Genomic DNA, 288,358 nt, shown 5'->3' with positions numbered 1-288,358 from the left:
CACGAGTATGACGGATGAGTCGTCCATCAAGTATATTGTCGAGTAAGTCATAAAATATATTTTTAGATTGATATATTTGGTAAGATTGTAAAATATCACACCTAGAACAAATAATTTGTATCCAATTACGTGCAGCAATAAATTGGACAATAACGTCGGTGAAATTAAATATAATTACACGAATTTCTATTCTGTCGTAAGGTTATAAATTTGAATAGAGCATTTAATTATTCGATCAATCAAGGGCTTCTCTTTGCCCGCCAGATGATGTGTGGGCGGGCGAGGTAACGGCCTCGGGACGTACCCCAGTACCCCGGTTCCTTCTCCGGAGACGAAACCTCCGGGTCGCTCGATTTGTAACCGGCATACACTGTTGGTCTATGTATGCCGGCGTGGTGTCTTTTATTTATTCATAATTTCCAAGCAGTACCGCGTGGAAGTCGACCTATTAGTGTCAATAAAGGTGGCAAATAAGCTTAGGCTAACAGACGGGCTGTACGCTTGTTTGCCACCATATTTTTTTACACTACGCAAGTATAAAAAAATCAGCAACAGCTCCCCGTGATCAGCGGTGATCTAACACACCGTTAGATCACCGCGTCAGAGTGCTCGCTCAGTATTTATTTGCGTTGTACACGGGTCGATACCTATCCACGTCACTTTCTCAGCCGGCGCCAGATTTACAATTGTTTTCTTAGAGAAAGTTATTCATTTCAAATAAATTTTATAAACACAGTCTTTTTTTTTTATGTTACGCAGTCGGTCGACAGCTCGACACCGTCATGCATGATCGCTGTGAACGTTTTGCGACGAGCTCAATACGAGTATAACACTTAAAATTCGATTGCATTAATGACCAACAAGTATGGTTATTAATTATTATTATAATTTAATTGCTTTCTATATGTATGTAATTGTTATTTTCTTTTGTTTGTTTTGTTTTGATTTCTTTTATTCTTGTTTTATGCGCTACAATATATTTCTTTCTTTCTTTCTAAGTACAGTCAAAAAATAAAACTATTAATTTCATCCCCATATTTAGAAATAACAGAATTTTTCATAGTGCCTCCAATCAAACTGTTTATAATTACTCCTCTCCATCCAAAGGTTGCCTGCAAGAGATCGCTCTTAGCGATAAGGTCGCCCATTGTTTTCTCACTGTGATTATTTCTTGTAATTATTTATATTTTTAATAAGTTTACTATTGTAATCTTTTGGAGGAAACAATAAAGAGTAGCTATCTATCTATAAAATTGCAGCAATCTAATCACCTATCACCAGAGGGAGACTTTGTACAAAAGTCGATTGCTTGGGCACCTCTGTCCCATTCGTGTTTCTACCGTGAAGCAGTTGTGTTTGCATGGCTGTGTTTCAGTTTGAAGGGTGGGATATGGCGTGAATTTACAGGGTACAGAGGAATAACACCTGAGTCCTCAGGAATGGTAACGCATGGGGGCATTATCATGTCATATCCCACCCTTCAAAACGAAACATATCCATGTAAACATAACTGATTTACGGTAGAAACACAAATGGGACAGAGGTATCCAGGCAAACAAGCGCAAAACATCTCGATGGATTACGTGCAACAGTTCAGCTGACACCAAAAGTAAATGCATAAGATACGTATGTTTTTGTTCAATTATTTCAACTACTTCTAATAACAAGAATACTGTATCGTTAGACTATAATGTTCTAATGAGTATACTTAAGAAACTTGTAACAAGAGAATATTGACGCTGCGAATAGTGCCTTACATCTACAACTATTATTAAAACATTAGTCAAAACTCAAGGTATCGATACCGAAGGCGCAACCTTGGTCATCTTAATACCATAATGTCAAACAATAGGCAATGGTCGTTCCGCCCAACGTGATGGCGGCGAGCCAGGCCGCGCCGCGGTGCGACTGTAACGAAGTTGCGTGCAAACGTGCGATTACCGGAGAACAACCTTTATCTAATGCTTTATTACCAAACAAATATTGCATAAATGTCGATATAAATAATGTAGCGTTGGCAAAAACATTTATAGCTCGATAGCTCGGACAATAGGGGGGAAGGGATTGTTAGTAATGGGGAGGTTAATCCCCATTGCCATCAATGTACCCTATCAGGTCGACCTCCACGCGGTTCCCCCTGGAAATGATCGTGACTAATTTGTTGTTGAATTCATCACGATGAGCTAACTGACCTGCTTCATTTTCACGTATCATCCTTCACTGGTGCCCCGACAGCGTATACCGTTAGCGCAGGCGGGGTTACCATACCTTTATCACTCATTAAAAGAAAAAGCTCGGACAATAATTCAAATAATACTGGAAATTACTTATTCGAATGGATCGTTTAAATGTTTTTCGTGACTTTCAAATGGATGTGATTCTCAGTTCGTCTGTATTATTTTTATTTGCGCATCATTCGATTTTTGATTTATTTTACTAAACTAAATGTTATTTTCTGGAATTCCATATCACTGGTTACTTGATTGCAAATATTTTGTTTAATTCCGCTACCATTACTATGTGTTCGACTGCCAACATTTGAAAGTTGATTACTATTATTATTATTAGAATATTTAAATGTACCATTATTATTTTATAATCTACGGTTTAAATAAGTTTAATCTAATATTAGACTTATAGTGATTGCAGTATCGGTTTTCTCCAATTGTTATCGAAATGAAAAAGGGCATTTATCTAAAAAGTAAAGTGCTGAGACGTTACAAAGTAATATTAACTTAGCGACTTCTGATTTCAACTTTTAAAATCAAATTTCATCGATCATTAGTGTCATTTTCAAACAATATTAATTTTATCGCAATTTATTTCTTACAGAGCAATATCTATTCAACTTTACACCGAGTTATTGTACAGTAAACAAAGAGAATCGAGTGCCAAGAGCCTCTATTCTTACATAAATCTCTTGCTTTCTGCACTTTCATAACTCATCTCTTGCATTCATGTATGTTTTCGGAGACTTCAGGTAAAACTCGATTAGCATATTTGAACAATATTTTATTATAATTATTTTTATACTACTTAGAATGGCAAACAAGCTGACGGCCCACCTGATGGAAAGTGGTAATCGTCACCTATAGACATGGGCAGTACCATGGACATAACAGAGTATACTGTTTCGCTCATGATACCCCCCATGCGTTGCCATTTCTGAGGACTCGGGTGTTATTCCTCTGTATTCTGTAAATTCACGCCAATCTGGTTATTACGTTGTCAAAATCTCCCCAGTTCTAAACGCCTATGACAAAATCAACTTGCTATCAATCGAAAATGACGTTTCTCTATGTAAACGAGGTCTCTAAATCGGAAAACTTTCTCCGAACACGAGCTCACGCGTCACAAAAGACGACCACGATTCCGCAAATGGGATGTAAATTATTCAAAGCAAACGCCTCCACACGGAGCCAGTGGTCTCGCGTACATTTACACAATACATAGTAAAAGATCATATCACTATTATAGAATTCATTCATATTTCTAACATTCCTTTATTGTACATAAAAATGCTACATAATTCAGCTATTTGATATTTTTTTATGCAACTTAGAATGGCAAGCAAGCTAACGGTCCACCTGATGGAAAGTGGTAACTGTCGCCTATAGATATGAGCAGTACCGTGGACATAACAGCGTATACTGTTTCGCCCATGATACCCCCCATGCGTTGCCATTCCTGGGGACTCGGGTGTTATTCCTCTGTACCCAGTAAATTCACGCCATATCCCATCCTTCAAGCCGAAACACAGCCATGCCAAAACAACTGCTTCACAGTTGAAACACGAATGGGACAGAAGTACCCAAGCAATCGACTTTTGTACAAAGTCTCCCTCTGGTATAATATATCTATTAGATATAACCGCGTAGAGGTCGACCTCTACGCGGTTATAGAAATGGCAGAGGTTCCCCCTGGAGTAAGGTATATTATAAGGTATATTGATAGCAATGGCGACTAACCTTCCCATTACTGGGGGGAAATAGATTGTTAGTAATGGGGTCTTATGAACCCATTGCTATCAGGTCGACCTCCACGTGGTTCCCCCTGAAAACAATCGTGAACAATTCTTGTTGAATTCGTCACGATGGGCTAACTGACCTGCTTTATCCTCACCTATCATCCTTCACTGGTGTCCCGCCGGTGTATACCGATAGCGCGGGCGGGGTTACCATTCCATTATCACCCATTAAAAAAAAAACCTCCCCATTACTAACAATCCCTTCCCCCCGCCACAACGCTATTATATAACAACAAACACACAATTTCACATTTATATTAATTTATTCACTATTTTCATTTATTCACTATGATTTATCCAACTTAAGAAAAAAATTGATGGTTTGCATTAGTAATCTATGAAATCGACAAGTAAAACGCTTTGTTTAAATACAGTTGGTACTAGATTAAGTAGACCTTCATGGGATTGGCCCCAATGTCTGGCTTGTGATCACCATTTGGCATTTAGCGCCGTGGTCACACCGCGTACCCACCATCGCTATGTGGTATCTCAAATTGTTTTAAAACCACTCCCTAGTTATGAATCATAATAACATATATATTAACAATGTAAAAGTGGGTTTTTTTTTATTTTTTTATTTATTAATATTTGCATTTTTGGAGTCAGAAAGATTCAATTAATTATTATAAAGTTTAATATGCACGTACACCGTTATTAATAAAAACTAAAACCTATTGTAAATATTACAATGTTTTGTTACTTTCTTTCAAAATTTTTTTTTATGGATGAAAATGGTATGATAACCCCGCCTGCGCTAACGGTATACGCTGGCGGAGCACCAGTGAAGGCCGATAGGTGAGAATGAAAACAAGCCAGTTAGCCCATCATGATGAGTTCATCAGGAATTAACCATGATAGTTTCCAGGGGGAACCACGAGGAGGTCGACCTGGTTGGGTATATTGCTAGCAATGGGATTTTTAGTCTCCATTACTAACAATCCCTTTCCCCCCTTTCTTTCAAATTAGGAATTTAACACAAAAGAAAGAGACAAAATATTTCAATAGCTAAAATAGGTTTATGAGTGGTTCGACGTTTTTATGAATAAGACGGATTATATTTAGAATGAAAAAGTATATAAGAACTTTTATATATATATTTTGTTATATATATATATATATATATATATATATATATATATATATATATATATATATATATATATGTTTTCTATCAAATTCATCAAAGTTTATGTTAACAAAATCTCATGATCTCAATATAAATATTTAAACTTTACAGGTATCGAACCCTCGACCTTTAGAAGGTGAGGCAATCTATTAAACCACTGCACCACCAAGGTCAATACAAAATATTTATTATACATTGTAGAATGCACCACGCCTGTTCATCGGATCTGTCATAAAGTACCTTGAAATAGGCCTATATGAATAAATTATTTTTTGATTGATTAAACACTAAATACAGTGCATACAACTTTAGACTATATAACAATCAGTTAGACTCCAATTTAGCGTGCATGCGTGTGTAGCATAGTGCATTTTCTAAATCGATCAACACACTTTGCGCAGGAGCGTTGCGAAAAGCGACAGGTGCATAGTTAAATTGTTAAAATACTGAACGCTTACAACACTGTAATTACTTGTATGCCTACAGAGCCATATATGGTCAGACTGTTGGGCAAGGTACAGAAAATTTACTTAGAATTGGTAAAAGTGTTTTTTTTTAATACAACAAAGAATGGCAAATAAGCTGACGACCCACCTGATGGAAAGCGGTAACCGTCACCTATAAACATGAGCAGTACCATGGACATAACAGAGTATACTGATTCGCCCATGATACCCCCCACGCGTTGCCATTCCTGAGGACTCAGGTGTTATTCCTCCGTACCCAGTAAATTCACGCCATATCCCACCCTTCAAACCGAAACACAGCCATGCAAACACAACTGCTTCACGGTTGAAACACGAATGGGACAGAGGTACTCAAGCAATCGACTTTTGTACAAAGTCTCCCTCTGGTAGAGTCTATGGGGGAGGCTCACAATATCTGAGTTCCGCCTGTATTACAATCGTCAATTAAATGGACTTAGGTATTTCGGTCCAAAAGGAGATCCTGCATTAACAAGAATTATCAATCAGGAATAACATCACTGTATGTTCCCGGGATACGAGTAGAGAAGGCCACCCCTTTCCCGCCGCGACCATACGGGAACAAATTAGTATGCAGGACTTATATATTATGTAATTTAATGTGATATTTCATTGCTAAACTTATTTAGGTACATGTTTTTTTTTATGCCTGATGATGGAATGGTAACCCCGCTTGCGGTTACGGTATACACTGGCGGGGCACCCGTGAGGGATGATAGGTGAAGATGAAAGGACAGGTCACTTAGCCCACCGTGACGAATACACTTGGAATTCAGCACCACGGTTTCCAGGGGTTTTTTTTTCGATGGGTGATAATGAAATAGTAACCCCACCCGCACTATCAATATACACCGGCGGGGCACTAGTGAAGGATGATAGGTGAGGCAGGTCAGTTAGCCCATCGTGACGAATTCAACAAGAATTGTTCACGATGGCTTTCAGGGGGAACCACGTGGAGGTCGACCTAATAGGGCATATTGCTAGCAATAGGGCTGTCAAACTTCATTGATAACAATCCCTGTCTCCCCTGGTTTCCAGGGGTGACTATCTAGAGGTCGACCTGGTTGGGTATATTACTAGCAATGGGGCCCTCAGTCTCCATTATTAACAATCTCTCCCCCCGGATTTAGGTACATTAATAGAACACTCCATATAAAAGTGTGCTAACGATTTCGTGTCACCTGTATTAAAATAAGAGTACAAAATTAAAATCACAAGTTTCTACAGAAACAGATTATTGGTACGTGCAATGGCTGGTCTAGAATGTTCAGAACGTGCCCAGTGCGCCTGCGCAGGTGAAAGGGACGGCCCTAGCACGTTAGATTAAGTGCACACTTCATGTACTAGCGCGAGGAAAACTCTTCACTCTTGTAAGGAAATCAATTTAGTTTGCAAAATCAAATTTAAAGGACTCTTTACCAGAAGCTAATTTTGTACAAGTTATCTTTTTTTTTATACAACTTAGAATGGCGAACAAGCTGACGGCCCACCTGATGGAAAGTGGTAACCGTCGCCTATAGACATGAGCAGTACCATGGACATAACAGAGTATACTGTTTCACCCATGATACCCCCAATGCGTTGCCATTCCTGAGGACTCAGGTGTTATTCCTCTGTACCCAGTAAATTCACGCCATATCGCACCCTTCAAACCGAAACACAGCCATGCAAACACAGCTACTTCACGGTTGAAACACGAATGGGACAGAGGAATTGGCTTGGATACCTCTGTCCCACTTGTATTTCTGCCGCATTGCAGCTATGCCTGCATGGTTCTGAATGAAATGAAATGAATATTTATTTGTCAAAACACTTATATGCATAATTAACTTTACGAATTACACACTAGGCATGCAAGCCTGTATCGTGTAATTAAGAAGTTAAGAAATTTATATATATATAAATCGGAATGGCAACTGCAGTTAGGTTTTGGAGATGTTTTAAAAGGGATGCTGCTTCCCAAACCTTGAAATAGGATATGGTAGTAAAATAACAATATATGGAGATATAGCACCTTAATTTGAGTAACATAGTAAGTTTATAACGGATCTATAATTTTATTTTGTTTTGATTAATAGCAATCCTCAGGTATTACAATGAATGAGAGATGCCATGTACTGAAGTACATTCCACGATGTCCATGGTACTAAAAATATTACCTTCATATGTAATCTAAACGGCCTTAAAGATTTTAATGAAAGAGATTTCGTTAGACACTTTTATTTAGTTGTGGCAAAGTTACAGCTCATATGACGAGTGACACCAAACAAATCTATGGCGGCCGTAAATTGTGAAATGGCGTCAAAAATTTAACGATCAAGTTTCATTTTCTTACTTCATCACGTTTACTTGTTTACGATCAATGATAAAATCTCCACCGTTCAAGTTTTATCAACATTACATCATTCCGCTTACATCTCATACATTTTCTCACTGTAAAACCTTAAAAACAGCCATAAATCTAATTTGTTACACACACAGATGTGCGTTACGACACGTATTGAATTAATTGCGAAATATCGAACTAGTTATTTTGAAAATCAAGCCTAGTACGAATCAACCGAAGGAGCCTTGGCCTGTCGCCTGTTATAAATAACGCTCACAATTTATTTTGTTATGAATAGATAAGTTGATAACGTCGTTTAACATTACAGAATGAGCAGTATGCTTTATTTTGTAAACTCTTATTAAAAAAAAAACTAGAGTATGCTTTATTTTACATTTTTTTTTGTAAACTCTTATTTAAAAAAGGAACAGCTGTGTTTCTTGCTCGTTCTTTTCAGTTGAAATTGAATTTGGAACTGGGTGGTAAATTCATAAAAAATTGACTATTGAAAAATGCTTATAATTAAGTTTACTTGAATAATAAATATTTTTATTATTTATTTATTTATTATATATATAAACATACATATTATAGTTATATATATAAACATCTTTAAAGCCCGACTGCAGTTGCCAGTCCGTCTGCCAAGCGTGGCAACCACTGGCAAAACCTCCCAAGGAGGAGGCTTATGTTCAACAGTGGACGGTTAAGGGCTGGTGATGTTGATGATGATAATTTATTATAAGGCTCGGCTGCGAAATGAAAAAGTGTCATCCAATAATCTACGTCAGGATGATTCTGTATAACGAAGGCTGTTAAAAACTCTTGACAATAAAGGGCGCCACCCTCATACCCATAGTAGAGGGTAAGGTTACCAAGACAAGGGTGGTATCCCTAGGGATGCAGGATGCGATAACGCAATAACCTTGGGAAAAACTAGTATTTTATAGTTTTATCAGTATTCTGGAATTTCACTTTCATACTTTCATACTAATCACGAGTTACGTGTCACCAGAGGGAGACTTTGTACAAAAGTCGATTGCTTGGGTACCTCTATCCCATTCGTGTTTCAACCGTGAAGCAATTGTGTTTGCATGGCTGTGTTTCGGTTTGAAGGGTGGGATATGGCGTGAATTTACTGGGTACAGAGGAATAACACCTGAGTCCTCAGGAATGGCAACGCATGGGGAGTACCAGTATACTCTGTTATGTCGATGGTACTGCTCATGTCTATAGGCGACAGTTACCACTTTCCATCAGGTGGGCCGTCAGCTTGTTTGCCATTCTAAGTTGTATAAAAAAAAATAGTTATTTGTTAATCAGTTTACCTAAATCAGTCATACCACAGTCAAAGTTAAGATTTATTTATTCAAAAGGTTGTTTACTTCATCCAAACCCATTTACAAATTACAAAGGTATCAGGTAACTGTAAAATACAAGCAAAAAATCGATGACACCAACTTAATTTTTTGTGTATGGATAATTTTTAAAGATTTCAAATCATTCCGATGCCGGTTAACATTTTTTGTGTGTATTGAAGAAAGATTAGATTTCAAATAATTGTATGGCCGACAGTACGGGTCGTGACCACCGCCGCACGTCACACGCTTGCCAACTTACCACACAGCTCGACTGTTGCACAAACTGAACCAAACTGAAATGTCACGTTCAAGTTGCTTTCTACCACCCTCGGTGAACTCTCGCGGTAGCTGATCACACGTAGCAAGGTGGCATTTTTAAAGAGACAAGCGATCGAACATCTGATTAAAGGTGATTTTATTAGTACGATATAAAAAAACACGAGGATCATAGAGTTACTGATAAAAATAATATTATAATAATTTGGAGTTTTTTGATTAATTCTCTTTTTATTACAAGATAGGTTTGTCACTTAATCTTACCTCATCTGATGGTGAGTGATAACAAGATCTAGGATGGAGCGTATTTCAACCGTGAAGCAGTTGTGTTTGCATGGCTGTGTTTCGGTTTGAAGGATGGGATATGGTGGGAATTTACTGGGTACAGAGGAATAACATCTGAGTCCTCAGGAATGGAAACGCATGGGGAGTATCATGGGCGAAACAGTATACTCTATTATGTCCATGGTACTGCTCATGTCTATAAGCGACGGTTACCACTTTCCATCAGGTGGGCCGTCAACTTGTTTGCCATTCTAAGTTGAATAAAAAAAAAAATTTACACAGAAAATACTTATTCACCATCCACTTAAAAATTTGTATAATGTTTAAATATGGCTTCATGAAGAATTTTTATATTAGTTAACGATGCCCTTCTATCATGTTTGTTTCCGTAAAATTGGCTCAGTAAAACACCGTGTCTTCTGTCCGTGTTGTCTGTACTTGTAAAACACCGTGTCTTGGTAGTCCCTTATGGACTCCCGCGGTACAGGTTCGCCTAGTGCGGAGTCCAATGTACTTATGTTGTATATTTCTTATGTTTAATTAATAAATAAATAAAATATGGACTACTACTCAAGATACTAGTATATTTTTATATTTATCTATGGTAAAGATTAAAATATACGTGTCAAATAGATGATAAGACAAAACTAATAAAATTTGAACTTATAAAAAAGGATGCCTTTTTTTATATATTTTTTTAAAATAAAAATTATGTACTCTTAAACATGGGATGTATTTTATTTCAGAAAAATACCGCGATGGGTCTTTAAAAACAGTGTTTTATGTATTAGACATACACAGCTATCTCTGTTATGTACTAAATTTAGTACATAATAATATTTTTTGTTAAAAATTATATATATAAATATAATTATGTTAAAGGCCTTTAATAGGCATGTGTGTATTGTATTTAATGTTTGTTATATATGTTATAATGCAATATGCTGTTGGTGTTCCTTTAAAGAAATAAACAAGTAAATAAACTTAGGTACAACGACAATGACTCACGACAATCATAATACCTCTCAAACAATGATTACTTCACAGTTCTATCATTCAAAACATCGGTAATCCGCTAAATTCATGTTTAATGAACGTCCGTCACTCGCCGTTGAGAAAGATCACCTCAGTGACACTGCAGTACCTACAGACACGCATACGCTACAGTATTTACGAACACCAGTGCGTCCACTTCGATGTATTAGTCAAAATACTGCATCTATTTTGCAATATGTTTGGCGCTAATAATAGCCACTAATAATGTGATTTGACTTATCACCACCAGCACATCTCAACTAACAATATTAAAAAAAGTAATGTGCAAATATTAAAAAAAAACTCTTTTTTTAACACAAAAGTCGATTACTTGGGTACCTCTGTCCCATTCGTGTTTCAACCGTGAAGCAGCTGTGTTTGCATGGCTGTGTTTCGGTTTGAAGGGTGGGATATCGCGTGAATTTACTGGGTACAGAGGAATAACACCTGAGTCCTTAGGAATGGCACAGTATCATGGGCGAAATAGTATGCTCTGTTATGTCCATGGTATTGCTCATTTCTATAGGCGACGGTTACCACTTTCCATCAGGTGGGCCGTCAGCTTGTTTGCCATTCGAAGTTGTATAAAAAAAACACGAGCTTGCGGCTCACCTGATGATAAATGATTACTTCCGTCCATAGAAACTCAAAATATCAGAGTAATCGCAGATGTGTTGCTGGCCTTTTAGAAATAATGCTCTTTTCTTGATGGTTCCAGTATCATATCTGCTCGAAAATACTTCTGTTGGAAGCTAGTTACATGCTATAACTATACATGAAAATAACACAAACGCTGTTACGAATTTATTGTAAGGTTTCTTAAAGTTTTTAAATACAATCGTATTGTTTTGTCTTCACTTGAAATGTAGATTGGTTGGGTACCTCTGTCTCATTCGTGTTTCTACCGTGAAGCAGTTGTGTTTGCATGGCTGTGTTTCGGTTTGAAGGGTGGGTACAGAGGAATAACACCCGAGTCCTCAGGAATGGCAACGCATGGGGGTATCATGGACGAAACAGTATACTCTGTTATGTCCATGTTACTGCTCATGTCTATAGGCGACGGTTACCACTTTCTATCAGGTGGGCCGTCAGCTTGTTTGCCATTCTGAGTTGTATAAAAAAAAAGAACAATTAAACAGGCAAAAAGCTGACGGCCCAGCTGATGATGATGCTCATAGTGCCCCTCATATGTTAAGAACAATGGTTAAAACCACGTAAATATAGTTATTTATTTGTTTACATGTTACTACAACATTTATAGTAGTAAAGTAATAAAGTAAATTTTAGTTTATATAGATACTAATATATACAATCATATATGTATATACATATGCACATATATATAAAATAGAAAAGGATTAAGAAGGAAGATGAAGAGAGACCACATGAAAATAGTACTTAAAGGGTGATATAGTAGGTGATTTAGCAGAGGTTTTGAAGCTAGCGACAGATTGAGCGCACCAAACAGAGACAGGTAGTGAGTTCGACAGGCGAATAAATAATTACACATACATAATTATATACATTTAAAAGTTATAAATGTGCACCTGCGTTCAGTGTTTCAACCGTGAAGCAGTTGTGTTTGCATGGCTGTGTTTCGGTTTGAAGGGTGGGATATGGCGTGAATTTACTGGGTACAGAGGAATAACACCTGAGTCCTCAGGAATGGCAACGCATGGGGGGTATCATGGGTGAAACAGTATACTGTGTTATGTCCATGGTACTGCTCATGTCTATAGGCGACGGTTACCACTTTCCATCAGGTGAGCCGTCAGCTTGTTTGCCATTCTAAGTCGTATAAAAAAAAGTAATTTTACAAATTGTAGTACTGTTTTTATTATACTGTGACGTGGTAACGTTTAGGCGAACGGCCCAGCCGCAGGTGCGGCGCGTGGCGGCGTACACGCGGTCGCACGGACACGCCGCCCCGCGGCCGCGGCCTGCCTTCGATTGTGCAACTGGCTAAAGTTCACGCTCGCAACATGCGACCCATTCACAATACAACGTTTGGAATGTAAAAGTATTGGTAATATCATTTTGTTGCAAAAACTACAAAGAAATATGTATTTATCTGTGAATGTTTTGTTGCAATACTCTACATTTAAAGTATGTTTCAACAGAACTTTTTTTTTTATACCACTGTGATGGAAAACAAGCATACGGTTCACTTGAAGGTAAGCGATTACCGTAGCCTATGAACGCCTGCAATACCGGGAGTATTACGCGCGCGTTTTCGACCCTGAAGAAACCTCTTTACCCGCCCTAACTTAATGAAAGGTAACGAAGTTATTATTATGAAGTTATTGAAATTTTCACATGAATAGTCTTTAAATGTAATTAGAAACTAAAAGAAACATTCAGTCCATTAAAGGATAACTTATTCGTTTACACATTTATTAAATTCTACTGATACTTATAAGCATTTATATTGTTAGCGGATGTTCATCGCAGGCATATCAGTGTAAATCTCATTGTCTTTTATTCTAATACATATATATATATATATTTTTTTTTTTTTTTTTTTTTGAAGAATTAAGAGTTAATAGAACAGATGTATATTTGCATTCACATATTTTTTTGTAAATTCTTAATATTATTACAGTATGATGAGTTTACTTATTTTTTTTTTTTCACAATATTGTATTTTATTGTAAAATCTTTATTGTACATACGTTACATTGGACACATTAAAAAGATTTAATATATATACAATAGCTGACTTATCCCATAGAGGGATCTCTTACAGTCAAGTCAATCTTTGAAAAGTTGAAAGTAAAGTGTAGAATAATACTATACGTATTGAAATCTTTATGTGTTTAATCTAATTTGTCCTATTAGTAAAGCTGTAGACAATTCATCTGTCTGTCATACATTATACAAAATGTACAAACCAAATAATACTTGGCATAGTATAGGCTAACAAATAATAAGGTAAATGTCACTTTACACGGAATATTTCCCGTTACAAAATTTAAGATAAAAAAAGTCAAGTGCGAGTCGGACTCGCGCAACGAAGGTTCCGTACAAAATCAACAAGTTTAATTTTTTTTGTGAAATTACTACAAATTTACGGTTTTCGGATTTTTACTTTACTCGTGCTACATGACGTTGTTTCTTGTCAAATTTCATGATTCTAGGCAAAGAGAAGTACCCTAAAGGTTTGATTTCCTTTGCGAACGTCAAAATATACGATATAGACGGAATACAAACGGCCGTATCTTTTGATTGCGTCGATTTAAAAACTTGATAATTTTACTGTTTTTAGAGATTGCAGACCTGAGTATATAATATTAATTTTAACTTGGTACCTCCACGCATTCTTAAAAAAAAAGCTCTTGACAAACGGACGGACAACGAAGTGACCCTATAAGAGTTCTATTTTTCCTTTAGAGGTACGGAACCCTAAATAAATTTCGAACAGTTAACATTCGCAAGATACTAATACATATGTATTTAACAATCTTCAAGTGACTATCAAAAATTGTACAATGGGCTATCCGTAATTATGCGTACTCGTAATGGTGACGCGGACGACGAGTTGGTGCCATCTGTCGAGTCATATGCGAATAGAGACTCCATGCTACGTACTAGTTACTTTCAACAAATTATTTTTAAATTTATATCAACGATTCATTGAATAAAAAACCTTATCATCAATACAAACAGTCTACAATATGATGCAGAATTTTTTGTACGGTATCTATCCACTACATAGTGGTTCAATCAATCAATACTGTTATGTTATTGACGAAAATTTATCTTTATTACCAGTAATGATATTATTCCGTTATTATTTAACGTTATGTCTGTTCATGATAGATTGTACTATCACGTTAACCCCTTGGAGGTGGGCAGAGTTCGTAAAACCCAATACTGTGTAAGTAAGTGTAAGAAATAAATAGGTTTTAGGCTTTGGAAAATTATATTTTTTTTTTATATTTTTTATCGATCATCAGCCATCGAAAGAAAATTCATTCTCACACGTTTGAACCTAAATGGTCACATGCAGAAGAATTTTCTCCCACGAACGCTGAGGTTCTGGAATGAGCTCCCTGCGGGGAGGTCATTCCACCTCAGAGGGGACTACAGTCCCATATATATATATTATCCCATATATTATCATAACTTAGTATATATATACTAAGTTATGATAAAGAATCAACTGTAAAGATAGATCTTTCTTTTGCAAGGTTATTTTACCACAGTGACTTAGTTCATAAATGAAGTTTGTTAATGATTTGTTACAATTTTCTAATTGCATGCAATCGCCAAGCAATACGAGTATTGAACGGAATAAGCGTTCAATTCAAGCGTAACCGTTCTCAAGTTTTTGCGATGCATTACACACAAATTATACACCATATCCGACACTAGGCTCCAGTGCTGACGCAACCACACGTGTCAAATACACAGGCTAACATGTATGTTGCAAAGTAACTATTAAAATATACCGTGACGATAACAAAACGTTTACTTTGTGCAATTGAAGATGGTGAATTTAATTATAAATCGAGCATTTATTAATTAACATATCGTCGTTATGCAGCGAAAATTCATTAACTACAAAATAACAGATTCTGAGAATAATTGCGTTTGAATATATTTTTAAGTAAAAATCCATATAGCTTCTAAATGCTAAATGCTATCAAAAACATTTGTAGGAAGAAAACATAGCTTACATTTTAATAAAACTACGTGTAATGAATAAAATTCAACAGCTTTTTATTTGTTTAAACTAAAATAAAAAATCAACTTAATTAGTTTTCGAGGAGAAAGGCCCAATAGAATTGGTACTTGACATTCTGTAATTTCAAAAATATGAAAAAAAAAATGCTTATATTGTTTAAATAGGGTAGATTATTGTATTTCAAACCAAATGGGGCAAAAAAATAGGTTTTGCCAAAAATGTTAGTGATTTTTCGCTGCACATCGACGATATAATGAAATTAACATAATATTAAAAATACTTGTTTCAGTCAAATCTCGTATATGTTTAGGTAATTCTAACTTCTAACACTTTTTCAATTTTATCCGCAAAGTTGAATATAAGGGAGACTTTGTGCTTGGGTACCTCTGTCCCATTCGTGTTTCTACCGTGAAGCAGTTGTGTTTGCATGGCTGTGTTTCAGTTTGAAGGGTGGGATATGGCGTGAATTTACAGGGTACAGAGGAATAACACATGAGTCCTCAGGAATGGCAACGCATTGGTGGTATTATAGTCGAAACAGAATACCCTGTTATGTCCATGATACAGCTCATGTCTATAGGCGACGGTTACCACTTTCCATCAGGTGGGCCGTCAGCTTGTTTACCACTCTAAGTTGTATAAAAAAAAAAAATTGTGGATAAAATTGAAAAAGCGTTGGAAAGTTCTAGCCGTATCACCGAGCTTCGCCTACGTAATACAATACATCAAGCCTAGTATATATTAAGTTAGGATAAACACGTTTACAGCAGTAGTAGAGTATTAAGCTGAATACCTGGGCAACCAATTAAAAAATAAAATTAATAACAACTTGACTACCTATTTATCTATTTATAGAGTTATTTATTTATTTATTTATTTTACACTTTATTGCACCAAGTCAGAAAAATAACAATAACAATAAATATTAATTAGAAGTGATATAAAAGGCGGCTTTATTGCTAAGCAATCTCTTCCATCCTATATCCCGATATCCTATATCCTATATCCGATATCCTTTAGTGATGTGAGTTCATATATCATACTGTACAGTATTAAAATACAACTTGCCCATACATTTATGTAGAAAAAAATCACTTTATATTTCTACCACTTTCCATCAGGTGGGCCGTCAGCTTGTGTGCCATTCAAAGTTGCATAAAAAAATTAACTGTAAAAAGGTTAATCCTATAAATTTCGCAACCGAGGGTTCGACACAAAATAATAATGTCGACAAAAAATAGTTATAAAGACTTTAATGATTCGTAATGCGTGTCATTGGTTTCTTATATTTGGTGTCACAATTGTCACATATTGTGTTACAGCAACCAACATACGTCTATTGTAATATTTGCAAACAGCACTGCGCCGGCGCACGAAGACTAGTGATGTGCTCAATTAATACGACTCGAGTATCAAAATCGAGTATTCGAATAGTACGGTAATCAAATATTAGTCGTATGTTTATCATAGTTTTTTGCGTCTGTTTTATTTTCCAATATTTGCCCCCCCCCCCCTCCCTTGTAATTAAAAGCAAAATTTTATATATGTAATTAAAGGCAAATCCATGGTTATATATGTATGTATACAGTCAGCAATAATATTCTATTCAATTTTTTTTACTACCAAAGGTTGTGTGTAAGAAATTTACCCTAACGATAAGATCGCTTTTTATACCTTTAGATAGATAGATACTCTTTATCGTTTTTCTCCAAAAAAAATTTAATTCTTTTAATGTATTCAGTATGAATTATGTACAATAAAGATTTTACAATACAATACAAAGATTACAATAGTAAACTTATTATAAATATAAACAATTACAAGAAATAATCACAATGAGAAAACAATGGGCGACCTTATCGCTAAGAGTGATCTCATCCAGGCAACCTTTGGATGGAGAGAAGTAATTACAAACAGTTTGATCGGAAGCACGATGAAAATTCTATTATTTCTAAATATGGAGGTGTGATACATGTAATAATGTAAATATATATGTATATATTTTAATCTGTACTATACGCTACTGTATTTCAGTTGTATTGTTTAATTGTCATTGTGTTTTATGTTTTTGGTGCAATAAATAATTAAATAAATAAACAAATAAATAAATCTTCGTTAAACGTAACCCTATAAATCAATTGAAAAAATAGTTGAGTTTAATAGAGCACTCGACTCAGGATTCGATTCTTTTTTTAACGAATATCAGAATAATCGAATACTATAAAGTTCGATAGGGCACATCACTATTACAGACCGCAGCACCAGAGTATCGTAATGCGACTGCGGTTTTCTTTCCCGGCGTCTCGCACTCTTTCGCAATCACATAGCAATGTTGCAAACATTATGTTTTGTTCGTTACGATATTGTCTTGCTGAAATGTTAGTAACCATAATGTAATTTATAATGGTCTCCCATATGAGAACAGATTTCTTTAATTCCATGCATAGAAAACATCGAAACGTTAGTACTGAACATTCATGTTTCGATTTTCTTACCACTCGGCGTTAAGATATGGTAGTTAAATTGTTTAGATGATTGTATTGTATTGTAAAATCTTTATTGTACAGAATTCATATTAAATACCTACATCAAAAGATTAAAATATACAATTGCGGACTTATACTATAAAGGGATCTTTACAGTCAACCTTTGAGAAGCTGAAAGAAAACTATAGAATGTACAAAGGTAATAACCGTACAATTAAAGATAAACTAAATAATACCCAGTAAAAGATTGAATATATAATACAATAAAAACAGCTGTATACACCTACATATGTAAATAATAAAAGTACATAAATAATAATATAACATAAATGTTGATCTGTAATTTAAAATGATTTTGGACAAAATGTTGATACTATTACGGAGCGGTGGACTGTGATGAGGTGATGAAATGATGTAGACACGGAATTTAGTAGCGAAATATATGTATTGAACAGCGAGCAAGGAACAATAAATCAATATGTCAAAAAAATATAAAATTACAAATAATAAGAATATTCTTACAATAGGACTGATATACCTGAAGAAGGTAAAAGCCCTTAAAATATTAAAAAAAAAAAAAAAAAAAAAAAAAAAGTAAATGTATATAAAAAAGTACAATAACGTCTAAAGAGTTTGCATCGGCCGGTCGCCAATATACCGGATCCCCAGTGGAACACTAACAACTGGTGGCGGCCGGTCGAGGCTCAGTCTCTAATAAAATTAGTTTGCGGACTGGTCTGCGCAACGTACCGCCTTTGGTGAAGACGTCCGCTACGCGGACCACTCCGTCCTGGCCTGGGTAAACTTTTACTATTCTCCCTAGGGGCCAGAGGCCACGAGGAGAGTAGAGTCCGCGATAAGCACCACATCACCCTCACATACTTTTAACGCCTCTTTGTTCGATCCTCTTCGTTGGAGCGTGGGTAAATATTCACGCAGCCATCGTGCCCAGAAATGGTCGGCAAGACGCAGCACTCTTTTCCAGTCACATCTTCGTACCAAGTCGGCATCTGTTAACGAGCATGTCCATGGTTCTGTTGATGAAGTACCCAGTATGAAATGGAATGGCGTTAGTGCTTCTGGTGCGTGTGGTGATGATGGGACGTACGTGAGCGGTCTCGCATTAACGATGGCTTCTGCTTCGAGTAAGAGTGTTGTTAAGGTTTCTTCCTTTAATATTTTACCATTTAGACAGGCTCTCAGGGCGGTTTTGACAGTACGTATCAGCCTCTCCCAGGCCCCGCCCATAAACGGAGATGCTGGTGGGATGAAGTGCCACTCGATTTTGTGAGTTGTCGCAAATTCTTCTACTGAGTCGTTGTATAATGCTCGTAGCTCACGGGAGGCGCCGACAAAGTTGGTACCATTGTCCGAATGTATGGTAGATGGAGATCCTCGGCGAGCTATGAAACGTCTCAATAATGGCCGCATCAGATGAAAGCGAGGTGACCATTTCTAGATGTACTGCTCTCGTCACTAGGCATGTGTAAAGAGCAACGTACCGTTTCTCGTGGCGTCGATGTATAGTTATGATTATCGGGCCGAAGTAATCGAGGCCGACATGTGTAAAGGGCCTTTTATGGTGATCTAACCGGTGTGATGGTAAGTCGCCGGTTTTTGGGTTGATTGTTTTGCCTTTCCATCTTCGGCACTGCAGACAGGTATTTACTACGCTTCGGATAGTGCTTCTTGCCCTTAGAATCCAAAACTTCTGCCTTAATTCATTTAAGGTGAGCTCATTGAATGAGTGTGCTGATTGAATATGCTGATGTAATATTAAGAGTCGTACGCTGTAATTGCGACCGTCCAGGATGATTGGTGATCTTGCGTTCTCGCTTACTCCTGGAGCAGACTTGGTACGGGTATCCACGCGAAGTAAGCCATCTCCGTCGAGTACTGGTGCGAGTGTTGCAATACGGCTATTACTGGGCACGGGCTGCATAGTTTGTATGGCTCTCAGCTCCTCAGGGAAGCTATCCTTTTGAGCTCCCTGAAATAACATCTTTTCGGCTTGTATGATGTCTCTTGCATGTAGCTGGGAGGGCGATGTGATGCTGCCATCTAAAAATAATTTAGAATTTAAAATTATTGGTCGAGACACTTTAAGCCGAAAAAGTCGTGCGCCTTGGAGAACACGGGCAGTGGTGCGTAGTAAACGTAGCCACGAGCTGAATCGCGTAGCGTTAGGTACGGGAAGGTCATATGGGACATAGGAGAGCAGCCCCACAGTTCTGATTTTAATTCGGAATCTGGTAAGGTCTCATCCTCGTCTCTGGTAATTTCACACGGCCAAGAGAATGGTGATTCTAAAAGAAATGGTGGGCCAGTAAACCACCTATGAGAAGGAGACAAAAATATTTTCTTTGGTTTAGTAGCATCATCGGCTACGTTGAGAGAGGTTCCATCTCCAACGGATTGGTGGTTTCCAGTCTCCCAACCTGTGAGCAACGAAAGGTTTAAACAGTCGGATCCATTTAAGAACGGTGGTAGAGTCTGTCCAATAAATAGTTGCGGAGGGTTTAAGTCGGTGAGCGCGTAAAATAGTTTGTGCGAATCGAGAAGCAATAAGCGCCGCTTGTAGCTCCAGGCGGGGAATAGAGAGCGGTTTCAATGGTGCAACTCGAGCTTTGCTACCTATAAGAGCCGTAGAGACGAAGCCATCATTGTAATTGAAACGCCAGTAAGCTACGCAGGCGTATGCTTGTTCACCACCATCAGCCACTATGTGTAGTTGAATATCCATTGGATCTGATTTAAACATATACCAACGCGGAATTTTGATGCTAGCGGCACTCTGTAATTGAGTGAACCATTTGTACATTCAGAAACATATTTATTAGGTACTGGGGTATCCCAGTCGATGCCTTCTCGCCATAACTTCTGAACAAAATACGGCCCGAAATTATAATAGGCGTTAGTAGGCCAAGTGGGTCAAAATAACGCTGGATAGTAGGCTACGTTTAGTTAAAATATCAGGCATATGAAGTCCTGTACGAAAGCTGAACGAGTCGTGGAATGGATTCCATTTAACGCCTTAATACCAACATCATTGTTTGGTGGTAAGTATACGTCTGAGGTTGCTTCACTTCTGAGTTCTTTGGGGACAAGAGAGAGAGCTTGTGAATTATTCGAAGTCCATGCTCGCATTTCGAAACCGCATGCTTTATGCACCATAATTATGTCAGATGCCACCTGCGCGGCATCAGTGACACTAGGGTTGGCTACCCAGGTAATCGTCCATATAATCTTCAACTATAGCTTTGCATGCTGCAGGATATCTATTCCGCTATCTTTGCATTTTTATTCTTAATGTAAAGTGCAATGAATGGGCTACACACTGCGCCGAATATCATAGCTTTCATGCGGTACTCAACGAATACCGTTTTTGTTACGCCACAAGAAGCGTTGGGCGTCTCTGTCTTTTTTAGCGATTTTTATTTGAGGGAACATTTCTTTAATGTCGGCATTTAGGGCCACAGCGCCCTCTCTGAAACGAAATAAAATGTCTAATAGAGAACCTAATAAATCGGGTCCCTGTAGGAGTAGGCTGTTGAGGCTTACACCTTTTGTCTTTGCTGCCGCATCATACCACTCGTAGCTTCTTTTTTTGGGGGTGAAATACTCCGAAGGTGGGCAGGTACCAACGAATAGTATCGTCCGGGTTAACACATGAAACGTTCGATGGCATTCGTTTATAATACGTATTTGGGTCGCATTCTTCGACGTACCCTTTAGTAACAATGCCATTTATGAAGTCATGGTAACCTGCGGCAAATGTTTGGTCTTTAGACATTTGTCGTTCCAGAGCTCTGAAGCGAGATAATGCCTGTGGGTAGCTATCAGGTATGATAGTTGGTAAGTCTTTTTTCCAAGGTAAACCGACTTCGTAATGGTTGTCGTCAAGTTGACGAGCCGACGTTTCGATGATATCTATCGCTCGTTTATCATCACTGTTGAAACGTGAAACGCTTTTCATTATACCTAAGGAATCAATTTCGTACTGCTTTCTTATAAGAGAGTCTAGGTGGTCACAGATATGGTTGACAAATTCTATCGGCTGAGATGAAACCGGCAGTGCGCCGTGGAGCACCCAGCCCAATAGTGTTTTAGAGGCAACAGGTTCATTCTTCTTTCCACATCTTACCTCGCGGCTTACAGATAGGTACCAGTCGGGCGCTCCAATAAGAACAGTTGGGTTGGTATCAGTGTAGGAAAGTTCATTAGATAGGTCTGATAAGTGCTGGTACTTCATAAAGTTAACGATGTTTTCTTTCCGGACGCGCAGACTTAATGGGCTAATTGCGCGTGCATGCTCCACTAAGTAGCGGTCAGGTAAGTTACGCCCACGTATGTAGAAGTTCACGTAACCAACATCTACATCTTTTGACATGCCGCTAACACCTTCAATACGAAGACGCTCTTGACGGGTGGGCTTGGCGCCGATACGCATCGCTACCTTGTCGTCAATTAGTGTCGCCGTACTACCTTCATCGAGTAGCGCCGTGGTTTCATATTCGCCGTCGGGGCCCTCGAGGATAACCGGTAGTACTTTCAGGAGGCCGCGTGGACGTGAAGAAGAACCTGCTGCATTGATTAAAATGTCAGACGTATTTGTGATTTTAATCGGTTCATTTTTATATGTCTTATCAGCTATGTTGCTTGGGCCATCTGAATTATCAGTCAGTATTTGGGTGCGTTGGGTGTTGGTCGCTAAGTTAGTTCCAGACTCATTAGGCGTGGTACCGTGAAGAAGCGAATTATGGCGTCTTGTACATCCGTCAACACCACAACGTTTACTACGACAATTAGTCCATTTATGTGGATTTGATTTAAGACAGCGGTAGCATACCTTCGCGTCTCGAACCCAACGCCATCTATCATTTACTGTGAGAGATAAAAATATTTTACAGGATTTTATACTGTGACAACCTTGTTTGCAGTATGTACACTCTGGTACTTTATTGCTAGGGGTCGTTACGTGTACTGTCTCCTTTTTTATGTTATTATTGTACTTAGAAGGGTACGTTGAATTTTGTGGCTTAATGGTACTGTCCTGTACGAAATTGTACCGTAGTTGCTTATCGGCTTCCACTAGCAAAAACTGCGATAGCAAGTCTAATTTTGCCACGTTTTGTTGCTCACATATATAGGTTGAGGCAAAGTCTGTAAAACGAGCTCTCGTGTATTCGCTTTTTGAGTAGAATAGTGCGAAATAGCTCTGGTGAATATAGATAATCATTTTGTTTTAATAATTTTAAAGTAACTACAAAGTTACGTAATTTATTTGCTAATGTATTTAATTGTTCAGGGGAACTTAACTTAGGGCTATTGCGTAACTCGGCGACCTCGCGAGCAACGAGGAGTTCTGGTCGGGCGTACGTTTGCTCCAATGCGTTCATGACGTCTTGTGGGTCACAAAAAGTCCACAGGAGTGACGCCACAGCCTGGTATGCCGGTCCGCGAACCGCATTATTCAGCCGTGTGAGGTTTTCTGCTGCGGAAAAACTAGATTTAGTTCTTTCATAACTACTTTTAAAGGCCATCCATTGACTAATTTCGCCCGAGAAAATGACGAGTTCTGGTTTCTTTGGGCAGTTAGATAAACTAGTAATAGCTTGAGTGAGCTGTACTATAGGATCTGCCGATGGACGATCAGGTTGTAAGCGTTGCAGTGCCACTGTTGCACAGTCTTCGTTGCTAATGACATGTGTGGATTTCGAATGGTTTGCATGGTTGACATATGGTTCATGAGACGGTACCACGTTGGTAAAGACAGCCGACTGTAGACTGAGTCCCTGGGTATTTTCCAAGGTGACAGTCGGTGGCTTACCAGGTATGTCGACATGTGTTGCCATGGTCATGTTTGCATTTTGTTCTGAAACCCATGTCGCAGTACGTATTTCAGTATCGCGATTAGAAAAACATGAGCTACGAGACTTATCTTTAGCATCCAGTGCAGCGAGTTTGGCTTGCAGCTCTCTCTCCTCCGCCTCAGATTCCAAGCGAGAAAAGACGCGCGAGTTCACGCTCACGGGCAACTCGGCACCGTAAGACTTCTGCTTCGACGGCCAACTTCTGTGCACGGACGGTGGCGGACGAACGTGACGATCGTGAATGTTCACTAGTAGATTGTTGGCCGCAACGACTTTGCACGTTTTGGGAAGATGCCCGGGCATCGATTTTTTGAAGTTGGCTAGAGAGGTCACCAGGGCACTTGGCACAGCGAGATAATGCTTTTACCGAACGTGGGGTGCCCACGAGTTGTGTAACCGATCTAGCCGATGATGACGGAACATCCTTGATCGCTGTTGCTGAAGCCGGGCGGGCGGGCGGTAGCGATGATGACTCCGGGCTTTCGCGACCCGACCGCTCGACTTCAGTGGCTGCTAAATTCACAAATGATTTGCTCTTACTGCGTGTCTGCACCATTATAATGAAGAATGACACGATTTAGGAAAAAAAAAATATACGATGAAGTCGTGTGAGATGAAAATGAAAATTTTGGAAAAAAAAATTAGAATGAAAAAGCAAAATATCGGTTCTTTATACTTATGGCTACGAATGGACCAAATATTACGGAGCGGTGGACTGTGATGAGGTGATGAAATGATGTAGACACGGAATTTAGTAGCGAAATATATGTATTGAACAGCGAGCAAGGAACAATAAATCAATATGTCAAAAAAATATAAAATTACAAATAATAAGAATATTCTAAAAGTAAATGTATATAAAAAAGTACAATAACGTCTAAAGAGTTTGCATCGGCCGGTCGCCAATAGATACATAGGATACTTTTTAACTCAATGTATGTTACTATATCTGATATAATGATGATATTCATCATCATCACCATACTAGTCGTCATCTATCCACTGGTGAACATAGGTCTCCCCCATAGACTGCCTTAAAGAGCGGTCTGAGCCACCTGCATCCACTGACTTCCCGCAATGCATTTGAGGTCGTCACTCTATCTAATAGAAGGTCGTTCTATACTGCATTTGCCTATACGAGGTCGCCACTCAAGAACCTTCTCCACTCATGATCTTATTCGCACTAAAAGTAGAACCTAACTTTTTTATTTGTAAACACTAATTTAAAATGTATCATAATTATTAATATTAATAAGGAAAAACAAAAAAAAAATCCAGTCGATTCTGTCCTGTAGAATGTTCATTTAACCATTTTATTAAACATTTATCTATATATAAACATTTATCAACGTCTGTCTTGATGTTTATGCCAGAAATTTTTTTAAGCAAAATTCCATAAGATTTTTGTACCATTTAACTGAAAATGTTCACAGTTATGTGTCACACAGTTGACAATGGTTCGTGAGATTTAGACAAAATGGAACACCGCTCTCGACTTACAATTCCATTGGGTTATTTTTTTATTGTTTTTTTTTTTTTAATATTTACGATAACTGGATAAAATTATTCAGAACTATGTAACAGTCCGTAGTAAATAAAAAATCTTAATACTATTCATTCGGTTATTAAACAAAGATGAACGCTGGTCTACTCGACTTCGATTGAAATTTAGTATAAATATATAAATACTTCAGTATTTATTTATTTATTTATAGGATTACCAACATAAGATACAGCTAAACATTTCAATACAATACACTGGTAGATTAGATCTAACTGTTCTTACATTTATAGGCGACCACAGCGTGACTTGTGTTTGATAAACATTAAAATAGAATTAAATTATTAAATGTCATTAAATAAGTAAAAATATTAACAATATGAATAATAACATAATATAAATAATGGAAATTGTATTTAAATTATTATAAATTATAAATAAATATAATGCAATGGCGAGGTACATCAACATTTTAATTTAGCCATGAACACAGAGTGACAATCGCAGTGAATATCAAGTTCAGGCTTGGTTTTTACAATATCGTTATACAGACGCGTTATGCGGACGATAGGTGATTCGCGGCCCAAGTTTGTTCTGCAAACTGCATTTTTAAATAGATTGCAAGGATGCCGCGGCACTCTAGTAGGTGCATTGTATTCAAGTTTCAGAGTAGCAGAGGTGGGCAATCAATGTAATAAGTTCAATTAATTCACCAATTTAATAATAATCACAATATTGATAAAAACAATTTGCGTCCTTTTTCTACTACAAAACGTACAAGTATTGACTTTCAGACTGAAAATCAGCGTTACGGATATTTTGCAGCTTAATGCTGAGTTGGTTGGTTGAAGTTGGTGGTTTCACCGTAGAGGCATTTAAAAACACCAAAAATTTTATGTTTCTCTTATAAATTCATGAATTATGTGCCTGTAATGGTGAATAAATAATTTATCTATCTATCAAAATAGTCTTTTTTAATACGACAATATCCTATTGCACGATATCTCTGTAATGGTTTCGATGGTACTCTTTACAAACGATATTTTTTTTTTATACAACTTAGAATGGCAAACAAGCTGACGGCCCACCTGATGGAAAGTGGTAACCGTCGCCTATAGACATGAGCAGTATCATGGACATAACAGAGTACACTGTTTCGCCCATGATACCCCCCATGCGTTGCCATTTCTGAGGACTCAGGTGTTATTCCTCTGTGCCCAGTAAATTCACGCCATATCTCACCCTTCAAACCGAAACACAGCCATGCAAACACAACTGCTTCACGGTTGAAACACGAATGAGACAGAGGTACCCAAGCAATCGACTTTACTGCCGTGTTGATCTCATACTCATTTTATCCTAATTGATTTTATTTACGTTTTTATTTACATACCATCCCAGTCCGTCCCGGCTTCACAAAAATAGATGAAATTTTCAAAAATAATATATACTCGCTGATAATATAGCTTTATTATTATATATTATAGAAAGAATTTTTAAAATCGGTTGAATAGTTAGATAAATAGATTACTCTTTATTGTTTCCTCCATAAGATTTCAATAGTAAACTTATTATAAATATAAACAATTACAAGATATAATCACAATGAGAAAACAATATGCGACCTTATCGCTAAGAGCGATCTCTTGCAGGCAACCTTTGGATGGATAGGAGTAATTATAAACAGTTTGATCGGAAGTACGATGAAATTCTATTATTTCTAAATATGGAGATGTGATATATGTAATAATGTAAAATATATATCGCTACTTATTACATATACTATTGTATATATAAACACATACATACATATATACATACACACATATACACACATACACACATAGTAGTTTTTCTCTTTACAGACTTCAAAAAGAAGGAGATTGTCAATTCGAATGTATTTTTACTTTCAATCGAATGTGTTTATTTTATGTTTGTTACCTCATAACTCCGTCAGTTCGGAATCAATTTTAAAAAAAATTACTGAAAGGATATAATTACAGATTTCTATTAAAATTTCTATTGAATTACTATAAAATTTTTATCGAAATTAATTCAGTAGTTTAGTTTTTAAATCATCACAAACAACTGGCTTTATTTATTTAACTTTTTATTGCACCATAAATAAAAATATACAATGACAAGTGAATAATTCAAGTGAAATACAGTAACATAAATACAGATTGAAATATACACATAAAGGTACAAAAGGCGGTCTTATCGCTAGGGCAATCTCTTACAGACAACCTTTGGTTAAAGGACAACAGATAGAAGTGGGTAAGTGGCGCAAGAGTGAATTAATAATTTTATCACAATTAAAGTCGGATTTTTTTTTGTGGGACACAATATTTCATTATATTAGTATAATTTATAAGTTTATATGATTAAAATTATAATAGACCTGTTTTATAATCGGGTTTTACCTAACTATACTGTCTTGGCATGTCTAAACATATAATAAATCAGTGACCAAGCAAGAGATCAATGTAAACGGAGATGAGTCAAGCGTGTTTATCTTGAACGAGCTGTTTGTATGCATATTCGGTAAGTACCCGGGAGTGGCCATCGTATCAGATTGTCGCATAATATGCGCATACTATCTGTCATCTAATAAATCTGATTTCAATGGTGTGCAACGAATATAAATTTTGCTTTTATGGATCTAAAATTTAATATAGTATTGTAAATAGGTAGATAGATCATCGTCATCATCGTTTCAACCATTATTCGTCCACTGCTGGACGTAAGCCTCCCCCATAGACTGCCATAAAGAACGTGCCTGAGCCACCTGCATCCATTGACTCCCTGCAATACATTTCAGATCGTCACTCCATCTAGTGGGGGGTCGTCCTACTCTGGGTAACCGCTTACCATCAGGTGGGCCGTATGCTTGTTTGCCACCTCAGTGGTATAAAAAAAAACTGCGTTAGATAGATAGATACTCTTTATGGTGTCTTTAAAAGAGAGAGCAATCTATATTATCTGTGCTACACCCTTAAAAATTAGCATAATTGTTAAATCATTTTCAATCAATCAGTGATTTATTTGCATAAACATAGGTATATATTTGCATGATGTAGAAATGTAGTGCGGTATGTTTTATCATCATATGGTAAATAAATTATTAATTAATATAAAGCAATAATTAAAGATAATAATAAAAATTACTTTATAAAATACATTATTCCCAAACAAGCTTTAGCCATAAGATCACTGAAGTTCTTCACTTGCTAAATTGTCTTCTATATTTACTCAATTATTGAATCGTACATTTTACAGATAATATAGATAGATAGATACTCTTTATATATATATATATATATATATATATATATATATATATATATATATATATATATATATATATATATATATATATATATATATATATATATATATATATATATATATATATATATATATTCTTTATTGCACTAAAACATACAGTAACAACAATAAGTTAATAACAATGTTAGCAAAGGCGAACTTATCTCTAAAAGAGTGGAAGTCGCAGTGGCATAAGAAGTAGTGAGTGGGCAGTAGTAGTGCAAGACAGAAATTTAAATAAATATTTACATAAATTATAAATAATTATATATATACATATATACACACACACATATACATACATATATATACATACATACATACACATATATATATATACATATACATACACACGTTAAATACAACATATAAATATTTATTGTTTCCTGCAAAAGATTACAATAGTTAACTTATTATAAATATTAATAATTACAAGAAATAATTACAATGAGAAAACAATTAACGACCTTATCGCTAAGAGCGATCTCTTCCAGGCAACATTTGGATGGAGAGGAGTTTGCAACAATAAACAATTTGGTAGGAGGCACGATGAAAAATTTTGTTAGTTCTAAATATGGGAAATATAATTGAAAATATGTTATTCTCTTTTGTTAATAAATACTTCCTTATTTCTGTATTTGATTTTCCCTTCAGTATTTATGCAATATAAAAGTAGATAAAACATGTACTTACGCAAAAAACCTTATAAGTGTACTTCATAGAAATATACGCCATAAGCTAGTAGAACTTACCTGGAACAATGAAAAATACAAATAAGGACTAAAACAATAAATAATATATAAAGAATAACAAACATAAATATTATTTACAAGTATTTTGATAAAAATTTAGATTTTATATAGATACTTTACTTAGAGAGGCTAGAATTTTTTTAAAATGGTTGGAAGGATTGTGCCAACAAAGGATTTCGTCGAAATTTTTGTGGATTTAATTTATGTAGAGGTATTTTGTTATTATATAATTATGTAATGTTTGTTCTTAAATAATTGGCTTTTGTTTCCAATATTCTCTCTCCACCTGGTCCCCCCTGGGAACCATCCTGCTGAATTCCAGATGTATTCATCACGATGAACTAACCGACCTGCCTTTTCATTCTCACCTAACATGCTTCACTGGTGCTCCGTCAGCGTATATTGTTAATGCAGGCGGGGTTACCATTCTATTATTATCCATTAAAAAAAAAGTACCCCTACGAGGTACTGCCTGTTGTGTACTTAGATATTAAGCTTTGTATAACATCTTATTATGCGCCAAGTAAATAAACATATGTTGATTTTTATTCTCCACTCTATGAAATCTCGTAGAACGTTAAGATGTCTTTTTTTTTATACAACTTAAAATGGCAAACAAGCTGACGGCTCACCTGATGAAAAGTGGTAACCGTCGCCTATAGACATGAGCAGTACCATGGACATAACAGAGAATGCTGTTTCGCCCATGATAGCCCCCATGCGTTGCTATTCCTGAACACTCAAGTATTATTCCTCTGTACCCTGTAAATTCACTGCCATATCCGACCCTTAAAACCGAAACACAGCCATGCAAACACAACTGCATCACGGTAGAAACACGAATGGGACAGAGGTACCCAAGCAAACGACTTATGTACAAAGTCTCCCTCTGGTTTATTGGAAAAATCATCATCATATATCTACTGCGAAAATAGGTTTACGTTATGCAATGTGTACAGATACATTCAAACTTCCCATCACCTATCGAGTTACGAAACATTTTATTACAGGAAGACTTCGTACGTTCTTACGTGAATATCTTATATTACGTGTATGATCTATCCACATACATGAGTAATCTCTCAATAGTCCGTATTAAACTGTTTTGTATAGAATGGAAACGAAATGGTAATGTCTTACATTATATAGACAGAGTGTCTCCATACAAATGTTTCGAATAAAGCGGGTCAACGTTATCATACAATTTTGCGTGTTAAATAGTTATGAGTGATTCCTTTATAACTTCTATGTTTATTTTATTTCATAATTTTCGAGTCTTTTTAATGTGTAAAAACATATATTTTTTTTTATTAAATAATTAAATATAAATACGACAAGATACATTATATGCGTCAGTATATAAAACATTAATAAAAAAACGAGTCAGCTAATTTGACAATTTGGACCTGATAAGGAAGTGGTCCTGATAAGGTAATAATAATCCCCCCCCCCCTCATTCGCGATGGGCCAACTGACTTACTTCATCCTCACCTATCATCCCTCACTGGTGCCCCACCAGTGTATACCGATAGCGCGGGCGGGGTTACCATTCCATTATCATCCATTAAAAAAAAACACCGGTCAGTGGTATATTTTAGTTTGTATTTGTATTTGTTTAGTCTGCTACCACTAGTATGTTTGCGGCTGCCAATATTTATGGATTGATCCTACTAGCGTAAGCCACTAAATTATAATACTAAATTTGCATGCCTTTAGATAAGGCGAAATGTGTAGATCTATTATATTTAAGACCATTATTATTACCACATTTCTAGCAAATAAATAAATTATTAATTATTATTATGCAGGTACTTTTGGTTCTGTAAGTAGGTGCGAGCGTAGAGGTCGGCTCACTCTCGCTGTCCCGCTGTAGCGGCCGGTAGAAACGGAAAGCTGTCCGGCCGCATGCCGCAACGCCCGCGCCTAGGGTTGCCACTTTTTATTCGAGCAAATAAAATACCATCTTTATCATTTCAACCTTATGCTTCAATGGCGTGAATTTACTGGGTACAGAGGAATAACAAGTCCTCAAATGGCAACCATCTTTATCATTTCAACCTTCTGCTTCAATGTAAAGACTGAAATTGTCTATCGTAGATCACAATGTATTCTTTAATGTCCATGGTTCTGTTAATGTTACTAGGTGACAGTTACCATTTTGTTTTTTTTTTTTTGGGTGACATTGGAAGGGCAACCCCGTCTGCGTTAGCAATATACGCTGGTAGTTCACTAGTGAGAGATGATAGATGAGGGTAGATACATATCAGTTGGTCCATCTTGACAAATTCAATACGAGTCAGTCATGGTTTACCAAAGGAACGGCGAGGAAGTTGACCCGATCGGGTACGCTGCTAGCTCCTCGACCATTTTCTATTAGTTGGTCATTTTATTTGCCATTTATATAATAAAAAATTTAACTAATAACCGATTTTTAACTTTAACAAGGCTGAGACATTACTAGAGGGAGACTTTGTACAAAAGTCGATTGCTTGGGTACCTCTGTCCCATTCGTGTTTCTACCGTGAAGCAGTTGTGTTTGCATGGCTGTGTTTCGGTTTGAAGGGTGGGATATGACTTGAATTTACAGGATACAGAGGAATAACACCTGAGTCCTTAGGCATGGCAACGCATGGGGAGTATCATGGGCGAAATAGTATACTCTGTTATGTCCATGGTACTGCTCGTGTCTATAGGCGACGGTTACCACTTTCCATCAGGTGGGCCGTCAGCTTGTTTGCCATTCTAAGTTGTATAAAAAAAAATAGAAACTTGTTAACCAAATATACACAAATTTATAAACAACTTCTTTATGTTTTATAATAATCTTTTAATCCTAGCAAATACTAAAATAGAATTAGATCACATTAACCATTTACGAATATTAAAATGTATTCTCATAAACTTAGAATAGATATTTAATTTATTTGCATTACTTACAGCACACAAATAACAACATACATAGATAGGCATATGCAAAAAAGCAATATATATATATATAAAAAAGAAGTAACAATTTTTTTTCATTTCATTCGTGTGGTATAGTAAAACAAAATGTAAATCTTTGTTAAAAATTACTCAAAATATTGGCATATTATATTGAGTCGGCAACCCTAGTGGTAGCCACCGCGAGACCCGCACGGTGGGTGACGTATGTCTGCGCGTCTCTTTAAAGGCATACAGATGCTTGTGCCCTCATAAACCAATGATTTCTAAATAGAAACCTTGTACTTCTCCAGTGCCTACGTGGTGTCGTATACTGCTCATGTCTATAGGCGACGGTTACCACTTACCATCAGGTGGGCCGTATGCTTGATTGCCACCGCAGTGGTACAGAAAAAAAAAATATGACTATCGACTATATATATATGTATGTAAATGTATATGTATATATTCTTTATTGCACTAAAACATATAGTAACAACAATAAGTTAATAACAATGTTAGCAAAGGAGAACTTATCTCTAAGAGAGCTTTCTTCCAGTCAACCTAACACAGTGAGCAGTAGAAGTGCTAAACAGAAATTAATATATATATATATATATATATATATATATATATATATATATATATATATATATATATATATATATATATATATATATATATATATATATATATATATATATATACACATAATGTCACTATTCTAATTTTAAAACACATCGATGTAATAATAAAATAGCAATAATAAGTTAGACGAGCGTGTAATTTTCCACAAAAATATCTAAAACATGTTTTTGTGCTTGCAATCGTTTGCATCTGATGATGCGAATTGGAGCACTGTGAGCTTAGTAACATGGACACTTGAACTTATATGACTGAGTGCAAGTGTCCACGTCACGTTATGTAACAGAGACCCGAATCGTGGAACACGCTCTCTCTGTTCAGTAATCATTATTTAATATCGCAAATTGTTCTTGCAATTTCAACTGGTGTTGGCACGACAGTAGCATAGTGGCAGTTCGAGTCATCACGTGTTTTGGTGTCAGAATTGTTGATGGTTTTTTATGCAACTTAAAATGACAAACAAGCTGACGGCCCACCTGATGGAAAATGGTAACCGTCGCCTATACATATGAACAGTACTATGAACATTACAGAGTATACTGTGTCGCCCATGGTACCTCTCATAGTGGACTAAGGTGTTTTTTAATGGATGATAATGGAATGGTAACCACGTCTGCGGTATCGGCATACACCGGCGGAGCACCAGTGAGGGATAATGAGTGTAAATGAAAGAGCAAGTCAGTTAGCCCATTGTGGTAAACACACCTGAAATTCAGCACGGTGGTTTCCAGAGGAGGACCACGTGGAGGTCGACCTGACGGGGTATATTGCTAGCAATGGGACTGGTAGTCCGCATTACTAATAATCCCTCCCATCAGACCATAGTGTTATGCCTCTGTACCGTGTAATTTCACTGCCATATCCCACCCGCAACCGAAACACAAGCCATGCAAACTGCTTCACAGCATAAACACGAATGGGACAGAAATACCCATGCGAACGGCTTTTGTACAAAGTTGAATTTGATTATTAAATTATCTCGGCGTAAAATATTCTGTAAGTCTTCAGTACAATGGATGGTCGCTGTTGTAATATCGCTTGCCAAATGCGGAAGGGTAGACAAACTAGAGCACTGTCTAAACTAAACACATTAAATGATATGTCTTTTAAAACTTAAAAATTTAATTCGAGATCATGCTGAAAGGAACAAATATTAAAATGCGATGGTTTGAAATTATTAAAGAACTGTAAACAAAAATATCAAAGACAATTTATATATATATATATATATATATATATATATATATATAATATCTACAATGTTATTGATTGTAACCTGTTGTGTATACCTTTAATAAATAAATAAAAATAAATAAATAAATAAATGTTAACCTCCGAAACCGCATAACCGACTTTAATAAAATTTCGTAAATGTGTATTGTTTGCTTCAGCTTGAGAGATATCACAATATGAAATAATGTAATTTTAATTTAAATACTAAACAATTTTTATAAAATTTCCATGCAACCAATCTGTAACCTTTTAAAATTTAAAAAAAATATAAAAATTAAAGGAATTTTCTAAATTTGACTGGGTAGATTTAATAGAGTTACGAGGTAACAAACATACAAAAAATACAACCGAATTTAGAACCTTTTTTTTTTTAAATTCGGTTGAAAATGGAACCGATAGATGGCGGTAGAAAGCAATTCATGTCCGTCGAGTCAGCTAGTTGTATAAATTTGTGTAATTTAATAATATCATTCATAATAAATTTGTTATTCATTTTTGTAAATATTAAATTACTATGTTAATATCTTGTATATTATACAAATTTTAGAACAACAAATATTGTTAATAAATAATAAAAATAAAATCACCGTTTATTCCCTGTAATAGAATGGGCCACCCCTTTCTTTCCCGTGGATGTCGTAAGAGGCGACTAAGGGAACTTAATAGTCGAGGGATAACAAAGATCGTCTCTCTTAAAACATCACCAAAGCCTAACTGCGATTGCCAAACGTGACAACTATTGGCAAAATCCCCCTATAGAGGGAGGCCTATCTTCAGCATTGAACAGTTAACGGTAATTATAATGATGTTATAATGATTAATAAAGAATTACGAAAACAATCACGTCTCACTTCACTTAAAACAGACATTTCATAGACAAATGTAAATTTTTTTACATTGAAATCGTGTTCGTCACGAATTTGCAATTGTCGTAAAAGATTTGTGAATAAATTGAATCTCTTTATGACTCACTCGAGTAAACAAACTTTACATTTATTGCTTACATCTTCAAAAGCTGTTTAACTGATCCTCAAATGAGTTTGCATTTATTTAAAGTACTTGTACATAATATTTAATTATGTTATGTAATGCACGCATTGCATAATTCCTTACGAACGCTCTATCCGGCGAGATGGAAGCCGACCTCGGTGCATCAAGTTATGTGAAGATCTCTGCTTTCCCTGACCACAAGTAATTTTTTTTTATACCAAACAAACATACGGCCCACCTGATGGTAAGTGGTTACCGTAGCCTATGAACACCTGCAATACCAGAGGTATTACGCGTGCGTTGCCGACCCTGAAGAAAGCTCTTTACCCCCCTTTTGAAGAACCCCATGCTGTAGTCTCTTGGGAAAACCTCGGCAGAGAGCTCATTCCAAAACCTGAGTGTTCATGGGAGGAAACATCTCTGAAACCGTGCAGTACGCGACCATTGAGGCTGTAGGACATGAGGATGAACTCCCTGTCGATGGCGAGCCATAAATATGAGTTATTTAGTATGTATATATTATATATTCTAACTCCATGTACTAGAGGGGAAAGGGATTGTTAGCAATGGAGTTTGACAGCCCCATTGCTAGCAATATTAGATCAACCTCCACGTGGTTCCCTCTGGAAACCATCGTGAACAATTCTTGTTGAATTCGTCACGATGAGCTAACTGACCTGCTTCATCCTCACCTATCATCCTTCACTGGTGCCCCGCCGGTGTATATCGATAGCGCGGGTGGGGGTTACCATTCCATTATTACCCTTTAAAAATACTCCATGTACTCAAACGTGACGTTCCTGCTGTTGCAAATTACTACAATGGCCGTTTACCATCAAACTGGCCGTATGCTTGTTTACCACCTCCGTGGTATAAAAAACTGGCTGTGCATTTTTTTTTTTTGTAACATTTAATCAGTGCTTAACCCTCGTCAATTAGTTACGTAGCTTGGTTTGGTTGAGTTTTATTTAGTTTAGATCGTCTTCTGCACTTTATTTACCAGATTACCAGAGGGAGACTTTGTACAAAAGTCGATTGCTTGGGTACCTCTGTCCCATTCGTGTTTCAACCGTGACGCAGTTGTGTTTGCACGGCTGTGTTTCGGTTTGAAGGGTGGGATATGGCGTGAATTTACTGGGCACAGAGGAATAACACCTGAGTCCTCAGGAAAGGCAACGCATGGGGGGTATCATGGGCGAAACAGTATACTCTGTTATGTCCATGGTACTGCTCATGTCTATAGGCGACGGTTACCACTTTCCATCAGGTAGGCCGTCAGCTTGATTGCAATTCTAAGTTGTATAAAAAAAAATTAATTCTTAGCATGTTTGTTACATAAATCACGAAAAATATACGCTTTTAATAGTCAAATTTAAAATATTCATGTATATTTTATCTTAACATCTATAAGTGGTATCTATTACTAAAACGCATACCGTGTTCAAAGTCGCGAGTATAAGCTAGTGTAAAGTAACTAAAATAGTAAACAAAAAATTTTATAGTCCTCATTGGTACGTGACTGCGGTCAGAGAAGGTTCTGTGGTGCCCTACAACTGAAGGTTTTATTCATATAATCACAGATCGAAACCAGATAAATACTGCTGATGTAACCAGATAATTACTGGTGCAGGGTGGTCCCCGGAGATGAATGATAGAGCGTCCATGTTACCTTGGTAAAGTTAAAATGTAACTTAAAATCTGTTAGTAAAGTAAAAATTATTATTAGTGTTTTTTTTTTCCATTCCAGCCCTTAACTTTCGCTAGTAGTTCGTTTTGCCAGTAGTTGCCACGTTTGGCAAGCGGGTTGGCAACCGCCGTTAGGCTTTGGTGATGTTTTAAGAAGGACGCTGCTGTTAATTCCTTGACTATTACGTTCCTTTAGTCGCCTCTTACGGCACTCACGGGAACGGAAGGGGTGGCGAATTCTATGCCGGAATCACACGGCTAATGAAGGATATTAATATTCGAGATAAATGGCACCAAAACATTCACACATATTATTTCTTTCACTGAATAAAATAAATTGTATTACAATCCTTAATATTTTAATGTTGCTATTTTATTATTATATTTTTAATGTTTAAATGCTACAAAGAATTTTGAAACATTATGCTATATTCTTATTTATTTAATACATCAAATTTGCATGTTTACAAAATTAATTCAACAGATGGCAAAAATTTCTGTCACATGGCCTTTATGTGAAATGCCTGTTTATAGCAAATAATTATTTCATTTCATTAATAAATAAAAAATACAACCTCCTATTTTTTTAAGTTTTTTTGATTTTTTTTTTTTAGATAAGAATCCATCGACCGCTCTACTTCGACTATGTCGTGCGTAACTTCTTACAAGGCTATTAATTGAGGGGGAGGAGGGGGGGGGGGGGGTTACAAATACAAAATGAATTTATGTTACCTCTCCGGTGGTCTGGCAGACCGCAGGCGATCGTGCGGACACAAACAGTACACACGTACACAATAATGTATGTAGACATCACTTAACTAAAAATCACTTATGAAAAAAAAAACACTGGTGGAAATTATTTTACTATATATACAATTTCTCGCACTTTTTTTTATACAACTAAAAATCACGGCCCACCTGATGGAAAGTAGTAAAAAAAAACCATGGACATAACAGAGTATACTGTTTCGTCCATGATACCCGTGGTGATTATTTTATATACAACTGCTTCACGGTCACGAATGGGACAGAGGTACAAGCAATCGACTTTTGTACAAAGTCTCCCTCCCTCCCTTAACGGTGCCTCACTTGTAGATACGGGTCGCTCTCCATATGAGAATGATATTATTATCTATTCCTATAGAAATATATCTATAGATTGCAAAAATAGCTATCACAATTAGTAACCTTTGTGTAGAACACATTTTATGGGCAACTCTTTCTCGTATCGAGCCGCCCAATTATGGAACAAACTCCCTTCCCACATACAAGAGAGTTCCTCTATTACCTCTTTCAAGAAAAAGTTGAAGTTACATTTTCTTTCGTTTGAGTCATAATCTTAATTTTTTATTTTTATAATTGAACTGTTAAACCTTAAAATCATTTAACTAAATTTCTATTGTAGGTAGTATATTCATTTATTTTAACATCCATTGTATAAGTAGGTAGGTATTATATTTATTTACAGTATATGTATTTATGTAATATTTTATTATGTATCTTAATATTTTATTTAACTGTATATTTGTTTATGTACACTAAATATTAATAGTTGTAGCACTTCAGCTACCCGCTAACGACATGCTTTCTAACTGCATTGGGTTGACTGGAAGAGATCTCTGTCAGAGATAAGTCCACCCTTGCTCACAATATTTATAAATGCATTAACAATGTAATTTACAAGTGCAATAAAGAATGTAAAGATATCGTATTAAGTACACAGAAAATATAATCGTTTTAGTTCGTCTTTTTTCGAAGTCGCTAGAAAATAATATTCTGAACTGTTACGCAGCATAATCAGCATGTAGTCACATCTTCAGGTAGGTGTTCAAGAGACAAATTCCATCTAAATGAATCCGTCAGTTTTTATTGTGAATTCATCACGAGCCCACTGACTTAATCTTATCCTGACATATCTATCATCTCTCACTGGTATCCCTTCACTGTAAACCAATAGTGCAGACGGAATTACCTTTCCATTTTCAACCCATAATACATTTCCATTTTGAAACCATTATACATTTTCATTCCAGTTTCAACCCATTCAACCCATTCCATTTTCAACCCATTATATATTTCCATCGAACGTTATTTTCATAAAAAAAAGTTATTCATATCATTTTTTTATGGATTTTAAAACGATAAATACGCTGATGTAAAATGCCATGGACACCATATACTACAAACATGGATGAAGGGTTGTTAGTAATGGGATCTAAAAGCCCCATTGCTGGCGGCAATATTCCTCCACGCAGTTCCCATTAGAAACCATCATAGTTAATACTTGTCCAATTGGTCACTATAGGCTAACTGATCTGCTTTCATCCACACCTATTGTCACTCACTGGTGTCCCGCCAGCGTTAGCATAGCGTAGGTGAAGATATTTTTCTTTTTTCCCAGATTAAAACCTGCTGCGATGTACACGGTATCTCTCACGAGATGCCATTCCTGAGAACTATGGTATCATGCCTGCGTACCCTGTAATTTCCCTATAACCATAACCCACTCTCCAAACCAAAACACAGTAAGTACATAATTTAATACTTACACCTTTTGTTTGTGTTATTGTTTATAATATCCGATCGTACAATTCGATATCGTATATAACAGGCCAGCACGTCCAACATTACATTATCGCTGTATAATTGCGGACTTAGTTTTCTACACCGACCATCGCCATAAACAGCCGGTGAAAGTCCCGGCCTGTAATTACTGACGTTTCTACCGCCTACGGGCAACTTTTTTCCCTTGTCGGACGCCTCGGCCGATTTAGGACGTGTTTTGTTTTAGTTATGCAAGGGGTCGACGACTGGCGGCCTGTTGTTTTGTTACTACAAATCATTTGTTAGGTAACCATTATCACTCACGACTCCAATGTCCAATTAAGAGTGTTTGTGTTGCGTAATTATTATATATATATATTTTATTTTCTTAGTCATCAGCCGTCGAACACGAGTTCTTTTATTTTACACTTAGTTTTGTGCAGTACTTGCGACCAGCCTCGGCTTCGCACGAGTACAAACAAAGTGGTTAATCAATAAATAAATTTTTGTTCGGGTTTCTATCATGAAGAAATGTTTTTTTAATGGGTGATAATGGAATAGTAACCCTGCCTGCGCTAACGGTATACGTTGGCGGGGTACCAGTGATAGATGAATGATGACGATGAAAGCAGGTCAGTTGGCCCATCGTGAAGAATTCCACGAGAAGCAACCACGATGGTTTCCAGGGGGAACCACGTAGATGTCGACCTGATTAGTAATATTGCTAGCACTGGGGCTGTTAGACCCCATCGCTAACAATCCCTTTCCCCCCATCATAAAGCAGTTGTCTTTACATGGCTGTGTCCCATTTTTTTTTATGGCTGATAATGGAATAGAAAACCCCGCCTGCGCTAACGATATACACTGATGAGGTACCAGTAAGAGATGATAGGTAGAGATGAAAAGGTAGACCAGTTAGCCCATTGTGATGAATACACCTGGAATTCAGCACGATGATTTCCAGCAATGATTACTAGCAATCCCTTCCCCCCGCTATGTTCCGGGTTGAAGGACAAAGAATTTACAGAGCACAGATACATTACATCTTAGTCCTCAGGAATGGCAATACATTTAAGGTATTACGGGCGACACAGTATACTCTGTTATGCCTATAGTATTGTTCATCTCTAGTACATGTCTTTAAGCAACGGTTACCATTTTCGATCGGATGAGCCGTTAGCTTATTTACTATTATATATTGCATAAAAAAATCTTAAATACAATATAAGTAAATCAGATACGACGTAACTAAGAGATCTAGGGGAAGGGAGTGTTAGTAAAAGACACTTGGGGAATGCAGTTCCACTTCCAACAATATCAAATAGATTCACACGATCCTCCCTGGAAACTATTATAATTAAATTTGGAGGTATTCGTCCCGATGGACCAAATGACGCTTTTAACTTTACCTTTACCCGCCCCACCAGTTTATACCATTAGCATAAGGAGGGTTACCATTCCCTTATCATCCATTTCCTAGAAACCTCCCCTCACTTCGATCGAAATAAATCTTTTTAAGATATCAAAACAATTTATTCATAATGTACATAATTGTATTTGGTCACTTATGTGCGACAATATTTTTTTTAACCTACCCTTTCGGGGGGAAAGGGATTGTTAGTAATGGAGACTAATAATCCCATTGCTAGCAATATACCTAACCAGGTCGACCTCCACGCGGTTCCCCCTGGAAACTGTCATAATTAATTCTTCATGATGAATTCATCATGATAGACTAACTGGCCTGTTTTCATTCTCATCGATCACCCTTCACTGGAGCTCCGCCAGCGTATACCAATCCATTTTATCCAACAAAAAAAAAAAACCTACCTTTCAGAATAGGTAATTTTTTTTTAGAATTCATCTAAAATGGTCTTCCTTTCCCATGGATATCGTAAAAGGCGACTAAGGGTATTTAATGAATGAATGAATGAGTATACTTTACCATATTTGCATTATACAATATAGGAAATAAGCAAGACAATTTACAAACACAACGATACGATTCATATAAGTACAGTAAGGCTTAAAAAGACATTAATTGTTGTACAAGTAGGTATGATAGCACTGTATAATAATGGTCGAAGGACAGGCAGTAGCGTCCCTCTTAAAACATCACTAAAACCTAACTATGTTGCCAACCCGCTTGCCAAGCGTAGCAACTAGACAAAACCCTCCAAGAGAGAGACAGTGGGCATCTAATAGCTAATATGTTAATAAAATTTTTCACACGGAATCCATTACTTCTCGCTGTGTGACCCCTGATGACCTTTACTGCAGCATTGTAGTTGATGAAGCCACAAACTGTTTACGGAAGCAGCGAGTCGAATGCATGAGGCATCAATCATTTCACATACCCCATAAAAACATTGATACACGATTATGGTTCTTTGTTTCCCATACTTTAAATGCCACTTGCCCGATTGCCTATTGGATAATATATCTATACTTACAAACCTAAATGTCAAATGGGTAATTTGCTTTCTACGTCGATTACATTTGTTTATTACGTTGTACGTATACAAGAAATATTAGTACATACAAAATTGTTTCTTATGCGTCTTCGAAAAAGGTTTTAAATTTTTATTTTACGCGATGTATCATAATGATAATCGTACAGTATTGTGCCAAGTTGTGGTAAAGTTTAAAAGCGCCCAATGTTGCCAATTTACTTTTACCACACAATCAATCAATTCGCCTGGTCCTCTAGGTAGGGTTATCTATGTTTTAAAGTACCAAGCGATGAACATTTAGAGCACAGCCCAGAATATCGGTCGGTGACAATTCAGAAAAATTTACTTCTCAAATTAGCCTGACCCAAAATCGAACCTGAACCCTCATTGATGCAATGTATTCACGTCTGTGCCACAAACTCTCATAAACATTTCAAAAACAATACAAACAGTTCGGGGGGAAAGGGATTGTCAGTAATGGAGACTGAGAATCCCATTGCTAGCAATATACCCAACCAAGTCGACCTCCTCGCGGTTCTCCCTGGAAACTATCATTGTTAATTCTTGATGAATTCATCGTGATGGGCTAACTGGCCTGTTTTCATTCTCATCTATCACCCTTCAATGGTGCTCCGCCAGCGTATCCCGTTAGCGCAGGCGGGGTTACCATACCATTTTCACCCATCAAAACAAAAAAATACAAACAGTTCAGACCCAAGCTATTTGTATTAATAAACCCAACCAGGGAACGACAAATTAACAATTACTCTAACCACCATACAACCCCCCAATAGGTAGGTGAATGACCCGAAACTAATTTGTTTAATTGTAAATTCTATTGTTACAATAAAATAAGATTGCATAATGAATGACAGCGTGACAAACGCTGTCTGTAATCAAAGCTGTGGACTAGAATGTATTGCACCATTACATTTTATACGTTGACACATGTTAAATTAAATTTAAATTGTCACTTGTCACATTTAAATGCAAATTGGAAAAAAAACTAGCAAAATTATGAAATATGATACATAGAAAGGTGAACAGGCTAACAGATCACCTGATGGTAAGAGGTCGTTTGTAGACAGACATGATTAGCACGTTGGATAACAGAATACATTATAAAGCCAATGCTTCTTCTGCATTACGTTTCAATAAAAAAATCATTCTCTTTAATATGAAGTGAATAAACATATATTCAAGCATACCTATATATTTATGCACCTCACCTTTTTATGTTCTTTCGGTTAAAATAAATGAATTATTCTTTTTCTTCTAAAAACTTTTTTTTTTATACAACTTAGAATGGCAAACAAGCTGACGGTCCACCTAATGGAAAGTGGTAAGCGTCGCCTATAGACATGAGCAGTACCATGGACATAACAGAGTATACTGTTTCGCCCATGATACCCCCCATGCGTTGCCATTCCTGAGGACTAAGGTGTTATTCCTCTGTACCCAGTAAATTCACGCCATATCCCACCCTTCAAACCGAAACACAGCCGTGCAAACGCAACTGTTTCACGGTTGAAACACGAATGGGACAGAGGTACCCAAGCAATCGACTTTTGGACAAGTCTCCCTCTGGTAATTTAATCTAATGCATGTTGTGGTAACCGGTAATTAAGTCAACACTACCTGAACTATTTGTTTCAAATAAAATTTGTAATCATAGTGGATGTCTTGTTATTTGATCTAATAAATGAATTATCATAACTGAGGACTATGGTGTTATGCCTCTAAACGTTATATGTCAAAAGGTAGTTAACGTTACATGACAAAATAGGTATTGGCGACCCGCACGCATGCTAAAGGTAAAGGAGTTAAGGAGCCGCCTGAAAATCAGCGCTATACAGGTACATCTCGCTGGAACTGTACATATATAGCAACAGCTGAGGCGGCTCCTATTACCAGCAACACTAATTGTTTATTTTTTTTTTTTTTTGTTGTTTTTTTTTTGTTTTCTTAATACTAGTAATAAAGGTTATCTATCTATCTATCTAAAAAGTCCATGTTTTTTATTATAGTTATTATGTTTCTTTTATCTTCTGTGTGCAATAAAGTCTTTTAAAATCTTTATTATTTTATGGTCATGAAACTACTAAAAATAAAAAATAAAAGAAAGTTTACATAGACGTCTATTGCTTAATTACGTATACGACTGCATCTAATGTTTACACACAATACTCTGACTAGTTGGTTACAAGTATTTTTCAAAAAAACAATAAAAAATTTCAAAAATTAATGTCTGGATTTTTTTACCTTTAGAATGTCCGCAATAAAGTGTTCTATAAATGAGAACATATAACAGAGTATACTGTTTCGTATTTTATATGATAATATTTAGAAATATTTATCAATAAAAATAAAAAAAAAATAAAATTGAATTAAGTTAGACTTTACAAATTAATATGATTTAATGTCAATATGAAGTCTAGTTATATAGACATTACTAAATATCTTATTAATATACTTATAAATTTTAACAAAAATTTATAAAATTTATCCACTATTTAATATGAAGACGTCTAAAAAAAATGTTTTTTTTACATAATTTTAGCACAACCATTAATTGCTAATTTTGCGGTTTTGTTTTGCACTCAGTTTGCCTATACCCGACAATCAAAACTTTACGCAAATTAATTTAACTAATTCCTATAACTATCAAAAAAACAATAAAATATTAGTTTAGATATAGATTGATATAGTAGACAAAATTATATGTCCGAAATGGATTTTATTTATTATTGCAATTTTGTTCATTTAATTGAAAAATTAAATGTGTTTTACCTACATATGAAGATAAGGGAGTATTAATAATAGTCCGATTATATTAGCATATGAAATTAGCGTTTTGTCCACCATTTTAATCTGAAATATCTCCTCTTTGGTTAAGAATTCCAAATTCAAATTTATAAATTAATTTAGCTGGAAGATTTTAGTTTTGAAAACAGTTTCAACGTTTTTATTCGCCTATAGAACCAAAATTTCTGATGATATCCGTTTTGGCAGGAGAATACCGTTTTGATATTTTGTTAGATATAACAACATATCTCCAACGGCAATTGACTGGTTTCGTAGTTACCTGTCTAAACGTCGGCAACGTATTCGCATTGATGACGTTTTATCTTCTTGGTGCCATACGATTGTCATTCCTGAGGACTAAGGTGTTTACCTCTGTACTCAGTAAATTCACTGCCATATCCCACCCTTCAAACCGAAACACAGCCATGCGAGCACAACTGATTTACGATTGAAATACGAATAGGATAGAGGTACCCAAGCAAACGACTTTTGTACAAAGTCTCCCTCTGGTGGATAAAGTAACATTGCGGAAGAAAAATGAAAAGTTTCAAATTTCGACTATGTTTTTTATTCTGTGTATGTTATACACTATATCTTCGTCAACAACAATAGTCAAACAAAATACACTTAATCCACTATGTCCACTGTAAGACATAGTACTTATCATATTTTTCATTCTATAAACCAACTACTGAATTATACTTAGATAAGCATTCTAACTTTAAGAGAATCCAACAATTTCAAATGACATAATCCCAAATGGCCACTCTGTGTATTATAACGTAATTTAGCCATTATATTATAATAGTGTAAACACAAGTTACGGCTGTAAGAAATGTAAACTCCAACCCTGCCCATTAAATGGTCTACAACATCTATTTGTCCCTCTCTGCTGTATAAGGCTGTCTCTACCTCACGAGAGTGCGGTGCGTTTGATGCGGTACTAATTGCGCACTTTCCCGCGGTAACTATCAATACTCCATTAATCTAGACTATGGCCAGATACAAGACAGCTGTCTCTCTAATGCCAATCGTATAATATAAATAATTAAAAAAATCTTACTAAATATAAATGTTTGTTCATATTTTTTTTTATAACACAGGGGGGCAAACGAGTATGCGGCTCACCTGATGGTAAGTGACTACCGCTACCCATGATCACACACAATACCGAAGACATTGTAGATGTGCTGCCGGCCTTTTAAAAAGGAATATGCTCTTTTCTTGAAGGTTATGATGTCGTATCAGTTCGGAAATACTGCTGCTGGAAGTTTATTCCAAAGAGTGGTATACATATATTGGTAATGCAATGAGGTACACGCTGGCAGAGCACTAACGAAGTGAACACAAATACAGACCTGTTTAACTATCGAGACAAATTTCATGAAATTTAACCATGATGGTTTTAAGGGGAACCGCGAGAAGGTCGTCCTGAGAAGGTATTTTACTAACAATAGGACCATTACAGACAATCTCTTCGAATAAAATGTTAAGATTTATAAAAATGTTTTGGATATTTACTGAGATTGCTATAACATATATTATATTAACAGGGTGGTAGGGATTGTTAGAAATGAAGCCTGCCGGTCCCATTGCTAGCAATATACACTGTCAGGTCGACCTCCATGTGGTTCCCCCTGGACACCATCGTGAATTCCAGATGTATTCTTCACGATAAACTAACTGATCTGTTTTTTCATTCTCACCTATCATCCCTCACTGGTGCCCCGCCAGCGTATATTAGCGCAGACGGGGTTACCATTCCGTTATCATCCATTGAAAAAAAATTACATATGAGATATTTTTTTCTTAACTTATACAGATAAAGACACAGGAAATGGCTAGTAAAGGTATAACGTAAGAAATAAATATACTCATTCAAAAGTAATTCTGTCTTTAGAGGAAATATAGTATGTTATATTTCCATAGAAAAAACACGTAAGCAACTCCTATACAAAAACATATGAGCAAAACCGACTAGTGTGATATGTATTTAATATTATGGATACAAACAAGTACCCACTGGAACATTAGTTACACCGTTATAATGACGATGATTCGAGAAGATCATTGCAAACGTCACGCTGTTCCACTTTGTATTAGCAGCGTACACAAACTGTACCGGCAATTGTGAAATGACGGGTTTAGATCACCTTTGAAAACCCTGTCAGTTTTTAAAGGTAGCGAGATGACCTGTGCGGTAGAAGAAAAATTTAATATACCATCACTCTCTTCATCACCAAGATGTGGAGATGTGATGAGATAAGATCTCTAACATGATGTGATGTCAGAGATCTCAATAGCTTTTTTTTAATGGATGATAATGGAACGGTAACCCCGAATGCGCTATTGGTATACGCTGGCGGGGCACCACTGAGGTGAGAATGAAAAGGCAAGACAGTTAGGCCGTAGCGATATATACACTTGGAATTCAACACGATGGTTTCCAAGGGGGCCATTTGGGGGTCGACCTGGCTAGCAATGGAAATGGTAATCCACATAACTAACAAACTTTTTCCCCCTAACCTCAATAGTTTTAATGTATAATTATCACTTAATTCTCTATAGCTACATCGAAGATATCTCTCGTGGACTTATGACCTAAAATTTTGATTCTTTTAACAAGGACGAAAATGTATTGGCAACTCCTTCGTGCGGGCTTCGCTATCGGTATATGCTGGAGAAGCACCAGTAAATGATGAGAAGTGAAGATGAGAATAAGTCAGTTGGCCCATAGTGGTGAATTCACCAATTGTAGAATTATTCGAAATGATACCCACAGCCACATTTATCATCCCACCGTTCGCCATCAACAGGGAATGCATCCACATACACTAGAACCTAAATAGTTTTTTTCTTTATACAACTTAGAATGGCAAACAAGCTGACGGCCCACCTGATGGAAAGTGGTAACCGTCGCCTATAGACATGAGCAGTGCCATGGACATAACAGAATATATTGTTTCGCCAATGATACCCCCCATGCGTTGCCATTCCTGAGGACTCAGGTGTTTTTCCTCTGTACCCTGTAAATTCACTGCAATATCCCATCCTTCAAACCGAAACACAGCCATGCAAACACAACTGCTTCACGGTAGAAACACGAATGGTACAGAGGTAGCCAAGCAATCGACTTTTGTACAAAGTCTCCCTCTGGTAGTCGCATACAATGTGGTTTCAAAGGAGTTTTCTTCCACGAACGGTCAGGCTGTGTTTTTTTTATAGACAGATACAGTATGGGGTTTTTCAAAAAGGATGTAATAAAGTTTCTTAAGGGTCGGCAACGTGAGCGTGATATCCCTGGCTACAGCAACCCCGTTTACCATCAGACGGTATACTTATTATTATTATTTCAGCCATTAACTGTCCACTGCTGGACATAAGCCTTCCCATAAAGCAGGGGTTCCCGAACTTATTTTGTCTACTGCCCACTTTGAGAATAAATTATTTTTTAGCGCCCTCATTTTTCCCCTACGTAAAAACCACTATTACTTCAAGATCAATAAATCACCCCTCAAGCCTCTACACAACACCCCCATTTTTTTGTGGATCTCTTACCGCCCCCTGGCCTGTAGCGCTCACAAGGGGACATTATCGCCCACTTTGGGAAAGACTGCCATAAAGGGAGTTCGGCCAGTAGTTGCCACGCTTGGCAGGCAGGTTGGCAATTGCAGTTAGGCTTTAAGAGACGTTTTAAGAGGGACGCTGCTGCCATCTCTCGCCCGAATACTTGTTTGCCACCGTAGTAGTATAGAAACAGCATCGTTTTGTGCCCGTCGAATGGGCATACAGCTTATAATGCAAGCATAGCTCCTTGGCGATGTAAAAAGGCGGGTGATTATTAATCAAACTGTTACAACAGTTTTCTCTGTCCGCCATGATGATAGTGATAAAATTTTATTATTAATAACAACGTTATAATTATATGATACTGCGTGCTTGTATCCCACGATGCGTACGCATGAGCCGCTCCAGTTTGCTAAACAAGCGGATACAATTGTAAAAATTATTTTAATTGTTGGTGTTTATAACGGGGCCGCAATCAGGCTCGTTACAAAGAGACAAATTACAAGATCACACTTGACACACGTTAACGTGAACACAAATATAAACGTGGTATTCGAATAGTAGAATGTGAGTCGTTCAAAAATTGGGAACTCAGTCTACGCGGACTGTTCAATTGGAAATTTGGCAATATTTAAACTGTTAAACATTTTGGAAAAGAAAATTAAAAAAAAAGAAATATTGCTGGTATTACAAATTCTAAATAATAATCTACATAAATAAAATACCTAGTACAATATATAGGTAAATCCTATTATAATATTATAAATGCGAAAGTATACATTGAGTTGATGCATGAATGTTTATGAAATTTGGTACACGGGTAGATTGTAACCTTACTTAGCACATAGGATACTTTATCTTTTAATTCATGTAGGTAAAACCGCGGGATATAGCTAGTAACAATAATAATAATAATCTATTCGTACTGGACATTAGCTATACCCATAACAGCTTTGCCATAAGCTATAATATTTACGTAATATAAAAAAAAAAACAAAATATCTACAAAGAGACTTACTAAGTTAAAAGTTGTTTATACTAAGTAGCAAAAATTTCATCGACAAGAGAGCTGTAATGATGGTGAATAAATATAATGTAACCATCCATTACATACTTAAAAATAATTATTTTAACAAAATAGTTCTGGTAGTGTTGCCCCCAATGAAAATAAATGTCATAAAAAGAGGGTAAATAGATATGTTGGCCCTTAAATTATACCCGCATTACGTCAGTTGAATTGTGAACATGACTCCTGCAACAGGCTCGACATATCAGCGCGCTCAAGCAAATAAATAATCGTGGTAAAAACCGTCAATTATATACATTAAAAACTATAAATTTTATTGAAATCACACTCACTAACATATAATCAATTTTTGGATTAGAATAAACACAAATGAAAAAGAAAACAAAATAATTTAATCAAATAAGCATGCGACCCATTAAATTCCGTTCAATTAAAGAACTAAATAAAAAATATATATATATATATATAAAATAGAAAGACAATTAAATTCACGTTCAATTAAAGTCTAAATAAAAAAAAAACAATAATAATAATAAATAAATAAATAAACAAACAAACAGTAGGATAACTCTTGAACCCAACATTGATATCAATTCAATTTATTGCCAATGACAATTTTCTATCTAAAATCATTTCTAAAATCATCATGTTCAAAGTAGAAAAATCTTTGCTTGCAGGGTTGTTGCACTCGGCAATGTTTATGGAACGTTCGAGAAATATTACTTCTTACATATCCGGCAATAAATCATCAGATAAGTACAACAACGGTCTTGCGGGAAAAGTTCGCGACGTCATCGTGCCAGTTAGTTGCGGCTAGTTTCGCGGGTTGCGCACGCGCATCGGGCACGCTGCGGGTGGCGAGTTGACGCGCTAAAGAGATATTTTCGATAAGCTATTTCGGAGTCGAACGAATTTGATGTTGGAATAGGGAAAAAAATCATAATTATATAATCTCGACCGGTTTAACACTTTATCAAAGGGGTTATGAGGGATGTAGTGACAGGCACTAATTTTACTTGAACAAAAGTTTCTAAAGAATCTCGCAGTTAAAGGATAAAAAGAAGCAGGTAATCAGCAAACGATAATAATATTTAAACAGAGGAATAACACCTGAGTCCTCAGGAATGGCAACGCATGGGAGGTATCATGAGCGAAACAGTATACTCTGTTATGACCATGGTACTGCTCATGTCTATAGGCGACGGTTACTACTTTCCATCAGATGGGCCGTCAGTTTGTTTACCATTCTAAGTTGTATATAAATAAATAAACAGAATTTAATTACATTTGATAGGATCGGAAAGACAGAAAGAATGAAGTAAGTAAAGCTAAAACGTCACATTTTCCTTTATCCATGCAAACTAAAAGGGTCTTAATATTATACTGACATAAAACTCATTCGGACAAAATATTCTGTCTCTGTCTACGGATCTATTTTCACATTTACGCATTATACTCGCATATTATTTAAATTACTGGACGGTAGGGAAAAAAAAATTATAATGTAAAAATTTGACGTTCATAAGCGGCTAAAATGTCCTACATGAATAAATGATTTTTGAATTTTGGATTTTGAATTTGAATTACGAACTCAATAATAATATCATGGTCTTATAAAATCCAGCCAGTACCACACACATGTGCATATATGTAGCGGTATACTTATGTACCGGCTGAATCCAGGCCAAGGGTGGGCCCAGTCCCTTATGGTTGAAAGTCATACGCGTAGGCTCCGTGCTCTAAGGTGTAATCGATTATTATGGGCCAAATGATAGTCGCAATTTCGTCAACATATTGTATCTAGCCACGTATCTATCTATCCGTTTGTATATAAACTAGTCTATGGGAATTTAACAAACGTCCATGTACAGTATTGGACTTCAAGCTCTGTCAATCAATTGTTCAATCATGAAAACAACTAATGGACAGGCAGAGAGTTTACTTCTGTGTTTATTTTAATCAAGAGCTACACACAGTCACAATCTATAGAATTCTTTTCAACTAGTCATCCAACGGGCATCCCGAATTGTCCTGTAATTGATCGGGACATGCCAAAGTAGTCGAACTATTGATCTACACTGTAATCTTAGTAAGGATTATTCCAAAAATATTTTCTCCACGGCTTCCACGGTTCCGCAATGCATGATTGCAGAATCGTGAAAAACACAGCTTAAGAGTTTCGTGTCATTCGATGTAAAAAACGGTGGGTACGTGGGAACGGCGGCGGAATCACAAACAACGTTGCGAAGAAAGCTTAGACCGCCGGTGTCGAAATACACCCGGCGAGATGAAGTCACTCTTAGCTATTCAACGTTCAGTCTACGTCAAATCTGAATCATTAGTATTCTCCTACGTTAACTTGATGACTAGACGCGTCATATTAATGCAGGAGGCTCAAATTTTTACCGGTTTTTCGATTATAATTATTTTCCAGTAACTTATTATATTAGAGGTTATTTAAAAGGATGCTCATGTAAACAACTTCATACTGCAATATGTTAAACTAACATTAGATATCTACTTAATACATAACACATTTTAACCCACCTTTGCGTCACTCGCATACAATCTTGTAAAAAAAAAATACTAAAAAAGTAATAAAAAACCTATTTCTACAGATTATTACCAATTATAGTTTAATGTGCAGTGTGCAGGTGTGTGAACTTTCACATCGTTAAGCGAGTCGTAAAATTATACTGCAAACAAATTTTTCCATACACACAAACAACTAGATAACAATTTAAATCGAAAAATTAAAAAGTGAACCCAAAAAACTGTCATAATTATTACTTCCATAATGCAAAATCCACTTTTGGACAGTCGAATGACAAAAAAAATTAAACAACCATTAATGTTGGATGGTAGACCGAAAAAAGGTACCTATCTAAAGAAACATTAATCAAAGTGATAAAAAATATGGAAGCACTTGATCCCTCAGTTCCGCGCCGTACAAGACGGTCCGCAGCGCGCGCAGTGTGCAGCGAGCGAGCGCATGCGCGTAGCGGGCACGCTTTTTGCCTCCGCGTTCCGCTCTCATAGTCAACAGCGAATTCCGCGCCAATAAAAATATCTCGCCAAATCGAACGCTTTGGTCAACCTTTTTCAATTCCATTGTAGATAAATAGATGAAAATTTCTCGCTTTGACAAGATTAGTGGGCTGCGCTAGATGTCAATGCTAATACAGAGATCGATTAGGATTAAACTGTACAAATGCTAAAAAAATAACACAGACATTAACACCTTAGTCCTCAGGAATGGCAACACCGCTTTCTACCACCACCTTCTATCAGGTGGGCCATCAATTATTTGCCATTCTAAGTTGCATAAAAAAAAAAAAGTTATGCATATATATTTAATTGAGCCAAAGAGTGAACTACTCTTCTATGCTGCGACATTCTCTATGGTTACGTCATTAGATATATTAAAAAATCCAGATTTCTAAATTTAATTTTATTCTTTGCGAATTTCTCAGCTACTTTAATATGCGTTGCATAATATGTATTAGGTATATTATTATGAAACTATTAATATAAAAATAATAATGTAGACAAAAATCACATAATAGTCGTCTGATGTGTCGGTTTACACCATAAATAATAATAGTAGTATTAATTTATCAACGACGAGAAAGGCAAAGGAACTAAGAGATACAGCCTAATTTTCAGACATAAATTGCAGAAAATAAACATGTAACTACATTTTTTAGTTAAAAAAAAAATAAAAAATAAGGTTTTTTTAATGGATGATAATGGAATGGCAACCCCGCCTGCACTAACGGTATATATTGACAGGGCACCAGTGAGGGATGATAGATGAGAATGAAAAAGCAGGTCAGTTAGTCGTGATGGAATATACCTGGAATTCAGAACGTTGGTTTTCAGAGGGCACCACGTGAAGATCGACCTGATGGGGTATATTGCTAGCAATGGGATTGGAAGTCTAACAATCCCTTCCTCCCGTGCAGGGGCTACCATTCCATTATCATCCATTAAAAAAACGCACACTTGTACCGAAAGTGACGCTCGTCACGACTCTAGCAGCGAGATAAACAAGTGAATGTCATATAAATTGTTATATGACATTCACTTGTATATTGAGTCATCTCACTACATAAATATAATCATTGACTTCACAATATGGCTTTATTTGTCTTATTTAATCAAATATTATATCACTCGTGTTTATTGAGAATAATCAATCACAATTCGTCATACTCGGGAACGTGTTACTTGTTAAAGCACACTAGTCTGCTCTAACTCTACGACAGATTTGTTTCGTTCCTTAACTCGATTATATTATTTACCTTAACTTTTACAAAACGCATGAGAGAGACTTTGAACGAAAATGGTTTGCTTGGGTACCTCTGTCTCATTCGTGTTTCTGCCGTGAAGCAATTTTGTTTGCATGTGTGCTTCGGTTTGAAGGGCATGAAAGATGGCAATGAAATTACATAAAAAAAATGACATATATAAATGTCAAGCAAAAAAAGGTAAACTATGGGCGAAACAGTATGTTTTGTTACGTCTATGGCATATATTTTTATATTAACGGTTGCCATTTACACATCAGAGAGACTTGTTTCCCATTCTAAGTTACATAAAAAACCCCATACACCTGGTACGAACCTAAAACACTTTCTAGTAAACAAATAATCATTTTTTTTTTATATGAATGGCAAACAAGTTTGAAGGGCATGAAAGATGTCGCCTAATGAAATTACAGTGTACATAACAGGCATGACACTTTATGAAATGTCAACGCATCCGTTAGACCGCATTCAAAGCCGGGCAGCTCGAATTGTTGACGATCGGCGTCTTACTGTCCGGCTCGACCCATTGAAACTGCGTAGAAATGTTGCATCTCTGTGCATCTTCTACCGAATTTATCATGGGGGGCTCTGAAGAATTGTTCGGATTGATACCTGCAGATTTTCACCATCGTACAACCCGCCATAAAAAAATTTCATCCCAACCATCTGGACGAGTGGCGGTCCTCCAAACACTTTCTCCCAGTAAACCACTCTTTGGAATCAACTTTTTTTTTCCGAACCGATACGACAACATAACCTTCAAGAAAAGAGCATATTCCTTTTTAAAGGCCGGCAGCACACCTGCAATGCCGTAGGTGTTGTGGGTGACCATGGGCGGCGGTAGTCACTTACCATCAGGTGAGCCGCATGCTCGTTTGCCCCCTGTGTTGTAAAAAAAAAAAAAAAATTCCTGAGGACTCAGGTTTTATTCCTCTATACCCTGTAAATTCACTGTACCTCTGTACCTTGGTTCCTCAATGTAATATTTTCTTGTAATTGTTTGTATTTATAATAAATTTAATATTGTAATCTTATGGAGGAAACAATAAAGAGTATCTATCTATCTAAATAATAAAACTAAAATATGCGTACCTATTATGAACGTAAAATTAAAATATGTAACAATATAAAGAGAACGGTATTTAAAATAGTTCATTAACTCGAGGTGTTTATTCGCGTGTTAGCGTGACTACTGTTGCGGTCGTTCTAAATGATCTTGACTTTTGAAACATGCATTGGAATTTTATATGTATGTATGTATTTTTTTTTATATACGACTTAGAATGGCAAACAAGCTGATGGCCCACCTGATTGAAAGTGGTAACCGTCGCCTATGGATATGAGCAGTACCATGGACATAACAGAGTATACTGTTTCGCCCATGATACCCTCCATGCGTTGCCATTCCTGAGGACTCAGGTGTTATTCCTCAGTACCCTGTAAATTCACGCCATATCCCACCATTCAAACCGAAACACAGCCATGCAAACACAACTGCTTCACGGTAGAAACACGAATGAGACAGAGGTACCCAAGCAAACGACTTTTGTACAAAGTCTCCCTCTGGTATTATACTCAATGAGTCAGAATAATATTTTGTTTACTTATTTAATCTTGTATTAAATAATTAAAAAATTTGTGCCACAAAAAATTTGAATCAATTATGACAAAACTAGTTTATTTTGATTTAAAAACTAAATTGAAAAAACGATTTTTATTAAAATTCCTATAAGATTAATCTGTAAGTATATCCTTTATATCCTATATTAAGAACTTCTTTTTGAAGTCGTTTGAAAATTGTTACTAATATCCATTTTATTAGTTTTAATATTTCATCTAACCTAAAATGTTTTTTTTCTCAAACATGCTTGGAAATGTAAGTATTATTTTGACAATCTTCTTCGAGATAAAACAAAATTGCCGTACTGGCCAGATATATGCGGGCAGCGGCCGGCAAAAGTTGTATGAAAATCCATATTCTGTTATGTTTTGCGGCCAGATAAATTACTATGTTAACTCATATCTGTCCTGTAATTTAAAAATGGAATGGCCCTTTACTTCAAAACATGGCTACCAAGGAGGTAACTAATAAAAGGTTTTATTTAAATTTCGTACTGACTTGCAAATAGAAAGTTGTTTATTGAAAAAAAAAAAAACAAAGGAACATTATGGCGCGTGAAAAATTATTATTGTTCGTTATTCGTCATTGAACTTAAAAAGTAAAATTGTGTTTTTTGATTTCCACGCATTGTTTGAGAAAAATACTATACAAGCCTTGGCCACAACTAAGCATTGATGGACTCATGTATGTGTGTCTCAGCTACGCCTCGGCCCACATTTGCACGTACGTCCATCAATGCCTCAGTTGCTGGCCGCTGCAGTAATGTACTGTTTATACCATTGAGATAGCAAACGAGCATAATACGCACCCGATGGTAAACGGTTACCGTAGCTTAGGAAAGCTTGCAATATCAGGAACATTGGCACAGTGGCTGAAGTGAATCTCTTCACCCCTTTTATTGCAGAATCCTATACTAGAATATCTTGGGTAAACTCAGTAAATACTTTAATAATCATACTTACTTCTGAATCTATTTTAATAAATCTTTTTGCTGTCGATCTGATTCACTAGTGTGTTGATCCCAATATCTTAGTCTCAAGATCCCACTATATTAATTTTGTGGCGACTGAAAGGTGGCGTTTTTGTTTATGGACTATAAAATCGCTTGTTGCGGAACTAAATCTATTTGTAGACACATAATTTTGTAAAGTGCACTAGTAACACTATAAATAGATAAAGATATAGTGTTACCCAACTTAAAACAATTACTACAATATCTCCAAATGTGGTATATGACTAGAATACATAAAGCGCCGCTTGTCACGCAACAGACATGCACTAGCGTCTTAGAGATGTACCGACGAGACAATCTGAAGGCCAATTTCGTTTCTTGAGAGATAATCTCGAAATAGAGATTGTGATTCGAATCCTTTCTCTACTATAAAATCTCGATATTCGAAGTCATTTTCTCGAATTACGCATTCTCAGCACAAATCGAGATATAATATACAATCTCGGGTGTAAGAGTACAATATTGCCATTTTTTAAATGTACTACAGTAACTATTTACCATCAAAAAGACTGTGTGCTCGTTTGTCACCTTTATGGTATAAAAAACCTCAGCACAGCACTAGTAGCGTCGCGTGCTCACTGCGCCGGCGCATCGTGATGCGCATATGAGCTCGCTCCCGCCTGCGCTGCGTCGATTTTACCCGGATTTGATGTTTTCGTCGCCGGAACGAGAACGTATTACAATAGCAAATTTAGACAATGTGGGACGGTTTTCGAAACCTCAACTCGGTTAAGTTGACTGTATAGAAACAGGCAGATTAGGTTAAGTCTATTGGGAATTCCATGCTTTTCATTGCATGTCATGTTTTATGCATGAATAATGGACTTACTTGTGAATGAAATTCTATCTATTGGTGGTGTGTCTATCTTGTATGGGACCTGCTGTGAAAGTAGTGAGAAAATAACATCCTGAGAATAATCAATTAAATATAATACGAGTATGTATGTATACATGTTTCTTTTTTACTTTTCGTAATTTTTTGACAGCCAAAGATTTAGTAAAATTAATGATAGTAAAATAAAAAGAAAATTTGATGATGTTTCAAGAGGGGCACTGCTGCCCATCCCTCGACCATTAAGTTCCCTTAGTCGTCTACGACACCCAAGACAATAGAAGGGGTGGTCTATTCTATTCCGAGACCACACGCCCACAAAATACGTCTATACCAAATTGCATAAGCCATTAAGGTAAAAAGTAACAAACAAACTCATTTTCACATTTTTTATATTATTAAGAATATTTATTTTGTCCACGTTAATAAAAAGTGAGGTGTATATTAAAAAATATATATATTTTTAAAAGGAATGAGTGTCGCCAATAAACTGCTAAGTATTTTAGCGATTTTTATAATGGTAACTGTGCAATTTTGATTGTTAAATAAATAAATAACAATCATATAGACCTATCGACGATCCGGAAAAGAAACGTACTCTAAATTAAAAAAAAATTGTCTGATTTTTTTTATTTTTTGCTTTATATATATATATATATATATATATATATATATATATATATATATATATATATATATATATATATATATATATATATATATATATATATATATATATATGGACACTACAACGGTAACACGTGGCGAAGGCTTCTAAGTACCCTATTATGGTTTATAATTGTGTACATACATATTTGTCTTAAAATTACAATATAAAAACTTCCTCGAATATACAGCGAGATTTATAATAAAAATAAATGTATTAATAATATAACCACGCTAATGCGATACTAATCTACAAGGAGCCGAGCTAACGAGCGGACTTGTCAGCGGTTATCGGACATGCGCGCGCGCACGGCACAGCTCGCTGTGCTGCCGCCGAGCTATGCGGAACTGACTGATTGTACGCACGATTGGCATGTACCTACACGCTACCCGCCAGGCTATGAGCTATGGACACGCGGCAGTCTATAATAATACCACATAACAATAAAAAGAAAAACATAAGATCCATTCCAATAAAACAGACTCGGATAAAAACAGCACTTTTTATTTCAAATCAGGATATCCCTACTACGTAATACTGCGGTATGGGGTTCTTCAAAAAGAGTATTATATTAAGGATTTTTCAGGGTTGGCAACGCGCACGTGACACCTCTAGTGTTGCGGTGGGAAAGGGAATGTTGGCAATGGAGTTTGACAGACCCATCGCTAGCAATATGCCCTATTAGGCAGCTTCTAAATTATCCCGATCGGAACTTATACAAAAAGAGTCCAATCTGTAAAGATACCCTTTCAGATAAAAAAAAATCAAATGAGTTTACAATAGATGGAGTTATGAAGTAACAAATATAAAAAAAATAGAGACGAATTGAGAATGTACTATGAAGGTTAATATTTGTACAACATTATTACTAAATGCTAATACCAGAATATCAGTGTTTTGCTCTTTTTAGGGCAAAGCAAAAAGCTGAGTTGTGGCCATTTTGCATTACTGTGGCACACGCGTGAAGAAAAAAATTTTTATTATGCATTCTGATTTTGTTTTTGGTTTTTTTTTTTAAATCTTTTGTACATGTACCTTTTTTTCTTTTTTCACATTGCTTTTGTGTCTTTTGCTGTTTGTGTGCTGTAAGTTATGCAAATAAATTATCTATCTATCTATCTATCTACCTTATCGTGAAGTCTAATGAACCAAAGTACAACAAAAGTATAAAATGTACTATCCTTTATAGTACATTTTATATTTTAAATCCGTATCTTAGTTACGTCGTTCTTATCATAATTTATAAATGTACAATAAAATTGGCAATTTTTCCATTTAAAACATTAGAGGCGTGCGTGCCGTGAGAAACCACACTTCATTATTTGCAATACAACATAATTACAGTGAGCAATGTGTTTTTATTGCCCGCGCCATTTTGTATTTTACGATCGAAAGTTTCTAAGCTGCCAGTTACCATAAAATATTATTAATATATGTATACAAACATATGTAAGGTAAACTTGTCATATAACAAAAAAATATATCTATCACTACGCTAAGTCCTATGCCAGGTAGGCAGAGACGACCAATCGTAACTTCTTGGATACACATCTTGCTTCGTATTCCACACATTATTATTTCACTCATACGTGATTGCAAATAATTTAATTCAATCATTAATTAGAGCAGGAGTTCCTAATCTTTTAAACGCCCACCAAATATCTTTAATTTTATAAACCAGAGGGAGACTTTGTACAAAATTCGATTGCTTGGGTACCTCTGTCCCATTCGTGTTTCAACCGTGAAGCAGTTGTGTTTGCATGGCTGTGTTTCGGTTTGAAGGGTGGGATATGGTGTGAATTTACTGGATACAGAGGAATAACACCTGAGTCCTCAGGAATGGCAACGCATGGGGGGTATCGTGGGCGAAACAGTATACTCTGTTATGTGCATGGTACTGCTCATGTCTATAGGCGACGGTTACCACTTTCCATCAGGTGGGCCGTCAGCTTGTTTGCCATTCTAAGTTGTATAAAAAAAAAACAAATCAAAAACACTATAATTTAAATAAGAACTAATGCTTTTATTAGAAATATTTTAAAAGTATAACACTTTATAGTTTTCCTTTAATTTTTTATGTGAAAAATGAAATTGTTTCACTGTATAAATAATTTCATGGAACCCTTCGCGTAACTTTTTTACAGAATCCCTAGGGTCCGCGGAACCCACTATAGGAATCTATTTCTAATAGATTTAAATTTCTAGAAAATTCACATCTCCCCTCTTAAGGAGAGGAGGTGGCAAACTAACCCCCGGCAGAAGCACAGTCGGCCCGGGTTCAGGGCCCCAGGGAGAGAAACCGGCGTACAATGCGGGCAGTATCTAAGAGCACCGCTTTCTGTATCTTTCCCGGGAGTGAGCCGCCTCGGAATCCCAACCGCCTGAGATGTTGTTCCAGACTGGTTGGGATAAGACCGTTCCCCGACAAAACGATTGGAATGATTTCGGTGGACGTCACCCCCCACATTTCGGTCACCTCGATTTTAATTATTGTTATTATAAATTTTGTTTATGTTGGACCATAAAACAGTAATATTGCAATACTGTCAAAGTAACCCCTCAGAATCGACCCTAATATCTTACTAGTTTATTTACTGTATTTTAAACAAATCTGTGCAACCCGGCATGATTAAGTTCTACAACCACGGCGTGGTTGTAGCTATGTGTCGACGACCGCAAATCCATGTCTAATTATGAGGTATGAAGGGTACAGGTATTTTTGTTTATAGGTAAATTAGAAAAAAAATAACGATGAGCTTAAACTGCTTACAAGTAAAGGTCAAGACGGTCACGCGCGGTCAGTTAGGATACGATCACATTTTAATCATTTATACTTAATTTAAATTAACGAAATAAAAAACCTGGTTAATTGCTTGAGAATTTTTATAAACAAATAATGAACAGTGTTGTTTGTTTATGATTAATAAATGTGTTTTATTTCCCATGACTTTTATGTTTATATGAGATGATAAAAGAAGATGGCAACACTGCATAAAAGATTGGAGTGCCGAGGTTTAAGTGGGGTATCATTGAACCAATAAGATATCGGTAAAAACGCTGAATAAAATGTAAATTCCTGAAAAGATTTCTATGTATAGAATCTCATTAAAATCCTTATAACATCCGAGACACATTGACTATAATTTTTTTTAATAGTTCGTTGTTTTTTTTTAATTTGCAGAGCAAATATTGTTTGTTTTTTTCTTTTTCCGTCAGGGGATACCATCATAAACATGCTGGCAGGTGCCGGGTAAGCTAAGGTTGCTTATATATATAATATCTAGATCTAGCTTCTTAATGCTATTTCCACATACCGTAGTGGCGTGGTGAGCGGGCAGAAGCACGACTGGCGCGTGGTGCCTCCTCGGCTTGCGTACACCGGGCCGCCGGCGGCCGCCCGTCGTGGCCGTGGTCAGCACGCTGTGGTGGCGGCCCAGCCAGTGCGTCACCAACTTCTCCTTGCTATTCGCGCTGCCGTACTCCGGGCCTGAAGGCGACGTGTCCGTGCTATCCTACAGTGTACAATGATATAAGCATTGGTTAGATAATTATTGTAACAGCCACGTTTCTAAGAGATAAAAGGTAATGATTGCTGTTTAAATTTTCGTTGGCAGTTTAATAAAATAAAGCGGAAATCGAGACAAGGGCATATCTATATCGGATCTGATTAAAATTTAATTCTTTTCCAGTCTTTTATAAATGCTACAATTACACAAAATGCCTTGCTCTTAAATTAAAAAACCTATCCTGTATTATGGAAACCAGACTATGAATACCAAAGGGTTTATGTCTTTAAATTATTCTAGAACACCCAAAACTAGGTCAGTTTAAAAAAAATAATTTAAACCTAAGTAAGGATCAAACAGGAAACTTCATATAACTAAAATGATCAAATCTGAATAGAATATTTCCATATTTGTAAATATAGTGTGCAAGAGACGAGTTATAATATACAGTAACTAAAGCAAACGACGTATAGGAATGTGAACTTTGGCGCTTGCCTATCTCTACCGACCCCAAAGGGACATGGCGTGAAGATAGACAATAGCGTTAATTTTCACATACGACGAACAACTGAAGGTCAACGATTGAATCAATTCGGATTCACTACAAAATCGATTGTTCACGAACAATTGTTGGAAAGCCACGCATTGTGCACGAGCCGGTGACTAGTAAGCAATATTCTCAACTGTTATAACACAATGGTTATTATTATGTTTGTGATATCTATTGTACTCGCACGGGGACATGGGGTCAAGTTGTCATAGGACGATAACCTGAAGAAAAACAATAGACTCCAGGCAAAAAACTTAATTGTTATACCTGATTAGTCGAGTAGTATCTAGGAAGGAGATACTAGGTTTGCATGAAATGTAATAAGCTTTTCTTCAACTATTAAACATAGTGAACAAGATTTCGGCTAACTATATAGGTAATTGGCGATTATAACTCTGAAAATTACATGTATTACAGAATAAAAAATTACATACATGGCCATCATAATCATGAAAACTCAATAATGTCTCCACTACAGGTTGTAATTCTCGAAAGAATTGTTAGTAATGCGGTCTCTCAATCCCATCGCTAGCAATACATCCTATCAGGTTGACCTCCACGTGATTCCTTCTGGAAACCATCGTGCTGAATTCCAGGTGAAATCATCACAATGGGCTAACTGACCTGCCTTTTCATTCTCACCTATCATCCCTCACTGGTGCCCCGCCAGCGTATACCGTTAGCGCAGGCGGGGTTACCGTTCTATTATCAGCCATTAAAAAAGAAATGTCGTAGGTCTCTCTCCTTGTAAGATGATTGACTATGATCTTTTTTTGCCATTTGATATTCGTCAAATGATTTAAACTAAGTTTTCTCCTCCCCTTGTGTGTATTGTAGTTTTTCCCTCAGTCGCCTGTTATGACATCCTAGAAATGACAGTGTATTCTGTCCATATCTATCTACAGTACTATTTAAGTTTACAGATGATGGTTACCACTTACCATCAGGTGAGAAGTCAGCTTATTGGCCAGTCCAAGTCATATAACAAAGCAAGCAATAAATTTCTTGTTAGGTTTTTTTTATTACACCAGTAAATGAAACCTACCTTCTTTTTCTTTAACGTCTCCCCCTGCAGCTTCACCTCTAAATCCTTACATAGCTCCTGACTCCTCAGCTTCTCATCGTGCACCCTCTTTTCATCCACATGTATCACATATGGTTGAGTCTTGAATGTTGGATCAAACTGGTTGTGGTCAAACGCTTGCTTCGGCCGGAAGCAGGGGCAAATACGTTTGGAGAGATGATAGATGCTGACGATGCACACCAGGCAGTGGACGCTGGCTATGATGAGCAGGGCGATGTTTGTAAGAACAGGCGTCCACGCTTCCATTTCATCCTGACAACAAAGTATATATTATAAAACTTATTTTTATGTTACACAATCATAACAATAATTCCCGTGTGGTCCCGGCATAGAATGGGCCACCCCTTTCTTTCCCGTGGGCGTTATAAAAGGCGAATAAGAGAACTTAATAGTCGAGCGAAGGGCAGCAGTGTCCCTCTTAAAACATCACCAAAGCCTAACTGCGGTTGTTAATTCTGTGCCAGCAATATAACATACCCTGAGCAAAATTCGATTAACATGCATTTTGGAGACTCCACTGCACAATTTATTTGTATATTGTAACTAGATTTGTTGCAGGTCCATGTTGTTTTTTTTTTTTTATAAAATTAATTTTAATTACTATAAATTAAAATATCAATCTGAAATACTCGTATATAAAACGCCTACAGAGCAGATGTCGAAGAAGTACTCAATGGCGGCGAGTGTTCATCGGCCACGTTTGACCTCTCGCCACGCCGTGGGAACCGAATCGTGACTCACTGCCGCACTTTTGGTTAATCCGCCAATTAATCTAATTATAATATCACAAATCGCTTTTTTCTTTATTTATAACAACAAGAATTTAATTAATATAGACGCTTGAAAATCTTCGAAAAATAAAAGTAAACAAAACAATCGGAAAACAGTTGGGAAAAGTGGCAAATACGTACTAAAAGAACTTCTTTTAAGGATTTTTTATTAGCAAATGTACACGTTGAAACTATCGTAATGTTTAAAAAGCAACACTTTAACCAAAATATGCTCGCCACCTTACCCGCAAAACCGAAAATGTACGTTTATACGCCATAGAATTATCCTACTTTTATAAATGCGAAAGTTCGTAAATATAAATGAATGTTTGTTACCCTTTCAAAAACTACGAAACAAATTTATGTTACTAGTAGAAATTGTTTTGTCAAATTCCTTTATCAGTTACAGTTTGTTTTTTAATGTTGAATAGGTTTCGCCATGAGAATAGCGATATAAATAAAAAACTAACAGACTTGAATTTTGATAAAATTATTATAGTAGGACCTACAGGAGAGTGAATGAATTATTTTGCTTGTAAAACAATTGTCAAAATCGCTTCAGCATTAATAGAGATCTCAAATTATGTGCACACGAATCTACTACTGTTCTTACAAATGCGCAAGTTTGTGAGGATAGATCTTTTTTTTATACAACTTAGAATGGCAAACAAGCTGACGGCCCACCTGATAGAAAGTGGTAACCGTCGCCTATAGACATGAGCAGTACCATGGACATAACAGAGTATACCGTTTCGCCCATGATACCTCCCCATGCGTTGCCATTCCTGAGGACTCGGGTGTTATTCCTCTGTACCCAGTAAATTCGCGCAATATCCCACCCTCAAACCGAAACACAGCCATGCAAGCACAACTGCTTCACGGTTGAAACACGAATAGGACAGAAGTACCCAAGCAATCGACTTTTGTACAAAGTCTCTCTCTTCAGTCGTACACTCTTAACTTGGTCGTGGTTTTCATGATTATAGTGAATTGTCGATAAGGCTCTTCTTCACGATTGAGGTCCTCGCAATGTGTTTCCATCTATTTCCGCTCACAGCCGAGCGAGAGCATTCCACAATAGAATACTGGAGATGGATGGATACTTATTAATCTTTCACGCAAAAACTTCTGAACGGATTTAAAGGAAAATTGGTGCACAGATAGGGTATATCCTACATTAACACATTTACAGAGGAATAACACCTGAGTCCTCAAGAATGGCAACGCATGGGCGGTATCATGAGCGAAACAGTGTACTCTGTTATGTCCATGGTACTGCTCATGTCTATAGGCGACGGTTACCACTTTACATCAGGTGAACCGTCAGCTTGTTTGCCATTCTAAGTTGTATGAAAAAAAAAAATATTACTTTATATACTGATTCATGCAGTTAAAACCGCGGGAAACAGCTAGTAACACATACATTCAAATTGATAACCTCCAGTTTTTTAAGTCGGCTCAAAATTACTGAAATGAAACTGTTAATTTATCTAATAATTTAGTGATATATTTCAACAAAACAAAATGTTGGTAAAAATTAATTACACCGCGTCCATAGCGCAGTAATTTACTGTAAATCCGTGAGTGTTGCGGTGTCTGTGTATCATTAGAGCTAATCGTCGGATGATCGTAAAAACCTTGACCGCACATCGTCGTGCATACCGCGAGACACACGCAGAGCGAGTACCTACGTACTGGAATAACGACCAAATAACTCACGAAATTACTTGCAAATTACAGTGTTTATTATTTTAACTATTAACTACTGTACTTATGTTTTTTTACACAACTTAGAATGGCAAACAAGCTGACGGCCCACCTGATGGAAAGTGGTAACCGTCGCCTATAGACGTGAGCAGTACCATGGACATAACAGAGTATACTGTTTCGCCCATGATACCCCCCATGCGTTGCCATTTCTAAGAACTCAGGTGTTACTCCTCTGTATCCTATAAATTCACTGTCATATCCCACCCTTCAAACCAAAATACAGCTATGCAAACACAACTGCTTCACAGTAGAAACACGAATGGGACAGAGGTACCCAAGCAAAGGACTTTCGTACAAAGTTTCCCTCTGGTGTACACCATGTACACTTATCTCTGTGTTTACAAGTATATATGTCTTCATACTAAGTCCGTTGCAAGGTAAGCAGAGTGAACTAAGTACCAAAAGCTCCTATCCCTACATATATCTCTTCTTTCAACAATTCTCATAACACGCCATATTATTAGGCTGCATGATCTACAAAATCCTTTACTAACAACGTTATAGTACTGTAGTAAATCAACACAAATGATTTTTATAAAACTAGAAATCAATATTGGTATCTATTGAGCGATCGTTTAACATAGCCATGCTCATATTTCACTGTCGTTTATCAAAAAAAATAAATAAAAAATTATTAGAACTCAAAGAAATCACCTATTTACATATCATTGGACAGTTGACCGGTTCAGTGGGACACATAACTGTGCAATATTGGTCTCCATTCTAATTTTGTTTTGCTAAAATTGTTGCCATAACGCTAATTCCAATGACACCTACAATCTACAATATATAAATAAAAATTATTATCTATATATATATATATATATATATATATATATATATATATATATATATATATAATATGTTGCTAAGCTCAGCTATGTTTACTAAATATTCGTTAAAGTTCGCGACAGATTCTTACGCAGAGAAAATTACCAATTCCGAAAAATTTTTCCAATTTTTATTTTGGTTTATATAAATTTAGGTAAACTAATTACTAATAACAATAACATATATTTGAAACAGTTGCATAGTAAAATACAAAAGCGTCTGCCTATATGGAAAGCAGACATAAAGGGAAAGAAATGCACAAATAGATTCTACCCTCAACTCCGATCTGATCCGAATTCCGAGTTGCTGCCCATCCCTCGCCCTCCCTTAGTCGTCTCTTAAGACACCCACGGAAAGGAAGGTGTAGCCTATTCTATGCCGGGACCACACGACTAGAATTATTTCGTATATACAATCAAGTAATACAACCGTTTTTTGCTGTCAGAAAAAAATGTTTTGCAAAATTATTGAGCCTGCATCAGAGGTCACACATATCGTGACTTTTATTGCTTATTTTTTTCTATAACCGTCTGATATATACAAGTACATTACACTATGGCATGCAATATGTACTCTGTACATAACGCACATGTAGTTCATGGTAACACTGTTGTTTTACCACCACAATTACAACATTGTCTAATTTGATTAGGCATTCATACGTTGTCAAATATGACGCCGGACGCGACCTTCGACTGTCGATATAGGTATTTGTAGAATGTGTTTTTTTAATGGGTGATAATGGAATGGTAACCCCGCCCGCGCTATCGGTATACACCGGCGGGGCACCAGTGAGAGATGACAGGTGAGGATGAAGCAAGTCAGATAGCCCACCGTGACGAATTCAAATTAGGCGACTCGTTTTTTACCAGTGTTCTATATACTTACGCACACACTTTATCTTAACGTATCTATATTTAATTACTTAATAAATAAAATGAGTGTTTACGTATCAAAAAGGTGCAAAAATTATAAGACAAAATAAATATAGAAGTTATAAAGTAATCGCTCATAACTATTTATCACGCAAAATTGTATGAAATAGTTGACCAGTTTTTCTCGAAGCATTTGTATGGAGAGACTATCTATATAATCTAAGGTTTATTACTAGCAATGAGGAACTAACTACCCTTAGAGTTACGGACATTGACTTTATTTACACGTATTTTAATGAGCTACCAGTGCTTTAATGTAATGCAAGTGACTGCAAATAGCAATCATCAATAGTTATGCAAATTGAGCTTAACTTGGTCAACGAGCTAGTTATTGGTGCATAATAAATCGTTTATACGCGATATTACAAAAATTTTATGGTTGAAAGACGATACTGCGGTCGGATGACGAATATTGAAATAAAGGTTAAGAGGTTATGTCATATTTTAAGTTTATTTGAATGTTTACTCTAAACGCTGTCCATACTCGTAACAATGCTATGCAACGATATTTCCACACTATCGGGCTGAGATAATTCTGACAATAGAATGATGATATTAGTCTTTTATTACAAGATCACCAGAGGTACACTTTGTAGAAAAGTCGGTTGCTTTGGTACCTCTGTCCCACTCGTGTTTCTACCGTGAAGCAGTTGTGTTTGCATGGCTGTGTTTTGGTTTGAATCGTGAAATATGGTAGTGAATTTACAGGGTACAGAAGAATAACATGTTAGTCCTCTGGAATGGCAACGCATGGGGGTTATCATGGGCGAAATAGTATACACTGTTATGTCTATGCTACTATTCATGTCTATGGGCAATCGTTACTACTTTCCAACATGCGGGCCGTCAACTTGTTTGCCATTCTAAGTTGCATAAAAAAAATCATAACTTTCATGATTACAAATAAAATGTCTATGCTTAATAAAGAATAGGCGTATTGATAGATAGATAAATAAGACATTTTTAGAGCACCGAGTGTCAAAAACGTGTCAACATTTAGTTAACTAAATTGACAAATAGCTGTCTAAATTTGACATATATTTTTTAAAGGCGCCATTTTTCGCAATGTTGCAAGTAATTGCAATAATAATTTCCCATATCAGGTCCATTTCTTAAATTATAATTGATTTTTTTCTGATATAATATAAAATATGGCAATGTACGTATTTCTTACAAATTAATATGCATGTAATTAAAAAGGCGACCACTTCAAAAGAGTTGAAAACACAAATTTATTTTACATCCATACTTGGATATAAATCAGAGTAATCACAAAAAAATAAGTATCTTTACAAATATTTATGCTCTGTTTACCTTTTTTTTTTTAATATATTCTTAATAATTTCGTTTCGTTTTTATTCTTCAGTTTAACCTTACAATGTAATTTCCTTAAAAGTAATGTAATTGAAATATATGGGATATTGAGTAGTAAATCTAAATTATAGTAACCCTATTTACGAACACATGGATAAAAAAGTTGACCAGTTTTTGGAGAAGCAATTGTATTGTGATACTTTATCTGTCATACTTTATCTATCATAATCTAAGTATAGTCTATGGTCCACGTTCACTTGTCATTGCCGTATTCAATGATGAACGCTATACATTTTTCAAATAATAATTTATTAGAGATGCTCACAAAGATGGATCGACAGAGTGTGTTGAGTAACATTTTAAATCTTTCGAGTTTGATGATTGATTCATGGCCAGATGATGGACAACTTACAACTGAGGGAGGCGGCAATAAAACATCCAGAGCGAGCTAACATAAGAAATATTGGGAAATAAAACTGGCCTAATTGAAAATCGAACACGAGACCTCGATCACACAAATCAACGTATTTAACAATGATCGTTAAATAATTCAAGTATGGAACCCAAAAACTAATTTTCTTATGTTTCCAAGATTTCTTCTTGAATGTTCTTTCCTTGCTTCTTTAATTTTTTTCTTTAATGTACAGTATGTATATATACATGAAATGTATATTCGTCTAATAAATAATAAGTAAATTTACGTTTACGTTTTGAAGTATGAATGGGGTGAATAGCTACTCATGTAATTGTAAATCAAATTTGATCATTACAATCAAAGTCGAGAATTGGGCAGTAGCGTCTCTCTTAAAAGACCACTAAAAGCCTAACTGCGGTTGCCAACCTGCTTGTCAAACGTGGCAACTGTTGGTAAAACCCCCCCAATAGGTGGAGGCCTATGTTCAGCAGTGGACAGTTAATGATGATTATGATGACGATGAGGAATCATAGTTTGGAGTATCTGTAAGTTTCTATACAGATTAGATACGAACTTTGCTAATGTAGAATTTCCTATATATTTGTTTAGTGAGAGCCTTATTGTAATAGTGCGTGAGTACCTCGAAACTGGCGAGCGTGGCGGGCGGTGTGGACGGCGCCCGCATGGAGTCTCGCTGGAGGCCGGTGGCGGCCAGCACCGCGGCACTGTTGCCGCACGCGAGGCACAGCAGCGATAGCGCCAGGAACGCCGTCAGCAGTGGGCTGTGCCTGCACACCATAGAACACATGCTTTAAACAGACATGACACCAAATATAGTATAATTGTTTTTTTTTAAGGATGATAATGGAATGGTAATCCCGCCTGCGTTATCGCTATACACTGGCGAGCCACTAGTAAGGTATGATAGGTGAAGATGAAGCAGTTCAGTTAGCCCATCGTGACAAATTCACCAATGAATTAGCCACGATGGTTTCCAGGGGAAACTACGAATAGGACGATCCCTTCCTCTCCCCCAATATATTTGTATTACGTTCTACTACTGTTTTTAGGCGAAAATTAGTAAGGACAGATAGACGTTTGTAACTCTTTTATAATGGGTACTTAATTGGGGGAAAGGGATTGATAGTAATGGAGCTTGAGAATCCCATTGCTAGCAATATACCCATCCAGGTCGACCTCCTCGTGGTTCCCCCTGGAAACTATCATGGTTAATTCCTGATGAATTCATCATGATGGGCTAACGGGCCTGTTTTCATTCTCATCTATCACCCTTCACTGGTGCTCCGCCAGCGTATCCCGTTAGCGCAGGCGGGGTGGGTTACCATACCAATTTCACCCATAAAACAAAAATGAGTACTTAGTTTTTTATACTTAATTTAATTTTTATCTTATACTTAATCTATGATAGCTCTCTTATATGAAGGGGAAGGCATTGTTAGTAATGCGGACTACCAGTTCCATTGCTAGAAATATACCCTGTCAAGTAGATCTCCACGTGGTCCTCCCTGGAAACCGTCGTGCTGAATTCCAGGTGCCCTTTCATTCTCGCCTATCATCCCTCACTGGTGCCCCGGCATCGTATCCCGATAACGCAGACGGGGTTACCATTCCGTTTTCATCCATTAAAAAAAAAACAAAAAAATCCCATGAAAAACATAATGGCAGGTAAGTAGAATTTCATTTTTTTTATACAACTTACAATGGCAAACAATCTAACGGCCCACCTGATGAAAAGTGGTAACCGTCGCTCAAAGACATGAGCAGTACCATGTACATAACAGAGTATGCTGTTTCGCCCATGATACCCCCCATGCGTTGCCATTCCTGAGGACTCAGACGTTATTCCTCTGTGCCCTGTAAATTCACGCCATATCCCACCCTTCAAACCGAAACACAGCCATGCAAACACAACTGCTTTACGGTTAAAACACGAATAGGACAGAGGTACCCAAGCAACGACTTTTGTACAAAGCCTCCCTACTACGCAAGAGATCCACGAGCTGTAATCGTTAATCCGATATTTTAATTTAAAGATATCGATCATCGATCATCACCTAGCACTTAGTGAACTTTCACCACGACACCACGGCACCGCATCACATAATTACGACGTTATCTTAATTATTATTATTACTCGGCCATAAATCGATGCTAACGACGCGCACGTCACGCGTTCAAATAATAAAATTGGTAAAAGTTCATTGACTCAACAACAAACTAGTTGTTAGAAGGAAAGCGCAAGTGAATTCTTGGACTGGATTCTCTTATAAGGTTGTTGTTGTTGTTCTAATCATATCAGGAAAACATTTCTTCATATTGTTGTTATGAGAATGCATCGATATTAATGGATAAATAATGTAGTTGTGGAACGCACTCTTTGTTTGTACTCTAGTGTCTATGACGGAGTAGTAGAAAATGGCGCGAATCTGTGGCTAAATATTTTTTTACAAAATGAATAGTTTTCTATATCGATTTAATTTTTTTTTTAATGATTATATTATTATTGTAATTAATATAAAGTCCATGTTTGTAATATAGTTTTCGGCGGATGGTTTCTGGCCAAAGTCTAATAAATAAAAAAAAATTGTCTATGACGTATGATCTCCTCTCTATGATTATTGAGTCTCTATACATGTATGAATATTTTATCAATGTATGGAACGCGAGGGCGGAAATTTTAAATTCATGTTATTTGTTGCTTCTTCTAGTTTCTTTTACTTATTTCTCCAATTTAAGCCCTTGTGTGTTGTTAGAGGATATGTGCGAGTCAAGCGGAGGCAAGTTAAAAAGAAGAAAAAAAAATACTTCCATATCTGATGAAGAGCCAGATGCTAAGATGAGTATTAAATTTACTCACTCAAAAAGAGGACTGTTTAAAGATCAAAATTACCTATATTCTGACACTACTAAAAATGAATATTTTATCCTGTTGTCTCCTATTGAGGGCAACAATGTAAACTTATTGCAAGTCAATTCTATTCTGAGGACTGTACCTGGTGTATTCTATATTCGTACTATGGGTTCTACTGCATTCAAAATATGTTTTCGATCAATGAAACAGGCTAACGAATTTTTATTAAATAAAGATTTATTAGAGAAACATAAACTTCAGGCTAGGATACCCAATAATCAGCTGGAATCTCAGGGAGTTATAAGAGCTCCTACTGAAATATCTGAGGAAGATCTCTTAAATAACTTAAAATCTACTGTAGATGTCATCGGTGTTAAACGTTTCAAAAAAAAGAAAGAAGATGGAAGTTTTCATCCTCTTCCTACAGTTTTAGTAACTTTCCTCTCTACGCAGCGACCTGATCACGTAACGTATGATCATATTTGGCTGGATGTGCGTGAATTCATTAGACCTCTACTCCAATGCTTCACTTGTTACAAATTTGGTCATGGAAGCAGTTCCTGCAGAAGTAAGCAAGTTTGTTCCATATGTGCCGGTGCCCATGATTATAGATCCTGTATCAACAAAGACAATCCTAAATGTGTTGTAATGGACAACATGTAGCAGTATCTAATAGCTGTCCCACTAAATCGATGAAATTGTCTCAAATCAAAGATAAAATTCTAGGCAAAACATCTTATGCATCAGTGACTTCAAAATCGGTTAACTCTGTAATTAATTCAAGTACCCCTGTGTCTATTAACAGCCCAACGCAAAATAAATCTCCTCAAAAAAGGGCATTAGTTATTGACATCATTAACTCAGACATTGTACTCAACACAATTACTAAGACTGTTATTGAGCTAGTTAAGAAAGCTCAAACTAATTCTGATACAATTTCATCTAAATTAATTAAGGAAATACTCATATCTAATTTTTCAACATCTTTAAATGAAATTAATATTGTTCATTGAAACTCAAAATGCTTTCTGTCTAAAATATTTCAATTTAAAAACTTTATTTACAACTTTACATCACATTTTGATATCATTTTACTAAATGAAACTTGGCTTGATTCTAACAAAATCTGTAAATTGTCTGGTTATACTATATTAAGTAGATTGCAGATAGGTCATTGTAAATTTCCTGCACATTTGCAACGTATTAATTTATTGGATAATTCTATCTGTAAATACTGCCAAAACATTTTTTCTAATTTGGATCATATTTTTTTTTGTTTGTCCTAAATTCTCACTTCAACGGTTACTTTTTATTTGTCAATGTCAAGATTTAATAAAATGTCAAAATATTCCTACTTCAGTGCAGGATCTACTAAAACATACCATTTTGTACCAAGAAATTTTTCATCAATTGGTGAAATTTAAATATGTAATTGTAACTTATACTTTTCTACTTAACTTACTTTCTTAGTATATTATAATTAATTTATAACTATAATAATTTTTGTAATTTGTCTTGTAATTTTATATTGTTACTTTGTAATTGTTACTTTTTGGCTGATGGCTTTCGCCAAAGTCACAATAAATGAAAAAAAAAAATCTCTATGATTAAGCTGACATTATTTTGTGGTGACATCTGCCATACGAAAATATTCCAAAAGTGTGTTCTATTATATTTTGTTTAGCGTGTTATTGGTTTGGTTATATTAATATAAATAGTTAAAGTATTAAAATATAAATTAGCTCAAAATATACTGTGGGTATCACGCCTTCATAAAATATTTCTCTATGATTAAAAAAAAAAAAAAATATGTCACTTTTGAAATTCTGTGAAGATATAATAAAACTGATTTATATAAACAAACTATTTTACTACAAAACAATAATAACAACAGTTCAAATGACTAGTTAGAAACACTTGTCACATTTTTTTTTGGTATAACACTAAGTTACTTAAAAAAAATAATGTTCTAAAAAATAAATAGGTACCAAAATTATTATTGTATTGATTTTCCAAATTTTATAGCCTATAGTCAATTCTTTGATTATATTTATTTTAAACAATCTTAATGCATAGATGTGTATTCTTATTTCTGGGATGCCCCACGGTGCTGTTCATGTCTGTGGGGGCGATTACAACTGTTTATAAAGAGGGGAAAAAGGGATCGTTAGTAATGGAGAGGTTATTCCCCATTGCTATCAATATACAGTATCAAGAAACTCCAAGCGGTTCCCCCTGAAAACCATCGTGACAAATTTATCGTTGAATTCGGCATTCTCACCTATCATCCCTCACTGGTGCCTCGCCAGTGTATACCGTTAGCGCAGGCGGGGTTACCATTCCGTTATCGTCCATTAAATATAAAACTGTCCGTAAGATCTGTCGTCAGCTCGTTTACTACTAAAATTCGCATAAAAAAATTAAGGTGCACCATTACTCAGAAATAATTATACTGAAGTATAACCATTGTATAATCACACTCTGAGATCAATTGAAAAATCACTAACTTTTTTTCAATTCCTAAATTTGCCTAGTATATTGAATGCTTAGCTTAAGCTTAGATTATATAGAAAGAAATATCAAAACTCATTTTATTTGTTAAATAATTAAATATTGATATCTCAAGATAGGGGGGGAAGAGATTGTTAGTAATGGAGACTGAGAATCCCATTGCTAGCAATATACCCAACCAAGTCGACCTCCTCGCGGTTCTCCCTGGAAACTATCATGGTTAATTCCTGATGAATTCATCATGATGGGCTAACTGGCTCCTCTCCCTCTCTCCCTGTGCTCCGCCAGCGTATCCCGTTAGCGCAAGCAGGGCTACCATACCATGTTCATCCATCAAAAAAAAAGATATGTCAAGATACATTGTGTGCGTAAGTATTTATGTAGAACATTAATAAAAAAAGAGTCAACAAATTTTAAAATTAGCTAACAAGTTAATCCGTTTTTGAGGTTCGATGCTCTATTTATATAATTTAAGGTTTTTTTTTAATGGATGATAATGGAATGGTAACCCCACCTGCGCTATCGGTATACACATGCGGGGCACCAGTGAAGGATGATAAGTGAGGATGAAGCAGGTCGGTTAGCCCACCGTGACGAATCTCGCAATAAATCAATCACGATGGTTTCGAGGGGGAACCACGAGGAGGTCGACCTGACAGGGTATATTGCTAGTAATGGGGCTACTAATCCCCATTACTAACAATCCCTTCTCCCCCCCTATAATTTAAGATTATGATAACATTTTAGGAAAGCATATTAGGAAACTGTTACGCTCCTCTAGTCGATTAAATAAGTCAGATATATTTCACAAAAACTATATAAATATTAGCTGACTAATTTAGCCGGTAAACGTTGTTTTACTACTTATTGCAAAATATAAAAATCGCAATTAAAATACAAGGGTTGATCGTAAAACGATGAAAATTTAAAGTTGATTGTATTTTTGAATGCTAAATCATAATAAAATAAAAATGGAAAAATTTGTCAAAAAAATAAAATTTTGGGGAGAGTCACCCTTATCATTGACAGGTATGAAAAATAGATGTTGGCCGATTCTCAGGCCTACCCAATATGCACACAAAATTTCATAAAAATCGGTAAAGCCGTTTCGGAGGAGTTTGGTAACAAACACCGCGACACGAGAATTTTATATATAAGATATAATCTTGAATACTTCTTTTTAAAAAATAATAAACATATCAAAATGTAAGTTCAACATTAGTACAATTTTAATTGTAACATACCGCGTCGACTTGCACCGTCATTATTTTCTCTGTCACGTGTCGAACGAGAGTAAACTTTATACTACATTAGTAGAGTTAATAATCTATTAACAGTCCCGTAGAACAGTATCATCACGCTTCGAGAAGCGGGTGAAAGCATCACATAAGATGCACTACTTAAAGCGGCCGCGGAGGACGCGTTGCCCTACTGTGGATCTGTTTTTATACTTGGCATATTTAGTAAACACATTTGGCACGTCTTTTTAACCAAATAACAGTATCTTATTAATATAATAAAATTGTATGTCATCATCTTGACTTAAAAAGAAGATCTTCAATTCGGTTATACTTTTTTATGTTAGTTACTACATAACTCCGTCAGTTGGGAAACTATTTTTTTATTTATTTAAAAATATACAAAAGATATACTTACATATTGGTCCCATAGATATCTTATCAAAATCGGTTATATAGTTTAGGTTTTAAACCAAAATAACCGATTTTTCCACAATTAAAGATTTTTTTGTGAAATACAATTTAATTATTTAGTTGACCGCATGAGGTTATTTTTAATCTCTCCCTTATCTTAAACACACGCACGCAAGCACGTGCACGCGCACACACGCACACGCGCACACACTTACACACACACATACATATATACATGTGCATGTAAACCGTATTTATTTATACTCCACGTACCTACCTTTTACTTTTGAATAATCACTACTTTATTGAGGGGATCCTCATGTCTAAGATACGGCTAAGGCCTACAGCTTAGACTCCAGATTTCTCACAAATTACAATACTCATATTGGAATGTAAAAATAAATGACCTGTACACATACTGTAATTTATGGAGATGAAATAAACTCCATTCGGAACAGTATTCGGAATAGAGATGAACATGGTCTTAGTACATTTTATGGCAACCAATTAATATGTTCCGGTCCCGTCGGCAAGCAAACACTGATGATTCAATTAATATATAAATGTGAAAGTTTGTAAATACGCTTTGACTGTAGCTACTCAATCACGCTCCAACGGCCGAATGGATTTCAATGTAATTCCGTTCATACTCGTAGCAATAGTTTGATCGTAGTACACGCGCTCTATTGATAATAGTCTACAATTAACAGGCCTCTGACTTGCCAGTTGCCAGTATTGGCCGATACCGTTTGTTTCGACGTGTCTAGGTAGCTCTTCTTCCGCGTTGCATGCTCACAACTCGCTCACTCGACCGGAACGTGAATGGGTATTGTTAAAGTGAACTGCAGTTATCTCTCGATTTATTCTATCAGTCTATCTTTACGCCAAGCCTCTTACGAAGCCTCCCATATATATATCTCTTACTTCATCCACTTTCATATCTTGCTTTATGCATACACTTAAGTTTTTTTTATTGTAAAGCTACAATCCAGATAAATTTTACCAGAGGGAGACTTTGTACAAAAGTCGATTGCTTCGGTACCTCTGTCCCATTCATGTTTCAACCGTAAAACAGATGTGTTTGCATGGCTGTGTTTCGGTTTGAAGGGTGGGATATGACAGTGAATTTGCAGGATACAGAGGAATAACACCTGAGTCCTAAGGAATGGCAACGAATGAGGGGTATCATGGGCGAAACAGCATATTCTGTTACGTCCATGGTACTGCTCATGTTTATAGGCGACGGTTACCACTTTCCATCAGGTGAGCCGTCAGCTTGTTTGACATTCTAAGTTATATAAAAAAATCAACATATATATATATTAAAAATGTCGAACACTTGTCAACAATAAAAATAGAAAGGTCACTGTCAAATCATGGACAATTGATAACAGCTGCATTGTAATGTAAATGTATATTGTTAAGTCAATCACACCAATAACTTAGTCCTCAAGCCTATAACACACTGTGTTACCTATAACATAGTATGTTATTAGCTATGAAATGAAATGAAATTTATTTGCTAGAAACATTGTAGAAAAGGTGTTGCATTTGTGAAGTTCATAAGATGTCCATTATGTTTCGCCACATCAAATGGCGTGCAAATATTAATTATTGAATTTATCCATTGGCTATTTTAGCTAGCTCGTCGCCTATAACGAATATCTGGGGCACAAGTCAAAACAACCAAATCCAAACCAATTTAGAAAAAATACTTTTACAAATTAGCTCTACTGAGAATCGAACTCAGGATCTCATTACAAGCACGCTGCTTGTAGCCTACGTATCTTTGTCAACATTTCATCCGACTTTCTCGCACACAACCGTACTAAAGTTATTCAGTTATGCAAAAACCAAATATTATTATATTTTCCATGTCACCTCAATTTGTTAACCTCACTCGAGTATTCAATTATCTCGGACACTAAAACCAGTACTGAGTTAGCTATGCTAATCAATATGCAACGCAATGAATGATTATTTATCCTTTTTAATTCATTTGTTTCTTGTATTTATCTAGTGTCTGTTTGGGTGGCACACTTTTCTCTTTTTTGGTTTGGCTTTTTTAATTTGGCTTCAATCAACAGACGTCATCATACGCCACGGTGGTGACAGGTGTCGGACGGCACGTTGCGTATAGTAAGTAACCACAAGACGGGTGCATCGCTAGGCGACGCGTGCGCACGGCGCGGAACGCAACATATCACACACCGGCTCGCTCCGGTGCGCCTGCGCATTCCGAGGAAGTAAAACGGACGGACCGGCATGGGAAATATGGATTATTAACGGTTGGTAGTAAAGTAGTTGTTTTAGATACATATGATGGCTTATACTCTCTTATCCTTCTTCTTCTTCTTCCTACCCTTATCCCAATTATTATATGGGGTGGGAGTAATATGTTTTCTATCCATATTATAAGATAAGATATAAAGATATTTTTATAGATAGATAGATAGATACTCTTTATTGTTTCCTCCAAAAGATTACAATAGTAAACTTATTATAAATATAAATAATTACAAGAAATAATCACAATGAGAAAACAATGGGCGACCTTATCGCTATGAGCGATCTCTTCCAGGCAACCTTTGAATGGAGGGGAATAATTTTTAATTAAATATTACAAAAAGATTTGGCTTAGTTTTACGACCGGCCGCCTGCCTGACGTCAACCCTCTTTGGGGCATAGTATTTTAATATTATTTATTATTTAGAGTCTAATCTTTAGACACATATCATTTTACGCGTAGCAATACTATGGTTACTGCTGGTTATGGTTTGCTAATTTTCTTAATTGTTTAAAGTTTTCCCATAAATTTAAAACCGTCGTCTAGTGAAATGTTCATATCAAATTCCTATACGCCACATCGTTCACGAGAGTGGACCGAAGCGATATAAATTTATCTATTAGTATAATTACCAACCTGCTGCATAATTTCCGCGTTATCGCTAATTTTATTTTGCGATCTCGTTTCTCATTTCGTATTCTTGTTGCTCTTTTAACATTTACATAACGACATAAAACATGTTTCGCTTACATTTTACATGTTCATTACGAAACTGTCCACTTGCAAGCGAATCTGCGGCTGCAGAGAAAGCCGCATTCTGAAGCTGGACTTTCGACTGCGCTGCGCCCGCGCCGACGCCGCCGTCATATTCAATCGATCCGATCGCATCGCTAAGTCATATTCGATCGATATATTTGAATTTTTTGACGCATTGTGTTCAATTGTCTAGACCTCAAGCTGGAATACCCTTTGTTATGAGCAACCAGGTAACGGACATCTGGAAGCACAACCCAGAACGCCCAGATACAATTCAGTAAACATCGTTTCCTGGATTAACCTGACCGATAATCGAACCCCGTACTTCATTTATCCAATGCTACGGAGGACGCCACTAAACTAAAATTTGCGACTTATATTTCCAATAACAACTTTCTACAACTTATCAACTGAACGTTTCTGTGACGAGTATGTAATATTAATAATAAATCACTGGTGTTATCACATTTAACATTGGTCCATTTAATACTAACACGACAGTGGCAAGAGGAGTGTTGAGTCGGGAGTTATTCATCTTTAATTAGCCTATTTTATCAATTCAATTCAATTTATTCGCAACAATACTACGTTGTGCTCAATATTTTTTTATAAGTAACAAGATGTAAAACAATTATTGTAAATAAAACAGAAAAAGTATGAAACAACAAAATAACCAATAATAATTGTCCAAAAATTCATTAATTGAGTAGATGCACCTTTCCAACAAAAGGGTGCAAAGTTTTATTTTCAAAATTTTCCAATCTTCACAAGTTTTCAAAGCATTTGGTAATTTATTACATAATTTAACCGACTGAAATTGTGCGACATGTTTTAATATATTATCTTTCAACATATATGTGATGACAAGCATAATTTTGTTGTTGTATCCTTGTATATACATATATATTTTACATATATATTCGCACTTACTGGACCTTTATAGTTGCCCATCTCACGAGTTTGTTTTATATCCCGTAACTATTGCGTGGAAACCTACTATTGGCTGTGTTTCTTATTATAATTTATTGTTTGTAATATGTGCTGGTTCTTAGTATTTAATTATATTATTTATTATATTAGTTGTAAAATAAAATCACCGTCTGTTGACTTGAAGTATATTATGTATTTTGTTCTATTTCAATTGTTTTATCAATTTCTTAATTTATTAATTGTTATTTTTAGAAAAGCAGTTTGTCTTTTAAATAAATAAATAAACCATATTTCCCCCAACTGTGTCATTAATTGTAACCTAATAAATTTACATATAGTAACTACAATTGTCAAATATGTGATTAAAATATGTACTATTGCATTGCAAAAAATCATCACACATCGATGGACGACGATACGTTTCGTAAATACTTTACGTTGAAAATATATGAAAACTGAACGCGGAATCGCGTGTTCACACACTGGTTTAACTAGCAACAAGAAGGTTTTTGCTCTGCAAAGAAAAACGGTGGCGTCAGTCGTCGCATATTTATAATGACTAACATGAGAAAAAAACCATATTCATTACAAAGAAAAAATGGTGAAAATCGTATCAGAATTTGCGACGTAATCGTCTAATATATTTAGTTGAAAATTCTGTACTTTTCGACTAAATATGTTATGAAATAAAAATGATTAAACGTTTTAAATCTTCATCTTATCAGCCTTTAAGTGTCCACTGTTTTCCATAAGCCTCTCCCTTGGAGAGGTTTTGCCAGTAGTTACCAAGCTTGACAGGCGGATTGACAACTGCAGTCAAGCTTTAGAGATGTTTTAACAGGGACGCTACTGCCTCTCTCGCCCACCCTTAGTCGGCTTTTACGCCACCCACGGAATAGGAAGGGATGGCATATTCTACGCCGGGACACACATGGCCAACGTTTTAAATGTTAAATTAATAATCATATTATTTACTTAACATTTAAAGCTATTTAAAAAAAAAATATCTTATGATTTTATTCATTTCCCACATAACTATGTCGCTGTATGCGTATTATTTCCATGAAGTTTTCAATAGTGGAAACATAACAGAAAGTGGCCAGCGTTGCGGAAAGCCTCAGTGCCGGTGGTCAGTTTTGGCGAATACCTTCAATTGTTTATTATGTAATGTACCTCCATTGTGCATTTACAAATTAGAAAAAAACATTTATTGGATGATACGCCTATTTTGTTTACAGTCATTCAATTGGAAAATTTGTTGATTAGCATTTTGTAAGTCAGATCCAAATAAAACTAGGAACTAGGATTAGAATTATTAGAACTAAATAAAACTAGGATATTGATAGATCTTTTGAATCGATTCCAATCGGGATGCATAAGATCGATCATGAGAAAATCGACCATCAAACATTTGATGGTCCGAAAATGGATCTCTATCTATTCATATATAGTCAACATATACTATGCAACATCTTATATATTTGTCGTCCTCCGTGGCGCAGCGGTCAACACGCCTGCCTGCGACGTGGAGGCCCCGGGTTCGATCCCCGGCCAGGTCATGATGGAAAACGATCTTTTCCTGATTGTCCTGGGTCTTGGATGTTTATCTATATATGTATCTATTATAAATATAGTATCGTTGAGTTAGTATCCCATAACACAAGTCTCGAACTTACTTTGGGGCTAGCTCAATTTGTGTGATTTGTCCGTATATATATTTATATTTATATATAAAATTCTCGTGTCACGATGTTTGTTACCAAACTCCTCCGAAACGGCTTTACCGATTTTTATGAAATTTTGTGTGCATATTGTGTAGCTCTGAGAATCGGCCAACATCTATTTTTCATACCCGTCAATGATAGGGGTGACCCACCTCTAAATTTTCCTTTTTTTTATTTTTTTGTCAATTTTTTTTTATTTTTATTTTATTATGATTTAGCATTGAAAAATACATACAAATTCAAATTTTCACGCTTCTACGATCAACCCCTGTTGTTTAATCGCAATTTTTAAATGCCACAATAGGGTTGCAAGATGACAATCGAATATAATAATTGTAGTATGATAAATTTTCATGTATAGTTCTAGAAATAATGTATATGGTAAAACAACGTTTACCGAGTCAGCTAGTATACTAATATAAAGAAACCTTTATATTTACTTAGGCTTATAATAAAAAAATCGAATCCAAGGTCCAAAATATCGATTTCAATTAAATCCAATAGAGATCGGAAAGCCTACGTAAAATGTCAACAATCGTATTTCGTTTAATCAACTAAGTGGATTATTTTTTGCAACAACCAACTTTTACGACGACGTGTAGATAAGAATACTCAGACGTGAGAGCTCATCAATACGGTATAGTACATATGTGACAGACAATAAACACTACAGATAATAATATGTGTATGAAGTAAACATGAAATACTTTTACACGAATTTAACAAAACCAAAACCGCGAAATACAGCTATTAAAAAATACAGAATGATCTTGATGCTTAAACTATTTATAACATCAGTATTTTTTGTCCGGTTTGTTCTTAATAAATTACTAAATTTATTATTATAATCGAAAAGACTTTAGTAAGTTTTGGAATGCACTTATAGATGTCACCAGAGATAATATATAATAAAAGATAGCAAAATAAACAGAAAGTAAACGTAAACTAACCCATTAGCACCTCCATTCAGTCCATAGCAGTCGTTGATGCCGGCGAGCACGCCGACCACTCCCGCCACCACTGCCACGCACCCCGCCCACAGTCCGGCACCGACCCTGGACAGGGCGGCGCCCTTCACCACCGCCACCGCCCCGGCGCCCACCAGCAGTGCCCCGAGAATCACCTGCCCCAACCCCAAAAACACTACTAGTCTCTGCCTACTGCCCCCATTGTCGCTTCCCGCTTCAACACTTTTTGAACTAACACTCTGTTTTTTCGTCTTTTTAACGTCTTTCGCGGTCTTTTGCGGTGATTTACATATCAACTGTTCGGTCGAGTCCTCAGACTTGAGGCTGGAGACGGTGGCGGTGGGCGCTCGGCCGTAGTTTTCGGCCAGGATGGTCACATTCCCGGATTTCTCGTGTTCCGTCATCGCGGCACATCTCACTGTTCGGGCGGCACGGTATCGACGCGGTCGGTCCCCGGCGCGGTTGTACGCACACTGCTGCGCCGCGGCCTGCGCCGGCGCACGCCGGTGAAAGTCCAAGAATCAGGAAGTCAGGTGTTAGATGATGTTAATGAATTTGCTATACTGAATATGGTGTGCGGATGCTGGGCGGTTATGTTTTTATTGATTGTCACCGTTGGTATTATTTAATTCGAAACGTCAAGCCGCCGCGCCGCCGCGTCACGCCGGCCGGGACACAAGTAGGAGGTCTACACATTTCTGATTTTCTATATTATTTGCAATCTTTTCCAAGTGTATTGTATAAGCGTCATACAAGTGTATTGTAAAAAGTTAAGCGGCGACCCCATACGAGAAAACGCAGTGTCTAACAACTCCCAACTAAATAGATTGACGACTTCAAATGCATTGCAGGGATACAGTGGATGCAGGTGGCTCAGGACCGTTCCTTATGCCAGTCTATGAGGAAGACCTATGTCCAGCAGTGGACGGATAATGGCTGAAATGATGATGATTGTATACGTGTGGAAATAAAAAAATAAAAAATAGTAATAATAAAAGACTTGCTGTCCCCAAGTATCGTTTAGAAAAAGTTAATAGGTCTTTTATGGGAATAGGTATAAAAATTTACAATAAGATACCAAAGGATATGTTGGAATTACCCTTAAATAAATTCAAAACATCTGTTAAATCATATTTACTGAGCAAAGCCTATTACTCACTAAACGATTACTTGAATGACGAGTGTGCATGGCAATAGTTGTTCATGCACTGAATTTTCATTTAATGTTAGACATAGACACCTATATAAATATACATTGTAAATAAACTGGCTTTAAAAAAAAAGTAATTCAATTGAGTTTCTTGCCAGTTCTTCTCAATTGGATCTATATACCGAACTGGACGAGATGAAAGTAAAATGTACCTCACTGTCAGATTCAGAGAGTTATTACAAGCGATGAATTGTATAGGTTCGTAGGGAAAAAAAAAAAAATTATATGTAAAAATTTGACGTTCATAAGCGGCTAAAATGTCCTACATGAATAAATGATTTTTGAATTTTGAATTTTTGAATTTTGATCAAATTTGATAAAAACGGCAGTCATCTCGATTAGTACCTACTCCGAGTGTTGCACCAACGTATTAATCAGCTATTCATTGAGGTAAAGGGAAAACCTTAGGAAAAATTGCTAAACAAACTGACGGTTTACCTGATGAAGAATTAATTTGGAAATAATTAGTTTCAAAAATATTTGTAAGTTTTCTTTTTTTTTGTTTTTACAACACAGGGGGCAAACGAGCATGCGGCTCACCTGATGGTAAGTAACTACCGCCGCCCATGATCACCCACAACACCTACGGCATTGCAGGTGTGCTACCGGCCTTTTAAAAAGGAATATACTCTTTTCTTGAAGGTTATGTTGTCGTATCGGTTCGGAAATATTGCTAAGTGCGGATTTTTTTTTATAAACACAAGGATCTCTGACAAGCGTGCGGTCGAATTCTTTCCAATAATACGATTAATTACTTATTATGGTTTTAAATGTAACTTTTGATCACGAATATGAATATAGGTGTTTTTTTTTTAATTTATGGTCATCATTACAACTAATCCATCGTCCACTAAGGAATATAGGTTCCCATCATATTTCATCTCACATTTGCTTGGCCACCTCTGTCCCTTTCGTGTTTCTACCGTGAAACAGTTGTGTTTGCATTGCTGCGTTTCGATTTGAAAGGTGGGATATGACAGTGAATTTACAGGGTACAGAGGAATAACACCTGAGTCCTCAGGAATGGCAACGCATGGGGGCGAAACAGTATACTTTGTTATGTCCATGGTACTGCTCATGTCTGTAGGCGACGGTTACCACTTTCCATCTGGTGGACCGTCAGCATGTTTGCCATTCTAAGTTGCATTAAAAAAATAACATTACGTCGCCGCACCAGTGACATTCATCGACTTTCTGCGGCACTTTTGAGGTAGACGCTCCATCTCAAGGGCCACAGTTGCCTTGCAAGCACAGTGTCCATTCTATAATGTTTTTTTTTTTTTTAATAAGAAAAAGCGGTGAAAATTTGTGGTAATGTACTAAAGAATGTGAGGCAGGGCCATAGTTCACAGACTCTCACCGCGGCGCGGCGCGGCGGGCAGGCGTGACCTACAAAAGACCCTACACTATTATTTATTTTGTGTTGCCTCGCAGAACAATAATTTAAATTTATTATCGTGTTATAAAAAGCCGGTCAAGTGCGGGTCGGACTCGCGCAACGACGATTCCGTACAAAATCGTCAAGTAATTTTTTTTTAATAAAATAACTACAAATTTCCGCTTTTCCGAATATTTCCTTTACTTGTGCTACATGACATTGCTTCTTACCAAACTTCATGATTCTAGGTCAACGGGAAGTACCCTATAGGTTTTGATTCCCTTTGCAAATGTCAAAATATGCGATATAGATGTAACATAAACGACCGTATCTTTTGATTGCGTCGATTTAAAAGCTTGATTTTCTCACTGCTTTGAGAGATTATAGACCTGAGTATTTTGTATTAATTTTAACTTGATACTTCTATGCGTTCCTATTAAAAAGGTTCTTGACAGACAGACGGACGGTCGGATGGACAAAGAAGTGATCTTATATGGGTTCCGTTTTTTCTTTGGAGGTACGGAACCCTAAAAATGAGATTATCGTCAGTCATTTACAATAAATTAAAAATATACAAATAGGCGTGTGTATAGTGAAAATTCACATATTTTTTAAAAATATAATGTGATTTTAGAGATTTCATCGTAAACTTGACCGTCAAAAACGAACGAAGTCTACTTATTCTAAAGTAAAGAAGTATGAGTATTTCTTACTGTATTATTTAAAAAAATATGTATGTATGTTTGTTAAGTAGCACGCTTCATTGACGGGGACTCAAATTTCAAAACTACTTAGCAAACGACTTCCACGCAACAGTGAGCCGTCCGAGGGGTGACCGTGCGTCGCGCACGTGACTTCACCACCTGTTGAATATGATTAAATAAAAATGACGGTTTATTTGAGTCGTAGACGTCATCTTGCTACCTGGGTAACCATTAAATATAATAAATAACCCCGTATAATATAGTCTATGTGGTAGCAACGCCTAGGCGCCTGTTACATGCATCACATCCCATCGTAACATACGACGCGTTAGGTAAATGCTTACACAATAAATCGCGTTATGCACTCGTGGCGCACTCGTTAAGGGGAGAAAACAGTCTAATTGATATTTGAATATCAATATTATTATTAGTATTGTGTAATTGGCCGGCATTAATTGAAAGGTGAACGGGCATAGAATAAATATCTCCTATTTAAGTACCTACGCAACAATCTTTACCTCGCCTATTTATTAATCACTACTAAGTCAATATGTTGGTTAGTTATCAATTATTTGTCTTTTAAATTTACACGTAACCTTATTTCCTGGACCGGAATGCTTTTTGACAGAAATAAACGGTAGCCTATTTGCTTCTCCTTCTCAAATACAAAATATCAGAATGGAAATGAAGAAAGCACGTGGAGGTCGACCTAATAAGGCATATTGCTAGCAATGGGGCCGTCAAACTCCGTTGCTAACAATTCCTTTCCCCCCTGATGTTGTCATTTAGATGGCGTGCGTTTTTAGTGATTTTTAATCGAATAATAAATTTAGTAATTAATAATTATTCAAATAACAGACATGTTCAAATTAAGTTCCAGATCGTTTTCGATCACGTGGTACCAATTAAAAAATAAGAATATTTTTGCAAACATCGTATCCATGCGGCGATGTTTTACAATAAATTTTATATAGATTCATGTACCATTAATAGGTATTGTCTTTTTTAAATAAGCATACCGTAGCCGAAATAGCTCAGTTGGGAGAGCGTTAGACTGAAGATCTAAAGGTCCCTGGTTCGATCCCGGGTTTCGGCAGTTTTTTTATTACTTTTTACTTATTGCTACAGAATACATGCATAGTTCTCAAAAATTGTTATTTTTAATATTAAACTATTTTTTTAACTTACAACAGAATGCTACCAAATAATAATTGAAAAAATCCTCGATCCTGATTAACATGATAACAGGAAAAAGAACCGTCAAAATCGGTTCAAAAATACAGACAAATTAAAAACTTCCTCCTTACTAAATAATCACATAAAAATAAGTAAACACATGAAAAAAAAAAACAAACTTTCATAAAATAAATTTTTAATATTCATATTTCAAATACTGAACAAGTCAATTAAGTATAAACTAGGAACATAACAATTATAATATAAAATTCGATCACAATTATAATACTCGTAATATAGTTAAAAAAAAAATCACAACCTTAAAACATTCGCTATGTTTGGCGTCAATTATTTTTAAAATATATTGTTACTGCATAATCTATGGTTGCTGAAAGGAGCGTGAAGTGTGAAGCAAATTGCGACGACCCACTAATCAGCAGCCACATTCACGTCGTTCGTTAGAATTGAATTGCTTTTTATATCCCGTCACCTCTTCATTTTCATATATATATATATATATATATATATATATATATATATATATATATATATATATATATATATATATATATATATATATATATATATATATATATATATATATATGGTATATATAAAAAGCAATTCAATTCTAACGAACGACGTGAATGCGACTGCTGATTAGTGGGTCGTCGCAATTTGCTTCACACTTCACGCTCCTTTCAGCAACCATAGATTATGCAGTAACATATATAAAGATGTAAACATTATATGGTCAACCGACAGCTGGATCCAATACGATTCGAAGCAACATTTCTCAACTATCCCGAACGAGTTGATTGTATTTCATCATTATTAATATTTCATTATCATTGGCCGAGTGTTTTTCCAATTCTTAGGGTTAGCGTATCGTTCTTAATATTTATACAAAAATATGTAACGACTGAAACTCCTTCAAAATTTAATCTTAATACAATTTTTAGCCGATTTAGTAAACATACGTATTAACTGGTCAACTTACTGTTAATAACATGCATAAAATTTATAGGACCGATCGGTCGATCCGATTTCTTTTCACATAAAATCGACTGACTAGCTACTCTGAACATGTCAATTGGTAGGGCCCAATCGATTATGTATATTGCATACACGCACACTTACCGTTAGCTTGTTTGATGAACTGAGCTGCCTTCTCGGCTATCATAACTACAGGAGCATTGGTATTACCCCTTATAACCTTCGGCATAACACTAGCGTCTACAATCCTTAACCCCCTGATACCATATACCCGTAGCCTAGAATCTACCACAGATCCCATGGCTGCAGTTCCAACAGCATGCCAGGCCGACATCGCCATTGCCTTAGCTTTACAAGCTAGCTCTTCATTAACGCTCAAATTTGCACACTGTTCTATCTTAATATCTACAACATGTGCATTTTTCTCCCTAAAATACGAAGTGTTAGCAATTGAATAAGCTATTTTCATAACATTGGGATAGTTGATCAAGTCATCAGAGTCATTAAAAGTCCCCGAGTAAATTAACGGTTTATCAAATGGATTTGTGGAATTCAATCTTACTGTACCTCGAGATTTTGGCTTCAATAGAACAACAGCTAATGTTAAAAGTTCATACTCTCTATTCTTCGCATCCAAAGTGGCACAAATATCAGAATTGAAGCCTAAAATATTAATACAACCATCATAGAAATTACTGCCTACAGGCATACACGTAGGATAAATGGCGAAGTCTGGCACTTTGGCATCCTTGTTTACCGAAATATAAACGCCCATGCTGTTTGAAAAAGAGAAAATACCAGTCTGATTATAAAGGTACTTTATAATATTCATATACAGATCCGGCAGATCCGCGTAACAAGTGCCATTTTCAGCTGCCAAATAAGTCAACACCATTACATGGTCGTGAAGATTGTCGCCCACGGGTAAAATTTTCACTATGTCGATACCGATGCTATTTAAGTGAGATTGCGGCCCTATTCCAGACAGCAATAACAATTTTGGAGTATTAAATGTACCTGCAGAAAGTATAACCTCCCTGCTCGCATAGAAATTAAATTCTTGTCCATTCAAAAGTGCTTTCACCCCGTACACTATTCTGTTTTGAATTAGTAACTTCGTCACTAACGCTTCCTTAAGAACAAAAAGATTTGAAGTCTTACTAGATTTATTTAAAAGAGCAGTCAAAGAACTATCTCGGCGACCATGTCTAATTGTGTGTGAAAATCTTCCCACACCAAAAGTTTTGGGGTACGTCATGTCTTTTGAAATATTGTAACCTAACTCTTGAAATGCTTGAAGGAACATATCAGTGTCTTTTGTTGATTTCTTTGTACCTGTTACTTCTATCTCTCCACTTAGTCCATGATACTTCATCAGTTCTGGGTCATTGGCGATATTTTCGTCCGTCATACGCTCGGTCTTCTTAAAATATTCGAGAACTGAAGACCAGCTCCAATCTACGCCGACCTGAGAAGCCCATTCGTCATAGTCTGCGGGAAATCCTCGAGCATACACCATGTCATTTATGGAGCCGGTGCCACCTAGAACCTTGCCTCTTGGCTGTCGCTGGCTGCCGTCTTTCAGTGCTTGGCTCGAATAGCTATCGTTCATCGTAGTGAAATTCCAGTCGTAAGGGCTTCCTTTCAAAACATCTCTGAACCCTGGAATCTAAATTATAAAATATTTTCATTTCATTTCATTTTATATAGTTGTCAACATAGGTATTGAGAACTAGACCGCCCAATGTTGCCTCCTTATCTTGCTTCTTATATTAAGATTTTTTTATACATATTAAATAGGCTTTATCATTCTTTGAGAGGATTCGTTTTTTTCATTCATTTATTCATATTTGTCTCGTCTGTGTTTCGATTTGTAGGGTTTATGAAGCCATATAGCAATAAAATTGCTGACTACTAGGACTTGAGACCTTTATGCCGTAAGAGTCGATAATATGAACATACTCTTTGTTTAAATCACTGTGCCTGGTAGTTTTACTGTCATGTCTCATCAGCGTAATTATTTGGGTAATTTTCAGCAAGTGCAACCCTTGACTAAGCTTTTATCTGCAACTTTTTTTTTCTTTTATGTAACTTAGAATGACAAACAAGCTGACGGCCCACCTGATAAAAAATGGTAATAGTCGCCAATAACCATGGACACAAAGAGTATACTGTTTCACACGTGATACCTCCCCCCCCCCATGTGTTACATTTCCTAAGGACCAAAGTGTCGTACCTCTGTACACTATAATTTCACTACCATATTCTACCCTTTAAACCGAAATACAGTCATGCGAATACAATTGCTTCACGGTTAAAACACGAATGGGACAGAGATACCCAAGCAGACGACTTTTGTACAGTCTCCCTCTGGAACTTCGTCGGTATAACTGGAATACTTATATTTATTGACCGAAGTAAAAAATAGTTTATATCCTTCTTCGTCCCATACAGTAACTGATTATCAACTTTCACGACGATTGATCAATATGTAAAGTCTCTAAACGGTACCAAACAAACTTACTTTCAAATTTATCATTTCTTTTACGCAACTTAGCATGGAAATGACAGAGTATTCTGTATCACCCATGAGACTAATATTGGTAAAGTTTGTTTGCCACCTGTATCGCATAAAATAACAATCGTAAAACAAATAATTTTAAACTTTCGCGTTGTTTATACATATTTTAAATACACAATCGGGACTCGCGCAGTCTCAGTCAGTCAGGGTACCCTCAGACTGTCACCATTATTATCTAGCGAGCTACCGGACGAAGACGCCACTTACTTCAGTCCTGTCGTGACCACGACGTGGTGTAATCCACTTCGAAACGTCGGCAATAAAGAAGCAAGTATATAGGTACTACATACCTGTAAAGGCTTCATCGCGTTCATGTACATCGCGTTAAGTCCCGATTGTGTATTTAAAATAATCGTAAGACTGTCAGATAACTAACAATGCTCTCTTGCGGCGGATTCCCGCCTGCTTCCAGCAGTAGTACGCTGAAGTCCACCTCCGCGAGCCGGGCAGCCAGCACCGAGCCAGCAGTGCCTCCGCCGACGATGATGAAATCGAACGACGTTTCATCTGAAACATAGAGAGGTACGTATCGTGCATTCATCATATCAGCGTTTACCTGTCCACTGTTGAACATAAACCTTCCCCATAAGGGGAGTTTTGGCAATAGTTGTCACGCTTGACAGGCAGATTTGATGGGTGAAAATGGAATGGTAACCTCGCCTGCACTAGCGGGATACGCTGGCGGAGCACCAGTGAAGGGTGATAGATGAGAATGAAAACTGATCAGTTAGCCCACCATGATGAATTCATCAGGAATTAACCATGATAGTTTCCAGGGGGAACCGCAAGGAGATCGACTTGGTTGAATATATTGCTAGCAATGGGATTCTCAGTCTCCGTTACTAACAATCACTTTCCCACCAGACAGGCAGATTTGCAATCGCAGTAGCTCAGAGATTGGCTGCTTTTAGAGATGTTTTAAGAGGAATGCTGCTGCTCATCCCTCAACCATAAATTCCCTTAATTGCCTCTTGCGATACTCGCACGAAAGGAAGGAGTGTTCTATACTATGTCCGGACACGCACTGCTAGATAGGTATATATCGTACATTAATGGCATTTTATATCTTTTGTTCTACAACTTTTTATCGACCGGCTTCAAAAGGAAGAAAGTTCTCAATTCGGTTTTTTTTTTTGTTTGTTACTTATTAACTCTGTCTGTCATAAGCATACATGGTTTTTTTAAACCGAATAGATTTATTTACAGATTGATCCCATAGAAATTATATTAAAATCGATTCAATATTTCTACCAAAATATCTGGTTTTGCCACAAAAGAAGACGGTTTTTTTTTTGTGGGATCTTAATTTTTATTTTATTTCAAAATTCACATCTCCCATCTTAAGGAGAGGAGATGGTGAATCCCCGGCAGAAGCATAGTCGGCCGGGGTTTAGGGCCCCATTGAGAGAAACCGGCGTACTATGCGGGAAGCATCAAGAGCGCCGCTTACTGCATCTTTCCCGGGAATGTGCTGCCTCGGAATTCCAACCGTCTGAAGTATTGTTCCAAACTGGTTGGGATAAGACCGACAGAACGATTGGGATGACTTCAGTGGAGGTAACCCTCCACATTTCGGTCACCTCGTGAGCCAAGATTTTTTTCTCTTCTTATTATTCAATTGTTATTCATTTAATTATTATATATTTAATTATTATTTCCTGATTATTTGTCCATACGTACTATCTATGGTAGCTTGTTGTGGCCACGGCTCGCTGATCAAACATTGTGAGGCGGCGAAGAACTGCAACGCCGCCGCCACCACGGCTCTTACCGAGCTGCTGTTGGTGGGACACGCGCGCAGCAGGCTGCCGGATATCATTGTTGCAACTGAAACGATATTATTATACAACTTTAGAACATTTAGAATGATAAATAAAAACCGACGGCCCTACTGATAGAAAATGAAAAGCAAGAATCTTGACTAAAAAAGTGGACTGGTAGAGAATGTCTATAGCATTAAGTACGGCCTTTGTACCACATTTTATTGGTTAAAAAATTTTAATAAATTGGTTTTTTGTTTTTATTTTTTTTAACCAATAAAATAAACATCTGTTAACACTTAAGTTTGTCTGGATCTTTTGTTTGAAAATTGTCACAATATTGTACACCACTCTACCCGCTGACATTGATGCTCCTTTCCACTTTGAGTTTGCTGTAAAAGAACTCTTTTAGAGTTAAGCTCGCTTTTGTACATTTGATTACCTCTGTCATGCTTTTATGTATACGAGGTCTGTCCGGAAAGTTCGTATAAAAGTGTTCTGGAATGCGAGAAAGAGGAGTGGGGAGGCCAGGTAAGCGCAGGACCCCTTCCTTATGTCCCTAACAATGCTTCAGTTCTGGTCTGACCGCCGTGCGGTGCGAACTGGCTTGTCACGCCATCTGTGAAGTTACCTCTTAACGAAACCCCGTCGGCATGGAGCCCGCTTCCGTTGAAGAGCAGCGCGTCGTAATCAAGTTTCTCTCGAAACTCGGCAAGAATGGCCGTGAAATTTTTGCCGATCTTAGAACAATTTATGGGGATGATGCTGTGAAGGAACCAACCGTCCACAAGTGGCTAAAAAGATTCAGAGAGGGCCGAGAAAGCGTTCAAGATGACCCACGTTCAGGACGTCCTTCCACTTCACATTCCGACGAAAACGTGGAAAGAATTCGAACTTGTGTTAATGGGGACCGTCGTTTAACGGTCAGACAGGTGGCTGAAGAGCTTAATTTGGGCAAAACCGTGGTCCACGAAATTCTAAGAAACGAACTACAAATGAAAAAAATTTGCGCCAAGATCGTTCCCAAGCTTTTGTCCCCGGATCAAAAATCACGAAGAGTTGCTTGCTGTGAGGACTGGTTGGAAGCCGAAGAGAATGGTGACTTTTTGAACCGAGTCATCACTGGAGATGAGTCTTGGTTCTACGAATTTGATGTCGAATTAAAATCCCAAAGCAAAGAGTGGAAGACATCCGGGGAACCACGAACAAAAAAATCAAGAAAATCCCGCTCAAATGTCAAGACAATGTTGATTGTTTTTTTCGATGTTCGGGGGATTGTCCATCAAGAATTCGTCCCTCCAGGCCAGACAGTTGATGGAAAATTCTACGTCGATGTGCTCAGACGCCTCAAAGCTCGTGTGGCACGAGTTCGTCCAGAATTGGCGCGAGAGGGGCGTTGGATTCTTCACCACGACAATGCCCCTGCCCACACCTCTCTTGTTGTCCGTGAGTTTTAGAGTAAAAATTCCATTACGGTGACCGAACACCCCCCCTATTCGCCGGATTTGGCCCCGTGTGACTTCTTCTTGTTCCCAAAAACCAAATTGGTACTTCGGGGGCGGCATTTGGGGGACATAAATGAGATAAAAAAAGCTACGACGGGGCAGCTGAGAAACCTACAACCAGAGGACTTTCAAGGAGCCTTCTCACAGTGGAAACGGCGTTGGCACAAGTGCATTATGTCACAGGGGGAGTACTTTGAAGGGGATAAAATTGATTTACCTGAATAATTGTAAAATAAAATTTTTAAAAAACTTTTATACGTACTTTCCGGACAAACCTCGTAATTAGTGTGTAATAAAGTATTAAATAAATAAATAAACCGTCTGCTGAGGGAGAAGTAAAGTAGACGAAACGAGAAATTGAAAAATAAAGGCCTTTAGGAGTCTGCATGACTTAACACTAGCAATCCACCGGGCCACCGGACTTTGCATGGTTTTTTTTTAATAAAATATACTCCATATTACTCGCCATTAATATAGTTATCTATAGGTAAAGAAATTTTTAATACTTTATTATAGTTTCTTTCACATACACCCACTTTAACTTTAATTTTTTTATACAACTTAGAATAGCAAACAAGCTGACGGCCCACCTGATGGAAAGTGGTAACCGTCGCCTATAGACATGAGCAGTACCATGGACATAACAGAGTATACCGTTTCGCCCGTAATACCCCCAATGCATTGCCATTCTTGAGTACTCAGATGTTATTCCTCTGTACCGTTTAAATTCACTGCCATATCCACTGCCCTTCAAACCGAAATACAGCCATGCAAACACAATTGCTTCACCATAGAAACACGAATAGGACAGAGGTGTCCAAGCAACTTTTATACAAAGTCTTTCTATAGTAAATGGCATCATTAAAATCCTTTATTGCATAATTAAAATCCTTTATTGGCTGTATTTATAAAAGAGTTAGCATGTAAGTTACTTTTTGAAAGAGCTGTGGACTTTTTGTATTAAATAATTTAATAAATAAATAAAATTATTTGGAGTTTATCGATTACAAATATTTTTTTTTAAATCTTTCATCTTTCTAATGTTAGTTTAGGTAAATGACTAATCTCGAATATGATAAGGCTTTATCATGTTTACAGATAATACGATAGTCTGTGGTGTAAACACAAAAATATAACTACATATTTATAAACCCACTTCAAAAAAAGGTATAGGTTCTCAATTCGGTTGTATTTGGGGAAAGGGATTGTTAGCAATGGAGTTTGACAGCCCCATTGCCAGCAATATGTCCTATTAGGTCTAACTTCACGTGGTTCCCCCTAGAAACCATCGTGAACAATTCTTGTTGAATTCGTCACGATGAGCTAATTTGACTTGGCAACAGCATTTTTAAACTACATAATATTACTCTTCTTAGCACAAACAGAGATAATGGAATGGTAACCCCGCCTGCGCTATCAGTATACGCTGGCGGAGAACCAGTAAGAGATAATAGGTGAGCATGAAAAAGCAGGTGAGTTAGCACATCGTGATGAATACGCTTGGAATTTTGGGGGGGAAAGGGATTGTTAGTAATGGAGACTGAGAATCCCATTACTAACAATATACCCAACCAGGTCGACCTCCTCGCGGTTCTCCCTGGAAACTATTATGGTTAATTCCTGATGAATTCATCTTGATGGGCTAACTGGCCTGTTTTCATTCTCATCTATGACCCTTCACTGGTGCTCCGCCAGCGTATACCGTTAGCGCAGGCGGGGTTACCATACCATTTTCACCCATCAATACGCATGGAATAGACATAGAATATATTGCTAACAATAGGGTTGTTAATCCCCATTACTTCTACTACTTCTACTTTTATTCTCAACTGTCATCTCTCAATGGTATACCAATATCGCAGGTGGTACCATACCCTTTTCACCCATGAAACAAAACCATCCCTCACTGGTGTCCCGCCAGCGTATACCGATAGCGCCGGCGGGGTTACCATTTCATTGTTATCCTTTAAAAAAAGTATATACACAAACTGGCACGTTACCAGAAACGAAATTTGTTGTTCTAATATGTTTAACCTTTCCATAACGATATATAAATTTAATAAACAATAAAATATACAATATGCCGTGTGTACCCCGGCATAGAATGGGCTACCCCTTCCTTTCTCGTAGGTGTCGTAAGAGGTTTAAGGGAGAACGAGAGACGGGCAGCAGCGTCTCTTTTAAAACATCTCTAAAAGCCTAACTGCGATTGTCGACCCACTTGCCAAGCGTGGCAACTACTAACAAAACTCACCTTATGGGGAAAGCTAATGTCCAGCAGTGGACAGTTAACGGGTTAAATAAAAAAAATACACACGTATTTTTTCAACGATTCACAGCGAAAACCTCTTCGCAGTGTCCTTGATGGTATATGTAATTGAAATTCGACGTAAACAAACGGGTGTTATTAATTTTTGTTTTATCTGTATTAACAACTGTATTTTAACAAAACATGACTAATAGACATATTGTTTACCGTCTATTTGTTACGATTGTTAAATAAAAGGAAAACATTACGTTTGTATAACTAGAAATATACGTCTCGTGTGGCAATACTCCACTCTTTAATTAAAAAAGTGTCGATTTTTAACATATTACTAATCTATACTTATAATAAATCTGTAGAGAGGTCAATTCTGTACATGAAATATATTTCCAAAATAACTATCAGGGGGTGATTAGTGATTGAAACTGATGTCAAAAATGCAATCAGTAAAATTTTTGTCTGTCTTTCTGTATGTTCGTTATAGAAACAAAAACTACTCGACGGATTTTAATGAAACTTGGTACAATTGTTCTTCATACTCCTGGGCAGGTTATACTTTTCATCACGCTACGATCAATAGGAGCAGAGCAGTGAAGGGAAATGTTGGGTAAACGGGAGAAGTTACTCCATTTTTGAGCTTCCGTCGCGTGTGTGCCTTAATAGCCACTTTTTAAAATGTAAAAATTTCCACCCGTGCGACGCCGGGACGGGCCGGTAGTATATAATAATAACCTATACGCTTCTCCATCCCATATAGTTCGTTCGTTGACCCCTCGTGCGGGACGAGGAAATCAGCCATATATAGTACACCTGTATACCAAATGACCCCGTGGTCACGGCACAGAATAAGCCACCCTTTCCTTTCACGTGGCCACAAACTAAAGTTTCATCCCAATCATCTGGACGAGTGGCGGTCTTCCACCGTGCGTTTTTCAAGGCACTTTCTTCCACGCACAACCATTCTCTGGAATCAACTTCCAGCAGCAGTATTTCCGAACCGATACGACAACATAACCTTCAAGAAAAGAATATATTCCTTTTTAAAAGGCCGGCAGCACACCTGCAATGTCGCTGGAGTTGTAGGTGATCATGGGCGGCGGTAGTCACTCACCATCAAGTGAGCCGCATGCTCGTTTGCCCCCTGTGTTGTAAAAAAAAACGTGGTCATCGAAAGAGCTGACTAAAATACATACAGACAATAGTTCCACTTGTGGGAATACGTTAAACACGTCTTACTGTAATTTTTTAAAATAACTTTTCGTCGATAGGTACGTATACAGATCTTGGTAAATAAAAATACAATTTAAGAAATATTACCTTACCTTAATAATAGCCCTTTATAGTTCCACTATTAACTCTCTTCCCATATATTTTGCAAAGGGTAGGATTTACTACCACCTCTCTGACCAGAAGAACTTGCTTCGAAAAGGAATTTACTTCGAATTTTCGCCCTTGCACTATTATATTTCGGTTTATTATTTTTATCACCTCTCACGACACAGTATTTTTGCTCGATCACCGCGCATAGTATAATATTATTGTTAAAAATTAATACACATATGTAAAATACCGTATAATTTCTATATTTTTAAATGGCTACGTACTGAACGCTGTCAAGTGTGGGTAGTCGTATAATTAATGTGATAAAAGGCTGTTGAACTTGCTGCGGTTAAATATTTCACATGCATAGTAGATACCTGCGCTTAATACTTACGTCAATGAACATAATAAGGTCGTGTTTTGTACCAATATTCTACGTATTAAAATGTGGTGTAACCACAAAAAAAAAACATTGTCGTACACTTACCAAATGAATGGGTCATTGACCTTATTTACAAGTCAAAACTACAAGACAACTAGAAGTGATTTTACGTATACTACCATTAACTATATGTACAAGATATAATAATTATTATTGTAAATTATTAATTAGATCATAATCTAGAATTTACCAGTGGGAGACTTTGTACAAAAGTCGATTGCTTGGGTACCTCTGTCCCATTCGTGTTTCAACCGTGAAGCAGTTGTGTTTGCATGGCTGTGTTTCGGTTTGAAGGGTGGGATATGGCGTGAATTTACTGGGTACAGAGGAATAACACCTGAGTCCTCAGGAATGACAACGCATGGGGGGTATCATGGGCGAAACAGTATACTCTGTTATGTCCATGGTACTGCTCATGTCTATAGGCGACGATTACCACTTTCCATCAGGTGGACCGTCAGCTTGTTTGCCATTCTAAGTTGTATAAAAAAAATGCATTTTGTTCTTAATTCCCACAAAATAACTACAGACCGCTAGCATGTAAAAAATAGTCCTGCCTACCTATCTCGCTCTAACAGATATATGTAGAATATGTTACTACATAAATCATGGAGCTTAAGCTAGTCTATTACCTGATATCTCTGCCAATTCTGGCCTGGACAAATTATAAATAATTACCTATTATTAAATATTGTTTTTTTTATAATACATATATGCAATTAGTAATTGACGCTGGGGGGAAAGAGATTGTAAGTAATGAGATTTAACAACCTCATTGCTAGCAATACACCCCCCTGTCAGGCCGACCTCCACGCGGTTCCCCCAGCAAACCAGAGTGGTTAGTTCTTGTACAATTAGTCACTATGGGCCAACTGACCTGCCATCATCCTCACCTGTCACCCATCACTGGTGCCCCATCAGTGTATACCGATAGCGCAGGCGGGGCCACCACTCCATTGTCATCCATAAAAAAAAAGTAATTACCGCTTACTGTGTTTAGAAATGAACTCCCAGCACTGTCCTTTCTGCTCAATATTTTTATTTGTAAAGATTATCATAACAAGTTCGCAACTAAAGTATACCGACAATACAATAAGTAACAAAACGCTCTGATAGATTCTTATATGGACAATCTAGCGTCACGTTATCAGGGACGCGATACGTTTTACATAATATGTAAACCGTGCAGCAACGTGACCGATAACCGAGATGCTAACTTTGATTGCATTTTTGTAGGTAGAATAATATTTATGTATATGTAGGCTACCAACCACTTTCAAACCTACATAGTTGTAGAAAAGTAAATAGTGACGTTCTTGACAATCTCCTTGTCTTAGTAATTTTACCGTACTATATTTTGTATCGCGACTTATTATATCTGGATTTATTTATTGTAAATATTATTCATTATACAATCTCGTACTAAATCTTTCTTTCTCTCACTCCATCTGAATCTATATATATATATATATATATATATATATATATATATATATATGTATATCATTTGTATCAGCAAGAGATTTTTAGTAATGGGGAGATTAGTCCCCATTGCTTTCCCCTTTGGAAACCATCGTGACTAATTTATCGTTGAATTTGTCACGACTGAGTAACTGACCTGTCTTTTCACCTACACCTATCATCTCTCACTGGTGCCCCACCGGTGTATATCGATAATGCAGGCGGGGTTACCATTCCATTATCACCCATAAAAAAAAAACTATTCACTGCTAAATATACCCTCCTACAAAAGAGGGTTTTGCCAGTAGTTGCCACGCTTGGCAGGCTAGTTTTTTATATGGGTGAAAATAGAATGGTAACCCCGCCTGCGCCAACGGGATACGCTGGCGGAGCACCAGTGAAGGGTGATCGATGAGAATGAAAACAGGCCAGTTAGCCCACCATGACGAATTCATCAGGAATTAACCATGATAGTTTCCAAGGGGAACCGCGAGGAAGTCGACCTGGTTGGGTATGTTGCTAGCAATGGGATTTTTAGTCTGCATTACTAACAATCCCTTTCCCCCCTGGCAGGCTAGTTAATAACCCCAGTTTGGCAGGGGAAAAAGGATTGTTAGCAATGGAGTTTGACAGCCCCATTGCTAGCAATATACCTTATTAGGTCGACCTCCACGTGGTTTCCCCTGGAAACCATCGTGAACAATTCTTATTGAATTCGTCACGATGGGCTAACTGACCTACTTCAACCGCACCTATCATCTTTCACTGGTGCCCCGCCAATGTATACCGATAGTGCAGGCGGGGTTACCATTCCATTATCATCCATTAAAAAAAAACCCCCCAGTTTGGCTTTTGGTGATGTTTCAAAAGGGATGCTGCTGCATATTCCTCCACTATAAATTCCTTTAGCCGCCTCTTACGACACGCACAGGAAAGGAAGGGGTGGCCTATTCTATGCCGGGACTGACACACCTAATGTAATAGATAGATAGATAGATAAACACTTTATTTCAGCCATTTATGACACACGTAAATAAACAAATGAGTTTATACAATCAGATTATTTACATTTTTTTTTTAAATATAAAACAAAAGATGAAATATGGAAATATGTTTTCACCAAGTGTGCCGCAGTGACCCAAATATGCTGCAGCTCAGTGATAGTTTTGCTTAAAAGCAAAGCACTGATTGTCAGCTACAGCCTGAAGTTAGGCTACTCGGACGCGTACAACAAACCTAGAGTATTATATACATTATACTCTGGTATAATGATTAATTTTAAAAGATCTGCATACCAATTTTAGCCATTTAAATTCGACTAAAATTACGGACGTACAAACATTAATACAACTGATGTTCAGATTACCATTTTCAATTAAATGGGATATTATGAAAGCTCATATTCAAAAATGAAACTAGATAATGAATTAACAAGGTTTATTTTATTTTCCACCAGCAGTAAGTACCCCGCGGCTTCGTCCATAGCCGTATCGTATATTTTTGTAAAACACACTATATCCTGAGGAGATACAAACGACGCTACAAAAAAACATTTTAAAATTCCTATCATTGATAGTAGACGCAGCGAGCTTTAATAAAAAGCGAGAACAAAAGATCATGGAAAGGTCGCAGTGTCACAGGTTTTTCTGCCTGAAAAAGCCCATCTGTCAATAAAAATAATAGCCATATCGTAATGTTAAATATCCTATAACCATCCTCTAGAAATTAACTGACAAATAATGTGAAAATAATTTTTCAAATCCGACTTTTAGTTCCAGAAATTAGCTCAAACATTGCGCTTTACATATAAGTATAGATCGGTAATTTCAAATTTAGAATAGTACATCGCTAGTACTCACCTCACGACAATCTTAATAAAATATTCCTTATTAAGTATATATTAATTGATCAATCCGCCATAAAACCACAATACGTTTAATTTTGCAGGTCCTCGTCTCGAACAATAAAAAACACCGGCTTACTCACGTCGACTTAAACACTAACCCCTTTTGTATAAGTACCCTCGACTATTTTATAAAATGATTCGAATAACAAATAAAACACATCCTTGCCATTAAAAAAAAATACATTAATGTTTGGATCTTAGGCTTGGATACACGCTAACAATCAATATATCAGCTCGCATGTGCATGCTGCATAAAAAAATTATAAATATTTATAACTTTATTACTATCATTATTTTGTGAAATAAAAGATATAATCTATCTATGTACAAAATTAAATTGAATTTCGTCTCCATCAATTTATTTCAGTCTTAATACAGATAGGTACGTTATTCGACACTTGCCAATTCTGCATCGATTTTAATTATCCTTTTTCCAATTGTTAGGACTCAGAGTGTTCTCTTTTGCGAATAATCTATAATATTTTTTTTATACAACTTAGAATGGCAAACAAGCTGACGGCCCACCTGATGGAAAGTGGTAACCGTCGCCTATAGATATGAACAGTACCATGGACATAACAGAGTATACTGTTTCGCCGATAATACCCCCCATGCGTTGCCATTCCTGAGGACTCAGGTGTTATTCCTCCGTACCCTGTAAATTCACTGTCATATCCCACCCTTCAAACCGAAACACAGTTATGCAAACACAACTACTTCACGGTTGAAACACGAATGGGACAGAGGTGTCCAAGCAATCGACTTTTGTACAAAGTCTCCCTCTGGTACTGGCTACTTAGATTATATAGATAGAGCCTCGAGCCTCAAAAACGGGTCAACTTTTTGTCAGCTACTTGTCAAATTAGCTGACCAGACCTATACTTACGCATAGAATGTATCTTGACGTATTATTTAATAAATAAAATGAGTGTTTACGCATTAGAAAGATGCAGAAATTATATGACAAAATATACATAAAAGTTATAAAGGAATCACTCATAAATATTTATCATGCAAAACTGTGTAAAAAGTTGATCCCTTTTTTCTCGAAACATTTCTATAGAGACACTCAATCTATATAGGGGGAATGGGATTGTTAGTAATGGAGACTGAGAATCCCATTGCTAGCAATATACCCAACCAGGTCGACCTCCTCGCGGTTCCCCCTGGAAACTATCATGGTTAATTCCTGATGAATTCATCATGATGGGCTAACTGGCCTGTTTTCATTCTCACCTATCACCCTTCACTGGTGCTCCGCCAGCGTATCCCGTTAGCGCAGGCGGGGTTACAATGCCATTTTCATCCACCAAAAAAAAACTCTGTCTATATAATCTAGGAATAGCTATTTTAAAATTAAAAATCAAATTCATAATTTCTCATGTTCTAACAAAAACAAACTACAAACGTAGGGTATAAAAAAAAAGGCATAAAGATTTAAATATTTTATGTTTATTTTAGCAGAACTTATAATAGTGTAAATACATTAAATATTTTGTACAATACCATATAATATAGTTAATTTATTTATACATTTTTTAATATAAAAAAGGCAATGAACGTTTATGACCATTTCGTTTTTATTAATAAGCTGTTAATTTTTTTTTTTTTATATACAATTTAGAATGGCAAACAAGCTGACGGTCCACCTAATGTAAAGTGGTAACCGTCGCCTATAAACATGAGCAGTACCATGGACATAACAGAGTATACTGTTTCGCCCATGATACCCCCCATGCGTTGCCATTCCTGAGGACTCAGGTGTTATTCCTCTGTACCCTGTAAATTCACTGCAATATCCCATCCTTCAAACCGAAACACAGCCATGCAAACACAACTGCTTCACGACAGAAGTACCAAAGCAATCGATTTTTGTACAGTCTCCCTCTAGTAAATCTGGTAAATAGGTAGTCCCTATCAGGTTATATTACTAGCAATGCCCCATGTAAACCATCATAGATAATACTTGTGGAGTTCGTGACGATGGGCGAATTGACCAGCGTCATCCACACCAATGTTTCGTTATAAAGACTCTTAAAAAAGTATTTTATTATGAATGGACTCGATTTTTCGAAATCTATCTCGTAAACTAATATTTTAATTTGATCATTACGCAAAAGTACCATGGGCCATCAAAACGTAAATTTAAAATAACAATTTGGACATAAATCTATTAAAAAATTATTTCACACGTCCTTGGTCCAGGTTAGTAAATATTTATAAATATTTACTAACCTACTTTTGTAATTTGTAAAAAATATTTTATGGTTCCAATAAATAAATACTTTATGAAAAAAATACATTATTTCTCTGTGATATCAAATTGAAGTTTTAATCATAGATTTAAAGTCCCACGATCAATTATTTTGTTGAATATCTAAGTACATGTAAATACTTTTCCCTAATTCAACGATCTGTCACGTGCATCTTGCTATTAGGTGCTGAGTGTAGCAATGGTGACATGGGACATTGTCACATATCCAGTTTGACACCCTGTACAATAAAGTGTTTAGTCACAATAGGTATGTTTTCAATTTCTTCCGTCATCATGTTAAGAAGGTGCAACAGGGTTTGTCTCATTGTTCTGGGTTCTGGAACAAAAATATTTCTATAGTCTTGGTATTTATCTTTTCTTTTGTTGAAATTACTACAGGAACACTTACCTGATATAATTAGTAACAAATTAAAACAAAAAATGTATTATGGGGTTATTTTTCACCAACAAACTTATCCCCTTGTTCATAAATAAAAAGCTCCAACAAACCTATTTTAACTGTTAGAATATTTTGTCACATTCTTTCAAATTGGAAATTCAATACAAAAGAAAAAGACAAAACATATCAATAGCTAATAAGTATATAACGTTTTTATGAATAAGAATGGGGAGGAGTAGTGTCAGAGCAATTGTTCTTTTGTTTACATTTTTGTGAAGTCGAAACAAATAATAGAATCAATTTACTTTAAAGCATGATTTTTTTAATTATTTCTCTATGGTAATTGGAACAAGACTTTAAGCTAAAAAATCTGAATAAATTTTTTCCATACGGCGTCTTCATCTTAGATGAACCTTTCACATAACGGAAGCCGTAGGTAATATACATATTTGCTTTTAAGAAAAATACTTAATTTAATGTAAAAAAAAAATTAATACAACACAATCTTAATATGGTAAAATTTTACAAAAGTAAACCTGGTGAATTTGCAAAAAGTATCGTCAAAATAAGTGTAGAGCTAGCGAAAATACAGAGTAATATACTCATGGAAAATTCAAACATCCTAAGGGTAGTCTGGTAAAGAATGCCGGTAGCATTAAATCTACCTTTCAGGCCACATTTTATTGGTCGACTGGCTTCTTTTTTTTTATACAACTCAGAATGGCAAACAAGCCGACGGCCCACCTGATGGAAAGTAGTAACCGTCGCCTATAGACATGAGCAGTACCATGGACATAACAGAGTATACTGTTTCGCCCATGATACCCCCCCATGCGTTGCCATTTCTGAGGACTCAGGTGTTATTCCTCTGTACCCAGTAAATTCACGCCATATCCCACCCTTCAAACCGAAACACAGCCATGCAAACACAACTGCTTTACGGTTGAAACACGAACGGGACAGAGGTACCTACGCAAACGACTTTTGTACAAAGTCTCCCTTTACTTACCTGGAACTTTATTCACGAGACCAGGATAAATTCATTGTCCGGAATAAAAAATAGCTCATATCTTTTTCATCCCATATAGTAGGTACGTGTATACCAAAAATCATATATAATTGGTTTAGCCGTTAAGACGCTAAGACAACAAACAAACTTCCTTTCCCATTTATTATTAGTAAAGATAACATTTAAAATGCCGGCGAGTTCAAAATATAGTTCTTTTTGAAGTAGCATGTAAGGCACAAGACTCACTTGCGAGCGCTGACAGAGACCAAAGTAGCCGAGCAGGACGCCTCCCCTCTCCATGCCGGTGCGGCAGTTCACCGACGACACCTGCAGCCCCGCCACCTGCACCTCGTAGTACCTGACCATCACAATCGACAAATTTCGAAATTGTCAACCACTACACGCGGAGTTGCCATTTTGTCCATAGACAAAGTTTCCATTTATGTTTCTCTCGTCTGCTTAGACTTTGAAATTCAACGAAAGAAAATCCTCAGCGTAAATTTTGGTCCAGACAAAATAAAACTTAAGAATTGCTACAGCTCACGTATGTTTTGCAAGTAAACGGTTTACATAAGGAAAAGATTGTACGCAGATAAAGACGTTTTGGTAATAGATACTGGTCCAGAGATGGTCGATGTTCAAATGTCGTTGAAAGATGACTTGAAGCTTTCTAGTTCGGGCGTCTAGTGTAGAGACTGACAATTCGAACCGCGTGTCTAATTAAGCAGTAACATAGATGAAAAGTTGAGACTAAATTGTGCTGTAATAACAATATTAAAACACAGAATAAATGTAGATCATTTACTGTTAATGTAATCGTGACACATGTTTTTGTTTTTACAACACGAGTATGCGGCTCACTTGATGGTAAGTGACTACCACCGCCCATGATCACCCACAACACCAACCAACCTATGATGGCAGATAGGTGTTATACCACAAATTGTTAATGTAAATTAAACTTCTTAAATCAAAGACAAAAACGTAGATACTAAATCCAACGAATACTATTCATGTCATGTCAATATTCAACGGTTACTACCTTCCATCACGTGAGTCACCACCTTACTTGCTATTTTCAGAAGAATTAAAAAAAAAGCATTATTTTATATTTATATATTTCCAATTACCTAAAATACTATAGCATAACTATAGCATTATATTATCTGTGCCAATACTCACCTTATTCTCCACCCATAAGAATTTTCCACCGAAATATAGAAACCTGGCTCCTTGAACAGCAGGTACTTCTGTAATTCCCTAAACTCGCTGCTCGTTACATTCAACGGGTACACGCTCAGAGTACCCGACGTGGTCTGGTTGACGGCGGAGATAACTTGCTGCTGCGCCGGTAAGTCGCGCCCCACCAGCACCACCTTCAAATCCTCGCCCGTCGCATTCCTTGCATGCAGTTTAATGTTTAAGAACTGCTCCTCATTCTCGGTCAATGTTTTTGTCACCACGCAAACGATTAACGTGTCCTTGCATTGGAAATCGCAATGGAAGATCCTAGTCATTCTGTGCTCGGGTGACAACTTATCGGAAGGATTTACTTTTAAACAAGAACCTCCAATAAAACTGTCTTCCAAGCACACTTCAAGGCACTCCAGCTCATCGGGGACGCAAGCTAGTGCATACCGCGTCTTCACCTGCGCTTGCGCCTGTCTTAAATTCACGGGCATTTGCACCATTGACTGTCCAGTCGATGTGCTCGGACCCGACTCCTGATCAACATCTCTCTCATCCGTTACCGCTGCGTCTTCCTTTTCCCCGCCAATTTCAGTTTTCTTTTCTGATTTCTTGAATAAATTTTGAAAAGTACGCTTCATTTTCTTTTTAACGGTACTCGTTTCATCATCAGAGTCGTCTATAACATTATCTTCGACTTGTGCATTCACTTCGTTAGTAGTTGACCATTTAACCTCGGTTCCACTTTCTTTACTTTTTAAAGAGTGTAACTCTTGTCTGCTGGTGAGGAATGATTCCCGATATTTTATGATTCCTTTTGGGTCTCTAACGATACATTTTTGGGAGACAGTCATGATGTTGTCCAATGTAGAAAGGAGGTAGCCGTGTGGGCCGTGATTTGCGTTGGGCTGGTACTGCATATGTCGCAAGTTGTACCATGGTACAGGACATAAAACCTGTAGGAAGGAGCAAATCATCCTGTGAGATTTATCGACGCGCTTGAGTAAAGAAATAAACCCATCAGTTTCGTATATTAAATGCAAAAATAATCTACAAATTTTAAAAGCTGATTCCTACTAGTCTTTCAAAGATTAGCAATCTTTTATTAGAATGAGTTACAAAACAAGCATATTTATGATTCATTTAAAAAAATGTAAAAAATAACACAACCATTTGATAAAATACCTCTCCATATAATCTTCTTTTCTTTCCTTGTCCTCTGCAGAAGGAAGTCTGAAAGGGCAGCGTGCAAGGTAGCCTAGTATTTAAGAAGGGCCATATACTGCCCCACAGCGCGCGGTCCCTCAACAGGAACTGATCGTAAGCGTCCAAATCGTCGGCCACTGCGACAGCGTTGTAGCCAGTCTTGTCTTGACTCATCGCCTCGTGGGTCCAGGCAGGCGCGAAAATGGCCAAGGAACACCCATGGCTGTAGGCTACTTCCACTGCCTGAACAAAATAATTAATACAATTAAAATTGATTTAGGAGTACCCACATTTTTACTTGGTAACCCTTTTGTCAATTACCGCTTTCCAGTAACTGACCTCTCAACTAGTTCGACATTCAAAATTGAATGGACATTAAAAATTTAATGCCCTTCCTTCCTTCCTTAGTTTTCTAAGCAACCTGCATCCACAAAGTTCCTACTGTGCAAGTCTTCGCTAGATGCACCGAAGACAGTAAAGAAAGAAAGGAACATGATTAGTTACCTCCCGTATATTAAACTGGCCGCCTCCGTAGAAGTTCCTGCCCCACACATCAATGCCGATGTAGAGGTCGGTGAGGCGATCACCGGCCACCTTCGCACTCGACGCTACGTCCGCCTCCGTCCACGAGTAGTTGGTGAAGAATCCGTCGCAGGCGTCAAAGAAATCTCTGCAAAATTGAAATATACACATTTTGCTTGAGTACTATTATTACATCTCCTTTTACTTTAGAGGTAGGCATAACAGATCGTCACGTTGTTGCTAGTGTCCGTAGGCTGTGCAGTAATGATTTATTAACAGATCATCTTTAGAAATAAGGACATCCATTGGTTTTATTTTACAAAAATCGTCAGCATCAACCAGCTATTACATATGCTATATATTTTACGTTTGCTTGCAACCAATGTCGTCAACCAACAAGAGAAAGAATATTAAACAAAGTAATATCAGTAACAAAAGGAAATCTAAAAACTACTTGTTCGATGAGGCTATCCACTAAGGGCTTTAGAATCTAGGCGAAGGGAATATATGCGCTGAGTGACAGCTAGAAATAGGGAGTGACTGACTTATTTTTGTGGTTGAGCCCGTTCTGCCAGTTGAGGTGTCCGTCTATGGTGACGCTGTCGTACCAGATGAGCACCGGCGCCGGCAGCTCCTGGTGCAGCATCTTGTGCAGGTAGCGCACGAACTTCAGCAGCATCGCGGGTTTCGTCACCTACACGCACATCATACGAATGGTTAACATCAATACAAAAGTCACCTACTTGATAAAAAATTGTAACCGTCGATTATCGAGCTCTTATGCTTTGTAATTCCTAAGACTTATGGCATTATACCATCAACATCCTTTTAGTGTTCCACTTGTGAAATTAACATTTTCCCTAAGGAACAAGAGCCGAAAACCAGTGAAAATGTGTTGAACCTTCCATAACAATACAGCACACCCATCTATCAAGTCAGCATGTGGGACTAAATTTTTTGTTGCTTTTCGAAACATGTTTTTTATTGGAAAAAAATGTTCAATTTCACTGGTATATCCTAAAGTTTTTATCATTCTGTAGAAACAATAGTCTTGTCCCGTCGTTGGAAGCTTGAAAAATCAGGATCGTAGCTGTATTGTACTGTATACCCAAATTGGGTCAGAGACTCTGTTGTTTAAAAAACTATTAGACATAAGAATACCTTATTTTCAACGTTCAGTAGCCACCCATCGAACTTCAGCGTTTTTGCGATGGCCACGAGGGCGCTTGCGAAATCCTGATACTGAGCTTCTGACTCCAACATTTTGTCCCAGAACGCAATGCCGTTCCCCCATTCTGTTATGACCGTACCTGAAAATAGTTACGCCATATCGCTTATTCCAGTAATCAGTGGCAGACCAGCACGATATCGTGTAACCAATAACCTTTAATCAGAATTTGAGTGCACTACACAGAACATCTTTTTTTTTTTTTAATTTACCTGCAAAAGAAATCTGCGCAAAGCGCCAAAACAGTCTTTTTTTTTCATACCAGCTCTACCTCATGCCATATCTTTGACCTCCCTATACAACATGACACTAGTGTTTCCTTTTTTTATGCAACTTAGAATGGCAAACAATCTTACGGCCCACCTGATGGAAAGTGGTAACCGTCGCCAATAGACATGAGCAGTACCATGGACATAACAGAATATACTGTTTCGCCCATGATACCCATGCGTTGCCATTCCTGAGGACTCAGGTGTTATTACTCTGTACCCTGTAAATTCACGCCATAACCCACCCTTCAAACCGAAACACAGCCATGCAAACACAGCTGCTTCACGGTAAAAACATACTTTATCTGTCTCATGCAATTATTACTCAGCCAGAACGGTAAACAATGAAAATTAATCAATAGTATTCATCTTGTAAAATTAACTGCAAGTTGCAACATATAAAAAACTAACTTCTACTCGCGACTTCGTCCGCGTGACCGGGATATGTACATATTTTGACCGGAATAAAAAGTTAGGCTACTTTTCGTCCTTCTTTGTCTTGTATAATACCTGTATATAAAATTTGATAACGATTGCTTAAGCCCAGAGGCAATAAACAAACAAGCCGCGTAACAAACAGACACACTTTCATATTTATAATATTAGTAAGGATTGAATACTAAATGGACGGATATATGCTGAAATGATGAGAATGATGATGACATAATAAATAATTGGGAATAACCAATAACTTTGACGCCGTGCGCGTGGCCCACATTAATCCAGCCGAGTGGCGGTATCGTGATGAGGTGGTGACTGAAGTAGCAGAAGATGTCGATACCCGACCAGTTGTAGAACGTGTACGCGTCGTGCTGGCCCGTACCGTCGATAATGCTGCAAGTGCGATACGACAGACATATTACGGAACACGAAAACATAAGGCCTTAGTCTTCAGAATTGGTAGCACACGAGGGGCAATACAATGTATTTTATAATGTCAATAGTACTTTTACGTGTCTACAGGCGACGGTTACAACATTCCATTAGGTGAGCTTGTTTGATTTATTATTATTTGATTATTACAGCAGACCTTACATAGGTTAAGGATAATCAGATGTTTATTCGAAGAAGCATGTAAGGACGATGGATAGAACGAAGGAAGAAGGATAGTGAAAAAATTAAATATTAAAACAAATCACAGTAATCCAGAGACCCTAGCAACAATAGAGAAGTCGCCGATACGTAAATAAAAAAAATATATATAATAAATAAATAAATCTATGTGTCTCTACAAGAATCTATCAAAATGGACAGATTTGTTGAAATGCGTATCATTGCTGTAAAAAATACAATATTTCCCCGTGTCTATTACGAGTACAACTAATTAAAAAATATTAGCGAGAAAGTTACGAAAAAGGTAAAACCTTTTAATCGTAAAAAAAGACTGACCCGAAACCTAAGATTAAAGTGTGTTCCCAAAAAATTATGATGGTTTTTAGCATAAAATTGTACCAAATTTATCTAAAAACACAAGTAAAATAAATATCTATTCGTGTTACTTATCATTAAAAGAACTATAACCCAGTGCCGTGAATACATTAAAAACGAAATAAAAACAGTTACAGCCGTCCATAGATTAAGCTACTATCGTTACAGGTGTATTTCTATCTTCAATCTTAAGATATCGTTTGGACAGCATAATAACTAAGTGCTATTTATTGTAGTTATTATGTCCAATATGTGAATACTTTACCTATCATCGTGATATCCGTTAGCCATATCATGGCATACCAACGTCTTGGGTAAATTAGATTCATTGTGCCGGTCTATATCATCCGTATCCGGATCGAAATGACAAAATATATGTGGGTTATCAAGGATTACTGCAGCTTGTTTGTTTATCTCAATATTCTTTATTATTTTTTTACTATGTAACTGTAATTCTTTACATAAAGATCTCCACGAAGGAGGACTTTCTAAAAATAATAATATTTCACTGTATGTATCGAGCGGTTTGCAGGTTAGTTCATCTTCCTTCCAAATAGACTTCACTTTCATTTTCAATTCACTTTAAACTAAGACTACATACACAAATTGTACAGCAATCGATTTTAATTTGCAATATATAAATTATGCACTTATTTACAGAAAGAACTAAACTAAGTTAGATTTATTTACGATTAATTGTCACTGATCTGACATTTTATTTTGACAGCGACAATAATGGCGGGCAATACGAACGTGCGAAGCGTGAAGCATAAACAACTAAATTGATATGCCGGAATGCTAGAATATAAACTTCTAATAATGTACTTTAGAAAATAGGATACGTGTCAAGGTTTTTGCGCGTTTAGGCTTTGTTATCGCTGATATAAAATATGTAAATATTTATTAAACAAACTAAGTTCAAATCAAATAGATTTTTGTTTGTACGCGCGTCAATATCGTTTGTAATCGAAACTCGACCGGTAGATATTTTGCCAGTGATAAAGATGTATAAACATAATGTGTTTACTCATTTATTTTATATATTCATATACCAACTCAGTTTATTCTCCGATTTTTCATAATTCTGGATTAAAAGTAATAAAATTTATAGTATATTTTTTTACAAGCCACTTGTTTGCACAATTTATTTATGGATTGTTATTAATTACGTAGACGAAATAACAATAGAGGTTTCGTATCGTATCGTAGATATTTCTAGAATATAAGTAGGTATCATTAAATAAATACTTTAATTACCACTAGTAATGGAATATTTTACTAAACTGTGGGAGCCCAGTGCTCTAGTTTTATTTAGTTGCAATAATGTTTGTAGGTCAGCTCAGTGATAAGGGTTGCATTGTTCATTGGCATGATATTTCCGTTGGAGAACGGAAACTAGATCATAACTATAACTAAGTAAATGACTGAACCCAAAATACAATGTTACGGGATATGTTGATACGACGATATTGATAGTGACGAGGTAATATATTTAAACTAACTAAAGACTAACAACAAATATGAATGATTTTATAATATACTAAATAAGTAACTAAGAAAATATAACAAACTAGCTGACGGAATACGACTACTACTACTAGAAGACGAACGGTGGAATGCGCGTGAGCTGCGCGCGTTACTGGACAGTACTTGGACATTGCAACATTACTTTATTTTTCTAAAATAAACGTAGCCTAAGTTACTTCTTATTACATCAGCTACCAGCCAATAAAAGACCCGTCAAATCAGTCCAGCCATTTCAGAGATTAGCCGAAACAAACAGACAAAAATTGTAAAAATGTTATTTTGGTGTATGTACAGTATATATATGTGTAGTAAAAAAACGGTTATTTCAATATTACAAACAGATACTCCAATTTTATTTATATGTATAGATATGTTTGCATGGCTGTGATTCAAGGGTGGATGTGGCAGTGAAATTATAGGGCACAACAGCATACACCTTAATTCGTAAAAATGGCAACACATGTAGGGTATCATGGCCGACGGTTATCACTTTCCATCAGGTGATTTGCCATTGTAAGTTGCATAAAAATTTTTTATCTGTGCATTACAGTCATCAGGATAAAAAATAATAAAATAAGATTTTTTTATAGTTGAAAATGGAATAATAATCCATTGTTGCCTCTTTATCTAATTCATTTTGATTGTGTACATATTGTTAATCTTTATAAACTGTACCATTCTTTGAAGGATTTTTATTTATTCAACCCCGCCTACGCTATCGGTATACACCTAAGAACAAGGATTTACATTGATTGGGCACCAGTGAAAGATGATAAGTAAGGATGAATGCAAGTTAGTTGATCCATTGTGATGATAAATCATCACAAGAAATTACCATAATGGTTTTCTGTGGGAACCGCTTGCTGGTGGACCTGATATGATTTTTTTTATACAACTTAGAATGGCAAACAAGCTGACGGTCCACCTGATGGAAAGTGGTAACCGTCGCCTATAGACATGAGCAGTAGCATGGACATAACAGAGTATACTGTTTCGCCCATGATACCCCCTATGCGTTGCCATTCCTGAGGACTCTGGTGTTATTCCTCTGTACCCAGTATATTGCTAGTAATAGGGTCTTATAGCTAACAATCCTTTTTGCCCTTAAGTAATAAGTTTTTTTTAATGGATGATAATGGAATAATAACCACGCCTGCGCTATCGGTATATACTAGCGGGGCACCAGTGAGGGATGATAGGTGAGGGTGAAAGGTCAGGTCAGTTAGCCCATCATGACGAATACACTTGGAACTTAGCAAGATGGTTTCCAGGGGGAACCACGTGGAGGTCGACCGGGTTGGGTATATTGCTAGCAATGGCGCCCGTAATCTCCATTATTGACAATAAGTAATAAGTTAATTTCAGGAATGTATTATAACGTATTAGTTTCATTAATAAAATAACGTGTAAGTTAAATACTAGCTCGCGGAGAGCCAATAAGCTAATACCAGAGCAACAAGAAAACACTTCTATATTTTGCATTGCATAGGTATACAGTGTAGAACGAATCCTACTAGATGGAGTGACGACCTCAAATGCATTGCAGGAAGTCAATGTATGCAGGTGGTTCAGGACCATTGCGTATAGCGGTCTATGGGGGAGAACTATGTCCAGCAGTGGACGAATGATGGCCAAAATGATGATAGGAACCCCACCTTATGGAGACCGCTATCACGCCTGATAATTTGACTCTGTGGTTTGACTGACGTTTTGATTGTGACAATCAATCACACAGATTATCATTTATCAATTAGGCTGTCACTGTCGTAGCATAACAAATAAGAAATCAGACTTATTTTATTTGATTAATAAATATAATCCTTTTATAATAGCTCTACAAGAGACTTGGTTAAAGCCAGGATATCCTTTTAGGATTTCAGGCTTTACAAGTCTCCGTGATGATAGAGCTGACGGATATGGCGGTGTTGCCATATTGGTCAAAAACTCCCTTCTTTTTTCTTCTTTTTCGCTTCCTGTATATAGCGGCATTAATGCAGCTGCTATAATTATAAATGGTATCTGTTTTGTTACTTTATATATTCCTGATCCTACATGCCAAATATATTCACAACTAGAACAATTATTTTCAATTTTACCTAAACCTTTTCTCGTAATGGGCGATTTTAATGCTCAGCACCAATCGTGGGGCAGTTCTACTTCTAATTTTTATGGTGGAAAACTCCTGACGATAATTGACACTTACAACTTATGTATTATTAACTCAGATGTACCGACACGTAGAATTGCACCGAATGAAGGGTTTAGTGCTCCTAATATTTCAATATGTTCTTCTGATTTAGCTTCTTCACTGTCGTGGTATCCTCATTCCTCTACCTTCGGAAGCGATCACTTTCCCCTCATTCTTTCTTTTCCAATTTCCATTCCCTCAAGTCGAAAGAGTGGTCCTCGACTTAAATATAATTTATCAAATGTAGACTGGAATATTTACAAACAATATTTAGATAATAAAATATCGGAGTTACCTATTGTTTATCATGGAAATGAACATCAATGTTGTAATGACTTGATAATTAATATGAAGGAGGTTGCTGATTTATTATTTCCTGTTAAAAATAGTGCTTCAGGGAAAATTCCCTCCCCACCTTGGTGGGACAAAGATTGTACGGAAGCAATTAAAAATCGTAAAGAGGCTGAAAAAAATTATAATAATTACATGACATCAGAAAATTTTGAAATTTACACCGCAGTTTCACGTTCTACTCAAAAACTACTGAAAAAAAAGAAATTGGAAGGTTGGAGAAGATTTTGTTCTTCTATCTGTCCAGAAGTTAATTCATCAGTCGTTTGGAATAATATTAAAAGATTCAGATCTGCCTTTAGTGATCATACATCACGTTCTGCACTCGATTTAACTTTAGCGAATAAATTTTTAGATCGCCTTGCTCCTAGTTATGTGCCGGAATGCCTTTACAATATTTCTCTATCCGTCTCTGACGAATTATCCGAACTTGAGTCTCCTTTTACTCTTGTAGAACTTAAAGGTGTTCTAGCTTGTATTAAAGACTCTGCACCGGGAGAGACGGTATACCGTATTCCTTTTTTAAAAATGCTAGCGATGCGACATTAATTTACTTTTTAAATATAATTAATTCCATAATTATTTCGGGAAATATACCTACTTCATGGAAGTCTCAGATTATTATACCATTTCTAAAGCCTCATAAACCACCTTCTGAACCATCTTCATACCGTCCTGTTGCACTTTCCTCTGTCTTACTAAAGCTAGCTGAACATTTAGTGAAGAACCGTCTAGAATGGTTTTTAGAAAGTAATAACTTACTATCCCCGAACCAGTTTGGTTTTAGGAAAGGTAAGAGCACCTTAGATAATGTGAGCATTCTTATTTCAGATATTCATATAGCTTTCTCACAAAATTTGTCAATCCTCTCAGCCTTTTTAGATATAAATTCTGCCTATGATAATGTAATAATTTCTATTTTAAAAACTAAATTACAAGCTTTAAATGTACCGGTAATGCTTTCTAATTTCATTATTAATATTTTATCAGAAAGAACAATACATATGGATCTAGATGAAGATACCAAATTATCTAGAACAGTATGGAAAGGCCTTCCACAAGGATCTGTTCTCAGTCCAATTTTATTCAACATATACACATACGATCTAGAATCATTCCTTGATAAATCCGTCAAAATTTTACAATATGCTGATGATCTCTTATTATATTTTATTGCGAAGTCCATAGAATCTGCTTCTGCCAAATTATCTGATTCATTAGATTTGTTAAAAACGTGGTTAGATGCAAATGGTCTTAATCTTTCTGTAACCAAGAGTAGTGTAGTTTTGTTTTCAAGAATGAGATCACCGCAACAAATTAAGGTGCTTTATGATAACTCATATATTCCTATAAAGACTGAAATTAAATTTTTAGGTATCGTGCTAGATAATAAATTAACAGGTTTGTCCCACTGTAATTATATTTCCACGAAATGTGAGCGTAACCTCAACATTCTTAGGTGCCTTGCTGGAGTTTGGTGGGGAGCACATCCCGTTTCACTAAAACTTGCTTATAATGGTCTTATAAGGAGTGTCATTGATTATGGAACTTTTTTGTTAGCTCCAGGAAGTTCATTTGCTTTTAAGAAATTGGATTTAATTCAATCAAAGGCCTTGAGGATTATCTCTGGAGCAATGAAATCAAGTCCAATCAATGCTTTACAGCTCGAAGTCGGTGATCCACCTTTAGTTTTAAGAAGGCAATATTTATCTGATCGCTTCTTTTTTCGTTGTTTACAATTATCTGATCATCCGCTTATTCAAAAGTTATCTCAACTATATATCTTTATTTCGTCTTCATCTTATTGGAAACATAAAAAACCTCCATGTTTAATACAAAGTTATGAAAAATATAAATCCATAGAATCTCCCACTTTTACATCGTCCTGTTTTCCCATTTATAAATGCTCATATCAATCTTTAGTTTTATCTCCTAATATTAAATATGATTTTGGGTTATCAAAAAATGATTCAGAATTGAATGCCAAATTTATGTTTATAACTGACATTGAATGGAATGAATGGCACTACATCTTTACTGATGCATCAAAACCAGACAATAGCGGTTGTGTAGGTGTGGGTGTGTTTCATTCACAATTTAATATCGTTCAAAAAATTAAACTTCCACCGGAATCTTCAGTTTTTACCGGGGAATGTTATGGTATTTTAAAAGCTGTAGAATATATACTTTTAATGAAATTACATAAGGCAATAGTTTTCACTGACTCTATGAGCTCTTTGCAAGCTCTAGCCAAATATCCGTTTAAATCAAAACCAGTTTATCCCATTATTTGTGACATAAGACAAAGTCTTTATCTTTGCATGTTGAGAGGGTATTCCGTTTCTTTTGCCTGGTTACCAGGACACAGTGGTATTAGCGGCAATGACAAAGCTGACCTTATTGCAAGAGAGGCTGTAACTTGTGGTGATATGTATCCGTATCATAATTACTGTAGTGACCTAGCTTGTCTCCCAAAAATATATTTAAGGTATGCCTGGAAGGAATATTGGGAAAAAACAAGTACAATAAAAGGAAGATTTTATCGCCTTATACAACCCGATATTCCTTTCAAACCATGGTTTTGTAAATTTAAGCTTGGAAAGACCGCAACAACTATTATAACTCGTATGCGTCTAGGTCACGTATGCACACCTTCTCATTTATACAAGCTTGGTATTGTACAAAGTTCGTCGTGTAATTGCGGTGCTGAAGTGGCGGACTTGAATCATATATTCTTCTCATGTTCTAAATTTGACCATACCTCCCTTTTTAATCATCTCCGATCCATCCGTGTTCCATTCCCAACTTCTATTCTTACTCTACTTTCTTCCAATGATCCTATTATCTATAAAATACTATCTTCATATATATATGATAACAATATTAAGATTTAGTTATATTACATGAATACATTTATAGTTGCATCAATTGCTTTTCCTATATATTTATAAGTATATTCTCATATGTACAAGTATATCCTTCATATCCTATAAATATCCTAGACCTAATCCTTATCCTTTCTAAATTCGTTTGTGTTAGGTATTTTTATTACTATTATCGTTTCCCCGTTTTGTTCTTGGCAAAATACCCTAATATCGGGGTGAACGCCACAAAAGAAGAAAAAAAAAAAAAAAAAAAAAAAATTAGGCTGTCAGTTAGACAAAGATTTCGATAGACACATAAACTGTTGTTTTATTAGTTACATAGTCTTTCTATTTTTTGTTATTATCAAAATTGTTTACTAATGATTAATGAATATTTCCGCACATCGATTCTTATAAATACATTCAACAAATGTATTGTAACAGCATTAAACATAGGTACGCAGTTTTTAAGAACTGATTTCACCAAGTGAGTTTGTTTTTCAATAAATTTTCAACTAGCTTTAAAATGTAAACAAGAAATCCTCAAACTGTTGTTGTTCCTTAATTAAGTAATTATTTAATCAATGAATAAAAACAATTCTAAATGTAATAGTGATTAAAATATATGCATAGATAAACTGCCAGTCCGTCATCAACAGCTGTTGTACTGTACCGGCTTTACATTAAGATATTCCTTATGAATACTTCCTTTTTTTACGAAGGAAATCCTAATTATTAATTGCTTTCCAAACCACATAGTGTTTCGAACGCTATTCTTGCTTAGCATCATCTTACTACATTCATGATTATAGTAAACTGGAAAAAACTCTTGTATATAGGTCCCTCTAACTGCAAACCCGTAGGTGGTGGCCCACATCGCCCACACTTTTCGTCGCTTTTGCATCTCTTTATAGTTTGTTTCGAATCAAAATTATAAATAATTGATGGTAATATTACATGCATTGTTACAGTTGTGTAATCATTCAACACAAATGGCGAAATCTTCATTAAGAAATAGAATCCTGCAAATACGTGTGAGCTCATGCATCATAGTCATACTATGTCTCATAACTGTAATACAATTTTTTATAACATGCGGCAAATATAACTACCCGCACACACCCCGGACGGAGCTGGTTGACAAACTTTTCACCGGAGTCACTCCATTTCTAGCGTCAAAGCAATCTAAACCAGACTGTACTTACATCAATATATTACAGAGTAAGAAATCCCATCACAGTTGGGATATTCCTAGAAAGTATGATGATTTCTCTCCGAAAGGCATCATGAATGGTAGCTATGCCCCAGAGGAGTGCAATCCACTATTCAGTGTAGCAATATTGGTCACATATAGAAATAGACAAAGTCAATTGGACATATTTCTTCCATACATGCACAACTGGCTGAGGAAACAGAATATACACTATAAGTAAGTTTAAAAACTTTTACTAAATAAATAAGAATATAATACACAAAAAAAAATCACTTTAGTTGTGGCAAAACCTGGTGTCTAAGATACAAGTTACGACTTAGTTTAGGCTCCAGATCTCCCACAAATTACGATACTTTTATTTTGTATAAAGGAAATAATCTGTACATTGTAATTTGTGGAGATGAATAAACTAATTTTATTATTAAAACCAATTATTTTGATTTTAAAACTAAACTACTTAATCAATTTCTATAGGATCAATCTGTAAGTATATACTTTCAGAAACTTTCTAAGTTAATTTACTACTGACAGAGTTATGATGTAACAAACATAAACAAATAAGGACATTCTTTTTAAAGTCGGTTGAAAATTAAATCACAACTATGATTTCTAATGACCTTATTGATGTTTCTACCTACCTAGGTAGAAACATTTATTTATTATGCTGGCTTTTTATAACAAGTCAGGTCAGTTGGATCATAATGATGAATTCATCAGAAATTAATCATGGTAGTCTCCATGGAGGACCGCATGGAAGTCAACCTGATACAGTATATTCCTGGGCATGGAGCCATTAGATATTACTAATAATTCCTCTATTTTTTCATAGTTTCTACTAAGACAATTGTAATTCATTTATTTATTTAAGCAAATAACTGTATTTAAATATTTTTTATATCCCTGTGAGACCCCATGGGACCTACCAAAAGGTGTCCACCAAAAATTCTCAGTTGAATTGTATTTTTTTTTTGTTTGTTTGTTACCTGAAAACTTCATCATTTGAAAAATTCTTAATTTTATTTTAAATATACATTGAGATGAAATGGTAACACCTATTGAAATTGCATAAAAATTGGTTCAGTGGTTTGTTTTTTAAAACAAATTATGTTGTTTTTTCATCATTAAAATTATTGTTTTTTTTTTTTTTTATTTATGAAATATACTTTCAAACAATTAAAACTCCTCTCATGTTGCAAGTGTTCATGGGTGACAGTAGCCACTGTCCATCAGGCAAACCATCTGCTTGTTCGTCTCCCTAACAATAAAAAAAAATAAAGTCTATCTCCTGGCTCTATGCTAAGTTATAACAGTAATTTTACAAACGTTAGCAATTAATTTTATCTAATATAGTGAACACTCTATGTAAGCAACTCATTTGAACCAATTTCAATAAAAAAGTTTCTTATTGGGGAAAGTTGCTTATAGGGGAAAAAAGAGTATAAAAATACCATCTGGAAATATATTTTTACTTATTTCTTTTACTAAGCTGAGTAGAATAAATAAAATATAAAGAATGTTGCTTATAGAGAGGTCGCTTATATACAGTGTTCACAGTATTGTATATTTGAAATGTGCACTGTGTAAGTTTTCAGGATATACCTGATAGAACAGGAAGATGAAAAGCCATGGAATAAGGGCATGCTATACAACATCGGAGCTAAATACGCTATAGCGGACAAGTTTCCATGTCTCATCCTGCATGATGTGGACTTGCTGCCGTTGGATGAATCCAACCTGTACGTGTGTATGAAGGAGCCTCGCCACATGAGTGCCAGTATTGACAAATTCAGATTTGTACTCACTTACGACACATTAGTTGGTGGAGTACTGGCAATGCGCTCTGAACAGTATCTACTGGTCAATGGATTCTCCAACCGGTTTCATGGCTGGGGAGGAGAAGATGACGATTTAGCCGATAGAATAGCCTCGAGGAAATTAAGTATTCTGAGGTAAGAAATGTAATCATTAGCATATCAGCCTTTAACTGTCCACTGCTGAACATAAGCCTCCCTCTTGAGGGGTTTTGCCAGTAGTTGCCACGCTTGGCAGGCGGATTGGCAATTGCAGTTAGGTTTTGTGGACGTTTTAAGAGGGACGCTGCTGCCCATACCTTGCCCTACCTTAGTCATCTCTTACGACACTCACGGGAAAGGAAGGGGTGGCCTATTCTATGCCGGGACCACACAGCAAGAAGTGTAATACATCAGTAATATTATTAATATTTTACAATAACTTTACTATTATCTTATTAATATTGTAAATGCGAAAGTTTGTAACAAAGGATGGATGGACTGTGTCTTATTATTTAAAAAAATAACCAAAGAAGCTGAGCGGTTCATTAAAATGTAATAAACCACAAAATTATTATTTGTATAATTTATTACCAGAGGGAGACTTTGTACAAAAGTCGATTGCTTGGGTACCTCTGTCCCATTCGTGTTTCAACCGTAAAACAGTTGTGTTTGCATGACCGTATTTCGGTTTGAAGGGTGGGATATGGCGTAAATTTACAGGGTACAGAGGAATAACACCTGAATCCTCAGGAATGACAACGCATGGGGGGTATCATGGGCGAAACAGTATACTCTGTTATGTCCATGGTACTGCTCATGTCTATAGGCGACGGTAACCACTTTCCATCAGGTGGGCCGTCAGCTTGTTTACCATTCTAAGTTGTATTAAAAAAAAAAATTAAATGCCGCGACATTTCTTTCTCGTTGTGACAAAATCTGCAAATACTTAAATAGTTTAATTTCCAGGTTTCCCCGAGATATGTCAGAATATACAATGCTGGTCCACCACCCGGAGCCGAAGAACAGCGAGCGACAACGCATTATGTCAGAGAACAAGCAGCACATCAGCGAAGACGGCCTCAACTCGGTCGTGTACGAATCCATTCAAGTGAAGCCGCAGCGACTTTTCACTATGATCAAAGTTAAATTATGATATGAAAATGGTAGTTCCAAGTTTCAATTTTAAAATTAAATTGCTTAAGGTGTGCGATTAATAATTCATTAAATTGAGACAGTACTATGGAATTGAGTACGCAGTAGATGCCTGTGTACGCCTCTTTACTGCGTTACTTAACCCTTCTTTGCATAATGGTAGAAATTTCCATCATAACATTGAATGCCAGAGGGAGACTTTGTACAAAAGTCGATTGCTTGGGTAATAAGCAGTTGTGTTTGCATGGCTGTGTTTAAAAGAAATTTACTGTGTATGGAGGAATAGCCACGTAGGTGGTTAGGTGGTAGAGCCACGCTGTAATACCATAAGATATTGCAGCATGAATGGGCCGGCTCGACCGGGGAAGTACCACACCCTCACAGAATACCGACGCTAAGTGGTTGCACTTTCAGTGCGATCACATTCCGTATGGTGAGTGAGGAGTCCGAGGCCCATCCCATACCCATCCCATACCCATCCCTTTCCTATTCCTAAAATCCTTTCCCCAACCCCGTCCCCCTATCTTACAACACGCAACCATGGCAGTGGAATTAAAAAAAAAAAATAACATACCCCAGGGAGGTACCAGTAACCATGTTGCTGGAGAATCCTCTCTCGAGCAACCACGCTCGGGCTGCCCTGCGTATTCTGGGGGGGGCAAAATTCCGCTCTTTGGAACCAAGGGCAAACGGAGCAAGATTTCTACGGCATCCCCTTCGCTCAATGTGAGCTTCTGCAATATCAGGGGATTACACTCTAACCTAAACGCTGTCCACCACCACCTAGAAACGGCGCGGCCGGCATTGCTCTTTCTAACGGAGACACAGATATCCTCTCCAAACGAAACTTCATACCTGACGTACCCGGGCTATAAACTTGAACATTGTTTTGTTTCGCGTGCCGGTGTATGCGCGTATGTCAGAGAGGATATCTGCTGTCGCCGCCTTGGAACTCTTGAAGGTACGGACCTGTCTATTTTATGGCTGCGCGTAGACTGCAATGACCATCCTCGAGTCTATGCATGCCTATACAGGTCCCACAGCGGTAACATCGAAACCGACCAACTCATTGAGCACGTCCAAATGGCTACAGATTCCCTGCTCGAACAGATTCCTTCCGCTGAAGTCGTGATTCTTGGCGATTTTAATGCCTACCATACCGAATGGCTTGGTTCACGTACAACCGACTATGCGGGAAGATCTGTTCATGACTTTGCTTTGGCTTATGGTCTGACGCAGCTTGTTTCCTCGCCTACGCGAATACCTGATGTGTTGGACCATTCACCTTCACTGTTGGACCTTCTGCTGACCACCCACCCAGACAACTATGTGATTTCCGTCGAAGCTCCGCTTGGATCGTCGGATCACAGTCTGGTGCGGAGCGAGGTGCCTCTCATGAGTCCGATTCCACCACGTTCCACGGGTAGACGTCGTGTTTGGCACTACAGGTCAGCAGACTGGGATGAGATGCGGATTTTTTCGCATCTTACCCATGGAAGGCAGGTTTGCTTCACACTGGATGATCCCGACGCCATTGCCGATTCCATTGCTGATGTGGTGCTTCAGGGAATGGAATTATTTATTCTAACTCTGTGGTGCCCGTCGGCGGGAAATCCCAGCCCTGGTATGGAGCCTCTTGTAGAACAGCATCTCGTCTGAAACAGGAGTTTCCTAGCCTGGGCTAAAGGTGTGGCGTCGCGAGATCCTAACACCAGTGCTCTTAAAAGAAGTATAACTCTGCCTCTAGGTCTTTCAAAATAGCCACAGCGAAGTTATTAGTAGAATTGGCAAGAGATTGGCTAGTTTGCCCTCTGGAACTCGAGCTTGGTCTCTTGCCAAAGCTGCACAAGGGAATTTCTGTAAGTCATCTTTTCCACCATTGCGCAGGGAGGATGACTCGTTGGCCCAGAACGCTAAGGAAAAGGCCGATCTTCTTGGATCCATCTTTGCGTCAAACTCGACATTGGATGACGGGGAGAAATCATCACCGACCATCACGTTTGTAGGAGCTCTATGCCTGACATTAAATTCACGCATAGCTCAGTGCGTAGAGCACTTTTCTCCCTCGAAATCCATAAGTCGAATGGTATTCCTCCAACGTGCGCACCAGAGTTGGCTCCGGTTCTTACGCGTCTTTTTCGGCTTAGCTTCGGGCATAGTCCCAAAGTTTTGGAAGACTGCTCTGGTGCATCCGATCCCTAAAAAGGGAGATCGCTCAGATCCAGCTAACTATAGGCCCATAGCTATCACTTCCTTATTCTCGAAGGTTATGGAATCCATCATTAACCGTCAACTGCTCCGGTACCTAGAAGAGCACCGGCTGATCTGTGATCGCCAGTACGGCTTTCGACAGGGACGTTCGGCCGGTGATCTTTTAGCTTACTTAACACACCGATGGGCAGTGGCAATCGAGAGTAAGGGAGAGGCCTTAGCAGTTAGTCTGGATATCGCGAAGGCCTTTGATCGGGTGTGGCATAGAGCGCTGCTTTCAAAGCTACCTTCATTTGGGTTGCCTGCGAGACTGTGCATTTGGGTCGCCAGTTTTCTCAAGGAACGTAGCATTAAGGTCGTAGTCGACGGAGCATGCTCTGATTTAAAACCTTTGAATGCTGGTGTCCCGCAAGGCTGTGTACTATCTCCGACTCTGTTTCTTCTGCATATCAATGATATGTTACAGATAAGTAATATTCATTGCTATGCAGACGACAAACAGGAGATACATTATATACCGGTCATGCAAAGATCTCGCGGGCACATACCGATGAGTGCCGGAATAGACTTGTGTCTGAAATCGAAACTTCACTCCATCAAGTTTCGATCTGGGGTGAACAAAATCTTGTCCAATTTAACCCCAAAAAGACACAAGTCTGCGCGTTTACCGCAAAAAAGACGCCGTTTGTCGTATCTCCTCACTTTCAGGGCACTTCCCTTGATAAAAAGTCGAGTCTAGGAATTCTGGGCGTTGATATATCTTGCGACGTCCAGTTTTGCGGTCATCTGGAGGAGAAGGCTAAGATAGCTTCAAAAAAGTTAGGAGTGCTCAATAGGGTGAGACGATATTTCATGCCAGAACACCGCCTGAAATTATATAAAGCCCAAGTCAGGCCGCATATGGAATACTGTTCTCACCTGTGGGCAGGAGCGCCACAGTACCAACTCCTTCCGTTAGACCGCATTCAGAGTCGGGCGACTCGAATTATCGATAGTCAACGCCTTACTGTCCGACTTGATCCACTGAAACTGCGCAGAGATGTTGCATCTCTGTGCATCTTCTACCGAATTTATCATGGGGAGTGTTCTGAGGAATTGTTCGGATTGATACCTGCTGCTGATTTTCACCACCGTACAACCCGCCACAAACTAAAGTTTCATCCCAATCATCTGGACGAGTGGCGGTCTTCCACCGTGCGTTTTTCAAGGCACTTTCTTCCACGCACAACCATTCTTTGGAATCAACTTCCAGCAGCAGTATTTCCGAACCGATACGACAACATAACCTTCAAGAAAAGAGTATATTCCTTTTTAAAAGGCCGGCAGCACACCTGCAATGCCGCTGGTGTTGTGGGTGATCATGGGCGGCGGTAGTCACTTACCATCAGGTGAGCCGCATGCTCGTTTGCCCCCTGTGTTGTAAAAAAAAAAAAAAAAAAAAAAAAAAAAAAAAAAAAAAAAAGGAATAACACTTGTGTCCTCAGGCATGGCAACGCATGGGGGTATCATGGGCGAAAAAGTATTCTCTGTTATGTCCATGGTTCTAAATTGTATAAAAAAGAAAATGCCCAAAAATTATATAAAAGAACAACTTCACTTTAAGTAAATCGTGTCTGGATACCTTTTTAATGTCCATTGCAGAAAAAAAAAAACATAGCTGTCAAATTTTGTTTTTTTAACAATTTTACCTTGAATTTTGAACATGAATTATATCACCTTGATTTATTTCACCAATAAAAAAATCATGTAAAGAAGGGTTAATATTAACCAATTATATTTCGCTATTGTTCTTAAATGTAAGTTGTCTTGTGAATGACGCGCATTCTCGTCATTAGGCACTGCAAAGTGACATAGAAATAGCATATTTTAAATGTGTTCTGCTAGTAACAAATATTTCCTAAAGAAATTGGATCGAAAAATGACATAAAATTTGAAGACTCCAATACTAAATGCTCGTTCACACAGACCGATTCTGAGAGGAGAGTAGATTATGATCGCGTTTAAAATAGAGTTTTATTTCATGGAAATTGGTTTATTTTTACATTTTCCTTTTACGTTGGCTCTCGAGCATTCTCATATAACAGCTCGAGCCGATCTGTATGAACGTACACTAAACATTGCATGATCGGCACTCAAAATGGAAAATTACCATCAGGCGAGCCGTATGTTTGTTTGTCACCATAGTGGTGTAAAAAAAACAGTATTCAAATCGTCTTTTTGTTTTTCGACCCGTATTTCTCTGGGAAAAGTGTTCGTTTTCTGATAGAACACATCTGTAAAGAATGCTAATAACTTTGTTTGCACACTGCACATTGAGAGTACTTAATAATTGATCTCTTTTTAGGTTATTTTTTTTTTTTTGTTTAGAAAGATGGAAGGATATAAAACACTAACAATGTCCTATGCAAATAAACTGTATCAATTTTGTATATACTTGCAGGCACTTCGGTTTGTATTACATATTGTAAGCAATATCACATTGACGTATCTTATGTTATGCTTTGACTGGTACAGGCATGTCCTACATCCCAAATAGCATGTGTGTACCAAATTTCATAATGATTGCTTGAACCATTAAGGCTCCGAAAAATAACAAACAAACAGACTCCCTTTAACATAATATTATTAGGGATAGCATAAAAAAAGGTTGTGTTTTTGACGTGTATTTAAGTAAATAACTTGTAAATATCAACACAAGCAAAAATCCATGATCATAAAATTTTGTATGAACTCTCTACAAGTATATTATTTTAAATTTAATATAACCTTTGGTGGAAACGATAATAATTTGGTTATAGGATTCTGAATATTGTAAACACATCACGAGTGTTGTATAAATCATAGTTTAATTTATGAAAATAAATAAAACGCCATAATGAAATTTTCTCATCTTTAATTTTTTTTTTAGTACGATTGTTCCGTTTTGGTACAGGCTAAGGTCGGAGACTATGCTGCCTAGTTTTCAATAACATCTCATCTTAAATTTTTATCTGTCATTTTATATATATATATATATATATTTATTGAAATTTCGAATAGCTTTATAAGCAATGCAAAAAGGTTTTATGTCATGAACAAATGTTCTGTTACTTTAAATGTTTAGGAACAGCTGCGGTAAACAATAATGTATGTATAAATGAAATACTTGAATTTTATACTATTGAATTGAATTTTATATATTTATTTATTGTAATAGTGAAACTACGTATGCTTAATAAAGTTATGTATTGAAAACGTGTCTATGTGTGTTCGAATGGGCGCATCTCGCCCCAGCTGCGGCCGGCCGACACCGCCACCGGCAGCCTGATCGCCAGTCCGCACTCGTAACCGCAATTTTCCATAGCCTCCTTTATAATACCTAAAATATGACAAATAAAATCAGCTCTAGTTATTATTATTAATTCAATAATAAATCAATCACGATGGTTTCCAGGGGGAACTGCGAGGAGGTCGACCTGGTAGGGTATATTACTAGCAATAGGGCAATTTTTTTTGATGGATGAAAATGGTATGGCAACCCCGCCTGCACTAACGGGATACGCTGACGGAGCACCAGTGAAGGGTGATAGGTGAGAATGAAAACAGGCCAGTTAGTCCATCATGATGAATTCATCAGGAATTAACCATGATAGTTTCCAGGGGGAACCGCGAGGACGTCGACCTGGTTGGGTCGGTCGATATTGCTAGCAATGGGATTCTCAGTCTCCATTACTAACAATCCCTCCCCCCCCCTAATGGGGCAATTTGACCCCATTACTAACAATCCCTTTCCTCCCAACCTCACCTATTATCCCTCACTAGTAGTCCACCGTCGTAAATCAATAGCTTAAAAAGGATTGCTGCTGCATTTACATTAAAAAATAACCAATAATAAAATCATTGAATAATGTAGACGTATAAACTTCCACGTAAAGTATTGTAAACTATGGAACTCTCTTCCACTACATATTCGTGAAAGTCAATCGCTGAATATATTCAAGAGTAGATTAAAAGAGCATCTTCTGTCCCCATAAACTTATGTCTATGTATGTATATGTACCTATTTTATATGTAAACAGATATTTTATGTTTATGTACATATATATGTATATGTATTATTGTATACAGATATGTATGTATTTTGATTTTAATTATATGAGTTACTTATATATGTCAATATATTTATTATTTCTTAATAGAAACATCTATAATGTTTCCTTCTATTATTGTACGCACACTGCCCGCTAATAATTAACGCTCCTTTCCACTCAGAGTTTGCTGGAAGAGAACTCTTACAGAGTTAAGCTCGCATGTTGTACATCTTTATTTTATATATATATAATATGTTTGTATTTTTTTGTGTACAATACAGAATAAATAAATAAATAAACATACGTACCGGCAGCGGTGTGCAGGTGTGCGTGAGGCAGCTCCCACACGAGCTCGTCGTGTATCTGCAGCAGCAGCCGCGCGGCCAGCGGCGGGCTGCTGCACCGCAGCCGCTGCTCGGTCACTATCATCGCCGTCTTGCATATGTCCGCCGCCGAACCTGTTGTAGTGAACCGGCCACGTGACATCGACCGCAGCAAGTCATGGATTGTAATTTTCATTACAATACACATTAGCGTCCCAGAGTTTCTCTGCTGTGTTTACACCACTTTCAACTAAAGATTCTACTACTTAGTATCATCATCATCACTCACCAGAGGGAGACTTTGTACAAAAGTCGATTGCTTGGGTACCTCTGTCCCATTCGTGTTTCAACCGTGAAACAGTTGTGTTTGCATGGCTGTGTTTCGATTTGAAGGGTGGAATATAGCAGTTCGGTTTGAAGGGATACAGAGGAATAACACCTGAAGACCCTCAGATGAATGGCAAACTTTAGCATTTTCTAAAGGTTTAGTAGGGATGGTGTTATCATCAAGCGAAACATTTTTCACTGTATTTATATATTAACTCTGTTATGTCCATGGTAAAACTCCAAGCATTTATAGAAAGAGACTATGTCTATAGGCAACGGTTACCACTTTCCATCAGGTGGGCCGTCAAAAAGCTTGTTTGCCATTCTAGGTTGCATAAAAAAAATTGTATTTTCTAAAGGTTTAGTGGTGGATGGTGTCAATACCATGAAGCCCGCATTTTATACCGTTTTTAACTGCAACATTTATAAATTAACTACTAACGCCAATATCTTTAAACTACATAAAGAGAGGGTGCTAAAGGCCTTTACTGCCCCTTCATCTCTCTTTCTTCTCTCTCATACTTCATCCACTGTAATAAAAGAACTACGTAATATCAAACTCTCCCTCGGACCCTTTCCGTTTGTCTTCCATGACATCTCCGCCTCGTCCGTCTACCTTTACATTGATCTAAGCATTTCGTAATATTACATACATATTGTAGTACAGCAAACAGATTACCAATTGCAGATAAGCGGCATACTATAAAACTAGTATCATAATAGGGTTAGTTTGATATGGGTCCCTGGACATATTGGGATTAAAGGTAATGAAATGGCCGATGAGTTGGCGAGCATCAGAATCAAAAATGATAGGTCCCGAACCATATGTTGCACTTGCGCCCCCTCAGAGGAGTATGTGAAAAAAAAACAGCAAAAGGAATGGAAGACCTTCAACATTCTAAAAAGCCACCGCCTGCAGACAACAGGCAAGCATGCCTTAACTGCATATACGCCTTCTGCCAAGCTGGGTGTCACCACACACTGTCCCTGTTCTTCACACTGCGACAACACACTGCGCCCGAACGACTTATCAGCGACGGAAATCGTCCTGATACGTCAAGGAAAATTGGCATAAGACGAGCACACAATGCGACGTGCATCGGCTTACTGACCCCATTCTATGCTAAGATAACTACTAAATGCCAATATCTTTGAGCTACATTAAGAGTGGGTGCTAAAGGCCTCTACTGCCCCTTCATCTCTCTCTCTTCTCTCTCATAGGTCCACTATAAAACAACGTCCTATCAAACTCTCCCTAAAAATTTGTCTTCCAGTCTTTCAACACATCTAAGCTTTCGTAATATTTTTTTTTTTTGAGATACGCGGATATTTCATATAGTATCTACAGACCTTGCACGACAAAGTTGACAGCCTGCCTCTCGGCCTGCGCCCTCAGCTCGGTTGCCCCCGCCACCGCCTGCAGCCCCCGCAGCTGCCGCCTTCTGCCGCTGGGTGTCACCACACTCCCTCCCTGTTCTTCACACTGCGACACCACACTGCGCCCGAACGACTTCAGCGACGGAAATCGTCCTGATACGCGGAAGGAAAATTGGCAACAAGCACACAATTCTTCTGAGGATAAACCACCGCAATATGAACGCTTCTAACAGAAAAGCATAGACTTTATTTCACTAGCTAGGTACTTTAAAAGATGATAATGGAATGGCAGCCCCGCCATCAGTGAGAGATGACAAATGAAAATGAAAAAGCAGGTCACTTAGCCCATAAGGAGGACAACGTGGAGGTACTAGCTAGGTGACAACCTGTGACAAAGGAATTAAAAAAGGTGATGTTTCACCCATTTTCAGTAATGCCTATGCAGTCTTTATAACTGATGTCACTTAATTACTTCTGGTAACTGTACCATACCTACCACATAATAAAAAAGTGGGGGGAAAGATTATTAGTAATGCAGACTACCAGTCCCATTGCTAGCAATATTCTCCGTTAAGTCCGTCGACCTCCACGTGGTCCACCTGGAAACCATCGTGTTGAAATCCAAGTGTATTCATCACATTGGGCTGACTGACCTGCCTCTTCATTCTCACCTATCATCTCTCACTGGTGCCCCGCCGGTGTATACCGATAGCGCAGACGGGGTTACCATTCCATTATCATCCATTAAAAAAAAACTCTAAAAGTGTCGTAATCTACTCTTAAATATCACATATTGTTTGGGGTTGCCATAACATGTTTTTCTCATCCATTCGCCTCTACTACAGACATTCTGGTGTATACTGCCTTTCTCAGAGGGGAAAAGGATTGTTAGTAATGGTGTTTGACTGCCCCATTGCTAGCAATATACCCTATCAGGTCGACCTTCACGCGGTTCCCCCTGGAACCCATCACGGTTAATTATAGATGAATTCATTATGATGGGTCAACTGACCTGCTTCACCCTCACTTATCATCCCCCACTCCCGTTACTGGTGTCCCGCCAGTATATACCTATAGCGTGAAAGGGGTTACGATTTCATTTTCATCCATTAAAAAAATTGCGTTTCTCTTCGCATCACCTTAGAAACCGTGGATCAGACAAGGAAACAAACACCAAGGCTAAGAGCGTCAACAACAAAGAATGTAATACTGTTGAAACTGGCGAGGATGGTGAGTGCCTGCTCGTAGGTGACGTGCAGGATGTCCATGAGCTTCCTGGTGCCGGCGCCGTACAGGCTCGCGTACACGATGCGCTTCGTGCGCTCCCGGTCCTCGCTCGACACTTCCCCTTCCGACTTGTTCAGCCTGACCCGGATTCGACCAATTACTGGACCATTTGCATTTGTAGTAATTTTTATGCAACTTAGAATGGCAAACAAGCTGACGGCCCACCTGATGGACAATGGTAACCGTCGCCTATACACATGAGTAGTAACCATGGACATAACAGAGTATACTGTTTTGCTTATGATACCCCCCAATGCATTGCCATTCCTTAGGACTCAGGTGTTATTCCTCTGTACCCTGTAAATTCATTGCTATATCCCACCCTTCAAACCGAAACACAGCCATGCAAACACAACTGCTTCACGGTTGAAACACGAATAGGACAGACCTCTGTCTTATTATCATTCATAATTCTCTTATTACCCAATATATTAGCGATAAAAAGGATTTTCAAAAAGGGTATACGAATGTTGAGGTTTCTTCAGGGTCGGCAACGCGCATGTGACACCCTTAGTGTTGCAGCCGTCCATAGGCTACAGTGACTGTTTACCATCAGATGTGTTGTATGCTTGTCTGTCACTTTCATGATATAAAACTTTCATGATAGAAACACGAATGGGACAGAGGTGGCCAAGCAAATGACTTCTATACGAAGTTTAAGTTGTATAAAAAAAAAATTAGAGTGATATATAAAATTGTAATAGAGTTAAAGAATAAATCTTATAATTCAGTGTATTGATTATGTAAAATTTTTATCTAGTTAATAAATTAGTACTTTAAAGACTCTTGTCTCTTGTATCTAATATCGTCATAATGGGGGGAAAGGGATTGTTAGTAATGGAGACTGAGAATCCCATTGCTAGCAATATACCCAACCAGGTCGACCTCCTCGCGGTTCCCTCTGGAAACTATCATGATTAATTCCTGATGGATTCATCATGACGGGCTAACTGGCCTGTTTTCATTCTCATCTATCACCCTTCACTGGTGCTCCGCCAGCGTATCCCGCTAGCGCAGGCGGGGTTACCATTCCATTTTCATCCAATAAAAAAAAATTTCGTCACAGTCGTAGAATACTGACGGATCTGACAAAGATTACATATATAGATCCGTCAGTATTCTACGACTATGACGATATATGGTTTAAAAACTCTGTATTACCGTAGTACTCCGTCGGTATAATATTATGTTAATTTGCAGAAAAAGAGAATGAATGACTTGTTGAAGGATGATAAAATCTCACCACTTAGCAGCGAGGACCCTAAATATGTCGTCTCCGGACTTGAGCGCGTCGAGAAGCACGGTGTCGCCCGCTATGTAGGCGAATACTCGGCACTCCACGTGTTTGAAGTCGGCGGCGAGAAGCACGCAACCCTCGCGGGCCACGTACACGGAGCGGAAGTTCAGTAACTGAGATTCTTAAAAAAAAAACTCAGTTACAAATTCACAGACACAAATACAAAAAAGGTCAGAAAGTTGTCTCCTCAAAGATAGTGACAGAAATCACGAAGAAAAAAAGAACCGAGATTTTTACGACAGAAAACAATAGTTGTTGGTTTAACTGCTGACATTCCATTAGTAGACACAGAACTCTCCCCAGAAGAGAAGAATATAATGGCCATTGGCCAAGGGTTTTTTTTTACAACACAGGGACAAACGAGCATGCGGCTCACCTGATGGTAAGTGACTACCGCCGCCCATGGTCACCCACAATACCTACGGCATTGCAGGTGTGCTGCCGGACATTTAAAAAGGAATATGGTTTCTTGAAGGTTATGTTGTCGTATCGGTTCGGTAATACTGCTGCTGGAAGTTAATTTACAGGGCGGAAAAGGATTGTTAGTAATGGGGTCTAATTTCCCCATTACTACCAATACACCATATCAGGTCGACCTCCACGCGTTTCCCCCTGGATACTATCGTGGTTAATTCTAGTGGGATTCGTTACGATGAGGTAACGGGCCTGCGTTCATTGTCACCTATCATCCCTCGCTGGTGCCCCGCCAGCGTATACCGATAGCGCAGGCGGGCTTACCATGCCATTATCATCCATTACAAAAAAAAAACCTACTTTACGGACCAGTTTTTAGTCACGTGACCTAAATTTATCAAGTTTTTAAAATTTTCAAATCTACCTCCTTTTGTACTAGTCCTGACTAGATGCGAACTGTGAAGCTCCATGAAGACTCCAGCTAATGGGACTATGTGGGCGGAAGGGGTTGTTAGTAATGCGGACTTTCAGTCCTATTGCTAGCAATATACGCCAACAGGTCGACCTCCACGTGGCTCCCCCTGGAAACCATCGTACTAAATTCCAGATGTATTCATCACGATGGACTAACTGACCTGCCTTTTCCTCCTCACCTATCATCCCTCACTGGTGCCCCGCCAGCGTATACCGTCACCAATACTACCAAAGTTAAACAAAAAATAAAGGAAATTGGCGCATACCATCGTTGCATTTGTCGCCTTCAGGAAATGCATTGAGGCTAAAGGGCGTTTTGGGTATCGCTTGCACGTTCGGGTTACTGGAGGCAATGCGGCCCGTCGCCGCCGCTGTCTGCACCCTGCACACGAATGTTTTTTTTTAATGGATGATAATGGCATGGTAACCCCGCCTGCGCTATCGGTATACACCGGCGGGTCACCAGTGAGGGATGATAGGTAAAGATGAAGCAGGTCAATTAGCCCATTGTGGCAAATTCACTAATAAATCAATCATGATAGTTTCCAGGGGGGACCGCGAGGAGATCGACCTAATAGAGTGTATTGCTAGTAATAAAGTTGCTAATTCCATTATTAATAATCCCTTCCCCCCCCCCTCTCGCCCACGATTGTATGCTTTCATAGTTTTATCACCAATGTTAAATTTCTTTATTATGATAAAATAATACATCTCTCAACATGATACTAGTGAGGGGAAGGGATTGTTAGCAATGGGGAGGTTAGTCCTTATTGCTATCAATATATCCTTTTGGGACGACCTCCACGCGGTTCCCCCTAGAAACTATCGTGACTAATGTACCGTTGAATTAGTCACAATGGACTAACTGACCTGCCTTTTCATTCTCACCAATCATCCCTCACTAGTGCCCCGCCAATGTAAACCGTTAGCGCAGGCGGGATTACCATTTCATTATCATCTATTAAAAAAAAAGAAAAAATATATATGATAATTACTAGTGATAAAGCAGTACCTAATCATAAAGTTTTCTCTCCGCAAAGAAAACACGACTCCAATTAAAAAAAAATAGCAAAATTAAGATGAGAGTAATACGGGAGCTGTCAAACATTATCATTTACAAAAAGAATTATCCAAATCTCACCATGTTGGTCTGAGGACGCCGTCGACGACGTGTTGCGCGATACCGGACAGAAACGTAGCGTGCGCTTTGTACAAGTGACGGTATACCAATATCAGGTTAGGAAGAGGGTGCACCGACACCAGTCCGCGCAGCTATGGCGTCGAATACAAAATTTACAATATACGAAATTAAAGCGAACTCCATTTTAAGTCTCGCAAGTTTAAGCTGTTCCGGTTTCAAGTATCAGACATGCCAGTAAAAATTATTAGTTTGTGCGACTCAGTATTGTCATCTCTATTTGTTTGTTTGTCCTTTTTACATACAACGACAATTGTAGTTATTTATAAAAAAAAAATTATAAACAATTTAACCAGAGGGAGACTTTGTACAAAAGTCGATTGCTTGGCCACCTCTGTCTCATTCGTGTTTCAACCGTGAAGCAGTTGTGTTTGCATGGCCGTGTTTCGGTTTGAAGGATGGGGTAAGGCGTGAATTTACTGGGTACAGAGGAATAACACCTGAGTCCTCAGGAATGGCAACGCATGGGGTGTATCATGGGCGAAATAGTATATTCGGTTATGTCCATGGTACAGCTCATGTCTATAGGCGACGGTTACCACTTTCCATCAGATGGGCCGTCAGCTTGTTTGCCATTCTAAGTTGTATTAAAAAAAAATAGGACAAAAAAAGACATATTACATCAAGTCAACAGACGGTATTTTTACTAACAATTAATATAATTAATAAATAAAAATATATAACAAGAATTAGCACATTTTATAAATACTATCTAGAGAAATAGCAGCTAATACAGTGTTTAAACGTAAACTTGAGGATTGGCTGTTATTTAATGGATTTTTATAACGCTAATGAATATTTTACTAAAAAAAAAACTAACGTACTTGACCTATACTGGAGATGTACATAATTGGTACTTTTGCTATAAATTTTCTGTTTACTGTAATAAATTATGTATGTATTTGATTTATATGACTAATGAAAGGAAATATAGTATAGAATAGATGTAATTTTTCTCATACTGTTAATAATTTGCATTTGCACGCCGACATAAAAGCAAAATGTAGGTATATAGGAAACGTAAACCTCTTCCATCTAAAACTACCTTCATTGTAACAAAATAAATTCATTTCATATTATTTTATCTACTTTATTGTTTCAAAAGTTGGTCGTACATTGGACGTGTTAATGGCACGCTATATACAACAGGCATCTGTTGTTTGCCATTCTCTTCATAAAAAAAAATCAACACATTTTCCACTGTACTTTGGAAGAAAAATTGCATTATTATTACAGTCGAAAATAACCAAAAGTTATTGTTTTACAAGAAATACTTAGATATTATCATTGAATTTTAATAAAATCTTATAAGTACCATAGACTCCGAGGTGGACTTGGCGCCTTTGCAAATGGTCTCTCTTATCTTAATGTTGCATTTTGTGTCCAGCTGCAGCTCGTCGTACAGTATGGCGCGCACTTGCGCCGGCGAATTGATCTGGAAACTCCTCCCGGCCACCTTGTAACATTCCTCCTCCACCATCTTTATTTTAGTCAGCAATATGTCTTCCATTACCTTCAACTTCTCCATATCAACCGTTATGCCTCGATGCTCCATCTCTATATATATATATATATATATATATATATATATATATATATATATATATATATATATATATTATATATATATATTAATAAACAAACAGAATGGAAACCTCAACAATTATTTGCTTTATTCGACGATATTATTTTTAGCTATTTATAATGATTACAGTCTAGAAGTTTCAGCTCAAAGAACGATAGTAATAGGTAAAGAAGCCAAAATTTATTCTAATAAAAAAAGTAATAAAAGCAATGCGCTAGATTTGGAGAAAAGAAATATTTTCCAGCAGCCTACCAGCGATTATAGGTAACAAGCGCATTTCGATTTCAATGAACACTCTCCACAAAGACTGCTCCCTGAGCAGACTGCTAAGTCTCACTACACACTCTTTTAGCGTCATTATGTACCAGGCCGTCTTTTGCAAAACACATTCGCTCGCAATTGTGTACTTTGGAGTAACAGAAAGCTGTTTTTGTAAATCTACAAAACTTTCAGGAGGATTGTCTGGATCGAAAAGGCTGCCTCCGATCTGTAAATCATTATATTGTACCCATTGTAAAGATTTGTTTAATTTACAAGGTCACTATATTACCTAATGTATAATTCATTACCTTAGCATCGATTATTGTAAACTTTGCTTGTATGTTAAATTGAAATTTTAATAAAATGAGAAGACTTTTAGCATCGTAACAATTAACCGTTTTGTTTTCTAAAACATCGTTTACCATTTCACTGGAAAACAAAATTTAATTGAATGTTAAATAACATAAGTACCTAAAATAATAAGTTTATTAAAAGAATATATAAATACTAAGACCTGAAGTTTTCTGCGTCCATTTTAACGTAATAGAATGTATCGTCAATACAGAACATCATGCCTTCTATAACGCAGTCATTTTCCGTGTGTTGACTGTTTAATTGACAAAATCCGTTGCTGAGAAAAAATATTAGATATATCGAAAATTTGAAATGACAAACTAAAGTTTCACTTAACTCGACTATAGAATTGAATTTTCTAATTGGACTACAACTAATAACCTATTATTATACCTGTATATTAAGGTTACAAATACTTCATTAGCATCTGGAAAACTACATATCTTGCTGTTATGATCTAAAACTATTACATTATATTTGACATCCTCGACAGGAATCTGCACCTTTATCGGGGCTACAAACTTGGATTTACTCTTTATCTCTTTAATACTTTCTAATTTATCTATAGGTGTGGTATCTTCAATGGTAAGACCACAATTTTCCGTTGATATTTCTTTTGGTTTTCTAAATTTCATCACACCATCCTTATTAGCTAATTGTGCTTGAATCATTTTTTTATTGAGACCAGTTTTGATATTATTTTCAGTGAATACTTTGCTCTTAGTATTATGTAATACTACTTCATCAGGAGCCTGTATACGACTAGCAACTACATCATTTCCTTCTTCAACTGGATTTTGGGAATCTACATCATATAACCAATTTTTAACCGCCTTTGTATACTTTTCTTTTTTAAAGTTGTGTTTACTTTCAGACGTTTTCTTGATTTTAATTAAAACTTTGTCAGTATTTTTATTTGTTGTTTTACGTTTTTTCGTCTTTATATTTATGTCACCGTTGTTTTCATAGTTATTAGAGTTACAATCATTCATGTTCTCGATCTGGTCCTTTATTACGAAACAGTTCAAACTATTTACACTGTTTTGTTTAGAAGTAGTTTCATCAGTATTTTCTGCAAGTAATTCAGTATCGAAAAACTCATTCCAGGTGATGGTTTTCATATTAGCATTATAATTATTCGATTCTGTTGCATTTGTGGCAAATTTATTAGTATCCATGAAATCGGTATTACGTGTAGTCGGTGATAATGTTAACGGATCGAATCTTGATATTTTATCGATATTTGTAGTTTCATCCTCAATTCTAGTCTGCACAAGATCAGTGGACTTGTATACTTCTGGCATATTGTAAGTATTAAAATGATAAGATTTTTCGATATTGTTTAAAATATCCATCTCTGTGTCATAATTTTGCCATGTATTTGGTATTTCAGAATCTCTAAACCTAAAAAAAACAATGGATAGAGGAAAGAGCAAGACAAAGTCATTTCTAAATAGTTTTACACTATCATAAGTCCGATACGCGATAGACAGAACAGAACCGAACGCCAAAGTTTTTTATCTTTTTTACAGCTATTTTCTATATCCACCTACAATATTCACTTTAATTCCAAAGATTCTTAATAGTATACAATTATGTAATCAAGTTACTTCTTGGTGTATTAAAGAGTAATTGCACAAACCATAATACTCCTTTCTTCCGTTTTGTTTGTTGTTTACGGCCAGTATTGCTCGAGACACTTCCTGTAATAATAAATTTGTTTGCATTAAATAGTGTAGGTATCGGTGTTCTTATATTACATAGTTTCGAGCCTATTTAGCCATTACAGAACAGCATGCAAATGTCACATAAAATTAAATATAAATAAAGAAGGTGCCTAATTGCACTAATTTAACACCTACAATCATCTTCATTCCATGCGTATTTACCAAACACTAAACTGATTTTACTAATTCCCGAACTAATTCCGAAGAATAATAATAGAATACGTCTACCAGAACCGGATCCTTCAAGATCATTGCAACAGGTATGGTCTAAATCTAGTAACACTAAGAATAAGGAAGAAAATTATAATCGTTCAGCAATATTTATCTGTTTTACATTAAAAGATAGGTGATTCGCGGGTTTTCGAAAATATAGACATATTGGTGCCTAAGTATCCCACAAAATATTTCGGATACGGTAGCCCCGCGTCACCAACCGAGACTATCTACTACACAAACCATTTTCCCATACGAGACATGCTGCTCAAAGTCAGACCTGAAAAATAATCTTAAATACGCTAAAGATTCCCTAATATCGAAATGATTACGATTTACTTATGATCTATATATATTGCAGGTACATATTTGTTTTACCGTAGCAATCAACAAAACATAGTGGGGACTACCAGTGCAAAGTTTTTTTTCAATTGATGATAATGAAATGGTTACCCCACCTGCCCTAACGGTATACACTGGCGGGGCACCAGTGAGGGGTGATAGGTGAGAATGAAAAGACAGATCAGTTAGCCCATCGTGAAGAATACACCAGGAATTCAGCACGATGATTTCCAGTGGGGACCACGTGAAGGTCGACCTTGTGGGACATATTGCTAGCAATGGCACCGACAGTCCGCATTACTAACAATCCCTTCCCCCCCCCCATCAAGATTTAACAACAATAACCTGCTCATGCTATCGCTATACGCCGATGGGGTCTCAATGAGCGATAGGTGAGATAGAGAAAGGTCAGTTAGCCTATTGTGACTAATTTCACAAGAATTTAAACGAGATAGTTGTGAGGGAATTGATTGTTAGTAATAGGTTTTACAGCCCCATTGCTAGAAATATACCCTATCAGATCTACCTCCACGCGGTTTCCCTTGAAAACGATCGTGATTATTTTTTTTTTTTTATTGAATTTTCATGATGGGCGAACTGACCTGCTTTCATCGTCACTTATTATCCATCACTGATGTCCCGACAGCGCTGGCGGGTTTACCTTACTATTTCATTATTATCATTACCACTAAAAAAACAAGTGATTTTCCAGAGGGGACCACGTGGAAGTCGACCTGTCAGAATATATTGCTAGCAACGAGACTGGTGGTTCACATTACTAACAATCCTTTCCCCCCAGCAGTACAAGGTTAAACAATATGACTCTAAGTGTACAGGTAGAATGTAATTATAAGTAGCAGAAAAGTACGGCAAGGTATACATGGGTATAACTTGTTGAGTTTAATTGTTTTGTATCTCCAGCATCCACAATTATTATTTTTAATAATTGCAACATTAGGCATAGACAACGAAAGAGAAGTTACGGTAGAGAGAGCGAAAGGGCTCTCTCTACGGTATGATTCTCTCTGGTGTGTGTGTAAAATAAGTAATATATATGGCTGAGGAAATTGTAATAGATAAATATAATAAAAGTATAAGTGGATTTAAATACGTGTTTTTTATTGCTCGGCGCAAGTGCTCATGCTTCATTATATCAAGTATAAATAAAATTGTCAATAATAACAACTTTAACAACTTAATCCTCGAATAAACGTCACAGTGTTGTGTTCTGTGATATCCATACGAGCTGTGGAGTTTATAGACTAGTACATTCCCTCATATGATTTGCTACTTGTTGTTATTATACAAAAAATGAAATATTTTGTTATAATAATTGTTTCACAGATGACCCTGATATGTAATAATAAAGCTTACTTATAAAGCTATTATTATCAAACCTGTATTTTGTTGTTTTATTAAAACACCCAATACTTTTTTACCAAGTGATGATAATTGACTTTCATACTTCTTAAGATTAAATGGTAGAAATATTTCCGTATCTTCTAATTCGTTCATGTTATCTAGTTAAGTCACTCTTTAGCTCTCTATGCGATATTAATCGAGCCACAAATTTCAAAACTGACGCGCTGGCGCGCTTTTCCAATTTATATTATTAAATCCATAGACTCAATCTAATACCTGAGACCATAGAAAGAGAATGTTAATGACTGTTATAATGTTATAATTACTGTAATTTTCTTTTCTCAGAAGTATAAAAGTAACTCTGTAGTGAATAATAACTAAATCAATAAAATTTTTACTTGTTCATAAGACATGATTATATGTTAATGATTTGTTATTTAGATTATGAAGTATGTAACAAATTTAACAAATGTATCTGAAAAAGATATAGCTTTGCGTTCTTAAAACAGAAAATTACAGAGTATTTAATAATTAAGGCTAACTGTAAATGCCCTACGTATGTGCCCGATATCCAATTATACGGAGCAAATAAGGATTTTTTTTTACTATCATAGTTTGTAAGAAAATTGTTACTAATAAAATGAACCAAATTATAGTCTGAATAATAAAGTATTATTATTATATTGTTATTAAAACATGGAAATACTACAGGCATATAAATACAAACTTTCTACTGCAGATCAGGCTGTATGGTTTAATTCCTTTGCTTTGCTATTTTGCATAAATTAATACTATTACTGCCACTGACAAATGTGTCAGTCGAAAAAAGCGCGGGAAACGTTTAAAAAAGCGGGAGTGTTTTTTGATCTTCTTTAAATTAATTTTATTTTTAATTATATAAGGATTAGTCTTATTTATATATTGTGTATTAGATTGTATATATAATTGTATATTTTGTAGTAATAGTGTTTGTTGCTGTAAATATTGGTAAGTAAATTACCTATATTAATTAGACATTATGGATCCACCTATAGACCCTGGGGGGACAACCCCCCAGGTGTCTGCAAATATAACTATCCCATTTAATAATAGTTTTGATATATTGGGTGAATCTAGTATGGACACAGATGGTTCTAGCGTTGCAAGTTCTAAACGTAAGCGAGTACGTGGCGAACGTCGCATTTGCAAACATTGCAATAAAAAACGAAGGAGGCACACCAAAGGTCTCGAATCTAAAATTAAAGATAGTGATTGTCAATGTATTGAGGATGAGAATCAAACTCAAGTATCAATACCAGTTGTAAATAATACCGAGTCTGTTAAACCTGCTTCTCCACCCAGTACTTTAAGCAGAACTTTGTACAATGCCGAGGATGTAGCTCCTTATGTCGTTCATGTACAAAAAAATGAAACACATCCTAATGATAACACTACATTACATCCTATTGCATTTGGTCGCTTTTTACACACTAATAAGATAAATAATATAGTGAATGGTAGCCTCAAAAGAATAGGAAGAAACCGTTTATCGCTTTCTTTCTCAAATTTTGAAAATGCAAATGCATTTTTAAATAATAGTCACTTAGAAACACATAATTTTAAGGCATTTATACCTTCTTTCCATGTAACCCGTATGGGAATTGTGAGGGGTATTCCTAAAGATTGGACAGAAGAGGAAGTAATCCAAAATATATCAGTACCTATAGGTTGTGGGAGAATTCTAAAAACCAGAAGAATTAAGAAAAAGACCATTAATGAAGGACAACCAGGTTTTATTAATACTGAAACCATTGTTATTACTTTTGATGGACAAATATTACCAAAAAGAGTATTTATGTTTTACACATCATTAACTGTAGATTTGTACATTTACCCCACTATCCAATGCTATAACTGCTGTAGGTTCGGACATGTCAAGATGCAGTGTCGTTCAAATCCTTGGTGTTATAAATGCAGGCAAAATCATACAGGTGATAAATGTGAAGTAGATGAGGAAAATGTTTCTTGTATCTTGTGTAATGGTTCTCATTCAGCAATTAGTAAGAAATGTCCTGAATATGCACGTCAGAAAGCCATTAAAGAAACAATGGCCCACAGTTGTGTTTCTTATGCTGAAGCATCAAAATTTCATCCTCCCACTTCTAAACTATATTCAGATGTATTAACATCATCATCTCTATCTAATAAATCTCATTTTCAATCTTCTTTCCTCAAAGAGAAATCATCATTACCACATATTCAATCATCATATAAAAAAACAGTTACACTTAAACCACGCTCTCCTCAAAAAGCACAACAAGGATATGATCGTTCTGCCCATGAAGCCATAGTTAAGGAATATAATATTCCTGCTCCCTCTAATGGTTGTGCATTATCATCAAATAATATTGACAATAATCAATCCATCTTTGATATTATTCTCATGCTTATTAAAGTGTTATCGCAATCGAAAATGATACAAACAAATTTACCACCGTCCAACGATGCCATTTACAATGTATTTTCTCAATTATTAACTTCTCACAATGGATTACAAAGTCCTAATAATTCAGTGGAACTGTCGTAGCATAACAAACAAGAAATCAGACTTATTTTATTTGATTAATAAATATAATCCTTTTATAATAGCTCTCCAAGAGACTTGGTTAAAGCCAGGATATCCTTTTAGGATTTCAGGCTTTACAAGTCTCCGTGATGATAGAGCTGACGGATATGGCGGTGTTGCCATATTGGTCAAAAACTCCCTTCCTTTTTCTTCTTTTTCGCTTCCTGTATATAGCGGCATTAATGCAGCTGCTATAATTATAAATGGTATCTGTTTTATTACTTTATATATTCCTGATCCTACATGCCAAATATATTCACAACTAGAACAATTATTTTCAATTTTACCTAAACCTTTTCTCGTAATGGGCGATTTTAATGCTCAACACCAATCGTGGGGCAGTTCTACTTCTAATTTTTATGGTGGAAAACTCCTGACGATAATTGACACTTACAACTTATGTATTATTAACTCAGATGTACCAACACGTAGAACTGCACCGAATGAAGGGTTTAGTGCTCCTGACATTTCAATATGTTCTTCTGATTTAGCTTCTTCACTGTCGTGGTATCCTCATTCCTCTACCTTCGGAAGCGATCACTTTCCCCTCATTCTTTCTTTTCCAATTTCCATTCCCTCAAGTCGAAAGAGTGGTCCTCGGCTTAAATATAATTTATCAAATGTAGACTGGAATATTTACAAACAATATTTAGATAATAAAATAACGGAGTTACCTATTGTTTACCATGGAAATGAACATCAATGTTGTAATGACTTGATGATAAATATGAAGGAGGTTGCTGATTTATTATTTCCTGTTAAAAATAGTGCTTCAGGGAAAATTCCCTCGCCACCTTGGTGGGACAAAGATTGTACGGAAGCAATTAAAAATCGTAAAGATGCTGAAAAAAATTATAATAATTACATGACACCAGAAAATTTTGAAATTTACACCGCAGTTTCACGTTCTACTCGAAAACTACTGAAAAAAAAGAAATTAGAAGGCTGGAGAAGATTTTGTTCTTCTATCTGTCCAGAAGTTAATTCATCAGTCGTTTGGAATAATATTAAAAGATTCAGATCTGCCTTTAGTGATCATACATCACGTTCTGCACTCGATTTAACTTTAGCGAATAAATTTTTAGATCGCCTTGCTCCTAGTTATGTGCCGGAATGCCTTTACAATATTTCTCTATCCGTCTCTGACGAATTATTCGAACTTGACTCTCCTTTTAGTCTAGTAGAACTTAAAGGTGTTCTAGCTTCTATTAAAGACTCTGCACCGGGAGAAGACGGTATACCGTATTCCTTTTTTAAAAATGCTAGCGATGCGACATTAATTTACTTTTTAAATATAATTAATTCCATAATTATTTCGGGAAATATACCTACTTCATGGAAGTCTCAGATTATTATACCATTTCTAAAGCCTCATAAACCACCTTCTGAACCATCTTCATACCGCCCTGTTGCACTTTCCTCTGTCTTACTAAAGCTAGCTGAACATTTAGTGAAAAACCGTCTAGAATGGTTTTTAGAAAGTAATAACTTACTATCCCCGAACCAGTTTGGTTTTAGGAAAGGTAAGAGCACCTTAGATAATGTGAGCATTCTTATTTCAGATATTCATATAGCTTTCTCACAAAATTTGTCAATCCTCTCAGCCTTTTTAGATATAAATTCTGCCTATGATAATGTAATAATTTCTATTTTAAAAACTAAATTACAAGCTCTAAATGTACCGGTAATGCTTTCTAATTTCATTATTAATATTTTATCAGAAAGAACAATATATATGAATTTAGATGAAGATACCAAATTATCTAGAACAGTATGGAAAGGCCTTCCACAAGGATCTGTTCTCAGTCCAATCTTATTTAACATATACACATACGATCTAGAATTATTCCTTGATAAATCCGTCAAAATTTTACAATATGCTGATGATCTTTTATTATATTTTATTGCGAAGTCCATAGAATCTGCTTCTGCCAAATTATCTGATTCATTAGATTTGTTAAAAACGTGGTTAGATGCAAATGGTCTTAATCTTTCTGTAACCAAGAGTAGTGTAGTTTTGTTTTCAAGAATGAGATCACCGCAACAAATTAAGGTGCTTTATGATAACTCATACATTCCTATAAAGACTGAAATTAAATTTTTAGGTATCGTGCTAGATAATAAATTAACAGGTCTGTCCCACTGTAATTATATTTCTACGAAATGTGAGCGTAACCTCAACATTCTTAGGTGCCTTGCTGGAGTTTGGTGGGGAGCACATCCCGTTTCACTAAAACTTGCTTATAATGGTCTTATAAGGAGTGTCATTGATTATGGAACTTTTTTGTTAGCTCCAGGAAGTTCATTTGCTTTTAAGAAATTGGATTTAATTCAATCAAAGGCCTTGAGGATTATCTCTGGAGCAATGAAATCAAGTCCAATCAATGCTTTACAGCTCGAAGTCGGTGATCCACCTTTGGTTTTAAGAAGGCAATATCTATCTGATCGCTTCTTTTTTCGTTGTTTACAATTATCTGATCATCCGCTTATTCAAAAGTTATCTCAACTACATATCTTTATTTCGTCTTCATCTTATTGGAAACATAAAAAACCTCCATGTTTAATACAAAGTTATGAAAAATATAAATCCATAGAATCTCCCACTTTTACATCGTCCTGTTTTCCCATTTATAAATGCTCATATCAATCTTTAGTTTTATCTCCTAATATTAAATATGATTTTGGGTTATCAAAAAATGATTCAGAATTGAATGCCAAATTTATGTTTATAACTGACATTGAATGGAATGAATGGCACTACATCTTTACTGATGCATCAAAACCAGACAATAGCGGTTGTGTAGGTGTGGGTGTGTTTCATTCACAATTTAATATCGTTCAAAAAATTAAACTTCCACCGGAGTCTTCAGTTTTTACCGGGGAATGTTATGGTATTTTAAAAGCTGTAGAATATATACTTTTAATGAAATTACATAAGGCAATAGTTTTCACTGACTCTATGAGCTCTTTGCAAGCTCTAGCCAAATATCCGTTTAAATCAAAACCAGTTTATCCCATTATTTGTGACATAAGACAAAGTCTTTATCTTTGCATGTTGAGAGGTTATTCCGTTTCTTTTGCCTGGTTACCAGGACACAGTGGTATTAGCGGCAATGACAAAGCTGACCTTATTGCAAGAGAGGCTGTAACTTGTGGTGATATGTATCCGTATCATAATTACTGTAGTGACCTAGCTTGTCTCCCAAAAATATATTTAAGGTATGCCTGGAAGGAATATTGGGAAAAAACAAGTACAATAAAAGGAAGATTTTATCGCCTTATACAACCCGATATTCCTTTCAAACCATGGTTTTGTAAATTAAAGCTTGGAAAGACCACAACAACTATTATAACTCGTATGCGTCTAGGTCACGTATGCACACCTTCTCATTTATACAAGCTTGGTATTGTACAAAGTTCGTCGTGTAATTGCGGTGCTGAAGTGGCGGACTTAAATCATATATTCTTCTCATGTTCTAAATTTGACCACACCTCCCTTTTTAATCATCTCCGATCCATCCGTGTTCCATTCCCAACTTCTATTCTTACTCTACTTTCTTCCAATGATTCTATTGTCTATAAAATACTATCTTCATATATATATGATAACAATATTAAGATTTAGTTATATTACATGAATATATTTATAGTTGCATCAATTGCTTTTCCTATATATTTATAAGTATATTCTCATATGTACAAGTATATCCTTCATATCCTATAAATATCCTAGACCTAATCCTTATCCTTTCTAAATTCGTTTGTGTTAGGTATTTTTATTACTATTATCGTTTCCCCGTTTTGTTCTTGGCAAAATACCCTAATATCGGGGTGAACGCCACAAAAAAAAAAAAAAAAAAAAAAAAAAAAAAATGTGTCAGTCAAATATATGTCAAAATTAATTCGAATCTGAAATCGACAAAAATACACAGGAAAATGTAATCATAAATTCTACTACGATTAATTATGTGAAAACAATTATCATAGTGATATATTACCAGTTGCAACTAGCATCATGGCTCTGAATTTGGAGAGCTGCGACAGCCTGCCTCCAGACGAGGAGCCAAAACTCAAATATGATCGAATGGGAAACGATGTCCAAAATATACTTCTCAAAGACGCAGTTAGCTGCATTTGTGTGCATACAAAATTCATCTGCCTTGGCACTCAGTGGGGCGTGATACATTTACTCGATCATGAAGGTAACATAGTGCCTATAACTCAAGATGGCAAAGACAAAGAATTACAGGCTCATGCAATCGCTGTCAATAAGATATCGGTGGACATAAAGGGTGACTACATTGCAAGTTGTTCTGACGACGGGAAAGTACTCGTACATGGACTGTATACTACTGAGAACACACATAGCCTTGTCCTAGGGCGGTTAGTGAAGTCTGTAGCCTTAGATCCATATTATTTCAAGTCAGGTTCTGGTCGAAGATTTCTCACAGGTATTATGATAAAGTAAAATTATTTACTCCACAGCACTCAAGTAAAACATATCTACTATATCTATTAAATCATATGAAACTAATGATATAAATATAAACAGTGACTGTAATCTGTAAATAAAGGAAGCTTTCTTCCACACAACTCACAAAGGATATTTTATAGGAAATTAGTCACTTTTGTTGTTCAATCTACTGTTGATTTTATAATTAATGGCTGAAATAGTGTTATTTGTTTGTAAATAATATTACCAATTTCCATCAACTTGTGTATTGTTTTTTAATTGTATAAAAATAAAACTCCAATAAGCCTGTTGTGATATTTCTTAAAAGACTTTATTTTTATTTTATCCATACAGTTCTTTAGTTTTTCCCATATTATTAAGATACTGTTTTTAAAATATACCTATATTTTCAGGAGACAACAAACTGACTCTGTATGAGAAAACATTTTTAAATCGCCTCCGTAGTACTGTTTTGTTTGAATGTGAAGGAAATGTTCAAGCTATAGCATGGCACGAAAGATTTATAGCCTGGGCCAGTGAAGTTGGTGTTCGAGTCTATGATCTTCAAGCGAGATGCTCATTAGGGCTGATTCAATGGGAAAAAAATACTAGTACATCCATAGAAGATTACCGTTGCAATCTGCTGTGGTCTGCAGCAAATACATTAATGATTGGATGGGTTGATACTGTTCGCATTTGTATAATTAGAAAACGAAATCAGATAGAGCTTCAGACTCGAGATGTTACAGAATACCTTGTGGATCCTGTATATACTTTTCAAACTGACTATTTCATCAGTGGTTTGGGACCTTTTGATGATCAACTGGTTTTACTCGGTGTACCGAAAGAATGTGATTCAGAAACTGGCAAAGCCCAAAGGCCTGTACTCAGTATTGCAGACTATAAGGATTGTGAATTTTGTGAAGTTTCAAATGACAGCTTAAACATCCGAGGATATGAAGAGTACTCATGCAATGACTATTATCTGGACATGCTCATTGAGGAAAATAGATTCTTTATTGTTTCACCTAAAGACATAGTGGTTGCCAGTCCATTTGATATTGATGAAAGAATCAATTGGCTTGTGGAACATGGCCGCTATGAAAAAGCAATGGCTGTTCTAGAAGAAGTCGGTGGCAAGACTTCTAAACATTCTTTGGTGGTGGTCGGAGTACAATATTTAGACCATTTGCTAATTGAACATATGTATGAAGAAGCAGCTATTCTGTGTGCAAGAATTTGTAAGAATGATAAAGTATTATGGGAAAATCAGGTAGTCAAGTTTTCTAATGTAGAACAACTGCGAGCCATTAGTCCATTTGTGCCTAAAAATCCAGATTATGCACTTAGCCCTCATATATATGGATTAATACTTACTGAATATCGTGTTATCCATAAGGATCCACAAGGATTTCTGAAACTGATTCAAGAATGGAATCCTAAGCTGTATAACATAGGTATAATTATCAAAGAGGTGCTGGAACACTTGCTGACTACAGAAGTAGACAAGAATGTGTACTTGGAAGCACTAGCTTTACTGTACTGTTATCAGAAAAAATATGACAAAGCTTTAACAACATACCTCACACTCCAACATAAAGATGTGTTCAAACTCATCACACAATATAAGATGTATAATGTATTACATGACAAAATATTGGATCTCATGACCCTTGACTCAAATAAGGCCATAACACTACTCTTAGAAATAAAAATTCCAGTAGAAGTAGTAGAAAAACAGCTGGAAAATCATGATTTTTTATTATTTCAATACCTTGTTGCCTATAGTAAAAAAGAACCAAATGGCAAGTACCATGGAAAACTAGTAAGGTTGTATGCTAAATTTGCGAGAGACAAACTATTACCTTTCCTGAAATGCAGTGACAACTATCCTATACAGGAAGCCCTAGATGTTTGTCAGAGCAATGAATTTTACCCAGAAATGGTATTCCTGCAAGGCCGTATAGGAAATACAAGGGAAGCCCTCCAAATCATAATTGAACAATTGCATGACATAAGGCAAGCAATAGATTTTTGTCAAGAACATAATGACAAGGAATTGTGGACTGATCTGATAAGCAAAACTGTAGATAAACCTGAATATGTGTCATTACTTCTCAAAAGAATAGGGAACTATGTGGATCCCAGGATGCTTATACAAAACATTAAACCTGGTTGTGAAATAAAGGACCTGAAGGACTCACTAGCCAAGATGATGTGTGACTACCGGCTACAGCTGTCCGTACAGGAGGCGTGTAAGGTGATCACTCTGAGAAACTACTTTGATCTGCACGAGAAACTTATCATTGGACAACAGAGGGGCATATCAGTGACAGATGACTTTTTGTGTTGTGTTTGCCAAGGGCGGATTATAATTAAAGACTTATCCAATGCTTCTGACTTGAAGGTGTACAACTGTAGGCACTCGTTCCACATAGAATGTCTGCCAGACGGGGCACAGTGCAGCTACTGTACTGTGTGCAATGCAGTCAAAATGTGACCCCCCATATCAAAGCTCAATATTTGTGTATAGTAACATTATTGGTATACCTACTACTGTATAATATTTTTTCATGTAAGTACTTGTTATTAATTGTATATTTAATTCTATGATAATGTACTAATTAATTGTTTTTATATCATCAATATGGTGCTTTTAATCAATTGGCTTGTATTATTTTTCCTTGTATGAGAATGACTATGTATGTAATAATAATACTGACTCATTTGTTTTTATACAATGCCTGTGGATCAAATAAAGTTTTAACATAATTATGTAACTAAATATTTTATTATTACCTACTCTCTAAATACTGGCAAAACCCCACAACAGTAGTAGACCTATGTTCAGCAGTGGACAGTTGACAGCTGATATGGTGATAGTATTCTCTAAATTTGTATCCCATCAAACTTTGTATATACTGTACCTTGGGAGCCCGCATTAGACTGGTTTTTTAATGAGTCAAAATTTAAGGGTAATTCCGCCGTCCCTATCGGTATACGCTGGTGGAACACCGCTGTGGGATGATGAAAACATGTCAGTTAACCCATCGAATTTGATAAGAATTAACGACAATAGTTTCTAGACAGAAACATGACCCGCCCAATGGTTAGTGATTACAACCTCTTTACCTTTTTTGTGACAAAGTTCATGTTAGTCTTTTGAAAAATCTGTACCTTTTGTTCATGTGCAATAAAGAATATACAAAAATCTTTACAGGGGTGTTCGTTTATTGGTTCTATTGCTCTATTTTTATTGTTCAGATGCAACAGAAATTTTGAAAGGATGCGAAATTGCAAGTCCTTTTGAGTGCACAAGGTTCTAATAGCAAATTACATATAATAACCAATAATAACAAAAATAGATGATATTTTTTTCTAATTCATATGGTACAGCTTAAAGTGGATTTGCTAAAAACAAAGTTTGGGAAAGGAAAGACCATTTTAATAAAAGGAGTTTTATAAGACGGATGGATGATTATTTACTCTTAGTCTATTTTTTCGTATTTTATAGAACTGCGGGTGCTATTCTTTGTCTATGGCTTACAAGAGCTATTATGGAAAGAACATTGGTACTGCCTCTGTAGAACAATTTTAGAACCAAGTTTACCAGTACATTCTATTAATTTTTTTTTTGAGAAGCGTGAATTGTTCTAGATTAAATTTAATACTACAATTAATTACAAATTAAACTAGTTTGTTTATTATGATGTCGCCGAACTTAAATATGGTTTTATTGACGAATATTAATTATAAAGACACATAGGTACTTTCTGCCACCAGCGCTGAATAATTCTGATAAATTGCTGAATTGTATTTAAAATATAAAATTAAATGCTAAGAGTGATAAATATTAGAGACAAAATTGTTCAATTTAAATTTATATAAACAACATACGTTACATCCTACAATACGTGAAATGAAACGTAGTTTTCTTAGTATTGCCAACATAACAATTTTGAAGCTAATTTAGCCTTTTGCTCCCATTTGTTTACTAATCGTAAAATTAATGTCTTCATACCTTTTAACAAAACTTTGTAAACTAAGCATGTACTTAGAATTTTGTGGTTAATTTAATTAATTGAGTCAATGATAGAAATTAAGGTACCAATATCAATATCTTTAATCTTTTAAATAATTTAGCTCTTTTTAAATTATACTTAGCCCGAATACCAGACACCGAGTTGTCAACACTTATAGTATTGTTTATTCCCCATGTGCTACGGAAAAATGGACGCGCACATGATGTTGCTGTCTACGAGTTTTTAAAAATGTTTTCTTTTAGTATTGGCGTACGTTGAACATTATAAAATTTAGGAGACTGTGATAAAGTGTTAAGTGAAAATGACAGATATGCCTCCTTATCTCGAGGTCAAAGATGAGGAGAAGAACAGTAAAAAAGATGTCAGTGAAACTTCTTCGGAGGTAGATGACTGGGATTTGCCTTTATGTTTTAACAAACCAAGGCATATTGAACCAATTAAGGGCGCGGAACGCGTAGAACACTCTTGGAGGGTCAAAGAGAAGGTGAGAACTTGTTATCTCTCAATAAACTTGGTGCTACGTAACTGCGTATGTAAGAGCGTACGTACGTTTGTCTTGATGAAAACAAACGCACATGGTTCATACATATTATCATTTCAAATAAACAATTTTCAACAACTAATTCTAAGTATATTTTTCATAAGCCGTATATTTATGGCCGTTTGGTTTTGTTTATTATTGTCCATGATAACATTGAACTTTAGTTGTACAATTAATATATTCAAGTTTTCGTCAGTATCATTCAAAACATGACCTACCTTTATATGTAATGTGTTCATGCTTCAATATTGAGAAGTTTGCTTAGTGTATATACCTTCAACCTTAAAATATATCTATTAATAGGAATTGAGAACAATTTTAAAAAGTTATCAATTTTAAACTTATATACTTAACATTAAAAATAACAAACAATCATATGACCTATCTGAAAAAGAGTGCTCATTTAAAGAGTAGGAATTAAATGTGCACATTGTAGAAATTTATTCACACTTTAAAGAATTGCTTGCATTTTACTTTTATTATACATTTTTGTTGTTATAACATTTACCTTAACTTTATTATTTTTATCTTTGCATCTTTTATTTTTTATCTAAATTGTAATATTAACATTTAAAATTATAGAATATTTTTTTTTACGATGCTTGGTCAGATATTATAGTGTAGATTATTACTTATTAATTGGAAAATAATACTGAAATTACTTACTAAATATCAAAACACTACTGTCACCAGAACCTACAATACTGATAGACTTTATACATAATTAAAAAATAGTCTAGAATCTCATATGTTAAAAGTATGGACAAAAGTGTCATATTGATATATTTACAAGTAAAGACCTCTTGGAAAGTTTTTTTTTTATACAACAGTATGACAAATAAGCTGATGGCCCACCTGATGGAAAGTGGTAACTGTCGCCTATAGACATGAGCAGTACCATGGACATAACAGAATATACTGTTGCCCCCGTGCGTTGACATTCCTGAGGACTCAGGTGTTGTTCCTCCATACCCTGTAAATTCACGCCATATCCCATCCTTCAAACCAAAACACAGCCATGCAAACACAACTGCTTCACGATTGAAACATGAATGGGATAGAGGTACCCAAGCAAACGACTTTTGTACAAAGTCTCCCTCTGGTAGTTTAGTGTTATTTGTAGTGGTCAATATTATTTCATCTTCATTAAACTAAATTTCAAATTAGTTGCGAGACTAGCTCTTCTGCTTCATAAGTCAACATCCTATTATATCAATACTCTTTATTTCATTATTTATTTTCTATATTATACTAGCTCTTACCTGCAACTTTGTCTGCATCATTGGGCTATGTTTATTGACCATGTTTTTTTTTTTTTATGGGTGATAATGGAATGATTACCCCACCTGTGCTAACAAGATATGCTGGCGGAGCACCAGTGAAAGGTGATAGATGAGAATGAAAATGGGCCAGTTAGCCCATCATGATGAATTCATTAGGAATTAACCATGATAGTTTCTAGGGGGAACCACGAGGAGGTCGACCTGGTTGGGTATATTGCTAGCAATGGGATTTTTAGTCTCCATTACTAACAATCCCTTTCCCCCTATCAACCATGTTAAAATATTGCTTTCCTTTATACTTAATCCTTCTCAATCCCATGTAGTAAGTGTATTTTCCAAATTTCATAGTTATTGGTTAAACCGTTTAGGTGCTATAAGAAAATAAACAAACAGACTTACTTCTACATTAATAATATTCATCCTCATATCAGCATTTAACTGTCCACTGCTGAACATAAGTCTCCCCCTTAGGGGGTTTTGCCAATAGTTGTCACACTTGGTAGGCAGATTGGCAGCTGCAGTTAGACTTTAGAGATGTTTTAAGAGGGATGCTGCTGACCATTTCTTGCCCTCCCTTAGTCATCTCTTATGACACCCACGGGTAAGTAAGGGGTGGCCTATTCTGTGCTGAGACCATATGGCAATTAATAATATTAGTAAGGATTAATACATATGCAAAATTGAGAGGTTCTAAAGATGTTTGAATGTTTGTTATTCTATTGTGCTTAAATGACCAAGTGGATTTAAAAACTATTTGGTATTGGCCTTGATTAACACATCAAATTACATGGACAGAGTCACAAATGGCAGTTGGAAAATGTAAACAAATTTATGGTAACTGTTATACAGTTTTCAGAAACAATTGTAATAAAACCATAGCCAATGAAACCTACCCAGTAGACTCCTACATATGCAATGGTTACTGTGCATAGTAACATATTATATAATCCAATGCTTTTCAATTTTTTCATGACACAACCCCCTTATTATGTAAAAATATCTTCCGACCCCTACCCTCCAGGGTTTTGAATGTGTAAGAATTTTATTATAGTATAATAACCTTCCGCGACCCCCTTGTAGAGGCTCGGGGACCCCCCAAGGGGTCAGGACTAACACTTTGAAAAACACTGATATAATTTGTTACAAAAGAAATCAATGAAGAAGCAACTATGTTTTGTTAAAACTATCACTGGAGCACTGAAATTAGTAACAAGTTGATTTTCTTTTTTTTTTTTTGTATTATTTGTGTCACCATACTGTTTTATAGTTGCGCCAATTATATGTTTGTTTACATTTTTACTGAGTTCTATTTAAATGGTCTAAATTGTTTTCGTACATATTAAAATAACAGAATTGTAATGAACTTCCTATATTTGTAGTTCCCACAAGTATTTTACCTTTATCTAGATAAAGTCCACAGTTTCATAAAATTTTTGTTAATCATTTGCATATTACTTAAACATAAAAATGAAAATAAAATTTAAAAAATAAGAAAAACTTATTTACAAGTTATTTGCTTTTATATTGTGTACCAAAATGATTACATAACCACTTATTAAATAAAATTATCAATACTTATTATTTATATTTCAGATATATTATCTATATTTCAGAGGTTGCAACTTGATATCTGCCATTCATTCTGCCAGTATATTCCTTTTGGTATTTTTTTTAAATTATAATCTAACTTCAACAGTCTCTCCTTTTTAATCAATTGCCAAAAATAGGACTTTCTCAATTTGTCTGTATTCTTTGTTTCTGCCTATGTCACTTGGTATATTTGTCAATTTTGAAAGGCACATACAGTGTTCATGAATTGAGACTATATATACCCTCCGCCGTGTGGTCCCAGCATAGGATAGGCCATCCCTCGCTTTCCCTTAGGTGATATATAGTATTCAATGTGAATTCAGTTAGTTCAGCTCAAAGTCAAGTTTACTTAGCTAATTTCGTGGCTTGCGAGGCAGCCTTATTATGTTTTATAAAATTACTAGCTGTATTCCGCGTCTTTACCCACGCAAGTTAGTATATAAATTGTCCTATGTGCTAAGATAGGACCTACATGTGTACCAAATTTCATTCAACTCTGTTCAGTAGTTTTTGCGTAAAAGAGTAACAAACAATCATCCGTCGCTACAAACAATTGTATTTATTACAGATAGATAGATACTCTTTATTGTTTCCTCCAAAAGATTACAATAGTAAACTTATTATAGATACAAATAATTACAAGAAATGATCACAATGAGAAAACAATGGGCGGCCTTATCGCTAAGAGCGATCTCTTGCAGGCAACCTTTTTATATTGGACACATTAAAAGATTTAATATACAATGGCGGATTTATCTCATGAAGGGATCTCTTACAGTCAACCTTTGGGAAGCTGAAAGAAAACTGTAGAATGTCTAAGGGTAAAAACTGTACAGCTGTTGGACATATTAATTATTTAAATATAATTATTGTTACAGTACAAAACACACTGTGTGGCACTAGTGCTATGCCTCAACGTCGGCGTAGACCCTCCAGATGTGGTGAAAACACAGCCCTGTGCCCGGCTCGAGTGTTGGATAGGTACGTACAATGTACTATTTGTTTCATATATGCTTTTCCACGCAATACTTAGGTACATATGTTTTTTTTTTTTTTTATCTATCTATCCTATTTAAGAGCTGCGCTCTTGTCGGTGGAGCTCTTGCCGCTTACTACGATTTTCAGCGAGTCTCTTCACCTCTTGATACGACACGACACCAACTCCTTCCTTGATCTGCCTGCTGTAACTATGCCTTGATCTCCCTCTTCCTTCTATCTTACCTATTATTTATTATGTTTTTTTTTTTTTTATAAATAATTATAATGGTTCACATTGTTTCCGAGAGTATTAGTGTTTTTTGTTATAAAATTTATTGAGAAATTATTCTATTCTAGAAGAAAGATGTACCACTAATAACAACGTGCCATATAACGTATTTCGCAGCTCGGATCAGAGGGCCTACCATAAGATGTTTTCCGAAACTTCGAGGCCGAACGGGACATAAATTTGATGTTAAAATTACAAAATACGTTTAATAATATTAAAAATGTTAAAATATCTTTCATTTGGAGGTTTTATGGTAGGATTTATGACAAACGAAATGTTAAGCTACATTTACTGAATCGATTTCGGTATGAACAAAAACACGATATTGAATTCGAAAATTCGGAATTTCATTTTATAGTAGCTAGCCTGAGGGCCTACCATGAAATATTATCCGAAATTTCGGGCGCGAACGAAACAGAAATTTGATGTTAAAATTACATAATACATGCCGTTTAAAATTATTAAAAATGTTAAAATATCATTCCTCTGGACTATTACGATAGGATTTATGATGTACGAAATGTTAAGCTTCATTTACTGGGTCGATTTTGGTACGAACAAAAACACGAAATTGACCGCGATAATTCGGTATTTCATTTTATAGTAGCCAGCCTGATTGCAATACTAGGTCGTCGGATTCCCCGCCCGGTGAATCACACGCCTGCGTCTGACTTAATATTTGGATACATTCGTGAATCAGATTTGCATAACTAGTCATCGTCTAACATCTATTTATAGTTTACTTTTGAATTACTAAATTCTACGCGCGCAGATTGGAAAAGAAACGAGTAACAAGTAATAAAATATGTAGAGTGCCTATTCTTTGGATTCGTCTGTTATCACTCTTTTTTTTTTATTCTATCTCTCTGACTAGAGTCAATGTTTGCTCTTTGACCTTATGATCCTTGTCATTCACACCAATGAAAGGGCCAGCGCTTATTATACCGACGATTTCGTCTCTTGTTTTGACTCCTAAAATACAACACGATAGTTGATAATCAAATAAATAACAGAAACTTACAAATCAATTGACGAATAAGTCATTCGTTAGCTTTTAAAAAAATATATTCGTGATGTTTCACGAAATGTATTTTTTTTTATGGGTGAACATGGAATGGTAAACCCCGCCTGCGCTAACGGGATACGCTGGCGGAGCACCAGTGAAGAGTGATAGATGAGAATGAAAACAGGCCAGTTAGCCCATCATGATGAATTCATCAGGAATTAACCATGATAGTTTCCAGGGAGAACCGCGAGGAGGTCGACCTGGTTGGGTATATTGCTAACAATGGGATTCTCAGTCTCCATTACTAACAATCCCTTTCCCCTCTCACGAAATGTATTTAATAATAGTGAGTGATTCACCTGAATGTGCCAACCTTATGAGTAAAAAAATATACACATCGAGGGTGACAATAATATGCTTAGAAGTGAAATACGTGTCGTGAAAAATGTGCGTAGATTGAATAGAGGTCGGAGATTGATACCTTATGTGAAATATTCTAGAACTTGTGTTAATAATAATAGTATTTGGATGTAATAACTGTTTTAACTTCGCTAATACATAATGTGTACTTAGGAGAATATTAACAATTATATTAGTAGTCAATCTTCGAGTGTTGCCAGTCGTATGAATACAAATGGTATCAGGGGGGAGAAGGGATTGTTAGTAATGGGGATTAGCAACCCTCATTGCTAGCAATAAACCCTATTAGGTCGACCTCCACGCGGTTCCCCCTGGAAACCATCGTGATTGATTCGTTGTTGAATTTGTCAGGATGGGCTAACTGACCTGCATTCTCACCTGTCATACCTCACTGGTGCCCCGCCGGTGTATACCCATAGCAAGGGCGAGGTTGCCATTCCATTATCCATTAAAAAAAATACAAACGGTAGCGGAATTAAACAAAATAAATTGTAATAAATAACTAGTTATTATTTCTTTTTACTAGACTTTCGCAAAATAATACCAAGTTCATTAAAATGACATGAGTCGCCTGGTGGTAAGCGGTCATGTCCTGAGATCGTATCAGAATTATGATACTAATATTTATACTTTTTTTAATGGGTGACAATGGAATGGTAACCCCACCCGCGCTATCGGTATACACCGGCGGGGCACCAGTGAAGGATGATAGGTAAGGATGAAGCGGGTCAGTTAGCCCATCGTGACGAATTCAACATGAATTGTTCACGATGGTTTCCAGGGGGAACCACGTGGAGGTCGACCTAATAGGGCATGTTGCTAGCAATGAGGCTGTCAAACTCCATTGCTAACAATCCCTTTCCCCCTAATATTTATACTAGAACACAGCATGCAAGTATGTTGCTTAGCGACAAAATAAAGATGCGAGGATATAGGCAACTTTGTACAGTCTCCATCTGGTATGGACTAACCGCGATGTATTTGCCCAGACCCGAACTCGCTGTCGCCGAGCAAGGCGCTGGAGAGCATCGGGCACGCGCTGCAGTCACAGTACGAGCGGTGGCAGCCCCGCGCGCGCTACAAGCAGTCGCTCGACCCCACCAGTGATGATGTAAGTGGCTGTATCAATTATTACTGTGGGCCTACCATGAAATATTTTCCGAAATTTCGAGCACGAACGAAACAGAAATTTGATGTTAAAATTACATAATACATGCCGTTTAAAATTATTAAAAATGTTAAAATATCATTCCTCTGGACTATTACGATAGGATTTATGATGTACGAAATGTTAAGCTCCATTTACTGGGTCGATTTTGGTACGAACAAAAACACGAAATTGAGCCTGAAAATTCGGATTTTCGTTTCATGGGGTAGACCATTACCATTTCGGGGGCCATTTATTAGACCATTACCAGTTTGGCGGGGTTAATATTTCATTTACCAGTAAATGAAATATTAACCCCGCCTGCGCTGTCGGTATACACTGGCGAGGCAGCAGTGAGGGGTGATAGGTGAGGATGAAAGCATAGTTGACCCATCGTAATTAATTCAACAATAATTAACCACGGTGGTTTCTAAGGAGAACTACGTGGTCGCGATCTGTCATATCTGGTATATTGCTAGCACTAGGGTGTTTTTTTTTTAATGGATGATAATGGAATGGTAACCCCACCTGCGCTAATTTACTTTTTTGTTAAATTTGGCATCGGCGTAGTATTGCATTTAAATGGCCCGGAGTGAGAAGGTTAAAATTGCTTCGAGTCCATTTTTTAATTCCCCCCCCCCCCCCCCCAGCTATCAAATTACCCCCTGTGGGCCGTGGGCCCCACGTTGGGAAACACCGGATTAGATGTTATGGATAAATGAGTTTTTTTTTATTGGTGAAAATGGTATGGTAACCCCGCCTGCGCTAACGGGATATGCTGGCGGAGCACCAGTGAAGGGTGATAGATGAGAATAAAAACAGGCCAGTTAGTCCATCATGATGAATTCATCAGGAATTAACTATGATAGTTTATAGGGAGAACCGGGAGGAGGTCGACCTGGTATATTGGTAGCAATAGGATATGTCAAACTCTATTGCTAACAATCCCTTTCCCCTTGTCCTTATTATATTAATAAATAATTTGTCTTTTATATTATTGTTATTATTAACATAATGAAAATGGGCCGGTGGCCGCCGACGACCTGCAAATCGCGTTATAGCTACAAGCGGCGCGAACATTCAAAGGTCACCGTCCAATGGGCCGCGTCGCGACCAGGACGCACCCCTAATTAACTAATTTGCCTTCATTATTATACCACTAACACTGTTATGGTTAAATTAAATGTACGCATTTACAATTAACTATGTCTGCTATTTCAAAGTCTAATACACAATTGCTCGTTTGCTAACGAAAATATTATAAAAATTGCTTGGGGGAATATTTACCAGAGGGAGACTTTGTACAAAAGTCGATTGCTTGCGTACCTCTGTCCTATTCGTGTTTCAACCGTGAAGCAGTTGTGTTTGCATGGCTATGTTTCAGTTTGAAGGGTGGGATATGGCGTGAATTTACTGGGTACAGAGGAATAACACCTGAGTCCTCAGGAATGGCAACGCATGGGGGTATCATGGGCGAAACAGTATACTCTGTTATGTCCATGGTACAGCTCATGTGTATAGGCGACGGTTACCACTTTCCATCAGGTAGGCCGTCAGCTTGTTTGCCATTCTAATATATATAAATTGATAACATTTGACACCAGGTGAAGAAGCTGTGCTGCTCGCTGCGCCGCAACGCGAAAGATGAACGCGTCCTCTTCCATTACAATGGACACGGCGTGCCCAAGCCCACGGTGCAGGGCGAGATATGGGTCTTCAACAGGGTGAGCGATACCATACATGTATGCGACTCCGCCCACTGACTATAGCCACGTGACATAATAAAACTAAATACTAATATCAGCTAGGTGTTTTAATTTATAATCAGTTTCGATAGAATACGTTTGCGTTCTCAGGCCTACACGCAGTACATCCCGCTGTCGATGTACGACCTGCAGACGTGGATGGGCGCGCCGTCGCTCTACGTGTACGACTGCTCGAACGCTGGCGTCATCGTCGACAACTTCAAGCAGTTCGCGGAGCAGCACGAGCGCGAGTACGAGGTGCATATTGTACGCTAGTGAACAGTTTTACAATATTTTGAATTTAACAATTACAACTAGAAATAGAATGTTATCTCTTTCTAATATTGATTTAGACTACTTAATCTACGTTACGTTCACGACTACCTAATAACAAGGAATTATATAGAAGGAATGATAAAATAAAAACTGTAAGTCATATGGTTGCCTTCTTATGTGTTTTTTTGTCAATTCATAGTGTATAGAAAATGTTATATGGCCGTATAACCCAACCAAATTCAGATACAACCTGCTTGCTTTTTTACTTTTTACATAAACTGTGTCGAATATATAATCTAGTAATGTAAAATTTGTAATGGACAAATAATTGACATATCAAACGTTTTCTATACACTAGCCCGCTATGAATTGAGAGAAAAGCAACTGATTGTGTATCTTTCGTCCTCTTTTTACTAATTATATCTGCATAAGAAGAAAAGAGGCAACCATATGATTTACAGTTTTTATTTTATCATTCCTTTAATGTAATTCCTTGTTCTTAAACGTCTACGCTACGTGGTTATCATAAAAGTAACCTTTGCTATATGAAAAACTTACCATATAGGATACTTTAGATATTGATGCATGCGGGTAAACCCGCGGAACAGGCGCGACCACGTTACAGCCGCCTTGGCCCTCTAGACAACCAGCAAGCTAATTCATCGATGGAATGGGCTGGCGAGTCCGTGTGATAGAATGAGATAGCAACGTCAGATGTCTCATTTCACTTCGTAGACTCGCTAATGTTGTGGATTTCATCGATAAATTCGCTTGCCACTTGTCAAAGGGCCTGGGCACGAGTAGATCAATGTAGCACTGTCATGTCTCCGCTCCCGTGGCAAACTTGTGAAAGTGGTCACCATGTGTGGTACAGGCGCAGCTGAGTTCGAAGGGGTCCGAGTCGTCGGGCGGCACTAGTGGCGGCGGCGGCGGTGGTGGTGGTGGTGGTGGTGGTGGCGGCGGCGCCGGTGTCGTACCGCAACTGCATCCAGCTGGCGGCGTGCGCGGCGGGCCAGAGCCTGCCCATGAACCCCGAGCTGCCCGCCGACCTGTTCACCGCCTGCCTCACCACGCCCGTCAAGATGGCCATGAAGTGGTTCGTGCTGCGCAGCCGCGCCGCCCGCACCAGCCTCGCGCACCACGACCTGCTCGACCTCATCGACAAGTCAGTCGCCGACATATATTTACAGTTACATACTGTTCTTGCGGCCTTCTTTGTAAATTTTTTTTTTTTTTCGCTTTTATGCAACTTAGAATGGCAAACAAGCTGACGGCCCACCTGATGGAGAGTGATAACCGTCGCCTATACACATGAGCAGTACCATGGACATAACAGAGTATACTGTTTCGCCCATGATACCCCTTATGCGTTACTATTCCTGAGAACTCAGATATTATTCCTCTGTACCCTGTTAATTCACTGACATATCCCTCCCCTCAAACCGAAAAAAAACATGCAATCATAATTGCTTCACGGTTGAAATACGAATGGGACAAATGTGCCCAAGCAAACGACTTTTATATAGTCTCCCACTGGGAAAAATAAATATAGAATGAAAAATACAGGATAGATAATGACTTAATACAATAATACTTTATATATTTGATTTACGATAGAAAAGCCACGGGCCAATGCTAATGTGCAATATTTGTTTGTGCTAATGGTAGGATACCAGGCCAAGTAACGGACCGGCGGACGATGCTGGGCGAACTGAACTGGATCTTCACGGCGATCACGGACACGATCGCGTGGAGCTCGCTGCCAGCGGACCTGTTCCAGCAGTTATTCCGCGCCGACCTGCTCACCGCCAGCCTCTGCAGGAACTTCCTGCTCGCCGACAGGATCATGAGGTGCGTGTAACAATAACAAACTAGTTATAGATAAGATATCCTGAACATGATGCAGCCCCACTAGTTCCTGTCAGATCCAACATCAGATTACCGATTTAGATAGATAGATAGATAGATAGATAGATGACATTTATTACCTTTACTAAGAAATTAAAACAACAAAAAGGAAAAAAAAAACAATTAATGTTGCTGGTAATAAGAGCCGCCTCAGCTATTGCTATATATGTACAGCTCCAGCGAGATGTACCTATATAGCGCTGATTTTCAGGCGGCCCCTTAACTTCTTTACCTTTAGCATGCGTGCGGATCGCTAATACCTATTTCTCGGATGGGAGACTCAACACGCTTACCAACAAATACATAATACATTACAACACATACATAAAACATTACAATAAATACATAAAACATTACAACAAATACACAAAAAATTACAACCAAAACCGAGAAGAATAAACTCTGAATAAATTATCGCACCTCACAATGACAGCATCATAAATAAAAATCGGTAAAAAAACTTTTAAGTTAAACGGTTTTATTTTATGTGCACTGAAAACTACAAAATAAATAAATAGTTACTTACCTATCAACCTACGTAGGTGATCTCGGTCATTAATATCTCTGATGGTAGTGGTTGTCATAACATGAACCATGTCAGCGGCCGAAAGGCAGTTCATGAGAGAACACTAACACCAGGGTTTGCTTGGTAGGTAAACTAAGCAGCCCGCACTATAACAAGTAGGTATTTTGACCTTCTAGTTCAGAAATATTTTAGTTTTTTTTTTTTTTTTTTTATAGAACTTAGAATGGCAAACAAGCTGACGGCCCACCTGATGGAAAGTGGTAACCGTCGCCTATAGACATGAGCAGTACCATGGACATAACAGACTATACTGTTTCGCCCATGATACCCCCCATGCGTTGCCATTCCTGAGGACTCAGGTGTTATTCCTCTGTACCCAGTAAATTCACGCCATATCCCACCCTTCAAACCGAAACACAGCCATGCAAACACAACTGCTTCACGGTTGAAACACGAATGGGACAGAGGTACCCAAGCAATCGACTTTTGTACAAAGTCTCCCTCTGGTAGTACTAGGCAGAATAGCTTTTAGGCATATTAGACTAAAATAAAAACGTGGGGCCCATTAACTATTTCTGTATTACTTTCTACTATACTAAGTGTGGATTGCATCGACTTATTATAATCGTCATCATCATCATCCTAGCGGTTTATCCCGGTCGCATCCGAAACCTCGTAGCTCCGGAGTCCAGGGTCCGCTGAATCGACTTACTATAATCGTAACTGGAGGTTTTGACCATCAATAACCAGCCGTTACGGCTTCACCAGCGAACGCCGAGCTCATGATCTACCAAAGTATAAGATATGCTCTGCTATAGGTATGATTTCAGAGGGGCCCCACGTTTTTATTTTAGTCTAATATGCCTAAAAGCTATTCTGCCTAGTACTAAAATATTTCTGAACTAGAAGGTCAAAATACCTACTTGTTATAGTGCGGGCTGCTTAGTTTACCTACCAAGCAAACCCTGGTGTTAGTGTTCTCTCATGAACTGCCTTTCGGCCGCTGACATGGTTCATGTTATGACAACCACTACCATCAGAGATATTAATGACCGAGATCACCTACGTAGGTTGATAGGTAAGTAACTATTTATTTATTTTGTAGTTTTCAGTGCACATAAAATAAAACCGTTTAACTTAAAAGTTTTTTTACCGATTTTTATTTTCTTGTTTTTAGTATTTAGTGAAATTGTTTACCGAATATTCCTCATTTTATTTAATTCATTCAGTGCATCATTATTACATGGTTTCTTACCTGATAATTTAGTACAATCTAATTCCTCAATACATAGCCCTTCCAGAGACTTGACTCGACTTAGAGCCACGTATGCTTGTCCTTCCTCAAACCATTTTGAGCCCAAATATACTACTGCATGGTCGACGGTGCTGCCCTGCATTTTATGGACGGTAAATGCTCATGACAAAACTAAGGGCAACATCCTTTTTTCAGCCGTACCATAATTGAATTTTGCTGGAAACTGTATGGCTTTAGGGTAAATAACGTGCATGCCGTCTGTGCCAAAGTCAATTAAAACTGATGATATATCTGTTTCGTACATTTGGGTTCGACGGAACTGAGGCCAAAAAGGTGTCTGAGTGTCAAGTGTCTGAGAGTCTAGTGTCTGAGTGTCTTGTATCCGAGTGTCCAGTGTCTGAGTGTCTAGTGTCTAGTGTTTAGTATCTGAGTGTCGAGTGTCGAGTATCGAGTGTCGAGTGTCTGAGTGTCTAGTGTCTAGTGTCTAGTGTTTAGTGTCTGAGTGTCGAGTGTCGAGTGTCGACTGTCGAGTGTCGACTGTCGAGTGTCGAGTGTCAAGTGTCGAGTGTCTAGTGTCTGAGTGTCTGAGTGTCTAGTGTCGAGTGTCTGAGTGGCTAGTGTCTGAGTGTCTGAGTGTCGAGTGTCGAGTGTCGAGTGTCGAGTATCGAGTGTCGAGTGTCTAGTGTCAGAGTGTCTAGTGTCTGGGTGTCTGAGTGTCAAGTGTCTGAGAGTCTAGTGTCTGAGTGTCTTGTATCCGAGGGTCTAGTGTCTGAGTGTCTAGTGTCTGGGTGTCTGAGTGTCTAGTGTCTAAGAGTCGAGTGTCGAGTGTCAAGTGTCGAGTGTCGAGTTTCGAGTGTCTAGTGTCTGAGTGTCTAGTGTTTAGTGTCTGATTGTCGAGTGTCGAGTGTCGGGTGTCGAGTGTCGAGTGTCGATTGTCGAGTGTCGAGTAACGTCGAGTGTCGAGTGTCTGAGTGTCTAGTGTCTGAGTGTCGAGTGTCGAGTGTCAGAGTGTCTAGTGTCTGGGTGTCTGAGTGTCAAGTGTCTGAGAGTCTAGTGTCTGAGTGTCTTGTATCCGAGTGTCCAGTGTCTGAGTGTCTAGTGTCTGGATGTCTGAGTGTCTAGTGTCTAGTGTTTAGTATCTGAGTGTCGAGTGTCTAGTGTCTGAGTGTCGAGTGTCTGAGTGTCTAGTGTTTAGTGTCTAAGTGTCGAGTGTCGAGTGTCTAGTGACGAGTGTCTAGTGTCTAGTGTCTGAGTGTCGAGTGTCTGAGTGTCTTGTATCTAAGTGTCGAGTGTCGAGTGTCGAGTGTCAAGTGTCGAGTGTCGAGTTTCGAGTGTCTAGTGTCTGAGTGTCTAGTGTCTGGGTGTCTGAGTGTCAAGTGTCTGAGTGTCTTGTATCCGAGGGTCTAGTGTCTGGGTGTCTGAGTGTCTAGTGTCTAAGTGTCGATTGTCGAGTGTCAAGTGTCGAGTGTCGAGTTTCGAGTGTCTAGTGTCTGGGTGTCTGAGTGTCAAGTGTCTGAGAGTCTAGTGTCTGAGTGTCTTATATCCGAGTGTCGGAGTGTCTAGTGTCTAGTGTTTAGTATTTGAGTGTCGAGTGTCGAGTGTCTGAGTGTCTAGTGTCTAGTGTCTAGTGTTTAGTGTCTGAGTGTCGAGTGTCGACTGTCGAGTGTCGACTGTCGAGTGTCGAGTGTCAAGTGTCGAGTGTCTAGTGTCTGAGTGTCTGAGTGTCTGAGTGGCTAGTGTCTGAGTGTCTGAGTGTCGAGTGTCGAGTGTCGAGTGTCGAGTATCGAGTGTCTAGTGTCAGAGTGTCTAGTGTCTGGGTGTCTGAGTGTCAAGTGTCTGAGAGTCTAGTGTCTGAGTGTCTTGTATCCGAGGGTCTAGTGTCTGAGTGTCTAGTGTCTGGGTGTCTGAGTGTCTAGTGTCTAAGTGTCGAGTGTCGAGTGTCAAGTGTCGAGTGTCGAGTGTCGAGTGTCTAGTGTCTAGTGTTTAGTGTCTGATTGTCGAGTGTCGAGTGTCGGGTGTCGAGTGTCGAGTGTCGATTGTCGAGTGTCGAGTAACGTCGAGTGTCGAGTGTCTGAGTGTCTAGTGTCTGAGTGTCGAGTGTCGAGTGTCAGAGTGTCTAGTGTCTGGGTGTCTGAGTGTCAAGTGTCTGAGAGTCTAGTGTCTGAGTGTCTTGTATCCGAGTGTCCAGTGTCTGAGTGTCTAGTGTCTGGATGTCTGAGTGTCTAGTGTCTAGTGTTTAGTATCTGAGTGTCGAGTGTCTAGTGTCTGAGTGTCGAGTGTCTGAGTGTCTAGTGTTTAGTGTCTAAGTGTCGAGTGTCGAGTGTCTAGTGACGAGTGTCTAGTGTCTAGTGTCTGAGTGTCGAGTGTCTGAGTGTCTTGTATCTAAGTGTCGAGTGTCAAGTGTCGAGTGTCGAGTTTCGAGTGTCTAGTGTCTGAGTGTCTAGTGTCTGGGTGTCTGAGTGTCAAGTGTCTGAGAGTCTAGTGTCTGAGTGTCTTGTATCCGAGGGTCTAGTGTCTGAGTGTCTAGTGTCTGGGTGTCTGAGTGTCTAGTGTCTAAGTGTCGAGTGTCGAGTGTCAAGTGTCGAGTGTCGAGTTTCGAGTGTCTAGTGTCTGGGTGTCTGAGTGTCAAGTGTCTGAGAGTCTAGTGTCTGAGTGTCTTATATCCGAGTGTCGGAGTGTCTAGTGTCTAGTGTTTAGTATTTGAGTGTCGAGTGTCGAGTGTCTGAGTGTCTAGTGTCTAGTGTCTGAGTGTCGAGTGTCGAGTGTCTGAGTGTCTAGTGTCGAGTGTCTGAGTGTCTTGTGTCTAAGTGTCGAGTGTCTGAGTGTCTGAGTGTCGAGTGTCGAGTGTCAAGTGTCGAGTGTCTGAGTGTCTAGTGTCCGAGTGTCTAGTGTCTGAGTGTCTAGTGTCTGGGTGTCTGAGTGTCAAGTGTCTGAGAGTCTAGTGTCTGAGTGTCTTATATCCGAGTGTCGGAGTGTCTAGTGTTTAGTATTTGAGTGTCGAGTGTCGAGTGTCGAGTGTCTAGTGTCTGAGTGTCGAGTGTCTGAGTGTCTAGTGTTTAGTGTCGAGTGTCGAGTGTCGAGTGTCGGGCGTCGAGTGTCGAGTGTCGAGTGTCGAGTGTCGTGTGTCGAGTGTCGAGTGACGTCGAGTGTCGAGTGTCTGAGTGTCTAGTGTCTGGTGTTTAGTGTCTGAGTGTCGAGTGTCAGAGTGTCTAGTGTCTGGGTGTCTGAGTGTCAAGTGTCTGAGAGTCTAGTGTCTGAGTGTCTTATATCCGAGTGTCCAGTGTCTGAGTGTCGAGTGTCTAGTGTCTGAGTGTCGAGTGTCTGAGTGTCTAGTGTCTAGTGTTTAGTGTCTGAGTGTCGAGTGTCTAGTGACGAGTGTCTAGTGTCTAGTGTCTGAGTGTCTTGTATCCGAGTGTCTAGTGTCTGTGTGTCTAGGGTCTGAGTGTCTGAGTGTCTAGTGTCTGAGGGTCTAGCGTCTGAGTGTCTAGTGTCCGAGTGTCTAGTGTCTGGGTGTCTCAGTGTAGTCCTATTATTTGATACCCATATTGTGGTGGTTGTGGAAAAATATGTACCTAGTCCGCCATATTGGAACGGCGTCCATCTTGAATTTTAAATTTTGACATAATCATCGTGTTTTACTAGTGTAGCCCTTTCATTTGATACCCATATTGCGGGGGTTAAGGAAAAATATGTAATCCGCCATTTTGTATCGGCGGCCATCTTAGATTTATAATGTTATTGATTTTATTATATTGTATTGTCATCTAAATTAAATGTGTGTACCAAATTTCAGATCAATCTGACAACGGGAAGGTGCTTAAATTCCAATTTCTAATTTTGACCCAAATAAATAAATACCGTACAGGTCGAGCTAAATAAAACCGTTTAAAAAATAAAAAAAGAACGTGAAGCGTCAGTTTCTCAACTGTTTTGAATTTGTTTCTCCAATAAGACTTTTTTAAGTTTATTTTTTAAAGTAATTTATCAAAACATTGTAATGTAACTTGCTTACTATTGTACTAAAGGTGTTACTGGCCCACTCACAGTGTGAGGAACTGAACGAATCGACGAGATACATAAGAATATTTCTTGACACATATGTCTCAATCCATAGTGCAACAATTTTTTTATACAACTTAGAATGGCTAACAAGCTGACGGCCCACCTGATGGAAAGTGGTAACCGTCGCCTATACACATGAGCAGTACAATATGAAAATTAAATTATGATAACGCAGAGCCAGGTTGACGCAACGAGCGAAGCTAAATTTAAAAAGTATACTAACAATGTTGCCATATGTAAATTTATATTCCGTATGTAGTAACACACAATGCTGAGTAACGGATTTTTAGGATAAAATTTACTGGTGTCATATCTTAATTTATGGTGCAATATTCATTTTTGTAATTGAGATAAAGTTATTTCTGTATAACATGATTGGTACATGATCACTAAACTCCAACTTACTCAAGGTGTACATGGACGATGGTTCTGATGCCCCTCGTCTGAGCAGTTGTTATTTAAGTATACTCGACTGACTGACTTTACAGTACCGTTGTGCCTCATGTATCGTATGTCGGTAGGCCAGTGAGCGTGAGTATTAGCTTAAGGAGGTCCGTGCTCCATGCACAGGTCGTACAACTGCACGCCGGTGTCGTCGCCGGCGCTGCCGTCGCTGGCGCGGCACCCGCTGTGGGCGGCGTGGGAGCAGACGCTGGAGCTGGCGCTGGCGCAGCTGCCCGCGCTGCTGGCCGACCCCGCGCCCGACACGCTGCACCCGCAGCACCCCCAGCACCCCCAGCACCCGCACCAGCTGCACTACGCGCACTCGCCCTTCTTTCGCGACCAGCTCACCGCCTTTCAAGTCTGGCTCGATCTCGGGAAATGTAAGTGCTGTTCTACTGTACTGTTGCTCTCACTATTCGAGAAGTCTACGATCGCTAGTTGTCTAATTCAGGGTTCCTATCTATGATGGCGCCTGCCAGGTGCAATGAGTTCACTGCAAACTAATTTCTCTAATAAATGTGATTTGAAGCATTTGTTTGTGCACGCGCGCAGGGTCGGTGTGGCGGCTGCCGCCGGAGCAGCTGCCGATGGTGCTGCAGGTGCTGCTGTCGACGCTGCACCGCGTGCGCGCGCTGCAGCTGCTGTGCCGCTTCCTGGCGCTGGGCGCGTGGGCGGTCCGCGCCGTGCTACACGTTGGCATCTTCCCCTACATGCTCAAGCTGCTGCAGGCCTCCGCGCACGACCTGCGCGCCTCCATGGTCTACATATGGGCCAAGATCATCGCTGTCGATCCGGTACGCTCGCTTCCTTCGCCTGCCGTGCTGTGTCGCACGTCTCCAATTGTAGTCTTTTTGTAAACATGGCGTACATTACTATAATAAATATGTAAGATTATAATCTATTTTAGAGTATTAAATACATGTTGTATAAAAAATACTCATTGCTTAACTAAATCATATCATAATAATTGTATTGAAAACCTATAATTAAATTTCAATTGTGAAGCAGTTGTGTTTGCATGGCGGTTCGGTTTGAAGGGTGGGATATAGCAGTGAATTTACAGGGTACAGAGGAATAACATGGGGTTATCATGGGCGAACCAGTATCCTTTGTTATGTCCATGATACTGCTCATGTCTATAGGCGATGGTTACTACATTCCCATCAGGTGGGCCATCAACTTGTTTACCATTCTAAGTCACATAAAAAAAATTATATAGAAGCATTTGTAACATGTTTCAGTAATATTTTATTTTTTATTACAGAGTTGTCAGGTGGACTTGGTGAACGCGAAAGGTCACAAGTATTTTCTGTCTGTACTACAAGACCCTACAGTCGATGTAAGTATTCTTAACATTAATAATGTGTTTTAAAATATGTAATTTTTTAAACATTTTTTTTTTGTATGCAGTGCGAACACAGGACGCTAGCTGCATATGTTTTGGCTGGCATTGTGGATAATTATTCCGCTGGCCAAGAAGCGGCGTTGCAGGTATGTCAGTATAAAAATCAACATAATAAAATTAATTACGAATAAAAAAATGTTAAGAATACTAATATTATAAATGAAAGAGTTCATTTGTTTTTGTTACCTATTAGCGCCTTAACCAATTGCTATGAATACACGTACTATATGGGATAAAGAACATGCCACGGTCACGTGGACGAAGTCGCGGGTAAAAGCTAGTGTACTATGCATATGAAATACGAGTGAAACTCATGTTCAACAGTGGATAATGGATACGTGATGATGCATTGAATGTAGTTTTTTTTATTCTTGAAGATTCTGTCTATCAGATGATCAGTTTAAGAACCGTTTTGTCCATTTTGTGTACTATAAAAAATATTCGTCATGGCAAATGGGAAATCTGAGAGATTATTATTTAAATATAATGAGTTTATAATGTAGTTACTGTATGATGCAGGGCTCCATGATCTCGATCTGCCTGGAGCAGCTGCAGCTATGTGGCAGCGGCAGCGGTGGCGGCAGCAGTGACGACGACGGTGCGGAGGGCACGGCGCTGCTGCAGCAGTGGCTGTGCATCGGCGTGGGCCGGCTGTGGCGCGGTTACGACGCCGCGCGCTGGGCTGGCGTCCGGGACCTCGCGCATGAGAAGCTCTATCCGCTCCTGCACCACGACCATCCGGAGGTACCTACTACTCCTTACATGTATCTACTACATTGTACATATTAGTTCTTTTTTCAACCGTAAAGCAGTTGTGTTTGCATGGCTGTGTTTCGGTTTGAAGGATGGGATATGGCGTGAATTTACAGAGTACAGAAAAATAACTCCCGAGTCGTCAGGAATGGCATCACATGGGGGGTATCATAGGTGAGGCAGTATTCTCTGTTATGTCTATGGTACTGCTCATGTCTGTGGGCGACGGTTACCACTTTCGATCAGGTGGGCCGTCGGTTTGTTTGCTATTTTAAGTTGTATAAAAAAAAAGTAACTCGAATTACGATTACTTTGCTATTCTTGAAGCTATTCTGTAAAGATTTGCAACATTTTTATGTTTAGTTTCATGTTTTATCTAATTTTCAGTTATTTAATGCAATTTAATGTTGGTATTCTTACCACAATTCACTACGCTGCAATCTTAACGAAATAGTACTGTCATCGATTTTGCTTTTTCTCAAAATATAAACGTATGTATCACTCACGGATCTGCTATCGAAATTCGAGTTTGACTATAGAATATCATTACTGGACCGAAAATCATGGTTTTATAATTGTAGCCGTGTGGTTCCGGCATAGAATGGGCTTCTCCTTCCTTTCCCTTTGTCATAAGAGACGACTAAGGAAATTTAATAGTCGAGGGATAAGCAGCAGCGTCCTTCTCAAAACATCTCCAATCCTCTTGCCGACCATGACAACTACTGGTAAAACTCCCCTAAGGGGATCGTTTATGTTTAGCAGTTACCGACTGATATGAAGATGCCAATTTACTAGAGCCTAGTTATAAATGATAGTTTTATTAAACCTGGTCACGGCACCGATGGTAACGCGGGTGTGGGTGTAGGTGCGTGCTGCGGGTGCGTTCGCGCTGGGCACGTTCGTGGCGGCGGGCGGCGCGGGCGCGCGCACGGAGCACGCCAACGCGCTCGACCAGCAGGTGGCCATCGCGCTCGCCGCGCGCGCGCCGCAAGACGTCGCGCTCGTCGTACGCGCCGAGATCCTCGCGGGTGAGCACTCCTGTCTACTGACCTACCTACCAGTACACACACATTCCAACAATTATTGTAATTTGCCCATAACGTGAGATATTTTTTAAACAAATCGTCATTACTAATTTTAAGTATGATTACTATTTTTGATGTTATTAATCGAGTGACCGATAAAGTTATAAATTTAAGTATGTATTAATATTTATATCCATATATAGCCACAATTCGAATACATATTTTCCCTTTCAGCACTACAGTGGCCGGTTTTGATATTCGAGCAGCATTTTATCGCAGTCTATATACAGGAGAGAATGAGGCGAAGGTAAATTATATATATTTTAAATTTTGTATAAAAAGTCAACTTAAGTTTCTTCTCTATTATTTTCGACTAACATTTTTCTCTGAAGATTCTTATAAAGAAAAGTTGCAAAGCCAAGATTAAAAATATTATGAAACATCAACTGTTAGAAAAATTTCACATATAAGTTCTAATATGTCAATGGTCTGTCGAGCCAGTTGTTTATTATAATATTGCGATGCGTGCGCGCGTGTCCGTGTGCAGGGACGGCGAACAGCGGCCGGACGTGGGGCAGGACGCGCTGGTGCCGGCGCCGCGCGGCCCGCAGCCGCCGCCGCGCCACCCCTCCGCCGCGCTCCTCGCCAACACGCTCACCCTGCCCTCCATCGGTACGTATCGCGTATGTATGTACCCTGCAGTCCTTGTCGTGCTCTTTGCCAACATGCTCACTCTACTCTTACCAACACATACCGCGCGTGTGGGTATCTGTGCGTGCGTCCGTGCGTGCGAGCGTGCTCACACACGTGTGGTGGCAAGATAACTATGCTCTTTGTCAACGCGCTCATAAAAATGAGCGTCCTCTAAAATTTTATTTTTCAGAGAACAAATTTTATATGAATGATAGGGCTCTCTAGATAAGTGGCAAGCGAATTCGTCGATGGAATCGACATCGCTAGGGAGTCCGTGAGTTAGAATGAGACATCCGACGTTGCTATCTCATTCTATCTCACGGACTCGCTAGCGATGTCGGTGAGGGCCTGAGATATACTATAAACGGTTTTTGTTTTTTAATATACAATATAGTATCATAAATGTGTACAATTATAATATTATTTACTTATTTACATAAAATATTATTAGGTTTCGGCTCGGTGTACATGAAGCTGTGGAACACGTTGGTCGCAATGTCGCGCGAGCCTCATCCGCAGATCTCACAGATGGCTACTGACATCATTAACTATATATCTAATCAGGTAATATATTTGTTTACTTCCTACATACATGGTCCTTAATGAGAAATGATGGGTGAGAATGAAAATAAGTTAGTTGAGTCATTGCAACACATTCATCAAGAATTAGGTACGATCTTTTTCGGAAGATTGTGTTAACCTTCATTGGTAACAATGGGGCTGCTAGTCTCTGTTTTTAACAATCTCTCCTCCCCTCCTATTTCCCCGTGTAATGAAAATGTTCCGTTCCCCGTGTGCAGGTGGAGCGCGAGCTGGAGGGCGGCTGCGTGCCGACGCCGCGGGTGAGCGGCGGCAGCGGCGGCGCGTCGTCGCTGCCGCCGTCGCCCAACACGCGGCCCTCGCCGCTCGCGCACCACGCCGACCACACGCGCACGCTGCCCGCCGCCGGTACGTACCCACACCGTCACCACCGCTCGCCACCTCGTTACTCTCGATGCAACAGTCAACATGTTAATCGTTCTGCAGGCTCGCGGCGCGGTCGGGCTGGCCTGCCTCACACCATATCCGAGGACTCGGTCGCGAATCGCAACCGGGACCGAGATTCCAACAGGGAACGGGATTCTACCTCATCTAATTCTAGTGAGTGCATATATATATCTGTACGCTTCAAACGTGGTAATATTTTTTAGCCAACTCGAATGAGGAGTGCGGTCTCCTTTATCCAAATATCTTGGACGAATCTAAACATACTCGTAACTTGCGACAAGTATTTGCAACGTTTTGTAATCTCGCAGGTCAACCACCGAAGAAACCGATAGTTCAAACTTCGTACGTGGAGTGGGCGTCGGCGCAGCTGGCGCGGCCGCAGGGCGCGGGGGCGGCGGCAGGGGCGGCGGCGGCGGGGGCAGCGGGGGCAGCGGGGGCGGCGGCGGCGGGCGGCGACGACTGCGAGAGCCGCGCGCACCACGAGCGCGTGTGGCGCTACGCGCGCAACCGCAACCTGCGCCGCGACGCGGAGGGTAACCACCGCCGCCACTGGCTGCTTGTACTTACTTCCTCCGATCGAACTACTTCTCTAGTTTGATATTCCGCGCACAACTTGTCCGCAGGACTCCGTACGGCGCGCGTGGGCCGACTCGAGACGCAGACGTTCCACTGGCGTTTCCCATTGCCGCCGGCCGTCGTCCTGTTCCACCCCTACGACCAGCACGCCGCCGTCGCCTCCAAGGACAATTTCGGGTAATTATTTTGCTATCTGTGCAGTGTTGTCGACGAGTTTCGGAGGCGGATCGGGTATGAAACGTAGAAATATTGTTGCAGAATCTGGGACTGGGGCACGGCGGCCAAGCTGTGCGTGGGCTCGTGGCGGCAGGCGTGGGGCCGCATCACCTCGCTCGCGTACCTCAACGCGCACCACCAGGCGCTACTGGCCGTCGCTTCCCACTCTGGCAACCTGGCCATATACAGGTACTCGTAGCGTTTAGACCGCTCGAGCATTTTCTCGAATGTTACTATCAGTGACCGTCTTCTCGCTGCGTCCTCGAAACGGCCCTATATTGTTATAAATTCAACAGAGCAGATATGTTAGTGAAGTTTGTTTGGAAGAGTGTAGTCGCCAGTGATTTGTACCTAAAGTGACCGGTGGCAATAAAGAGTGTGTCCGGTGTCGGCAGGCCGTCGGGCAGCATCAAGGAGCCGGCGCTGGTGTCGGCGTGGCGCGCGCTGGACGTGCGGCCCGCCGCGCACTACCGCCCGCCGCCCGCGCACCCCGTGCAGCCCCTCTACAGTACGTACACCCAGCCCCTGCACTATACCCACTATTATCCATTTACCGCTCCCGTCCACCGCGCACTTCCTTCTCTAGCCGATTCACACTGCCCCTGTACTATATTATCCATGTGATATACAAAGTGAGCATACGCAACATTTATACTCCATTGTTGATGGATGACAGTATTAGCGACAGAGTGAACTGAGACGATGTACGTGGTAGGAGTATCGTGTAGGGTGTAGAGTAGCGAGGTAACGGCAGCGGCGTGGGTTGGTTGCGCAGGTATAGCGCACCTAGTGTCGGATCAGTTCGCGGCCACCGCCGACGACCGCGCCGCGCGCCGGCCCGACGCCGACTGTGAGTCCGCAGTTGCTATGGTCGGCTTTCACTGTTGTCACACTCACACATTCGCTGTCTTACACGTCCGCTGCACTATTCATAGTAACGTGAAATGATCAAACTTATAATTAATCCGTTGTATGCTACTCCGGGTCAGGGAACAAATTCTTCTGTGACTTTATTGTGAACAATATATCTCAAATTATCATGTAATCGTTTAAGGAATTCCAAAGATGTTGAGTCACTGATTGTTTCTGATGTAGCCACTAAATTCTAAGTGAATTGTATTAATAAATTTCACATTTCTATGAATAAGACTAAATATATATATATATATAATAAATTAAATATATCTATCATCTGTTTGTATAAATTATAGTATAAATAATAGATAATGCAGTGAATAAAGTATATTATTAACTCGCCTCTCGTCTTATAACCAAAAACTAATTGTCTTTGTTCTAATTCAACGTTGTTCGGATATTTGTACGAAGGCTGACTTTTAAGTTGTATCGTTTGAAATAAATATAGACAATCTAATAGATTATTACCATTTATTGGTTTTCAAAGAATTCTCCGCAATATTTAATTTTCAATTTTGCATGCGTTCAAACCACTTTTTAAAACCACTCCGAAGTGGGGGTAGTCAAAATGGCCGATTAGTATGCGTCAACAGCTTCTTCGGGTTCGGAGCTGAAACGTTGACCACGAAGATTTTGCTTAATTTTGGAGAACGTAAAAAAATCATTAGGGCTTAAGTCAGGGCTGTAAGGCGTATGACCTAAAATTTCGACATTTTGGGTGCTCAAAAACATCTTTGTTTGGCGGATGGTGTGCGAACTTGCATTGTCGTGGTGCTGTATCATGCGACGTCTTGAATTGTTTTGTCGAAATTCGGTGATGACTTGTGGCAAAGAAACAGTGGTATACCAGTCAGCGGTAACCGTCTTGCGATCTTCTAATACAGTAATGGCCACGTGATCACCCTTTGCCACAAACGAGACAACCAATTTTTTCGAAGTGCTCCGTGAGCGTATGGCTTTGGCCGATTTTGGCTCATCCTGGAAGACCCAAACAATTGCCTGCTGCGTAGAGTCTCTTCTTCTTCTTATCTTAAGCATATATCCAAGACTCGTCATCACTAACCGTATTATAAACATGCTTTGACTCTCCTCGGTTGAAGGCTGTTTTTTTATCGTCGCTAAGCAAATGTGAGAACAACTTTCTTACGCCAAGTTCTTTGTGCAGGATTTTTTGGACAGTGGTCCCTGAAATGCCCACGGATGCCTCTTTTTCACAGTATGCCACATGACGATCTTCGAGGTTTAGCTGCCGCACGGTTTCGATATTCTTTTACATCATGGCGGTTTTTGGACGATCTTCACGTGGCTTGTCACTGAGGCTAGAGTGCCCACGTTGAAATTCTAAATACCAGCGTTCTACAGTCTTAATACATGGTGCTGCATCACTAAACACAGAAGTGATCTCCTCAAAAAAATGAAGCCGCGATAATCCCCTTTGAATGTTGTAGAAAATTATCGCACGCAAACTTTCCTTAGATATTTCCATTTTTTCAACCGACTTGTCACCTTTGAATAGACGATACAATAAAACTATTCGGCCAATCTGAAAACATTCTTTTGTTTTCGAATTCTAAATTGAAAAAGATGAAAATGTCATATGTTTTTTTTTTATAATCGCGGGAGGTTGGCAAACGACACGACTTAAAAGGTAGCCTTATATATATATGCATTATGTTGCTAATTTATTTTCGTAATAGTTGTGGAATATGTTTGCATGTAACATCATGTATCTTTGGTATCCTTGTGCTTTGAATTAATCCTCGCATACGGTCGCTGTCTGAGTTATATAATGCTATGCAAAGGGGGGTTGTTTTTTGTTCACGGAGGATAATTTTTTTGTTGTCGAGTAAATGATCGATACACGGACTCGGGACCACTATGTTACGTAATTTGGCATTATATTTTGTCGGACAAGACGGTCGATCTGCGTAGCTGTAACTAATACTAAGCAGGTCGGTATATAATTGTTTATTTTTTACGTATTTGTGTATACAATAGAAAATAACATACGAGTTTCGTTATTCAGGGTCGTTTTGCTCGTATGTGACTTTTGTGCCGGTAGAGTGCAGTGGTGTGTGTGTGTCAGGTGGCGGCGGCGTGGTGGGCGGCGTGGTGGGCGGCGTGGTGGGCGGCGTGGCGGGCGGCGTGGCGTACAGCCCGCCGCCGCCGCCGACGCTGGTGCGGTGGTGCGGCGCGGCGTGCTCGCTGGCGCTGGGCGGGCCGGCGCCCGCGCTGCGGCTGTGGGACGCGCGCGCCGAGCGGCTGGCGGCCGAGCTGGCCACCGAGGCGGACGCGGCCGTCACGGCGCTGTGGCGCGGCGGCCGCCGCCTCGTCGCCGGCTTCGCGGACGGCGCCGTGCGCGCCTGGGACGAGCGCATGCCGCGGCCTGCGCGCACGGTGCACACGCACGCCACGCACGCCACGCACGCCACGCACGCCGCGCACGCAACCCACGCGCCCGTGCTGTGCGCCGCGCTGCGCGACGAACGCGTGCTCGTCACCGGCTGGTGCGTATCCCGCCACTGTTGTCGATCAAACATTCGAGCTACTCATTTTTTATTTTTTAGTTTTTCTAGTGTCTTTGTGGTAGTATTTGTGCCCGCGGGCACAACTCACCATTTGTACATTTTCTTTTTCGAAAAATAGTAAAATTAACAGAAATAAAAACCCGTGTATGACACTAGATTATTGTTTACTTCCCTATGACGTCACTGATGCCATATTGCTACTATATATACTTGTACAATAAAAATTATATTTTAGCAGCTGTTGCGGGTTGTATTGAGACGACGAGATTTGTGGAAATGTATTTTTCTCAAACATGCTTGGAAATGTGAGCATTATTTTGACAATCTTTTTCGAGATAAATCAAAATTGCCGTACTGGCCAGATACATGCGGGCAGCGGCCGGCAAAAGTTGTATGAAAATCCATATCTGTCGTGTTTAGCGGCCAGATAAATTACTATGTAAACTCATATCTATCCTGTAATTTAAAAATGAAATGACCTTTTACTTCGAAACATGGCTACCAAGGAGGTAAGTAATGAAAGTTTTTATTTAAATTTCAAATTGGCTTGCAAATAGAAAGCTGTTTATTAAAAACAAAAACAAAGGAACATTATGGCGCCTGAAAAATCATTATTGTTCGTTATTCGTCATTGAACTTAAAAAGTAAAATTGTGTTTTTGATTTCCGCGCATTGTTTGAGAAAAGTATTATACAAGCCTTGGCCACAATTAGGCACTGATGGACTCACGTATGTGTACCTCGGCTACGCCTTGGCCCACATTTGCACGTTCGTCCATTAATACCTCAGTTGCTGGCTGCTGCAGTAATGTATTATTTCCAATTCCTCGGTTATAACTGACAAAATTAATAAATAAAAATGATCTTATATATTAAATACAAATATAGGAAATTAATATAATACTGGTTGGGCGATACATTGACATAGTATGTGTAGTGTTAAATTAACAATTATTAAATTTCTTAGTAAAACAACAATTTTATTGCACAGCATGTCTCAATATATATATATATATATATATATATATATATATATATATATATATATATATATATATATATATATATATATATATATATATATATATATATATATATATATATATATATATGTGAGTATGTAGTGATTGTGATTGTGATTGTGTTGATGGTGGTGGTGGTGCAGCGCGGACGGCTGGGTGCAGGTGTGGGACTGGCGGCGCGCGGCGGACGAGCCGCTGCACGCCGTGCGCGCGCCCGGCCCGCTGGCCGCCGTCGACGTGCACCCGCTCTGCAACCTCGTCGCCTGGTACCTGACCCACCACATACACACGCACACGTGCCGGCCCACAACCCCACCGAACAAGACAAAGCGTTCTGTCAGCTGTCCACACGAGTAGCTCGTGGCTCAACTATAATTGAAAAACTTACAATGTTCCTCGAATCCAATATAATAATGCGTTCAGGGCACTATTCGGGCTACCCCGTCGCTGTAGTGCGTCACACGTGTTTGCACGACAGCGTACGGACGGTTTTTACGCAATACGGCGCAAACGAATTGTTTCGTTGAGTTTTGATTTTTTTTTTTCTACAAATAGATTTATCAATATATTTTAGTAGACCTGCCCATTCCATTAAAAAAATTATTTATTTATTTGAACTTACCAACTAAGGGAGCTGACAGTTTCCCAATTCGCTCCCTTAGCAATTTTTTTATGTAACTTATAATGGCAAACAAACTGAAGACCTCTGATGGAAAATGGTAACCGTCGCCTATAGACATAAGAAGTATCATGGACATAACAGAGCATACTGTTTCACCCATGATACCCCTCATGCGTTGCCATTTCTCAGTTGTTAAGCCTCTGTACCCTGTAAATTCACTGTCATATCCCACCCTTCAAACCGAAACAGCCATGCAAACACAACTGCTTCACGGTAGAAACACGAACGGCACAGAGGTGTTCAAGCAAACGAGTTTAGTACAAAGTCTCCTTCTGGTAAATCAATCACAATATAAACAAACAAAATAATGTTTAATTATTAAACACTGTCTAAATAATGTATTGCCATTCTGTGAAACTTGACAAGTTTACAAGTCAATATATCCTAGTCCGGATACTGGCTCATGACACCGTTGAGTATCAGTGGAAGAGACAAAGACTCTTCGACGTGCTCAAGCAAACTAAAATAAGAAACTGTACCCATTCACATTTTACAGTATATATTTATTTATTTAATACTTTATTGTACACATTAGTTATAAAAATATGACAGAGGTAAGCAAATGTACAAAGGCGAGCTTAACTCTGATAGAGTTTTCTTCCAGCAACACCCAAAGTGGAAAGGAGCATCAATGTCAGCGGATACAGCAGTGTACAATTTTTAAATAGCCAAAATTAAATAATTAGTTTTTTTTTTTATTTGTGAATATGGTATGGTAACCTCGCCTGCGCTAACGGGATACGCTGGCGGAGCACCAGTGTAGGGTGATAGGTGAGAATGAAAACAGGCCAGTTAGCCCATCATGATGAATTCATCAGGAATTAACCATGATAGTTTCAAAGGGGAACCGCGTGGAGGTCGACCTGAATATACCCAATATTGCTAGCAATGGGATTCTCAGTCTCCATTACTAACAATCCCTTTCCCCCATATTATAATTAGTTAAATATTATAATGTAAGTAAAATATTACATTCGCTTGCAGTGGATCCGTAAACCAGTGCATTAGCATCTACGACCTGAAGGGCAACTTGCTCAACACGATCAAGTCGCACGAGGGATTCATGGCCGCGCGTATCGGACCCGTCTCCTGTCTCACCTTCCATCCGCTGAGGTATGTAGACATGCACATAATGTGAACAGAGATTTAAAAGAGTAACTGTTGAGTTTCTTTCGGGCTCTTCTCAACAAATAACAAGTTTCCGAAGCCCGCATTTATAAAAAAATTACGATTTTAAAATGCTTGTAAATAAATATATTTGAATAAAGTGTATTCATGCAAAATCTGTTGTATTTATGTATAAAATAAATATAGCAGTACTGAATATACTGTAACATACATGCATTGGTAAACATTTGTATTTGTGTGTATTGTGATTGAATGTCTGTATTGTACTTTTCCTTTTTTGCGCAAACCAATTTTGTACTTTTATAATAATAAGAAACCTGTTATTAGCCTTAATATTTTAAATACTAGTATGTAAATATTAACTGTAACGCCGTTGGTTTCTAATAAATAAATAAAAAATGATTTGAATTTATACATAGAAAATATTGTTTACGTATAATATAATAACAAACATCGCAAATTTACTTGTATTACAAGGATAGGACTTCACTCAGAGTCGTCTTAAGCGTATTTTGCGTTGAAGTGCTCTACTTGCATTATTATTACTTGTAATTTACTTGCAACACTGACTCAAGAATAAGGGCCTCTTGAAATTCTAAAACTGTGCAGCAACTTAGCTACGTACTACGTACGTGACTAACGAAGTATGTATGTGTTGGCGGAGGGCAGGTGTGCGCTGGGCATGGGCTCGAAGGACTCGACGGTGACGGTGTACGTGTCGGAGGCGCGCCGGTGACCCTCGCTCTACAGCCTCGCGCTGCCGCTGCCCTTCCAGTGAGCGGTCGCCGCGCACCCGCCGCCGCCACGCTCGCCACAACCACCACACCCACCACACCCACCACACCCACCACACCCACCGCCGCCACGCGCCGCGCTAGGGGTCAGTATGTGAACTGCACAGATCTCGTGCAGTTTCTTATTTTTTTTTTTAAATATGTAAACTGCCTTTTATCCGCGACTTTGTCCGCGTGTTATTTACTGTTTGGAATAAAGTACATAGGCTTTTTTTTGTACCACTGAGGTGGTAAACAAGCATACAGCCCACGTGATGGTAAGTGGTTACTGTAGCCTATGAACGCCTGCAATACCAGGGGCATTACGCGCGCGTTGCTAATCCTAAAGGCTGTATGTATGTACTATATGGAATGGAAAAGATCCATCATAACAGATATGTGTATACCAAATCTCAAAGTGATTGCTTAAGCCATTATAGCAAAGCAATAAACTGAATTGTGACCATTTTGTATTACTGTGGCACACTCACGAAAAACTATGTTAACTCTTTTAAGTGTTTTCCTTTTTTTCTTTTTTTTTTTCTTCTTTGTGTATGTACCAATGTCTGTTGTTATTAGTTGGTTGTAAGTAATGCAAATAAATTATATATGTATGTATCTATCTTTATAAAGTAATAAACAAATAAACCCAGTTTCACATTTATAATCTTAGTAAGGATTTACTGTGAATATGGTACAGTTCACGACAGTATTTGATTGCATACTATTTGACAACAACAACACGGTCTTCTCTTGCCCGCCGGATGATGTGTGGGCGGGCGAGGTAGGGGCCTCGGGCCGTACCCCATTACCCCGGCTTCTACTCCGGAGGTGAAGACCTCCGGGTCACTGGGTTTGCAGCCGGCATACACTGTTGGTCTGTGTATGCCGGCGTGGTGTCTTCATTCTTCTAGGGCCTCTTTCTTCGCTCTTGTTGTTTAATAATTTTTTTTTAAAGAATATTTGCTTATTCTAATTCCATTTACCACCCGCCAGGTGGCGCCAGGTGGCGGGCGCGGCGTGAAGTCGTCAGTACACAGCGTACTGTGAGCGGGCGACCTCCGCGGACCTTACTCGTTGCAAGTGGTGTTAGCGCGACCTGGTCGGACCACATACAACATACAACTATATTTATTATCAATAAGACAGAGTAAGTTCACGTTATAGAAACAATTATTGTTAAGTGGCGTTAATGAAATCAATTATAAAATACGCTAATGGAATACGTATTGTAAATGTCGCTAGTAAAAACGTATAACCGTGTATAAATATAGGGCGGCGGCTAATACGAACACTTGGTGCTACAGTATACCTTTAATGTTTATTGTTGTTGAACGGAGCGCGGCCGCTCCCGCTGCTGCATCGACCGCCACGGGGCGCGCTGTACGGACGCATACGACAAGACGGACGCTACGGACGCTAGGCGGCCGGTACACGATAGCTTCTATTGGCTGTTACCGAGTCACGTGAGCGATTATAAAAATTATGAAATAAGTTTTACAATATTCTCATACTTGGGCGTAAATATCTTGAGCATATTCCAAATATGAGACTTTGTACAAAAGTCGATTGCTTGGGTACCTCAGTCCCATTCGTTGTTTCAACCGTGAAGCAGTTGTGTTTGCATGGCTGTGTTTCGGTTTGAAGGGTGGGATATGGCGTGAATTTACTGGGTACAGAGGAATAACACCCGAGTCCTCAGGAATGACAACGCATGGGGGGTATCATGGGCGAAACAGTATACTCTGTTATGTCCATGGTACTGCTCATGTCTATGGGCGACGGTTACCACTTTCCATCAGGTGGGCCGTCAGCTTGTTTGTCATTCTAAGTTGTATAAAAAATAATATGAAATCAAATCATATTTCGCGAAACAGTAACCCGAGTGAATGACCGTGTACTGGGCGCCGCGACGTGCAGCAATTCGCCTACGTCCACACCTCTAGTCGTATAGAGCAGCGAACCAATGCAATACTGCGACGTGTAACGGGGTAGCTACATGCAACTTAGTGTAACAATATGTCATATAACTATAATATACGCGGACAAATGATCAGCCGTGTCGTATCCGAGCAAGCCAAATACATATGTAATATTCACAAAATGTACGCTTTAAGTATGTAATTATAGCTTGTAAATAGTAGCCGGGTAGAGAGTGTCTACGCTGAGGGAGGTGCGAGTGTTGCAGCTCGGTGACCCACCTGCAGTCGCCAGTTAGGTGGCGAATTGTAAAATTTTCCCGCGTCGTCTTCTGTCAATGAATTTAGAACCGTATCGATGTAGCCTTTAAACGCAAAATCCAACGGAGCCATCAAGCGTGCATGTTTATGATTAACCATTCGCGTCTCGTCTCTGCCTACTTTCCCTTTATTTTTTAATACTTTGGCAAGTTTATATTTCTTTGTTCGCCGTCATCTAAAAACAGCGCAAGTATATATCTGTTCGTATGTGTTGAACTGCTTACCATTGGGCATTACGTTCCAAATCATCTGCATTTCCGATCTCATCCCCACTTGTAACATTACATAGAAATGTCCAATATGAAATATGTACCAGCTTATGTATAATTTTCTATTCAGAATGTATTATACGTATCATACAAATAATTAACTGGCCCGTGTTAATTTCCAAGTGAGTCTGCTACCCACTCCGTTCGCATTTTAAGCCTAAGCCTTACGGAACGCTAATCTAGGGGAGCTTGTATGGATTTTATAGCATGGACACAGTATAACTAATGAAACGACGGTGTTCATAAGGTGCTACACGCCGCTATATACACGTATACAACACGCAACGTTCCCGCTCCGGTGCGCTGTATGACTAGCTCGCAGATCACGTGGCATTCCTATATTCCTTGGTCGTTATGGGGCAGCGTAATAATTTTCACTTTTGTGTATTTAGAGCGGTTCAGTGTACACACCAAGAAGCTCGAATGCAAATGGAGGCTGCCCATGGATACAGAATTGAAATTAATAAGTTTCAAATAGTCACGTGTCTTTCATCTCGCTTGCACTCTAGTTGGCAAATCCTCGAGTATTTAGTGACAATGCCACACAAAAGAGTACTATTGTCTATTCCATTTTCACCGAGCGAGCGAAATAGAAATTTGACTTTTTACCTAGTTTTTTATTTATTTGTATAAATTCTGTATTCACATAGCAATTTTCGTAATGAAGCTTCTTGGTACACGCATCGAGATGGCGCCTACGTCGCACCCCGCGTACTCCTTATCAATGCAAGTAGGCAAGCTGTTCAATATGCATGTACCTCACGCCTGACAGCAACTCGTTACTTTTGTTCTAGTATGTACATAGTACTAAATCTTTTGTTTTTTTTTTAATTCAATTATTTTGTGATTATTGATTTACTGAAAGTTCCTAAGACTTAAATAGTTAGATGCCATTTATTGTCCTAATAAGATTTTGTTCAATATAATTAAGATTAATTTGTGTTCGTTTGTTATAAATTAATATTCTGAAATACACTGTAGAAAATAGTTATTTCTCTTGCTTTAAAAGTATCGATTTTTTAGTGTCTTACAATTTGTATAATAATAACCGTATTGCTTATGTTATAATTAATTATGCTTTAATTTTATTAAGAACTAAAAATGTAACCATCAAATGTGTTCAATTGTAAAGTGTATTTCAGCGTATTGAATGATTTATATTATAACGTGATAGATATAATGAACATTGCATTGCATGCGCGACCAACCGAGCTATGGAATATTATTAAATATATAACTATAGTGGGCCCGCAATGGTGATGAAATATGGATAATTTTATGATACAATGAGCATTTAATTGTATTAATTTTAATAAGTATATTATAATTATTATTGGTTTGAACAAACATTATCAAATGTGGTATGTGTAATGAAACCTGTGGCCATACGTTGTCATGCTGTACACGGGCCGGGCGTACACGGCTTGAGTGAATGGTACGGCCCATCTGACTCGCTTCACACGTGCGTGTTTCCTTAAAGTCAGGCGGTACAGTAGACGCTGGCTCGGCGAATGGCGCCGAGCCAACAGTCGTATCTAACCCTCGGTTATTTTTTTATGGGTGAAAATGGAATGGTAACCTCGCCTGCGCTATCTGTATACGCTGGCGGAGCACTAGTGAAGGGTGATCGATGAGAATGAAAACAGGCCAGTTAGCCCATCATGATGAATTCATTAGGAATTAACCATGATAGTTTCCAGGGAGAACCGCGAGGAGGTCAACCTGGTTGGGTATATTGCTAGCAATGGGATTCTCAGTCTCCATTACTAACAATCCCTTTCCCCCCCTCTAGCGCTCGGTTATAGATACTCTATTTTCGACATTTTACCAAATATGATTATATTGGTATATAATAAGTAATGTACAGTGTGTACTAAACAATTGACCGTTCACTCGACCAGCGTATGTCCAGCCGTAAGGCAATAACTTATCAACTGAATAAGTGATGATTATGATTGTATAATTATGAACAAATTGGCGGTAGACGTGCGTTTCGTAACCGCACCGTTGCATATTGTCATTGATTTAACTATCGCTTTTACATATTGTATAATTTAATGTACATTTTACATAATAATAAATTGTTGTTGTTAAAATAAATACGTGTTTTATTAACTCGTGTATCCTGTAGCCCTCTGTTCTCCTGCCAGTAATATGCCTGTTCAAATGTTTTTTAAAGGGTTATAGGTGAAGGTCAGTTGGTTCATTATCTGGATTGGCATTTTTTTTTGATGGGTGTAAATGGTATGGTAACTCCGCCTGCGCTAACGGAATACGCTGGCGGAGCACCAGTGAAGGGCGATAGGTGAGAATGAAAACAGGCCAGTTAGCCCATCACGATGAATTCATCAGAAATTAACTATGATAGTTTTCAGGGAGAACGGCGAGCAGGTCGACCTGGTTGGGTATATTGCTAGTAACGGGATTCTCAGTCTCCATTACTAACAATCCCTTTCCCCCCACCTAGACTGGCATTAGCACGTATAGGCAAATTTTCATATGGCGAAAAGTCGCCGAGGGTGTCGACAGAGTGACACATCATGTGTTTTTTTTTTTACATTGTATTTCAGTTCATGACTCGATGCATACCGCTCACAAATTGCTAACAACTTTCTTAGTCCGCTGATAGAGGGACTTAGAAGAACCATATCGTCAGCGTAGTTTATACTATTTAAACAAGTAATTCCAATATGACAGCTTACTTTGGCGCTCCTTAGCTCCCCTATCAGGTCCTTTACATATAAATTAAAGAGGTCCGGTGAGGTCAGGCCTCCTTGACGAAATCCGCACTCTAGTCTATACTCACTAGAGGTGGTGCTGCTCCATTTTACAAAATTCGTCTGTCCACAGTACCAGACTCTCAACAGATTAATAATTCTGTTTGGTACAGCTGATAAATTTAGTTTCTCCCACAGTAAATCATAATTTACCAGGTCGAAAACTCGACTTAAGTCTAAAAAACACGCGTAAACTGATGTACTTCTTTCGACATAATAGTGAACGGCCGAGATTATTCTTATGTTGTCACTTGTATGTCATATTTTTTTTTTATTGTTTTGTTAGTTTTTATTAATGTGAAATTGATGTCTTAAGAAAAATGGATGCCTATATTTGGTATAAATGCAATACGCAAGCCTTATATATTAATTAAAATTACTGTCTGTATTTGCACTGTTGATGTACCTTTCAAAATAAATAAATACAATGTATAATTAAAAAATAACATTTATTCAAACTGTTTCATATTGAATACCAGTATATTATTATTCTAGAATTAGTACAATGGATTATTGCAAATACACACTTCATCAAATGACAAGTTTTTATGTACAGCCAGAATGTTACTTGACACATTAACATTTGACACCTTAACATGGCATTAATATCACATGAACGGGGTTACGTCTAGGTGTATAAATTATCATTTCACAATTTTAATAAAAAAGAAACATTTACAGTCCCTATCCTATATTTATTATAATATTTCCAATACAAAATAGCAGAAACAAGTAAAATATGGTATTGCAACAATAAATTATAATACTTTATACAAGTATAGATTCTTGGTCAACAATTTAACAAAAATCAGTGTGTGACAATGCTTTTAGTGGCCATTCTGCTCACAATAATATCTAGTAAGTCCATGTCACCCTTCACATTGTTTAGTTTGTATACAGTCTTCACATCCTTCACATTGGTAAATTGTGATAGTTCACTAATTGGGCACAGCTCACCCTCTATCTGCTGAATAACTTCTTTAGATTCATTGTTATCAGGTGTAACCAAAAAGCAAACGAGTAAATTACTATCCTTTTCTATTCCAAACTTACCGAGACTCTGTGATATATTCTTTGTTAAGGACAAGTTAAACAGAATTTCAGCAAACACAGTCCTTGTAACCATTGTGTTGTATTTTTGTGACACCACAGCCTTGTTGGCAGCTACGCACACTTGCAGCGGATGCAGAATCAAACTTGGCTTTATGACAGCACAGTTCCAAACACCTTTCACTATGTTATTTCTTATAGTTTCTACATTACGAACATTTTTGAAGAGATACATTTGTAGTATAGTGTTTGTCTCTGGATCCAATTCACAGCTGTATGCTTGTGAATCCATGTTAGAACTGAAATAAAATACCATACCATAATTTTAACTATTTCTACTACTCTATAAAAAACTAGTTAATCACATATTTGCTATAAAACCAAATATGTAAATAGCAACAAACTAAAGGAGTCTGGCCCATTAAATAAGGCATATTATATACTCCTAGATGTGTCTGCAACATTAATTGTTTGACTTCGGATCTACATGTTTTGTGGTTTATAGAAACTAGAATTAAAATTATAATTTACACAAAATATGATAATTTAGTGTTCACCATTGGTAGAAATATAAGAAATAATTTGGGTAAATTATGACAGTTTACCATTTTATAATAGTTTACTATAGATACATAGACGGCATGAAGTTTCTTATACACCATAAGAAAAATTTCTTTGGAAAGCTTCACCCGAATCCTGGGAGGGGCACCAGACAGTTCTGAGGTAGGTGCGGCTAGACCTACTCCCGCCTTGAATAGTAACTATTGCTACCCTATCAAATAAACTGTTCGATTCTTAAGCTAAAGTTTAGGATGGCTAGACATGTCCAACCCTTCAAGTTTGTTTACCTATCGAGTTGGTAGTCCGTAAAGCAATTTGGCTACTTTGTCTCCAGTATGGTATTAAATTTTCTAAACTAATACCAAAGCTCACAATTGCAAATTTTTAATGTAATCAGAGATATTATTATTAAATTCGAGTGACTATAAAACGGTATAACGGGTGTTTAGTAACGTGAAGCAACAGATTATCAAACAATAATCTCAAACGTCAAAAAATGAAATAGGTAAAGTTGCCAAATACAATCAGTACATTTACAACCAAAATCCGTATACAAAAAAAAACTAATCGATCAAATCTCGTTACTACTTCAATAACTGTTATTTCAAAATAAAGTTATTAAAATTAATAACAATAAGTGATCAATCCTGATGAGGATCTTGAAGAACTACTCGATTTATTTAATAAATTTTGTGCTAAATAAAAAACGTTGTCCTGTTATACAAATATTTTTAATGACAATAAAAGTTTTTATTTTTGGTCACCGTGGTAACGCGTGCGTTTTTCAGTTGCCAGTATTATTATCTATTTATTTATCCGAATAATTGAACTAAACAACGCTCTATATATATAATAGATAACAACATGTTTGTATATACACAGTGGGATATTTAACAATGAACATATCTCATAAAAATTCAGTACACTGATGAAGTATATCAACAAATCACAATGAAATCGATTAACAATAAATGTCTTTATTTTATGTTGCAGGGATTATTAAAAATTAAAATTAACAGTGGGCATATAATAAATGCCATCATATACTCTTGACATAAAACCGATCACACTTTCTCTTGTAGATATCGTAAGAAGCGACTAAGAGAAGTCGTGGGATGGGTAGCAGCGTTCCTCTTCATCACTAAAGCTTAACTGCGATTGCCAACCTACTTGCCAAGCGTGGCAATTACTGGTAAACCCCCTTAACATACATACTAATAAATGTATCATATCATCATCTTTATCTCTTTAGTTTATTTCTATCAATAAAGCACCATGGCATTTCCTTTATAAAGTGGATGAAAAAAGATATCAACTTGGAATTGTTGAAAATCAGTAAAGAATCAAAAGAATTGTCTTGCATTTGTTAGATATTTATTTTAAATGATATTAATTTTATTAAACATATTGTGTTAAAATGTGTACCTACATTTATTAATAAAAATCAGACTAACTACTTTAAATATAATATAACGTTAAAATTGTTATTATACCAAATTTGCTAATAGATTATTCTTGTAATGTATATAGAACACAAATTTATATTTTAATTAATTTTATAATTATTTATTATCATGATACTTAAACAAAAAGTAATGAAATTGTAAGAACACGTGGTCTCACTCGAATTCGGCCTGTAGATATAAAAGACTGTTACTTGGGTGGGGAGGCAACACTTTTGGTCCAACCGTTGAACAGAGCAGAGTTCCCTGATGTTCTGAGCTCCTCATCAAGAGTGAACAAGTATAGTGAACCACGTGGTCATTATATAAAATATATCACAATTATTGTTAATGGAAGTCTTAAAGAAGCTATATTTAAATAAGTGTCAATGGACTAACAGAAGTTGGATATTAATGTTTTAATTATTTGTTATATATCAAATATAAAGCAAAATAAGTAAATATATGATTTATCTAAAGTAAGTGAACTTGTGCTTTATTTATATTAATTGCTAAGAGGCTTCCAACCTTTATATTGCTAAAGAATATATACATAAATGTAAAGTTAGTATTACGTAGTACCCCACATATCATATATATATATATATATATATATATATATATATATATATATATATATATATACAGTGAGTGTAAAAAGTATTCGTACACCTAGGGTTATAATAAAAAAAATACGAATTTGATAGACTTTCCTCTATTTATTTAATTTAAATCAATACTGTTAAATAGTTTAACATTCCCGCACTTTGTTTATGATAAATTTTGTTTTAAAAAAAAAAATATACAACACAAAAATATTTTTATGTTAACTAAGCAAATAATGACAAACAAAAAGTATTCGTACATTCCTTCTTTTTTAAATGAAATTCTGTATAAATCATTTATTCAATCGAATTTTTCATATGCCTACAATGCCAAGGTCATTTTTAATACGTAGGTATAGATATTAGACGTTTTAGTTGCACTCGTGACAAGTATAGACGTGTTTAGTTACAAAAATGGGTCGTAAAGCAAAAGAAACGAGTGAAGAGGAGAGAAAAATAATTATTAATTTGCATAATCAATGCAAATCATTATGTGAAATTGCAAAATTTGTCAATAGACCACGTTCAACCGTACAGACTGTAATTGATCGGTTTTCTATTACTAAAACACTAAAAAACAAACCCAGAGGTGGGGCGTCCATCAAAAATCACGCCTCGATTGGATCGGAAAATTTTAAATTGTGTAAAAAAAAATCCAAAAATTAGTGCCCCTCGAGTGTTACAAGAAATTAATAATATCAATGATTGCCATATTTCTGTCAGTACCGTTCGGAACGTATTACGTAGTAACGATTATCATGGAAGAACTGCGCGTAAAAAGTATTAGGTAAATAATATTAATAGAAAAAAAGATTAGAATTCGCAAAAAAATATATTAATGAAAAAAATCATTTTTGGCAAACTGTTATTTACTCAGATGAATCGAAATATAATATTTGCAAATCGGATGGGCATCATATGGTATGGAGAAAACCTAATATGGAATATAAGAAAGAAAATTTATGTCCAACGGTAAAACACGGTGGTGGGTCAGTATTTGTATGGGGTTGCATGAGTGTTTTTGGGGTGGGAAAACTTGCATTTATTGATGGAATTAGGGATCACAAAGCGTATATTAATATTTTAAAAGAGAATCTTCTCTCTAGTGCAGCTCAAATGGGTTTTAACAATAATTGGATATTTTTACAAGATAATGACCCTAAACATAAAGCATGGAATACTAAAGCATGGATCCTGTTTAACGCTCCAAAATACCTAGAGATTCCTCCTCAATCACCTGATATTAATATTATAGAGCATGTGTGGGATTATCTCGATAATAAAATTCGAAATCGACCAATTTCGAGTAAAGAAACACTAAAAATTGCGCTTCGCGAAGAATGGGCATTGATACCGTCTTCTTATATTTTCAAACTAGTTGATTCGATGCCGCAGAGACTCCAAGCTATCATCAATGCTAACGGTGGTCCAACAAAGTATTAATATTTTTTTTAATATTCATTTACTTACAAATTTTATAAGTGTACGAATACTTTTTGTTTGTCATTATTTGCTTAGTTAACGTAAAAATATTTTTATGTTGTATAATTTTTTTTATTAAAAAACAAAAAATATCAAACAAAGTGCGGGAATGTTAAAATATTTAATAGTATTGATTTAAATTAGATAAATAAAAGAGTCTATCAAATTCGTATTTTTTTTATTACAACCTTAGCTGTACGAATACTTTCTACACTCACTGTATATATATATATATATATATATATATATATATATATATATATATATATATATATTTAATATGTATATATATGTATGTATATATTAAATATTATAAATAATAAATTGCCCTTTTTTCCTAACACATTCTTAGAAATCGCATAAATAGAAAAGGATAGGCTCAATATCGGTAGATATACCGAAAATCTGTAGGTTCCGAGACCCCTGAGATCTCGTTTAATTTGCTTCTATCTTAGTTCTTAAATTCTATAACAAATCAAATATCTTATTTTCTGTCTTCCATTCATTTTTGTTATATTTTGCAATTAAAAAAAAAAATCATAGGAAACATAAATTAGATTCGACAGTTAAAGTATTAAAAAAAAAAAATTAGATAAATAATCACATCTAGCAATTCTGAACCCGATTAGTAAAGCGATGGGTCACTAGCCAAAATTGTATTAACCAATATGTGGTGTAATAGCCGGCTAAATAGCTAGTTACAGACTATTCAGCTATTGTAAGAAAGACTTTATAATCTATCGAATAGCGTTACATTTAGCATTAGCTATTTCGTTTAATAACTGTCCAACTGTATTACATAGAGTTCGATCCTCAAGTAAATCCTAGAAGGTAACGCGATATTATTTTAATTTTTTTTAATCGACTACTAATTTGTAGTTAATAAATGTACCATTAGTAAATCAATCTTTTTACAAAGTTTTTTTTTTTATATACTTTTTACAAAAAATACAAAATACGTATTTTTGCATCCATACTCCTTATTTTATCCATATCAGTGCCACCTATAGAATGGGTTAAAAAGCTTTTGTTGTATCAACCATAATCAAACTGATTGACTCAAAGCTTAAAGTCATAGATCATAGATGCCACTTTCTCTTATTGATTAAATGAATATTGATAATATCTATTGATGGCATTGCTATTGACAGAATTGAGATTTTTTCAAAAATAAATATATTAACCAAATATAGTAATGGCTGTAAAGAAGTTATTTGAAAGAAAAACAAACAAAATCGCATATTGGATCATCTAACTTATTGTTACTGAGGCAAATAAATTATCGGTTACAATATACTACTATTCCGGATGTTTATCCAGCTACGACAGCTAGCGTAACTGGCGAGTAAATTCAGTCGCTAGTTGGCGGTTAATTGTCGCCCCTCTAATGCGCCGCGGCCGGGCGCTGAAGTATGGCTATAACCATTAGCTGGCTACGTCGAGACATATAACTTACCAGCGACTATTCTTTGCATAGTCACTATTAGCTGAGTATATCAGTGTAGCTGCCATAGCTAGATTAGTGTACAATAGTTTCTGCATCGTTTTGAACGGCCTTCATAAAATAATTCTTATTGTTTAATCTAAATACAAACATACATAGGTATAGTTAAATATAGGCATGTTTGATTACAACAATTTTGATAAGAATATAATTGGATAACAAATTTTCTGAGCCTGTAGAGAGTACCAGTGATAAAAACAATCTTCGCAAACTATTAAAAATGTTTGTATCAAGGCTTAATAATAACATGAAATTTTTAAAAAATAATGTTACACGAACGCTCGTTCGTTCTCTGTCTACGCAAAATGCACAAAATGAAAATTCTAGTCCAGTAGTGTTCCAGAAGTTAGGTGGTGCCGATCGCGGCATCGCTGTATACGGCCTCAACAGCCCTCAAGACAGAAATGCTATAGGTTTCCAACTTCTGCAAGCGATGAAAGAAGTCAACCGAATTCTACGAGAAGACACAAAGATCTCTGTCGTTATTCTTCACAGTTTAGTGCCTGGCATATTTTGTGCTGGTGAGTGAACTGTTCCTTTTTCAATTTCGATTCTATTTTTAAATTAATAATATCACTTGAGACCTTAATTGTGTAATGTAATTTATTTTTAATATTTGCTTTTAGGTGCACATTTAAAGGAGCGCTTTCAAATGTCTGACGAGGAGGCGTCTAACTTTGTCCGTCAGCTCAGAACTACCTTCATAGAAATAGAGGACCTTCCTATGCCCACAATAGCAGCTTTAGATGGCGTCGCTGTCGGCGGTGGGTTAGAGCTGGCGTTGGCTTGTGATATTAGGATAGCATCAGAAACGGCTAGGCTTGGGTTAGTGGAAACTGGACGAGGCCTGATTCCTGGCGCTGGAGGCACCCAGAGGTTGCCCCGTGCTATTCACCCCAATGTTGCAAAGGAACTTATATTTACTTCTCGTATTGTAAATGGTAAAGAAGCTAAGGAATTAGGTAAGTTTGATCATTAGTTAACATCATTGCATCTATGTAATTGCCAATTTTTTATATAAAAAAAATGTTATTTTTATCATATAATGAGCAGTTATGACAAGTTAAAAAGCATTGTTACTGTAAAATAAATATGTAAATCTATTAATGCATGCCTGACTCACTCTTCAGTGGAGTGCATTGTGCACTGGCACACAGTATTCAAGCATACTGTTACATAACAGATAATAGGTACTCTAATTATTTAAATGACATGGTTGTACAAACAAGTGTTATATTACAGTGCTGAAATTAAAACAGGATACAGCTCGCATTACACACACAAACACACACACTTGGATATCAAAATGATACTTTTTTAATTTTAAATACTTGTTGAGACATTATAATTTGGTCAATATTGGAAAAGAGGATATTTTAGCAGATAGAAAATATTTTCCATAATTGGAACTCCAATTGTAGTATACCTACCTAGTTGTGGATAGTCCAGACAAATCATATCACATTGCCAACCCATGTGCAACACCTTTCAGTATTTCCCCAGTCTGAAGAGACCATAACTTGATATATTTCATTAAATGGAGGAATGGATGAATGGATGAATGGATAAATTCCACTTGGAAGACATTTTTTCCTGAACCTGAACACTGAAATGTGATTAATAAGTGATGTAATATGGAGATTGGGCATGCATAATACATGCATACTGTAATAAGCTAAAATGAAGTCTGATTTCAAGTACATATTTACAAATACTATCATAAATGTGTATTAAAATTACAATATAAACAAGGTGAAATGAAATATATTATTTTTTTTAATTTCAGGTATAGTAAACCATGTGGTGTCACAGAATAGCAATAATAACTCTGCGTATGAGAAGGCCCTCAACTTGGCTAGAGAGATAATACCAAATGCACCAATAGCCCTCCGATGCGCCAAGCAAGCAATCAACGAAGGAGTCCAGCTCAGTATCAAGGATGGATATGAAGTGGAACAGAAGTTTTATGAAATCAATATACCCACCAAGGATAGGAAAGAAGGAATGATATCATTTATAGAGAAGAGGAAACCTCGTTACGAGGGACACTAAGCTTAAAATGTTAAATTGAAGGTTTCAATTTAATAAAAAGAATGTTACTATAATTACCCATTGGACGATAGCTTGTAGTGGTCGATTCCATCAGATATCACAATCAATGGTTAACATGATATAGGTGAAAGACGTTCATCATCCTTCAGTTACCCTTATTTTATCCATCAGTCACATTACACTTGCCACTCAGTTGGCAACAACAACTATTGTCCAATGGGTGTAGACTTGACTGCCTTCATTAAATATTTACCAGTTATCTAGAAGATTGTTAACATGGGACCAATATTTTCATAGTATATTATATACATATAGCTGTAGTGCCATTTATCGTTGTTACTTGTTAAAATGGTTATATATTGTTTGTGACAAATAAATAAATATTTTTATACTCATATATACACAAATAATATATTTTATAAATTGTTATTAATATATTGTTATATAAGAAAGTGTTTGTTTTTATATGATGCAATAACATAATTTACTAATCCTCCTCTAAGCCTTCTGTCAACTGTACTATACTTGGTAGCTGTTATCTGCTGTTATCTCTGGTCAATGCATGCAATAAAAATGGTAAGTACATCGTAATAACACTTACAGAACATGAAACTTAAATAAATTATATGTTTTAGAATTACAATTTATTATACATATATAATTCATTTTATATTAATAATATATAGCACTCATATACATATATGCACAGCATTTGTCTCGGTGTATGGGGTGATGACACATTATGCAATGTTTAGAATTTGTTTCAATTTTTCTTTAGTATCATCAGGGGATGTTACTGTGTACCCAATAGTTCTGGGATCATGATATATCTCATAATCATTACCTCCTGCCATGGTCTTATCACCAAAGAAGTGGATTTCATCATAGTTGAAATCAGAAACATGCCTCAAACAATATGTTTTGTCCCAGCCTTTGGGGAATACATCTACACTGATCTGCCCGCCGAGTGCAAAACTCAGTTCATAGTCCTTAAATTCATTCCTCAGAGTCTCCACAAATTTTTCTCTTATTTTGTGTTCCTTATCATATAATGAAAATTCATCTCGTTCAGACTGGCTGCAGGAGCGGCCCACAGGGCACAGGTTGATCATACTGGAACGGAACTCTACAAAGTTCCCTCTCTTGGCCGGGAGAACTAACTTTGACATATATCCCAGTGCAAAATTAATGACTGCCTGTAACTTCTGCTCACCAACATAATTAAGAATGCTCTCTGTGCTCTTTAGCTCGCCTCGTCTGTAATGTGCTACGCCGTTTTCGCAAAACACATGATCAAATTGATTAGTCACCTGTTCTCCTCCCATTTGCTCCACAATTTTCTTATAATCGGACCCGCTCACGAGTCCGAGCGACGCTTGGGACTTGACATCATTTAGTAAAAAGTTTTTTAGTGATTCTGTGATTACCTGACGCGGTTTGGTCAGAGTTCCGTCTACGTCGAATAAATATAGCACATTCTTGCGGTTCGACATTATATTATACAGTATGCGATCACTTTAATTTGTTAAAATAGTTCTTTGCAAATTAAGGATGTAGAATATATTTGAATTTTGGAGGCAAAACGAGTGCGGTCAATAATTGGAATACCGGCACCACTGCAGTGTCAACACTTCACTCGCGACACGTCATATTTCGTGCTAAAGATATGGCGAGGCCGTCGACCGTTGTTTACGCGCTGTTATTGTGCACTTTATTGACTGAAAAAGTGCTATCCAACAAACCAAGAAACGTACTTCTACTGCTAGGTAACGTGTATCAATATCATCGTTTGTTTATAAAAAATACCTACACAGGTATGAACGAAGGCAATACCTACTTGATTCATTCTCGCGTGTTATCATCTGTCAAAAATAAGCATAACGTTTTATAGGTATTTTTATTCGTAAATTAAAAATGTTATTTAATTATATCTTTTTAAATCAATTTAATAGTTATAATACTTTCGGTAAAAAGTATGAAAACATTAAAGAAAACTATAAATTTTTATACGATGTGATAGACATGACATTGAATCTCTCTCTCACACTTACCAATTGGTACTTATCTCGCTCTCTCTCGTGTGATTGTTTATTCCATTTTATGCAATTTCTAGTAATATAAAGATTGTAGGTAATGTTTTTGTAATGTCTAATTGCCTATTATAATATTCATATTATGTAATTAATAAGAATGAAAGTATAATTCGCCAGAATTTTAGGCTTTAATAAACTGAAAATCTTACATAGTTGTTTGACATATAAAATCTATGACAATTAATAACTAAAACATTCTTATAATATTTAATGGCATCACGACACATATTCAACTGTAATTTCTTTGTCGAGTCAAGAAACTTTTTCTGTATAAAATATATTTAATATCTAATTACAATTGGATATAAAATATCTACTAAAATACAATGTCACTAATGTTTCCGATTCTTTAATGTCATTAATTGGAATTATCTGCAAATAGAAGTTCGCATGCTAAACATAAATTTTTGATTGAGTAATTATTTTTATTTTAATTAAATACTTATTATTGCAGCGGATGACGGTGGGTTCGAAATCGGTGCTTACCTAAACAAAATATGTCAAACACCGAATATAGACGCATTGGCGCGACGCAGTGTCATATTCAACAACGCTTTCACGTCGGTCAGCAGTTGCTCACCTAGGTGACGTACATTGGACTATTACCTACATAAATATAGTATTGGGGGAAAGGGATTGTTAGTAATAGGGTCTAACTGACCCATTGCCAGCAATACACCCTATCACGTCGACCACCACGTGGTTCCCTCTGGAAACCATTGTGAATAATTCTTATTGAATTCGTCACGATGGGCTAACTGACCTGCTTCACCTTTACATATCATCTCTCACTGGTGCCCTGCCAGTGTATACCGATAGCGCAGGCGGGGTTACCATTTTATTACCACCCATTAAAAAAAAAATAGTATTGTCCAACTGTTTGATTCTCATGCTAGGGTAAGGATAGAAAACAGGCTACATAGTTTAGAATAATTCATTTCCTAAATAGGCTCTACCGAGAATTGAACCAGGAATTTTAACAAAGCAACGTATCTATGAACATTGGTTATAGTGACGAATTGCCACGATCGTACATCGATTTTTTTTAAAATACGAGATTGACATATTGGCACCCCGCCTTCCTTTTTCTCAGTTAAGGTCACGTGAGATAATAATTATTAAGACATGACCATAGACATTCCCATATGACAGACGACGACAAGATAAGTAAGTGCCACAGACTATGTAACGTGCATATAATGCATTCCTATCATAACGTTATGAGGGTGCCAGTAATTACCATATAGATACCAGTGGGAGACTTTGTACAAAAGTCGATTGCTTGGGTACCTCTGTTCCATTCGTGTTTCAACTGTGAAGCAGTTGTGTTTGCATGGCTGTGTTTCGGTTTGAAGGGTGGGATATGGCGTGAATTTACTGGGTACAGAGGAATAACACCTGAGTTCTCAGAAATGGCAACGCATGGGGGGTATCATGGGCGAAACAGTATACTCTGTTATGTCCGCTGTACTGCTCATGTCTATAGGCGACGGTTACCACTTTCCATCAGGTGGGCCGTCAGCTTGTTTGCCATGTTGTATAAAAAAAAAATTGACGACCGTTTCTGGGCTTTTTGTCGGTGGCACTGTCTCGCTGTTCAGTCGAAGGTACCTGCGGCACCTCCCTTCTAAGTCCGGTATTGCCTTATGACAGTAAGTATAATATCGCTTTCCGTTACAACGTTGCAGCCGCGCGGCCCTGCTGACCGGCACACCGAGCCATCAGAATGGCATGTACGGTCTGCACCACGGTGTGCACCATTTCAACTCGTTCGACAACGTCACCAGCCTACCCAACCTGCTGCGTCAACATGGAATTAAGACTGGTACCGAGCATTACATAGCACTTTTGTGGGCACAGAACATTTTTGTAGGCATGAATGTCAGTTGATACCACGTAGTCTATTGTAATTCGATCTTATTACAACTTTGGAGATTCTTACATATGTGTCGACTGATCCGATTTATTATAAGGTTTTTAGAGTTCTTCTTCGTTATATACGAAGATCTTTCACTCACCTTATAGATAATTTTAAAGGCAAACAATATTAATCTATTCTCAATTTGACCACAGACTTTAACAATAAACAAAAAATATATATGTGTGCGTGTGTGTGTGAAATACATGGTAGTGTGTGTAATGTTTTTTTTTTATTGATTGAATGTATTTTTTATGCATAATTAAAAAAAAATATTAGCATTTTGTACTCCTTCTATATATAAACTATAAGTGTGCCAAATATCATAGTCCTCTGTTCGTGCAATTTTAGTAAAAAAGGGGTACAAAGTTTTTGCTTCACATATTAATATATAGATGCCTTTTTTAATTTTAATCATGTGACGTTCAGATAGGTTTTATATCGTCTTAGACATTTGGACACGTGCTGCGACCAAGTCATGGATATAGTAATACTGTATTTACTGTATATGCATGCAGGTATCATAGGTAAGAAGCACGTGGGCCCGGCGAGCGTGTACCGGTTCGACTACGAGCAGACGGAGGAGAACAACCACATCAACCAGGTGGGCCGCAACATCACGCACATCAAGCTGCTCGCCAGGGAGTTCCTCGCGCAGGCCAACCGGGACAACAAGTGAGGCACGCACACTCACACGCGCACGTACGCACGCACGCATGTACACACACACACACACACACACACACACACACACACACACACACACACACACACACATACACGACACCGCACCACATGGATACAGCATCGACACATATTTATAAATATTACACACACACACTAGTAGCGTTTTATATTTATACAATTTGGTATGAAAGCTGAGCACCCGTCTGATGCAGTAGTAACCATCTCTTTTAATTTTAACAGCATAATGGCCATGGACTGTTATATCCATAGTATGGCATGGTATATTGGGATTAACGTAATACCTAATTGCCAATTAAATAATATCAAAACGGTTTTGTATCCATCGCATAAGCAAAGGCAGTCTCAATTTTTTGATCCTTCGAGTCGGATCAATTGTTTTTTTTCTCATTATTCCAAAAACAAACACACGTAACCATTTATCGTCAGACCGTTCTTCCTATACGTGGGCTTCCACGACCCGCACCGGTGCGGCAACACCGAGCCGCAGTACGGGCCCTTCTGCGAGCGGTTCGGCTCCGGTGAGGAAGGGATGGGGCTCATCCCGGACTGGAAGCCGTGGTACTACCAGTGGGACGAAGTGCAGTTACCATTCCACATACAGGTAACACTTTATTTCATCTTCCTGTAAGTAATTACTTAAAAGTGGACTTGAGAAATTGAAAATAAATTATAATTGAATAAAAACATAAGTTACTTTTTTCGATCTAATTAAACATGTTTATTTATTTTTAGGAAAACATACAGTCTGATTCAATCATTACATTGTCAAGTCATATTGAGCCATGAATAGTTTTCATATTTGCGTAATTACACAATTCGATTTTATATATGTAAAAAAGTCCTTTCCGCAATTGCATTGTTCCTCCCCCCCCTTCCTTTCCCACATAAGTCTCTTATTTCCCTCATTCACCAATTCCCTTTACGCATTTCCAACGTTCCCTTCCTTTTTTCCTCAATCCTTTCCTCCATGCCGTAGGTGACGGAAACCACCAACAAATGCATTTCCAAAGAGGGTTGACGTCAGGCAGGCGGCCGGTCGTAAAACTATAAGCTAAATCTTTTTGTAATATGGATAAAACCATATTACGCCGACCACAAATGATTGGGGTTATGGTAGGAAGATGATGATATGTAAAAAAAAATATATAAAGTTATAAATTTTGTTAACAGTTTTTTAGTTTAATCTGTAATAATATAATAAATCAATATAAAGCATATAACAACATTCAAGCAGCCACTTCAACTTAATTGTATGCGGTTTTGCGTGTATATATATATATATATATATATATATATATATATATATATATATATATATATATATATATTTTACTGGTTGGGTATATTGCTAGCAATGGGATTCTCAGTCTCCATTACTAACAATCCGTCCCCCCTGTGTGTGTATATTGTAACATAGTAGTGCATAAGAGTAAATTATGTTTCGTTTCTTAATTATAGGATACTGAAGCAGCCAGAAGGGACGTGGCGGCACAGTATACGACGATGTCGCGACTCGATCAAGGTAAATACTTTAAGCATACTGATACAAATGAGGTATACTTCACACGGGTACTTATTTTAAAGCAACCTTAAAAAGAGGTTTGGAGATGAAGAGAAAATGAACTGATTTTGATGATTCTCAATCTTTTCCTTTCTCTTTCTAATTTTATCAAAATTAACCCTTAAATACCTGAAGTTTCAAATTTTATACCGGGGTTATAAATCGCATTGGACGCCTACAATCGATTTTATTTTAATATTTGGCTGTTTACATGTTACAAATGTTTTTTTCAAAATAAATATGGTAATGGCAAAATCTTTAATTACTATATTTTTGTATCAATAATTCCCTTTATCAAAATATTACTAAGACATTATGTATTATTTATTTATGTATCAATGTTTTAAGTATGTGAGGTGTTTTATAAAATTAGGGAATGATGAGGCTGACATATCCTTGTAGGATAAAAACCTCTAAATAAAAAAGATAAAAAAATATATATATAAAAATATCATTTTGATTTTTTTATAAAATTTTTCCCCATTAGTAAACACAGTAAAGGATACACTTATATATTTTTTAATTTGATTTAAAAAAATCAGGCTCTTAAGGTTTAAATCTTATTATTTTTGCACCATAGGTATAACATATGTTATACTTTATATACAAACCCTATAGATACTTTCTCCTTTCGGGATGTCAAGGTTAACTGGAAGAAATCCTTTTAAGGGATAAGTCCACCTGTGTATATTTTCGTTATAACCTAATATCTATTATTAAAAGTGAACGTTTAATGTCTATGAATAAATATATAAAAAATAGAAAATGAAAAAATATTTATTTATTTCGTAACAAAATTGATACAATACTAAAATCGTTGTTGTGACCTTCTAGCTTACTAGACACTTATGTTACTTGTATCAGAGGGTCACGCACCTCCATAAATATGCAAATACAAATCATAGTACCATACAATTAAGATATAAACATTATCTAGTAATAAGTATATCTAAATGCATGCATGCGTGTGTGTGCATGCATGCATGTGTGTGTGTGTGTTTGTGTATGTGTGCGTGTGTGTGTATGAATGTATGTGTGCGTTCGTGTGAGTGTATGCGTGCGTGTACGTGCGCGTACATGTACCAATTGTTGTGTAGTGTGTATGTTGTATGAGTGTGTAGTTTTGCGCTAATCCGTATTGTTAAGATTTTTATTAAAAAGTAACTCATCAAAATTTTTTTTATAAATGAAATTATTATGAATGAATAAATACATTATATCAGTTTTTACCTATTTACTGCTGAATATAAGCCTCCCCCTTGAGAGGTTTTGCTAGTATTTGCCATACTTGGCAAGCGATTTGGCAACCGTAGTTAGGCTTTAGAGATGTTTTAAGAGGGACGCTGCTGTCCGTCTCTCGCCCTTCCTTATTCGGCTTTTACGATACCCACGAGATGGGAAGGGGTGGCCTATTCTATGCCGGGACCACGCGATTAGAATAAATACAGTATATAGTAATTAAGAAAATAAATAAATACAGTATTTATTTTATATTTTTCAACATAGGCGTAGCGCTGGTGATCAAAGAGCTGGAAGCGGCCGGCCACCTGCAAGACACGCTGATCATCTTCACATCGGACAACGGCATACCGTTCCCGTCGGGCCGCACCAACCTGTACGACCCGGGGCTGCGGGAGCCGCTGCTCATCTCGTCGCCGGAGCCGGCCGCGCGCCGGAACGAAGCCTCCAGCGCCCTGGTCAGCCTGCTCGACATCATGCCCACGGTGCTCGACTGGTTCCGCATACAGCAGCAGCAGGAAGACACCAACGACATACTGTGGCACTCCGATAAACCGAAGAGTTTATTGCCTATTCTGGAGAAAGGTATACACTTTTCTAAATATATTATTTTCTTGATCGGTTAAATTTATTGAAGTTATAAACATAATGTTTATTTACTCTCAACCTGTATAAAACATACAATGTAGTTTTTTTTTAATGAAATTTAGAAAACGTAACGAGATGACTTCTTATATATATATATGTATAATAAGCTATGTGGTCCCGGCATAGAATAGGCCACCCCCTTCCTTTCCCATGGGTGTCGTAAGAGGCGACTAAGAGAGGTCGAGTGATGGGCAGCAGCGTGCCTTATAAAATATCTCTAAACTCTAACTGCGGTTGCCAACCCGCCTGCCAAACGAAGCAACTATTAGCAAAACTTACCTTAAGGGGAAGGGTTATGTTCAGCAGTGGACAGTTAACGGCCGAAATGATGATATATATAATGGGGAAATGTTGATCGTTGCATAATAGACATAAACATCACAGGATACACTGTGACGCCCATTGTATCTATCACGCGTTATCATTTATAAAAACTCAGGTGTAATCTATCACCAGATCGCTGTAATTTGTGCCATATCTTACTCTTCAAATCGAAATACAGCCGTGCAATCACAGCCAGCTGCTTGACGGCGGAAACTCGGGACTGAGGTGATCTAGGGTCTGAGGTCAAGTAGACTACTTTTTTTTACGATATACGCCACGGGCCCATTTTTTATTTTATTTTTTTATACAACTTAGAATGCCAAACAAGCTGATGGCCCACCTGATGGCAAGTGGTAACCGTCGCGTATAGACATGAGCAGTACCATGGACATAACATAGTATACTGTTTCGCCCATGATACCCCCCATGCGTTGCCATTCCTGAGGACTCAGGTGTTATTCCTCTGTACCCTGTAAATTCACGCCATATCCCACCCTTCAAACCGAAACACAGCCATACAAACACAACTGCTTCACGGTAGAAACACGAATGGGATAGAGGTGCCCAAGCAATCGACTTTTGTACAAAGTCTCCATCTTATGGCATGGTGAAATAAAGAACAATGTGATGGTCAATATATGTTTGGTTGCGTGCCCTGCTTAGAACCGCCTCCGAACGAGCGCGAGGCGGTGTTCGCGTCGCAGACGCACCACGAGGTGACGATGTACTACCCGATGCGCGCCGTGCGCACGCGCCGCTACAAGCTCATACACAATCTGCACTTCGCCATGCCTTTCCCCATCGACCAGGACCTCTACGTCTCGCCCACCTTCCAGGTAACATTAGCAGCTGTATGCAGCGAGCGCTTCGGAATAACGCCCGCAGTGGCTCCCACTAGACTTATTGTGACTTTATTGACCATTTGTAACACACATATATAGTTCGCCGTGTGGTCCCCGCATAGAATAGGACACCTCTTTCTTTCTCGTGGGTCTCGTAAGAAGCGACTAAGGGAGGGCGAGGGATGGGCAGCGTCCCTCTTAAAATATCTCTAAAGCCGAACTGCGATTGCCAATCTGCCTGCCAAGCGTGGCAACTACTGGCTAAACTCTCTAAAGGGGAGGCTTATTATCAGCAATGGACAGTTAAAGGTAAATGATGTTAGTTCATAAATTGAATTTAATGTTATATGTATAGCATCGTCTCTCTGCAAACCTAATTGAAAAATAGATTTTTTGCTATTAAAAATTGTAAAAAATATTAATCTGCCTAGGTATAATTATACATTATGACATATAACAACTGTTGTGTGTTAATGTACCTCCATATAATTTACTTTACTATGTTAATGCATGACTTCATAAACCGAATAGATTGAATATAAAATTGTTTGGTATACTCCCACTTTAATATAAGAGTACCTATCTAAATTTTAAGACCAGCCGCCTCTATTCTGTCTATTGTTGGTATACATTGGCGGACACCAGTGAGTGACAATGCAGTGGAAATGAGTTGGCGCATTATTACCAATTCCTTGGGGGAAAAGGAGTTGTTAGTAATGGGGTCTATTTTGCATATTACTGGCAATGCACCTTATCAGGTCGACCTCCACGCGGTTACCTCTAGAAACTATCGTAGTTAATTCTAGTGGAATTCGTCACAATGGGTTAACGGATCTGTTTCGTTCTCACCTATCATCTCTCACTGGTGTTCCGCCAGTGTATACCGATAGCGCAGGCGGAGTTACCATTTCATCATCGCCCTTAAAAAAAATATCTCCTCCCTCTGTGCGGGCAGGACCTGCTGAACCGCACGCGCAGCAAGCAGCCGCTGCCGTGGTACAAGACGCTGAAGCAGTACTACTACCGGCCGCAGTGGGAGCTGTACGACGTGCGCGCCGACCCCACCGAGACCAACAACTTGTACGGTACGGACACTCGCCCACCGGATTAGCTTTGAATACTGTTCTTACACTTACACACTTTTTTGCTAATTCGTAGCGTCACTTGTGGTCGCTTATTCGACTGATCAAGGCCTGCATGCACTTGCGCAGATATTTTTCATGTTTGTACTGTACAATATGCGAGTATTTGTTGCATGTTTACCATTGTTATTTGGGAAAGAAGGATTGCTAGTAATGGGGACGTTAATTCCCATTGCTAGTAATATCTTGTCAAATTAACTTCCATGCGGTTCTCCCTAAAAACCATTGTGATTGATTTTTGTTGAATCCGTCACGATGGGTTAATTGACCTGGTTTTATCCACACCTATTATCCCTCACTGGTACCCCGCCAGCGCATGGTATGGTAGCACAGGCGGGGTTACCCTTTCATCACGATCTATTAACAAGCATTGCTGCCGGTGTACGTTGGACAGGCAAGCCGTCGCTGGCGGACACGTGGGCGGAGCTGAGCGAGCGGCTGGCGGCGTGGCAGCGCGCTAGCCGCGACCCCTGGCTGTGCGCGCCCGCCGCGCTGCTGCGCCGCGGACAGTGTCGCGCGCTCGACAACGGACTCGGCGCCGTGCTCGACAGCGGACTTGGCGCCGCGCTCGACAACGGATTCGGCGCCGCGCTCGACGACGGACTCGGCGCCGCGATCGACAACGGACTCGGCGCCGCCCTGCACTAGGCACCTATACCCACCACCGCGCTGCCCGCTGGCGTGTACGTTGTTTCCAATTACACTATTTTAGCTCTCGACTTGCCACTATGTTAGGATTCCTTGAGATGATTAAGACTGCCTTTCTACTACTAAACGGGCCCAGCTACATATCTCAATGTTAAAGCTGAATGAAACCTTTTAATACTCATATTCACTATCTTGTTGAGTTGTACAATAGTTTTTAAGTTATATTACATATGAATATGGCGGGTGTTGAGTAACTATTTGGCCTATAACTCGAGCAGTTATTTAATTTATTACATTCCTTTTATAAAATAGAAACTAATAGGTATATTGCAAAACTCCTGCTTTTTAAATAAAAAAAAATGTACAGTTAAATTAAAAAGAACAAAGTATTTAACATGACATTTATTGATAAAATTACACAATCACAATAAATATGCTGTGATAATAAACACATTTCAAATATTAATAGATATAAAATTATTAATAGATTTAAAATTTTGTTATAAAATGAATCTCGTTGATAGTTTAATAATCATGGCATCTTAGATTAATCTATATATATATTGCATGTTTACTTATTCATATAAATAAAATATTGTTAACAAATTGTGGACTTCATTATACCGAGTTAGTACCCAATAAATGTTACGTATGAAATACTCGTGTTTTAATTCAATATTATCACATACAAAATGTTATAGTTCAGTTATCGTGCACGACACTTCAGACAATTCTACTATAATAAAATATGAACAAAAAAAAATTTTGCCGTAGGATAAATGTTAAAATAAATTAGAGACACATCAACAATAATGAAAATATCCCAACCGAGATCGGGCCACTCGGAGACATCGTTGATCGGGACTTTCGGCGACTCGAACGTCGCCGAAATGAACAAGTCATGTATAACATACAAGCAACGACTTCAATATCATAATGTACCATCAAGTTAGCTGTGAAGCTTCCTGAAGATACGAGTGGGGATGCGTTCCATCTGAAAACACCACGCCTGTATGCCTCATTATAAGTAGACCATTTATAGACGTATTGGAATGGGTGGCACGTCAATGGACGAGAAAATCCTAAAAACTAAATACATATCGTAAACAGATTTGATTACAGCCAGTAGAAGGGCCGATGGCAGGTATATATATATATTATATAAATATTAATAACTCTTTTACACTTAAATGATGACAATGGATTTGAATGACATTTGCTATACGGGTAGATTATATCCTTACATAATACACAGGAGACTTTATCAAATCACGCAGGCACAGCCGCGGGAACAGCCAGTGTGTTAATATAACAACAAATTTAACAAAATTATATTATGACAGCCTTGGCAAATATGTCAACAATCACTACAAACACAATAAAAAAGTCTCAATTCAATTGAGCCAAAAACTATAAAAATGCAGAGAAATGCACAGAACTTTAGTCAGATATGTCAGAGAATTAACAACTGGTGAGATTATAGTATACCTTTGTGTAAGAGAGATCATGAGATTAATGTAAAGTCCAAATGGTGTAAAGTTTCAGATCCACAAAGGTGCAGTATATACATATTTAAGTATGAGTAAGTACAAGTGTACATTGAATGATGCAGTGGTACCTAATCATATTTGTAATGTGCCATTTGCTGTCCAATAGTTTCTCCACATGGTATACATAGAACTTGGCAATAATGTGTTTGTTACTGTAGGCAAATTAATAGGTACATCGTTATTAATTTGTCTACAATTACACAAATACATCTCTAATAATCTTCATATAGTTCATCGAGCCGTTCTATCTTCATGGCCAAGTTTTCATCAATTGTATGCACCTTGTGCATTAACTTTTCTGTCTCCATAGTCTGAAATGTTCATAAATAATCAACAAAAGCAGGAATTATATAGATCTGATCATAAAAACACAGTATTCATTACTTAAGGCATGTAAGACGCTCTGTATGATGGGTAGTTTATATTACCATACATACATACATACATATCTGTCACGCCCGTCTCCCATTAGGGTAGGCAGAAACAATGGAACGCCAAATGCTTCGATTCAAACAAACCTTTTTCGCTTCTTCCACATTCATCAATCTTTATATTACCCTAGTAGTATAACCATTTTATTTTAATATATAATTTTTCACAATCAGTGTTCATAGGCACTTGGGACCTGCTCGATTTGCACATATTGCTGCACCACATTTTTCACCCTCTGCCCCCAGGAAATACTGACAGACGGACATATTAACAGGAACAACTACAGTGATTTCATGTCTCTGGCCAGAGGCGAAGGAGTGAATTGTCAAACAGCAATAAGTGATTTATGTACTATTACAAAACAGGTTATTAATCTGCACACTCAAAAAGAGTCCGAGGCCATATCAAGTGCTCTGATTCTACTCAGGTCAGCTGTCAAAGGACCTACCACTCAGAGATAACCACATTCATTATAAAAATGGAACATTAATAACTTACCATTGCCATAATATGATCAAGCCTCTTGCTCTTTAAGTAAATAGTTTTGATAAATAAGAGGAAATAGATATAGAGAGCGAGCACCAGCAGCAGAGCACCTGCTTTCATCTTAAATGACCAGTAAGAAAACATTTTGCTCTGAAAATTATAGTACTTTAATTATAAAATATTATTATTTTGTTGTTAGTATTAAGTTTAGGTTTAGGGAAAAATTTAGGACTCTAAAATAAGTGCCTGTAAGATTCAATAAATAAAAGATGCAATTTACATGCAGAATAGGTATGTCTCTACAGACTGTGATCTTACAAAGATATCTAATGATTACAAACCTCTTCTACACTAAACATTTTAAAATATGCTGCTTTTGACAATCAAAAATTTTCCATTATAAATAATATATAGGAAGTCTAAACTGAAATTATATCTGTGGTCAGATTAAAATATTGTTATAGGCATACATTGATGACATCTATAGTAGGTATGCACTGTAATTATGTATAATCCAACTAATACAAATGCCATAAAACTTACATATTCCTATAAGTTATTTTCTAATGATAAGAAGTTTAAATTATATAATTATGTATTACTTACTGGTTTAACTAAAACCTCTGGTGCCTGTGTAGTAGTCGCAAGTCGAGACATTCAGATTATGTGCAACTAGTAGTTGTTTATGTCAATAAAGTTAGAAGCGTACAAGAAAGCTTTTATTTTTTGTTAAAGTAAATTTCGTACCTATTGAATAACAAGAAATATAATTATAGTAATTAAATATTATTTATTATTGTGTCTAAATTACGTATTAATTCCATTTAACAGTCAAATTATGCATGCATTTGGTTTCTTGTAGTTTAGTTAGCAATGTTTACACTTCACTAAGCACACATGCTGATGTTTTAGACAAAGATTTATTATATTACAAAATACACAGTTACATATTCTCTTGTCTAAATAATAGTCATACTAACTATTTAACTATAGTGATTTATGGAGAATTCGAGTCACAAAAATTGCATTGACACGAAGACGTCGATATTGATCGTTTTGTTAAGAAGAGTACGTAAATAGGTACTTAAAAATGTCCCTAAGGTACCTATGTAAACACTCCGTTTTGTTTTGATTGATTGTTTTTGACAATTTATTCTGACTGGACTGCTGACAACTAATGTGAGTGACAACCTTGATATAGAATAGCCTACGTATATGGTTCCTTTTACTCGCTTTAATTGCAAATGACGGCATTTTTCTTAATTAACGCAATTGTGATTACGAAGGAACCATGCTACATAATACTAAATATTTTTGACAATACAATTACCTAACAATTGTTCAAGAAGAGTCAAGATTTTCGGATGTAGTATGCTGTCATCAATACGCCAACCCCACAGAATACTATACTAACCTTTGTAATCTGTGACTATTACTTATCTTTGCTTAAGACATAGTCTCTTTATTCTGTGTATCATAGTCTCTGTAATCTGTGATGTACTCTTTGCATACTAGGTATTTATTTTATTTCGTTTAGGTTATGTTATGCTACTCATAAAATTACTTTCTTCTTAAATTCAAACAGGATTATTGGTATAATGGCGACAAATTACGCAAAATATTCTCAATTAATAAATGCATCTACAAATTACGCTCGGCGCATGAAGCGACTTTCTAACAGAATCTTCGGGGAAGTGGCGATTCCAACTAACCCTAAGTCTATGAAGGTAGTGAAGATATTCTCCGAGAGGCCATTGCATACCAACGAGGAGATCATCCATTACTACCCGAAACATGTCGAGACCCATGCCTTGATACTTAAACTGCGGGACTATGGTTTGTTCCGTGATGAGCACCAGGACTTTAAAGATGAAATGAAGAGGCTCCGAGAGTTGAGAGGAAAAGTTAAAGTATGGAAACGGCACTTGGAAGAGAAAAAGGAATAGATTGTTATTTTTAGATTAGTGTTCTATTAGTAGATATTGTAAATAAATTATTAAATTAAGGTTTAATGTAGTTACTTTGAATTGCTCTGCAGACATTCCCCCAGGTGCACATTGGCTTATAAAAGCGTATACATACTGTCCAACCTGTCTTATAGCTAAAATCTCTGCTCCTTTTTGGAGTGGGTATGGCCTGCCCACCCCCTGAATACGCTTATGCAACCACCCGAGATAAAGGAAACAAAATGTACTATATTTAATTTTGTACATAAGCAGTCATAAAGTAATATTTTTGTTAAATAGTCATTAGAACTTTTTCTGTTTTGACAAAATAACTACAGCCCTGGTAGAGCTATAATAAAAAAATCACCAAATACTAGTGTTCCACCATCAGCTGCTAGGAGGGATATAGCCTACTGGTAGTGAGCAAACAAGATAGAATGGTTTTTTCAAGATTTTTTCTTGGTATAACATTTAACTTAGGTTCCCTTCCAACATCCTAGGGATGAAAGGAGTGCCGACTACACAGACAGAGCGATTGTTAGGTATAAAGACTTGTTACTGACATAATATATAGAAATAATTCTATTATTTAAAATCATTGATGACGCAATCAACATTAACATTTAAGTACATATTAAACGGTTCAGTTTCCTCTCGAATTATTGATGTACAACTAATAGCTGGCAAGACTGATCCGTGTCTTGAATTGTATAAGGTTTGTGATGACACCAGCACCACAGTAATTCAATTGGAAAAATAAATACAGTACAAACTAAATAGATCCTTCATTAAAATTTACACTGTCAAAGTTCTAATTTTGTTTATGACATACAAATTTGCATCAATTTTTTAACAAACATTTATACTTTGATGCAAGTAGAAAGGCTTAAACTGTGTCTCTTGGGGATGCGTATGTTCCCATATATTTACAGACAGTAACATATCATGTTAATAATATAAAACATACAAACAGGCAACTCATCACTTGTCTGTCTGCCTGTCAAATTTTTGCACCGTAAATGTCCCTTATAAAGGAAGGAAGGATGGTATATACAAAATTATTTTGAATTTGCAAAAAGGAGACTGTACAAAAGTCGATTGCTTGGGTACCTCTGTCCCATTCGTGTTTCAACCGTGAAGCAGTTGTGTTTGCATGGCTGTGTTTCGGTTTGAAGGGTGGGATATGGCGTGAATTTACTGGGTACAGAGGAATAACACCTGAGTCCTCAGGAATGGCAACACACGGGGGGTATCATGGGCGAAACAGTATGTGGTATTTTATAGTTCCTCACTAAGAGGTGTGAAATAGCAAATTAAAACATATGAAAAAATAGCCATCATTTATTTGATTAAAAAATCTTTCGTCAGGAAATAAATTGCTACATAAAATATTTTAACAAGAAATGCCTCAATTGCTTTACAATATTATTGTTGTGTGAGGTGTGTAGCTCGAGATCGCGCCAACCGCTCACAAAACGGCCGTAGGACGCCTACACGACGCTATCGGTCCACTATTAACATTACTCAGTACAAGATCCCAATTAAAATTGTCGACACATTTCTTAGGCGTAGTGGCGTTCAACACGGGCGTACGACGTCAAATCTTAATATTAAAGTCTTAAACAAATATTTCCGCAGACGGGAAAGCGAAACGAACCGTGCCCCCAGTGTCGAGCACTCTAGGCCGCAAACAACATTGAGATACATTACAAACCATAATTAAAATAAATTACATATTATTATTTATTATTACACATAATTATCGCATCAAATTATTACTAGGTGTGTTTTGTGAGCTCTGGGCAATCATAGCTGCTCTGTTGCGGCAAAGTAACACAGTTATGGTACAAACGATGTGACCTCTGCGGCGTCGACCGCGCCCGCCTGCACCGCGCAGCTGCGGCAGGCGGGCGGGCGGGCCGCTCGCGCCCACTGATCCACCGCGCGTATTTTTACAGCGTAACTTACGGGTCTATTGTGCAAAAACAAACGAACAGCGCCAAGTTCGCGGATTACACTCGGACAGGGACGAGCCGGGGCCGTCCGGGTCGCATCTCGCGCCGATCCCTACATACTGCAAGCGGAGCGTACTCCAGTAGAAAACTTGACAGAGTTACATATAAATTTGAACTACTAGTTAGAAGGAAATAAGGGAAAGAAAGATTTATTTCATATCACTTGCTAGACTACCATCACATGTGACGCAAACATTGTAGAAAAGAATAGTTGTGGAAGGGACAGTGTTCACTTGTGTGTGATGAAGATGTGGGTCGGCGGCGCTGGCCCGGCGGCGGCCCGCGGCTTCTCGACAATACTGGCTATACTCGATATCTTTACGCGAATATACATGTTCGCGATGGAGATCCACTTAAAACTATCGCACCGGCAGCGGGAGGGGAGAGTGGCGGCGGCGGCGGCGGCGGCGGCTGCGGCGGCGGCGGCAGCGGCGGCGGCGCCGGCCTCCTCTCGCCGCGGATTAAAGCTCGCACTCACTATAACAAGATGGCGGCCGCCGAGCCCGAGCCCGAGCCCGAGCCCGAGCCGCGGCGGCGCTCAGTCACACGCATGCAATGATCAGGACTAGGGCCGGCCGGCGCGGCGCGGCTAGATGTAGTCGTTGAAGTCGTCGATGGCGATGCGCTGCGCGAGGTCAGGCGGGCCGTATGGCTGCACGGCGCGCGCGGCCGCGAGCCGGTCGTCGAGGAGGCGGCCCCGCAGCCGCTTGATGATGCGCAGCCGCTCTAGCGAGTTGGACGCGTACGGCGCCCCGCCCACGTTCAGCGACCGCGAGATCTGCGCCGCCAGCTGCACACATACACACACACACATTAATCGATTTGATAATTGTACTGTAATAAGATACACATATGTAGATTTGGAATCGCGGAGGGTAGAGGGGCGCAAGATACTAACGGAGTCGCGCCATGAAAAAAGATTGAAAAACACTGCACTATTGGACACTTCATGATAAAATTGTTGAGGAACGATTTCTGAATTAAAATGTCAGGTGGCGCCACGCAATATTAATATATATATCTCCATGTTTTACATTAAAATATATTTTAACCATAATAAAAATTTGATTCCACGGTTTGCATATGACAATAGTATATAAAATACTATACTGTAAACAGTGTACTAACGGAGCAATGTAGCGCGATCTGGCGGGCGAGCAGCGCCACGTTCTGGTCGGAGATGCACTGCGTTTCGAGGTGCGGCAGGAACTTGGTGCGGATCACCTCGTCCTTGGTCTTCACCAGCACGCGGTTCATGCCGTGCTCGTACGGCTCCACCACCACTATGCAGAAGTTGAACTGGCCCTGCAACCGACGCGCCGCACCCTTACTGTTACGTCCACATCATGGGAGCATCGTGGCTCACTGGTATAATACATAGTCAGAACGTTGGTTTCCTATGACAGCAAACGTTGCGCGAACACTCGGCGAACAAATACAAATTTTTTTACACAACTTAGAATAGCAAAACAAGCTGACGGCCCACCTGATGGAAAGTGGTAACCGTCGCCTGTAGACATGAGCAGTACCATGGACATAACAGAGTATACTGTTTCGCACATGATACCCGCCATGCGTTGCTATTCCTGAACACTCAAGTATTATTTCTCTGTACCCTGTAAATTCACTGCCATATCCCACCCTTCAAACCGAAACACAGCCATGCAAACACAACTGCTTCATGGTTGAAACACGAATGGGACAGATACCCAAGCAATCGACTTTTGTACAAAGTCTCCCTCTGGTAGGTCACAAAATTTTTTGTATTGTCACGTAATAGTTGTCACAAAATGTATACGTAACTACATAACCTTAGGTTTTATAGATAGAGCATTGAGTGTCAAAAACGTGTCAAAATTGACATTTGGTTGACACAATTTGACAAATATTGTTTTAAACGTGTCATTTCTTTCAGTGTTGCGAGTAAATTACTTATGGGCGAAAGCACCTAGACACCAGCTTGAACACTTCGACTCAGTGCAACGTCGAACTATGAGAATTGTCGATGATCCTAGGCTAACAAGCGGTATCGAACCCATCCATCATCATTGAGGTTCTAAGGTATGGGGATGAGTTCCATGTGGATGGCGAGCTGTATGGTGGTTGAAAGTGGCTGCGAGCATCATATTCTACAATTCGTCAGAGGACAGTCAGCTGTAGAGTAGCTGCAGTGTGGCAAAGTTTCTCCTAAAACTTGAGGACAGCAATACTTGACGTGGGGCTGGATTTGCGATTTATAAAACATTAATCGTTGATCTGGCTTGAAATATTGTTTTATTAAGTACAACAAGAAATAACACATTTACAAATAATTCAGAGGTAGTAATTAAAAAGTAAGGTGATATAAAGTAACAGGGAAACAAACAACTCCCTTTCACATTTACGGGTATAAAATTAGTATGTATTACTTATACATACTATACGTTAGAGGGCGGTGGTGTGCGCGAGCGGAGCGTTACCTTGATGGTGTGAATGTTGAAGTCTGCGCCGGAGTCGTTGTACACGATGGACACGTAGTCGTTGCCGATGTACTTGCGCTTCTCGTTGCACGTGGGGTCCTTCGCGCACGTCGGCATCGCCGTCGCCACGTGGAACAGCACCTGCGCACACGCACGCACACACACGCGTCACCATATACCTGCCACCAGACAGACAGTGGCGACAGAACACGCCGTTCCATGGGTCACCATTCCAGAGGATTGTGGTGTTGTGGCTTCATCATACCGAGATCGAACACTCGAAATAAAACTCTTTAACACGACACCTAGCACAGCGTCGAAAGCGTTTTTTTTATGGTTCCAATAAATACATTTTAATTTAATTTATATCGAAGTGCGGCAACATCGCAAATATCTGTCAATTATAAAAAACAATGAAATATTTTTCAATGTTTCATATCATCATCATATCGGTCTTTAACTATCCACTGCTGTGCATAAGCTTCGCCTTAAGGGGTTCTGCCAGTAGTTGCCACGTTTAGCAGGCGGATGTGCAACCAGTTAGGCTTTAGAGATGTTTTAAGAGGGACGCTCATCCTTTGCTCTCCTTTAGCCGCCTCTTACAGCAGCCACGGGAAAGGAAGGGGGTGGCCTATTCTATTCCAGGACTACACGGTCGAAGTTAAAAATGAAGTCTTTCATAGTAGACTTGTATGTACAATATTATTTTATGTTTAACGTTGCTACAATAATCGCCACACTTCACAGCCTAAATGGTCGCGTACAGCGAGGTTTCAGAGATGTTTTCTCCCACGAACACTCAGGTTATGGAATGAGCTCCCTGCTGAGATTTTCCCAAGAGACTACAGCATGGGGTTCTTGAAAAAAGGGGGTAAAGAGGTTTCTAACCCTTGGTATTGCAGGCGTTCATAAGCTACGGTAATCATTTACCATTAGGTGGGCCGTATGCTTGATTGCCACCTCAGTGGTATAAAAGAAATCGGAAAGTAAAAATTGTGAATGCTCTTAAGCAGAGGAGATGAGACGGTCCGTGTGTGAGTGGCGTGCACGAGTACTGCACTGGCGGTGCACCTGCATGACGTCGTCGTGCCACACGTAGGTGAAGTGTCCGTCGCGGCCGCCGCGCTCCATGTTGAGGAACAGGTGCGGCTGCTCGTCCGCGCCGCCAGCGCCACCTGCCAGCGGCACCAGCGCCCCCAGCTGCGACAGGAACTCCGCGTACCTGCCGTACCGACAGATTGTAACATGTGTCGGCTCACCCTACCACCAGATCACGCAAGGACAAGCCACCTAGCACGAGAAACACGAGTGGCACGGAGCTACTTACTCGGGTACACGAATCTGTATTTCTCTTCCCTTTTCAAATATATTTAACAAGTATTAGTCACTGACGTATCTACGTATCTTTAATGCGATCGCATTTTACACGAGAGAAGAAAACTTACCTCACGCTGCCATATTCATTTTTTAATATTAATACTTCGTTGTCTTGTTGTCCGGGGCCCACGTACAGCACTCCCACCTGGGAAATCGGTATGCATTAAATAAGTATACAATAATTTAGAAATAATGCCCATGTACATTAACTGGAACGGCGATTTAAGTCATTTTTAATCGATCTCTACTATTGAAAATAGTCATCATCAAGAAAAAAGATCTAACTGAAAGGTGTTCATGAATTAAGCGCTTTATATCGCTTGATTCCCGACAACCGCAGCCGTACCGACCTTGTATGTCTCGAGCGGCGGCACCAGGTCGAGGTTCTTGATCGTGCGCTCGTGCTGAACGCCTACCACCCGCAGCGGCCGCTCCGCTAACGGGTGTAGGCTCGTCGGCGCCTCGCCTGCCATAACGCGATACGTTCAATACTTGCATTAGCTCATTGACACACTAGTATACGAATGAATTAGCGAGTTTGCTACTAGATGTCACTTTGTAGAATTAATACTTTAAAGACAAGTGTCCCTACGAGCCGACCGACATAGAACAGAAATGTTCTTTTTTAAATTAAAAGCTTCAAAACTTGGATAGAAATAAGACTCTTTGAATATCGAACGACGCGGTCGTAGTTTGTACTGGGAACTGGTATTTGCAGCCGGAAGTGATGAGAAGGGCGGTGACGGTGACCTGGGACGGGCGGCATGATGGGGTAGGTGCTGATGTTGTGGTAGAGCTGCAGGAACACGAAGGAGGGCGTGATGCCGCCGCCGCCGCCGCCCACCGCGCCCGCCGCGCCGCCCGCCGCGCCGCCCGCCGCCGCGCCCGCCCCGCTCCGCAAGCTAGTCCCGTCCCTACAAAAATACAATTTCAAATCGTCACTGGCTCACGAGCCTGCCTGTTGCGCGTGGGTGGCCTTTTTTTTAACGTCTTGAAAGTGCTTTATGCAGACCCATACACCTTGTCGGAGGTGAATGGGTACTGTGGGAATCCCCCCGTAAGGTGGGGGTGTACCCACCAAAAACCAGACGATATAGCCTCGAGATGCCCTATGTCGGAGACATGGGTTCGCTTTCGCACTCACCACACCTCCGACGGCAGCGAGCCGCCCCCTGATGGTAAGAGCAGGTCTCCTCTCTCAAGATAGGGTGGCTGGCGTGCTCACCCTACCACTCGGGGTATATCCCCCGATGCGCGCTGGTGGCTGCATGGCAGGGCGCGTGCTTACCGGCGCCTGGTGGGACTCATGACGGAGATGGTGTGCGAGCGCTTGGAGCGAGACAGCGGCGGCAGGTCGTCGCGGTCGGCGGCGGCGGCGGCGCTGCTGCTGCCGGCGGCGCTGCCGGCGGCGGCGCGCGGCGCGGCCGGCGGCTTGCTGCTGGCCGACACCGTGCTGTCGCTCGCCGTCTGCGGCACAGGCACACACGCACTGCTTACACCACTTCGACACATTTATATATTCATCTCTACAATGAATGCGTCGGTCTAACAACAAGGAATTACATAGAAGGAATGATAAAATAAAAAAACTGTGAATCATATGGTTGTCTCCTTTCTTCTTATGCAAATATAATTAGTAAAAAGAGGACGAAAGATAAATCAGTTGCTATTTTTTTTATTCATATCAGACTAGTGTATAGAAAATGTTTGATATGTCAATTATTTGTCAATGACAAATTTTACATTACTAGATTATATATTCGACACAGTTTATGTAGAAAGTATGCAATGCAAGCAAGTTGTATCTGAATTTGGTAGGATTATATGGCCGTATAACATTTTCTATACACTAGCCTGCTATGAATTGACAATTTTATCACTCCTATGTAATTCTTTGTTCTTAGGCGTCAACCGAACGCAAGATCCGCCTCGTTTTAAACGGCCATCGCAACTTATAAATGTTAGCAACACTGAAGGCATCGACATAAACACCTTGAATGACATTGGCCAGTAATTTCACTGCTGTATGTTACGCTTTAACAGGAACACGGCGCACGAGTACACTGTACACGATGCGGGTTCCTGCTGGCATCGATAATCATCAGGTAAGAGATACCCACACATACTAAAGTTGCTCTTCACGAAACCTATATATTGATTTATGACGTCATATCTCAGTATAAATGAAGTGGCTTTTATCTTAATATAGCTTAATATGACATCAGTATGATCAAAATTTATAACTTTTTATTTATTATAGATGTGTGTATATGTATGTATATATGTATATGTGTGTATATGTAGGTATGTATATATTTTGCATATATAAAAACCGATCAATTGTGTCATTACGCAAATGTGAAAACGATTCATGGCTTAACATAGATATAAATTTGATTATGTATTGACTGTAATTCAACTGTACGTTTTTCAAAAAATAAATATATAAATAAAGAAAAATCAGCGTAAGTACTGATCTAAATTATAATCATTCTCATCCTTTAAGCGTTTGCCATTAATTATAAACGCCATTCCATACCGTATATACCAATCATTAGCAACACTTTATTCAGCCATCACACTTGTCCCAATACGAACATCCACCCCTCCATCCATCCACTCTTTTTGAAAATAAGTATGCAGTAAGAATATTTAATTGTATAATAATATCAATTGTTTATTACTGCTCTCCATCCAAAGGTTGCCTGCAAGAGATCGCTCTTAGCAATATGGCCGCCCATTGTTTTCTCACTGTGGTCATTTCTTGTAATTGTTTGTATCTATAATAAGTTTACTATTGTAATCATTTGGGGGAAACAATAAAGAGTATCTATCTACCATATAGAAGGAACAATCAGTGGCACATACCTTTTGGAGCTGATGATGCGCACCCTCTGACCCTGAACCTGTACAAACACGAATTCAGTTCAGTCACCTCATGTATGATGATGCAGGATAACACAGTTAACGTTACACGTGGCTGATACTGATAGATTAGTGTCAGGACATGACACCTTTATACAAAGTATTTACCAGAGGGAGACCTTGTACAAAAGTCGATTGCTTGGGTACCTCTGTCCCATTCGTGTTTTAACCGTGAAGCAGTTGTGTTTGCATGGCTGTGTTTCGGTTTGAAGGGTGGGATATGACAGTGAATTTACTGGGTACAGAGGAATAACACCTGAGTCCTCAGGAATGGCAACGCATGGGGGGTATCATGGGTGAAACAGTATACTCTGTTATGTCCATGGTACTGCTCATGTGTATAGGCGACGCTTACCACTTTCCATCAGGTGGGCCGTCAGCTTGTTTGCCATTTTAAGTTGTATAAAAAAAAAAATGTATAGCCTTCGGCGAATATCTATTGGTAATTCTGAATTGACTTGCAGTGGATGGGCCCGATACCACCATGGGGTGGATAGTTGCCCTACCGATGAATAGAATAGAATAGAATAGAAAATCATTTATTCAAATAAACTTACATTGAAGCACTTTTGAAAAGTCATTACATTTTTTTTTAATTTACCGCTCGTTCGGAAAGCTGTCTCATCACAAGAAGAACGAGCAAGAAACTTGCGTGATGCTCTTTTAAATAATTTTATTATTATTTTACATTTTTAAGTTATATTGTGTGAATACAAACCACCAATTAGCACTAATTCAATTAAATACTCAAAAAGAAAAAAAAAAAAAAATTGAATACATAACCAACTGGTTAAACAATTAATAAGAGGAAATCAGTCATAGTGATTAGAGCAGACCAGTCCCTACAAGCAGCACCCGTTCACGAGTATGACGGATGAGCCAGCCATCACTGCGCTCGACCATATTTTAGGGAGCCCAATGACCCGGCCCACCACGCCGCCACAAGTCTGGACATTTTAGTGAGCATGACTACTCAAAACACTAGACCACGTCAAAGCTACTCACAATTGCCATCTGATAGTTATAGTATTCACATTTTACATAAGAATGCATGCGGCAATTAAAACAAAAAACCGCTACGCTATCATATTTCTAAAATTAATCAATTAAATCAAGAAAGCAATGAGAAAATAAAATTATAACGTTGTATGCTAATAAACTAATTATTTACTTGATATGTTGTCATCTATGAATTCGTCTATCCTGTAATAGGCTTTCTTACATAAAAATTGTTTAATATAAGATTTGAATTGCCTCTCTGTCAGATTTAATGCAGATTCCGGCAGTTTATTATAAAATCTTATGCAATTACCATAGAATGAATTACTGATTTTGTGCAGACGGCATTTAGGTAAAATAAGCTTATTTATATTGCGTAAGTTTCTACTTGTACAGTCTTTGAGTTTTTTAAAACTCGCTAAGTTCTTCCGTGTATACATAATATTTTCATAAATGTATTGTGAAGTAACTGTGAGGATATTTGAGTCTTTAAAGCACTGACGTAATGACTCTCTTGAACCCATACCATAAATAGAACGTATGGCTCTCTTTTGTAAAACAAATATAGTATTTATATCGGCTGCTTTACCCCACAGCAGTATGCCATAAGACATTATGCTATGGAAATAACTAAAATATACAAGTTTAGCCGTCGCCACGTCTGTTAATTGCCTAATTCTTCTAATTGCATATGCAGCAGAACTGAGTCTACTGGCCAATTTTGAAATATGGGGCCCCCATTGTAATTTCGAGTCCACTGTTATACCTAAAAAAACTGTATCATTAACAAAATTTACTATTTCGTCATTAAGCAATAACTGTGTATTTATTAGTCTTACATTAGGAAGTGTAAATTTTATACACTTTGTTTTGCTGGAATTTAATAATAGGTTATTACATGTAAACCAATTTAATATTGCAGACATAGCACAATTTACATCGTCTAATTGATTACTTTGACGTCCAATTTTAAACACTAACGAAGTATCATCCGCAAACAGCACTATATCTGCAATTTTTTCTACCATAAAGGGAAGGTCATTTATGTAGATTAAAAAGAGAAAGGGGCCTAAGATTGACCCTTGTGGAACGCCCATCTTAATATTAGCTCCCTTAGATTTTACACCGTCAATATCTACAGTTTGAACCCTATCCTCTAAATAAGTTCTCATTAATTTTAGATCATTATCTCTTATACCATAATGTTCGAGCTTGTACAAAAGCGTTTTATGATCCACACAATCAAATGCCTTTGATAGGTCACAAAAAACTCCGAGTGCATCCTGTGACCTCTCCCAAGATTCGAAAATATGTGTCATTAGCGCAACACCTGCGTCAGTGGTAGACTTGCCGGCGGTGAAACCATATTGCTGACTGTGAAGCAGTCCGTTAACCCTGAAGTGATGTAACATTTGATTTAACATTATCTTTTCAAACACCTTACTTAGAACTGGCAAAATAGATATAGGTCTATAGTTCCCTGGCTCAAATTTATCTCCTGATTTAAATAGTGGGATTAATTTGCTAAATTTCATTAAATGTGGAAAAACGCCATTATCAATACATTTATTAAAAATAGTGGCTAGATATGGAGCAACAATATCTATGAAAGAACTAACTACTTTTACAGACATGCCCCAAAGGTCTTCCGTATTTTTTAAATTTAGCTGTTTGAATATTTTTATGATATGAAAGGGGCTAACATGTGAAAATTTAAATCTTAAAGAACAACAACCGATATTAGTCTCTAGTAATTTTTTTGCTCGAGATTGAGATGAGTCCAGAGAAGATGTAATATCAATCGGAATATTAGCAAAAAAATCTTCAAAAATATTAACTACATCTTTTGTTGTTGATATTAATTTATTATCATAATTTAATGTAAATTGATTACAGGCTATTTTAGATCTTCCAGTTTCTTTATTTATAATGCTCCAGATGGTTTTAATTTTGTCAGAAGACTGCTTAATTTGTTTATTAAAATAATTAGACTTAGCCATAATACAAACTTTTTTAAAAATTTTAGAATAATTTTTTACATAAGTGGTGAATTTGTCATCAAATCGATATTTTTTTTGATCGTATAAATCAAACAAAATATTTCTACTTTTAAGTATTCCTACTGTTGCCCATTCCGTGAATTTAGATTTAACATGAACTTCTTTTTTCTTGAAAAAGTGTTCATATTCTCCGGATAAAATATTAATTAGCTTGGTGTAAAGATAATCAGGATTATTACTAGATTGTAACAGCAAATCCAATTTATTTTTAATCGCGCTTTTGTATTTATTAATATTATAAACATTTATTTGTCTTTTTGATTTTTTATTATTGTTGACTTTATTGATTTGACTGCTAAACTTAACAACTTGACCACAGTGATCTGAAGGAAGTTTATTTATTATGAATTTTTCTGTATACTCGCAGTTACAAAAAACATTGTCAAGACAAGTAGCAGACGTGGCAGTTACACGAGTGGGTTCATGAAAGACATGACATAAATCAAATGACTGAAATAAACTAATAATTTTTGTACATGTGGGTGTGTTACAAAGAATATCAACGTTAAAATCTCCACATACAATAATTTTTTTAATACTATTAAATACTTTTTTTAAAATATCCTCCATCACCCCTTCAAAAACATTGTAATCACTATTAGGAGGCCTGTACACACATATAAGGATATAATTTTCTAGTTCTATACAAGATAATTCTATACAACACTCAATAGAAAGTCTAACAATGTCAGCACGTTCCTTTACTTTAATATTATTTCTTGCAATTATCATAGACCCGCCTCTGTTAACTGACTTTCTATTGAAGCAGCTGACAACGTTATAATTATTTAAATTGAACATCATATTGCTTTCTTTAAGCCAATGTTCTGTGAAACAGACAATATCAATATTATACTTTTCTAAAAATAATTGTATAATTAACTCGCTGCCAGGAAAACTTTGTATGTTCTGATGAACAATTATTAATTCTGATTGCTTTCCCTTTGTCTTTGTGAGCAGTTTAAATCTGCAGTCATAGTACTTATGTCACAAATATTAATAGAATTATCTGTTATGTCAGCATTTTTATGTTTAAGTTTACCATGTAAACTGTTCATGTAGTCAATATTATAAGCCACTAAAGTGGCTATTTTATTTTTAGATGATTTAGAAAGATACATTGTATCTTTTGTCAAATAAAAATCACTAATAAAACTATTAGTATCAAAAAATGTCAAAATGTCACTATGACGACATGTCAATGTATGTAATAAGTTATTCAGGTAATGTACCTTACTGTTAATTTTTTTATGAAGATGTCTATTTGTGTAAGGAAAAGCGCACAATACAATCTTATACACATTTAATTGTAATAAATATTCAATTCCTTTAATTACATCCTGCCTATTTAATTGAATACTATTACCAAAAAATAACACAATTGTGGTCATATTGTTCATTTTCGTAGACTTAATTTTATTTATTATTTGTGTAAATGATGCTTCTGGCATGCAGTAGTTTAATAAATCACCCTTAAGATGATACTTCAATATAGACCCAAAGTTACAGCCTATTCTGTCAGAGAACACCATTGTGCTACTCTTAGGGTTACAGTCACTGGCACAAACACCCTGAACTTCATTTTCCAGCACAGTTACAACTGAATTATTATTTGATATATTTGTGTGATTACATGTACAATGCTTAGTCAACGACTCAAAACGGTCAGCATTGTATTTACTGACATCAATCAGATCATCCATTGCTAAAATATGCTCCTGGATTTGTTTCTGAGAGATAATATACTTTGTATTTAAATCATGAAGCGAAGATTCTAAACTATTGATTTTTGAAGTTAGGTAGTCTGTATCAATGTCATATAACTTTTGGCTTTCCACTAACTTATTATTACACTTATTAATGTAATCATGCAATTTTAAATTATTCAAAGTGGTTTTTTTCAATAATTGTCCCTTTTTGCAACGCTTATTTAATATATTCCGATTCTTAATTATAAACTTTTTTAGTTTTAAATATTTTTTAAATTTATTATTACTCAACATACAAATATTACTGTTATAGTTGCCTAATTTAGGTGATGTATCACTAGTAAGGTCAATTACAACAGGATGGGTGCATGGAACTGTAGTAGAAGGAGGCACACAGTCAACACTAATAAGTTCCTCATATAAATTACTAATCTCATTACTTTGTCGAGATTCCAATCTTGTGTCTAGATCATTGATTTTAGAATATGCCTGCTTTAACTCAAGTTCCAATTCAGTGATACGCCTCAAGGCTTGCTCATGAGTGTCACTACATTGATGAAAGCTACTTATTAGTTCTTGAAGCTGATCCCGCTGCTCAATAACTTCCTGATGGCTATTATGAAGTTCTGACAATTCTGATTTTAATTGGGTATTTTTATTTATAATTTTTAAAATTTCATCTTCACTCTCTTCTCTCTCCCTGATCAACTTGTCACTGAGATCTTTGGATGCCTGAAGTTCTTGTAGGGCCACTTTAAGCTTCATCTCTGTCTGCCGTGCAGTTGTGGAACGGGTAGATAGTGACATTATTGAATATATGAATAGTTACTAGGGAGAGTGAAGTGAGTTATTTCTAAAAAAAGTATCACAACGAGAACAGCAACTGAACCTTACTTATTTTATGTGTTAAAATTTTGAATAATTCTTGTTAGGTATATTTATACGACCTATATTTTACAAGATTAAGTAAATGGAATTAGATTGTGCTCCTTTCCTTCAAATTACATTAATATAAAACATAAAATTACTTACAATATATTTTGTGGGTATATTTTTTCCTTCGACGTACGCAACAACTGAACTTCACAATTATTAATATCAATTTAACTTGATGTGAATATTGTCTATAAAACTTGTATATATTATGAAATTCTTTGAATAAGTCCAACAAATAGTTATAAAATAGTTTTAAAATTAGTTGTTTACCAACGAAAGAAGTTTGACAGATGGCCGGTGCACTATTTTAATGTCGATTTTTGCAAATAATACACTACCAAATTGTACACAAACAACAATCGACACTTATTGCACTATTATATCACTAATAACGATGTCGAAAATATAATATTCGTGTGATAGACTATTAAAAATTATTTATTTATTACGGCCAGCTGAAAATGACAACTGTCGTTGGTGTTGCTAGTCGAAGAAAAAGTATTATCACTCTATTATTTTTAGAAAAAGTCACAATATTATAAAAAAAAAATATAGTCACCCGGGTCGGAGTTGTAGGTCATGAGGTGCGGATGATGCGACTGCGGCTGCTGCGGCTGCTGCGGCTGCTGCGGTTGCGGCGGCGGCGGCTGCGGCGGCTGCAGCGGTTGGTGGTGCGGCTGGTGGTGCTGGTGGTGGGGCGCGAGCGGCGAGGTGCCGGACATCTCCTCGGGGATGGCCTCGCACGACACGCGCATGTCGCTCTTCTTGGCCGCCTTCTTCGACGCGTGCATCGACATCGACGTGCTCCTGCGCACGCGCACACGCCCCGTTACCACTCGCCGCCCGCTGCCGCTTGTATACTTGTATAGCTCGCTTTAGAACCTTAACTACTGTCATATATATGGACTACGCCTGTATTCCTAATACATATACATGCTCATGTAGTTCCAAAACTCGACCATGTTTTGAATGATATTCTAGTTTGAGTATTCTAGGTGAGTCTATTTGCCATTCCCAATGGAAACGTGTACATTTTGCTACGAAGTTTTTTGCTACAAGGTAAAACGGCAAACTTTAACTATCACAAATTATATATATATATATATATATATATATATATATATATATATATACATGAAAAAAAAATGTATATATCTTTATATGTAAACCGAGCACTTAAATATACCACTATGGCTAAATCATATTTTTGGAATACACTATACAGGCTTGCATGCCCAGTGTGTAATTCGTAGAGTTAATTATCAATGTAAAAGTGTTTTTGGGAAATAAATATATTATTTCATTTCATTTCACGTTACTTAAAAAATATAATTTGATTATTTAGATCTTTTTTTTTATAAAAAAAAAAAAACTCAAGGGTATATACGGATTGTGTGAGATAGAATGCAGCCGAGGCGGCGAGGAGGGTACGTACGCGGGCTCGCAGCTGGGCAGCAGGATCATGTCGTCGCCGTCGCCGTCGCCGTCCGGCGGCAGCTCGCGCGCGCCCTTCCACGACGACGACATCTCCGGCGACGAGTTGGACCGCCGCACCGGGTGCCGCGACTTGCCCTGCCGCACCGTACACGCTACACCTAGTACACACTACTCGCCATGGCTACATTTACACCGTTATGTCGGCCATGAACACTTCGATATTAATCGCGAATGGAATGTACATACTTGAATACACATTGTTTCTTTTGTGATACTTTACCAAACTGGGACTGAAGCGAGAATATATTCGGCGCGGTTCCCCCTGAAAACCATCGTGGTTAATTCTAGTGGAATTCGTCACGATGGGCTAACTGACCTGTTTTCATTGTCATCTATCATCCCTCACTGGTGCCCCGCTAGCGTATACAGATAACGCGGGCGGGGTTACCATTCCATTATCACCCATGAAAAGATGCGATGGCCACAGTAGCCGGTAGCGGGCGTGCGTTGCCGTTCAGTCTCACCTCGGGCACGATGAGCAGCATGTCGTCGTCGTCGGTGGTGCTGGACGAGCTCTGCCGCTGCGGCGAGCCGGGGATGTTGATCGGCTGCGTGCTCATCCTGCGCACATCACATCACATCACATCACGTCACAGCGGCTCGCGCCACTGTACACTTCTCTCCAGTAGAATAACGTACAATAACGTGCACGCATTGAAAACGTTACTCTTATGTTAATAAAAAAAAAAAAAACGCAATCATTAATATATTTAGTTTAAAATGCTCATTTTAAGTAACCAAGAAACTTATTAATAAAAAACTTGTTTGGTATTTCTTTCTATGAGTTACTTCAGTAAGAGAAAATACAACGCGACAGGATTCATAAGAGTTTATTGATTGAAGCTTCAAAAATAAATTAGTAGGTTTGCTCATTTTATTTTAATAGTTTAGAAAGGGATGCAATTTAATTAGGTATTAATAGGTAGTGGGTTATATCGGCATGGCAGGCTTGACCCGGTGTGAGTGTGGCGTGTGACGGGGGTGGTACCTGAGGTGGTGGGGGGGCAGGATGCAGTGCGAGGCGGCAAGCGGGGGCCGCCGCTCGCCCGCCACCACCGAGTCCGAGCTGCGCATACACCCGCCGCATCAGTACTCATACTCGCTCTTAATATTAATATTATACTGCAAATAACCTTTTCTCAAACATGCTTGGTAATGTGAGCATTATTTTGACAATCTTCTTCGAGATAAATCAAAATTGCCGTACTGGTCAGGTACATGCGGGCAGCGGCCGGCAAAAGTTGTATGAAAATCCATATCTGTCGCGTTTTGCGGCCAGATAAATTAATATGTAAACTCATATTTGTCCTGTGATTTAAAAATGGAATGACCTTTTACTTCGAAACATGGCTACCAAGGAGGTAACTAATACAAGGTTTTATTTAAATTTCGAACTGACTTACAAATAGAAAACTGTTTATTGAAAAAAAAAAAACAAAGGAACATTATGGCGCGTGAAAAATTATGATTGTCCGTTATTCGTCATTGAACTTAAAAAGTAAAATTGTGTTTTTGATTTCCGCGCATTGTTTGAGAAAAGTATTATACAAGCCTTGGCCACAACTAGACATTGATGGACACACGTATGTGTGCCTCGGCTACGCCTCGGCCCACATTTACACGTTCGTCCATCAATGCCTCAGTTGCTGGCCGCTGCAGTAATGTACCAATACGAGCAGTTCATTGAAACGACTACATGATATTTCGTTTCACTTTTTACACTTGTCCCACTACTTCTATACTATAATGTACAGGAATCTATTCATATAAATTATGTGTATGTACATTTAAAACTATAGATAACACTTATACACGCCTACAATGGAGGACCAGCATAAACATAGTGGGCAGGCTGTGGGTCATTATACTATCCTGAAAATTTGATATTCATCGCACTTTGTTTGAGTGGCGGCTCGATCGGCGGACACAGGGCGTACCTGGACTTGTGCAGGTCGGGCGGCGGCGGGCCGGGCGGCGGCGCGCGGCTGGTGGCCGGCGCCCCCGCGGACCCGCTGCGGGACCGCGGCTCGGCCTCCGACTGCAACACGCGCGTGGTAATTACAGTACTACAGTTGGGGATCATTATATCATGGTATCGCATACTCGTAGCAGGGAGCGCGGTACTAACGACGTCGAGGCGCGAGTCGCCGATGCCGCTGGAGGCGGAGGAGGGCGGGGCGGTGGTGGCGGCGGGCGACGGGCACGGCGCCAGCAGCGCCGCCACCTCCTGCAGCGGCGACTCCAGCATGTAGTCCCAGCTCATCTGCACACCGCACCAATTTTATTGTCTCTATGCATTTACAACCTAGTTATAGAGCACAAGTGTAAAAGCCATTGCAGGATTGGTGTATTCTTTTATGTATTTACTGTTTTAAAATGAATTAATAATATGCCATGAATATTGATCACTGCTGCGTATAATGAAGCGTTTTCAGCGGTAAAGCCAATGGACGACTGCTAAGTTATCAATAGACAATCACACACAACATCAACCAGTCACAGGAGTAGCTCATCACGACAACGCGAGAACGCCAATCATAACGCAGGAGAAAATTACGTGAGTTTTCAGGTTTCAAACTGTAACTTACTTGCAAAACAAACTTCAGCGCATTACATCCAATTTATCTTCAATACAACGCTTCAAAATTATTTATATTTATTTACTCTAGTTTAACCGCTTCAAATACTAAGTGTATTTATTCATCATCATCATCACCTCATCCGTTCATCATCAAAACGCAAGCGCGTCATCATCATTAAGAGTAATGGTTGTGAGGCCGTTCAAGCGGCGTGAGTAGGTGCGTGTGCGAGTGCGTGTGCGTGTGCGTGTGCGTGTGCGTGTGCGTGTGCAGCGGGCGCGCGCACCTGGTTCTGCACGCGCACGAGCCAGGAGACGTCGCCGGTGGGCGAGCGCACGTGCACCTCGGCCCACGCGGCCGCCCAGCACGCGCAGCACGCGCTGTTCGTGCTGCTGCCGCCGCGCGCCCAGTCCGTGTCCGTGTCCTGCCATGCGCACGCCACACTCTTACACCTCACCACTCCACTGCTTACTAGTAACAAGCTCCTACAGTCCTATCGCTAGCTAATAAACCATATCAGGTCAACCTCTACGTCTCCCTGGAAACCAACGTGGATAATTTTTGTCGAATACGTCGTGATGGTCCAGGTGACCTACTTTTATTGTCACCTGTCATCCCTCACTGGTGCTCCGCCGGTGTATGTCGACAGCGCAAGTGGGGTTACCGTTCTATTATCATCCACTAAAAAAAACCCCATAACTGCCTTACATAGAGACAAAAATTTATTTTCAATTACTGTAACCGAGTTTTCTTTTTATCTGTCAAAGTACTATATATATATATAGTTATATAATAGTCTATTCTTTGACACACACCATTTGTGTCACTTTATATTTTCTTTCCTTATGTTTTTTTTCTTTTTTTGTTTTATATATATTTACTTGTATTAGCTTAGCACACGTGCTGAAGGTCTACCATGAAATGAAATTTCGAACTTTCGGGCTCAATTATGTGTTTTTGTTCGTACCAAATTAATAACCCTATAAATGGAGCTTAATATTTCAGTTGTCATAAATCCTACCATAAAAGTAAAAAGGAACGACATTTTTAATATTTTTAAATGGTATGTATCAAGTAATTTTAACATCAAATTTTCGTTTCGTTCCGATCCAAAATTTCGGAAAACATTTCATGGTAGGCCCTCTGGTGCTAGCACAAATATATTTGTTATTTATTTTCTCTGCAATACGTATGAGTCTATTAAATTTAAAACTACTTCAAATTCCACGTCGACAACATTAGTAGTTACTGAGATATAGAACTATGATAGACAGATAGACAAATTCACACCATAATAACTTCTTTATACATTTTTGATACGTAAACTATAATAAATGTTAAGTTTTTCAATATATTAACGTATAATTAATAGATAATCCTAAGCTGAATATCACAGATAATAAAGAAAGGTCACAAGTCAACAATCACTTACAATTTCCTTGGAAATCCTCTCGAATCGCTGCGAAAAGTGGTTGAGTACATCCACGACTCGGTCCGATAACTTGTTGTTCTCCGCTGAGTTTTGTCTGTAACATATCAACGGACACATCAATACTGTCACATCACCATTTACAATAAAACAAAAATCGCTTTGAAACAATAAACAGACATTAGTAACTCACGTTTTAAAAAAAGTTATATATATTACTTTATTTTTCACTTCGTTAGGGAAGTATATAATTCATAGAACAAGTAAATAATTTTAAAGAAATAGCTACCAGTTTAACTTACGTGTAATTAAATCGAAAAAGCTCGACTAGTTTCGGAATCAATTCGTGATCCTTAGTCACGAGTGACAGTGATGCGAGCACGAGCCTGACTGCGTGTCTCGGCCCGAAACTAGTCGAGGTTTCTCGATTTAATTACACGTAAGTTAAACAGGCTCTCTAGACAAGTGGCAAGCGAATTCGTCGATGGGATCGACATCGCTAACGAGTCAATGAGATAGAATGAGACAGCAACGTCGGATGACTCATTCCAACTCATCGACTCGCTATCGATATCGATTCTATTGACGAATTCGCTTGCCACTTGTCTAGAGGGCCTGGTAGTTATTAGATTAAACGCGATATCGTCCGCGTGACTCGGTTATGTTGATTGGCCGGGAATGAGAATCTATATCCTTCCTCATCCCATATAGATCGTGTATACTAAATTTCATAGTGATTAATTAAGCTGTTAAGGCGCTATAAGGTAACAAACAAACAAACTCACTTTCACATTTACATATACTAGTAAAGATGTTATAAAATATATTTTGTCGCTCGGCTGTGTAAAGTGTGCTATGGCAAAGTGGCAACAACAGTTATTGGGTTATATATGGCTAACTGTATAGTTATTGGGCATAAAAATCAAATCCTGTGATCTTGCTTCATGTTTTTTTTTATACAACTTAGAATGACAAACAAGCTGACGGCCCACCTGATGGAAAGTGGTAATCGTTGCTTACAGACATGAACAGTATCATGGACATAACAGAGTATACTGTTTCGCCCATGATACTCCCCACGCGTTGCCATTCCTGAAGACTCAGGTATTATTCCTGTGTACCCTATAAATTTACTGCCATATCCCACCCTTCAAACCGAAATACAGTCATGCAAACAACTGCTTCACGGTAGAAACACGAATGGGACAGAGGTGCACAAGCAAACGACTTTTGTACAAAGTCTTACTCTGATATGTAACTTCCATTATATCATCATAGTCGTAGAATACTGACGGATCTTTATATGTATTTCTTTGTCAGATCCGTCAGTATTCTACGACTATGACGATATGTCAATTCGATGTAATTTCAATTTGATTCCGATTGTATTTTGTCAAGGTTGCCACGCAGCACAACATGAAGGACAACATGCTACTAGTGCCTACATGCGCATGCTATGCATGCATGCATGCATGCTACTACGCACACACAGCCATAATACAAAGAAGTTTGTCCAACGATGACGAGCACTTCTATATTTATTAACATTGTTTTACTACATTTATAAATTACATCAATGCCACTGTTGCCGATTTGATTAAACTTCTATGGCAGTGATCATTTATTTTATATTTATTTATTTACAATTTGGCGTGAATTTATACGGTACAGAGGAATAACACCCGAGTCCTCAGGAATGGCAACGAATGGGGGGTATCATGAGCGAAACAGTATACTCTGTTATGTACATGGTACTGCTCATGTCTATAAGCGACGGTTACCACTTTCCATCAGGTGGGCCGTCAGTTTGTTTGCCATTCTAAGTTGTATAAAAAAATACTAAAATATTATAATTTTGGATCATCTACTAAAATATGACATGACCAGTCGGAGTGTAAGTAAAGTAAGAAAGATACAGGAGCCGATTCTAAGGTGACATTTCTTTAACCTCTCAACCTAACATTTGTTTACCTTAACCTATATATTTGATGTGGCCAAACATAATGGACATCTTGTAAACTTGACAAATGCAACATCTTGTCTACAATGTTTCTGGCAAATAAAAATTTCATTTTATTTCATAACTTTGCGAAATTACCGTTTTATGGACCATTATAGTATTTTTACCTAATATTATAATATTTTTACTTAAATGTACTAATAAAAAGTAGTTCATATTGGTCCTTATAATAATGATTTTGTTGTAAAATCAAATTCAAAGTTTAAAGAAATGGCACTTCAGAATGATCCCAATTAAAAAAGAAAAAAAAACATTCATATGTGTCTAAATACAGTTGCAGTTCCCTACAATGGTTTTTATTCCATCGCTGTGACCATATAAAAAACATAACAATCGGTGTACAAGGTAACACAACATCAATTGCTCTAACTACAGCGAGCTCACAATATAAATACAAATAACTTTGCGGTTATGAAGAGCTACGAGGCGCATCGCTTACGAATGCGTCTCTTGTAAAGGTGAATGTACAGCGAGCGAGCGTGAAGTACAAATGGAACCGGTAATGTACGTAGTCAATTAATTAACACCACTCGAGGAGTACCGGCGGTAGGATCGGGCAGGAGTGAGGTGCCACCGTGGATGTAAACTGTTAGCAGTTTTTATTATTTATTTATGCATCATTTGTGTACGTATGTATCTATATAATACTATTTTACATTTGGCTGTTAAATTGGTTACACAGGTTACACTCTGGGTTCGTTGTACGCGTCCGTGTAGCCTAACTTCAGGCTGTAGCTGAAAATCAGTGCTTTGCTTTTAAGCAAAACCATCACTGAGCTGCAGCCTATTTGGGTCACTGCGACACACATGGTGAAAACATATTTCCATATTTCATCTTTTGTTTTATATTTATAAACAATGTAAATAATCTGATTGTATAAACTCATTTGTTAATTTACGTGTGTCATAAATGGCTCAAACAAAGCGTTTATCTATCTATCTAGGAGTTATGAGAGAGTAAATATGTGCAATGCATAGACTCTGGGTCTAATCAATGTACACTATACTTGTATAATTAAAAAAAAAAAACAAATACTAAGCACATTCGAATTTAAACCATATTTTAGACTGTTTATTTGCTGTATTTTTAGATTGACATACACGGTAAGTGATATGAGGTCACAATACAATCGTAAAAATAGAAAACATTTACATTAATTTTGCTTACGAGTAGTTAATGTTTTTTTTTTTTATTTAATTATGTATTTAAGTATAAATTAAAAAAAAAAATCTTAATCGACACATGTTATTACAATGTATGTGAATTCTTTAATGATAAAATTTGACAAAACGAATATTTATTTATATTTATCAACATCATTGTGACATCGTTCTTTTATTCTCGCCCGACAATTATTATTTATTTAAATGTATTTAAAATTGGAATGTGATGACGATTAATGGTATAAAATGGACTTGACTTGTGAACTATCTGTGTAACTACATATGTTTGTATGGCGTACAGGCTGAACATGTCGAACGTTATTATATTGTCAACATCTGCATGTACGAGGTTTGTCCGGAAAGTACGTATAAAAGTTTTTTAAAAATTTTATTTTACAATTATTCAGGTAAATCAATTTTATCCCCTTCAAAGTACTCCCCCTGTGACATAATGCACTTGTGCCAACGCCGTTTCCACTGTGAGAAGGCTCCTTGAAAGTCCTCTGGTTGTAGGTTTCTCAGCTGCCCCGTCGTAGCTTTTTTTATCTCATTTATGTCCCCCAAATGCCGCCCCCGAAGTACCAATTTGGTTTTTGGGAACAAGAAGAAGTCACACGGGGCCAAATCCGGCGAATAGGGGGGTGTTCGGTCACCGTAATGGAATTTTTACTCAAAAACTCACGGACAACAAGAGAGGTGTGGGCAGGGGCATTGTCGTGGTGAAGAATCCAACGCCCCTCTCGCGCCAATTCTGGACGAACTCGTGCCACACGAGCTTTGAGGCGTCTGAGCACATCGACGTAGAATTTTCCATCAACTGTCTGGCCTGGAGGGACGAATTCTTGATGGACAATCCCCCGAACATCGAACTCTTTCTCGGCCCTCTCTGAATCTTTTTAGCCACTTGTGGACGGTTGGTTCCTTCACAGCATCATCCCCATAAACTGTTCTGAGATCGGCAAAAATTTCACGGCCATTCTTGCCGAGTTTCGAGAGAAACTTGATTACGACGCGCTGCTCTTCAACGGAAGGGGGTCCATGCCGACGGGGTTTCGTTAAGAGGTAACTTCACAGATGGCGTGACAAGCCAGTTCGCACCGCACGGCGGTCAGACCAGAACTGAAGCATTGTTAGGGACATAAGGAAGGGGTCCTGCGCTTACCTGGCCTCCCCACTCCTCTTTCTCGCATTCCAGAACACTTTTATACGAACTTTCCGGACAGACCTCGTATTTATACGCATGTTTTACAAATAAATACAACTTTCCTTTTGATAATTCTCGTATTTTTCAACTTTTTTTTGCTATACTTTATAAATGACTAGACCCAAGATGAAATATCTCCTTAATTTTTAGTAATATCTTTGACAAAAACATTGGTATTACAAACTAGTGTTAGTATACGAAGGATCAACGTGTTACCAGCAATATGTGACTACTAGTTAGTAAATGAGGCGTAACAACGGACTTTCAAGGAGGTATTCTCGTATACGTACTGTTACTGATGGAAAATTCTCTAAGTATTCTCTAAGTTCAGATAGAACGCAGGACAAATACTCTCACACGGACGACTCAAAATGACACGCAGTAATTTGCAACCTACCAAAAATTTTCAACGGCTTCTCAAAGGTCGACAATAAGGGATATCTGTATGGTATAAATCCGCCATTGTGTGGGGAGAAAGGGATTGTTAGTAATGGAGACTGAGAATCCCATTGCTAACAATATACCCAACCAGGTCGACCTCCTCGCGGTTCCCCCTGGAAACTATCATGGTTAATTCCTGATGAATTCATCATGATGGGCTAACTGGCCTGTTTTCATTCTCATCTGTCAGCCTTCACTGGTGCTCCGCCAGCGTATACCGTTAGCGCAGGCGGGGTTACCATTCCATTTTCACCCATCAAAAAAATCCGCTATTGTATGTTAAATATTCTCCACGTGACCAATGTATGTACAATAAAGATTTACAACAACAATAATTTTCTTGAGTCAAGCGATTAGATAAAATGTTGTCTACATTTTATTGGAGAGGATGATCATATATTAAGGAAGAGATGGCCTAGCACGGTTTAGAGGGGAAGCAGGACCGTCCCACATACAACTGAGACGGTGCCCGATCGTACGACCTTCACAATCTTTAATTGAAGCCTCCACGACCGCAAAGTTACCTACTCGATGCGTACTGCATGTATTGTAAAGAAAAAAAAAAACGGGAAAAAGAACGGGAATGCTGTGTAATGGAAAATGGACATTTAGTGTGACATTGGAGCTACAGGGAGCGGTAGTAACACATAGCGTATGATGCACCTTAGCCAATCTATACCTGTCGAGACGGGGCGCCTACATGATACATTCAAACGGTCAAACATGCAAGTAACACTGAACGATAATAATAAGATGTGTGTGTGTGTATGCGTGTGCGTGTGTGTGTGCGTGTGCGTGTGTGTGTGTGTATGTGTGTAATCAGTCGTTGTATCCGACCAGTTCGATGCGCGGCGTTCAGTCCCTGGGACACGAGAAGTGCGTCGAGGCGATGTCCAGTTTACTAACCACTTAAGCATCTAGAACGAGAACCTCTCATGCATCAAATGTGTTCCGACTTGCGCTAGTCCGAGTATCTCTCGCCACTTATAAATATTATGTTTATAGTTTTGTCTGGAGCGATACCATCTCGCCGGTTGTATTTCATAGAGCTTAGTGTGTATTTATTGTATGCTCGTTCGAATTTATGTGTGCGCTAGTTGACCTCATTTCATAGTAAAACCCTCGCATTAAGTGGTTAACAAACCGACATGACAATCGGGGCGCATCGCTCTGTGCAGCTGCGTCCGCTGCAGCGGTCTGCACTGCACTACGGGCCTTCGTACATGCGTTCCGCGCATCAAAGTGACCGCCCACAACGCGTACATTTAAGGAAGCGACTGTTACTACAGTTAGGACAGTGCATGCGTGCCGGGGGCGACAGGACGGCGGCTGGTGCGTGGGTGCGGTGGGTGGGGCGGGGGACGGTGGTGGATGTGGTGGTGGGTGGAGACCTGGTGGTGTGTCCGCTGGAGGGCGGCAGCAGCGCGGCGTCCGACATGGACAGCGAGGAGCACGACGTCTCCGTGGAGCGGCTGTGCTGCAGCGAGTACTTGCTGTAGCTGCGGCCACAACACACCACGCCCGCTCGCCATCAGTTATACACACAACGCAACGCAACGCAGCACAACACAACGCAACACGGCCACGTACACGTACCATGAGACGCGAATATTTACAGAAATAACAGCCGATTAGTACGATACGGGGCGTTAGTGGACACGCAGCGGAAGCGGGCTACGAGTTTATAACGAATATTCACATATTAAATATTTAAAGCCAATCCACGCCACAAACTTAGTCAATTTTAATCAGGCCACAGTAATTTAGGAAATTTATGTGACCAAGTTGCAATAGAGACTTTTATAAGGGCATGGCTTTGAAGGCCGATAGAGAGTGACTAACTAAAAAGAACTTTTGAATGTTTCTATTGTCTATGAATTAAATGTATGAGTGAAGTAAAAATTTTATGACCAAATGGAGATTGTCCCCAGAGAGAGATGGTCCGCTTGCATCTTAATTAAAACAGCCAAAAGTAGCCAATAGAAATACACGTCAAATAACGCGAGTTATCCTTGGTCCCACAACTCGACGGTGATGTCTCGATAGAGAAATATGATATTTTTCAAGTTTAAACCCCGCAGTCCCCATTTCCATATTAAGCTTTATGGAATAAATGGTTTTTCTAGTTGTAACCAATTGCAAGCAAGCACTACGTCACAATAGAGTGCATGTGCACAACAGGAAATGCTAGTTAGATAAATTTGGACTTTTTGTCTTGTAAATATATTAGTGTCAAATGTTGGCAAGCGTATGTATATATTATACTATGCGTTGACGCTGTATGGCGTACAGTAGTTTGAGTCCGTGTTCACTTCGACGGTCGACTGGGGAAGTGTCAAGCGAGTAATTTCAAAAAGGTAAGTGTATGTCCATACAAGAGAAGGCGAGAGATACATGTATTAAGCATATTAACATCGTTAGGCAGGGTGCAGGGGTGGGCAGTTGTCCCCCCCCCCTCCATAAAAATTGTTTATTCATTAAGAGATTTCATAATTGTTATTGTAGCACTGAGCGTACTGAGTGAGTGTCACCCCACCATTCCTATTTTAATATATATATATATATATATATATATATATATATATATATATATATATATATATATATATATATATATATATATATATATATATATATATATATAGTTACAAACGAGTTGTAAGTCAAATGTTAATCAGTTGAAATATACTCGCAACGCAATACAATATATTTTTACAGGGGGGAAGGGATAGTTAGTAATGCGAACTATCAGTCCCATTGTTTGCAATATACCCTATTAGGTCCACCTCCACGTGGTTCCCTCTGGAAACTATCGTGCTGAATTCCAGGTGTATTCATCACGGTGGGTCATCTAACTTGCCCTTTCATCCTCACCTATCATTCCTCACTGGTATCCCGCCAGTGTATATCGTTAGCGCAGGCGGGGTTGCCATTTCATTATTATCCATTGAAAAAAGAAGAATACAGTGAGTGGTACCTCGACATAAGAGTTTAATTCGTTCCATAAACTTGCTTGTGTCTCAAAGCAATTTTTCCCCATTGAAATTAATTGAAACGCCATTAATCCGTACTCCCATAAAACCACCTAAGTTGTTTCTGTTAAGTGTCAGTCTGAGGTGGGAGAAACTGTTAGACACCAACATCCACCCCGTATGTGGGTGTAGTGTGCGATTCCTCATATCTCAAAACACCCATATATCGAGGTACCACTGTGTATATATATATATATATTTATGGAAATTGACAATAATAAATGGTCATAGTTTCTCCCCATAGTGCCATAGTCCGGTAGTCCGGGCAGCAACGCGTGCGTACTCACCGCTTGACCTCGGGCGGCTGCGGCTGCACGTGCAGCCCTGTCGCCGCACCCTCGCCCGCGCCCTCCGTCACCTGCACCTGCATTCACAACAACCATTACTCGTCCTCCGCCCGTTCACAATCTGTATGCTTATACAATTTATCGTCATCTTTTGGGGGAAAGGGATTGGTAGTAATGGAGCCTGAGAATCCCATTGCTAGCAATATACCCAACCAGGTCGACTTCCTCGCGGTTCCCTCTGGAAACTATCATGGTTAATTCCTGATGAATTCATCATGATGGGCTAACTGGCCTGTTTTCATTCTCATCTATCACCCTTCACTGGTGCTCCGCCAGCGTATCCCGTTAGCGCAGGCGGGGTTACCATACCATTTTCACCCATCAAAAAAAAAAAACAAATTATCGTCATCTTCCTACCCTTATCCCAATTATTATTTGGGGTCGGTATAATATGGTTTTATCCATATTACTAAAGGATTTGGCTTATAGTTTTACGACTGGCCGCCTGTCTGACGTCAACTCTTTTTGGGAATGCATTTGCTGGTGATTTTCGCCACCTACGGTTTGGAGGAAAGGATTGAGAGAAAAAGGAAGGGAACGTTGGAAATGCGTAAAGGAAATTAGTAAATTAGAGGAATAAGGGATTTATGTGGGAAAAGAAAGGGGGCGGGGGACGTTACAGCGGCTCGGGAGGCCGGGGTCGCATACCCGTATGCACTTATTCTAGAATCGGACAGATTTCTAGAGAACATCCCTGACGCATTACAATATATAATGGAGTTAAAAAAGCAAGCAGTTTTTTTTGCATGACTGTGTTTTAGTTTGAATGGTGGGATATGGAATGGTAGTGCATTAAGAGTTTTATAGGCGACAGAGTATAATCTATTATGTCTATGGTACTGCTCATGTCTATAGGCGACGGTTACCATTTTCCATCGGGTGGATCGTCAGCTTGTCTGTCATTCTAAGTTGCATAAAAAGGAATAAAAAGATGTTCAACTATGTCTTTTGAATATTTTATGTTTAAGAAAGATGATTGTTATGCATATAATGAGCTTTAATAGCACAAAAGAAAATATTTGGGTAAATATTATAAAACATATATTTCTTGTAAATTAACCAAGAAACTTGTAGGATTACAGTGGTAAAATATTGCAGGCAACGTAGGAGGTACCTGCACGGCGGCGGCGAGCGCGGCGGGCAGCGGCGGCAGCGGCGCCAGCGGCGGCAGCGGCGAGGCCGCGCTGTCGGCGTGCTGGCGGTACAGCGCCGCGCAGCGCTCGCACGGGCCCTGCTTGATGGAGTTCTGCTGGCAGCCGGCCGTCGTGATGGTGACGAGCTTGTGCCCCACCACCCACGTCATGGCCTGGCCGCCCGCGAACAGGAACTCGGCCAGGTCGGAGCGCTGCGGCTTGACGCTGCACGGCGACGACGCGTAGCGCGCCAGCAGGTCCGTGCACGTCTCCGTCAGCTCCACGTGGAACAGCGCCGACGCCGCGCCGCCGCCGCCGCCGCCGCCGCCGCGGCCCCCCAGCCGCCGCCGCCCGCGCCGCCGCCGCCGCCGCCGCCGCCGCCGCCGCCGCCGCCGCCGCCGCCGCCGCCGCCGCGCCCGCCCGGCAGCAGCCGCCCACCCAACGGCGCGCGGGACACCTTCGACCCCTGCCGACAAACATGCCAACATTTAAATGTGTAATGTAATGCGATCTTGAATTGGTCCTGCGAAAATTCTTTTATCACGCTGGTTTTGATACAAGTTCTTACGTCGAGTTCTCTTCTTTTGCACTGTTATATCAGGTAATACCACATACAGTCGTATGATCCCCGCATAGAATGAGCCACCTCTTTCATTAGCGCAGGTGTTGGAGGAGGCGACTAAGGGAGCTTAATGATCAAGAGATAAGCAGCAGGATCCCTCTTAAAACATCACCAAAACCTAACTACGGTTGTCAACCCGCCTGCTATGTGTGGCAACTGTTGCTGAAACCCCTCTAATAAAAAGAGGCCCATGTTCAGTAGTGAACAATATCTTACATACAATATCTCCATAGAGTAGAGCAGCCTTTTCCAAAGTGGACGATAACGCCCCCTTGTGGGCGCTGCAGGCCTAAAGGGGGGCGGTAAGCGACCAAAAAAAAAAATGGGCGCGTTGTGTAGAGGCTTGGGAGGTGATTTGTTGATCTTGAAGTGATAGTGGTTTTTAAGTAGGTGAAAAAATGGGGACATAGGAGATAACCTCTCGCTCTCTTCAGTTGTCGGACAGATGATGTCTAGTGAGAGCGCATGAATGACGATCCTTGGGATTTGCGAGGCCGCCATGTCAAAGAAGGAAACGGCGGAAAGGGAGCGAGAGATCGACCCCTCCGCCCCACAAATCAGGCGCCGGCGACATAGGCGAAGAAGGCAGGACCGAGGAGGAGATCCTACTTCACCGCATGGGCCAGGGGCAGCAGCTGCGAGGGCAGCCGTTACCCCATCACCAACACGGCCCGGAGGAGGCACGCGCGTGCTCCCGCGCGCCCCCACTGAGGATACACCTGGTCACCTAGTGAAGGGGTCCGCCAGTGAGACGGACCAATGCGGTCGGGACCGGACGATTGTTCGCGCACACCCACGTCTCGAAGAAAGCGCTAAAAATGAGCACCGGGGTGTTTTAGCCGGTAAGAGTCCGGCAGTACCCACATATCTCCTCCGAGGTATGCGGGTCTGCATGAGCATTTCCCCTCGGCAAAAAAAAAGGTGAAAAATTGGGGGCGTTAAAAAATAATTTATTCTCAAAGTGGGCAGTAGACAAAATAAGTTTGTGAACCCCTGGAGTAGAGCAATAGTTACAACAGAGTAACAGTGGTGACTTGATACGAGGCTGTACTCACGAGACTGGAGCTGCGCTGCCGGTTGGAGGAGTCCTCGTTGGCGGCGGGCGGGCGGAAGTTGGAGCGGTACTGCAGCTGCTCCTCGAACGGCATTATTATGTAGTTGTGCAGGCCCTGCGCACACACGCACACTCACGTGTACAACTATACACTCATAGACAACATTTTTTTATAAAGGCCTATATTACAGTTATTTGTCAATTGAAATAATAGTATGTAACAGTAATAAGGAACTTGAAAGGTTTTTTTATGCAACTTAGAATGGCAAACAAGCTGACGACCCACCTGATGGAAAGTGGTAACCGTCGCCTATACACATGAGCAGTACTATGGACATAACAGAGTACACTGTTTCGCCCATGATACCCCCCATGCATTGTCTTTCCTGAGGACTCAGTTATTCCTCTGTACCCAGTAAATTCACTGTCATATCCCACCCTTCAAACGGAAACACAGCCATGTAAACTCATCTGCTTCAGATGGTAGAAACACGAATGGGATAGCCTCCAAGCGTGGCTCCAATAGCAAATACAAGCTCGTGATTTACATGAATCTATGGTGGTATTGTAATAAAACATATCGGGCCCAGTAATAGTACAGTATTACTAATTAGTATTAATAATTCCTTGCTTCAAGGCGATGGAGTGAGAGCTGTAGTGTGTAGGTGTGGGTATACTGACGTGTATGATGAAGCGCACGAAGTTCTTGCGGTAGGAGAGGCGGCACTTGAGGAACCAGGCGGCGATGACGTGGTGCGCGAGGGAGACCACGTAGTGGTTGTACCGCGAGGGGTTGGTGTACGGCAGCAAGATAGCGAACACCGACATGTACTGGTCCTCCACGAACGACGCGAACACCTTCGGCAGCCGCGTCAGCGCTGCACACACGCACGGAATGCACTCTACTGACACACTCATACTCACAACTACATGTCCACTACAACTATACTACTGGTGTGTAATAAAATAATCTTTGCCCATCTTACACAGTAACATGGAAAAATGGTATAATAATATACCTAGTCCGGCCATAAGTTTTGTTACAAATGAAAATGCATTTTATGAAGTAATGTAATATCACTAAAATTTATACCAACACATTTATTAAAGTCTCAGCAAAAAATAAAAAATAAAATACTCTATTCGAAATGGCCACCTTTGGTTTTTATACAGGCCTTTAATGTCTGGCCACTAAACTGGCTAATTTTGTTAAGACACGTCCCACCAAATCGTCACTGACGTAGGATGATGACCACGTTGTATCTTTCCGACCACTCAAACAACTTCTTTAGAACTGTGAGCTTACACTTGTAAGCTCACAGTTCTAAAGAAGTTGCTCAAAATGATAAAGTTATCATTTTGCTTATTGTAATGTTCTTCAATCGTGAAAATGTTTTAATCAGTAAAGAGGATATTTCTGTGGCATTCACCTGCGTATCGCGACAGAAGGCGGCTGATACCAAGCTTTTGAAATGTCTCGAATATGACCGATGGCTCCATACGAACTTTGTGCAAGGCGATCACTGCAATCCTATTTCTTTAACACCCCATTCAATATGTGTAATTTGATAATGAACACGAAAATAATGGAAATGGCGCGAAGTCGAAAGAAGTTTTTAAAATGATAAACATGTTCCAAATTTAAATGAAAAAGTTGAAAAAAGAAAAGTTTTTATGTAACAGTATTTATGGTAAGACTAGTTATATTTTAAATTCCCTGCTTCTTTATTGTCGCCGCGCGGCGGCCGAGCGCGCGCGGCCAGCCCGCGCGCGGCCAGCAGCGCGGGCAGCGCGCGCAGCACGGCGCCCAGCACGGCCCACTCCTGCTGTGTACGCACCATGGAGCAGAGCGTGGAGGCCAGCAGGTCCAGGTCCTGCGCGCGGCGGCCGAGCGCGAGCCCGCGCGCGGCCAGCAGCGCGGGCAGCGCGCGCAGCACGGCGCCCAGCACGGCCCACTATAAACCGGTACGGGCCTGTTTATTAATATACCTGAATAAGTCCAAATAGCAATTATTCTGTATTTTTACAATTTAGTACGTACAATTTTATAAAATGTTTTCTACTAACTTGATAGGAATTCCAGCATGGGACTAGCTATAGCCTTGGTGTCTGATATCTTGGAGAGGTCCAGCAGCACCTCTGGTAACATCTTGACCATCGTCTCGCGCATTTCCAGAGTGAAAATCGTCAGCGCGTTGATGTACGGCTGCGGTGATCGGAGAACTGAATCAGAGACGTTTACATGTAGTCAGTGCGTAGAGGTGGAAGTGGAGGTGGCTGGCGGCGCGGCGGCCGAGCGCGAGCCCGCGCGCGGCCAGCAGCGCGGGCAGAGCGCGCAGCACGGCGCCCAGCACGGCCCACTGCGGGTGGCGAGAGATACTGACCCATGCCGTACTTGAGCATGCAGCGCACGATGCGCTGCTGCGTGTCCTGCGCGCCATGGAGCACAGCAGCGCAGCCCGCGCGCGGCCAGCAGCGCGCGCGCAGCACGGCGCCCAGCACGGCCCACTCCAGCAGCAGCGTGGTAGGGCGCGCAGCGCCGCCAGCGCCGGCAGCGCCGCGCCGTGCAGCTCCGACAGCGGCGGCCGCCGCGCCTCCGGGAAGTGCAGGCTGCGGTCCGCGATCTGCACACGCGTTACTTATTGTACGTCTAGTCGGGTACATCGTCTACACAAAATAAATATATACGAAACAAACTATTTATAACAAGGCTTTGTCTAAATTGTAGTATGGAGCAACGGAACGCAGCAGATGTCCAGCAGCACGGCGCCCAGCACGGCCCACTCCTGCTGTGTACGCACCATGGAGCAGAGCGTGGAGGCCAGCAGGTCCAGGTCCTGCGCGCGGCGGCCGAGCGCGAGCCCGCGCGCGGCCAGCAGCGCGGGCAGCGCGCGCAGCACGGCGCCCAGCACGGCCGCGGCGGCCGAGCACTCCTGCTGTGTACGCGGGTGAGCGCGCGCGGAGCGCGCGCGCGCGGCCAGCGCGCGGCGCGCAGCCGCGGCAGCACGGCGCGCGCGCGGCGCTGTGTACCGGCCGTGGAGGCCAGCCGCCGCGCGGCTCCACCACCAGCGTACGCGCGCAGAGCAGCACGGCCCAGCGTGCGCACCATGGAGCAGAGCGTGGAGGCCAGCCCAGGTCCGCGCGGCGTAGCGCGGCGGACCGCGCGCGCGCCGCTCCACCACCACGTACGGCGAGCACAGCGGCCGCAGCCGCAGCGCCGCCGCGCCGTACACCGGCGCGCCGCTCGCGTCGTAGCAGAACCCGACGCAGTTCGACGAGTTCACGCGCAGCCCGAACAGCATCTCGAAGATCTGCAACGAGTCATACGGATGCGCGTAAAGGACGAAAAGGTACGGAGCGGTTCCCAGTTAGGATTATGTGATGCTCGTGTTCGGGTGACCTTGATGCGTATGTCGGGGTGGTGCACGAAGAGCGCGGGCCGCTTGTAGTGCAGGTCGAGGTGGTCGAGCAGCACGAGCAGGCAGCGCGCGGGCAGGGCGCCGGGCGCGGCCAGCAGCCGGTCGTGCAGCACCTCCAGCAGCCCGCTCGCCGCCAGCCGCAGGTCGCTGGTGTCCGCGTCGGCCGGGATCGGCACGTCCGTCACGTACATCTCGAACGGCCGGTTCAGAATCTGCACACGCACCGCCACACTATCACGTACGGTACACTAGTATCGATGTAGCAAAAACTAATAGTGCAAATAAAAAAAAAAGAATGTATTGAAAAAAAAAAATAGTACATTACTGCAGTGGCCAGCAACTGAGGCATTGATGGACGAACGTGTAAATGTGGGCTGAGGCGTAGCCGAGGCACACATACGTGAGTCCATTGATTTACTTAGTTGTAGCCAAAGCTTGTATTGTACTTTTCTCAAACAATGCGCGGAAATCAAAAACATAATTTTACTTTTTAAGTTCAATAACGAATAACAAACAATAATAATTTTTCAAGCGCCTTAATGTTCCTTCATTTTTTTTTTTCCAATAAACAGCTTTCTATTTGCAAGCCAGTTCGAAATTTAAATAAAACCTTTTATTAGTTACCTCCTTGGTAGCCATGTTTCGAAGTAAAAGGTCATTCCATTTTTAAATTACAGGACAGATATGAGTTTACAAATTAATTTATCTGGCCGCAAAACACGACAGATATGGATTTTTATACAACTTTTGCCGGCCGCTGCCTGTATGTATCTGGCCAGTACGGCAATTTTGATTTATCTCGAAGAAGATTGTCAAAATAATGCTCACATTTCCAAGAATGTTTGAGAAAAATAAAAAATTATATAACATAGAGTAATATAAAGTTTTTAATTGATCGTGAACAAAAACTGTGAAAGTTTGTTTTTGAGTAATCTTTTTTTTTATTTTTAGGATATCAATAGTAAGCAATTAGAAGAATAAAATTTAATATATTAAGCGCTCAGATTATAGTGTCTAAAAAGTTAAGCCACTTTTATCGGAGCACTTATATAGCTTTAAAAAAGATTTTTAAAATAAGCAGCAACCTTTTTGTACGATTGCATACGTGGTAGGTTTACCACATTAGAAATTGTTACTCTATATTAAGGTAAATAGACAAAGGTACTAATTTAAAATAATATTAATATTTATTATTTTTTATAATATTTAAGTTTGTTAAGTATTAAGAATAATGCGTAGATAAAGAATAAGAATGCGGAAAATAAAACTTTATAATTTTTTCATATTGTTTCAAAAATTGTAAGATTTAGTGTGCAAAAACTGTTTTATTTATTAAAGATAAAATATAAAAAAAAAATCGGCTAAGGGCGAGTCGGACTCGTCCAACGAGGGTTCCGTACAAAATCATCAATTTAATGTTTTTTTTTTTTAAATAATTACAAATTTTAGGTTTTAGATTTATTTCTCTTCATGCCAAATTTCACGATTCTAGGTCAACGGGAAATACGGTCAACGGAACCTATCTTATGATTGCGTCGATTTAGAAAAAAGAGCGAGGTACGTTGACAACTAGCCGAGTGAGAGTGTAGTGGGAGTGCAGAGTGCAGCGGGTACCTTCTCGAGCAGGTCGACGAGGTCGGTGCAGGTGTCGAGGCGCAGCGCGGGCGCGCGCGCCAGCGCCGGCAGGTGGCGCGCGGCGGCGGCGCGCAGCGCGGGGTCGGCGTCCAGCGCCGCCGCCGCCAGCGCCGCCGCCGCGCCGCGCTCGGCCGCCTCGTCGCCCGCCGCGCGCCGCGCCGCCGCCGCCAGCGCCGCCAGCGCCGCCAGCCGCACGCCGCCGCGCCGCTCGCGCCGCACGTAGCGCGCGCACACGCCGCCCGCCTGCGCGCCGCCCGCGCGCATGCGCGCCGCGATCAGCCGCAGCGTCGACGCCTCCTGCACGCCACCACACCGCGCCGTCAGTACCGCCCGCCGTCCGCCGCCACTCACCGCACCCACCCCACCCGCCCCACCCGCCCCACCCGCCGCACACGACGACCTACCGGCCGCTCGTGGCCGCAGTAGTCCACGAGCTCGAGCAGCGCCTCGTGGCTGCCGTGGTAGTGCCCGCCGTCCTGCAGCTGCTCCAGCGTCGTGATCAACTCGTGCAGCCGCGTGTGGATCAGCTCGTTCGGCGGCTCGAACGCTCCTGCGACCGCGGTACGACACCTCAGTTCACAAGTATCACTTCAAACAATTTATAATCACTTATGACAAATAAAGAACTTTTGAAAACAAAACTTCAAAAAATGTCCAACATATAAACTCGGGTTCCCATTGTGGGTAACGAATAAGTAGAAAAAATTTATAGAGCACAATGTCTATTTCCAACAACAGCATCAATAATGAAAAATAGACTCTATTTCCATACTAATTGTTACTAAATACTTTATTGATCAAATAACAAAGTACAAGTTGATTCAATTTATGTGGATTTTGCGAAGGCTTTTGATAGAGTTGACCATGACATACTTTGTATCAAAGCACATCTTTTGGGTCTTCATGGGTTACTTCTGCTTTGACTTTAATCTTATTTAATAAATCGTCCGCAAATCGTAATTATTTACAGCCATGATTCAGTCCCGTTTGAACTAAAATCTAGTATACCCCAGGGCTCCAATTTGGGTCCTCTATTATTTATTTTGTCTCAATGATCTTCTGCAAACTTTAACATGTGAATATTTAGCCTTTGCTGACGATATAAAAATATATCGTACAGTACATTGTAACCTAGATTGTGAAATACTGCAGTTTGATATAAATCGTTTGCATTAGTGGTGCATTGATAATAATATGACTTTGAATATATCTAAATGCCACGTCATATCTTTTACCAAAAATAGAATTCTTCTAAGTTATCCATACTTTGTTAATAATGTACATTTGGAAAAAAACTAATCCATTCGTGACTTGGGTATTATATTCGACTCAAAATTGTCATTTAGACAACATTATGACTACTTACTTACAAAAGCAAATAGAACTTTGGGGTTTATCTTTAGAACAATTAGACCTTTTAAAAACTCGCAAATTATTTTGTCACTCTGCACATCACTAGTTAGAACTTCACTTGAGTACTGTTCTGTTATTTGGTCTCCCTTTTATCAGAACCACATTGACAGAATAGAAGCAATTCAAAAACGCTTTGTTAGATTCTTGAGCACTAAGTTTTGTCTGAGAAGGAAAATTCATTTGTACGAATTAAGACTTAATCACTTTAACATTAATTCTCTTATAAATAGAAGATCTATGTCTGATTTCATAACTCTCTATAAAATAATAAACTATAAATGGGACACTAGCACATTGATGAACCATGCTTTGTTTCGTACAGGTAATGAAAGAATACAAACAATGTTTTATATATGGATTTGTAATAATAATGTATCGTATCACAATCCAATTAAGCACATGTGCAAATAAAAATCGGTAAAAAAACTTTTAAGTTAAACGGTTTTATTTTATGTGCACTGAAAACTACAAAATAAATAAATAGTTATTTACCTATCAACCTACGTAGGTGATCTCGGTCATTAATATCTCTGATGGTAGTGGTTGTCATAACATGAACCATGTCAGCGGCCGAAAGGCAGTTCATGAGAGAACATTAACACCAGGGTTTGCTTGGTAGGTAAACTAAGCAGCCCGCACTATAACAAGTAGGTATTTTGACCTTCTAGTTCAGAAATATTTTAGTACTAGGCAGAATAGCTTTTAGGCATATTAGACTAAAATAAAAACGTCGGGCCCATTAACTATTTCTGTATTACTTTCTACTATACTAAGTGTGGATTGCATCGACTTATTATAATCGTCATCATCATCATCCTAGCGGTTTATCCCGGTCGCATCCGAAACCTCATAGCTCCGGAGTCCAGGGTCCGCTGAATCGACTTACTATAATCGTAACTGGAGGTTTTGACCATCAATAACCAGCCGTTACGGCTTCACCAGCGAACGCCGAGCTCATGATCTACCAAAGTATAAGATATGCTCTGCTAAAGGTATGATTTCAGAGGGGCCCCACGTTTTTATTTTAGTCTAATATGCCTAAAAGCTATTCTGCCTAGTACTAAAATATTTCTGAACTAGAAGGTCAAAATACCTACTTGTTATAGTGCGGGCTGCTTAGTTTACCTACCAAGCAAACCCTGGTGTTAGTGTTCTCTCATGAACTGCCTTTCGGCCGCTGACATGGTTCATGTTATGACAACCACTACCATCAGAGATATTAATGACCGAGATCACCTACGTAGGTTGATAGGTAAGTAACTATTTATTTATTTTGTAGTTTTCAGTGCACATAAAATAAAACCGTTTAACTTAAAAGTTTTTTTACCGATTTTTATTTTCTTGTTTTTAGTATTTAGTGAAATTGTTTACCGAATATTCCTCATTTTATTTAATTCATTCAGTGCATCATTATTACATGGTTTCTTACCTGATAATTTAGTACAATCTAATTCCTCAATACATAGCCCTTCCAGAGACTTGACTCGACTTAGAGCCACGTATGCTTGTCCTTCCTCAAACCATTTTGAGCCCAAATATACTACTGCATGGTCGACGGTGTTGCCCTGCATTTTATGGACGGTGAATGCTCATGACAAAACTAAGGGCAACATCCTTTTTTCAGCCGTACCATAATTGAATTTTGCTGGAAACTGTATGGCTTTAGGGTAAATAACGTGCATGCCGTCTGTGCCAAAGTCAATTAAAACTGATGATATATCTGTTTCGTACATTTGGGTTCGACGGAACTGAGGCCAAAAAGGTGTCTGAGTGTCAAGTGTCTGAGAGTCTAGTGTCTGAGTGTCTTGTATCCGAGTGTCCAGTGTCTGAGTGTCTAGTGTCTAGTGTTTAGTATCTGAGTGTCGAGTGTCGAGTGTCTAGTGTCTGAGTGTCGAGTGTCTGAGTGTCTAGTGTCTAGTGTTTAGTGTCTGAGTGTCGAGTGTCGAGTGTCGAGTGTCGAGTGTCGACTGTCGAGTGTCGACTGTCGAGTGTCTAGTGTCTGAGTGTCTAGTGTCTGAGTGTCTGAGTGTCTGAGTGTCTAGTGTCGAGTGTCTGAGTGTCTAGTGTCTGAGTGTCTGAGTGTCGTGTGTCGAGTGTCGAGTGTCTAGTGTTTCGAGTGTCTAGTGTCTGGGTGTCTGAGTGTCAAGTGTCTGAGAGTCTAGTGTCTGAGTGTCTTATATCCGAGTGTCCAGTGTCTGAGTGTCTAGTGTCTGGATGTCTGAGTGTCTAGTGTCTAGTGTCTAGTGTTTAGTATCTGAGTGTCGAGTGTCGAGTGTCTAGTGTCTGAGTGTCGAGTGTCTGAGTGTCTAGTGTCTAGTGTCTGAGTGTCGAGTGTCGAGTGTCGAGTGTCGAGTGTCTAGTGACGAGTGTCTAGTGTCTAGTGTCTGAGTGTCAAGTGTCTGAGTGTCTTGTGTCTAAGTGTCGAGTGTCGACTGTCGAGTGTCGAGTGTCAAGTGTCGAGTGTCGAGTTTCGACTGTCTAGTGTCTGAGTCTCTAGTGTCTGAGTGTCTAGTGTCTAGGTGCCTGAGTGTCAAGTGTCTGAGAGTCTAGTGTCTGAGTGTCTTATATCCGAGTGTCGGAGTGTCTAGTGTCTAGTGTTTAGTATTTGAGTGTTGAGTGTCGAGTGTCGAGTGTCGAGTGTCTAGTGTCTGAGTGTCTGAGTGTCTAGTGTCTAGTGTTTAGTGTCTGAGTGTCGAGTGTCGTGTGTCGAGTGTCGGGTGTCGAGTGTCGAGTGTCGAGTTTCGAGTGTCGAGTGTCGAGTGACGTCGAGTGTCGAGTGTCTGAGTGTCTTGTATCCGAGTGTCTAGTGTCTGTGTGTCTAGGGTCTGAGTGTCTGAGTGTCTAGTATCTGAGGGTCTAGCGTCTGAGTGTCTAGTGTCGAGTGTCGAGTGTCAAGTGTCGAGTGTCGAGTTTCGAGTGTCGAGTTTCGAGTGTCTAGTGTCTGAGTGTCTAGTGTCTGAGTGTCTAGTGTCTGGGTGTCTGAGTGTCAAGTGTCTGAGAGTCTAGTGTCTGAGTGTCTTATATCCGAGTGTCGGAGTGTCTAGTGTCTAGTGTTTAGTATTTGAGTGTCTAGTGTCGAGTGTCGAGTGTCTAGTGTCTGAGTGTCGAGTGTCTAGTGTCTAGTGTTTAGTGTCTGAGTGTCGAGTGTCAAGTGTCGAGTGTCGGGTGTCGAGTGTGTCGAGTGTCGAGTGTCGAGTGTCAGAGTGTCTAGTGTCTGGGTGTCTGAGTGTCAAGTGTCTGAGAGTCTAGTGTCTGAGTGTCTTGTATCCGAGTGTCCAGTGTCTGAGTGTCTAGTGTCTGGATGTCTGAGTGTCTAGTGTCTGGATGTCTGAGTGTCTAGTGTTTAGTATCTGAATGTCGAGTGTCGAGTGTCTAGTGTCTGAGTGTCGAGTGTCTGAGTGTCTAGTGTCTAGTGTTTAGTGTCTGAGTGTCGAGTGTCGAGTGTCTAGTGACGAGTGTCTAGTGTCTAGTGTCTGAGTGTCGAGTGTCTGAGTGTCTTGTGTCTGGTGTTTAGTGTCTGAGTGTCGAGTGTCTGAGTGTCTTGTGTCTGGTGTTTAGTGTCTGAGTTTCGAGTGTCGAGTGTCTAGTGTCTGAGTGTCTAGTGTCCGAGTGTCTAGTGTCTGAGTGTCTTGTATCCGAGTGTCTAGTGTCTGTGTGTCTAGGGTCTGAGTGTCTGAGTGTCTAGTGTCTGAGGGTCTAGCGTCTGAGTGTCTAGTGTCCGAGTGTCTAGTGTCTGGGTGTCTCAGTGTAGTCCTATTATTTGATACCCATATTGTGGTGGTTGTGGAAAAATATGTACCTAGTCCGCCATATTGGAACGGCGTCCATCTTGAATTTTAAATTTTGACATAATCATCGTGTTTTACTAGTGTAGCCCTTTCATTTGATACCCATATTGCGGGGGTTAAGGAAAAATATGTAATCCGCCATTTTGTATCGGCGGCCATCTTAGATTTATAATGTTATTGATTTTATTATATTGTATTGTCATCTAAATTAAATGTGTGTACCAAATTTCAGATCAATTTGACAACGGGAAGGTGCTTAAATTCCAATTTCTAATTTTGACCCAAATAAATAAATACCGTACAGGTCGAGCTAAATAAAACCGTTTAAAAATATAACAATGTATGGAAGGAGCTTGATATTTTTCAACAATCCTTGCAATGTTACATTAAGGCTGCCAATTTGTTACTTTAAATTTATAGCCGTTATTCTTTTAATGTTTCTAATATCGAATGTTATACAGAGCAGTTATTGGAGTGCAAATTTAATGCTGTTTTATGTAATATTTATTTTATTAATGTATTAATCTGTTGCCTTGTAATAAATAAGTAAATAAAACACTTTTAAATTAAGAATTGCAAATGAATAAGCCTACACTAGTGTGTTAAGCTCCCTAGTTGACCTGTAGTGATGGCATACTTACGGTCCTGGTCGATGATAGTGCGTATGATTTTGAGCACCACGTCCCACGCGGGCTCCGACAATTCTGTCGGCATCCGCGTCACCAAGCTCTGCAGTCCCACCAACACCTCGTACGTCACCACCTGGTAGTTGCCGCTCAGCGCCTGTTCCATACGACACAGTTATTTTTTTTTAAATCAACAGATAAGATTGTAACTTAAGAAATTGAATATTGAAATGATTACAAATCTTGGAGTAGCTAGCGTGCACCACTTGTAAACCATTTCTAGTCAGAATCATAAAGTGTCCAGTTTTTGTTCTTATATAAATTTAAATATATAAATCATTTTAAATGATAAACTCTTGTGCAATACTGTTTACAAAAGTATAAAGGAGTGGTGGTCCTGTGTGGTGTAGAGTGGTGACCTTGTATAGCGCGGGCAGCACGGTGTAGAAGGAGTCGTGCAGGGCGAGCACGCGATTGGGTCCCCACAGCGCCGAGTTGACATAGAACACGGCGCCCTGCAGCAGCCCCGCGCCGCCCTCCTCCTCCTCGCCGTCGCCGCCGCCGCCGGCCTCGTACAGCAGCCGCACCAGCTGCTGCAGCGCAGCGTACCCGATGTCGGCCCCCAGCACTATTCGCATTAGCTACACACATAACATTCATCAATCACATCAATTTAGATCGTTTCCAAGAGATATTTATGTTGACCTGTCATGAGCCAACACAAGTTTTTAACACTTGCATACATTCTATTAATACTGACATATGGCAGTCATATATGCAATCATTATAAAAAAAAAATTGAAATCTGTAACATGCCAAAGGAGCATGGAGAAGAGCACACTAGATGGATTTTACAAGAAGAGACAAAAAACGGCTAAAGAGATGTATAACAGAATGGATCTAAATTCAAAGGATGGAAATGGAGACGAGCAGGTCATATGTTAAGAGGTAACAGTAAATGGACCAATACAGTCTCAGAATGGGCTCCTCGATACAGAATTAACAGAAAAAAAGGCCGCCAATATAAAAGATGGTTGGATAAGATGAAAAGTGTTTTAGGTGCATCTCGGCTCACTACAGCATGGAATTGAAAAGGATGGAAGAAGTTGGCCTCTGTGTCGAAAGGACACGTTGACCCAGCGGCTGTCGTACAGCATAACTGTTAATTATTTAATATTTATGGTGAATAAATGAAGGATTTAAAATAGAGGAGGTGAGGTGTGATGGGGTATACTAGAGAGCGACGGCGCAGGTACCTTCCAGCTGCACTGCGAGTAGTGCTCGAGGATGACGGTGCGGCAGAGCGCGGCGACGAAGGCCGGCAGCGCGGCGCGCGGCAGCAGCGAGTAGCACACCACGGCCTCCAGCAGCGCCAGCGCCGCCGCCACCACGCCCGCCTCCGCGCTGCGCCCGCTCGCGCCGCACGCCACGCTGCGCACGCCGCCACCGTACACTACACTGCACTACACTACACTACACTACGCTTCCCCTGCTATATGCAAAGCCTTGTTTCCTCCCTTATACTGTGCAAGTTCCCCACAAATTCGTACAAATGTAACCGTCTCGATTTGAATCCATCATCTTATAGAAAGCTCACACAGTACCAATATTAGTAACAGGGAGCACAAAAGGTAAGTGTCACAGAATATTTTTCCCTGAAGAAGCTCGTCTCTCAGTAATAATAACAACAGTGTGATCTTGATGTTTCAAATCAACAAATGTTAAAGTGAAACAAATACCAAAAATCAGTACATGTACTGCTTACTTGACAATTCCGTGTACTATTTCTTCGTCGAGGTATGTTGCGTTATACTTGACCACATTGATGACCAGCTGTAGGAATTCCACAATTAGTGCAGGGTTTTGTATTTGTGGCAGCCACTCCAGAAGAAATGAGCCAATCTGCACAAATAACAATAACCTTATGATGGTTTAATATTGAAGGCCTATAAAATTAGTTTCAACTTATACAATTAACGTGATGATGAGAGATTTGTTATAATGAAATAACCCAGAATAAAATCAGGTTGCCAGCAGAACAGTAATTGTTGTTTTAATTGAATATCACTTGTATTTTCATTTGTCACCCAGAAGCAAATATTAAAACAAGTTGTTATTTAAGCATATAAGTTGAAATCAACATTACCTGTTCTTCAAAACATGTAATATTCTTTCCAGTATTAGTTAAAGCATGGAGTAGTCTAAATCGAAGCTGCGAATCCTCTGGCGGGTGGTTGGCGTGTGACTTCTGAAGGTAATTGAAGAAGATGGTGCGCATGATGGTGAGCTCATCTGCGGGTCCATCTGCTTGGCCTTCCAGTATAATGCGCAGGAATGTCAGCTCGGCGTGGCGAGCCTCAGTGTTTGTATCGTCCAGCAGATCTCTTGTACATATCCATAATTTTCTTACTGTACCCTGAGGGAGGTGGTGTAAATATTTGACTTTAAATGTATAGACTAAATATTTTAGTTTTATTGTTTAAAAATCTTTAATGTAATTTTACACTTAAACAAAATTTTGTAAATGGTTCTACACCTCCTAGAATATATTGTTTGATTTATGGCACACACACACACACACACACACACACACACACAAGACAATTATTTGTATCACAGACTTCTTATACTTATATTCCTTACAAACACATTCTTAGGACTGATAGAAGATCAAAGGCACATTGAGTATAACCTTTAATCATTGGCACTGTTAAATGTATGTTCTGAACAATGCATTTATTGTTTACACAAGGCATTCATTGTTTAGAAAGGTATAAATTTTATACTACTTTATATCACTAATAGAAAAGTACTGTAACTAGGCATTGATTTTCACCTTGGGGTCACATTCATTATATAATGGATTTAATAAATAAGAACAGTATACACCTTAAATGTATTTTTGCATGCTATCACGTTGTTAGCTAAGCACGAATGTTCTTTGACTAATGTAACATCTTTAACTTTACCATGTTTAAGCAAATAAAGATTATTATTATTATTACAAAATATCCTTCATATTAAAATATTTTTAAATTATTTTGTTATGGTCAATGTTGTTTATTATTTAGTGGACATTCCGAAAACATAAACAAATTATTTTTCAGTGATAGGAGACAATGTCTTTTTATAATTTTGATAAAGGTGAAATGAAGAAGGCAGTAATTTTTATTATTTAGCTATTTAATGCTCTATGACACTTGACAAAAGAAACAAAGTTTTAGGCAGCCTGAAGGACCTTTCAGAATAAGCAAAAGAAGTAGAAGAGTGTCCTAATATAAAAATTTTAAATAAAATAGACCATACAGTTTAACAAAATATACAAATTTGTACAAAACAGGACACTTCTACTTTGTACAAATTGTTTGCTTGGGCACCTCTGTCCCATTCGTGTTTCTACTGTGAAGCAGTTGTGTTTGCATGGCTGTGTTTCGGTTTGAAGGGTGGGATATGGCAGTAAATTTACAGGGTTCACAGGATCATGGGTGAAACAGTATACTGTTATGTCTATAGTACTACTCATGTCTATAGGCGACGGTTACCACTTTCAATCAGGTGGGCCGTCAGCTTGTTTGCCACTCTAAGTTGCATAAAAAAAACACTGTTAATGTGTTTAAGCATGCTATGATAGAATGTGAAAACATTGTGCTGTAGCTATTACATGTGGTATTACATGTACATTCTGCTGAAAAATGTTGTGGTGTTGCCTCAATTGTATATGTAAATACTATCATAAATTAAATTTAATAAAAGTAGTTAAGGTGAATATAAAATGAGCTAAATAAAGCTAGCTAATTTTAAAGGCAAATAGATAAAGGATAATTTTTTTACATCAAGCATATTAAAAAAAATAAAACCTTGTGGTATCTGAATAATAACATATTAAGCAGATTCTAAATAATGATAAGGATAGGAAGATGATGATATTGAAAATATAGCAAATAATATGTTTTTATAGTAGATAAAATATCATATGCACAACGGCCCAAATGAGAGGCTAAGCGCAGAAAAGAGAGTCCAATTTACATTACAGTATATAAAATAATTACAAATATAAAATATATATTACTGTTTAGTATATGAATGTAAAAAGTTTTTATATAATAATAATGAAGTTTGTCAAAAACATAATTTTATTATGTTTTTATATTCTATATAATAACAAAAGATAAAACTGTTTGCAATGTAGATATGTTGCTTGGTGCCTACTGCAAATCAATACTGAGTGTAGAGTTTGTTTTGTTGTTATAATAATATTGCAGTAACATAAAAATAATTAAGATAGTTTCATTTGTTGCATATCTACTAAGCATGGAATAAATTGACAAGCAGTATTGTATTTGAGTTGAACAAGTCTACACACATTTAGTAATAAGTAATAATATAGTGTCAATTGTGCATAAAGAGCTCACATATGTTTTCTCTCACCCAATAACAATGTACCTAATTAGATAAAAAAGATAAAAACTGAATGATGCCATTGATAAGTCACAAAAACAATGCATGCAAATAAATCTTGTTTCATATTCTTTGTATTTAAAAAAATAGTTTTAAATTAAAGCTAGCGCTCAAACTATTTTTATGTAGGTAGACAATAATGGCAGTTAGAAATCCTTCTAGATATTACATCAGAAATTCTAATGAGGGTAAGTAATAAATAGTGGGTAGTTATGAGATTTACCTCCTGTATTCGCAAGCTGGGCACCTTGTCGCCGAGCTCCTTGAGAGCGCGCAGCCGTCGTTGTGGTGGCGAGTCAGCGCCCAATTCTCGCTCCAGGTCCGGCGATACTAACAACTCGTTCCGCGCCGGCAGTGCCGCTGTGCGTATTACAAAACACCACATAATGCACACACTGTATACAATAACTCCTAGGCTTTATGCCGGTACATCGTACAACCGGTGTTAATCCGGAAAACCTACCTGATGCGCCCTTTTTGAAGAATACTTTCAACTTGTCTTGGAGCGATTTTATGTCCTTGTCTCTCGATCCCATTTTGCGTTGTTCTTGATGTTGAATGCGGGTTATGATTACACTAAGGTTTAATATTAGGTATGGCGATTACCTATGGTTGTGAAATTGCAAGTAAAAAGACATATTTGTTAAAAAATATTCTTAACACCGCTCCTGCTTTGCTATTCACCATTTGACAATTGTCTTTTACAGCTGACAGATCAGTAGGCCTCGGCACTAGGGTTCGTTCAGAAATATGAATATGAATTATATTTCCTCTTTATTTTATTTAAAAATAATCGTTTTGTAAAATAGTATCGCAAAATAAACATGTTTTTTTTTTATTTTAATGTTGTCATTTAGTGAAGAAAATTAGTAAAGTAAATTTTAGACAATAATATTAGACATTAGTGGCGCCTCTGCTGAGTAAGTTAAGAACTAAAATTACTATTATCAATTAGTTTTCTCTATTGCCACTACAATACAAATAGCGCTATTTGTTCCATATAAGCGCGTGCGAACGATTCACAATGAAAAGCAATCACCCTGAGTAATATAGTCTTTTTTACAATTTTATTAGCAATTGTTTGCCCAATTTTTTTTTAATAAGAGGCCGTTGAGTCAAAAGCACATACAAATATAAATAAAGATCCACACAGCAAGTAATATATATATATATATATATATACAGTGATTACTTGCTGTCCTTTACATAATATCCTTTGTTGTAAGTCAGAGACAGAGCTGCTTCGGTTTTGTTTCGAGATTAAGAATAGCAGCGTCCTTGTGTAGTCATAATCTAAGACCAAAAAAATACATAGAAGGAACGATAAAATAAAAACTGTAAATCACATGATTGCCTCTTTTCTTCTTATGTAAATATAATTAGTAAAAAGAGGACGAAAGATATATCATCAGTTGCTATTTTTTTCAATTCATAGTAGACTAGTGTATTAAAAATGTTTGATATGTCCATTATTAATTTATCAATGACAAATTTTAAATTAGTAGATTATATATTCGACACAGTTTATGTAGAAAATATGCAAGCAGGTTGTATCTGAATTTGATAGGGTTATACGGCCGTATAATATATTCTGCAATTTTCTATTTAATTCCTTGTTCTTGGTCATAATGAAACATAAATTTCATTCAATTATCTTTAATTTATTTTCTATATATCAGCGTTTATATCTATATATTATAGAAAATGATTTTAATAAATCATAATTTAGATTAAGATGCTAATTTCATACGTCATGCATAAACAACCTGTTTCGAAATGAAATCAACTCAAGTTTTAAATTAAAAGCCTAGTTAGTATCGTGTATTTTCGATATAATTTTATGAAATTGGAATTATAAGGGTCACGAGCAGGTGTCGTCTGGTCTAAGACAAAACATTAAATAGAATATAACGGATGGTACTAGAGAATAATCACAGATGGCGTTATCAGTTTAACTGTGCAGTAAAATGAGTCGGGACTCGAAAGAGCTTTCGTTTAATTTTTTTATAGATACTATTCTAATGCTAGTGTGTAATAGGTTTTACGTATAGATTAGTTATAATAATTACGACTATAGATATAGATATATACCGGTAAATAACTCGAATATGATATTTATACCATGACTTCCGGGAGCAAACTTTAAATTGTTTGTTTCAACTTGTTGATCGCATTTTATATCACACAGTACCACAACATCATGTTCTATTATTAATTGCTTTATAAATTAAAAATAACTATTAAGTTGATTGATGAACGAAAACAAGAATAGTTACATTCGTAAAAATAAAATAAAGGAACGGAAATGTCTTATATTATTCCATATTTTTATCTATTTTATAACGTTTAGAGTCCTTTTACAGTAAACATAGAGCGCTCTCTATCGAAATATATTGTTAGTAAACTTCCTATTAGAATCTAAAATTTATCATTTCCCTCTTCTGGTTGAGAACAAAAAATGGAATTTTTATTCAAAAGATCAAGAATTCCAATGTTTCTTATTCCATTAAGGTAGCAATCAAGTATACAGCCCGCCTGATGGTAAAAGGTCATTGTAGACGTTTGCAACACCAAAGCTGTCACGTTGTCGACTTCTGGTCTGTCTCTAGAGTAAGCCTCGGCTGGAGGATCAATCAGTCAGTTTTACTTTTGGATATAAAGGACACACACATCTACGAGTTTAAAGTTTCTCCGCTTCACGAAACATTTGCCTGATGTCTAAGCATAATGGTTTCTTATTATTTTTATTCTAATAATGTAATAAGTGTGAGACTTTGTTACTATGAATGGACGGTTTGTTAATCTTTTACGCAAAAACTATTGAACAGATTTCAACGATTCTCGTATATATCCTCAGTTGCACATAGGATATTTTATGTACTTATTCACGCGGGCAAAGCGGCGGGATACAACTACTATTATAATATTATAAACACGAGAGTTTGTAAGGATAGATGTATAGACGGATGTTCATTAATCTTTCACACAAAAACAACTGGACAAATTTATTTATATTTTATTATTCACTTGAAGGTTGAAGGTCGTGTGGTCCCAGCATAGAATAGGCCACCCCTTCTTTTTCCGTAGGTGTCGTAAGAGGCGATTAAGGGAGGGCGAGGGATGGGCAGCAGCGTCCCTCTTAAAACACTTCTAAAGTCTAACTACTTATACTCGTAAATTTTCACAATTCTAATATTAGTAGGAGGACATTGCATTGAAGAAATTAATTTTTATACCAGAGGGAGACTGTGTACAAAACTCGTCTGCTTGGGTACTTTTGTCCCAATCGTGTTTCTATCGCGAAGCGGTTGTTTGTATGGCTGTGTTTCAGTTTGAAGGGTGTGATATGGCAATTAAATTACAGGGTACAGAGACATGACATTTTTGTCCTTTTTTTTTTGATGTGTGAAAATGGTATGGTAACCCCGCCTGCGCTAACGGGATACGCTGGCGGAGCACCAGTGAAGGGTGATAGATGAGAATGAAAACAGGCCAGTTAGCCCATCATGATGAATTCATCAGGAATTAACCATGATAGTTTCCAGGGGGACCGCGAGGAGGTCGACCTGGTTGGGTATATTGCTAGCAATGGGATTCTCAGTCTCCATTACTAACAATCCCTTTCCCCCCCATTTTTGTCCTTTGTAATGGCAATACATGAAATGTATCATGGGCGATACAGTGTTTTATGTCCATGGTACTGTTCATGTATATAGGCGACGGTTACCACTTTCCATTAGGTGGGCCGTTAGCATGTTTGCCATTTTAAGTTGCATAAAAAATACCTAATACGTTTATGATGTTATTCTTGTTAATAGTTCTTATTGGAAATTCGTTAAAATAAATAAATTAAGACATGTGGGTCCTGTTATTTTTGTTTATTTATTTTTAATCTGACTAAGGTGGTAAACAACCATACGACCTACCTGATAGTAAGCGGTTTATTGTTTATGTATCCTTAAGTGTAATTAGACATCTGGAGTACCTACACAGGTAGACAGGCTAGAGTTTATGAAGTGTAAAGTAGGTAGAGACGCGCGCGGCACGCCGTTCGTCGGTCGTCACTCGTCGGTCGGCGGGCGGCGGGCGGCGGGCGGCGGTCGGCGGTCGGCTCATGTCCCTCCGCAGGTAATATACGGGTGTTTAATCTAGCCTCAGTGACGAGGGTCGACAATTTGCCCTCACCTGTGACACCGACAGACGCCTACAGACGGCTACAGCTCACAATCAACTGTCGCCCTAAATACCTGTTTGACATGGATTTATAGTGGACGTGTCGCATGTTATAGTTATTGCCGGCGACTCTGTCTTATGATTTATATCGCTGTACTCTCGTACCTATTGCCTGTCGCGGTTTCTTCGCACATACACAACTAGTTACATGTTGCGGGTTTGCTCGCAAGAAGTCACAGAGGTGTAATATCTTAGTCCTTGGAACTGGCAACGCTTGAAGAGCATCATGAGTGTCACGTGTATTCATGTTTAAAAAGGGATTTGTTACTGTTTTTTTAATGTATGATAATGGTATGGTAACCCCACCTGCGCTAACGGTATACGCTGTCGGGGCACCAGTGATGGATGATAGATGAGAATGAAAAGGCAAATAATTTAGCCCATTGTGACGAATACACCGGGAATTCAGCACAGTGGTTTCCAGGATGGACAAAGTGGAGCTTGACTATATTGCTAATAATAGGACTGGTAATCCCCATTACTAACAATTCTTTCCCCCAAACGGGTACTACTATGTGAGCCGTTATGTTGTTTATCATTACAAGTTGCATTAAAATCGCACAACAGGGAAGCAACCAAACCAGGGAGTCGCTAGGGGGGAAAGGGATTGTTAGTAATGGAGACTGAGAATCCCATTGCTAGCAATATACCCAACCAGGTCGACCTCCTCGCGGTTCCCCCTGGAAACTATCATGATTAATTCCAGATGAATTGATCATGATGGGCTAACGGGCCTGTTTTCGTCCTCATCGATCACCCTTCACTGGTGCCCCGTCAGCGTATCCCGTTAGCGCAGGCGGGGTTACCATACCATTTTCATTCAATAAAAAAAAAAACCAGGTTATCGCGGGAGGGGGGGGGGGTTGTTAATAATGGAGACTAAGGGCCCCATTGCTAGCAATATACCCAACCATATCGACCTTCACGTGGCCCCTCTGGAAATCATCGCCATTAATTCGGTCACTAATTGGGCTAACTGACCCCTCACTGGTGCCCCGCCAGTGTACACCGATAGCACAGGCGGGGTTACCATTACATTATCATCCCTATAAAGAACCAGTGAGTCGCCTACAGACATGAACAGCACACAGTACACTGTGCTGCCCATGATATTTATCTCATGCGTAGACCTCATGAAAAGGGATATTAAAATAATAGGCAATATAAATCACATTATTCCCAGTATTATTTATTTGGCAGATGAGCGTTGAATCCTGCTAGAAGCGCTTTTAAACTTTTATGTACGATCGTAAAGAATAAGAGGAAATTGTAAGCCCATAATGCAAAAAGTACTTAAGCGATATACTTAGTCAAATTGAATTTTTCCCCGGACAAAAAATTAAGACCGCGAAGTTGTGTCGGCGACGCGCGGCGGCGGGCGCTCCGCCGAAACTTTCCAAGCCCACCGAGGACACGGAACGAGCCGGATTGTTTGCCCTGCAGATTTCGCGTACATTTTTTTTCCATTAAGGGGCGATCTCTTAAGATGTTGATTGTTCTGTGCGCTTCAATTTGTTCAATGGGAAACATCTCTTCTTTTTTTTTTTCTGAAACAACATCGATTTGTTATTTTTATTAGCGGCACGAAGGAACGGGGCTCAGTTGCCTGGAGCGCGATGGCCGATCCCTTCAGCGGACTGTTGAATACTTAAAGCTATACAATTTATATGTTCTTTCTAATATAATAAATGTAAAAATGAGCCTGTTTATTAACTCTATAGTGAAATTTGGTATACACGTAGGTAATATCCGGAACTAGCATCCCGCCCCGACTTCGCACGGATTCTACAGAAAATATAAAATAGCCCATGTTACTCCGAGGACATGTAGATTTCGGTAAAATTCGTTGAGTAATTTTCGAATTAAATCGTAACAAACAAAAAATCAATGATCTTTCCTCGTTACACATAATATTAATTGACATTGACACACTACCGGAACATTCGGACTCCCCCGGCTCGGACGCGAGCGCGGGTCTACTAACCATCAGTGAAAATAGCGTGAAAATCGACGCAGTAGTTTTTGAGTTTATCGCGAACAGACAAACAGACAGACGTGGCGGAGGACTTTGTTTTATAATATGTAGTGATGGTGATAGAGAAGAACATACGCTACTTTTTATTCGGCCAGAAAACATATCCCGGTCACGAGAACGAAGTCGTGGGTAAAAGCTAGTATGTATAGTATATATAACTTGACTAGTGACTACCGACGACACGATTAGCACCCCGATTTATGTACATTTATATTTTTAATACTTATATACTTAACTTAAAATATTTTGCTTACATAACATTTCAATTTATGCTCACGGGACCAAGTTATCTCAGGATTGAAAAAACTCACTTTACTCGATTTATTAGAATTTCCTAACAACAATCTGATTCCTAAATTATTATTTACTAGCGACCCGCCCCGGCTTCGCGCGGGTACACAGTACATCACATCACATTAGAAACTTATAAATTTATCAGTGTTTCTTTACAATATTATGCATGTATTATACATATAAACCTTCCTCTTGAATCAATCTATCTATTAAAAAAACCCGCTTTAAAATTAAAGAAAACAAAATTATACCCCCCATGCTTTGCCATTCCTGAGGACTTAGATGTTATTCCTCTGCACCCTGTAAATTCACGCCATATCCCACCTTCCAAACCGAAACAAAGCCATGCAAACGCAACTACTCACGGTAGAAACACGAATGGGACAGAGGTACCCAAGCAATCGACCTTTGTACAAAGTCTCCCTCTGGTAACATTTACCTACCTACTCGTGACGACCGTCTTCGAATCAACCACGGATTCTAGTATGTCGCGTCTTTAGGACAGAAACCCATTATAATAGTTATTTAAAAAATTAAAACAAATTGGTACTACAGAATAGATTTTATTTTTGTGTAAACAAATACTTTTACTAAGTAACATGATGGCATATTTCATTTAAATTTTTCCACAACAAGAGTTATAAAGTTATGCGCCAAACTCAGGCACAAGTGATCGCAAAGCAAGTGCATCATTGAACGTGCGCTAGTGTACCTCGGTACACTGTAGAGCGTGGAGCCCTGTTACCACCTCGAGTAGCTGACATGTGTCAAAATAGTCGTTAGGTTCAAAGACTGATAATCCTTTATTATACAAAATTACAAAACACAATAAAAAATCCTTTTAATTTCTACTGATTCTATTGTTAACGCATCAATAAAGAATCAACCAACAGAAAAAAATTATAAAAAATGCATTCAGAAATACTTATTCTCACATGATTCAAAATTGCAGAAAACAAGAGTAGCGATTAAATTTATCTGTTAGTAAATTTTTTGGTATCTAATAGGTATCAAAAAGTTGCTAGAGTTAGCTAAAAAGCGGCTAAAGTAATAAAAGTAGAGTGGAGGCATGGAGGCACGGGGGCGACCGGCGAGCCGATGGAGCCGATGCACATGTAGCCCGCGCGGCGCGGCGACACCGTTCGGCCGTGCACTCGTTTAAAATTTGCATTACACATCGCGGTTGGCGACGCGCCAGCTATACGGGACCCATTCACACTCACGACGAATGTGCAAAATCATGATTCCATCGCTTGGTAAATCTTTATTTAACAATCTTTAATTTCTATAGCATTCCATGTTCCTATATATTCAATTCTAAATCTTTTTAAGTTTTATGTGTGTTTTAAAGCATTAATAATATGCCATGAATATTGATCACTGCTGCGTATAATGAAGCGTCTTCAGCGGCAATGCCAATGGACGAGTGCTAAGTTATTAATAGACAATCACACATAACATCAACCAGTCACAGGAGTAGCTCATCACGACATCGCGAGCACGACAATCATAACGCAGGAGAAAATTACGTGACCTTTCAGGTTTCAAACTGTAACTTACTTGCAAAACAAACTTCAGCGCATTACATCCAATTTAGGTTTAAATACAACGCTTCAATATTATTTATTTTTATTTACCCTAGTTAAGCCGCTTCAAATACTAGGTGTATTTATTCATCATCATCAGCATATCATCCATTCATCATCAAAACGCAAACGCACATCATTAACAGTGTGTATATGACAAACATTTTGTATATATGCAGGAAATTTCAACTGTTTCTTAAAAACAACAATTTAAATAATCTAGATACAATACAGATACACACTAGATACATATTCAAACTTGTTGTTCCGAAGTATCACTTAGAAAAAGTTAATAGGTCTTATATGGGAATAGGCATTAAATGGTATAATTTTTTTTTACTACACAGGGTGCAATTGAGCATGCGGCTCACCTGATGGTAAGTGACTACCGCCACCCACATAGTCACCCACAACACCTATAGCATTGCAGGTGTGCTGCCGGCCTTTTAAAAAGGAATATGCTCTTTTCTTGAAGGTTATGTTGTCGTATCGGTTCGGAAATACTGCTGCTGGAAGTTGATTCCAAAGAGTGGTTGTGCGTGGGATAAGATATCGAAGGATATTTTAGATCTGTCTTTAAATAACAACTGTTATTGAAAAATATTTATTAAACAAACCCTATTTATAACATTATTTCAAATTAAACAATTACTTGAATGTCAAATGTATATGTTGTTGTGTCAGTCGATCATGTACGGACTTTTTAATGACCACGTAATTTCAGACATGGTAAAATTAAATAAATACACATAAAGTTAACAGAGATTTAAAAGAGAACTGTTAAGTTTCTTGTTGGTTCTTCTCAGCAGATAACAATTTTCCGAACATTGCATTTATAAAAAATACCGATAAACAAGTCTTTTTGAATTATTAACACGTCCTTAAAGAAATTAAAATCAACTTTGTATAGATTCTTTTGTTCAATTTATTCAGCTTAATAACAGCATGGCATGTATCGTTGCACATATGTATAGATTATAAGTGTACAAATCTTTGAAATTTAAAATATTACTGTAGTCTATTTATTGTATAACTAGTATTGTAGTTTTTATAAATTTTCTTACTAATAATAATATATTATGAATACGCGTGTCGTGGCGGCCTTTAATTGAGGCAGCATTTTATAATGTAACCATATTATCATGTATTTTAAGTAGATATAAATGTATGCTTTGTTGGTTGTCCTTAAATAAATAAATAAATTAAAATTATTTGTGTTTGAAAATTTGAATACAGATTGTGTCGCCGATGACATTTCTTCATTGTTTCTAAGTTCCGACAGGCAATACGATGGCTAAGTAACCATCGTATTGTATATTATGACGCAAGTAAGTACCCGTGCGACTCATGATCAACTCATATACTGCACTTCAAGATATTAAGCTTCAGATATGAAACTACGATGCTGCATATGCTGAGTTAGGTCCTTTGCACAAACACTGCTACTTTCATTTTGTTTCTTTTTTCATTTTTCTTCTTTTATTGTAATTTTAAAATAAAATACTGATGTAATTATATAATTGTGTAATCTTAATTTTTATGTTGTTTTGTCATATATAACATGTATAATATATATATATATATATATATATATATATATATATATATATATATATATATATATATATATATATATATATATATATATATATATATATATAAAAAAGATAGTGTATCTAATCTAATGAATGATATTATTTAAGTGAAATATTTGTCAGAGGTGTGAACCGCTCTTTACTCACTGAGCGTTCATGCGGCGCCGTGTCGCGCCGTGATGACGCTCCTATTGCCGTAGTAAAAATGACTACCTAGACAGTTGCGTTTCTTTTATTGCTCTATTGACTTTTGTTTACAATATTCAATACGTTTAAGTGGTTTTTTAATGGGTGATAATGGTATGGTAACTCCGTCTGCGCTATTGGTATACACTGGCGGGGCACCAGTGAGGGATGACAGATGAAGATGAAAGTAGGTCAGTTAGCTCATCCTGACGAATTAGTCACGATGGTTTCCAGGGGAAACCACGTGGAGGTCGACCTGACAGGGTATATTGCTAGTAATAGGGCTATTTGACCCCATTACTAACAATCCCTTTCCCCCCTCGTTTCGATTAAGTGGTTTAGTACACGAGCCAAAATAGCGGTCGTGAGTTTGATTTTAGAAATGATATATAACGATTACAGTGATAGGTGCTTATCATGATCAGTCGTTAAGTATTTGCTGTTGATTATAGGTCTCCCCTATAAGGATGGTTTTGCCAGTAGTTGCTACGCTTGGCAGACGGGTTGACAACACCAGTTAGGCTTTAGTGATCTTTTAAGACGCTTCTGCCACATGCTTCAATCATTAAGTCCTCTTAGTCGCCTCTTACGACTCCCATGGTAAGGAAAGAGGCGGCCTATTCTATGCTGGGACCGCACGGCAATGATAAATATATAAATAGATCGATTGATTATTTGTACTAGTATTGGACACCAGTAAATCGCCTCGGTCGGGTGAAGTATTCATTTGTTTACGTTTTAATTACCTTCTAAACAGATTACGATATTAGTACTCATGTGAGGGGGACGCCCTCTGGTGTTAAAAGTTTATAAGTTGCCTTCCATATACACGAGGGCCTCCGGTGTATAATTACCATTCATAATCATGACGTTTATTACGGTTCCGTACTAAAAAGTACAAAGGAACTCTCATGGTGCGACGTTGTCCGACCGTCCGTCCATGTTGAAAATTTCAACCTACTTTATTTTAATAGCCATATTTTTTTTTATACAACTTAGAATGGCAAACAAGCTGACGGTCCACCTGTTGGAAAGTGGTAACCGTCGCCTATAGACATGAGTAGTACCATGGACATAACAGAGTATACTGTTTCACATTATGTTTTATTTTTAGTTGATGTTTGATAAATTACGCTCGCTAACAGTAGATATTAAGTGCATGCTCATAGTTTTAAATTTCCCATTTAAGTGATTTATGTAAATGTTTAGAGAAATAAATGTCTTAAACCGTATATTGGATTAGTTTCACATATTGATGACTCGCACATACTGCAATAGAAATAATTAAAAAAATATTTTTATTTTTGCTAGAGGGTCCAAAAGGGGTACTCAAAATTTGAAAATGTCGCTAATGATCCTAGCAACATTTTGTATATTATGTCATATCCTACGTTGATATATAAAAAAGTCTTTATTTGTATATTTTAAACTAATTTTGAAACAATTACAGTTTATAAAGTTATGTGTCAATAATATATGAAAAATAAAACGATGTTACTATCTATTACTGTCTTTGAGTAATTATTGAAAAACCTCCAAAAACAAACATAGTTATGAGGTATAGTTTTTAAATCAAATTAGCGCTTACAAAAAGAAATTATGAAATAAAATAACGAGATTCTTTTATGTATAGGAAAAACAATAAAGGCAATTTTATTTCTTATCTATCTGTATACGGAATCCTCGTATGTGAGTTCAATTCGCGCCTGATCGTTTTTTTATTACTTTTTTACTATTATTATTACAATTTGCCTTGCCTTGCCTTAATTCGAAACTAATTTATACAAAAATGAAAAATATTCTCTAGAACTGTAGAATTCTGAACAAAATTAACTTTGTCCGGGGCAAGCTCAAAGATTAAGGAGGTCCTGTCCGTGCCTGTAGTGCCGTGGTGCCAAGCACGCCGGCTGCATTGTAAATGGTTAAATTTGCAGTCAGTGCCGGCGTGTCGGCTGTAATTGCTTGCGATTCGATTGTAACATGGTCGTGGCGACTTTTTAATATGACCGGATAAATTAACCCTCATCGCGTATTCCATTCAGTGCAATCGGTTGGATTATGAATTGGTCGGAGACCGCGGGGAGCTGGTCCGTGCGAGCGGCGCCGCCGGTGCCAGCGACGAGCGGACAAAGGAACTCGGGCTACAGAAACTCGGTTGATGGATCTAGTTCGGTGGATCTAGTACGCCCCACAGGAGGGCAATTTGAAATTAGTTATGTGTGTGTGTGTGGGGGGGGGGGGAGGGGAGGAATTAAAAAAAGGACTTGAAGCGATTTTATACCGATATTAGCGATACCAAAATATCAACAGGGCGATTAGATATGTCAAGTAAACTTTGTCGGGAAAAATTACGTATGGGGGCATAAAAATTTTAGAAATGTTCAAGTGGGGCATGACACAAAAAAAGGTTGGGAAACATTGATCTCGTTTGAAGCGGAGACCAAACGGTTTCGTTTGACATGAGAATTATCAGAAAAGTTCTATTTAAATTAATCCCGTGTCTCTTTTTCGTATTACAATCAGCAGTTACTTGTAAATAGTGTAATTTGAGTATATACAGTTACATTCCTGTACCCATTTCTTTCAGTATTACTGCATATTATAAGACAGTCTCACGCCACGTCTATTTTTCTGTATATTTGTAGTAATTTTTCAAAGTAAAGAACGGATTTTCATGCGGTATTCAGTTATCGATGATTCCTGAGGAAAGTTCAGGTATAATACGTCAAGGTTTTGTGTACATTGGTTGAAATAATACGGTGATTGTTAAAAATGACGAAAAAATCAAGCCGTTATCATTAATCAAGCCACCCATGTTTCGCCCATGATGCCCCCCATGCGTTGCCATTCCTGTGGACTCAGGTGTTATTCCTCTGTACCCAGTAAATTCACTGAGAATTCTAATTTTAATTACAACAGTTATCAATTTACTCGCCATGAAGACTTTATCTTCTGATTCAACAGTATTCTACCTCATACTCTATCATATCATCTGGACGAGTGGCGGTCTTCCACCGTGCGTTTTTCAAGGCACTTTCTTTCACGCACAACCATTCTTTGGAATCAACTTCCAGCAGCAATATTTCCGAACCGATACGACAACATAACCTTTAAGAAAAGAGTATATTCCTTTTTAAAAGGCCGGCAGCACACCTGCAATGCCGCTGGTGCTGTGGGTGATCATGGGCGGCGGTAGTCACTTACCATCAGGTGAGCCGCATGCTAGTTTGCCCCCTGCGTTGTAAAAAAAAATATCAGCCTGTAATAAGCTGAAGGCCACCACACAATGTCACGATTGACCTATTAACGTTAACAAGTAAATGTGGACCCTGGCGGCGGGCGGCTTGCGTCTTGTGACTTGCGGCGGCGCCCGCTCTCGGCGCCCAATAAATATTAAATTTGCTTTAAAAGTGCCCGAGAAGGTTCGCAAATTAATTTGTACAGAATGAGGCTACACTTAAAGTTTAAAATTCCAATTATCTATGTAGATAAATGGAATGTGGAAGTTTTGATTACTTAAAGGAAGCGAACGAATAGCGCTAACCGGGTTACCCTCGCGCGCGATGTATAATTTTCAAGATTCAGTCATATTTTATACAAAGTGATTGTTATCAGACTTCCTTACGGACCTTCGTAAAGTCAATCCAGCCGGGAGCGAGTTGTGATGCTTTATACTAAAGCTGTTAATAGATATTTATCTCACGTTGTATGCAGCGAGAATAATGTCAGAAAATGTGAAATGGTAGCGTTCTAGACTAGTATGTAGGTGAAGGTGTATGAAGCAGATGTGGTGAGTGCGAAAGCGAACCCATGTCTCCGACATATGGCACCTCCAGGGTATATCGAGGGTGTATGAAGCAGGTCATCAATTTTTACCCAGCAGTGTTTCAGTAGGTATAAAAATTGATTTGATTATGCTTACAAAGTATTATTGTCATTTCCGCATCCATGTTTTAGGCCGGAGTGGCGAGTGAGAGAGAAGTAGAGCGCTCAAATCATAAAGAGAGACAAGATGAGACTTTGTACAAAAGTCGTTTGCTTGAGCACTTCTGTCCCATTCATGTTTTAACCGTAAAGCAGCTGTGTTTGCATGGCAGTATTTCGGTTCGAAGGGTGGGATATGGCAGTGAATTTACAGAGTACAGAGGAATAACACAAGTCTAAGTCTAAGGTATAATGGGCGAAACAGTATACTCTATTATGTCCATAGTACCGCTTATGTCTATAGGCGACGGTTACCACTTTACATCAGGTGGGTCGTCAGCTTGATTGCTAGTTGGAAAAAAATATTAAAAAAAATGTAACATTCCTATCTATTTTATTGTTAAGTCTCGTAAGTACTCACCGGCAGTTATTACATTCCTTCGTACTCGTATGTTGTACACACATGTAGGTATGCGGGTACACAATATTGGACAACATAACCAGCTCTTAACAGCCCACTAGTAAACATAGGCCTCCCCCTGTTGGGAGGTTTTGTTAGTGGTCGTTACGCTTGGCAGGCGGGTTGTCAACGGCAGTTAGGTTTTGGTGATGTTTTAAGAATGATGTTGCTGCCCATCCCTTGACCATTCAAGTTCCTTTAGACACTTCTTACAACATCCACGGTACCCACAGATGAGGATGGCCGAATCTATGTTAGGGAGGGGGGGGGGGGAGGGATTAGTATAGTAAGGGATAGTAATGCGGACTATCAGTCCCATTGTTAGCATCGTATACAATATATATATATATTTATACAACTTAGAATGGCAAGCAAGCTGACGGCCCACCTGATGGAAAGTGGGAACCGTCGCCTATAGACATGAGCAGTACCATGGACGTATATTGTTTCGCCCATGATACCCCCCATGCGTCGCCATTCCTGAGGACTCAGGTGTTATTCCTCTGTACCCAGTAAATTCATGTCATATCCCACTCTCCAAACCGAAACACAGCCATGCGAACACAACGTCAAAGTCTCCCTCTGGTATATATATGTGGTGAGATTTATAAAGATTCCAACCAAATACGAGACACAGGTGAACAACCACATTCATCTCTATCATCCTTATCGAGAACAAAGGAACGTTTTTATACGCACGTCGCCGGATATCTTGATCAGACGAGAACGTGTCGAAATACGTAGGTAGGTAGGTAGGTACAAGCCTGCAGTGTGCCGCAGGGATTACAAGCAAATAAACTATCGTGGCCGTAGTTTTCAAACCGTTTGACACATCGTTTAAGCCTGCGGAAACTGTCCGAACACGAATGCTTCGTCGACGGAAACAAATCCATTCTGGCCCGAACGCTTTCAACTAATTTTATACATTACGACCGCAAGCGAATACCGTCCGTATTGTGAATGTGGTAAGATCCAAATATGGAGCGGTATTAATTGTAGGGCGAGCCGGCCGGCGCCCGTCCCCCCGGGCACTCGTCCGCGTCAGGTGAACTGCTACAAATCCATCGCTTTATGGAATTTCATTTCGAGAGTTAGTTGTGTTTTTGCCCGAAGTTTCATACAGTCGCAGATTTACATTCTCATTTTTCCAATGTCTTTTATCCATCACATAGATCCATCGTTCGAAGGCTGACTTTTATAGAAGCGGCCCGGTGGAACATTTGTACCTTAATCAATAACTTGAACTTGTCTATTTTTCTTATGCAATATGGAATGACAAATAAGGTACTCGGTTAATATTATTTATATTAGTATTATTAGGCTTTGATGTGTCAAGAGGGATACTGCTGCCCAGCGCTCGTCTATTAAGCTATAATAGGACTTTTTGCAGAATAAACATGATGACGTTGAAATTAATGATGGGACTACAACTAAGTTAATATCTAAACTAATAATAATCTTTTATTTATTACTATCTTTATCCCGCGGCTCCGTCCGCGTGAATCAGTACATAAACTGTTCTATATGTCATTTACCTTCCTAATGCTCCTCAAATATTGCGTATAAATTGCGCCCATCATGTACTCTCTTGTATAGGCATTCTGTCACCCGTGTTTTAATAGCGAGGACGGGATGCCTTAAATACTGTACCGAAAACTATTAAAAAAGGGGGGAAAGGGATTGTTAGTAATGGAGACTGAGCATCCCATTGCTAGCAATATACCCAACCAGGTCGACCTCCTCGCGGTTCCCCCTGGAAACTATCATGGTTAATTCCTGATGAATTCATCATGATGGGCTAACTGGCCTGTTTTCGTTCTCATCTATCACCCTTCACTGGTGCTCCGCCAGCGTATCCCGTTAGTGCAGGTGGAGTTACTGTTACTATACCATTTTCACCATTATGGGTTAATAGTAGTAGGGTGATTATGTGACATGATAACATAACATATCGTACACCTATTATGAAAACAAGGTAACGTGTCAGCGCGTTTGTAGCGTTGTAGTGTATCAAGTTCATATTCGCCTCTACTGCGCACTAATAAACTAATAAAGTTTTGATGTTTCGTAGATTTATTGTTATACAGTTTGTATGTTATGCGGTTACCGCTTTCCAAATAGTACTGGGTACTCTTATGAGTTACGATTATGTTATATTGCATTTTATTCTATTTTTATCAAATATCTATATTATATACCGGAGGGAGACTTTGTACAAAAGTCGTTTGCTTGGGCACCTCTGTCACTTGCGTGTTTCTACCGTGAAGCAGTTGTGTTTGCATGGTTGTTGAAGGGTGGGATATGGCAGTGAATTTACAGGGTATAGAGGATTAACAGCTGAATCCTCAGGAATAGCAACACATGGGGGAGAGGGTATCATGGGCGAAACAGTATACTCTGTTATGTCCATGGTACTGCTCATGTCTATAGTCGACGGTTACCGCTTTCCGTTAGGTGGACCGTCAGCTTGTTTGCCATTCTAAGTTGCATAAAAAAAGAATCTAGTTTCGAATAACGTAAAATTTTTAATGACTACTGCTTTGAGAACTCGTCATATTCTAGGCAAGTATTTTAATTAGCAGCGTGTAAGTATGAGACCGTTGCAACGACTCCGCCACAAGTTTGATGTAGCAAATCTGCCCGCTAACTTTGTACGCCTATTAATAACTGCGGGAAAATTCTAAAGGAAAATACCAGATTCAAATTTAAATCATCTTCATTTAAATAGACTTGTTTACAAGCACTTTTAAATCTTATTTTTTTTTAATCTCCAGCAGTGTTCTGTTAAAAGAATCTGATTTTAATGAGATAACGAGAAATGTGGATTCCTCTGAATACAGTATGTAATTTTATTTTATGTATTTTTTTTTTGATGGGTGAAAATGGTATGGTAACCCCGCCTGCGCTAACGGGATACGCTGGCGGAGCACCAGTGAAGGCTGATAGATGAGGATGAAAACAGGCCAGTTAGCCCGTCATGATGAATTCATCAGGAATTAACCATGATAGTTTCCAGGGGAACCGCGAGGAGGTCGACCTGGTTGGGTATATTGCTAGCAATGGGATTCTCAGTCTACATTACTAACAATCCCTTTCCCCCCTATTTTATGTATTGAAACTATTTATGACATATTATTTTTTAATCCTCAGGGAATATTATATTCTGCATAATCTAATTAACATTCGATACGTAAGGGCAAGCAAGCGCATCACGTATGAGTCTCAATGTAACATCTCTCGAGGGAAGCCGAGCTTGTACCGTCGGGAGCCGTTATTGGTATTTCGGTGGTTTTCAGCGTGGAACGATGGAATAGAACAAGAATTGAGGGGAAATGTGATACGTGGGTCGGGTCGCTGCCTGGACATTGAATATTCATGGGGCAGCACGGTGGCGGCGACTGCGGCGGCTGCGGCGGAGGGGCCGGCCGCTCGTCTGCTTAGATTATCTCAATAGAGATCAAGATAGGTAAATCGACGCCCGGCCGGGGACGGCGACAACCACGAACCACGTGAGCACGTATGTGCACATCAATGAAATAATGAATTAGAAATAATATTGAACATTGATTCAATCTGTTGTTAATAAACTGTTTTTCTTTTCCGTTGTCTGTATACATATCTATGTAACGGGAAATTAATGAACTCACTATGTTTTTGCCGCTCCCGACAATTGTTCCACCTTCGTCCGGAATAATTTAATTTTCTCGTTGCATACCTATATAGACATCGGATAAAAAATGGACATAAGTTTTAAAAATAATATTGTTTTTCCGTACATAAATTTATATTTTAGAATAGAATATAATAGAAATAATCTTTATTTAAATAGACTTGTTCACAAGCTCTGTTTAAATTGTTAATTTTTATGATTCTACTGCTGAGTTCGGGATGTTGTTATCTGCTGAGAAGAACATGCAAGAAACTTAACAGTTACTCTTTACAAATTATGCACAAGACACATTTGCGTGGGTACTGTAACTATAATTTGAATTAAGCTTTATTTATACGTATTAATAACTGATCCAGCACACGTTATTCTACTATATAAACAAATTTTTCTAGATACCCTAATCACGTAGCGGTATAATTATAAAAAAAATGTTATAGAAATCTGTCGAGCTGTTTCGTAGGAAAGTAACACGAAATTTTTATATATAAACTTAAATGAAAAATAAGCAACAAATAACAAGCAAACATGGGCAAACCAGTCCCCACAAACAGCACCCGTACACGAGTATGACGGATGAGCTAGCCATCATTACGCTCAATCATGTTTTAGGTAACTTAAAGACCCGGCCCACGTAATAGTGAACATGATTAACTTCAAGTTACAAGAATACATTATGAGTACAAATGACGTCAACACATTACTTATATAAATATATATATATTTATATATATAAAATTTATGTTTACTTATTTATATATAAATAAACATAAATTTTTTTAGTATTAAATTATATGTGGTTTAGAGTAAGGAAAATCGGTTTATGAAGTGAATTTTGAGGCATTAAGTTAATTTCTATTCCTTGAGCCACATTTAAGATATTGATGAGCTGTCGTTCACAGGTATTTCAGCGATTATTGACTACAGGTTCTAGCGTAGTGAGTATATTGGCTAAGTCAGATTTCGTGTTTGATAAGTGTAGCGGAGGAAACCAAAATCAAGGTAAAGCTCTCAATTTACACAAGATTATAGCTAATTAAAGCTACTCTTGATACTGTAATATTTATAATATTTCTATTTTATTTATTTATTTAACACTTTATTGCACCAACATAACATGATTTGTTAAAACAATTTTCAATACGTATAGTGTAGTACAAAAGGCGGTCTTATTGCTAAGCAATCTCTTCCAGACAACTTTTAGGTAGAAACAATTAAAGAAGTAATAGGTAGGTGGAGCGTTAAAAATAGAACTGTAAAAATGATATAAAAATTATAAATATCTGTGTAAGCACAATTATATACATACGTAAATATAAACGTATATGTATATAAATACATACAAATATACAACACTAACCTACATATATAACACACATAAATCTGGTATTTTATATACACTATCGGGACTTAATGCAGTGAAAAACAAATATGCAGATAGATACTATTTTCTGCTTTTTTCTTTGCGTAATGTCTCTATATTAATACGTGAAGCAAAAACTTTGTACAAGAAAAAAAATCATTATACACACATCTATTTATTTGACACACACACGCATATATACTCTTTTGTTTACTGTTAAAGTCTGTGGTGAAATTTGTTGAGAATAGATTAATAGTGCTTGTCTTTTTTTTATACAACTTAGAATCGCAAACAAGCTGACGGCCCACCTGATGAAAAGTGATAACCGTCGCCTATAGACATGAGCAGTACCATGAACATAACAGAGTATACTGTTTCGCCCATGATACCCCCATGCGTTGCCATTCCTGAGGACTCAGGTGTTATTCCTCTGTACCCAGTAAATTCACGCCATATCCCATCTTTCAAACCGAAACACAGCCATGCAAACACAATTGCTTCACGGTTGAAACACGAATGGGAATCTTTAATATTATTAATAAATCTTATCGGATGCCATAATAAATTCATTTATTACAACGTATATTATGGTCGAATTTGACTATGGAGCGACCACTAGTATTTACAAATATGTGTCATAACTCGAAAGTTTACAATCAATAATACTTTTACTAACTTCACTTTTACCTAATGAAATGAAATGAAATTTATAGCAATGAATGTGGTAATTTTAGGTAATGTTATACATTTTGTGTAGCCTCAACATTCAGCCAGCTTGGCATGCGACATTTTATATGTATTATTAACAATCAACTATTAATTACAAATTACATTACTAAAGCCACATTGAAGTTCAAGTTATAATTGTAAATTTATACATGCATGTCATTATTTTTCACTCAGTTACATGAGTCATACATTTACAAATATGTGTTGCATACAATATTCTACATTCTAGATTCAATCATATAATGTCGTCCATTTAACTTGCAAAATAATCTTTCAGTGTATAAAAACATTTTGTAATTAACACCATTTACATAAAATGACTTTAAACCTTCTCAAACACAGACCAGTAAGCGAATTTGGTAGTTTATTTTAAATTGGAGTAAGTATGTCTATATTTATCTTCACAAGTGTTTTATTATTATATGTCCGTGTAATTTTACCAGTAGCTACCTACTTGTGTACCTCGTGCATTCGTTTGCGTTACAATGCCAAGTACGTATCATCTAAGTATTGTTACTAGGTGTCCCGATTTGCGCGGGACGTCCCGATTTTCAGGGGCCTAGGGACGCGTCCCGATTTGTACCTGATCAGGACGCTAAATGTCCCGATTAATCAAAAAATGAAAAAGTTTTTTTCATAAAAAAATGTATATTTACGCTACATATATTACTACGTATTATGTATATTTACACTTAATATAGGATTTTATTTTATAATTTCTACTAGTAAAGCAATTTAGGTAATTAATATAATACTAGCACTAGTAGTTTAAAATGCAATAAATTGAACACAGAGGTAAAACCCCTTGCTTTTTGTTTACTGTCCCGATCTGCAAGAGTAAATCCTGATTTTTTTGACCTCATGTACCGATTTAAAACAAATCGGACCTGGCAACACTACATCTAAGCTCAGTTATACAATTTATTTCCTCGCGTTTATCGTATTATTATAAAATTATATTCTCATGCTGTGTGAAACGGGCTACAAAGTGTTAGTTTGTGACTGATATGGGAATACAGATCAAAGGGATGAAAGATCTGTCTGAACAAAACTAGTTTTCTTGTTAAAGATAAATTATAGTTCCCAAGGAAAATGTATACAAATAGCGCGCTCTGCGACTAGCAATCGTTATGAAGCAGTATTTATGTCTGTTTGGAATTAGCTTCGAGTGTCCTTTCTAAAAAACTGACTACTACTATAAGGAACAGGAACATGCATCGGTTTACAAGTGCATTTGACGAGTCTCACGTAGTATTATCTGAAAATGTTTAGCATATAACCTGTGGCGAAGGTAAAACATTGCGATCATTAAAATTGATGGCTATTCTGCATACGATAAATTATTTTTTGGTAATTATGTTAAACAGGTTTTATAATCTATAAGAAACTAATAAAATATGTAGTAAAAAAATTAATAGGATACAACTTTAGCAAGAAATTGTTTTATGATTTTAAAACTTATGTATCTTTTTAAAAAAAAAAGAATCAGTATAAGTTCACAATTATCTCTGAAAAACGAGTATATGAGTAAATGACATTAAAATATAATTGAATTGAGAACCTAATTATTTTTTAAGTATATTAAAAATTAATGGAAACCGAGAAACCAAAGTCTTCTTGTTTATAATGGTATGCAATGTCCTCTCCAATTTATGGTTATTGCTCTGTTAATTTTACAAAATTTGATCAATTTAAAACTCAATGTTTTGACCGACCAAATCTTAAGCAGTAACAATTTATAATTCAAGAACGGCCTTTAGAAAATAATCAGCGCTGAAGTCTGAAGTGTTGGTTCATTCAATTGAAGTTTTTAAACGAACCAATAGCATTAAATATAAATGGTGTGCCCAGTGCGACTACTAAACGAACGAGTTAAAAAGCCCCTTTGTGAGAATGTTAACAGTCAATCGAAGTTGAGCCGGCCCTCTCCAGTTTACGGCCTGCCCGCCGCCCGCCGCCCGCCGCCGCCTGCCGTCCGCCGCCGCCCGCCGTCCGCCGCCGCCTGCCGTCCGCCGCCGCCCGCCGTCCGCACTCAGCTTCTAAACTGAAAAGTTAAGATTCATTTAGAGTAGCAGTACTGTCTTCCTACTGAACGATTTAATGGAATAACTTTCAATGACTGTAAGTTCGTGTTGTGGTGTTGCATGCCACTGCAGCTGGCCCACTACTAATGTTCATATAACATAGTGGCCACTGTTATCATAATGCTGATATTTTATTGTCAATTAAGGCGATCAACTTCACCAATACTTAAAAATTAAGATTGTGTGATTAGTAGAAAAAAGCGATTTTATTTGTAAATTGTAAGAATAATTATGTAATGAAAAGTTGTGTTCTACAAAAGAAATACTTTAATTTTGCCAAAACCAGTTTTTTTTTTATACAACTTAGAATGGCAAACAAGCTGACGGACCACCTGATGGAAAGTGGTAATCGTCGCCTATAGACATGAGCAGTACCATGGACATAACTGTTTCGCCCATGATACCCCCCGTATGCCACTTCTGAGGACTCAGGTGTTATTTCTCTGTACCCTGTAAATTCACTGCCATATCCCACTCACCCTTCAAACCGAAACACAGCCATGCACACGCAACTGCTTCACAGTTGAAACACGAATGATTTCAAAATTAATCTACGTATGGTAACTAATATATCTTTTCCGATAAAATAAGTATTTTCCAAATTGGTTTACAACTAATGGAGTTATGAGGTAACAAACATACAAAATACAACCGGATTGAGAACCTATTTCTTTTTGAAGTCGGTTAACAAATCTATTTAGAATTTGCGAATGTTTTGCAAAACATTTGTACACATAAATATAGGTGACTAGAGTACCTCTTTATTGAAATTTCTTAATAAATATATCAGATAGAATATATAATAGAAGATAGAATAAGATGGTGTACTGGAAAAGAGGGTGACGAATTTTTTTATCTTGTAAATGAGAGATACTTATGAGGGGTTCACTAGAAGTCGCAGTGTATTCCATGACGTACGGGGGGAATAGGGATTGTCAGTGAAATCCAACGAACCCATTACTAGCAATATAGTGTATATAGGGTATAACAGGTCGACCTCCACGCGGTCCGTCGTGGAAACCATCGTGGTTAATTTTTGATGGATTCATCATGATGAACCAACAGACCTGCTTTTATCACCTCACCTATCAACCCTAACTGGTGTCTCGCCAGCGTATACCGATAGCGCAGGCGGGACTGTATTTTTTTTAATAGATGAAAATGAAATGGTTCAAATATATCTATAAAAAAAAATCCATGACGTACGTAGCTGTTCTCTTCTGTCGGCGACGGTTATCGTTACAGATTACATTAAATGCAATATAGCATTATGCGGTTGATAGTATTTACTGTAAAAAACTGTTTCGAATGAGATTTATAGACTGGAAGACAATCTAATAATCACAATCATCTAATGTTTTGTTAAATTAGTATTTGATATTTTATTTATATATTTATTTATTTATGGCAATGAGTAGCCATTTACAAAATATTAAAACAATATACATTACTTACAACAATAGACCTTACAGTGCCAATAACAGTGTTTTAAAACAAAGAGTTATTATTCATGAAGTCCCATGGAAACACGCAAGAAATTTAGTAACAAATCCAAAGTACTGATATATATATATAACTATCAAATATTTTAGTATTTATTCCCTATGATGTTAATGACTTGTTACCCATATCATACTATAACGTGCAGAGTATAGTTGGGTCGTTAGCTTGTTTACTAAACAAAGTTGTATGTAAAAAAAGAAGATATAGGAACACACCTCATGTAGCTGCTGGTCGCGCGATGCGGGTGCGAATTGCGGCGGATCGTTTTTTTTCCGTTTGCTAAAGTTTTCTACGTATTGTTTAAAGTGATAATTAATTCTACATTTAATTGATTAGACCAAATTTTTTTACTACTAATACTAATTCCTAATATTATTTAACAACATAGGGGGTAAAAGATTATGTAGGTCATCTGATGGTAAGTGACTACCGCCGTCCATGATCACCCGCAACATCAGACACATTGCAGGTGTGCTGCCGGTCTTTTAAAAAGGAATACACTCTTTTCTTGACTGTAACAATATATTTTTTTATACATTATATTTTAATAATATTAATTATTATTATTTATTAAGCAATTAACTATAGAATTATTGATTGTTTTAAAATTACTGTAGAATCCTGTTAGGAGGAGGTGTCAGGAGCTAACACTTAGGTGTTAGACAGTGCCAGGCAATAGAATAGAATAGAATAGAATAGAAATCATTTATTCAAATAAACTTACATTGAAGCACTTTTGAAAAGTCATTACATTTTTTTTTAATTTACCGCTCGTTCGGAAAGCTGTCTCATCACAAGAAGAACGAGCAAGAAACTTGCGTGATGCTCTTTTAAATAATTTTATTATTATTTTACATTTTTAAGTTTAATTGTGTGAATACAAACCACCAATTAGCACTAATTCAATTAAATACTCAAAAAGAAAAAAAAAATTGAATACATAACCAACTGGTTAAACAATTAATAAGAGGAAATCAGTCATAGTGATTAGAGCAGACCAGTCCCTACAAGCAGCACCCGTTCACGAGTATGACGGATGAGCCAGCCATCACTGCGCTCGACCATATTTTAGGGAGCCCAATGACCCGGCCCACCACGCCGCCACAAGTCTGGACATTTTAGTGAGCATGACTACTCAAAACACTAGACCACGTCAAAGCTACTCACAATTGCCATCTGATAGTTATAGTATTCACATTTTACATAAGAATGCATGCGGCAATTAATACAAAAAACCGCTACGCTTTCATATTTCTAAAATTAATCAATTAAATCAAGAAAGCAATGAGAAAATAAAATTATAACGTTGTATGCTAATAAACTAATTATTTACTTGATATGTTGTCATCTATGAATTCGTCTATCCTGTAATAGGCTTTCTTACATAAAAATTGTTTAATATAAGATTTGAATTGCCTCTCTGTCAGATTTAATGCAGATTCCGGCAGTTTATTATAAAATCTTATGCAATTACCATAGAATGAATTACTGATTTTGTGCAGACGGCATTTAGGTAAAATAAGCTTATTTATATTGCGTAAGTTTCTACTTGTACAGTCTTTGAGTTTTTTAAAACTCGCTAAGTTCTTCCGTGTATACATAATATTTTCATAAATGTATTGTGAAGTAACTGTGAGGATATTTGAGTCTTTAAAGCACTGACGTAATGACTCTCTCGAACCCATACCATAAATAGAACGTATGGCTCTCTTTTGTAAAACAAATATAGTATTTATATCGGCTGCTTTACCCCACAGCAGTATGCCATAAGACATTATGCTATGGAAATAACTAAAATATACAAGTTTAGCCGTCGCCACGTCTGTTAATTGCCTAATTCTTCTAATTGCATATGCAGCAGAACTGAGTCTACTGGCCAATTTTGAAATATGGGGCCCCCATTGTAATTTCGAGTCCACTGTTATACCTAAAAAAACTGTATCATTAACAAAATTTACTATTTCGTCATTAAGCAATAACTGTGTATTTATTAGTCTTACATTAGGAAGTGTAAATTTTATACACTTTGTTTTGCTGGAATTTAATAATAGGTTATTACATGTAAACCAATTTAATATTGCAGACATAGCACAATTTACATCGTCTAATTGATTACTTTGACGTCCAATTTTAAACACTAACGAAGTATCATCCGCAAACAGCACTATATCTGCAATTTTCTCTACCATAAAGGGAAGGTCATTTATGTAGATTAAAAAGAGAAAGGGGCCTAAGATTGACCCTTGTGGAACGCCCATCTTAATATTAGCTCCCTTAGATTTTACACCGTCAATATCTACAGTTTGAACCCTATCCTCTAAATAAGTTCTCATTAATTTTAGATCATTATCTCTTATACCATAATGTTCGAGCTTGTACAAAAGCGTTTTATGATCCACACAATCAAATGCCTTTGATAGGTCACAAAAAACTCCGAGTGCATCCTGTGACCCCTCCCAAGATTCGAAAATATGTGTCATTAGCGCAACACCTGCGTCAGTGGTAGACTTGCCGGCGGTGAAACCATATTGCTGACTGTGAAGCAGTCCGTTAACCCTGAAGTGATGTAACATTTGATTTAACATTATCTTTTCAAACACCTTACTTAGAACTGGCAAAATAGATATAGGTCTATAGTTCCCTGGCTCAAATTTATCTCCTGATTTAAATAGTGGGATTAATTTGCTAAATTTCATTAAATGTGGAAAAACGCCATTATCAATACATTTATTAAAAATAGTGGCTAGATATGGAGCAACAATATCTATGAAAGAACTAACTACTTTTACAGACATGCCCCAAAGGTCTTCCGTATTTTTTAAATTTAGCTGTTTGAATATTTTTATGATATGAAAGGGGCTAACATGTGAAAATTTAAATCTTAAAGAACAACAACCGATATTAGTCTCTAGTAATTTTTTTGCTCGAGATTGAGATGAGTCCAGAGAAGATGTAATATCAATCGGAATATTAGCAAAAAAATCTTCAAAAATATTAACTACATCTTTTGTTGTTGTTATTAATTTATTATCATAATTTAATGTAAATTGATTACAGGCTATTTTAGATCTTCCAGTTTCTTTATTTATAATGCTCCAGATGGTTTTAATTTTGTCAGAAGACTGCTTAATTTGTTTATTAAAATAATTAGACTTAGCCATAATACAAACTTTTTTAAAAATTTTAGAATAATTTTTTACATAAGTGGTGAATTTGTCATCAAATCGATATTTTTTTTGATCGTATAAATCAAACAAAATATTTCTACTTTTAAGTATTCCTACTGTTGCCCATTCCGTGAATTTAGATTTAACATGAACTTCTTTTTTCTTGAAAAATTGTTCATATTCTCCGGATAAAATATTAATTAGCTTGGTGTAAAGATAATCAGGATTATTACTAGATTGTAACAGCAAATCCAATTTATTTTTAATCGCGCTTTTGTATTTATTAATATTGTAAACGTTTATTTGTCTTTTTGATTTTTTATTATTGTTGACTTTATTGATTTGACTGCTAAACTTAACAACTTGACCACAGTGATCTGAAGGAAGTTTATTTATTATGAATTTTTCTGTATACTCGCAGTTACAAAAAACATTGTCAAGACAAGTAGCAGACGTGGCAGTTACACGAGTGGGTTCATGAAAGACATGACATAAATCAAATGACTGAAATAAACTAATAATTTTTGTACATGTGGGTGTGTTACAAAGAATATCAACGTTAAAATCTCCACATACAATAATTTTTTTAATACTATTAAATACTTTTTTTAAAATATCCTCCATCACCCCTTCAAAAACATTGTAATCACTATTAGGAGGCCTGTACACACATATAAGGATATAATTTTCTAGTTCTATACAAGATAATTCTATACAACACTCAATAGAAAGTCTAACAATGTCAGCACGTTCCTTTACTTTAATATTATTTCTTGCAATTATCATATATCAATAAAGATCTATGGGTTAACAGAACGCTTAGATCGGAGCCAATACACAGAAATTCATTTCCCACATCAGTTTCACGGGAAATTAAAACCTGGACTTTATCTATTTATGTGAAAAAACGTGCTTACCCTCCCCGCGGTTCGTCTTGGAAACCACCGTGAATTCACTGTGAATTTATCAAGATAGGCTAACTAACATGACTTCAATCATTTATTTATTTATCCATTATTATGAATATGTGTACATGGCGGACTTAATGCTAAAAGCATTGTCTCCCAGTCAACCATAGGCAAGTGTTCATTCTCACCTGTTATTCACTAGGACCCCGCCATCATAAATCGATAGCAGACGGGATTACTGTCACTGCGAAACTGTATCAAAAGAGGGTACGTCTTAACTTTTATGGCGATCTTTCCCGATCGAATCGGTTATAAAGCCGAGCGCACCTCCCGCATCAATTGTGCACTCGGCTGAATCATTCTTCAGTTCATGAGTCGACACTCGTCGCTGAATCACGGGAATGTGGACAGTTCATTGCTGTTACTAAGTGGAAAAAATAACCGTCCCTTTTTTCGTTGGCGAGTCGATCGGTTGTGTTACACATCATCCATATTAATATGGGGTAAAGTGTGCTGACATTGGTACAAGGGTTCGCACTCAGCGGGCGGCTCGTATCGTACAGTACAGCTGTACACGTACAGCCGCGCTCGGGCGGCTCGTGTCGAGCGCTCTCCTCTTGAGAGGGGCTCGAGGCTCGAGCTCGAGTCACATCACTTCCGTGCCTTTGATATTGAGCTGTATATGTTCGTGATGCAGTGCATATTCTCATTAAATGGTAACCAGTTAAGTTTGTAATATTACAGGTCGACTTCCACGTGGTCTCCCCTGGAAACCATCGTTCTGAATTACATTGAGCATGTATATTCGTGTGTGTACATGAGTACATATTTTATATAAACATATATAAGGTGCACATGCATAATAATTGTTATATGTATAATATTTTAATATATAAAAATCCTATATCACTATGTTCATCGATGTTAATCTCTCAAACCGCTTAATTTATTTGATTTTTTTTTGTAAATATATATTATTTATTCCAACTGTGAAACAAAATACTCTTTATTTCGATAAAAATACAAAACCGAAAGGAGGCCAAACACAGGGTGTCGAGTCAGCATCTGTTTTTATATATTAAAACTCGAGCCAAACAGACAAATATAACAGAGAACATGTTTCTGTATATCTACAACAATAACGGACATCTCAGTCGACTAGTATTACGTGAACACAAACTTTGAAGAAGACTTCCATACAACGACTTCTCAACTGCGACGATATTTGAAAGGCTTGATTATTTAGGAGAACCGCGGCGCATATTTAACTCATACTAGAAATCGCTTATACGAGCAACATCCAGTGTAATGTGAATGGCGTCTGATACTTCGATTTTTTTGCAAGAGTCAAGGTCACGACACGATATTATCAGTTTATTATTATTTTTTATATCATGAAAGTGACAGACAAGCATACAGCCCGTCTGATGGTAAACAGTCACTGTAGCCTATGGACGGCTGCAACACTAAGGGTGTCACGTGCGCGTTGCCGACCCTGAAGAAACCTCAACGTTCGTATACCTTTTTTGAAAATCCTTTTTATCGATAATATATTGGGTACCTCTGTCTTATTCGTGTTTCAACTGTGAAGCAGTTGTATTTGCATGGCTGCGTTTCAGTTCGAAGTGTGGAATATGACGTGAATTTACAGGGTACAGAGGAATAACACCTGAGTCCTCAGGAATGGCAACGCATGGGGGTATCATGGGCGAAACAGTATACTCTGTTATGTCCATGGTACTGCTCATGTCTATAAGCGACGGTTACCACTTTCCATCAGGTGGGCCGTCAGCTTGCTTGCCATTCTAAGTTGTATAAAAAAAAACATAGTAATGTGGTCTCATAACCCTATTGCTAACAATATACTCTCTCAGGTTGACCTCCAAGCGGATCCCCCTGGACACCATCATGGTTAATTCTTGTCGAATTCATCATGGTGGGCCAACTGACTTGCATTCATTCTCACCTATCATCTTCCACTGGTACTCCGCCGGTGTATACCGATAGCGCGGGCGGGGTTACCATACCATTACCACTCATTAAAAAAAAACATCAGTCAACATTTGCCAGTAGTTGCCATGTTTAGCAGGCAGGTTTGCAATCCCAGTTAGGCTTTAAAGATGTTTTAAGAGGGATGCTGCTGTCCATCCTTCGTCCTCATTAGTCGCCTCTTACGACACCCAACGGGAAAGAAGGGGTAGCCGGGATGCCGGTATGCCGGGATCACACGGAAAGGCGCTTACCTATAACTCGAAAATTGGCGATAGATTTATTCGGTACTAAAACCACTTTATTGCTGGCATCGCTTTGTTTTTCTAATTATACTTTCGAGAGCGGGGCGCGATTTGCGACTGAGGGCTGCAACTAGTTTGTATGCCAGCTGTGTGCGGCGGCGGCAGTACGCCGCGCCGCCTGATCCGCGGATCTGCGAGCGGGCCCTCGCTGATCCGCACATATCGACCGCTAATACCGCACACGTGATTTGCTTATACTTGTCTATTCCCTTACGTAACACGCTGTATGAATAACGCACCGAGCACGCCGTCGAGGATTTGAGGCTTGATTATGTTTCGATATAGAACTTGGAACGGCAAGCGAGCTCACGACGCACCTGCCGGGTCGAGGTACGTGTATCT

The 288,358-nt window shown here is 38.0% G+C and overlaps 14 protein-coding genes, 1 long non-coding RNA gene and 1 other non-coding gene across 23 annotated transcripts in view; 8 read left to right on the top strand and 8 right to left on the bottom strand.

Moving 5' to 3' along the window:
• LOC113515328 (uncharacterized) overlaps window positions 1-83,198 on the bottom strand; it is a 108,609-nt gene extending 25,411 nt beyond the window's left edge. The window contains exons 1-4 of the mRNA XM_052903340.1: window positions 82,719-83,198; window positions 69,677-69,824; window positions 62,963-63,253; window positions 61,176-61,373 (exon numbers count right to left, since the gene is read on the bottom strand). Of these exons, the coding sequence (XP_052759300.1) occupies window positions 61,176-61,373; window positions 62,963-63,253; window positions 69,677-69,824; window positions 82,719-83,140 (1,059 nt within the window). The 5' untranslated portion in view covers window positions 83,141-83,198. The remainder of the gene's footprint in view (window positions 1-61,175; window positions 61,374-62,962; window positions 63,254-69,676; window positions 69,825-82,718) is intronic.
• LOC128202571 (uncharacterized) lies at window positions 72,138-73,483 on the bottom strand. The gene is made up of 2 exons (XR_008253861.1): window positions 72,981-73,483; window positions 72,138-72,522 (listed from the first exon to the last, which is right to left on the bottom strand). It is a non-coding gene; the product is annotated as an uncharacterized LOC128202571 (long non-coding RNA).
• A 3,853-nt stretch (window positions 83,199-87,051) lies between the features above and the next one.
• Window positions 87,052-87,124, top strand: Trnaf-gaa (transfer RNA phenylalanine (anticodon GAA)). Its single transcript has one exon. It is a non-coding gene; the product is annotated as a tRNA-Phe (tRNA).
• A 697-nt stretch (window positions 87,125-87,821) lies between these two features.
• Window positions 87,822-101,562, bottom strand: LOC113510000 (ecdysone oxidase-like). 4 transcript variants are annotated; one of them, XM_052903329.1, is made up of 4 exons: window positions 101,395-101,562; window positions 92,462-92,608; window positions 91,158-91,288; window positions 87,822-89,869 (listed from the first exon to the last, which is right to left on the bottom strand). In XM_052903329.1, exons 2-4 carry the CDS (start codon window positions 92,598-92,600, stop codon window positions 88,316-88,318), a joined length of 1,824 nt encoding a protein of 607 aa, XP_052759289.1. In that variant the 5' UTR covers window positions 92,601-92,608; window positions 101,395-101,562; the 3' UTR covers window positions 87,822-88,315. The 4 variants fall into 4 exon arrangements, with proteins under 4 accessions (XP_052759289.1, XP_052759286.1, XP_052759287.1 ...); XM_052903326.1 differs by lacking the exon at window positions 101,395-101,562 and adding an exon at window positions 99,066-99,187; XM_052903327.1 differs by lacking the exon at window positions 101,395-101,562 and adding an exon at window positions 99,059-99,163.
• A 1,319-nt stretch (window positions 101,563-102,881) lies between these two features.
• LOC113514033 (uncharacterized) lies at window positions 102,882-111,716 on the bottom strand. Of its 2 annotated transcripts, none has more exons than XM_052903324.1 (9): window positions 111,658-111,716; window positions 110,203-110,351; window positions 109,182-109,330; window positions 108,566-108,714; window positions 108,003-108,168; window positions 107,478-107,741; window positions 106,287-107,248; window positions 105,351-105,462; window positions 102,882-104,032 (listed from the first exon to the last, which is right to left on the bottom strand). In XM_052903324.1, exons 1-9 carry the CDS (start codon window positions 111,714-111,716, stop codon window positions 104,018-104,020), a joined length of 2,025 nt encoding a protein of 674 aa, XP_052759284.1. In that variant the 3' UTR covers window positions 102,882-104,017. The 2 variants fall into 2 exon arrangements, with proteins under 2 accessions (XP_052759284.1, XP_026753817.2); XM_026898016.3 differs by having other exon boundaries at window positions 111,211-111,669.
• A 4,720-nt stretch (window positions 111,717-116,436) lies between these two features.
• LOC128202569 (uncharacterized) lies at window positions 116,437-118,137 on the top strand. Its single transcript, XM_052903344.1, has 2 exons — window positions 116,437-117,499; window positions 117,606-118,137. Exons 1-2 carry the CDS (start codon window positions 116,646-116,648, stop codon window positions 117,631-117,633), a joined length of 882 nt encoding a protein of 293 aa, XP_052759304.1. The 5' UTR covers window positions 116,437-116,645; the 3' UTR covers window positions 117,634-118,137.
• Window positions 118,138-118,167: 30 nt separating this feature from the next.
• Window positions 118,168-122,253, top strand: LOC113514034 (beta-1,4-N-acetylgalactosaminyltransferase bre-4-like). Of its 2 annotated transcripts, none has more exons than XM_052903343.1 (4): window positions 118,168-118,331; window positions 118,847-119,304; window positions 120,681-121,037; window positions 121,848-122,253. In XM_052903343.1, exons 2-4 carry the CDS (start codon window positions 118,868-118,870, stop codon window positions 122,032-122,034), a joined length of 981 nt encoding a protein of 326 aa, XP_052759303.1. In that variant the 5' UTR covers window positions 118,168-118,331; window positions 118,847-118,867; the 3' UTR covers window positions 122,035-122,253. The 2 variants fall into 2 exon arrangements, with proteins under 2 accessions (XP_052759303.1, XP_052759302.1); XM_052903342.1 differs by having other exon boundaries at window positions 118,168-118,362.
• Window positions 122,254-127,429: 5,176 nt separating this feature from the next.
• LOC113519950 (DNA polymerase nu-like) lies at window positions 127,430-143,443 on the bottom strand. The gene is made up of 14 exons (XM_052903352.1): window positions 143,327-143,443; window positions 138,854-138,914; window positions 137,605-138,615; window positions 137,372-137,488; window positions 137,166-137,286; window positions 136,849-137,083; window positions 136,327-136,568; window positions 134,955-135,085; window positions 134,080-134,195; window positions 132,872-133,046; window positions 131,552-131,706; window positions 130,315-130,494; window positions 128,623-128,772; window positions 127,430-127,602 (listed from the first exon to the last, which is right to left on the bottom strand). The coding sequence occupies exons 1-14, from the start codon at window positions 143,343-143,345 to the stop codon at window positions 127,484-127,486; spliced, it is 2,832 nt and encodes a 943-aa protein (XP_052759312.1). The 5' UTR covers window positions 143,346-143,443; the 3' UTR covers window positions 127,430-127,483.
• Window positions 143,444-147,340: 3,897 nt separating this feature from the next.
• Window positions 147,341-150,698, top strand: LOC113515835 (vacuolar protein sorting-associated protein 41 homolog). Its single transcript, XM_026900123.3, has 2 exons — window positions 147,341-147,911; window positions 148,327-150,698. The coding sequence occupies exons 1-2, from the start codon at window positions 147,476-147,478 to the stop codon at window positions 150,411-150,413; spliced, it is 2,523 nt and encodes an 840-aa protein (XP_026755924.2). The 5' UTR covers window positions 147,341-147,475; the 3' UTR covers window positions 150,414-150,698.
• A 1,409-nt stretch (window positions 150,699-152,107) lies between these two features.
• On the top strand, window positions 152,108-186,737 carry LOC113522384 (regulatory-associated protein of mTOR). Its single transcript, XM_052903346.1, is given in 29 exon segments — window positions 152,108-152,440; window positions 156,249-156,351; window positions 159,053-159,174; window positions 160,815-160,934; window positions 161,067-161,213; window positions 162,106-162,189; window positions 162,191-162,396; window positions 162,900-163,082; window positions 169,553-169,806; window positions 169,979-170,220; window positions 170,691-170,765; window positions 170,837-170,917; window positions 171,351-171,575; window positions 172,450-172,612; window positions 172,844-172,916; window positions 173,157-173,281; window positions 173,754-173,866; window positions 174,103-174,250; window positions 174,329-174,442; window positions 174,598-174,822; window positions 174,913-175,042; window positions 175,124-175,270; window positions 175,477-175,589; window positions 175,857-175,931; window positions 178,083-178,503; window positions 179,689-179,811; window positions 181,212-181,340; window positions 182,025-182,235; window positions 183,125-186,737. Coding segments are annotated over 28 exon segments (4,191 nt in total). The 5' UTR covers window positions 152,108-152,257; the 3' UTR covers window positions 182,092-182,235; window positions 183,125-186,737.
• A 1,107-nt stretch (window positions 186,738-187,844) lies between these two features.
• LOC113522383 (EKC/KEOPS complex subunit TPRKB-like) lies at window positions 187,845-195,849 on the bottom strand. Of its 3 annotated transcripts, none has more exons than XM_052903285.1 (2): window positions 195,489-195,849; window positions 187,845-188,763 (listed from the first exon to the last, which is right to left on the bottom strand). In XM_052903285.1, exon 2 carries the CDS (start codon window positions 188,754-188,756, stop codon window positions 188,223-188,225), a length of 534 nt encoding a protein of 177 aa, XP_052759245.1. In that variant the 5' UTR covers window positions 188,757-188,763; window positions 195,489-195,849; the 3' UTR covers window positions 187,845-188,222. The 3 variants fall into 3 exon arrangements, with proteins under 3 accessions (XP_052759245.1, XP_052759244.1, XP_031762962.2); XM_052903284.1 differs by lacking the exon at window positions 195,489-195,849 and adding an exon at window positions 189,313-189,582; XM_031907102.2 differs by lacking the exon at window positions 195,489-195,849 and adding an exon at window positions 189,070-189,280.
• Window positions 194,049-196,562, top strand: LOC113513862 (enoyl-CoA hydratase domain-containing protein 2, mitochondrial). Its single transcript, XM_026897845.3, has 3 exons — window positions 194,049-194,579; window positions 194,685-195,020; window positions 195,845-196,562. Exons 1-3 carry the CDS (start codon window positions 194,279-194,281, stop codon window positions 196,108-196,110), a joined length of 903 nt encoding a protein of 300 aa, XP_026753646.2. The 5' UTR covers window positions 194,049-194,278; the 3' UTR covers window positions 196,111-196,562.
• A 170-nt stretch (window positions 196,563-196,732) lies between these two features.
• On the bottom strand, window positions 196,733-197,603 carry LOC113513861 (uncharacterized). The gene has a single exon (XM_026897844.3). The coding sequence runs from the start codon at window positions 197,601-197,603 to the stop codon at window positions 196,851-196,853; it is 753 nt and encodes a 250-aa protein (XP_026753645.2). The 3' UTR covers window positions 196,733-196,850.
• Window positions 197,604-197,740: 137 nt separating this feature from the next.
• Window positions 197,741-207,890, top strand: LOC113513863 (N-sulphoglucosamine sulphohydrolase). Its single transcript, XM_052903283.1, has 10 exons — window positions 197,741-197,876; window positions 198,658-198,787; window positions 199,892-200,028; window positions 200,640-200,796; window positions 201,256-201,430; window positions 202,288-202,351; window positions 203,897-204,214; window positions 205,265-205,437; window positions 206,399-206,528; window positions 206,980-207,890. Exons 1-10 carry the CDS (start codon window positions 197,777-197,779, stop codon window positions 207,231-207,233), a joined length of 1,638 nt encoding a protein of 545 aa, XP_052759243.1. The 5' UTR covers window positions 197,741-197,776; the 3' UTR covers window positions 207,234-207,890.
• A 3,281-nt stretch (window positions 207,891-211,171) lies between these two features.
• LOC113513099 (28S ribosomal protein S33, mitochondrial) lies at window positions 211,172-211,713 on the top strand. Its single transcript, XM_031909545.2, has one exon. The coding sequence runs from the start codon at window positions 211,300-211,302 to the stop codon at window positions 211,645-211,647; it is 348 nt and encodes a 115-aa protein (XP_031765405.1). The 5' UTR covers window positions 211,172-211,299; the 3' UTR covers window positions 211,648-211,713.
• Window positions 211,714-212,974: 1,261 nt separating this feature from the next.
• Window positions 212,975-258,698, bottom strand: LOC113510445 (tuberin). Its single transcript, XM_052903299.1, has 37 exons — window positions 258,452-258,698; window positions 258,212-258,348; window positions 255,677-255,946; window positions 255,296-255,432; window positions 254,787-254,961; window positions 253,950-254,171; window positions 253,546-253,687; window positions 248,108-248,253; window positions 247,683-248,000; window positions 246,050-246,280; window positions 245,801-245,960; window positions 245,451-245,671; window positions 245,168-245,273; window positions 245,034-245,090; window positions 244,717-244,872; window positions 243,331-243,527; window positions 242,651-242,764; window positions 241,406-241,439; window positions 240,955-241,301; window positions 239,781-239,857; window positions 231,636-231,729; window positions 230,490-230,627; window positions 229,753-229,887; window positions 229,562-229,662; window positions 228,613-228,690; window positions 228,089-228,185; window positions 227,563-227,699; window positions 226,687-226,934; window positions 220,367-220,404; window positions 218,787-218,965; window positions 218,249-218,412; window positions 217,849-217,964; window positions 217,567-217,643; window positions 217,193-217,343; window positions 216,122-216,262; window positions 214,791-214,967; window positions 212,975-214,452 (listed from the first exon to the last, which is right to left on the bottom strand). The coding sequence occupies exons 1-37, from the start codon at window positions 258,522-258,524 to the stop codon at window positions 214,252-214,254; spliced, it is 5,592 nt and encodes a 1,863-aa protein (XP_052759259.1). The 5' UTR covers window positions 258,525-258,698; the 3' UTR covers window positions 212,975-214,251.
• Between the last annotated feature and the right edge of the window lie 29,660 nt (window positions 258,699-288,358).

Source organism: Galleria mellonella, unplaced genomic scaffold (genome assembly GCF_026898425.1).
Source record: "Galleria mellonella isolate WM207_F2 unplaced genomic scaffold, CSIRO_AGI_GalMel_v1 utg139, whole genome shotgun sequence".
Classification (NCBI taxonomy): domain Eukaryota; kingdom Metazoa; phylum Arthropoda; class Insecta; order Lepidoptera; family Pyralidae; genus Galleria; species Galleria mellonella.
This window is presented reverse-complemented; position numbering and strand designations above follow the sequence as displayed.

What these genes read in the sequence shown, in the direction of transcription:
- LOC113514033 (XM_026898016.3), bottom strand. Translation starts at nt 111,515, where the DNA reads ATGAAAGTGAAGTCTATTTGGAAGGAAGATGAACTAACCTGCAAACCG. An exon ending in AACGGATATCACGATGATAG is followed by an intron (nt 110,352 to 111,210) that starts GTAAAGTATTCA and finishes TCGCACTTGCAG; the next exon opens with CATTATCGACGGTACGGGCC. An exon ending in GCACGGCGTCAAAGTTATTG is followed by an intron (nt 109,331 to 110,202) that starts GTTATTCCCAAT and finishes AACTATTTTCAG; the next exon opens with GTACGGTCATAACAGAATGG.
- LOC113513862 (XM_026897845.3), top strand. Translation starts at nt 194,279, where the DNA reads ATGTTTGTATCAAGGCTTAATAATAACATGAAATTTTTAAAAAATAAT. An exon ending in GCCTGGCATATTTTGTGCTG is followed by an intron (nt 194,580 to 194,684) that starts GTGAGTGAACTG and finishes ATTTGCTTTTAG; the next exon opens with GTGCACATTTAAAGGAGCGC. An exon ending in TAAAGAAGCTAAGGAATTAG is followed by an intron (nt 195,021 to 195,844) that starts GTAAGTTTGATC and finishes TTTTAATTTCAG; the next exon opens with GTATAGTAAACCATGTGGTG.
- LOC113514034 (XM_052903343.1), top strand. Translation starts at nt 118,868, where the DNA reads ATGGCGAAATCTTCATTAAGAAATAGAATCCTGCAAATACGTGTGAGC. An exon ending in AAACAGAATATACACTATAA is followed by an intron (nt 119,305 to 120,680) that starts GTAAGTTTAAAA and finishes GTAAGTTTTCAG; the next exon opens with GATATACCTGATAGAACAGG. An exon ending in AGGAAATTAAGTATTCTGAG is followed by an intron (nt 121,038 to 121,847) that starts GTAAGAAATGTA and finishes TTTAATTTCCAG; the next exon opens with GTTTCCCCGAGATATGTCAG.
- LOC113510000 (XM_052903326.1), bottom strand. Translation starts at nt 99,132, where the DNA reads ATGATAATCTTTACAAATAAAAATATTGAGCAGAAAGGACAGTGCTGG. An exon ending in GGAGTTCATTTCTAAACACA is followed by an intron (nt 92,609 to 99,065) that starts GTAAGCGGTAAT and finishes ATATCGTTTCAG; the next exon opens with TTGCAACAATGATATCCGGC. An exon ending in ACAACAAGCTACCATAGATA is followed by an intron (nt 91,289 to 92,461) that starts GTACGTATGGAC and finishes TCTATGTTTCAG; the next exon opens with ATGAAACGTCGTTCGATTTC.
- LOC113519950 (XM_052903352.1), bottom strand. An exon ending in CTTGTTACCTATAATCGCTG is followed by an intron (nt 136,569 to 136,848) that starts GTAGGCTGCTGG and finishes ATATATATATAG; the next exon opens with AGATGGAGCATCGAGGCATA. An exon ending in GGCGTCCTCAGACCAACATG is followed by an intron (nt 134,196 to 134,954) that starts GTGAGATTTGGA and finishes ATTCGTGTGCAG; the next exon opens with GGTGCAGACAGCGGCGGCGA.
- LOC113510445 (XM_052903299.1), bottom strand. Translation starts at nt 258,524, where the DNA reads ATGGGATCGAGAGACAAGGACATAAAATCGCTCCAAGACAAGTTGAAA. An exon ending in TGCTGCCCGCGCTATACAAG is followed by an intron (nt 253,688 to 253,949) that starts GTCACCACTCTA and finishes CGTATGGAACAG; the next exon opens with GCGCTGAGCGGCAACTACCA. An exon ending in GCGCGCGCGCGGTCCGCCGC is followed by an intron (nt 245,672 to 245,800) that starts GCTACGCCGCGC and finishes GCCGGTACACAG; the next exon opens with CGCCGCGCGCGCGCCGTGCT.
- LOC113513099 (XM_031909545.2), top strand. Translation starts at nt 211,300, where the DNA reads ATGGCGACAAATTACGCAAAATATTCTCAATTAATAAATGCATCTACA.
- LOC113522383 (XM_052903285.1), bottom strand. Translation starts at nt 188,756, where the DNA reads ATGGATTCACAAGCATACAGCTGTGAATTGGATCCAGAGACAAACACT.
- LOC113513861 (XM_026897844.3), bottom strand. Translation starts at nt 197,603, where the DNA reads ATGTCGAACCGCAAGAATGTGCTATATTTATTCGACGTAGACGGAACT.
- LOC113513863 (XM_052903283.1), top strand. Translation starts at nt 197,777, where the DNA reads ATGGCGAGGCCGTCGACCGTTGTTTACGCGCTGTTATTGTGCACTTTA. An exon ending in AAACGTACTTCTACTGCTAG is followed by an intron (nt 197,877 to 198,657) that starts GTAACGTGTATC and finishes TTATTATTGCAG; the next exon opens with CGGATGACGGTGGGTTCGAA. An exon ending in CAGGCCAACCGGGACAACAA is followed by an intron (nt 200,797 to 201,255) that starts GTGAGGCACGCA and finishes ATTTATCGTCAG; the next exon opens with ACCGTTCTTCCTATACGTGG.
- LOC113515835 (XM_026900123.3), top strand. Translation starts at nt 147,476, where the DNA reads ATGGCTCTGAATTTGGAGAGCTGCGACAGCCTGCCTCCAGACGAGGAG. An exon ending in TGGTCGAAGATTTCTCACAG is followed by an intron (nt 147,912 to 148,326) that starts GTATTATGATAA and finishes CTATATTTTCAG; the next exon opens with GAGACAACAAACTGACTCTG.
- LOC128202569 (XM_052903344.1), top strand. Translation starts at nt 116,646, where the DNA reads ATGAAATCAAGTCCAATCAATGCTTTACAGCTCGAAGTCGGTGATCCA. An exon ending in CTCCCAAAAATATATTTAAG is followed by an intron (nt 117,500 to 117,605) that starts GTATGCCTGGAA and finishes TGTAAATTTAAG; the next exon opens with CTTGGAAAGACCGCAACAAC.